Here is a 251,652-nt window from a genome sequence, read left to right on the forward strand (position 1 = left end):
TATGCTGAGTAAAACAGCTAATCCCCAAAAAATATATAGTGTATGATTCAATTTATATAACACTGTTGAAATGACAAAATTTTATAGGTAAACAGATTTATGGTTGCCAAAGTTTAGGAATGGGGATATACAAACCTACACGTGATAATAAATTTCAGAGAACTAGATACACAACACACACACACACACACACACACACACACACACACACAGGAGTACAAGTAAATCTAAATAAAATCTGTGGATTTCTTGTAATATTAACTATAGTTTTGCAAAATGTTGCCATTAAGGAAAACTGGGTAAAGGATGTATATAGCATTCTCTGTATTATTTCTTACAACTGCATCCAAATCTACAATTATCTCAAAATAAGAAGCATCCTCTTTAAAAAATTATCTCTAGATTTTAATCATCAAAATAATGCAATCTACTGGAACTAACTTTTAACCCATAAAAAGCTTTCATGAGGTTGGGACAAAGACCCCAGGTCTAATTCACTTTGCTCAGTCTTGACTGCTACATTAAGCAGCATTTTATTATATGATTACAATCAAAAGAATTTGAATCACCTCAGTTGGGATGTATTGCTGCTGAGTAGGGAGTGTGAGGAACAGAAGGGCAAAAGGGAAATTGGCAGCTTCTCACAAGAGAAGCATGTGTTCGATGCCTCAGCAATCCTCCACAAGCAAGTCAATAATTAGAAGGCAGAGGAGGTCATTGTCTGCAGATGAACAATGGCCTATTCACAGAAGAAACCAACACTGAAGAAAACAATTGGGTTGGGTCTGCTGTTCACATAATGAAAAGCCACCCGTAGTTTGAATGACCTGGGCAAGGACACTGTTCTGCTGCTCCTGATGCCCACGTGGCAATGTGTATGCAAAACTGGCAGTCCCCTCTTTAGAAGAAGGCCCATAAAATCATCATTTTAATCCATCCAGAAACTTAAGGGCAGAAGTGGGAAGTGAATTGCCAACAACATCTCAGAGTTAGTATATGACAAAGCCAGGATTCAAAACCAAGTTTCCTAATTCTAAGGCCAGGATTTCTTCCAAGGCCAGCACAGCTGCTCCGGCTTTAGACGGTTTTTAGCTAATAACCCTACTGAACATTTCAGTTGGTGAAGAGCTGCCTGATTCAACTGAACATTATTACCTTTCATCATGTGGATTGTGAATGTTAGTTGGAGAGATAAACCTTTGGGTTCATATGCAGACAAAACTGTGTTGCATGTGAATATTTCATTTCATTAGTTGCATATTAAATGTGTTCAAGTACGCTTGATCCTCACACAATCCTATAAAATAGGTAGGGCTGGATTTGTTATAACCATTTATTAAAGGGAGAAAAATGAGGCTTAGGGAAGCTGACTTGCCAATGATGACATAGTTTACTATTAGAGGTGGAGTTGGAACAAAACACATTCTCTATCCGCAGGGTTTTTTTACACTTTTTTCTATTTCATTTTATTTTATGTACAAAAGGATATATATTATGATCAAGCACTCAGCTTTTTTTTAATAAATTTCTTTATTGATTAAGGTGTTACATATGTGTCCTTCTTCCCCCATTACCCCCCCAAATCCCCCCCCCACTCATGCCCTCAACCCCCTGTTGTCTGTGTCCATTGGTTAGGCCCATATGCATGCATACAAGTCCTTTGGTTGATCTCTCCCACTTACTTCTGTCCTCCCCTACCTTCCCTCCAAGGTTTGATGGTCTGATCAATGTTTCTCTGTCTGGAACTGTTTTTGTTCATCAGTTTATGTTGTTCATTATATCCCACAAATGAGTGAGATCATGTGATACTTATCCTTCTCTGACTGGCTTATTTCACTTAGCATAATGCTCTCCAGTTCCATCTATGTTGTTGCAAATGGTAGGAATTCCTTCTTTTTTACCGCAGCGTAGTATTCCATTGTGTAGATGTACCACAGTTTTTTAATCCACTCATCTGCTGATGGGCACTTAGGCTGATTCCAAATCTTAGCTATGGTAAATTGTGCTGCTATGAACATAGGGGTGCATATATCCTTTCTGATTGATGTTTCTAGCTTCTTGGGATATATTCCTAGAGTTGGTATTACTGGGTCAAATGGGAGTTCCATTTTCAGTTTTTTGAGGAAACTCCATACTGTTCTCCACAGTGGCTGCACCAATTTGCATTCCCACCAGCAGTGCACCAGGGTTCCTTTTTCTCCGCATCCTCGCCAACATTTGTCATTTATTGATTTGTTGATGATAGCCATTCTGACAGGTGTGAGATGGCACCGCATTGTCGTTTTGATTTGCATCTCTCTGAAGATTAGTGACTTTGAGCATGTTTTCATATGTCTCTTGGCCTTCCTTCTGTCTTCTTTCGAAAAGTTTCTATTTAGGTCCGTTGTCCATTTCTTGATTGGATTGTTTATCTTCCTTTTGTTGAGTTGTATGAGTTCCCTGTAAATGTTAGATTGATAGAATCAACATCATCAAAATGTCCATTCTACCCAAAGCAATCTATAGATTCAATGCAATCCCCATTAAAATACCAACAGCATATTTCACAGACCTAGAACAAACTCTCCAAAAATTCATCTGGAATAAAAAAAGACCACGAATAGCTGCAGCAATCCTGAGAAAGAAGAACAAAGTAGGTGGGATCTCAATACCAGATATCAAGCTGTATTACAAAGCCACTGTTCTCAAAACAGCCTGGTACTGGCACAAGAACAGACATATAGATCAATGGAATAGAAGAGAGAATCCAGAAATCAACCCAAACCACTATGCCCAATTAATATTTGTCAAAGGAGGCATGAACATAAAATGGAGTCAAGACAGTCTCTTCAATAAATGGTGTTGGGAAAATTGGACAGATACATGCAAAAAAAATGAAACTAGACCACCAACTTACACCATACACAAAAATAAACTCAAAATGGATAAAGGACTTAAACATAAGACGGGAAACCATAAAAATTCTAGAGGAATCCACAGGCAGCAAAATCTCAGACATATGCCAAAGGAACTGCTTCACTGATACTGCTCCTAGGACAATGGAAAATAAAGAGAAAATAAACAAATGGGACTACATCAAAATAAAAAGTTTTTGCACAGCAAAAGAAACCATCAATAAAACAACAAGAAAGACTGCTACATGGGAGAATATATTTGCCAATGTTATCAAGCACTCAGCTTAAGAACCTGAACCTAGCCAATGATGTTGAAGCCACTGTAATCTCCTCCCGAAGGGCCACTGTTTTTCACAAGTCCAGGTTTCATCATTCCCATACAATTTATAATGGGAAGGGTGCCCCTCGAGTTGAGTGCCTGGCAGCCCTGCCCCCCCATCTCATCAGTCCCTTTGGTCCTGAACTGTGTTTATCATTACCTTACTTTCTTGATAATTCACCATATATCTGTATTGCTCTAAAAATGTAGTGTTGAAACAAACAAAATAGCAACAGACTCATAGATACATTGAACAGACTGACAGTCTTCAGAGAAAAGGGGTGGGTTGAGGAGCTGAGTGAAAAAGGTAATGGAATTAAGAAGTACAAACAGGTAGTTGTAGAATAGTCACAGGGATGTAAATTCCAGCATAGGGAATATAGTCAATAATATTGTAATAATTATGTATGGTGCCAGGTGGGTACTTAAAACATCATGGGGACCACTCTGTAAAGTACATGGCTTTCTAACCACTATTCTATACATCTGACACTAATACAGAATAATATCAAATGTAAAATAATTGAAAAATAAAATATATATAAATGTATTGTTGAATTTTGCCTATTTTTTAAATATTTTAAATGAACTCATACTGTTCATAGTCATCTACAACTTGCTCTTATACTCCATGTTCTGTGTCTGAGCTGTAGCTATACTTCATTCATTTTCCCCTGCAGTATAGTATTCCACAATATGAATTTGCCACATTGTGTTCATCTAGTCTCCTGCCATTGAACCTTTGGGTTGCTTCCAAATTGGGGCTATCATAAACAGTGCAGCTATGAATATTCTTATACATGTCTCCTGATCCACACAAAAGTGCAAGAGTTTCTCCTAGGAGAGTCACTGCTGATTGTAAGATTTACATATCTTCAACATTCCTAGATAATTCCAAAATCTTTCCCAGAATTTTATATGCATTTATACTTTAATCATCAGTGTGTAAGAACTTCTGCTTTATCCACATCCTCACCAATCCTTGGTATTATGCATCTCTTATATCTATTTTTATTAATAAGATTAGTCAGCAATTTCATTTTCTCCTTTTCTTTGTTTGGTTTGGATATCAATATTGTACCATCCTTATGAAATACATTAGACAGTATTTGAAAGATTGGAACATGTCTTCCTTGCATGCTTGCTAGATCTCAGCAGAAAAACTCTCTGGCCTGCCCTAACCGGTTTGGCTCAGTGGATAGAGCGTCGGCCTGCGGACTGAAGGGTCCCAGGTTTGATTCCAGTCAAGGGCATGTACCTTGGTTGCGGGCACATCCCCAGTGGGAGGTGTACAAGAGGCAGCTGATCGATGTTTCTCTCCCATCAATGTTTCTAACTCTCTATCCCTCTTCCTTCCTCTCTGTAACAAATCAATAAAATATATCTTTTTAAAAAAAAGAAAGAAAGAAAAACTCTCTGGCCTGGTGCTTTCTTTGTGAAAAGATAGGAAACCACTGAATCTATAACTTCAATGGTTATAGGATGATTCGGGTATTTAAAATCTTCCTAATTAAAACAAACATTTTTCTAGGAATTTTTCCACTTTGCTTTTAAATATTTTTTAATATTTTTATTGACTTCAGAGAGGGAGGGATAAAATAGACAGGTTTAGAGAGTTTTAGGAATAAAGAGGATCCATGGGGGAGGAAGGCATAGGTGAGGGCTTGGAGCTGCCAGAAGGCATACTAGTACATTCGCAGAGAATAAAAAAGGTACCACAGTATAAGGGGAGAGGAAGACATCCATTCACAGAAGATAAGGAAAAGGCATAGAGTATGGGGAAAAAAAGAACAAACTTTCACAGAAGTTAGAGAAATGCCAACAAATAGCAGAAAGAGGAAAGCAGATTTTCATAGGAGATAGAGAAATATTACAAGATAAGGGGGAAAGAACAAGGGACCTCCATGTGGGGTTTGGGCTTGAAGTTGATATTCTGCAAAAAAGAGTGACCAGTTAGAAGAGCATAGGATCGCCAAAACCGGTTTGGCTCAGTGGATAGAGCGTCGGCCTGCGGACTCAAGGGTCCCAGGTTCGATTCCGGTCAAGGGCACGTAACTTGGTTGCGGGCACATCCCCAGTAGGAGGTGTGCAGGAGGCAGCTAATCGATGTTTCTCTCTCATCGATGTTTCTAACTCTCTATCCCTCTTCCTTCCTCTCTGTAAAAAAATCAATAAAATATATTTAAAAAAAAAAAAAAGAAGAGCATAGGATCATAAAGTGAGGAAGGGGTCCAATTAGAAGAGAGCATGAAGAGACAAAGAAATACAGCATTTATAAAGCTTAGAAAAAGGGGCTTTATGTGTTACCCTCTTGGGACCATCTCCCTATATGGGATTTTGTATCTACCACCTTTTGTCCCTGGTTTCATTCTTTGAATCCATCTGGACAAGGACCCAGAAAAGAAATCACCTTTGCATCCTGCTCAGGAAAACAACCTGAATCAGAAACATCAATGATGAAAACATTGATTGGCTGCCTCCTGCACACCCAACACTGGGGATCAAGCCCACAACCCAAGCATATGGCCTGACAGGGAATCAAACCTTGACCTCCTGGTTAATAGGTCGACGTTCAACCACTGAGCCACGCTGGCTGGGCCTGCTTTTAAATTTATTGGCATAAAGTTGTTTGCAATTTTCTTTTATGTTTTTAATCTCTGCTGTATCTTACTTAGTCGTTTTTACATTCCTCATTGTTTATCTGTGACCTTCATCTTTTTTATATAAATCTTACTATGTATTTGATAATTTTACCAGTATTTCAGAGTCAACTTTTGACTTCTTGATTCCCTTTATTTTTTTAATTTTATTTATTTATTGTCTAAAGTTTTACATATGTCTCCTTTTTCCCCTATTGCCCCCTCTCCCAGACATTACTACCCCGGGCAAGCCCCCACCACCCCAGTGTCTGTGTCCATTGGTTATGCTTATATGCATGCATACAAGTCCTTTGCTTGCTCTCTAACTATCCCAGTCTCCCCTGCCATTTGTCACTGCACCCCTATAGCAGCACAATTTACCATAGCTAAGATTTGGAAACAGCCTAAGTGCCCATCAGCAGATGAGTGGATTAAAAAACGGTGGTCCATCTACACAATGGAATACTACACTGCTGTAGAAAAGAAAGAACTCTTACCATTCACAACAGCATGCATGGATGGGCCTGGAGAGCGTTATGCTAAGCGAAATAAGCCAGTCAGAGAAGGATAAGTATCACATGATCTCACTCATTTGTGGAATATAATGAGCAATGTAAACTGATGAACAAAAATAGATCCAGAGACATAGAAACATCAAACAGACCATCAAACCTCAGAGGTAAGGTAAGGGGGAAGGGGGGGTAAGAAATCAACCAAAGTACTTGTATGCAGGCATATAAGCATAACCAATAGACACACATAGTAGGGGGTGGTGAGGGCATGTGCTGGGAAGTGGGAGCAGCCAGGGATAGGTCAATGGGGGGAGAGGGAGAAGGAGATACGTGTAATACTTTCAGCAATAAAGAATTCAAATTTTTTTAAAAAGAAAGGAAATGTCAAATAAATTACTGAAATCTAAAAAAAAAAAATAGGCATCTCTAACCACTTTACAAACTAATTTATTGGCAAAAAAGTTTAGAAAATCAACTGGCTTAATAGAAATAAAATGTCCTTGATTCAGCATGATATTTTGAAAACTCAAAGCAATCATTTTTAGAATGCTAATTTTTCCTATTATAAAAGTAATACATCCTTCTTAGAGATAACGTTAACAAAGTTAGCAAATAGTGTTACCACACCAAGGTGTCTTGCTGGGTGTCCATTTTTTTCATTCAAATTATTATCTATATAAAAGGCAGCAACCAGAACACCATAATGACCAGAACGACTGGTTGCTATGACGCTCACTGCGGCCAGTGAACTGGCCCTATCAGGGGGTGGGGCTGGCTGGCCAACCTCCCATGGCCCCTTCCCCCCAGCCAGCCCTCTCCCTGATCGCACACCACCCCAATAGGGGACAGGGCTAGCCGGCCAACCTTTCGCAGCCTCTCCCCCGGGCTGACCCCACCCCAGACCAGGCCCCCCACCCTGATCAGGGGCAGGGCCAACCAGCCAACTGCCTTCAGCCCCTACCCCTGGCCAGCCCAGCCCCTGATGGGCCCCCACCACCCCAATCAGCCTGCAACCCCTCCCCCCTGGCAACTCCACCCCCAATCAGCCCTCCCACCCCAATCGGGGGAGGAGCCCACCAGCCAATCACCCACAGCCCCTCCCTCCAGCTGGCCCGGCCCAGATCAAGCCCCAATTGGGGCAAGCCAGCTGGACCCCACCCATGCATGAATTCGTGCACTGGGCCTCTAATTAAGTCATAATCACATGTTTCTTAATTTTCTAACTATAAAAATTTTAAAATTCATATAATTTTAAAACGTCAGTTTAATAACATAATATCCCTCATGTAAATGTATCATAATTTAACCATTTGCCTATTACTCAATATTTTTACATTTATAGGTTTTATTGTGAAAGTGAACAGATCTGCACAGTAAGCTTTTCTGTATTTAGGCTTATTTCCCCTCATTAATGTGAACCAGGGGAAATAAGCCTGTATCAACCTAGCTAGTTATTCGATCAAACATTAACTAATCTAGGTGTCACTGTGAAGGCACTTTGTAGATGTGATGAAGTCATAACCTATAGATTTAAAGGAAGGGAAATTATCCTGGACAATCTGGGTGGACCTCATTCAACCAGTTGGAAGGCCTTAAAAGCAGAGAAGGGCCACCTATGGGTGGCAGCTTCAGCTCAAGTGTGCCCAAACATCCCAGTTGGCCCTTCCTGATAGCTGGCCCTACACATTTCAGACTTGCCCATCCCGTCCCCCACCACCCATAAGCCAATTACTTGCAATAAATCTCTTAATAGATATCTCCTGCTAATTCTGTTTCTTTTGACACTACGACAAAAGGCTCACCAGTTAAAAAGTCCACAACAGTGTTACTGTTGCTTCTTTCTTATAACTTTCTCCATGATTTTTTAAATATTAAGATTATGTCATGCTTGCGGACTAATCTTACATAGCCTAAAATTGAGCAAGTAGCTGCAATCATGTTTGACTGAAGACCTGTTTTATGGCTAAGAAAAATTACACTCAGCATCAGCCAGATCAGTGTCATTTGTTCAAGTTGTGTGCTCAACAAAGCGTAGCCAAGACTTGGTGCAAATCTTTCCCCAACAGAATTGCCATTTATTTAGTGTCTCAGCTAACACTTCATTATCCAGGCAATCTAAAGACTTCTGTGATACCACTCTCTCCATCAGACTGGTCTTCAAAATGGACTATTTCTTTTTATAATGTAATAAATTGAGCCAATCAAAAAGATTTCACACAACAAAACCAAGAGCTGGTTCTTTGAAAGGATAAACAAGATTGATTAACCTCTAGCCAGGCTCACCAAGAAGCAAAGAGAGAGGGACCCAAAAAAACAAAATCAGGAATGAAAGAGGTGAAGTAACAACCGATCCCACAGAAATGCAAAAGATTGTGAAAAAATACTATGAACAACTCTATTCCAACAAAATGAACAACCTAGACAAAATTGATATTTTTTTAGAAAAATACAAGCTCCCAAAACTCAATCAGGAAGAATCAAAAAACCTGAATAGGCTGATAACCACTGAAGAAATTGAAGCAGTGATCAAAAATCTTCCATCCAAACGGCTTTACAGGGGAGTTCTACCAAGCATTCAAAGAAGAACTAAAACCTATCCTCCTCAGACTATTCCAAAACATTCAAGAGGAAGGAACATTTCCAAGCTCCTTCTATGAAGCCAGCATCACCCTAAAACCAAAACCAGATAAAGACACCACAAAAAAAGAGAACTACAGGCCAATATCTTTGATGAACATAGATGCTAAACTCCTCAACAAAATTCTAGCATCTCGGATCTAGCATTACATCAGAAAGATCATATACCATGACCAAGTAGGATTTATTCTGGGGATGCAAGAATGGTAAAATATCCGCAAGCCAATAAAGTGATGCATCACATAAACAAATTGAGAGATAAAAATCACATAATCATAACAATCAATGCAGAAAAAGCATTTGACAAAATCCAACACCCTTTCTTGATAAAAACTCTCAGCAAAGTGGGAATAGAGAGATCATACCTCAACATAATAAAAGCCTTATATGACAAACCTGCAGCCAACATCATACTCAATGGGCAAAAACTAAACCCATTTCCCCTAAGAACAGGAACAAGACAAGGATGCCCACTTTCACAACTCCTGTTCGACATAGTACTGAAAGTGCTAGCCATAGTGATCAGACAAGAGGAAGAAATAAAAGATATCCCAATTAGAAAAGAAGTAAAACTGTCATTCGCAGATGACATGATACTGTACATAGAAAACCCTAAAGACTCCATCAAAAAACTACTAGACCTAATAAATGAATTTGGCAATGTAGCAGGATACAAAATTAACACCCAGAAATCTATGGCCTTTTTATACACCAATAATGAACTCACAGAAAGAGAAATTAAAAAAAAAAATCCCATTTACCATTGCACCAAAAAAATTAAGATTCCTAGGAATAAACTTAACTAAGGAGGTAAAAGACCTGTACTTGGAGAATTACAGGACATTGAAAAAAGAGATAGAGGAAGACATAAACAAATGGAATTTGTTTATGGATTGGTAGAATCATGGATTGGTAGAATCAACATCATTAAAATGTCCATACTATCCAAAGCAATCTACAGATTCAATGCAATCCCCACTAAAATACCAATGGCATATTTCAAAGATCTAGAACAAACTCTCCAAAAAATTCATCTGAAATTTAAAAAAATGACCCTGAATAGCTACAGCAATCCTGAGAAGAAGAACAAAGTTGGAGGGATCACAATACCAGATATCAAGCTATATTACCAAGCCACAGTTCTCAAAACTACCTGGTACTGGCACAAGAACAGACATATACCAGTAGACCAATAGGACAGAACAGAGAACCTAGAAATCAATCCAAGCCATTATGCACAATTAATATTTGACAAAGGAGGAAAGAGCATACAATGGAGTCAAGACAGTCTCTTCAATAAATGGTGCTGGGAAATTTGGTCAGATACATGCAAAAAAAATGAAACTAGATCACCAACTTACATCATACACTAAAACAAACTCAAAATGGCTAAAGGACTTAAATGTAAGTCGGGAAACCATAAAAATTCTACAAGACTCCATTGGCAGCAAAATAGCAAACATATGTCGTAGCAATATCTTTACTGACAGGGCTCCTAGGGCAATGGAGACTAAGGAGAAAATAAACAAATGGGACTACATCAAAATAAAAAGCTTCTGCACAGCAAAAGAAACCATCAACAAAACAACAAGAAAGCCCACTGCATGGGAGAACATATTTGCTAATGATATTTCACATAAGGGTTTAATCTCCAAAATTTACAGAGAACTCATACAACTTAACAAAAGGAAGATAAACGATCCAATCAAAAAATGGGCAAAGGACCTAAGTAGACACTTTTCGAAAAAGGACATACAGAAGGCCGAGAGACATATAAAAACATGCTCAAAGTCACTAATTATCCGAGAGATGCAAATAAAAACAATGAGGTACCATCTCACACCTGTCAGAATGGCTATCATCAACAAATCAACAAAGGACAAGTGCTGGCAAGGATGCAGAGAAAAAGGAACTCTTGTGCACTGCTGGTGGGAATGTAGACTGATGCAGCCACTGTGGAAGACAGAATAGAGTTTCCTCAAAAAGTTAAAAATGGAACTCCCATTTGACCCAGTGATCCCACTTCTAGGAATATATCCCAAGAAACCAGAAACACCAATCAGAAAGGATATATGCACCCCTATGTTCACAACAGCACAATTTACCATATTTAAGATTTGGAAATAGCCTAAGTGCCCATCAGCAGATGAGTGGATTAAAAAACTGTGGTACATCTACACAGTGGAATACTATGCTGCAGTTAAAAAAAGGAACTTTTAACATTTGCAACAGCATGGATGGAACTGGAGATGCATTATGCTAAGAGAAATAAGCCAGTCAGAGTAAGATAAATATCACATGATCTCACTCATATGAGGGAAATAATGATGGCAGGGGAGGGGGAGTTAGAGAGCAACCAAAGGACTTGTATGCATGCATATTAGCATAACCAATGGACACAGACACTGGGGCAGTGGGGGCTTGCCTGGGGTGGGAATGGCTTGGGGGAGGAGGTCAATCGGGGAAAAAGGAGACATATGTAAAACTTTAGACAATAAAAAAAAAAAGATTTCACACACACCTATGTGCATACAGACACATATACTTCTTAAACATTCCTTATTCATCTTGTCTTATCAGGTTTCTATCATTTTTCAATTATTCTTTATCATCTCTTTTTAGACTTCATTTAACTTTATATAAGAACTAGAGGCTCAATGCACGAAATTCGTGCGGGGGTGGGGGTCCCTCAGCCCAGCCTGTGCCCTCTCATAATCCAGGACCCCTCAGGGGATGTCTGACAGTCAGACATCCCTCTCACAATCCGGGACCCCTTTCTCCTAACCACCCACCTGCTCACTCCTTACTGCTTGGCTCGCTGTTCTTAGCGCTGCCGTGGAGGCAGGAGAGGCTCCCGCCACTGCCACTGCACTTGCCAGCCGTGAGCACGGCTCCTGGCTGAGTGGCACTCCTGCTTCAGGAGCGCACTGACCACCAGGAGGCAGCTCCTGTATTGAGTGTCTGCCCCCTGGTGGTCAGTGTGCATCATAGCAACTGGTCATTCTGGTCATTCCACTGTAAGGGTCACTGGGCTTTTATATATATAGATTACTTAAATGACTTTAGGCTATTAACGAAATGCTATAACAATTTTAAAAAATTGAACAGCCGAAACCGGTTTGGCTCGGTGGATAGAGCGTCGGCCTGCGGACTGAAGGGTCCCGAGTTCGATTCCGGTCAAGGGCATGTACGTTGGTTGCGGGCACATCCCCAGTGGGAGGTGTGCAGGAGGCGGCTGATTGATGTTTCTCTCTCATCGATGTTTCTAGCTCTCTATCCCTCTCCCTTCCTCTCTGTAAAATATCAATAAAATATATTTTCAAAAAAAATTGAACATTGATGAATAGTATGTAAACCGATTACTTACAAAGTCCTGCATATTATTCTTATTCTGGAAAGTTTAACAGGAAACTAATATCACTGCAAGACTTAATCAGTTTATTGTTGTTCCATAGCTATATGTATTATTGGCCATATATTTCCACCAGGTAGGCTACTGCATAACCACTATGGTATAGAACAGGGGTGGACAAACTTTTTGACTCAAGGGCCACAATGGGTTCTTAAACTGGACCGGAGGGCCAGAACAAAAGCATGGATGGAGTGTTTGTGTGAACTAATATAAATTCAAAGTAAAGGAGCGGAGGGGAGAGCAAGAGAACCCTCCGCTCTTTCGGCTCCGCAGGCCGGATAGAACAGCCGAACAGGCCAGATCCAGCCCGCGGGTCGTAGTTTGCCCACGGCTGGTATAGAAGAACAACTACAGAATTGGGGTTAATGTTTTTAAGAGTCTAACTATTAAAAATTGGTCTCAAGTAAAAAGAGCTTACCTATTCATAGTGCCTCCTGTTTTCTAAGGTGAATAGTTCTGTGCATTTAAAATCATTATGTAGATGATTCTCCATCTACATAAGATAATGAGCAAAATGAGAAATAAGTTGAGATGGTTTACAAATGTGATTCTGTAAGAATTGGAATGTAATGTAGCCCAACAGTGGACAGACTGAGGAAATACAGGTGTCTTAGCAGGTTGGAGAGGCCCGTGCTGTACACAGATAACACTGTGTAACTGGCAGTTAGACATTTAGACATGGACTGCAAACTGAGGTCAACAGAAGTATAATTATTTATCACATGTCTACACAAAGTAAAGTGGACCTGCAGACATCAACACATGGGCAGAATGAATGAATCCATCTGTTTTCCCTCTGATAAGCAGTTGATGTAGGTAGAAAGCTGTTTCCACTAAGTTCTCCCCATTCTAACACACTTTGTGTCTACATAGATTTGGGGGAAAAAGAAAGAGCAGACTTTGGAACGACGGTGTCCTGTAAAATTAAATCCACTTGGTGGAAAAGGTCACCAGTATCCAGAGCTTGACAAAATTCCTTAGGAGCATCACTGACACTGATGCAACCATCTGACCCCAACTTAACTTAGGACATTTTAAAACTGAAGAGAGAATAAGATAGCCAGTGAATACCAGGATTTCTTCCCACTCGGGAGTTACATTCTTCAGTGTAAATATTGGCCTCAATTTATAAGTTTGATTTAAATCCAGAGCGTCATCACCTCCCCACAGGTGAACTAATTAATTCAATGTATACGGAGGCAAAATCCTTGATCAGGCACACATTGAGTGCCCAAGAAGTATACTGTTCCAGCCCAAATCTGATCTACTCTGTAACAATGCCATTTATAATATGTTTTCCAAAATTGTAATGTGTTTTAAAAAAAAAAAGTCAGTCTTTAAAATCATTCCAAATTACTAAGGAAATAATGCAAAAAATATTTTATTTCTGATTGCGAAATAAGAGTATAAAAGCATTTCCTTAAAAGCACATTATTATAATTAACTAGAGGCCCAATGCATGAGATTTGTGCAAGAGTAGGCCTTCCTTCCCCTGGCTGCTGGCACTGGCTTCCCTCTGGTCCCCAGGACCCGGGCTTCCTTCTGGCCCCACTTCGTCCGGAAGGATGTCCAGAATGACGTCCTGAATAACGTCTGGTCTAATTAGCATATTACCTTTTTATTATTATAGATCATTGGAATCTGTATCTTTAAAAGTGCCTGTAATTTCAGGTGATTTCATTATTCTAAATGCATGGGAGATGACCCAGTAGAAGTTCATGGATAAATTTGGGAGTTAACCTCAATTCAACAAATATTTGTTGAGCATCTACCATGTGTCCAGCCCTATTTTGGACACTGCTTGAAAAGATAAAACTATGGTAAGATACTCCTCCTGTCCTCAAGGGCAGAATAGTATAAAACAAATAGTATATATAGTATAAAAGAAGTATGGTACAATAACCATAATATGAAGCAGGTCACAAGACCTGGTAAAGACATAAGCTAAATATATAAATCTGAAAAAGGGAATGTCACATTCAAACAAGAAATGGGTCAGGGGTGGGGACAGTAAATAAAGGATTTGGTATTTGGGTGTATCTTGAAGATGACAGAATTTTGGAAGATGGAAATAGAAAGAGAGTATTCCTACTAAATGGAACAAATAATTATGGAGGACCCTAAATACCAGGTGAAGAATATGTTCTTGATTTCAAATATGCTGGTGTATCACTGAAGGTTTTGGTCAGGGGTAAAAAGCAGGCTGATGGTGAGAGAGGTTCAACATATTGGTAGTTTAAGAAGACTAAATACTAAGGATTCTGGGAGAAGCTGCAGTGTTGGCCCCAGGCTGTTACCTTAAATGCCTCATTTTCTCTGGTAGTTGCCCAGCATATTTCCAAGGTTGAAAAAAATAGTTGCAGATATGCCTCATTTCCAGAGTAGATACAGTTCCTCCCAAAAGGTGGATAAATAAAATTTTAAAAGATCAAATTGTGTTCTGTTTGCCCAGGAATCCTGCAGTGCTACCATTTAAAAAACAGAAGATCATTTGTGCTAAGAAAGCAATCCATGATTTATTTCTCAACCTTTTTTAAAACCTAGTACCCCTTTATAAGAAACCTAGAAAGTCTCAGCCCCTTTTTAAATGTTATTTGAAATTTCAATGTAAAATAATGAATAAGAATACTTCAAAGTAATTATACATTTAGACATGTTTTTTTAAACTAAATATGCTTGTTTGGATTCTGATGTCCCACCAGCTACCTCCCAGAATACACTCCTCCATACCACACCAAACGCATCTATAATATTTGAACAAAAACACTGACTCTAAAACAGAACTATTGTTTAAAAAACAGTGCTTTGCTGTCTCAGAAAGAATTCCACATTAAAAAAAAGGGGGCGGAGGGGTCTTAAACTTCCTAAATATCTAAAGGCAGGGCAAAAGTGAATAATCCAAATAGTCAAATACATTTTACTTTGGAATACTAACTGGTATACTTTCTAATTATGTTTAACTTAATCTCTTATTGCATTTCCTAATCCCACATTAATTTATAACAAGAAGACAGACTAGAAATAGAGTTTATTGGAAGAAGCTAGTGAAAGTTCCAAATCATGTTGGAATCCGATATAATAAAGAGGTGATATGCAAATTAACCCTCATGCCCTCACAAGATGGCTGCCTACGACCAGGCCAGCAGGGGGGTGAGGGACAACCAAACGACTGAACAAGCAGGCTGCATGGGGCAACCAGGCTGGCAGGGGGCTTAGTGAGGGATGACCAAATGACTGAACAGCAGGCTGCGTGGAGCAACCAGGCCAGTGGGGGGGGCCCATGAGGGGCGACCAGGCCGGCGGGGGGGCAGTTGGGGGCAACCAGGCCAGCAGGGGAGGCTGTTGGGGGCAACCAGGTTGGCAGGGGAGGGAAATTAGGGGCAACCAGGCCAGCAGGTGGGGGCAGTAAGAGGCAACCAGGCCAGCAGGGGGGTGCAGTTGGGGGCGACCAGGCTGGCAGGGTGGGGAAGTTGGGGGCAATTAGACTAGCATGGGGGACAGTAAGGGGTGACCAGGTGGGTGGGGGGGGCAGTTAGGAGTGACCAGGCTGGCAGGGAGGGGGCAGTTGGGGGCAACCTGCCAGCAGCAGAGAGCAGTGAGAGGCAATCAGGCCAGCAGGAGTGGGGGCAGTTAGGGGTGACCAGACAGGCAGGCAGGTGAGCGATTAGGAGCCAGCGGTCCAAGATTGTGAGAGGGATGTCCGACTGCCAGTTTAGGCCCGATCCCCGGATCGGTGCTAAACCAGCAGTCAGACATCCCCCAAGGGGTCCCGGATTGGAGAGGGTGCAGGCTGGGCTTAAGGGACCACCCCCCCCCCCATGCATGAATTTCATGCACCGGGCTTCTAGTAATCTATAATACAGATAACCCACACACAGAAATTTGACAACCAAGATATTGTAAAGTTAGTGACTCAAAAGAGATGCAATTGTCCCTTTGTAATTTTCTTATATTTTAGGTTGGTATAAGTTTACATTACAATTGAAAAACTTCATTGTCACAGTTCTATCATTTTCCCTTATTTGACAAAAATTTCCCTTGCTTTTATCTTTCTTGTTCCTCAGGTGATATACCTAGACACTATCCATTGACTACTAGACTGTCATTTCTCAGAAAAGTACCGAAGCAAAAAGGGAGGAGGAGTCACAAAATGAGCTGTTAACCCCATTTTTACAGATGAAAAAACTGAGCTTGTAAATATCAAAGTCAGAATTAAAACCCCCAAATGACAACTTCTTACAGATAAACAGTACTTTATACGTTTTAAAGGATTTCATATATATTATTTCAATTTATTTAACTTTCATTAGGTTCTTTCTTAATCTGAAAAAAAAATGAGTTCCTAAAGGCAGGGTAGGATATGTTAAGATTTATATTTATGACATTTGGATTTAAAAAAGATGTTTTTCACATTAAATATATAAAGATCGAGGGTAAAAATGCTAAGAAAATGTTTTCTTGGATTTTCTGTTAAGCAATGTGGTTTTATAAAGTTACCTATTTATAAAATTGTTACTATGATTTTACATATTGTGTTGTAAAATCAAGCAAATAAATATTAAGCCATATGTGCAGTCTAAAATAAACTTACGCAAAAGAAATTGAGGCTAAAACAAAGTGCTGCCCTTTTCAGTCATCTTCAGAGTAAAAGTTTGTGAGGATTTGCATTTAGTCTCCATTCTTTGGGAACATTTTGCTGTGGCATACACAAAATACTGTGAGAATTGCAATACCAACTCAATACCTTGTACATGGAGAATGTGCCCAATAAATGAGTTGATTTCATAAATGAATAAGTTAAATTATATGGACAGCAAAGAAAGTATAATAAGAAAGATTGAGAATGGAAATAAAAGTGGGGCTTTTTTGGAGATATTTCATAATAAAATTATAATGAGTAATGTATAGATTCCTTTAGCTCATTGATTTTACTTCCACATCATAATTTATTTTCATATTTTTAAATTCTGTGTGCATTAAATAAATGTCTAAAGTTACGTCGTTTGTTTTCCTATCTAAGCTAGAAATTCTAAAACCTTGATATTTTGTATTATTTGTTGACATATTTTAAGAGAAATTAAGTCACATTAAAAATTATTTCAGGATGTGTTTCCATTATAACCTCAGTGTATATTGGCTATTCTTGTGCCCCATGGCCCACTTATTCATTTTTTGTTTGTTTATTTTTTAAGTATTCAGTAACATATTTTAGAAAATGAAAATTTTCATATTTTACTTCTGAAGCATATGAGCAAATTGCATTGGAAAGTATAAAAATAAAATGTACAAATGTCTTTCAACAGAGCAATGAATGCCCTCTAGTGTTTCTTGTTAGAATATCAGTTTTAATAACAAAGATAAGTTGAATATGTAAATTATATTTTCATAACCATATAAAAAATAAACTCATAAACAATGAAATCTGAATGTGAATAGTGCTTTAAATGTTACCCAAAAGTGGAGTGGCGAGACATTTGGTTAAGTGTCGTCCTATCTAAATAATAGATATTATTGTGATGTACACGCAAAGGGGATAGAAATGGGGCAGTGGAACCCCTGAAATACACCTTCTACCTTTTAGTACTACCAAGCTCCTTGCTAACTCCAAACTAAAGTAATTACAGGAGTCATTCTTAAAGCATCAATATACAGGAATTAGTCCCCAAAGCCATACTTGTGTCCTGCCCATGGGCTTACATATACAGATACAGAGCTTCTATCTCTGGAAGACAGAACCCTATTCCATTGGCGTCCTCTGCCTTTGCTCGAGTACCCTTGTTGGTAATGCCATGGTGAAAATAGAACACAGTAAAGCAACACAATTTACCTGGACACACGATAAACAGCAATGTTCCCATGTGCCTTAACTTTATTATTATTTTTTTGTTAATCCTCAACTGAGGATACTTTTGCCACTGATTTTTGGAGAGAGTGGAAGGAAAGGGTAGAGACAGAGAGAGAGAAACAACGATGTGAGAGACAAGACCCATGGATTGGTTGCTTCCCACATATGCCCCAACCTGGACTGGGGATCGAGCCTGCAACCGAAGTACATGCTCTAACCACTGAGCAACTAGCTGCGGCAAGAAGTTACATTTTAATGTACTTTCAAAACAACCTCCAGTAAAGTATAATAATAAAAATATTAGAACAAAAATATTTTATTGCTATTCTGTACAAATTAATGAAACTGTCTTCTTTAACTCTTTGCTTTAATTGTCAGGTAGGTATACTAGGTGTACCAGTTAATAATGCTGATTTTTTTCAATAGATGGAATTACACATATGTTGATATATATGCGATTTGATATGTATGCCATTTTGTTATACTGACAGCAAGCTTCAAAACTTCATATGTCAAATTTGCTGAAGGTGTTAAAATCATAGATATTTTTACGCTTAAAAATGTCGAATTTCGTGCCAAAAAAAGAGCATTTGCGGGAAGTTTTATTTTTTTAAATTTCTTTATTGATTAAGGTATTACATATGTGTCCTTACTCCCCCATTACCCCCCACTTCCCATTCATGCTCCCACCCCCCTGTTGTCTGTGTCCATTAATTAGGTTTACATGCATGCATGTAAGTCCTTTGATTGTTCTCTCCCTCTTACCCCCACCCTCCCCTACCTTCTCTGAGGTTTGATGTTCTGATTGATGTTTCTCTGTCTCTGGATCTATTTTTGTTCATCAGTTTATGTTGTTCATTATATTCCACAAATGAGTGAGATCATGTGATATTTATCTTTCTCTGCCTGGCTTATTTCACTTAGCATAACGCTCTCCATCTCCATCCATGTCGTTGCAAATGGTAAGAACTCCTTTTTTACCGCAGCGTAGTATTCTATTGTGTAGATGAACCACAGTTTTTTAATCCACTCATCTACTGATGGGCACTTAGGCTATTTCCAAATCTTAGCTATGGTGAATTGTGCTGCTATGAACATAGGGGTACATATATCCTTTCTGATTCGCGTTTCCAGTTTCTTGGGATATATTCCTAGAAGTGGGATTACTGGGTCAAATGGGAGTTCCATTTTTACTTTTTTGAGGAAACTCCATACTGTTCTCCACAGTGGCTGCACCAGTCTGCATTCCCACCAGCAGTGCACGAGGGTTCCTTTTTCTCTGCATCCTCGCCAGCACTTGTCATTTGTTGATTTGTTGATAATAGCCATTCTGACAGGTGTGAGATGGTACCGCATTGTTGTTTTGATTTGCATCACTCTGAGGATTAGTGACTTTGAGCAGGTTTTCATATATCTCTTGGCCTTCCTTCTGTCTTCTTTCAAAAAGTGTCTATTTAGATCAGTTGCCCATATTTTGATTGGGTTGTTTATCTTCTTTTTGTTAAGCTGCATGAGTTCCCTGTAAATGTTGGAGATTAAACCCTTATTATTGATATCATTGGCAAATATGTTCTCCCATGCAGTGGGCTTTCTTGTTGTTTTATTGATGGTCTCCTTTGCTCTGCAAAAGCTTTTTATTTTGATGTAGTCCTATTTGTTTATTTTCTCTTTAGTTTCCATTGCCCGAGGAGCAGTATCAGTGAAGAAATTGTTTCAGCATATGTCTGAGATTTTTCTGGCAGTGGATTCCTCTAGTATTTTTATGGTTTCTCATCGTATGTTTAAGTCCTTGATCCATTTTGAGTTTATTTTTGTGTATGGTGTAAAGTTGGTGGTCTAGTTTCATTTTTTGCATGTATCTGTCCAGTTTTCCCAACACATTTTTTGAAGAGACTGTCTTAACTCCATTGTATGTTCAAGCCTCCTTTGTCAAATATAATTGAGCATAGTGATTTGGGTTGATATCTGGGTTCTCTATTCTATTCCATTGATCTATATGTCTGTTCTTGTGCCAGTACCAGGCATTTTTGAGAACAGTGGCTTTGTAATACAGCTTAAAATCTGGTATTGAGATCCCACCTACTTTGTTCTTCTTTCTCAGGATTGCTGTGGCTATTCGGGAGCTTTTTTTATTCCAGATGAATTTTTGGAGAGTTCTTTCTAGGTGTGTGAAATATGCCGTTGGTATTTTTATGGGGATTGAATTGAATCTGTAGATTGCTTTGGGTAGTATGGACATTTTAATGATGTTGATTCTAACAATCCATGAACATGGTATGTTCTTCCATCTGTTTACGTCATCCTCTATCTCTTTTTTCAGTGTCCTATACTTTTCCAAGTACAGGTCTTTTACCTCCTTACTTAAGTTTATTCCTAGGTATCTTAATTTTTTGGTGCAATGGTAAATGGGATTGCTATTTAGTCTCTCTTTCTGTAAGTTCACTATTGGTGTATAGAAATGCCATAGATTTCTTGGCGTTAATTTTTTATCCTGCTACATTTCCCAATTCATTTATTAAGTCTATTAGTTTTTTGATGGAGTCTTTCGGGTTTTTAATGTACAAACCATGTCATCTGCAAATAAGGACAGCTTTACTTCTTCTTTTCCAATTTGGATGCCTTATATTTCTTCTTCTTGTCTAATTGCAATGGCTAATACTTCCAGTACTATGTCAAACAGGAGTGGTGAGAGTGGGCATCCCTGTCTTGTTCCTGTTTTTAGGGGAAATGGTTTTAGTTTTTGCTTACTGAGTATGATGTTACCTCTGGGTTTATTATATATAGCTTTTATTATGTTGAGGTATGATCCTTCTATTCCCACCTTGTTGAGAGTTTTTATCAAGAAAGGGTGTTGGATTTTGTTAAATGCTTTTTCTGCATCAATTGATATGACTATGTGATTTTGATCTCTCAATTTGTTTATGTGATGTATCACATTTATTAATTTGAGGATATTGTACCATCCTTGCATTCCTGGGATAAATCCTACTTGGTCATGGTGTATGATCTTTCTGATGTAGTGCTGGATCCGATTTGCTAGAATTTTGTTGAGAATTTTGGCATCTCTGTTCATGAGAGATATTGGCCTGTAATTCTCTTTCATTGTGTTGTCTTTATCTGGTTTTGGTAGTAGGGTGATGCTGCTTCATAGAATGAGCTTGGAAGTGTTCCTTCCTCTTGAATTTTTTGGAATAGTCTGAGGAGGATAGGTTTTAGTTCTTCCTTGAATGTTTGGTAAAACTCCCCTGTGAAGCTGTCTGGCCCCAGGCTTTTGTTTGCTGGAAGCTTTTTGATGACTGCTTCAATTTCTTCCATAGTTATTGGCCTATTGAGATGTTTAGATTCTTCCTGATTGAGTTTTGGAAGGTTATATTTTTCTAGGAATATGTCCAATTCCTCCAGGTTGCCCAGTTTGTTGGAATAGAGTTGTTCATAGTATTTTTTAACAATCCTTTGTATTTCGGTGGGGTCTGTTGTTATTTCACTTCTTTCATTTCTGATTTTGTTTATTTGGATCCTCTCTCTTTGCTTCTTGGTGAGCCTGGCTAGTGGTTCATCAATCTTGTTTATCTTTCAAAGAACCAGCTCTTGGTTTTGTTGATCTTTTGTATTGTTTTTTTGGTCTCAATGTCGTTTATCTCTGCTCTGATCTTTATTATTGCCTTCCTTCTGCTTACACTGGGCTTTTCTTGTTGCTCTCTTTCTAACTCTTAGAGTTGTAGGGTTAGGTAATTTATTACCATTGTTTCTTGTTTTTTGCAGTAGGCTTGTAGAGCTATGAACTTCCCTCGCAAGACTGCTTTCGCTGTGTCCCATAGATTTTGGATTGTTGTGTTTTCATTGTCATTTGTTGCCACAATGTTTTTTATTTCTTCCTTGATTTCTCTGGTAACCAAGTCATTGTTTCATAGCATGCTGTTTAGTATCCATGTGTTTGATTTTTTTGGATTGTTTTTATTGTAGTTGATTTCCAGTTTTATGCCGCTGTGATCTGAGAAGATGCTTGATATGATTTCTATCTTCTTGCATTTGAAGAGACTTTGCCTATGACCCAACATATGATCTATCTTTGAAAATGACCCATGTGCACGTGAGAAGAATGTGTATTCTGTGGCTTTGGGGTGAAATGTTCTGAAGATGTCAATTAATTCCATGTGGTCTAGTGAGTCATTTAGGACTGATGTTTCTTTGCTGATTTTTTGTTTAGAGGATTTGTCCAATGGTGATAGTAGCGTATTAAAGTCTCCTACTATGATTGTATTCTGTCAATCTCTCCCTTGATATCCTCCAGGAGTTTTTTTATGTATTTGAGTGCTCCTGTATGGGGTGTGTATATGTTTACCAGAGTTATTTCTTCTTGTTGGATTGCTTCCTTTAGTATTATGAAGTGGCCTTCCTTATCTCTTGTTATGTCCTTCACTTTGAGATCTAATTTGTCAGATATAAGTAATACTACCCCAGCTTTTTTTTCATTTCCATTCGCCTGAAAAACTTTTTCCATCCCTTCACCCTCAGTCTGTGTGCGTCTTTTTTTCTAAGGTGGGTTTCTTGTAGACAGCGGATATAAGGGTCATGTTTTCTTATCTAATCCGTTACCCTATGTCTTTTGATTGGGGCACTTAATCCATTTACATTTAAAGTTATTAGTGATAGGTACTTATTTGTCACCATTTTTATTCTTTGCCCTTGTGTTCCTTCTTTGCTTCCTATTTCTTTTTTTTTTTTTACAGCAGACCCTTTAGCATTTCTTTTTTTTTTTTTTTAGTATATTTTATTGATTTTATACAGAGAAGAAGGGAGAGGGATAGAGAGTTAGAAACATTGATGAGAGAGAAACATCGATCAGCTGCCTCCTGCACGCTCCCCACTGGGGATGTGCCCGCCACCAAGGTACATGCCCTTGACCGGAATTGAACCCGGGACCCTTGAGTCTGCAGGCCGACGCTCTATCCACTGAGCCAAACCGGTTTCGGCCCTTTAGCATTTCTTGCATTGCTGGTTTGGTGGTAATAAATTCCCTTAGTCCTTTTTTGTCTGTGAAGCTCCTGATTTCACCTTCAGTTTTGATTGATAGCCTTGCTGGGTACAGTGTTCTTGGATTCAGACCCTTCCTTTGCATGACTTTGTATATTTCATTCCATTACCTTCTGGCCTGATGAGTTTCTGTTGAGAAATCAGTTGCTAGTCTGATGGGGGTTCCTTTGTAGGTAACTTTCTGTCTCTCTCTGGCCGCTTTTAAGATTCTTACTTTGTTGTTGGTGTTTGCCAATTTAATTATAATGTGCCTTGGCATTGGTCTTTTGGGGTTCATTTTGCTTAGGACTCTGTGAGCTTCTTGGATTTCTGTGGGTTTTTTCTTCCCTATATCAGGGAAGTTTTCTGTCATTATTTCTTCAAACAGGTTTTCTATTCCTTGCTCAGTTTCCTTTCTTCTGGCACCCCTATTATGCAGATGTTGTTTTGTTTCATGTTGTCCCAAAGTTCCCTTAGGCTCTCCTCCTGCTTTTTAATTTTTTTTTCTAGAAGCTGCTCAACTTGGGTATTTTTTCCTACCTTGTCTTCTAGCTTACTGATGTGGTCCTCTGCTTCTTCTAGTCTACTCTTGATGCTTCCTATTGAGTTCTTCACAGCAGCAATGTCATTTTTCATTTCCTTTTGGTTCTTACTCATATTGTCAAATTTGTCTTCCATTCTTTTCACCTACCTTATGACCATTTCTCTGAATTCTTTCTCTGACTGGTTGCTTGCCTCCATTTCGTTTACTTCCTTTTCTGGTGATGCCTGCTTTTCTTTCATATGCGGGCTGTTTCTTTGTCTCCCCATGGTCTCTCTTCTCTGGGTGTCTGGTTGTGTAGTTCTCTCTCTCCTTATCCCAGGTGAAATCTGACCTTTCCGTGGTGGAGTGTAGAGCTCCTCTGAATTCTTGTGTGTGCGCCAATTGGGGACCTTTGCTCTGGGGTTCGCAGCTGTTCGGTGGGTGCCACAGTTGTAGATTTTCAGGCTTCCGATAACATCCACTTTCCCCTTCAAGATGGTGCGGTCTCCACCTGTGGGAAGGTTTAATTATTTTATTTTGAAGAAAAGTGCTGCTGAAAACTCCATCTGAAGATACTTGTGAATGCTGGTTTAAATGCTTTAAAAGTGTAGATTTCGATGTGAAAGACAAAGAACATCCAGGTCAACTGAAAAAGTTTGAAGACCAACAATTACAAGCATTATTGGATGAAGATGCATGTCAAACTCAAAAACAACTTGCAGAAAGATTAAACATTGCTCAGCAAACAATTTCCAATTGTTTACAAGCAATGGGAAAGATTTTAAAGGAAGGAAAATGGGTGCCACATCAACTGAACGAAAGACAAATGGGAAACCGAAAAGTCATCAGTAAAATGTTGCTTCAACGGCACGAAAGAAAATCTTTTTTGCATCGAACTGTCACTGGCGATGAAAAGTGGATTTATTTTGAGAATCCCAAACGCACAAAATCATGGGTTGGTCCAGGTCAACTACCAACATAACTGCAAGGCCAAATCACTTTGGAAAGAAGACAATGCTCTGCGTTTGGTGGGATCACAAAAGTGTGGTGTATTATGGGCTTCTAAAACGAGGTGAAACCGTTAATACTGATCGCTACCGACAACAAGTAATCAATTTGAACCACGCTTTGATCATAAAACGACCAGAATGGGCCAGAAGACAAGGCAAAATAATTTTGCTTCATGATAATGTACCATCACACACTTCAAAATCAGTTAAAGACATGTTAAAAGATCTTTCCTGGGAAGTATTAACCCACCTGCTGTATTCACCAGACCTTGCTCCTTCAGATTACCACTTGTTCTGATCGATGGCACACACACTTTCTGAGCAGCACTTCAAAACGTACAAAGAAGTGGGAAATTTGTTCTCTGAATGCTTTGCCTCAAAACAAGAAAAGTTCTATTGGGATGGTATCCACAAATTACCTGAAAGATGGGAAAATGTGTAGCTAGCGATGGGCATTACTTTGAATAAAGCACTTTTTATGTTTCTCTTGAAATTACCATGTTTTCTTTGATTACAAAATCCACATTAGTAACTGGCACACCTAGTAGATAGGTCTCTTTTCTGCCACTACCAGACAAAATCAAAGGAGAGATTTACTTCTCTATCTCGTCCAAATCCTTCTATTTAAATTGGTACTACTTTTGTTTTTATTTTTAATCTTTCATAGGATAGTTATATGATAAAATCTTTTTCTTTTTTAGTAAAGTAATTCATATATTTTATGTGAAGAAAGGTAAGTAAAGTAAGATCAATTGTGTTTATTTAAATTGTTTCAAAACATTTTTATTTAAGAAATCTCTAAGTATGGACTCTGTTATCCATAACTCCTATGTAAGGTCAGAACTCCTGCTTGCCTACTTTAGCAAATAATGTCATTAAGAAAACAACTAAACAATGATAAAGTACCCTCCATATGCTGTGTGCTTTTGCTCACCCAGTGTTTCCATGTGAACTATTTCATTTTAACCTAATGACTCTAAAGAGTCAAAGATTTGTAGCCCCATCCTACAATGAAACTGAGGCTAAAAGAGGGTGATCATGTAGTGAATCCAACTCAGACACAGATATTCCATCTTCCAGGTTGTGGTTCTTTCCACTCTACCAAACACACCACAGTGTGAAGTTTTATTTTCCTAGCGTCGTATTACCTCTTAGAGTCAGTATCAGTGAAACGGAAGTAAACCAAGAACATGCCCTGACACAGAACCCCGGGGCATGTTCCAGGGGCTGCAAATTACTGGTGCTCACTGCCTTTCTATCAGGAACTGCAAAGTGTCTTTCACTCCAGATTATCTTCTAGAATATTCCAATAATGTATATCCCTTTTCAATGACAAAGTCAAACAAATCTGCATCTGCATTTAATACTGAAATGTAATACTGAATATAATTTATTCTGTGTATACAAAGATGACACTAAAGTCCCTCCCTCTGTGTATTAAAAAAAAAATCCATGAAGGTATTTTTTTAGAAGAGGTGTTGGACTTGCCCTGATTCATATCACCCTTGCCTAAATGCCCTACGGACTGGTGTAAAACAAGATGACGGGCTAATTTAGGAGGCCCCCTTTGCATGCAGCATCAAACAGCCAAGCAGCCTCAGAAGACACATGTCCTTTTCCACACATGCACTAGTCAGCCAAGCTATGAGAGACACAGACCTGAGTTTAGTATCTCAAAATCTATTTCAATGCATAAGAGCCATATATTTGACAACCCAGATGTCAGAAAATGAGACAGATGACTCCCCTTCCAAATTTTCCCTAAAAGTTCCAGAACGAATATTGTGTTCGTCTGGGATCTCTCAGAAGCAAGCACCAAGACAGGATTTTACGACAAGGAAATGCCTAGGTAAAAAGAAATACGGAGGGGGCTGGGAAAGGCTGGTTGAGTTGTCAGAGTACATACAAATATAATTCGAGAGAATGAGAGGTTGAGAGACAATTTAACAGACAGATCCATACTGCTGCACAATCAGAAAAAAAAAGTTTGGCAAGACCCTTGGGGCAGGCCTGGAGCCCAAGTAAAACAACAATGGAGTCCCACATCTCCCAGGTCCTGGTCTGCCTCGGTCATTGGGAGGAGCAGCCAGTGGGAGGTGTGGCCTGCCTAAAAAGCCAAGGGGTGGATGGATTTTAAAACACAGCGGCGGACCATGGTCTGTGAGGAGGCTTCTTACTGCTCCACTGCAGAGAGAGACTTTCTAAAACCCTTTAAAACATTAAAGGGGAAGGCCTGTTTTTGTCAGAAATGCATTTGTTCATAAAAGAACGACTTTCACATTGTTTGGGAACAGTATCAATAGCATTAGTGTAAGTGGAATAGAATACTGACAAAAGCATTCTGAATTACAATTTTTAGAAGATGCACAAGTCTCTCATCAAATAAATTTATTCAGTTTTGTTCAACACCAGGTGGAGCTCTTTTGCTTTTTAAAACAGTGAAAGAGAATGTTTTTTTCTTAATTTAATACAGGCTAATTATTTCATAGCTCTTAAGTCTTCTTTTTAAAATCATTTGAGAGTTTTCACACCGTATTTGTCACCATTGTAAACCTGTTATTTTTTCCCAAAGACCATGGACTAAATCAAACTGCAATATTAATAAAAATAAAAGCCCAAGACTAAAAATACTGTTAAATCTCTAACATAAAATTGTAAATAATACCTCCTTAAACATACGCATCCTTTCAAAGGAAAGAATTAAGAACTCCCTTTAAACCTCACAGTAAATCCTTACACAAATCAACAACTCCTGGAAATGCTCTCCCAAACCTTTCATTTGCTCCACAAACCTTCAGTTTTATTCTATAGGGAAGATACTACTTTGAAAAGGGGTTTTAGGTTTTAAAGGTAAAGTGTAACATTTTAACGACTTTTCTATGCCAATTCTCAAAAGAAGCTAGAGAATTGACTTTATAATAAAGGTAGCCGTGCTTTTTACGAGTAAACTGGGACAGCCAGGAGGCACTATTGATTCTGTGTCTATGCCTCGGAATTCTTTCATTCTCATTGCAGGGAGACGGATACACATGCAAATAAATAAATTTTTGTATCAAAAAAAACACATTTTTTTTAATGACACGGTTGGCATACCATTAAAGGAACACACAGTCAGCCCTCCGTGTCCTCAGGTTCCGGGGTCCTCGGGTTCCGCGTCCTCGCTTCTGTAGCCGGGAATTCCACGGACTACAATCAGAAATGGGGGATGGGTGGGTTGGGGGCCGGGGGGGCGGCGGCAGAAAAAAACAAACCTCACTGACCTGTCACTGACCTATACCAAGCAGTCAGGCCTACTGGCCTACTGATGGTTGCTTGTGTCTTTACTGAACATGTAGACTTTTATTTCTTGTCATTATTCAACAAACAATACAGTATAACAACTATTTATATAGCATTTACATTGTATTGGATATTATAAGTAATCCAGAGATGATGTAGGTAGGAATTTTACAAATAATATGCCATTTACATAAGGGACTGGGGCATCCCCACATTTTGTGTGTGTGTGTGTGTGTGTGTGTGTGTGTGTTGTGTCTGTGTGTGTCCCACAACCAATCTCCCGCAGATACCGAGAGACAGCTGTATTTAATGGAATAGTTTGTGTACCTATTTATCCTTTCACGCATTCAAAAAATAGTTACAGAGAGCTTGCTATATGCTGAAGAGAGAGGAATGAGTACTACGAAGAGTGCCTTTGGAGCTTGAGAGATCAGAACGCATACAATGAAGCCAGCAATTATAATAAAGGCTAATGTAATTAAGGAAATACAGAACTATGGAAATACACAGCGAAGACACCTGGTGGCTGACCTAATGTAGGAGACAGAGAAGACCTTCCCAAAGAATGAAAGTTAAGCTGATACTCCTCAGTAGGAGAGAATAAGGTGAAAAACTGCTTAAGGTGAAGAAACAGCTTTTTAAAAAGCCCAGGGGGTAATCACCTCGTGATATAAATGTCTAGTCACCTTGTTGTACACCTGAAACGAATGTAATATTGTACGTCAACTGTAATTGAAAAAAAAAATTTTTTTAAAGGGCAGAGGGTTAAACAAAGTAGGTCAAATTCTCAAAGGTCAAAACATTTCCATATAGCTAAGCATGAGGTCCTGGGAGAAGGGAAAAAAATAAAAGATTGGAGATATTTGTGAAAATCAGAATGTGGAGGATCTTTTGACTGAATTAGGACATTTGAATTTTATCCAAGAGCCATGGGAACTATAAGTCCAGACTGATTTAAACATGAAAGGATGAGTTTAAACTTGAAAGGATGAGTTTAAACTTGAAAGGATGTGATAACCAGCCTAAGAAATGTTCAGTGTCATGCTGAAAGCCCTGCGGGAATTCCCTTCCCCCCGCCCCCAACAGGTGTCACCACTGCGGCTGCCTGGATAGAGACCGCTGCCTCGCCGCCTGCGGATCTGCCAGTGACCAAGACTCCACACCAGATGCTCACGCTGCTTGCTTCTATCACGGAAGCCTCCCCTCTCTGTGTGTAACCTGTGTCTGTCTCTACTGGCTTATTGAGGAGGTTTCCCCTAATAAACCTGGCATTGTGGACAGACACAAATGTATGTGAGTGACTCCTTTCAGAAATGCTCCTTTGTCAGGACACCAGCCCACTGCCCCTCACTTCCCCTGAGGGGTTTGCAGGGGGGTGGTGTTTACACCTGTACACCTGGAAAAACATCAAACCAAGAGGCCTACACTCCCCTTTGGGCCGCCTTTATATTTCCTCCTTTGACTCTTGAGCTGTGAATATTTCTAACCCAGTACATACAGCCAGCTCTTCTGATGCAGAGACTATTGTCTCGGTTGGTGCCCAGCCCCATAGGATGATTCTCCATGGGTGTTTCCAGACTAAGGCTCTGATAGACGAAATAAAAAATTTTTTGTTTTGTAAAATAAATAAATAATCATGTTAAAATAAACCAGGACACTGAAAAGTAAGAGCAATAAGGAGAGCAGAAGCTGAAATACAGTAGAAAGCTCTGGAAGGGAAAGCGCATAGTGCCAGTGACAGGTGCAACAGTGGAACAGACCATAAGTTCCAGAAACAGACACAAGTGCATACGGAAGTTACTTTGTTACTGCAACAAAGGTGGCATCCCAAAGCACTAGGAAAGAATGAGATTTTAAATAAATAGTGTCCTGCATAGTCATTTGGAAGAAGATAAAATTAGATCCACACTTCTCACCATACACCAAGATAAACTTCGAGTGGATAAAAGATCAAATCAAAAAGAAACAAACAGACAAAGAAACCATACAAGAAGTCAAAAAATACAGATAAATTCCTTTGTAATCTGAGTGTGCTTTCTAAAAACACATGAAAGATGGTTGTCAGACACTGGACCACAGGCAGCACAGGGCATGAGCCCCGAGAGAAGCAAAACAAATGAAGTCATGTCTTTGATGGTCCCAATTTACTGCCTGAAGGGAGTTTCCAGGCCACAGCAAAGAAAAGGGAACCACACAAAGCCAGGCTGTCTCCACTGAGTTGAGGAGACAGAGTTAGAATTTGGGGAGGATGAGGAGGGGCGGAGATGGAGGGGGCGGGTGGAGTAAAAGCAGAGGAGAAGGCTGAGCAGCTCAAGAACTCCAGAGACTGGAGAGGATTCCCCTTGAGTCTTCAGCTAAGTACCGATAACAACATGCATGTGAGGAAACCTGCAGAGGCCAGAGAAAGAACCATGGGAAATGAACAGATGAAACAATCTTCAGAGTTTATGCAGCACTGGGAACAGCTTAGGTCCCCACCAGCAGAGTAGAGGAATCCTGGAAATAAACAGGATATAAATCTGTGGACAGAAAGGAGGAAACTAGAGATGGCAGTGAGGGGGAAGAAAGGGATGGATTACAGACGGCATGAGGAGACTTTAACATATACATATGTTAAAGCTCAACAAATGGTATATTTTAAATGGGTGCCATTTATTGTATGTTGATTATATACTGATAAAACTATAAGGGAAAAAAGTTTTTAAAAAATTAAGAGGGGCAGCCCTAACTGGTTTGGCTCAGTGGATAGAGCATTGGCCTCTGGACTGAAAGGTCCCAGGTTTGATTCTGGTCAAGGGCATGTACCTTGGTTGCGGGCGCATCCCCAGTGGGGGGGGTGCAGGAGGCAGTTGATCGATGTTTCTCTCTCATCAATGTTTCTAGCTCTCTATCCCTCTCCCTTCCTCTCTGTAAAAAAGCAATAAAATATATTTTTTTAAAAAAATTAAGAGGGACAGAAAAGAGACCAAAACCCCAAATAGAAAAATAGAAAGACAGGAGCAGACAATTTAAAAACAAAACAACAAAAAAAGATAAACATATTAAAAGACACGTAATTTCACTTCTAATAAGAGAAATGCAAAATACTTATGCTATTTTTAACCTTTCATGTTGGCAAGAAATTCAGGAGCTTTTCAATACACATGTGAAGCAATGGAGATACAGACATTCTCACACTTCCCAGGTTGTAGTACACAATGGTATAATCCATTGAGTGGGATTATCAATATCTACCCAAACTGTATATGCATGTATTCTTTGTTCCAGCATTCTCACTTCTAGGGATTTACCCTAAAGATATATCTCCAAAAAGAAAACCAACAAACAAAACAAAACAGAAGTTTACTCAATGTGGCAATACTGGTCACAGCAAAATATAAGGAACTAGTGACCCGGTGCATGAAATTTGTGCATGGCAGGGTGTGTCCCTCAGCCCAGCCTGCACCCTCTCCAATCTGGGACCCCTCAGAGGATGTCCAACTGCCAGTTTAGGCCTGATCCCCGTGCCAGCCTTCTCACCCCCAACTGCCCCCCTTGCCAGCATTCTTGTCCCCAACTGCCCCCCCTTGCTGACCTTATCACCCCCAACAGCCCCCTGCCGCCAGCCTGCTTGCCCCCAACTGCCCCCCACCGCCAGCCTGATCACCTCCAACTGCCCTCCCCTCCTGGCCTGATCACCCCTACCCGCCTCTGCCTCAGCCCCACCACATGACTTTGTCTGGAAGGATGTCCTGAAGGTCTCCTGGAAGGTCTCCCAGTCTAATTAGCATATTACCCTTTTATTAGTACAGATCATTAAAATGCCCATCCATAGGAGCCTGGTTGAGTAAACTACTGAACATGCACACAACTATTATGTAGTACTAAAGTTGAATTTTAATATAAACAAAAGAAACCAAGTACCTATTGATTTGATAACATAATCACAGGAAAATAGAATTGAAGTATCTTTAAAGTACTACAGTAGTCTGGCTGTGCCCTTAGTGTGACATACTCTAAGAACAAAAAGAACTGCTTAGATGATTTGGTTTTGGTAGCAGACTTGGCATAATAATTCTAATCTTTATATGAATTGTAGGAGAGAGCACAGGAGTGAGTATATTGATATTTTGGGAACTGAGGTTCTCTCTGTGGAGAAGAGAGATATAAATATGGATTAGGGGAATGAGAGGAAGAACCTTATGGCACTGCTTTGGAATAAGAGGTATTAGTACATTGACTCATGCTTTTTAAAAAAATATATATGTATTTCCCAGGGTTTTCTCCCATAGGGAGGCATAGAAGCAAGAACACACTTGTAACAGTGAACACACCTAGTCCCATGTCAACAGCTGTACAGGGTCTGAGATTTTATCCTAGCTGCAACCTAATAAGCTCGCTTGACATAGTTTCATGAATGCTAGCAGAACACAAGGAACTCATGGATCAGCAACAAAGGACTTTCTTATTCTCAGTAATAGCAGTTGCCAGAGTATCAGCATTTGTGCCAGCTCCTGCCCCAGTCCCACAGGGCAACGTGAAGAGGGCCAGGTGATGTCTGGACAAACAATGGGTTTTGTTACAGGACCCTGCACCCAGGGAAAATCAGCACCTTGTAGAATGGGAGGGCTGTCTTAGTTTTGCCCCCAAAGGGAGACATTATCTTTGATATACTGGACAGTACACAAACCTGTCCTTTGCTCTGAAGGGAGACAATATCTGTATTTTCTAAGGCTATTCACTACCCAAACGTCCTTGAGAAAACAGTTCAGAACAAAGGGCAGTTACTGCATCACCCGCAAGATGTACTGAAACATGAGAGAACCATGGAGAATTGTCTCCCAACACCCAGATCCTGGTGTCTAAAAACCATACCCCACTTAAGAAAACACAGAGAGGGAGAGAGATTGGTTGCCTCCTGTACTCAACTCGACTGGAGCCAAGGATGAAACCTGCAATCCAGGTACATGCCCTTGACTGGTAATCAAACCCTTGACCACGTAACAACATCGACCAGGGATTTTCACACCTTTTAAATTGTCTACCCTCTTTACCTGATCCCATGATAGCATTGGGAAACTTCATGAAAGGCTCTTTGAATATAAAAAAGTATGTATTGTTTCTGTGTGTCCTCATTCATACATGTCCTCACAACATAAACATAAGCCAGATAGGAAAACTACTGACTTTCTGTGCAGCCATTACCTTTATTTCCTTTCAGGTTTTTCCTCTTAGGTTTTGTCTCATTTCCTTCATTTTCAGGACACAACATCCTTATATTTACCACTTCACCATGCCAGTACTTATATTTGTACCATGGCAGACTTAAAGGTACTTATCAAAGGCACAGGGGCTTGGTAGCACTTCTCTGTCTGTTCCCACTTCCCACACAGGTTCTCACACATTCTTACGGCTAACCTCACCTTCATCAGTGTGATGCCTTTTGAGGTAGAGTGAAGGGTGGTGCAGTCAGCAGTTCACACAAACACACAGAAGAACACGTTCAAAACACAGCCCTGTATTCTAAGCCTGAGATATATCTTCCAAGTCAAGAAGGTAGGGGTGTCATTCGTGGTCTCTATGCCACTTGACTGATCCCCAGATCCTGAAGATGGGGGGTATATGCCAGGCCCTAGGGAGAGGAGTAGGTGGAAGAAAGAGCCCTTGTTGCTTATTTTGTTCTAAGGATTTGCACACAGAAGGGATTTGTATCCAAGAAAATCCAGCTTTATCCACCTATCAGTGTTATCACTCCAGACATTTATTAAAATGTTTAGGATGAAAATAAAACCTGAAAGGGGGTTCAGTGGGAAATGGCAAGGGTGTATGGATAGGACATCGGACAGTGGAGACATAGATGTTCCTGCTCTGTTCCAGTGGAAGAACATTGGGAATGACCAGCAGAGCCCAGCTGGTCAGAGCGAAGAGCCAATTCCTGAGAAAGTGACCAGGATCCTTGGCCCTGTGGGAGGCTGAGCTTCAAATAAGATGCCTTCACTCATTAGGAAGATGGAACTGGAACCAAGTGATAGAGGGCTTTTAAAATCATTTCTAAATGATAGCACAGTGATGTGCATTTAAGAGTAGTCATTAAATACTTCTTAAATAAATTAGAAAAAAAAGTCAGAAATGCTAAATTGTTATACCAGTAAGCTTGTCATTATGCCCCCTCGGGGTATGGAAGAGCATAGATTATCAGCAGAAAGAACACAAAGTGACCAGAATTTAATCATGAACACAGATTCCAGAGGGTACACACTTCTTCACATTCCATAGGCTGATGTGTACCCAAAGCCCTGTTGTTTGTTATTCCTCCTCAGCCTCCTCCTCACCTACCTCTCACTCCATCCTGCCTCCGTCAGGGGACCATCCTTCTGGTGTCTTTTGTGGTCAAAGAGTTTTGAGATCTATTTTTTGTTCCATTTTCTAGTGCAATGGTGGATCCTCAAATTCTTCATAAATGAGCACCTACTCAACAAGTAAACTCTCCTGATAAGTGATCGTAATTTCAATCTATCTTTAAGCTGTAAGCTAAAAGACCCCTCCTAACTGATGAGGTGTAAATGAAATAGAGAAGCCTGTTCTGCCTATTGTAAAACAAATGAAAGCTAATCTCTTTAAAAGAGTAAAGACCAGATCAAGACACTTCTGTAATTTAAAAAATTTAGACATCATATATATATATATATATATATATATATATATATATATATATATATAGTCTGGAGGGTAGAAATAAGACACTAGTCCATGTTGTATCTTCGTATTATTTTTTTTTAAATAGATTTTTATTGATTTCAGAGAGGCAGGGAGAGGGAGAGATAGAAACATCAATGATGAGAGAGAAATATTGATTAGTTGTCTCCTACATGGCCCCCTACTGGGGATCAGCCCAGGACATATGCCCTGACTGGAAATCCAACCGTAATCTCCTGATTCATAGATCCACGCTCAACCACTGAGCCACACTGGCCAGGCTTCTTATTATCTTGACTGAATCTTTTTGCACAGCACAGGTTTTTAATTTTAATTAAGTCCTATTTAATTAAGTCAATTTGTTTTTCATGAATCATGTGTTTGGTGTTGTATTTACAAAGTCATTATCACACCCAAAGGCATCCAGATTTTCTTCTATACTATCTTGTACAGGGTCAAGTGAATTTTTAAAGCAAATATATCTACAGAAGAGAACGCAGGGTCCACAGAGACAGGTCAGTGACCACTTTTTATCATCCTTTAATCCACAACGACTAGTACTCAGCCTGGCACATAGTAGGTAATCAAAATGTTTACCTGGATGGATGGATGGATGGATGGATGGATGGATGGATGGATGGATAGATGGGTATGGTATCTTTTATGCATAATTTAAACTCCCACCAAGAACCAATACCTAACTTGCCTCTCTTTTCCAGTCTTCGTTGGAGCCAGCCCCTTCAACCTCGGTGGCCCTCCAGGCTGCAGGTGGGAGCTTCCTTTGCTGGGGGCGGTGCCTGGACACCAGTGTCCCTGGGCCAGCACTAGGCGGCGAGAGAGAGCAGCTCTGGGTAGCTGGGCCACTGGTGCTAGGTCCTTTCCAAACGGTTGAACAGTGAAGAGGGAGGACCCAACAGAGTGCCCACCTGCCCCCGGGCTCCGGCGTCGGAGTGGCCGCGCGCCCACCGGGGCTCCAAGCTCCTCCGTGTGGGTTACTGTGTGGGTTACCAAGACAGCTAAGAAGCACTGCCGCTGCCATTCAGTCCCAGGTTGTCGCGCATCTGCGCTTCTGAAGCTGATCGGCTTTTCCTTCGGCTCCGAGTTTCCCAGTCACAGACCAAGCTGCACCCCAGGCAGGGCTGAGAGCTGGGCGCCCCCTCGCCTTCCTCCCAGGACCTGCTGTGCGCCTTCGCAGAGCGTGTCCAGCGGGCATGTTCCAGGTGGGCAGGTCCAGCGTCCCCAAACCTGCGCCCCGGAGCCTGGAGGACCTGGACTCAGTGCAGCGCGTCCTCCTGCACAGGTCAGTGCTGGCCTTCCTGCGTTCCGGTCTGGGGCACGGGAGGGGCAACATTCCCCAGGCTCTCACAGAAGTCTCCTTGGGATGCTCCCTGGTGCGGGGAGAGGCGGTGGGACCCACACACACATTCCAGAATCCGTTACTCCAGGTCCTCCAAGTCTGGCTGTGGGGAGGCTCGCCCCAGCGTAACCACCCCCTCCAAAAAACACTACTTCCTAAAGAAGCGAAAAAAATAATTAAGCAACGCTGTTCTTTAGACACCTCCAGACTTTCTCCAGGAAAAAAAAGAACTAGGCAAGAGTTTTGTTTGGAGTTTGGTTGTGATTGGAGTTAGAATGAGCCACTTTTTAAGAAATCTAAATTTAACGTCCTCACCGTCCCCCGACCCCCACCCCCGCCCCAATCACCACTACCACCACACATACCACACAGGCTCACACGCGTCCACACACATAACTACACTAGAGAAATTCAGGAGTAGAGGGATGAAAACCCCAACTCTCCATACACTGCTAGCGTATTAATTTACTGTCCAACCTTATACTTTATGCAAAATAGACGGGCATATTAAATTCCATGGTAACGGTGATGAGCTTATAGAAAAGAAAGAAATAAGAATCCACCTGGTAAGCAAATTCTCTTTCCATTTTAAGATTGAGAGGAGGGATGAAGTGCCAAGGAAGTTAATGCTGCTTTAACCCTAGCAAAGCCTGGCCTTCTAAAGGCATTATATGGGGAAAACTCTTCTAGAAATGTAGCAAAAGTATCTCTTGAATACATTTGTGGTGAGAAAGAGTAAGTGGCGCTTAGTAACTGTCAGGGGGAGGTTTATGTGAGTTCTCTCATCTGTAAACGTTTCAAGTGACCCTTTTAAGTCTTTGTACAAAACCATATGAGCTGTAGAAACGCTGTACTGTTGGAAGAATGAGTAAAAAAGAAAGACATTGTGCAAGGAAGGAATTGGGGCTCTTATATTTAAAAGCTGTCTTCTAAAACCCACAATTTTCCACAGTTGGTTTCCTTCCTCCCTCTCCCCAAGAGAACCCCTGCCATATATAATAAAATATTATCAAGTGGGCAGCTAAAAGAGGATTCTGCTAAATTCCCAAAGACAGTTTCCCCTGCATTTGATAAAATTACAGTCCAGAAATAATCCCCCTAAGTATTAACTAGCAACTCATTCACAGTGTGACTTTGATAAAGCTGGGAAGGCTGTTTGTTTTAGAATTTAAAACTCTCCTGCAACATAATTTCTTCATGTTTTAAATGTCAAGTGCCAAAAAAAAAATCTAAACTGATTAATACTACAGTGTTTCAGATCCAAGGCACAAACCTGTCTGAATGAACCAGGGCAATATTGTTGTTTAAACTACAGTAATCAAGACTGAGATGATTATTTCAGAAGTAGTGGAGTGTTTCTGGAATAAACCTGCTCAGTAGATGAAGTTACTTTATCTGATTTACAAATAACTGTTCCCACATGCTATAGGAACCCATGGAATCTGAAATCATAAAAGTTGTTTGTTGGTATCATAGCTAGCAGTGCTTTATTTTTAACAGTACATGAAAACTTTTTTGCAATGCATTATTTTTATCAGTGGTTATTTACATTATTTAATGTTTTCAAGCACAGTTAAAATTTTTGATACAGCAATAGACATTTCTCTTTCATTTAATGAAGCTATATTTTCACACAAGTTCAAATATGTTTTGCTTGTTGTATATAAATTTAAACATAACATAACAGAAATTAGAGATATTAGATAACATAACCTTTAAGCCATATTCATCTATTCACCATAGTTCTCATTGTCTAGTCCAGTGCAAGGCCTATTTTTTTTTTCAGATCAGTTTTACAAATGTTTTTCCTTTAAAACATCCCTTGCAAGAATATCCACAAAATGTTGGGAATTGCATTGAAGAAACCAGCAGCCTTGAGTCATAAAAAAGTTTATAGACAAGAGAAACTAGCAGACTATTCTACTTGATTTTTACATCTTATTTGAAGGATGTTTTCTGAGTGTTTACTTTTTCATTACTTGTGTATTTTCGGTTACAAATACGATTTTTAAAATGTAAAGGATTAAATTACTGTGCTTTTGAAAAAGATACTTGAGCCAAACCAAAATTGAAGTAAAGTTGCATGTGGTGTTATCTTCAAAATATGTCAATACTAAAATAACAGTAGCTTGGCAAAAACATGTTCCGCTATCCTGTTTTTTGATAAAAAAAAAAAAAAAAATTACATATTCGTTGTCTGAGTCAGGGAAAATTGCATTTCTCAGTTACTTTTACTTACGTAAATTAACATATATCTGTCTTATTGATTATAAGAAGTGCCAAAATAACATTAGCACTCAGTATTTTGCAAAGATTTGAAAAAGTGTGCACAAGGCTATTGCAATTTAATCATTCCCTTGGCGTCGTATTTCAAACTAGTTGTGTGACTTGGCAAGATATTTAACTTGTCTATATTTTCCTTTTCTTTCAGTAATATGAAGAGAGAATATCCACCTTACAGGGTGGTAGTGTGACTTTCTGGTGATATATAAGTGCTCTAAAAAATTAAAGTCCTGTGAAAATAAGGGATTATGTTAACTGTTCTAAAATATTAAAACAAAGCACAAAAAGATAGCTATTCCTAAAGGCTCCAAGAAAATTCAGTTAAGGGTTCTAGCTGGTTTGGCTCAGTGGATAGAACGTCAGCCCAAGGACTGAAAGGTCTCGGATTCGATCCCGGGTCAAGGGCACATACCTTGGTTGCAAGTTTCCTGGCCCTGGTCGGGGTTCATGCAGGAGGCAACCAATTGATGTGTCTCTTTCACATCAATGTTTCTCCCTATCTCACCCTCTCCCTTCCACTCTCTCTAAATATCAATGGAAAAATATCCTCAGGTGAGGATTAACAAAACAAACCAAAAAAAATAATAAATTCAGATAAGGGACTTTGCCCAAAGCCTAATGGCTAATGAATGGTGCTGGTCCAGGCTGCAGTGCTGGTGTATTCTGGTGCCTAAGCTAGCAGGGAAAGTGAGCTAGAGGTGAGCCTATGAAAATGTTTTTCTGAACCTGAATGTCATACTTCGGTCAACAACAAAATGTGCATATTTAAGATATCTCAAATATCTAGAACTCTCAGGGTTAAAAGTGTACCCCACTAGGCAATATTTCTGATGAATAAAATATCCTTTTAAATTCAAAAAGTAAAAACTAAAATAAATAGAATCAAAAATAACATGTAGCATACATGTAAGGCATCAGATTCCAAGGGGTGTCGCATTTAGTTCTTAGCAATGCTGCATAGTAGGTGGGGATTCTTTTCACTGTCTTCAGGTGAGGAAACTGTCCATGTTCACTTGGTTTAGTACCAGAATCAGGGTGAGAACCTGGTTCCTCTGACTGGGGAATGCAGGGCACTTGCAGATTGGCAAGCATTTTCACAGTTGTTATCAGATTACTGTAAGGTTCCACAATGCAGTGACTTTTTTTTGGGGGGGGGGGGTGCTACTGAGGGCACTTGGCACTCATTTATCAGTTATGAGTGTTTTTTTTTTTAATTCTTGTGTCAGCTTTGGTTTTTTACTTTCCTTTTCATTGGCAGGTTATCAGCCATTAACAATTTCTGCTACTGTTGTATTCCTGTTTGAAGGAGGCCTCCCTTTCTTCTGGTTGGCAGCTACTGATGTCTGACAGCACAACATTTCACTGAATTTATTATAATTTGTAAATGAAAATATCAAATAAGTATACATAGGAGTAAATGAAGGGCTTGGGACTTGAGCTTTGTGCCATCTACTTTAGTTACTTTTCTGTGTACTCCTGGATTCTCATCTGTATTCTGTTATTATTCAAATGAAGAATGCATGATCTTAAAACATTTTTACAGATAATTCAAATTTTATATAGGCAAATGAGAATTTCTGATCAGAATGCAATTCTATAAACATCGGATTGCCAAAATGTTATTTTTACATGTTATGGCTCTATCCCAGATTTTTTATTTTTATTTATTTATTTTTTAAAATATTTTTATTGATTTCAGAGAGGAAAGGAGAGGGAGAGAGAGATAGAAACATCAATGATGAGAGAGAATCATTGATTGGCTGCCTCCTGCACGTCCCCCACTGGGGATAGAGCCCGCAACCCAGACATGTGCCCTTGACCGGACTCGAACTTGGGACCCTTCAGTCCGGAGGCCAACGCTCTATCCACTGAGCCAAACCAGCCAGGGCCCAGATTTTTTAAATTCCACATTGTAAATCTCAGTTTGTAAAATGCTAATTTGCTGACCCATCAAGTAATTCATTCATGATTTTCAAAATGGCCATGGTTGTCAGTATTAGCATATAGTTCATGAATTATTATTTCCATGTTCACAAGTAAGGCAATAATAATTAGTTTCTAAGAATGTTTAAAAAAGGTTAATGGAATGACCTTTGGCCCTGTTTTCATTTACTTCTCAATGCTAGCTTCTATTACTCCTAGGGAATGAGCTCTTGAACCTACTAAAGACACTAAATATTTAATTATGTTCTTATCTGGTGTATTTTATGTCAGAATTGTATTGTTTGCCCAGTGGAGATGATAATCTATGGAAATAAGGACTTTAACTCTCATATTTATTAAGCTAAATATTTTTGGGCCTCAGAAGATAGCTGGTCATTTGAAAAGTGGAAATTAGAAAATGAAAATATACCCCAGTCTAACTCTTTTCTTAAAAAGTCTTACTGCAATTGCTAATTATGAAACAGACAAAAATAGTATTGTTAAAAAGGCCCTGAAAATGGCATCTTATTCTTTTCCTTTCTTCATCCTCTCCAACACACCTAAAGTTGCTAAATATTAATTTAGTTAGTACAAATATGATATAAAGTTAGAAATGTGACTAGCTAATACCATGCCCTGAAAATTTAAGTAAGAATTTTAAAGATTGCTATTTATTTCTTCTTTTGTAAAAAATCAAGGAAAGTGGTAACTTTGGGTGTGGGGGGCATTTTGTCTATTAAACTAACATATAGAAATAAATTAGCCAAGGAAGTAGCCATACCTCAAACATATCTAGTGTGAAGAACATTTCTTAAAACTTATTCTTTTATGTGGCAATCTTGGTTCAGCTCAGCCTTGTATAAGAGGAAAAATTAAAAAAAAGAAAAACAAAAAAAAAAAACTAGTCATTTCTCCTTGATGTGAAGCACCAGTCTACAATATCTGCTTGAGAAAACTGTAAAAATATTTGCAAATGCGAAACAATAAGAAAACCAAAGAAACGAGGGTGCGTATTTACATTAACACCTGGAGGGTATTAGTTTCCATTCCCTGGTCAGATGCAGAGGCCCTGAGGAAAGGCAGAAGGTAGTTTCCTTTACCTCAAGGGAAACGCAGGCTGAACGTCTCTGAAGCTTCGGCGCAGAAACAAAACGCAAATTGGAAGAAATGGGGTGGGGGGTACCCGAGTGGCTCTCCACCCGTTTCAGTAAGTTAATCAGATTCTCCGCAGTGCGCTCCGGAGAGCCTTGCGCGGTGAAGTTTTAGCTACTTCCAGTCCCCCGACACGCCCTCCCAGACATTTCAGCTCATTGGCTCCTCTCAGTCTTGTAGTTCTCCCGGGGAAGCTTCCCCGTCTCCCTGGCAACCGGAGCTCCCACCAATGGCAGCCCAGGATTGGCGGTCACGTGGCCTCTGCCCCGTCTCTCGCGGAGGAAACATGGCGGCCCTGGTGAGCGCTGGCTGCGGGATTTGAATTACTCTACTCTCAGCGGCAGCATCCCTGCTGATGGCGTCTACGGCTTTGTGCGGTTCGTGTCAGAGCCCGGAAGGGCTCCCTGGAGACCCCTCTTCGCACAGAGAAGAAGAGGATTGTTATCTTGAAGATAGGACCAGCGACTCAAGTTCCTCTTCGTCTGCAAGTAGCGATTACGAGTAAGGTTCTGGAAGAGGGACAATTAAATCCATCCCTTCAGTGCCCAGAGCGTGCACGTGGGCTGGGGGACTGCAGAGTGTTGACTGGTTGGGATTGAGTTGCCTTCTATAGCAGTGGCTTTCAGCAGTTTTCATCTCATGAGCCAATTACTAAAATTCTGTGGCACTCCAAAAAATATATTTTTTGCCAGTCTGACAAAAAAAATAGGTATAATTTTGATTCATTCACAATGGATGGCTATTGTTGTGTTGGCTGTTGTCATTTTTTTTTTATTTGACAATCTAAAGGAAAAGCAGCCAGTGACTTTGACTAAATAGTCAGTTATGTGTTTTAAAAATTTTTGAGGCACACCGGTGAAAATCAATATGCTAATGGACTGCCATGTATGGTCAGTTTTAGGGTGATATTTTATATGTATTTAGGAATAACAGTTACTAGTATTTAATATATATTTAGGAGTGACAATTATTTTCACCTATAGGTATGTAAAACATTTTTATCATTGTCTTTAGAAGCATGGAGAAAGCCGTCACTTACGGCTGCTTAATATACTCTATAGACTTAATGAGGACAGATTACATTCTTCAAGGCCTGAACAATTTTAAGAATATCACATATTTTGCATAATCTCCTGCTATGGTCATTTAAAAATAATGAGAAAATTTATGGTTATCATTCGAGGCTGCTGGAAGGAAGTATGGATTATACACAGCCCATTTGGTCTTGCTCTGGAAGCCATAGACAGTGTGAAACCTCAAAGTCTTGTTTGGTTTGTCTGCATCTTAAAATCACACTTTTAGCCTAGAGAGAATTTGTAACTTGTCCATAACTATACAACTGTGAATTGTCAGTGTAGAAATTTAGGAGACCTTATTTCAAATGGGGCGCCCTGATTTTGGTGGAATGAAGATAAATGAGTTAATCTGTTTCCTATGAAACGAACAATCTGAGGACCTTGTGTTAGGAAAAATCGTTACTTCAAAGCATTTCACAATTCAGAATACATGTATATATGTGTTATATTTTAATTTTTTTAAATGGTTGTTAAGCTTTCTATAGCAGTCATTCAGTGATCACTCCCATGTTCCAGTGTCTTTATTCTCCTAATCATAAAAGGATAGTAAATCCCTATATTGTAAAATGTTTTGCTGGTCTATATTTTGAGTCCATCCTAGACTCAGACTTTATGGCTGCCCATTCTTGGTGTGTAGGATGTGAGAGTTGATTTGTTGACCTGACCAGATTGGCAGTTTTGTTCCTTCCATGTGACATTAGCTATTTACCTCCCTAAGCTGCAGAATCACCAAAGCAAGAAGTGGCCTTCCCAACTTGGACAGGACAACTTTTTGATCAAAGGAATTGGGAGTGAACCTAATCTTTCTCATCAAAGCTAAGAGATATTGTCTTTCATTGCCTACCATGAAGGTTTTAAGGCAGTTATGCTGCTTATTGATTCACATAAAGTATCCTGAACTTTCAGGGTTCTAGTTAGTTAATTATTTTCATACTAGAGGCCCGGTGCACAAATTCGTGCACTAGTGGACTCCCTCAGCCTGGCCTGTGGGATCGGGTCAAAACCGGCTCTCCAACATCCCCTGAGGGGTCCCGGATTGCGAGAGGGTGCAGGCCAGGCCAAGAGACACCTCCAGTGCACGATTGGGGCCTGGGAGAGACATGGGAGGTTGGCCAGCCAGGGAGGAACCACGGGAGGGCTCCAGGGCGTGTTTGGCCCATCTCACCCAGTCCGGATCGGCTGGACCCCAGCAGCAAGCTAACCTACTGGTCAGAGCATCTGCCCCCTGGTGGTCTGTGCATGTCATAGCGAGCAGTTGAGCGGCCTTAGCATATCATTAGCATATTATGCTTTGATTGGTTCACCGGCTGCCTGGACATTTAGCATATTAGGCTTTTCCTATATAGGATTCTTTCTGGAAATTATCATTGTTTCATACATGCTTTGTAACTGAAAACCAGTTTGAACTGCATGAGATTGTCAATACAAAATAAGTTTAATTTGGGTACTTTTTGGTGACATACTTTTAGTAGATTTGTTTAAGACATTGTATAAGAGGAAAATTTTAGATTATTGCAGTATATCTTAACCTGGCACATTGGCAAGTCTCTCGGGAAGCTTCTGAGGTAACACTGGTGGGTAGGTTGGGTTGAGGAAACCAGTGCCTAGTTTCAGTATTGAAATAACAAGAAATCATACATTTACTTGCAATGCCACATTTCTTTGTTTTGGTTTACAATTATCCAACTAATTGAAGCAACATTTGTTAGTTCATTGTGGCCAAAGTTAACAATTTTATGACTTAGATCTTTGATTTTTCAAGGTGACTTTTTGTTATTGTTAGGTTTAAAGCCTTGACTGACAGAGAAACTGGGATCCTTTTTAAAAATAATTTAGCTATAAAAAGCTAAGGAACTTCCATTGAAAATAAAAATGACTGGAGCCCTGGCCTGTGTGGCTCAGTTGGTTGGAGCATCATCCTATATACTGAAAGTTCGATTCCTGATCAGGGCACATACCTAAGGTTTTCGGTTGATATCCGGTTGGCGGTTTGTATGGAAGACAACCAATAGATGTTCTCTCTCACAGTGATGTTTCTCTCTCTTCCCCCTCCCTTCCCCTCCCCTCCTTCTCTCCCTTCTCTCTCTCTGAAAATCAATGGGAAAAATATCCTCAGGTAAGGATTAACAACAACAACAAAAAGTTTCCCCATATGCTTCCCTAAGACTACTCATGTCCCCTACTCCTTACAACCACTTATCTGCTTTTTGTCATTAGAGATGAGTTTTTCTTTTCTAGAGTTCTATAAAAATTGAATCATACAGTATGGACAATTATTTTTTTTTTGTCTTCTTTTACTCGGCATAATTATTTGAGACTTATCCATGTTGTTGCCTATATGTGACCCGCGTATTACAAAAATCTGAATTAAAACTGCTAGATTTAATTCCTGTTTAAAAGTAAACCTTTTATTTTGGAGTAAGTTTAGATTTACAGCTAAGTTGCAAAGACAGTACAGAGTTCCTGAATATCCTTCAGTGGGTCCCCTGAGTGGATAACATCTTGCACAGCTGCGGCACATTATTCAGCACATAAGAAATTAATATTGGTACTGTACTATTAAGTAAACTCCAGACTTTTTCAGATTTCACCATTCCTCTACTATGTCCTTTTTCTGTCCCAGGATCTAATCCAAGATATCATGTTGCATTTAGTCAGCAAGTCTCCTTGGTGCCCTGTGTTCTGTGACAGTTCTCAGTCCTCCCTTGTTTCTCATAGCCTGCATCTCTTAGTTAAGTCATGTCAGCCAGGCTTCTTTGCTGTGGTTACTATTTTTCACTTTCCACACACTGGTCTTTGGAAGCATGGCATTAAGTCCATCTCCTGGAATGGGGAGAATCAAAGATCCAAGGTCTCTGTGTCTTCTCGGTTAATTTTGTTTTCACTTTACATATCACTTTCTTTTGTATCTCTTAAGTTCCTTTCCTGTCTTTTTTTTTTTTTTTTTTTTTGTCTCACTTATCTCCCTTTTTATATATATTTTTTAATTTCTTCTTCCTCTTAAAGGGAAGTTTTTTGTTTTTTTTTCATCTAAAGGTTAAGAAAATGGGTTGTATTCATTGTTGTTGGACATGGGAATTGGTCTTTTCTTTTGGGTAAAGATCTGTATATTTGCATAAAGATGGTTACTGTATTGTTGCGGGGAGGGAACCGAACACAAACCTTATCGGTAGGTGAATAACCAAATGTGTTACATCTCTAATATGGACCATTAATGCAGCCATTAGGGGTTTCTAAATTATGTTGTTAAGTGATAAATGAAAATATATATATACATACATCTATGTGTTTTTATATGTGAACATAGATTTTTAACATTGTTTATGTCATTGAAAGGTAAGGGAAGATGATGTGTATGGTAATTATGTCCCAATTGTGTAGAATGAGTCTATGCATATCTATAATAATAATAGCGTAATATGCTAATTAGACCACATGTCCTTCCTGACGAAGCTGGGGCTGTGAGGGCCGAGCCCTTTGCAGGAATTTTGTGCATTGGGCCTCTAGTGTACACATAAAAGGATGCATGTGAGGCTCAGTGGTTAAGCATCGACCTATGAACCAGGAGGCCATGGTTTGATTCCAGGTCAAAGCACATGCCTGGGTCGCGGGTTCCATCCCCAGTGTGGGGCATGCGGGGGCAGCCGATCAATGATTCTCTCTCATCATTGATGTTTCTCTCTCTCTCTCCTTCTCCCTTCCTCTCTGAAATCAATAAAAATATATATTTAAAAATAAAAATAAAAGGATTCATGAAAGTATAGACACCAACTAGAAATCTAATCAACACTCATCATTTCCTCTCTGTCATATGCTCATCTAATCAATCTCATAGTCCTGGTGATTTTCAAGCATTTCTTAAATGTTTTTCCTATTTTCATTTTTTCTACTATTGCCTTCATTATCATCTCTGCCTGGATGATGAAAAAAGCCCCCTACCTGGTTTCGTCTCTTGAGTCCACCTCAAATCCTTCTTTCATTTTCTTGTAAAAGTGGACCTATGCAAGGATATCTGACATGTAAAGGTAAACTCTTTATCAATGCCCTACACTACAAAATCCAAAACCTTTCCCATGGTCCAAAACATTAGCACTTGACTACTTCTGTCTCTCCCCATCTCACGAATTAAACTCTGGCCACCACAGCCTAGCTTGACTATCCACACAGGCCATGGATATCGCTCAAGGCTTTTGTTTATTATACTATTCCTTCTCTTTGGAAATCTCTTTTTTTCCCCTTCAGCGCCCCAGGCTCCCCTTCCTGGTCACTTATTCTTTCAAAACTCACTTCTGGAGTCGCAGTCACCAGAAGGTTTCCCCTGACCACAGTCTCAACCTTTGGCTAAGTTTGATGACTCCTCTCTAGTACTTAGCATGTGTATTTTCATGAATTCTTTCTCAGTTCCTCTTCCCCACTAGAAAACGGAAGGAAATGATGTTTCCATCATTGTAGTTCTAGATTTTGCTGCAGTGCCTGGAACTATTTATTTGCTTTACAATTGAATACCACTCACAGAAGCCCTCCCCCCCCCCGCCCCCATTCCCTCCTTCATGGCTCTTAAAATAATAATTAAAAGTGGTTTCACATTTAGATTTTAGAGATAAAACTATCTTCACATTTAACAGAAGGTGGAAATGTTTCTTTTGGGTCATATATCTCTAATACAAATAACATGTTAAATTAAAGGGTAAGATTTGAGATTATAAAACAAATTCATTCATTGTTTAAATTGATATGTATCTTCATAAGTGATTGTGTATAATCGTAGTATTTACATTTTAAATGTAAATTTAGATTCTCCCTTCAGAGCAGGACTGGGGTTGTGAAATACTGATTTCTGTGAGTACAGGTAGAGATGATTGGAACAGCTAAGATATGATTAATAGCCTGCAGTAAGTGATGGGTGCTAATTGCCTAAAATGATGCCACATAGTGGGAACCAACAAGTGCCAATGAAATACTAGTTTTGATATTTGGGGCTAGTTATGCCTTTTTCCACTCTTCATATATAGTTAAAAATTCTGTATTGATTACCACACACAGACCAAGGCAGTCGTTAGTTTCAGAGTTGAACAACAAACGGAATAGTGTATTTTTTTATTGATTTTCATAGTATATAAAAAGAGATTTCTAAGTAAAAAGAATGAGAGTTGCTAATACTGCAGAAAACCAAACTGTCTTCTATCTGATGGAATGATTAGGACACAAATTATACCCTTTCATGCCAGGATATTACAGCTCATGTTTCTAAGAACTCTTTCCACCAGTTAGTTTTTCCACTGGAACGAGTTTTGCTTTAAAGAATCCCAGTTTGAAAGGTAAATGTTCATAACATTGAATAGGGTAGAGTTTGTAATTAGGTGTGTAACTTAAGGTAAGTATTTTTTGTTTTTTAATGCTATTTTAGTCATTTTAATAGCAATAATTTTGTTTCTTTCAATGGCTTGCTTCCCAGTTAAAAGTTCTTTTACAATCACATGATGAACTATGTAATATGTAGTTTACTTTTCCTACTACAGTTATTCATAAAAAGGGATTTTACAGAAATTATAGGCTATGGAAGTGATCATTATTAACTATGATTATAAATGGTTTTCAGCAACGATTTTTATTCATGGTGAAGGGAATGTTTCTGTTTTGAAAATTTACTCTATAAATAACATCTATTTATACTGGTCTTTAACTTTCATTTTAACATAACAGCCATGCTGAAAAATTTCTATGCAAATAGGATATTTTTATGTACAATTTCCAAATGGCTTACATCTGTGGATACAATGCCTGATCAACTAGTAATGTAAATTATTGTCCAGTGAAATTGTCTAATGTGAACAATAACCACACAGGGGCTGAACTTAATTTCTTTTTTAAAAAAAACACAAACTCAGATTCTAGAAGGGGACCATCTCATTTTTTATTTGTTTCCTTTTCAATCGCTATGTCTTTTGGATTTCTTCTTCTCCAACCCCTGTTCTTCAAGACTCTACAAAAAGCATCCTCCAGAAAAAAAACTCTTGGTACTCACTTACTAGAAATAATGAGATTCTAATAGTCAGATAACTTTTCTATCTCCTATTTCCCTGCCCCTGCCCCTACCCTCACCCCTGTGCTAGAAAGGCATAACTTTTTCATATGTTTGGCTGCTATTTATATTATCTTTTTTTTTTCATAGTGACCTTGAGCCTGAATGGCTGGACAGTGTGCAGAAAAATGGAGAGCTCTTTTATTTGGAACTGAGTGAGGGCGAAGAAGAAAGCCTCCTTCCTGAGACACCTGTTGTGAATCATGTCAGGTTCAGTGAAAATGAGATTATTATTGAAGAGGATGATTACAAAGAAGGAAAAAAGTATGAACCCAAACTCAAGCGGTTTACCAAAATTTTAAGAAGCAGAAGACTTTTACCCAAGCGCCATAATAAAAAAAAGAGCAATGATAGTGGGCCAGTCTCCATTCTAAAGCATCAGTCCAATCAGAAAACAGGAGTCATTGTTCAACAGAGGTACAAAGATGTGACTGTCTATGTAAACCCCAAAAAGCTAACAGTCACCAAAGCCAAAGAGCACCTCAAGCTTCTGGAAGTGCTGGTTGGGATCATTCATCAGACCAAGTGGAGCTGGAGAAGAACCGGGAAGCAGGCCAGTGGAGAGAGGCTGGTGGTCCATGGCCTGCTGCCAGGAGGATCGGCCATGAAGAGTGGTCAGGTGTTAATTGGTAAGTGCTGTGGCTAAACATCAGGTCTTGTTTGCTGAGACACGGGATTAAAGATGCCTGTGAGGAACGCGATCAAAACAGAATTACCAGTATAGCCAGGGTCTTAACAGATTAAGGACTCCTTGACGATATCTGGGACAGTAGTGAAATTGTTAAAGGTGGTGTACTGCCAGGCACAGTGTTCTGAAAATAAACACTTTAGTGCCTGGAATATGTTTGTGTGCCTTGCTTAGGCCAGGGGACAGCTTAACTAATTTCTGAGTTTTGAATGATATAACTTTGTCATCTTGGTTATATTTACTGAAAAGTAAAAGAAAATAAGTTGATTGTACAGTGATAATTTAGGGTTGAATGACATGTCCAATAACATTATACAAAAATATATAATTTTATGAATAGAAGAACTTTAAGCTGGAGAAACCAAGATGGCGGCATAGGTAAACACCTAAACTGCTGCCTCGCACAACAATTTCAAAACTACAACTAAAAGACAGAACGGACACCATCCAGAACCGCAGGAAAGCTGACTGAGTGAAAATTCTACAACTAGAAGGAAGGAGAAAAGCTCACAGAGAATTGGAGGTACGGCAAAGGGTCTGTGTGCGAGCAGAGAGGAAGGGCGGCGGAGTGCCTGGCTGGCTTTCTCTGGCGGAAGGGGGAAGGGAGCCCCCGACCGCATTGAACCCCAGTTCTGACTGCACTGAACACCTACTCCGGGCGAGCCCCTGGGGACCCACGCTCTTGTGGGGGGAGTCTGGACTCTCGGGCGGAGACTCGGGAGCCGGGGAAGGCGGAAGACTGAAAGTCCGCTCGCGCCAGTGCGCACAAAGGCTGCGGGAGGCTGCCACAGGCTTTCCCTAGCGGAAGGGAGTGAGAGGCTCCTGACGGCACAAAACCCCAGTTCTGACTGAAGTGAGCCCCAGTTCTGACTGCAGTGAACCCCAGTTCCAGGCGAGCCCCCGGGGACCCACGCTCTTGTGGGGGGAGTCTGGACTCTCGGGCGGAGACTCGGGAGCTGGGGAAGGCGGAAGACTGAAAGTCCGCTCGCGCCAGTGCGCACAAAGGCTGCGGGAGGCTGCCACAGGCTTTCCCTAGCGGAAGGGAGTGAGAGGCTCCTGACGGCACAAAACCCCAGTTCTGACTGAAGTGAGCCCCAGTTCTGACTGCAGTGAACCCCAGTTCCAGGCGAGCCCCCGGGGACCCACGCTCTTGTGGGGGGAGTCTGGACTCTCGGGCAGAGACTCGGGAGCCGGGGAAGGCGGAAGACTGAAAGTCCGCTCGCGCCAGTGTGCACAAAGGCTGCGGAGGCTGCCACAGGCTTTCCCTAGCAGAAGGGAGGCAGAGGCTCCTGACGGCACTGAACACCAGTTCTGACTGAAGTGAGCCCCAGTTCTGACTGCAGTGAACCCCAGTTCCAGGCGAGCCCCCGGAGACCCACGCTCTTGTGGGGGGAGTCTGGACTCTCGGGCGGAGAATCGGGAGCCGGGAAGGCAGAGGACTGAAGGCACACACGTGCTAGCAAGGGCAAGGCTGACGGGAAGCCAAGACTGAGACTCCACCCCATCCAAGCTGAGCACAGAGGCTATTGCAATTTGGCAAGTCTAATCCTATAAGGCTGTCTCCAGCACCGGACTTCTCCCAGCATAGACACAGCTGATCCTTACAGCCAACCGGCCTGGAGGTCAATTCTTCCCAGTGATACCAACAACAATAAAGACTTAATTACAACAAGGCTGTACACACAGTCCACAAAGGGGTGCACCAAGAGTGTCCACCTCAGGTTAACTGGGGAGGCAGACCCACTGGGCCAAATTGGAAACCTAGCACACAAATCTACCAACTCAGGGAAGCAGTGAAAATGCGGCGTCTAAGAATCAGATCACAAACGAAAGAAATGGAGGAAAACAAACGACTGGATATAGAATTCAAAACCACGGTTATAAGGCTTTTTAAGAATATCCTAGAAAAGGCCGATAAATATAACGAGACCCTCGAAGAGATGAAAAAGGACCAACTAGAAATTAAACATACACTGACTGAAATAAAAAATATTATACAGAGACCCAAAAACAGACAAGAGGAACACAAAAATCAAGTCAAAGAATTGAAATACAAAGAAGCAAAAAACACTCAACCGAAAAAGCAAAAAGCAAAAAAAAAAATCCAAAAAGTTGAAGATAATGTAAGAAGACTCTGGGACAACTTCAAGCGTACCAACATCAGAATTATGGGGGTGCCAGAAGAAGAGAGAGAGCAAAATACTGAAAACCTATTTGAAGAAATAATGACCGAAAACTTCCCCCACCTGGTGAAAGAAATAGACTTACAAGTCCAGGAAGCCCACAGAACCCCAAACAAAAGGAATCCAAAGAGGACTACACCAAGACACATCATAATTAAAATGCCAAGAGCAAAAGACAAAGAGAGAATATTAAAAGCAGCAAGAGAAAAACAGTTAGTTACCTACAGGGGAGCACCCATACGACTGTCAGCTGACTTTTCAACGGAAACTATGCAGGCCAGACGGGAGTGGCAAGAAATTTTCAATGTGATGAATAGCAAGAACCTACAACCAAGATTACTCTACCCAGCAAAGCTATCATTCAGAATTGAAGGGCAGATAAAGAGTTTCACAGACAAGAAAAAGCTAAAGGAGTTCATCACCACCAAACCAGTATTATATGAAATGCTGAAAGGTATTCTTAAAGAAGAGGAAGAAAAAAAAAGGAAAGATAAAAATTATGAACAACAAATACATATCTATCAACAAGTGAACCTAAAAATCAAGTGAATTAAAAACCTGAGGAACAGAATAATCTGGTGAATACAATATAATCAGGGGCATAGAAAGGGAGTGGACTGATAATTCTCAGGGGGAAAGTGGTATGGGGGGGTTCATAAAGAGACTGGACAAAAATCATACACCTATGGATGAGGACAGTGGGGGGTAGGTAAGAGCAGAAGGTGGGGTGGGAAATGGCTGGAGGGGAACTATGGGGGAAAAAAGGAGAAATAATTGTAATAATCTGAATAAAGATTTATTTAAAAAAAATAAATAAATAAATAAATTCATTGCAAAAAAAAAAAAAAAAAAAAAAAAAGAAGAACTTTAAAATTGTATGTTTGCACTTGAATGCTCTGAGAACTTGGAATGGTTTTAACTGTTTCATTTGGCATGTTTAACAGCAGTGGTGCTGTACATAAATTTCCCTTTAAGGATGCTTGCCATAAAACATTCCACCAATTTGCAGGGGGGAAATAAACCCACAAGTTTTTCTGACTATATACTAAGATGAGCATTTTGTGTTAGTGATACATTTTAAGCTGTTGTAGATAATGTTTGAGTTAGTAGTAATTTTATTACTTATAAATAAATTAGACACAGATGAAAATATGTTATTAGTAAAACTTAACGGTATTAACAATGCTAAAAGCTGGCAGTCTTAAGTTGATCTAGCCTAAGAGATTTAGATAAAGGAACTTTTATTGATACTTTAAAAATATATTTTTATTTTGTCTAAATTTGACTTGACAAATAATTATTTGGGCATCGGCTAGGTGCCAGGACTACAAAGATTAATGGTCCAAATGCTCCTGTTGTGGAGCTCCTACTGTAGTGGAAGAGATGGGCCAGAAATAGGCCGACAGTTTCACACAGTGTGGTAAGCGCCATGAAAGGTGTTTGCAAGGAGGACTTGAGTAGGAAGGACATCTGTACCAAGTGTGTGTTACAAAGGGTTGCAACAAGATCCCCACATTCTCTTCTTACAATGTAATGCTGAACCTTGTCCCATAGAGAGTTAGAGTTTTTGTGTCTCTCCCCGCCCAGCCCTCCGAATCTGGGTGGGCCTGTGACTACAGCTTATGTGGTACTATGTGATTTACTTAAAAGGTGGGATCATAATGATTCAACATTTGTATATATTGCAAAGTGACGACCACAATAGATTATTACTGCACATAGTTAAACATAATTGTGGCTTTAAGCTACCGAGTTTTGGGGTGATTCGTTATGCAGCAAATAGGTAACTAGAACAGAAGCTAATACATACTTATATTCTCTCAGATCCTCAACTTTCTTTTTTGTAAAATGATGAGGTTGGACTAAAATATTTATAAGGTTAGGTCTTTTAATTCTGTCAAAGGAGGCCAGAATTCCTGCTTATGAAACCCTGCCTTGTTGTTGCTGACCCTCATAATTTTAGGATCCCACATGATGGGAAATTCCAGCTAATACATTCTCTTTATACATTTGATCCTTCATGTCCATGGGTTCCACATCTGTGGATTCAACCACCCTCACATGGGAAATACTCTGAAGAAGATTGTTACTTTGTTTGACGTGTACTATGTAGTTAGGCCCTGGATAGTTGTATCTATACTGAACACGTACAAGCTTTTTTCTTGTCATTATTCCAGAAGTAATACAGGATAGCAACTATTTACATAGCATTTACATTGTATTAGGTATGATAGTGATGACTTAAAGCATATGGGATGAGGTGTGTAGGTTTATGCAAATAATGCACCATTTATATGAGGATCTTGAGCATTCACAAATATTGGTATCTGCAGGGAGTCCTAGAATCAGTCTTCTGTGGGTCCTGAAGGATAAGTGTAGTTACCTGGGGCTTCTGCTCTGAATACCTGTTTGGACTGGTTTATAGACAAATCTCTAAAAATCTTTCTTCCCTTTTCTCTTGAAACTTAGTGGAGAGGGCTTATAACCAGTGAGCCTCCTAATTCCATATGTCCTTTCCCCTGATCCTCACTCTGATCTGCCAAACCTCCTAGGAGTGCCAGTTACCTCCAGGCCTGATCTTTCTGTGCCATCTGTACAGGAGGAAAGAAAATAAACTGTAGAGAGAAAGAGACTACTACCATGGTGGTCCTACTGTTTATTTTTAACATAAAGATACGCAGGATGCCAGTAGTCTACTTTTTGACCTGAGTGGTTACATGGATGTGTTCACTTTTTGATAATTCACTGTATTGTACTATAATGTGTGCACTTTTCTGCATGTATATTAACTAGCAATAAAACGCCAGAAAAATAAGGCTCATGATTTCAGTTTTATGATGGAAAAGCTTCTGATATTCTAATAAGTAAAAAGAGAGAGGGAGAGAGAGAGGGAGAGAGAGAGAGAGAGAGATGTGTCAGAAAAACATGACTATTTCATCCTTGGTGTATAGCAAAATGCTTGCCTCAAAATAAGCCATGAAAAACTTGTATTGGTTGCATGGATAAAATATGTAAAAAGAAAATGTGCAGGGAGAATAATTAGAAGTCAGTATAAATACAACAAAGTGCTAATAGTGTTGGGTTAGTATAGGGACAGTATGGGTGATTGTTTTCTCTGCTTTTTCAAAAGTTTTTGTTATGATTATGTTCTATGTTTTTAAAGTTATATATTTTAGGAATAAAGAACAGACTATTTTAATGTCATAGAGGGTTTGCTAATCCCACAAAGTGCTTCTGGTATGGAAATTTGTCATAGTTCCCTTCACAATGCGGTCTGTGGTTGAACTGTGAGGTAACCCACAGGACGGAGGATCTTGAAAACTGCCCTGGTGATGGAGCTTGCTGGCGGCGCTGCCTTTGTCTAACAGGAGAGGGACCCTCCTTTGAGTAAAGTGCTTGGTTAGCACAGTGAGACTGGTGGCTTCCTTCTTTCCTTTCAAGACAGCAGATCTCTATTCTGATGCTTCTTTGCTGGAGTCTTGGAAGTTTTGCTGCCTTTTTAGGTGCCACTTTGCTATTCCTTCTGCCAAGGACTTGCACTTTATTTTTTATATTTCTATTCCTGAATTTTTCTTCAAATTTGACAGTCAGCTGGTAGCTCCTGGACTCCTGTAGCCAACCTCCAACCCCCGACCAGAGCAAATTGGAAGTCCAGCCAGTGCTGCTCAGTGGTTAAGCCCCCCGTCTTTGAACCAGGAGGTGGTGGTCCAATTCCCAGCGCAGGCTGCCAGTGCTGTGCGGTCCAGGAAGCCTCTGGGTCACTTCATGGAAGTGCTCAGAAAAACTTGAGGAAAACAAGTATCTGGGAGAATAAGAAGTAGATATAACACTTTTTTATAGAAAGAAATTTTTCTACTAAACATTTAAAAAGATTTTACTACACTTGCTCTAAAATTTATTTTCATATATTTATGATGATACATGTCTCCCACTTTTAGAGGTTTCTTAAGTGTGATGCTTTCAGGTGACACGCCCTAAAACACTCAACTGCAGAACTGTATCTGTTAGGGTTTGGAGAAAAAGTTATTTGGAACATTTTCCAGTGGAGTTTGAATTTAAAGGGACAAGTTTTAAATGGGATCACCATTTAGGTGTTCTGATCATCTTATGGACAACAGAACACTGCAGCTATAAATAATTTGATATAGTACAATTATTTAATCTTCTGTTTTAAAAAAAGAGGGGGCTATGTTGCTTTTTTCTCCCCCAGGTTGAACTGAAGTTGGAAGTTTATTTTAGTTTACAAGTTCTTACTTTTAAGAAAAGTTACCAGGTTGTTCAAAGTGCTACAGTAATTAACCATCATAGTGACTCGATGCCCACACCTTCAGAGCTGTGAAGGGAATAGCATCTAAACCTAGTACAGGCCATTGAAAACCATCACATAATGACCTAAGAAATTCCACCTGCTCACTTCGCACTTAATCCCTTCCCATGTGATAGAAGGTCAAGGAGAGCAAGGGAGGAAGCAGAGACGGGGGATAGAGGAGTAACAGTAGCTAAAGGAACAGCATTTTCACCTGTTCCCCAATCCTCATTCCCAGGTGACATGAAGAGGGCCAGGTGACACCTAAACACATACCTGTAGTGAGTTACAGTAAAGGGAGAGGAATTTTGACCTTAGGGAACATGAATCTTCTCTAAAGAACAATTATTAATAATAAGATATGGAGGGAGACACTATCTCGTCACCCAAGGCCAGGCGTCCTCAAACTATGGCCTGCGGGCCACATGCGGCCCGCCGAGGACATTTATCCGGCCCGCCGGGTGCCGCTGCCTGTCCTGCTTAGCAGCCGACTCGTCCCAGGCCCGCAGTGCGCATAGGAATTTTTTCATAGTTTTTTTTTTTAACTGTAGTCCGGCCCTCCAACGGTCTGAGGGACAGTGAACTGGCCCCCTGTTTAAAAAGTTTGAGGACCCCTGCAAGGCTGTTCACTATACAAATATCTTTGAAAAGATAATCCAGAACAAAGACTTTCAGTGCCTTGGGTTGCAAGATGAACAAAATATGGGAGACCGATGGAAAATTGTCTATCAACACTATTTTATCCATATATATGTTTATTATCCATTTTCCCCAAAGAGTATTAAGCTCTGTTTAGAGATTTTGGTGTGTTTAATTCAGTTCTCTATCTGTAGTGCCTGGCACACAGTAGGTGCTCAGTAAATATTCGTTGGATTAATTAATGGATGAATATGAATTATTGATCAGTTTCATAATGACATATTTAAATATGATGAGAAATAACCTTATTATGTATATATTTCTATTATATAACTTACTGGTGTTTTGATAATACCTTTAATTATGTTGTGATTGTAAATTTCCATTTTAAGATTGATCTTTATTATATTAAACCCCCCAGATTTATAAACATACACATTTAAAGAAAAGCCACGGCAAAGGAAATTTTTACCGGAACATGCGGTGGGTTTTGATATGGTGGGGCCTTTGAAACAAAGAGCTATGTATAGACACAGATCAATAACAGTGAATTCCACAGCATATTGAGTTATGACGTACCACATGTATTTAATTAAAATTTCAGCTGAATATTTTCACTGTAGGTATAAGTGGTTAGATTCAATTTTGTTAAGTGCAATACTTGGTTTGCTGCAAATTTTCCATTTGGCCTGTGGCTTTACATAATTCTCCCAATGGTATCAAAAATGAGAATATTCATCTCTATGATATTCGTGGGTTATATTCAGTTGCGGTACAATATTGGTCTGTATTGTAGTTTAAGAGTGGAATGGAAGATGAGCTCTGCCACTAGTGAGCTTTTTCACCTTGGACAAGCCCTTGAATGTCTGGACCATATTTTCCACTGTACTTTAAAGAGGTCAGAAGAGATGGTTTTTAATGTTCCAATCTAGGTCTTTTTGGTTCGGGGATAGTCCCACGACTGTCTTTTATTGTTATTCTTTTCTCAGGTGATGTCCTTGTTGCTGTGAACGATGTTGATGTGACCTCTGAGAACATAGAGAGAGTTCTGTCCTGCATTCCTGGGCCTATGCAGGTATGGATGTTCTTTGTCTGGGTGTTATGATGAATTAACATAAAATAAGTGCATCTTGTGCTATTTTCTTTTTTTAAGATTCTGGAAATTATCGTGTATAATGGAGGAGTTCTTACATACTTGGATATTTAAAATATTTAAGATCTTGTTAACATTTTTAGCTTTCGGTGATTGTTCTTAAAAAGAGAGAATCATAGCTACAAATAAAACTCATCCTCAGTAAAGCAGGAAGAAGAACAATAATAAAAACATATACAATGACCAGTCTGCCATTATAACTACCCTATGTGCTGATGGAACTCCCGTTCCTGGAAAAGTCATTCTAAACAGTCCTGGAACTTTCTCTTCTCTGACTTACCACAGTCATTATTACTATCAAGTTTTTTCCTGTGCTTTTTATTTATTTACTTATTTACTTATTTTAAACCATACTGTTTTCTTGGCTTTTCTGTTATCTAGTTTAACCTTATTCCTGAGGTGTTTTTTTAGCTAAGTAATGAATTACCTTCCATTCCTTATAGGTAAAAATAAAACACTTTTGTAATGTTATTTTGATATTCAAAATAACAGATGACATTTTCAGGTCATTAGATGTATTTTGAACGTGCTGTACCTCATATTTATGAATGCTCTGCTCTTGTTAGCATCAGGAATTCACTTTCTCTCTTTTGAGGGCTAGGGAAGATGATGTGCTTCAGGTAGGTTAGAGACTCCGTTAGGTGAGTGAGAGCATGAAGCAGTTTTGGGATTGATGGGGATGAGCAGAATCCCTGATAAATCAATCTTATCTACATCTAACTTGAGACTCTGACATAAAAGAACCCATGATGGAAGTCCCTTGTTTTCTGAAAAAATGAGATTTCTCTATGTTCACTGCCTTCTCTTAAAACTCTCTCTCTCCCTCCCTCCCACTTTATCTCTATATAAATTTAGCTATCTTTGGAAATGTAAAATGAAAGTGCTAGAAGTTTAGCAGATTTGCATTTTAGGAATGTATCGCTCTGGATGGGACTGGAGGTTGGGAAACCAGGTGGTCAGCTTCAGAGTAGTCCAGAAGAGGTGATTAAGGCCTGAGGTGAGGCGTTGGCTGGGATATGGAAGAGAAGGAGATTAGATTTAAGTCTTGTAGGAGGGCAGTACTTCCTGCAGGACAGAGAGGAGTCCAAGATGCCTTCCAGGTTTTGTATTCAGTAATTCAGTGAGATTGCCCAAAAGAACATGATCAAGGAGGAGAGAGTTTGCTTGTTAAATGGAATGAGTTGGAGATAGAAGTAGAGAGAGAGGGGATCATTAAAGCAACAAGATTTGGGAAGTGAGGAATTACAGTGAGCATGTCTTTAGACCTGAGGAAAGGCACATCCTCTCCTGAACTGGGAGAGAAGGAGGAAAGGAAGGATGGGCAAATTGCACCAATCAGAAACGGTTTTGAGGGAGACAGGAAATGAGGAACCATGAAATGTGTCATAGGTTAATGTCTATGAAAGAACAACAGGAATCCTTTTTTATGAGAAGCTTCATGTAAACTATCTTATATTAAATGTTTCTTAATAAAAGTTTTTTTCCTATAAAACACATAATCTATAATAATAAAAGCATAATATGCTAATTAGACCAGACATCCTTCTGGATGTCCTTCCGGACAAAGCCACAGTGGGCGGGGACCGCGGTGGCGGCAGGCGGGGGCCATGGCCAAGGCCCTTGCACGAATTTTGTGCATCGGGCCTCTGGTATCCTCATATTTACATATATCAACCCCCTTTTTAAAAATAGCACTTAACTCTTCACTTGGTTATCTAGCTCACCCTTTATTATTTCATCAAGGCAACCAGGTTTCCTGACATTTATAGCTACTTAATATGTAAGCTTTTTCAAAATGGCTTGCTAAAGTGTAATTATCTTTGAAATATAGAGCCAACTTTACTTAAATCGGAAGAATGCTGGGTAAAATAATTCCTTAAAGAATTTTAATGGATGGTTCTGTGGTGTGTGTATTGGTTTAAGTTTTTATCATGGTAAGGGGGAAAGGTCTGTGTACCACAGAAAAGAAGTGCTGGTGTGTGCCAAGTATAACATTAACATTGGTTTTCAAGTATCTTGTTCTTCATGAGGCATAGCAAACCAGCCTTAAATTTTAGGTTGCTGTTGCAGCCTAAAGTAAAATTGGTGAATTGTTATTTTAAGTCATTTCCTTTTGTCATTTCTGGGGAATCACGCCCTATTTTTTGACCTCTCCCCCAACACGAATCTCAGCTAGAAAAGACGTACAGCTCTCACAGACGCTCCAGCCCATCTGGACTGTCTCTGTGATGGCTGCTTTCCTAGGATGTCACTCATCTCGTGCTCCTGCAACCAGCTTTCTCCCCCTCCCAGCCACTCCTCCCCTAAACCCAGTATCCGGGAACAGTCTTCAAAGCTCCCATCTAGTTTTTCACAAATTCTGTGCTCAGGATTTCCCCAAATTCTAGATTTCTTGCATTTCCAAGGAACATCATCAAAGGCTCCCATGTATTCTGTTTTGGATACTCCTAAATTCTCTATCTCAGATAAAAGAACCTCCTGACCCCCAAGCCATTCGCTTCATCAGATCTTTTACTCAAGGATTTCATGTTTATGCTTATGTTTATATTTTTATTCATGCATACAGATATTGAGAGCATTACCCACTGAAACAGATGCCACCCTCATAAAATAGTTTTTCAGGCCATATAATGCTTACATGTTGCTTGCTTAGGTCAAAACCTCATACCAAACACTGTTTTTCATATCCTTCTAAGATCATTCCTAAAAAAATGTCTCTTCAACTCTTCCTTACCTTAACCATATATTAATTTCCATCAATAAATCTTGATTGTTCCCATGTAGGATCTGTAATTTTTTATATTTTTGTTTAGTTTGCTTAATATTCCCCCCCCAGGTATACTAATTTTATACTCAGCCTTTTTTGATAGTGTTCTAATACCCAGGGTCCATTTCTTAATATCAAATTTACAGAAAACAAAAAATTTAGTAAAGTTTGATCTTTTCCATTTGGAATGATATTAAATGTTTTGTAAAGAAAGATATCACCAGGCCTCAGAAACATTTCATGAGGGATTTTTCCCCTCCTGCTCTCTATACAGATTACTGCTAATTGTAACCTAGTTTATCTTTATTCTGAATGTATACATATTGATGAATTTAAACTTCATGTCTCTTTTCTTTTCTACTTGTTACTAAAATAAACTCTGAGACTTATTTTAGAAAAGATGCTTGCTTATGTGACTTAATTCACTTTATGTAGACAAAGATAACTGAGTGCCCCTGAAATGCCACAGACAGCTATAGATAGCAAACCTTAACACAGTCATAGTCACTCCTTGCCAACAAAAAAAGAAGATACTTAGATATTTTCTTTTGGAAGGTTTTATTCATTGGGGCAGATTTATTTTACAGTATAATGCAAACAGTTGTTGGATGGGCTGGTGGGATTGATTATGAATGAGTTTTTTTAAATAATATGCTTCACTTTATTAATAAAAATATATAAATAGATAAAGCTCATTATTAAAAAGAGTTCCTAATGTGTTAGTATTTATCATATATTTAAAGTTGGCCTTGAAAATAGTACCTCTTGTAATACATTTCTATAAATAGAGATTATTACTGTCTTGATAATAGTTTTTAGATATTTTATCCCTAAATGCAACTTACTATGTGCAAACAATTTTATCTGTTTTTAAATATTGAGCAGACTTCTCCTCTCTGCCAGCTTTACTGAGGTATGCTTGACATATAAAAATTGTATATATCTAAGTTATATAATGTAATTTTTAAAGTATACAATATACTTAATATACACATATTGAGCAGACTTTTTTCTTGATAAGCATGAATTTATTTTTTTACTTTTAAAATGTAATCTAATTTTATTTATTTATTTATTTTTTTAATTTTTTTTATTATTTTTTTTTTCAAATTTTTATTAAGGTATTATATGTGTACATATCTTACCATTGCCCCCCACCCCCACCCCACTCCCATACATGCCCTCACCCCCCAATGTTTTGCATCCGTTGGTTACTCTTATATACATGCATATAAGTCCTTCAGTTGATCTCTTATTTCCCCCACCTCTCCCTAACCTTACCACTGTAATTTGACAGTCTGTTTGATGCTTTACTGCCTCTGTAACTATCATTTTGTTCATCAGTTTATAATGTTTTTCATTATCCCCAAATGAGTGGGATCATGTGGTATTTTTCTTTCATTGACTGGCTTATTTCACTTAGCATAATGTTCTCTAATTCCATCCAAGTGCCTACAAATGGTAGTAATTCCTTCTTTTTTACGGCAGCATAGTATTCCATTGTGTAGATGTACCATAGTTTTCTGATCCAGTCATCTGCTGATGGGCATTTAGGCTGTTTCCAAATCTTAGCTATTGTAAATTGTGCTGCTATGAACATAGGGGTGCATATATCCTTTCTGGTTGGTGTTTCTGGTTTCTTAGGATATATTCCTAGGAGTGGGATTACTGGGTCAAATGGGAGTTCCATTTTCAGTTTTTTGAGGAAACTCCATACTGTTCTCCACAGTGGCTGCACCAGTCTGCATTCCCACCAGCAGTGCACGAGGGTTCCTTTTTCTCCGCATCCTCGCCAACACTTGTCGTTTGTTGATTTGTTGATGATAGCCATTCTGACAGGTGTGAGATGGTATCGCATTGTTGTTTTGATTTGCATCTCTCGGATAATTAGTGACTTTGAGCATGTTTTCATGTGTCTCTTGGCCTTCCTTCTGTCTTCTTTCGAAAAGCTTCTATTTAGGTCCGTTGCCCATTTTTTTATTGGATCATTTATCTTCCTTTTATTAAGTTGTATAAGCTGCCTGTAGATGTTGGAAATTAAACCTTTATCAGTGATACCATTTGCAAATATGTTCTCCCATACAGTGGGGTTTCTTGTTGTTTTGTTGATGGTTTCTTTTGCTGTGCAAAAGCTTTTTATTTTGATGTAGTCCCATTTGTTTATTTTCTGTTTGGCTTCCATTGCCCTAGGGGCAGTATCACTGAAAAAGTTCTTTTGGCATATGTCTGAGATTTTGCTGCCTGTGGATTCCTCTAGTATTTTTATGGTTTCCCGTCTTATATTTAAGTCCTGTACCCATTTTGAGTTTATTTTTGTGTATGGTGTAAGTTGGTGATCTAGTTTCATTTTTTTGCATGTATCTGTCCAATTTTCCCAACACCATTTATTAAAGAGACTGTCTTGACTCCATTGTATGCTCATGCCTCCTTTGTCAAATATTAAATGTGCATATTGGTTTGGGTCGATATCTGGATTCTCTATTCTGTTCCATTGATCTATATGTCTGTTCTTGTGCCAGTACCAGGCTGTTTTGATGACAGTGGCTTTGTAATACAGCTTGAAATCTGGTATTGAGATCCCTCCTACTTTATTCTTCTTTCTCAGGATTGCTGTGGCTATTCGGGGTCTTTTTTTATTCCAGATGAATTTTTGGAGAGTTCTTTCTAGGTCTGTGAAATACGCCGTTGGTATTTTAATGGGGAGTGCATTGAATCTATAGATTGCTTTGGGTAGTATGGACATTTTAATGATGTTGATTCTACCAATCCATGAACATGGTATGTTCTTCCATCTGTTTACATCTTCCTCTATCTCTTTTTTCAGTGTCCTGTAGTTTTCCGCATATAGGTCTTTTACCTCCTTGGTTAGGTTTATTCCTAAGTATCTTAATTTTTTTGGTGCGATGGAAAATGGGATTGCTTTTTTAGTCTCTCTTTCTGTAAGTTCATTGTTGGTGTATAGAAATGCCATAGATTTCTTGGTGTTAATTTTGTATCCTGCTACATTGCCGAATTCATTTATTAAGTCTGTTAGTTTTTTGATGGAGTCTTTCGGGTTTTTTATGTACAATATCATGTCATCTGCAAATAAGGACAGCTTTACTTCTTCTTTTCCAATTTGGATGCCTTTTATTTCTTCTTCTTGTCTAATTGCAATGGCTAATACTTCCAGTACTATGTCAAACAGGAGTGGTGAGAGTGGGCATCCCTGTCTTGTTCCTGTTCTTAGGGGAAATGGTTTTAGTTTTTGCCCATTGAGTATGATGTTAGCTGTGGGTTTATCATATATAGCTTTTATGATGTTGAGGTATGATCCTTCTATTCCCACCTTGTTGAGAGTTTTTATCAAGAAAGGGTGTTGGATTTTGTCAAATGCTTTTTCTGCATCAATTGATATGACTATGTGATTTTTATCTCTCAATTTGTTTATGTGATGTATCACATTTATTGATTTGCGGATATTGAACCATCCTTGCATTCCTGGGATAAATCCTACTTGGTCATGGTGTATGATCTTTCTGATGTACTGCTGGATCCTATTTGCTAGAATTTTATTGAGGATTTTGGCATCTACATTCATGAGGGATATTGGCCTGTAATTCTCCTTCATTGTGTTGTCTTTATCTGGTTTTGGTATTAGGGTGATGCTGGCTTCATAGAAGGAGCTGGGAAGTGTTCCTTCCTCTTGAATTTTTTGGAATAGTCTGAGGAGGATAGGTTTTAGTTCTTCCTTGAATGTTTGGTAGAACTCTCCTGTGAAGCCGTCTGGCCCCGGGCTTTTGTTTGCCGGAAGCTCTTTGATGACTGCTTCAATTTCTTCCATAGTTACTGGCATGTTGAGCTGTTTAGATTCTTCCTGATTGAGTTTTGGAAGGTTATATTTTTCTAGGAATATGTCCATTTCCTCCAGGTTGTCCAGTTTGTTGGAATAGAGTTGTTCGTAGTATTTTTTAATGATCCTTTGTATTTCGGCGGGATCTGTTGTTATTTCACCTCTTTCATTTCTGATCTTGTTTATTTGGGTCCTCTCCCTTTGCTTCTTGGTGAGCCTGGCTAGAGGTTCATCAATTTTGTTTATCCTTTCAAAGAACCAGCTCTTGGTTTTGTTGATCTTTTGTATTGTTTCTTTGGTCTCTATGTCGTTTATCTGTGCTCTGATCTTTATTATTTCCTTCCTTCTGCTTACACTGGGCTTTTCTTGTTGCTCTTTTTCTAACTCTTTGAGTTGTTGGGTTAGGTAATTTATTAACCCTGTTTCTTGTTTTTTGCAGTAGGCTTGTAGAGCTATGAACTTCCCTCTCAAGACTGCTTTCGCTGTGTCCCATAGATTTTGGATTGTAGTGTTTTCATTGTCATTTGTTGTCATGATGTTTTTTATTTCTTCTTTGATCTCTCTGGTAACCCAGTCATGGTTTAATAGCATGCTGTTTAGTCTCCATGTGTTTGATTTCTTTGGGTTGTTTTTATTGTAGTTGATTTCCAGTTTTATGCCACTGTGGTCTGAGAAGATGTTTGATATGATTTCTATCTTCTTGAATTTGAAGAGACTTTGCCTATGTCCCAACATATGGTCTATCTTTGAAAATGACCCATGTGCGCTTGAGAAGAATGTATATTCTGTGGCTTTGGGGTGAAATGTTCTGAAGATGTCAATTAATTCCATCTGGTCTAGTGAGTCATTTAGGATTGATGTTTCTTTGCTGATGTTTTGTTTAGAGGATTTGTCCAATGGTGATAGTGGGGTATTAAAGTCTCCTACTATGATTGTATTGCTGTCAATGTCTCCCTTGATATCCTCCAGGAGTTTTTTTATGTATTTGGGTGCTCCTGTATTGGGTGCATATATGTTTACCAGAGTTATTTCTTCCTGTTGGATTGCTCCCTTTAGTATTATGAAATGGCCTTCCTTATCTCTTGTTATGTCCTTCAGTTTGAGATCTAATTTGTCAGAAATAAGTATTGCTACCCCAGCTTTTTTTTCAGTTCCATTTGCCTGGAAAACCTTTTTCCATCCCTTCACCCTCAGTCTGTGTGCGTCTTTTTTTCTGAGGTGGGTTTCTTGTAGACAGCAGATATATGGGTCGTGTTTTCTTATCCAATCTGTTACCCTATGTCTTTTGATTGGGGCATTTAATCCATTTACATTTAAAGTTATTATTGATAGGTACTTATTTGTCGCCATTCCTATTCTTTACCCCTGTGTTACTTCTTCGCTTCCTGTTTCTTTCTTTCTTTCTTTCTTTCTGTTTTTTTTTTTTACAGTAGACCCTTTAGCATTTCTTGCATTGCTGGTTTGGTGGTAATAAATTCCCTTAGTCCTTTTTTGTCTGTGAAGCTCCTGATTTCACCTTCAATTTTGATTGACAGCCTTGCTGGGTACAGTATTCTTGGATTCAGACCCTTCCTTTGCATGACTTTGTATATTTCATTCCATTCTCTTCTGGCCTGATGAGTTTCTGTTGAGAAATCAGTTGCTAGTCTGATGGGGGTTCCTTTGTATGTAACTTTCTGTCTCTCTCTTGCTGCTTTTAAGATTCTTACTTTGTCGTTGGTGTTTGCCAATTTAATTATAATGTGCCTTGGCGTCGGTCTTTTGGGGTTCATTTTGCTTGGGACTCTGTGAGCTTCTTGGATTTGTGTGGGTTTTTTCTTCCCTATATATGGGAAATTTTCTGTCATTATTTCTTCAAAGAGGTTTTCTATTCCTTGCTCAGCTTCCTTTCCTTCTGGAACCCCTATTATGCGGATGTTGTTTTGTTTCGTGTTGTCCCAAAGTTCCCTTAGACTCTCCTCCTGCCTTTTAATTTTTTTTTCTAGAAGTTGCTTTTCTTGGGTATTTTTTTCCATCTTGTCTTCTAGCTCACTGATGCGGTCCTCTGCTTCTTCTAGTCTACTCTTGATGCTTTCTATTGAGTTCTTTACAGCAGCGATGTCATTTTTCATTTCTTCTTGGTTCTTCTTCATTTCCTCTTGGTTCTTGCTCATATTGTCGAATTTGTCTTCCATTCTTTTCAGCCACCTTATGACCATTTCTCTGAATTCTTTTTCTGGAAGGTTGCTTGCCTCCATTTCGTTTACTTCCTTTTCTGGTGATGCCTGCTTTTCTTTCATATGTGGGCTGCTTCTTTGTCTCCCCATGGTCTCTCTTCTCTGGGTGTCTGGTTATGTAGTTCTCTCTCTCCTTATCCCAGGCGAAATCTGACCTTTCCGTGGTGGAGTGTAGAGCTCCTCTGAACCCGTGTGCTTGCGCCAGTTGGGGAGCGTTGTTCTGGGGCTCGCAGCTGTTCCTGGGGTGCCGCAGTTGTGGATTCTCAGGCTTCAGATAAGCTCCACTTTCCAGATCAAGATGGCGCAGACTCCGCGTCCAAGCCCGCAGCTCCGGGAGGGGACCCAGCCGCAGTTGGTGCTGCCAGGTCAGGGGAACCCCGTTCAGCAGTCCCCCACCTCCTTCTGGAATTCAGCTGTCTCCCAACCAGCCAACAAACACTCCTTGTGCGACCCTCAGCTGTTCTTTCTTTCTGCTCCGGGACAAGGCTCGGAACACGTCTGTCTATTCCGCCGCCATTATCCCCCCAAAAAAAAAAGATCGTAATCTAATTTTAAAATAATCATTGTATGTTAGTGTTTAAAGTTAAAATGTTATGGATTATTACAGCTAGAATGTTCGCTTTACTCATCTGTAGTCTGGTCAGTTTTAAACAATAGGGATATTTTATGCCTCTCAGCTTATGATGATGTCCCTGCTACATAAAATTAAGTATCCTATATAATAAAAGCCTAATATGCCAAGTGTCCGGTCTTCCGGTTGTCTGTTTAACCAATCAAAGCGTAATAAGCTGCTGATATGCTAAGGCCACTCAACCGCTTGCTACAACGTTCACCGACCACCAGGGGGCAGACAGTCGACCAGTCACTATGATGTGCACTGACCACCAGGTGGAAGACAGTCGAAGGGTTGACTAGTCGCTATGACATGCACTGACCACCAGGGGGCAGACTCTTCAACTGGTAGGTTAGCTTGCTGCTGGGGTCCGGCTGATCGGGACTGAGCGAGATGGCCAGACATGCCCTGGAGCCCTCCCATGGTCCCTCCCAGCTGGCCAACCTCCCGTGTGCCTCCCTGGCCCCGATCGTGCACTGGTGGGGGCCCTCGGCCTGGCCTGCGCCCTCTCACAATCTGGGACCCCTCTGGGGATGTCACAGAGCTGGTTTCAGCCCGATCCCGCAGGCCAGGCCAAGGGACTCCACTGGTGCACGAATTCATGCGTCAGGCCTCTAGTCTGTATATATAAAAGCCTAAGCGACCATCCGACCAGTAGCTATGATGCACAATGACCACCAGGGGGTAGATGCTCATTGCAAGAGTTGCCGATCTGCGGTGACTTGGCAGCTGCAGTTCTTGGGTGACGCAGCCGGAACCAGAGAGGAGGGAGCCCGATTCCAGAGTGTGTCACCCGAGAACCGCCCTTTCACAATCAGAGACCCCTCAGGGGATGTCGGAGAGCCAGTTTCAGCCCGATCCCCACAGGCCAGGCCAGGGGACCCCACTGGTGCACAAATCCAGTATTTAAATATTCTTTAACTTCTTTTAGTCAGGATACACACTGATGCTTTAAAATGAGTGAGTTATCTTTGGCCAGCGGGCATCTAGACACTTAGCTCCTTTGTCAAGGAAAGGTAACTGAGGAGTAAAAGCTTCTTTCAACAACTCGAAAAAGGCCATGTCCTGGACACTTACCAAACTGGTTGGACATCAGGCAATGAAATGAAAACTGCATGATAAAACTGATAGATGATCTTATTTAGGCCATGATCCGAGACCCAGCACGTTGGTTGTTCTTTACTCTCCTGAGCCTTTAAAGGCCCACAAAGAATGTCTGAGAGAACATTTGAACCTCACCTCACTTGAAAGGAGTGCTAACTCTGGAGGTTGCTTTTTTTGTTTTGTTTTTTTGTTAAGCCTTACCAGAGGATATTTTTTCCACTGATTTTTAGAGAAAGTGGAAGAGAGGGAGGGATGGAGGGAGAGAGAGAGAGAGAGACATCAAAGTGAGAGAGACACATTGGTTGCCTCCCACACTTGCCCAGGACCAGGAATGGAATCTGCGACCCTTCAGTACACAGGCCGACACTCTAACCCAGGGGTCTCCAAACTTTTTAAACAGGGGGCCAGTTCACTGTCCCTCAGACCATTGGAGGGCCAGACTATAGTTTAAAAAAAAAAAACTATGAACAAATTCCTATGCGCACTGCGGGCCCGGGACGAGTCGGCTGCTAAGCAGGATAGGCAGCGGCACCTGGCGGGCTGGATAAATGTCCTCGGCGGGCCGCAGTTTAAGGACCCCCTGCTCTAACCACTGAATCACACTGGCCAGAGTTGGAGGTTGCTTTTAATCCAGAATCTCCTTTACTTTCCCCAGAGGAGTCAGTGCTCATAATGTGGTATTAGTCTTTATTACACTGTCAGATCACACTAATTTTTGTTTTGGGGGGTATTTCTTGTTTTTGTTGTCAATACTTACAATATAATTAAGTTTAAACAAATGAATTTTTGCACAGAGAATTATACATTCTTGCTGAATAAATATTTGCATTACTGTGTGCCGGACACTGGGCTAGGAACCGAGGAGCCCATGCTGTAGGAAGATGTCTCTGCATGTTGTGTGTACCTGAGTGTATGTGCAGGTACAGAGCCTCCTTTGCGAAAGCTGCAGCTGATTTTTCCTTGTTGAACCATCAATGTGTTGTTTTAATTTTTAAAGGTGAAACTGACATTAGAAAATGCATATGCTGTGAAAAAGGAATCGACTCAACCAAGACAGAAAAATGCACAATCGAAAACAGAAGGTGACTTAGTCAAACTTCTATGGGGAGAAGAGATTGAAGGTAACCAGCAGAATGTGCTAAACACCCCTCACATGGTTATGTGTCTCACAGTAGAGCTGGATTCCGAGACCTCAAAGGAGGAGGTGAGTCTTTTGTGCAGGGAAAACAGAAGGACCTTGTACTAGTATAGTCTTCTCAGTGAAGAATAAGCACTTTTCTCAGTCATTCTGTCTTTATATTTTTGGTATGTCTCTTGCTTCTTCTAATTGCAGTATTTTAACTGACAAGCTCAATGAGTCCATTTGTAGAGATTAGTAAAATACTTGAATTTGTTTCTGCTGTCTTCTTTAAAAATTCTGTTTGAACTGATTTTCCATAATATATATTTGGAAATATATATTGATTTCAGAGAGGAAGGGGGAGAGAGATAGAAACAATGATGAGAGAGAATCATTGATCAGCTGCCTGCTGAACACCCTCTACTGGGGATGTGCCCTGACTGGGAATCAAACCGTGACTTGACATGTGCCCTGGCTGGGAATCAAACCGTGACCTCCTAGTTCAAAGGTGGATACTCAACCACTGAGCCACACTGGCCTGGCTTCTATGATACTTCTTTACCTATTTTGGGTTGCTTGTATCATTATTATTCTTGTTCTCTTTTTATGTGTGATTACTCTTAAATTTTTATCACATTTGTCTTACAAGATTCTAAAGTTAAACACTATCTGTATTGCTTTTCAAAATAATTCAAGGCTTGGTGTAAAAAAAAAAAATGGTGGAGGAAGAGATAGACGTGTCCTGAGTCTTGTCCCGGAGCAGATAGAAAGAACAGCTGAGGGTCGCACGGGGAGTGTTTGTTGGTGAGTTGAGGGACAGCTATACTCCAGGAGACGGTGGGGGACTGCTGGACGGGGCTCCCCTGACCCAGCAGCCCCCACTGCTGCTGAGTTCCCTCCCTGAGCGACGGGCTCGGATGCGGAGACCGCGCCATCTTGAAGGGTAAAGTGGATGTTATCGGAAGCCTGAAAATCAGCAACTACGGCACCCACCAAACAGCTGCAAACCCCAGAACACTGGTCCCCAATTGGCACAAACACGCGGATTCAAAGGAGCTCTACACTCCACCACGGAAAGGTCAGATTTTGCCTGGAATAAGGTGAGGTCTCTGCTCCTGGCAGGAGAGAGAAATGTGCGCAATGCAGGAGCTGTAGGACTGGAGGAAGTCTGCTCCTAGAAAAATCCGTGGCTGTTGGAGCTGGCGTGATCAGTGAATGTGGAAGGGGGTCCTCAGAGCTGCTAACAGAAAGGAACTCTTAAAAGCAGCCCATTTTGATCTGATGCAAAAGGACAGCCTAAAAATTTTAAAAGTGTGCCAGCTGCTTAGACCCAAGGGGATAAAAAAAGACTGCACAGACTTGCATGCAGCCCCGAAGTTCGCACACTTAAGCTGGCTCTTTTTCCTCTTTAAATCCTTGCTTCTGATTACTAAGCCCAATACATAGGATGACAAAATTGGGGTCACCCTAGGAGACTGCAGGGGAAAGTTGTTTTTCTGGAACCTGAGGATCTGAGTGGGGAATAACCATCAGAGAACCATCTCTGGGGCAACCCACTCCCACAAACTGGTATTGAATGCCACAGGGAAAGCAGGATCTAAGCACTAGCTAGAGAGGACCTATAGACCCAGAGGTCAATCCAGAAACACTGCCACCCAGGGGCTGAATCATAAATTGATTCTTGTGTAAACACAAATAAAGGAATACAAGAAATTAAGACACACTGCCTGCTTAAAAATCAGGACTGGCTTACAACACTGAGGAGAAGTGGAACACAGGGAACTGCAATACTGTCCTGACTAGGAAACAGGCGTGACAAACAGAACAGTAGAGGAAGTGAATGACCTTCACTACTGCACATTTTTATTTTTATTTATCTTTTTTTCATCTTTTACTTAAGAAACTAATTTTTTTTCTTTTTCCACACTTGATTTTACCTTTATAATTATTACATTTTTATTTTCAATCAGTATTATTACTACTACTATTTTACCTTTTTTTTCAAAAAGTATCATTTTATTCTCTCTTTATTTTACTTTGGCATTAGTGTTCTACATTCTATTTTCATCTTCCCTTTAGCATCATTTTACTCTGTCTCAACTTTACCTTTATGCCATCACTCTCTTCCTAACTTTTCCCCTTTTGTTGTCCTGTTCCTCTTACTCTTTTCCTGCTTTAAATTTTCCTTATTCTTTCTTTTTACCCCCTGTTAGAATTTCACCCTACTTATATATCTAATTTCCAATCCCCTGCTCCAAGACCATACACACCTCTCTCTTCTCTGTCTTCACTATCCAAAAAATTGTTATTCTCTCTGTCCTTTTGTTGTTGTATGCTTGATTGTTGATGATATTGATTTTTTATGCTTGTGAGATTGTTTTGCTTATTCTTTTTTTGTTTGTTTTCTTTTTGTTTGCTTTTTGCTTCTGTTTTCCCTCACCTCGCTTGATATTAGTTGTTTTTTGTAGTTTCTATTAATCTCCAGGTACTTGTTGCTGATATTTGTTGGGATTAGTGACTGTTCTATTCGAGTTTTCTCCCCATATATATAGTTTATTCCCCTCTTCTTTCCTATTGTCTTTCTTTTCTCTCTTACTTTTTTTTTCCTTTGTTCAATTTAATTTTTTACTCCTTTTTTTCCTCTTCTTTTTCTCCTATCCTCTAATTTGCCTTTCTCTGGTGGTCAACTTTATTTGGGTTATTAATATCATGAATACATTTCTGTTCAGTGCCTTGTGCATTGTACCTGGTTGTGTTGTATTTTGTGCCTTTAAATCAACGCAGGAGAGAGAGAATTACATAACCAGACAACCTGGGAAGAGAGACCATGGGGAGACAAAGAAACAGCCCACATATGAAAGAAAAGCAGGCATCACCAGAAAAGGAAGTAAACAAAATGGAGGCAAGCAACCTGCCAGAGAAAGAATTCAGAGAAATGGTCTTAAGGTGGCTGAAAAGAATGGAAGACAAATTCGACAATATGAGCAAGAACCAAGAGGAAATGAAGAAGAACCAAGAAGAAATGAAAAATGACATTGTTGCTGTAAAGAACTCAATAGAAAGCATAAGAGTAGACTAGAAAAAGCAGAGGACCACATCAGTGAGCTAGAAGACAAGGTAGGAAAAAATACCCAAGTAGAGCAGCTTCTAGGAAAAAAAAAATTAAAAAGCAGAAGGAGAGCCTAAGGGAACTTTGGGACAACATGAAACAAAACAACATCCGCATAATAAGGGTGCCAGAAGGAGAGGAAACTGAGCAAGGAATAGAAAACCTGTTTGAAGAAATAATGACAGAAAACTTTCCTGATATAGGGAAGAAAAAACCCACAGAAATCCAAGAAGCTCACAGAATCCCAAGCAAAATGAACCCCAAAAGACCGACGCCAAGGCACATTATAATTAAATTGGCAAACACCAATGACAATCTAAGAATCTTAAAAGCAGCCAGAGAGAGACAGAAAGTTACCTACAAAGGAACCCCCATCAGACTAGCAACTGATTTCTCAACAGAAGCTCATCAGGCCAGAAGGGAATGGAATGAAATATACAAAGTCATGCAAAGGAAGGGTCTGAATCGAAGAACACTGTACCCAGCAAGGCTACCAATCAAACTAGAAGGTGAAAACAGGAGATTCACAGACCAAAAAGGACTAAGGGAATTTATTACCACCAAATCAGCAATCCAAGAAATGCTAAAGGGTCTGCTGTAAAAAAAGAAAAAGAAATAGGAAGCGAAGAAGGAACACAGGGGTAAAGAATAAACATGGCGACAAATAAGTACCTATCAATAATAACTTTAAATGTAAATGGATTAAATGCCCCAATCAAAAGACATAGGGTAACGGATTGGGTAAGAAAACATGACCCATATATCTGCTGTCTACAAGAAACCCACCTCAGAACAAAAGACACACACAGACTGAGGATGAAGGGATGGAAAAAGGTTTTTCAGGCGAATGGAAATGAAAAAAAGCTGAGGTAGCAATACTTATATCTGACAAATTAGATCTCAAAGTAAAGGACATAACAAGAGATAAGGAAGGCCACCTCATAATACTAAAGGGAGCAATCCAACAAGAAGAAATAACTCTGGTGAACATATACACACCCAAATACATAAAAAAAAAAAAAAAACTCCAGGGGGATATCAAGGGAGAGATTGACAGCAATACATTCAAAGTAGGAGACTTTAATACCCCACTATCACCATTGGACAAATCCTCTAAACAAATAATTAGCAAAGACACATCAATCCTAAATGACTCACTAGACCAGATGGAATTAATTGACATCTTCAGAACATTTCACCCCGAAGCCACAGAATATACATTCTTCTCAAGTGTACATGGGTCATTTCCGAAGATAAACCATATGTTGGGTCATAGGCAAATTCTCTTCAAATTCAAGAAGATAGAAATCATATCAAGCATCTTCTCAGATCACAGTGGCATAAAACTGGAAATCAACTACAATAAACACAATCCAAAGAAATCAAACACATGGAGACTGAAAGGCATGCTATTAAACAATGACTGGGTTACCAAAGAGATCAAAGAAGAAATAAAAAACATCATGGCAACAAATGACAATGAAAACACAACAATCCAAAATCTATTGGACACAGCGAAAACAGTCTTGAGGGGGAAGTTCATAGCTCTACAACCCTACTGCAAAAAACAAGAAACAATGGTAATAAATTACCTAACCCTACAACTCAAAGAGTTAGAAAGAGAGCAACAAGAAAAGCCCAGCGTAAGCAGAAGGAAGGCAATAATAAAGATCAGAGCAGAGATAAATGACATTGAGACCAAAAATACAATATAAAAGATCAACAAAACCAAGAGCTAGTTCTTTGAAAGGATAAACAAGATTGATGAACCACTAGCCAGGCTCACCAAGAAGCAAAGAGAGAGGACACAAATAAACAAAACCAGAAATGAAAGAGTTGAAATAACAACAGACCCCACCGACATACAAAGGATTGTTAAAAAATCCTATGAACAACTCTATTCCAACAAACTGTACAACCTGCAGGAAATGGACATATTTTTAGAAAAATATAACCTTCCAAAACTCTATCAGGAAGAATCTAAACATCTCAATAGGCCAATAACTATGGAAGAAATTGAAGCAGTCATCAAAAAGCTTCCAGCAAACAGAAGCCCGGGGCCAGATGACTTCACAGGGGAGTTTAACCAAACATTCAAGGAAGAACTAAAACCTATCCTCCTCAGACTATTCCAAAAAATTCAAGTGGAAGGAACACTTCTAAGCTCCTTCTATGAAGCCAGCATCACCCTAATAACAAAACCAGATAAAGACAACACAAGGAAAGAGAATTACAGGCCAATATCCCTCATGAACATAGGTGCCAAAATCCTCAACAAAATTCTAGCAAATCGGATCCAGCATTGCATCAGAAAGATCATACACCATGACCAAGTAGGATTTATCCCAGGAATGCAAGGATGGTACAATATCCGTAAATCAATAAACGTGATACATCACATAAACAAATTGAGAGATAAAAATCACATAGTCATATCAATTGATGCAGAAAAAGCATTTGACAAAATCCAACACCCTTTCTTGATAAAAACTCTCAACAAGGTGGGAATAGAAGGATCATACCTCAACATAATAAAAGCCATATATGATAAACCCACAGCTAACATCATACTCAATGGGCAAAAACTAAAACCGTTTCCCCTAAGAACAGGAACAAGACAGGGATGCCCACTCTCACCACTCCTGTTCGACATAGTACTGGAAGTATAAGCCACTGCAATTAGACCAGAAGAAGAAATATAAGTCATCCAAATTGGAAAAGAAGAAGTAAAGCTGTCCTTATTTGCAGATGACATGGTATTGTACATATTTAACCCGAAAGATTCCATCAAAAAACTAATAGACTTAATAAATGAATTCGGCAATGTAGCAGGATTCAAAATTAATGCCAAGAAATCTATGGCATTTCTATACACCAATAGTGAACTTACCGAAAGAGAGACTAAAAAAGCAATCCCATTTACCATCACACCAAAAAAATTAATATACCTAAGAATAAACCTAACTAAGGAGGTAAAAATCCTGTACTCGGAAAACTACAGGACACTAAAAAAAGATATAGAGGAAGTTGTAAACAGATGGAAAAACATACCATGTTCATGGATTGGTAGAATCAACATCATTAAAATGTCCATACTACCCAAAGCAATCTATAGATTCAGTGCACTCCCCATTAAAATAACAATGGCATATTTCACAGACCTAGAAAGAACTCTCCAAAAATTCATCTAGAATAACAAAAGACCCCAAATAGCCACAGCAATCCTGAGAAAGAAGAACAACATAGGTGGGATCTCAATACCAGATTTCAAGCTGTACTACAAAGCCACTGTTCTCAAAACAGCCTGGTACTGGTACAAGAACAGACATATCGACCAATGGAATAGAATAGAGAATCCAGATATCCACCCCAACAACTATACTCAATTAATATTAGACCAAGGAGGCATGAACATAAAATGGAGTCAAGACAGTCTCTTCAACAAATGGTGTTGGGAAAATTGGACAGATACATGCAAAAAAGTGAAACTAGACCACCAACTTACACCATACACAAAAATAAACTCAAAATGAATACAGGACTTAAACATAAGACAGGAAACCATAAAAATGCTAGACAAATCCACAGGCAGAGAAACCTCAGACATATGCCGAAGCAATTTCTTCACCGATACCGCTCCTAGGGCAATGGAAACTAAAGAGAAAATAAACAAATGGGACTACATAAAATAAAAAGCTTTTGCACAGCAAAAGAAAATATCAACAAAACAACAAGAAAGCCCACTGTATGGGAGAACATATTTGCAAATGTTATCACTGATAAAGGTTTAATCTCTAACATCTACAGGGAACTTATGCAACTTAATAAAAGGAAGATAAAGGATCCAATAAAAAAATGGGCAACGGACCTAAATAGAATCTTTTCGAAGGAGGACAGAAGGAAGGCCAAGAGACATTTGTAAACATGCTCAAAGTCACTATTTATCCGAGAGATGCAAATCAAAACGACAATGCAGTACCATCTCACACCTGTCAGAATGGCAACCATCAACAAATCAACAAACGAAAAGTGCTGGCGAGGATGCGGAGAAAAAGGAACACTCGTGTACTGCTGGTGGGAATGCAGATTGGTGCAGCCACTGTGGAGAATAGTATGGAGTTTCCTTAAAAAACTAAAAATGGAGCTCCCATTAGACCCAGCAATCCCACTTCTAGGATTATATCCCAAGAAACTACAAACACCAATCAGAAAGGATATATGCACCCCTATGTTCATAGCGCACAATTCACCATAGCTAAGATTTGGAAACAGCCTAAATGTCCATCAGCAGATGAGTGGATTAGAAAACTAATGGGAATTCTTACCATTTGCAGCAGCATGGATGGATCTGGAGAACTTTATGTTAAGTGAAATAAGCCAGGCAATGAAAGAAAAATACCTCATGATCTCACTCATTTATGGAAAATAAAGAACATTATAACCTGATGAATAAAAATACAGATAAAGGGGCAGTAAAGCACCGAACGGACTGTCAAATTACAGCGGGAAGGCTGGGGAGTGTTGGGGAGGGAGGGAAATAGATCAACCATAGGACTTGTATGCATGCATATAAGCACACCAATGGACACAAGACACTGGGAGGATGGGATGAGGACATGCCACAAGGGTTAGGGGAGGCTGGGGGAAGGTCAATGGGGGGGGGGGGGAAGAGATGTATGTACTAATATATGTAATATTTTAAAAAAATATTTTTAAAAAAATAAAAATAAAATAATTCAAGGCTTTAGTATGCCTTAATTTCAATCATCCCCCTCTTCACCTACATGCCACTGTCATCAATATCTTAATGCCATCATTTTTTTAATTCCACAAATTGGCATAATTATAATATTATTACTAATAATTGTTATATTTTATACTTTATAAAAATATCTAAATGATATATTATAAAATTACGTATTTCAGAGATGATGAAACTTCTTTAAATTTACATATATGCTCAGCATTTTCTTTACTAACCATTCTTTCTTACATCTTAGACCATCCTTACATGGTATTTTTTTTCTTCTTCCTAAAACATATATGTTAGAAATTTCTTTTTAGTGAAAGTCTATTCCTGCCCTGACGGGTTTGGCTCAGTGGACAGAGCGTCGGCCTGAGGACTGAAAGGTCCCAGGTTCGATTCTGGTCAAGGGCATGTACCTTGGTTGCGGGCACATCCCCAGTAGGAGGTGTGCAGGAGGCAGCTGATCGATGTTTCTCTCTCATCAGTGTTTCTAACTCTCTTTCCCTCTCCCTTCCTCTCTGTAAAAAATCAATAAAAATTATTTTTTAAAAGTAAGTCTATTCCTGATAAATTGTTTTTGTTATTTATCTGTTGATGTGTTTTTCACCCCTCCTTGAAAGGTAGTTTTATAATTCTACTTTGTATTAGTCAGAATAGGCTAGTCGCTATAATAAACAACACTCTTGTCTCAGTGATAACATAATGGAAGTTTATTTCTCATTTCAATGTAAACGTTCCTGTCTGTGTGGCTCTGTGATCCGAGCCCTTCATCTAGTGGTTCCATTATTCCCAAGAGCTTCCCAGTCCTCTTTTGCATCTTTTGCATCCAGTTGGCCAATGTGAGAAGAGAGAAAGCATGCTGTAACATATGGCATATTTCAGAGGCCTGGCTTCAGAGTAGCAACATCACTTCTGCTCATGTTCCAGTGCCTAGCACTAGTTATATGCTCTCTCCTGATATAAGGAGGTAGGAAATGTAGTCTTCCTGAGTGGGCAGGAACAAGATGGGGTCAAGACATGGTATTGCTTATACCAACCAGGTAAAAAGTGATTTTTTTTCTAATCTGCTTGAAGATAGTATTCCTTTGTCTTCAGACTTCCATAATTGCTGCTAAGTCTACTATCAGTCATTCTTCTGTAAGACATGTCTTTTATTTTCTTTCTTCATTATAGCTTCTGCTATGTACATAGTGTTTTTTAACCTCTCCATTGTGTTTAATATTCACAGTTTTATTTTTAGGAGTTTCTGAAAATTTTCTAACTATATGCATACAGATCTACAATGCTGTTCCTGGTAGTCTCTTGTTGCTTGCTCATCTTCATGATTCCGTATTTTATTTCTCTAAGCATTTCATACAGAGTTCTCTGCTCTGAATCTGCCCATCCCACTATCTCTAAGTCCTGAGGGGACTCTGACTTGTGGTGACTTGTCTTCTTAAGTCTTTGGAGATCATTGGTGAAACTTACTGCTTGATTTTATCTTTGGGAGTCCTAAGGTTCTAAAGTGGAAATGTGTTCCTCCAGAGAGAATTTGCTGCTTCTGCTTCTGCCACTGGCCTGGAGTTTACTCAACGATCTAGGTTTAACACACTGGTCTTAGGCTTAGCTCATCTACTGAGCCACTAGCCCAGTGCTCAGTGTCCTGATCAAATGTGGTAGGCATCAGCCCTCAGGACAGCCCTGCCTCTGCCTTACTGCCCGCCACTCCCCACTCCCAGCTGAGGCCCCAGCTTGCTTTGCAGTGGTGGGGAAGGAGGTGTGAAAAGGTATGGAGAGGGTATCCTTGGAAACCTCTCTACTTCTTACATATCCAGCAGTTCAAACACGTATGTTTTGGTCATGGATCTAGTTGTTTTATAACACAAGAGTCTCGTAGAGCATCTAGTTTACCATAATGCTTGGAGCAGAAGTGGGATCTAAAATTAGGTTTTTCCTAATTTGCATTTCTTTGCTTTTGAAATCTTTGCAGTCTGTATTCTCAGTGCCAAAGCCATTTTACAGAAGGGTGTATTTCCTTGGGTTGCTTCTTCATATATCAAAATTTAGTCACTGATTGAAATGGAAAAGAAGGGATTTACTTATACATATTTTTATTATTTTCTTTGTTCTGAAATGCCTAAAGATCTAGAGTTAATAATTCTAATTTCTTGCATATGTGATTAGTCCTTTACATCTTTAAAACAAATGAGAAGTTTAACCATTTATTGTGTAAAACACACAATAAATTTCTGGGATGGTAGCACTCTGACTCTTTCTAGGTTGTCTGAGAGTAGGATGCTGCTGAGGCCTTTTGTCATCCTTGCCTTTCTTTCCATGGGAAAGTGTGTAGATGTTTCTCTGTCTGTTGACAGCCCTGTATCAACACTGTGATCAGGAGAGGCTTTTTATTCTCATTGAATAGAGTGGGAGTTGCTGCAAATGCATGCTGCTAGCAAGTGCTTAAAAATACAGCTAATTAAATTGGTTAGGAATTGTAGAGCTTGCCGGGCCTTTAATAGTGAGGCTTTCCGGGCTGGTTGCTGCAGCAGTTGGCATAAAGGTTTTCTCAAAGGACCTTTTTTTACTGGTATGACTTATTTTACAATAAGATATTATAGGGTCATTTTTTTTTCCTGTGAGTTACATATCTAAGAAAAGCTTATTTTCTTTGAATTAGATGATTTGGAAATTTCACAAAATGAATCAAAGGAAATATGGTTATTTGTTTAAAGTGGTATTTATTATTTGGCTACTTACAATACATTTATTTACTAGCAAAGTTTTAAATGTATAAGTAGACATAACAGAAGATCTTAACTGATGTTTGACTTAATTTCTAGAGATAAAGTGTTTAACTGTTTTTACACTAAAAATATTGCAAGATTTGAGTTGTTAGGCAGAGTGTATATGGCCAACACATTCCATAGCAATTTGCATATATTGAATGTGTTTATTAATAAGCATAAAAAGCAGATGTGTATAGTTTGTCATTACTTATATTTGTCCTAATGTAAAAGTTGCCAAGATATACATATCATGTCACATAATTACTTCTTGTAGAAAGAGACCAAAGCAAGAAGTAGAACAGTCTTAGAGAGAGAACCAAGGAAAATATCTGATAATATTATAAGAGTTTGGGCTTTCAATAGTGGCTATATTAATATTTATGCATTTTGCCATTAAACAGTATTAGTGGAAACTACTCTGAATTCTCCAAGGTTTCTATCTGGAAATTTGTATTTTGCCTGCTTTTTATTTGCCTTGTAAGAAAAATGTCATGTTGCTTTAAATAACAGCAAAAAAGTGAGGTCCAGAATGATTCATCCCTTTGTGTAAAAGTTCTAGCACAGTGCATATCCTGATTTTGAAATTTGTTATTTTGTTAAAACTTCATGTTTCCTGGGAACAGGTTCTTCTTGAAAATTGAAGAGTAGTAAGCTATTCTGAGATTTATCCTATAGATCTAGTATTTTACATAATTTAAACTGTGCTGTTTTTTAAAGACTTCATTCAGATTAATTTGTGGTAGGAAAACCCTTTCAAATTTTATAATATTATAATGTTTCTTCCTATCTGCACTACTCTAATGTAGTTTTGTGTTCTCACTTTTTAATTTCAGTATTGTTTTGGGTTTAAATAAAGATTTAATAATTTAACAAATTCACCAAAAATGACAAAGATGATCCTTTTAAAGTCAGTACGAAAGTAATTAAATTTAAGGACTCCTAAAAGTTATATATGATATCTACATAGATTCCATATGTGTAAAAATATTTGTATAATGAAATATAAAAAAATATTAATATTAGAGTTTATTGTAAAGGAGATTAAAATTTAAAACATTGTTTGAAATTATTCCAACTAATTAGTATCCTATTCAGTATACATATATTTGGACATCAGGACCAATTTTGATAGTCTCTAACTTATATTTTCAACTGTGTTAAAATTCTAAGCATATATCTCTTCTCACGTTTGAGTAAAACTCCTACTGAAGCTGAAAAGATTCTTTTTATTGTTGTTCTTTTCTAAATACAAACTGAATTTTCCATGACAAAAAATAATGGCTGGAAAAATTGAGGAGTGTGATCATTTTTGTTTGTTTTCATTTAACAGCAGGAAATTCTTTATCATTATCCAGTGTCTGATGCATCTCAGAAACTTAAAAGTGTGAGAGGGATATTTCTCACGCTGTGTGACATGCTGGAAAATGTAACTGGGACACAAGTTACTAGGTAATAATTGATTTTTACTTAGCTTTAATTACTTTTCTTTCAAGTTCTTTACCTTGATTCCGACAAAATGCTAATAGAAATATCTATTATACAAATATATTTGTGTCTATAATGTAGATATATCTGCAGATACTTTGCTTTTCACCTAAGTTATTTCTACCAGTCATCTACTTAAAGTATAGGTTCTCAATATGGCTATAGATCTGGGTGTTGTGGTACACTTCAAATCACAAAGTTGGACCAGTGACCTATACTCTAGAACTTATTTTATGAAGGTGTTATCTCTTAAGCATGGTATTATGATGAGTCTTGGCTTTTTCATGATTTTATCTTGATTGTTAACTTGCTGGGTGGGTAATACTTTGTGGTTGGTAAGAATGACTAAATGCTTATTTTTCTTATGATTCTTACAACAGTGATAGAAAAAGACAATACACTTTAGGAGGCATATTTGGAATGCAATATCGAATGTGCAGATTTTTTCAGTGATGGATAAGCAAGAGTGATATCAAATAATTTTTGGAAAAATAAAATACATCATATAGACAATTATACAGCAAAGTATACCAGTATACACTGACTTAACCAGCCCTGACTTTGAGATGCCATAGTTAACTCATGGGAAGAAGGGACTCAAAAGCTTTTAAGTTTTGTTTTGGGGTTGGTTTTTCTTTTCATACAATAAATCTCTGAAGTATAAGCTATTTCCTTCCTTAATATTTCAACAATCTTTGACTTTACAAAAATAGTTTATCTCAAATTTTAAGAGGCCTAAAATACTGATAAAATGTCAAGTTGGATTTTCTAGGCTTTAACTTTTCTTTTTCCATCTTCTGGTAAAAATGACATCACTCCAACAGTTTCCTTGAGGAACATTTTAAATCTGACTTACATTATGTTTATTTGTTTATGCAGCTGTGTCCCACATTGAATTATCACCTTATAAGCTGGGACCATGTCTTCCTTTTTTTTGTAATCACTTTAGTAAAGCAAGTTCATACGTTCTTCTTCTCCTTCTCCTTCTCCCTTCTCCCTTCTCTCTTCTCCCCTCTCCCCTCTCCCCTCCCCCTTCCCCCTCCCCCCTTCCTTCTTCCTTCTCCTCCTTCCTTCTCCTCCCTCCTTCATTCACCCTCCTTCTTCTTCTCCCTCCTCCTTCCTCCTCCTTCCTCCTCCCTCTTCCTTCCTTCTTCCTCCTCCTTCCTCCTCTTTCCTCCTTCCTCCTTCCTCCTCCTTCCTCCTTTCTCTGTCTTCTTCCTCCTTCCTCCTCCTTCCTCCTTCCTCTTTCCTCCTTCTTCCTTCTTCTTCTTCTTCTTCTATGGGTATACTTTTGTTTGAGTTTCTGTGGGGTTTTTATATATAATATAAATATAATATATTTCAGAATATATTTTTGTTATTGTATAATTATCTTTTCTATTTGGCAGTTAGGGATATGCCAAGAAATGTGCTTATTAGGCATGCAGTTCTTAAATCATTCCATATGCAATCTTTTCTGAATGACTGTTTATAATTTTACTAGAGGCCTGGTGCACGAAATTCGTGCACAGGGGGATGGGGGTCCCCTCAGCCCAGCCTGCACCCTCTCCAATCCAGGATCCCTCTCACAATCCTGGACCGCTGGCTCCTAATTGCTCACCTGCCTGCCTGCCTGGTCGCCCCAAACTGCCCCCTCCCCCCCGCTGGCCTAATCGCCCCTAACTGCCCCCCCTGCTGGCCTGGTCGCCCCTAACTGCCCCCGCTGCCGGCCATGTCACCCCCACTGCTCCCTCCCTGCCAGCCTGGTCGCTCTTAACTTCCCCCCCTCCAACCGGCCTGGTCGCCCCCAATTGCCCCCCCCTGCTGGTCTAGTTGCCCCCAACTGCCTCCTTCCCCCCCCCAGCTGGCCTGGTTGCCCCACACAGCCTGCTGTTCAGTCATTTCATCATCCCTCACTAACCCCCCTGCCGGCCTGGTTGCCCCACGTAGTCTGCTTGTTCAGTCATTGGTTGTCCCTCACTAATTCCCCTGCTGACCTGGTCACCCCATGCAGCCTGCTGTTCAGTCGTTTGGTCATCCCTAACTAACCCCCCTGCCGGCCTGGTCGTAGGCAGCCATCTTGTGAGGGTGTGAGTGTTAATTCGCATATTACTTCTTTATGACATAGGATAACATTTAAAGATATTCTAACTTTATTTTTTCTTAGCTCGTCCCTTCTTTTAAATGGGCAACAAATTCATGTGGCTTACTGGAAAGAATCTGACAAGTTGTTGTTAATTGGCCTGCCGGCTGAAGAGTAAGTTGAGGTTTTATTGACCTTAAAATCATTTCTCAAGTACTGCTAACATAGTTAGTTACATTAAAATTATGCCATTTTCGTCAAAAGGCAAACTCCTTAAGCAGCTTTACGATTTAAAGGTCCATTGTACTAGTACAATAACTGTGTGTTCATGTGATGTGAATTTTTGTACACCCATACTTGCAAAACAACCCAGCTTTTCATAATGCAACCCACTGGCTTTGGGCAGTCTCCTATGCTATCTACACTAATAAAAGAGTAAGATGCAAATTGACTGTACTTTCGCAACGCCCACCAACCAAACAGGATTGAGTATGCAAATTAACCCAACAAAGATGGCGGGTTAATTTGCATACGCAGGCGCCGAGTGGCCGGGGGCGGGACGGGACACTTGCATCGTCGCCATGGCGACATTGCAGGCGTTCCACACCACCCCAGCCGCTCCGGGCCTCTGGGCAATGTGGGAAGGTGGAAAGGCAGCTCCGGGCTGGAGCGAAAAGGCGGCTCCGCCTAGAGCCAAGGCAGTGCCGACAGCCAGGGGAAGGAAGGCCCATTCTTGCATGAATCTTCGTGCATCGGACCTCTAGTTTTATATAAGGGACTTGAGCATCTGTGGATTTTGATATCCATGAAGGGTCCTAGAACCAAAACCTGCAGATTGCTTGAGCATCTTCACAGCATGTCCTGGAGCTTACCCCAAAGCAAGATCCAAAATAGTGAAAGGGGGAAGCTGCAAGACCTTTTATAACTTAGTTTTAGAATAGAGATGCTATCATTTCCACTATATATACTCTTCGTTGGAGTGAGTTACCTAGTCTAGCCCACTATTAAGCTCCATCTCGAGAGGAAGAGTATCAGACAATTTATGGGCATGTTTAACATCATAAACAGGAATTCCAAAGTAGGCTACAGTGAAAAATATTAAATGGATTATGTTTTGAAGGTGACTTCAGTTTTCAACAGAGATATGATCTATCATAAATGTGGGGTTCAAAATTTTAACACCATGGAATAATGGTATGATGAACGCTAAATGATGGCTCTCTTTAACAAACTAATGTGTGTTTTTCTATCTAAAGGGATGATAGTCGTCCCTTGCTATCTGCAGGGTTTTGGTTTTAGGACCGTACATAGATAACAAAATCCGCAGATGCTCAAGTAGCTTGTGTAAAAGAGCACAGGACCCTGCTAGGAGACTGCCCAAGGCCAGTGGGCTGGATTATGAAAAGCTGGGTTGTTTTGCAAGTGTGGGTTTATAAAAATTGTGGAACATCCATAATAAGATACTTTAGGATAAGATACTTAAGGAAAAATCATTTGTCTTTATTTTTTTAGTATCCCAGAAGGCAAAAGAAAAACAAAATACAAAGTCAAGATAAAGGCAGCATAGGCCATGAGGGAGGGGAGAGGAAGCCCAGCTAAGGAACTGAGCAGAGGCTACAGACTTGGTCTGCTTCTTTCAGATATGCATCGTTTGGTTATGCTACAAATAAACAAATGTTTTTACCTTTTTTAGAGTTCCTCTTCCTCAGCTAAGGAGTATGATAGAAAATGTTGCCCAAACCTTAAAATTTATGTATGGTTCGTTAGATGGGTAAGTACTCCTTTGAATTGAATCTCAAGCTTTAAGTGTCTGAGCCTAATCACCTCTTGCACTTACTACTATTCCTTTGTTGGCAAGTTAGTTGTTTGAGGTTGTTTTTCCCCCTCCTTATTTTATCATCCTTTACTACTGGCTTTTAATGATAGCTTAGCAGTTTTTCATTTTATCCCTTGCTTTTTCTTTTATTGGTCTCATATGTTACTTTAGTGAAATAGTAATGAACCACAATTATATTTTGATTTGATATATTTCTGTAGGGGTAAATATAAGAGCATTTGTTCATAACAGAAGATTTTAAGTGTTGTTGTTTTTTTATGTGTGTTTTTCTGCTTATAATACCAGTGTCAAATTTACTATCCTAAAATGTGATACTTCCTTCTAAAAAATTTTTCAACTAAAAATGAACGCACTATTAAAATAAAAAATCACAATAGACTGTTTAGTTTCCTGTGTATCCTTCTGTGTATTTTCTACATAATATGAATACTCTATTTTTGAACACATGTGGGCTCATACTATATATTTTTTTCTGCCTCTTGCTTTTTTACCTTACCCCATAATGTGATGCATCTTTCTTGATCTGAAGAAGGATAGTTGAGGTAACTGTTCAACATTTTAACAGGTAAAATTATGATGGAAAATAGTTTTTTCTCTTTGTGGGATTTTTGTAAGTCCCAGGACCTAAAGAGCTAAAATGATACCTTTGTTTTCAATGTCTTCAGCGTATATATGTATATAAATCAATCCATTTATACACTTTTCCAAACCACAGTAGTATCAGCTCTCTGCTTCTCTATGTAGATTTTTGCTGTCCCTGTTCTCAAAGCAGTCTTAGGGATTTTCTGTGATTGTGCCATCTGGGAAAATTGTCTAGTTTGCAGTGTTCTCCATCAGCTGCTTAGGAGACACATTCCTCTCAATTACTTACTTGTTAGCATTTTCCAAATGTGTGAGCTGCAAAACGCCAGGCAGCCACCAACAAGGCTTTTACCGTTTACCAAAGGGGACATTTTTAACCAAGGAAGTGTAAGGATATGGTTATAAACTATCTCCTTAAATTAATACTAGATGAGCAAAGCTTGCTGTGTTTTACCCTAATTGAAGCTTTCTGTTTTCATAAAACCAGAGATAACCAAAGAATAATCTCCTGTAATAAATCCTATTCATGAAGATAATCAGCTGGAGTTGTTCTGCAGATTTCAATGGTGTGGTTTGGGGGCAGAGATACTCTTACTTTCTCTGAAGTTCATCTTGAAATTTAGGAAGTATTGATTAGGAAGTATTTCCAAGATGGCAACAAACTGAACTAGTTACTTCTTGTTCAAGTGAGAATTTGAAAGGCAAACAATAAATGTGAAGATCCACTGAGTTCTTAAAACCAAAAGGCAGTATGGATCCAATATGTTGTTAATAGTCGTTTTGCAATAATTTTTAATAATATTTTTTTCTGGTTATGAAAGATATGAAAGGCACATTGAGCCACAGAAAACTGATTGTACATGAACAAAGTTTAGTGTTGTGATCAAATTAAAGATATAACAGTTTCCCTCACCATTCCCAGCCAATCCATCAGCAAGTCGATTTCAGCCAATCCATCCATTTTTCTCCATCTTCACTATTACCCTCTCTAGCCATAGCCATCTCTCACTACTACAGTAAACTCCTAACTGGTTTCCTTGCCTCCATTGTTGCCACCTTAACTAGTTTCACTTTTTTTTTCAAATTTAATTTTTTATTGAGTTTATTGGGGTGATATCTATAATAATAAAAGTGTAATATGCTAATTAGACCAGATGTCCTTCCACACATCCTCCAGATGAAGCCAGTGCTGCTAGGGAAGCCCAGGTCCCGGGTGCCTGCCTGCTGCCGGAGGGAAGCCCGGGTCCCGGGTGCCAGAGGGAAGCCGGTGCTGGCAGCAGGGGGTGGGGTGGAGGTGGGAGGGAAGAAAGCCTACTCTTGCACAAATTTCGTGCATCGGGCCTCTAGTAGGTTAATAAAATTACATAGGTTTCAGGTGTACAATCCTATAATAGATCATCTGTATATTGTATTGTGTATTCACAACCCCAAGTCAAGTCCACTTTAATTTCCAAATGCAGTTAGAGTGATCTTTCTACATTATCTGGCTCCTACCTACCTTTCTGATTTTGGATCTCAAACCACACCCACCCCTCTGCACCGTTCTGTAGGCACCTGGCCAACCTTCTTTCCCCGCTTTGGCTTTTGCACTCTGCTTCCGCTGGACCTTCTTGACATTGAGATCTCAGCTTAAATGCCCCATTCTAAGAGACTCTTCCCCAACCATTTGATCTAAAATAGCCAACCAGGGGAGAAACCAAGATGGCGGCATAGGCAAACACCTAAACTGCTGCCTCGCACAACATCAAAACTAAAAGACAAAATGGACACCATCCAGAACCACAGGAAAGCTGACTGAGTGAAAATTCTACAACTAGAAGAAAAGAAGAAAGCACATTGAGGCTCAGAGGAGCTGCAAAAGGCTGAGGTACGGAGACTCGCATGCAAACAGGACGGGCAGCTGTGTTCACGGGCGGCTGAGTGCACGGCTGGCTTTCTAAAGTGGGAGGGAGGAGGAAGCTCCTGACTGCACTGAACTCCAGTCCCAGGCGAGATGCTGGAAAACCAGACTCATTCGGGGGGAATCTGGACTGTCAGGAAAAGAGAAAGCACACTGAGACTCGGGAGCTGCAGAAGGCAGAGGTCCAGAGGTGCATGCATGCAGAGAGGACTGACTGCTGAATGCACGGGAGGCTGAGTGCGCGGCTGGCTTCCTAAAGTGGGAGGGAGATAGAAGCTGCCGACTGGGTTGAACTCCAGTTCCGGGCAAGTTTCTGGGAACCCCGATTCATTCAGGGAGAAACTGGACTGTCTGGCAGCAGGCGAAACTCGAGGGTGGCTTTCTTTCAGAGGTGCTTGCAGCAATTACCAAGGGACACGGAGACCCAGGGGCCTCATATGGCAGGGCTGACAGGAGGCCAAAGCTGTCTGCTCAGCCCTGAGACTCCGCCCCATCCAAGCTGAGCACGGAGGCTTTTGCAATTTTGCAACTCTTGTCTCATAAGAGTGTCTCCAGCACAGAAGTTCTCCCAGCGTAGACACAGCTGATCCTCACAGCCAATTGGCCTGGAGGTCATTTCCTCCCAGTGATACCAACAACAATCAAGACTTAACTACAACAAGGCTGAGCACACAGTCCGCAAAGGGGTGCACCAAGAGTGTCCACCTCAGGTAACTGGGGAGGCTGAGCCACTGGGCCTAATAGGACACCTACCACACAAAGCCACTCTATCAACTCAGGGAAGCAGCCAAAATGCGGAGACAAAGAACAGATCACAAACGAAAGAAATGGAGGAAAACAAACGACTGGATATGGAATTCAAAACCACGGTTATAAGGTTTTCCAAGAATTTCCTAGAAAAGGCAGATAAATTTAGCGAGACCCTTGAGGATATGAAAAAGGACCAACTAGAAATTAAACATACACTGGCTGAAATAAAAAATATTATACAGAGATCCAACAGCAGACTAGAGGACCGCAAGAATCAAGTCAAAGAGTTGAAATACAAAGAAGCAAAAAACAGCCAGAAAAGCAAAAAGAAAAAAATCCAAAAATTTGAAGATAGTGTAAGAAGACTCTGGGACAACTTCAAGTGTACCAACATCAGAATTATGGGGGTGCCAGAAGAAGAGAGAGAGCAAGATACTGAAAACCTATTTGAAGAAATAATGACCGAAAACTTCCCCCACCTGGTGAAAGAAATAGACTTAAAAGTCCAGGAAGCACACAGAACCCCAAACAAAAGGAATCCAAAGAGGACCACATCAAGACACATCATAATTAAAATGCCAAGAGCAAAAGACAAAGAGAGAATATTAAAAGCAGCAAGAGAAAAACAGTTAATTACCTACAAGGGAGCACCCATATGATTGTCAGCTGATTTCTCAACAGAAACTATGCAGGCCAGACGGGAGTGGCAAGAAATATTCAAAGTGATGAATAGCAAGAACCTACAACCAAGATTACTCTACCCAGCAAAGCTATCATTCAGAACTGAAGGTCAGATAAAGAGCTTCACAGATAAGAAAAAGCTAAAGGAGTTCATCACCACCAAACTAGTATTATCTGAAATGCTGAAAGGTATTCTTTAAGAAGAGGAAGAAGAAGAAAAAGGTAAAGATAAAAATTATGAACAACAAATACATGTCTATCAACAAGTGAATCTAAAAATCAAGTGAATAAAAAATCTGATGAACAGAATAAACTGGTGAATATAATAGAATCAGGGGCATAGAAAGGGAGTGGACTGACAATTCTCGGGGGGAAAGGGATGTGGGAGGTGCGGGAAGAGACTGGACAAAAATCGTGTACCTATGGATGAGGACAGTGGCGGGGAGGTAAGGGGAGAGGGTGGGGTGGGAAGCGGGTGGAGGGGAACTATGGTGGGAAAAAGAACAATTGTAATAATCTGAACAGTAAAGGTTTATTAAATTAAAAAATTAAAATTAAAAAAATAGCCAACCAGTTACATCACATATTCACAAGGCCCTGTTCTCTGCACAGTCCTTTGTAAGTGTTCATGTTTTTACTGTTTGTTCACTTGTCTTTCTCCACTAGAATGTGACCTCCATAGAAGCAAAGACCTTGTCTTTTGTCTTGATATTTTTACTGCTGTACAGTAGTAAAAATATTAAGATAAAAGACAAGAATAAAATATCAAGAACACACTAGGCACTCAAGTAATTTGTTGAATGAATCAGTGGGTAGTATTCTGCTAATATTACCAATTATAGTATCCAATGAGCTATTCCAATGAATTTTGCAGGCAATGTTGTATTATTGAACATGGCTAAAACCAAGTTTCTCTCTCTCCCTCTTTTGAATTTTTCAATAGTTTTGCTTTCATTAAAGAGGGGAGGAAATAACTTAGGTTAATTTATGTGCTAAAGTAATGAACCTTATACATGCTTATACTAATTATATACTAGATAGTTTGAATGCGAATTAGATTGTACTATCCCTATTTTTACAGAGTTGGAAACAAAGTTCAGAGAAAGGCAAACTATGGCCCGCGGGCCGGATCTGGCCTGTTCGGCTGTTCCATCCGGCCCGCGGAGCCGAAAGAGCAGAGGGTTCTCTTGCTCTCCCCTCCGCTCCTTTACTTTGAACTTATATTAGTTCACACAAACACTCCATCCATGCTTTTGTTCCGGCCCTCCGGTCCAGTTTAAGAACCCATTGTGGCCCTCGAGTCAAAAAGTTTGCCCACCCCTGGGTTAGATTATTTTCCTGTGATATCTACCTAGTAAGTGTAGCGATAAGATTCAAAGCCATATTTGTTCTATTACAAAGCTCAAAATCTCTTTATTTTCCCATATTGCCTGAAAGATATTGAGAGTTGTAAATGGTTGATAGTGAGAGGTAAAAACAACTCACATTTTTTACAAAAAGGGGACCTTAGCCCATTCTGCTGTACATATACCACTTGTATTAACATGTGGTTCTTCCATAATACCACTACTCAGTGCATTTGAGAGTAGGTTTTAGGGTAAAAAATATTGACAGGGTAAATTTCTTAACACATTCCATCAGTAACATTATAGCAGTAATTCTTACTAAGAGACTGGAGTAAGGAAGGGAGCTATATGGTTGGGAAATATCCAGTCCCCTTAGCAGCACACAAAAGATGACCACCATTTATTTCCATGTGTTTTTCTAACTTAGAGCTCTTGGTTCTCAGTGCCTTTTGCCAGGTTGAGAATGTTCCTCGGTTGGATCATTTTTTTGAACTGTTCTTTCAAAGAGCCCTCCAGCCTGCCACGCTGCATGGCAGGGCCAGTCCCAGTGCCCAGCAGTATGAGGCCTACAGTGCAGTTCTTTTAGACAATCTCCCTGGAGTGCGGTGGCTCACACTTCCACAGGAAATCAAGGTAATCTTAGGTGTCATAAAGTAAAAATCAGAACCAGCTGTTTTTTCTGTTTTGCTTTATTGTCTAAAGTTTTACATATGTCTCCTTTTTCCCCAGTCGACTCCCCCGCCCCAGGCATTCCCACCCTGGCCAAGCCCCCACCACCCCAGTGTCTGTGTCCATTGGTTATGCTAATATGCATGCATACAAGTCCTTTGGTTGCTCTCTAACCCCCCCTCCCCTACCATTTGTCTCTAGATCGATCTATTCTTGTTCATCAAATTATGTTGATCATAGAACCAGCTGTTTTATAATTCTCTGTCTTCTCTTCTCCTTTCTCCCCGCTAAAGCTTTTTGTTATTTTCAGGATTGTGGGTAAGAGTGAAAAAGGTAATTGGTTGATGAAGCAGGAGGTCCAGTGCAGTGAACTTAGACAAATTTCCCTTTCTAAATAAAAGTTAGCTCTTTCATTTTACAATATTTAAGCTTTGTCCAAACTGGGATTACTTTTCAGAAATCATAATTATATGTTGTATTCTTATTTGTGAATTTCGTGACTTTGATTTTATAATGTAAGGTTATGTTAGGGTTATGTTTCTAGTATGTAAAATAATGGTAAATGAAATGATTGTCTAACAAACAATATTCTTAGTTAAGTATAGACCTCCACTAATTATAGCAAAATCTTTCCTTACATGAACATAAGTAATTAGCTTTTGCCTTGTCCCCTATATAGCTTACCAAGGGTAAGGTTTCATGATGGTTAAGTATCATCAAAGTGATTTTAATCATATCTGCAGACCTAGAATAACTTTACTGCTGAATAACTAGAAAGATCATTTCAGAAATTTTCATCATCAACAATGTATTCAGCCACAGCATTTGGATTAGTATTAAACAAGGAACTATGCCATAGCCAGTTCCCTGCCCATGAAGAAACTCAGCCTGATATAGTAAAAACCCAATTAAGGGTTCCACTCTTCATGAAATTCCTTAATTTACAATCAAATAAATACTTTTTTGACAGTTCAATAATAATTTAAACTGATATATCAGTTGGTTTGCTGAATTTTCTTATCTTTAAAATGGGGACAATAATAGTAGCTACTTCATAGAGGAGTTACGTGCTATTACATGTAAAGTGCTTAGAATCAAGCCTGGCCCATCCTATCTAATAAATAGGTAATATGCAAATTGACTGTCACTCCAACACACAAGATGGTTGCCCCCATGTGGACACAAGATGGTCGGCAGGGGAGGGCAGTTGTGGGTGACCAGGCCAGCAGGGGAGGGCAGTTGTGAGCGGCCAGGCCTGCAGGGGAGGGCAGTTAGGGGTGACCAGGCCTGCAGGGGAGGACAGTTGGGGGTGACCTGGCCTGCAGAGGAGGGCAGTTGGGGGTGACCCAGCCTGTAGAGGAGGGCAGTTGGGGGCAACCAGACTGTCAGGGGAGGGCAGTTAGGGGCAACCAGGCTGGCAAGGGAGGGCAGTTAGTGGTGACCAGGCCTGCAGGGAGGACAGTTAGGGGCAACCAGACTGGCAGAGGAGGGCAGTTAGGCGTCGATCAGGCAGGCAGGCGAGTGGTTCGGAGCCAGCAGTCCTGGATTGTGAGAGGGATGTCCCAGATTGGAGAGGGTGCAGGCTGGGCTGAGGGACACACACCCTGTCCTGTGCATGAATTTCGTTTACTGAGCCTCTAGTTGTAGTCATAATTGTAGTGATTAGAGTATTAGTGTGTAATTTTTAATTTTTTTCTTTATTAATTAAAGTATTAAATATGGGTCCTTAGCCTCCCATTGCATGCATATAATTCCTTTGATTGATCTCTCCCCCTTACTCCTGTCCTCCCCTACCTTCCTCTGAGGTTTGACGGTCTGATTGATGCTTCTCTGTCTCTGGATCTGTATTTGTTCATCAGTTTATGTTGTTCATTATATGCCACAAATGAGTGAGATCATGTGATATTTATCTTTCTCTGCCTGGCTTATTTCGCTTAGCATAATGCTCTCCAGTTCCATCCATGCTGTTGCAAATGGTAAGAATTCCTTCTTTTTTACCACAGCATAGTATTCCATTGTGTAGATGTACCACAGTTTTTTAATCCACTCATCTGCTGATGGGCACTTAGGCTGTTTCCAAATCTTAGCTATGGTAAATTGTACTGCTATGAACATAGTGGTGAATATATCCTTTCTGATTGGTGTTTCTACTTTCTTGGGATATATTCCTGAAAGTCGGATCACTGGATCAAATGAAGTTCCATTTTTAGTTTTTTGACGAAACTCCATACTGTTCTCCACAGTGGCTGCACCAGTCTGCATTCCCACCAGCAGTGCAAAAGAGTTCCTTTTTCTCCACATCCTCACCAGCACTTGTCGTTTGTTGCTTTGTTGAGGATAGCCATTCTGACAGGTGTGAGATGGTACCACATTGTCATTTTGATTTGCATCTCTCAGATGATTAGTGACTTTGAGCATGTTTTCATATGTCTCTTGGCCTTCCTTCTAACTTCTTTCAAAAAGTATCTATTTAGGTCCGTTGCCCATTTTTTGATTGGGTTGTTTATCTTCCTTTTGTTAAGTTGTATGAGTTCCCTGTAAATGTTGGAGATTAAACTCTTATCGGTGATTACATTGGCAAATATGTTCTCCCATGCAGTGGGCTTTCTTGTTGTTTTGTTGATGGTTCTTTTGCTGTACAGAAGCTTTTTATTTTGATGTAATCCCATTTGTTTATTTTCTCTTTAGTTTCCATTGCCCAAGGAGCTGTATCGGTGAAGATATTGCTTCAGCATATGTCTGAGATTTTGCTGCCTGTGGATTCCTCTAGTATTTTTATGGTTTCTCATCTTATTTATCCATTTTGAGTTTATTTTTGCGTATGGTATAAGTTGGTGGTCTAGTTTCATTTTTTTTTTTTTTTGCATGTATCTGTCCAGTTTTTTCAACACCATTTATTGAAGAGACTGCCTTGACTCCATTGTATGTTCATGCCTCCTTTGTCAAATATTAATTGAGCATAGTGGTTTGGGTCGATTTCTGGGTTCTCTATTCTATTCCATTGGTCTATATGTCTGTTCTTGTGCCAGTACCATGCAGTTTTGAGAACAGTGGCTTTGTAATACAGCTTGCTATCTGGTATTGAGATCCCTCCTACTTTGTTCTTCTTTCCCAGGATTGCTGCAGCTATTTGGGGTCTTTTTTTATTCCAGATGAATTTTTGGAGAGTTTGTTCTAGGTCTGTGAAATATGCCATTGGTATTTTAATGGGGAGTGCATTGAATCTATACATTGCTTTGGGCAGTATGGACATTTTAATTATGTTGATTCTACTAATCCGTGAACATAATATGTTCTTCCATCTGTTTCTGTCTCCCTCTATCTCTTGTTTCAGTGTCCTGTGGTTTTCCGAGTACAGGTCTTTTACCTTCTTAGTTAAGTTTATTCCTAGGTATCTTAATTTTTTTGGTGCGATGGTAAATGGCAATGTTTTATAAGTCTCTCTTTCTGTAAGTTCACTATTGGTGTATAAAAATGCCATAGATTTCTTGGCGTTAATTTTATATTCTGCTACCTTGCCGAATTTATTTATTAAGTTTAACTCCATTTTTTGATGGAGTCTTTAGGGTTTTATATGTATAGTATCATGTCTTCTGTGAATAATGACAGTTCTATGTCTTCTTTTCCAAATTGGATACCTTTTATTTCTTCTTATCTAATTGCTATGGCTAGCACTTCTAGAACTATGTTGAACAGGAGTGGTGAAAGTGGGCATCCCTGTCTCGTTCCTGTTCTTAGGTGAAATGGTTTTAGTTTTTGCCCATTGAGTATGATGTTGCTGTAGGTTTGTCATATAAGCCTTTTATTATGTTGAGGTATGATCCCTCTATTCCCACTTTGCTGAGAGTTTTTATCAAGAAAGGGTGTTGGATTTTGTCAAATGCTTTTTCTGCATTGATTGATATAACTATGTGATTTTTATGTCTCAATTTGTTTATGTGATGTATCACGTTAATTCATTTGTGGATATTGTACCGTCCTTGCATCCCTGGGATAAATGCTACTTGGTCATGGTGTATGATCTTTCTGATGTAATGCTGGATCCAATTTGCTAAAATTTTGTTGAGGATTTTCGCATCTATGTTCATGAGGGATATTGGCCTGTAATTCTCTTTCATTGTGTTGTCTTTATCTGATTTTGGTATTAGGGTGATGCTGGCTTCATAGAAGGAGCTTGGAAGTGTTCCTTCCTCTTGAGTTTTTTGCAATAGTCTGAGGAGGATAGGTTTTAGTTCTTCCTTGAATATTTGGTAAAACTCCCCTGTGAAGTCGTCTGGCCCCAGGCTTTTGTTTGCTGGAAGCTTTTTGATGACCGCTTCAATTTCTTCCATAGTTATCGGCCTATTAAGATTTTTAGATTCTTCCTGATTGAGTTTTGGAAGGTTGTATTTTTCAAGGAATATGTCCATTTCCTCTAGGTTGTCCAGATTGTTGGAATAGAGTTGTTCATAGTATTTTTTAACAATCCTTTGTATTTCTGTGGGGGTCTGTTGTTATTTTGCCTCTTTCATTTCTGATTTTGTTTATCTGGGTCCTCTCTCTTTGCTTCTTGGTGAGCCTGGCATTTTTTCTTAATTTAGCATACATTTATTAAAAGGACTGTATGCTTTTATTTTTCCCAACCTAAAAGAATATTGAACTGAGATCTCACTCTGTGAATTCTGGTGTATATTTTTTAATTTGTGGCCTCAAGTCATACCAATTGCTTGTCTTTAGTTGCTTCTATCCTTGTTAAGTCTAACACTACTGTCTGGAGATCCATCTTCATTGTGCCAGTTACTGAGATTTGTGTTGTGTTTTGGGGAATACAGAAAAATCTCCTCTGGAAGCTCACAGTTCATTTGGGTAGGCAAGATTAATACACAGAAAACACTGAGGACATAGCTTAGACTTTTTCTATATTTTGTAGTCTGGTTAAGAAAAGTAAGAACAAAATTTCTGGAAAATGAGATAGACATCTTCTATAAAGTGATCTAAAGGTCTCTAGTGATTATAAAGTTTTAAAAACTAGTAACCCTTGAAATTACCAGCAAACTCAAAGAATTTACACACTTCTCTTTGAAATTGCTTACTGTGTTAAAAAAATAGTAGTGTTTAGTGACTATATATTTTCTAATGAAAAATATTAAGGATTTTTATGCCGTGGTCAAAAAATCTAGCCCTGGCCAGTATGACTCAGCTGGTTAGAGCTTCGTCCCATACACCAAGAGGTGTCAGGTTTGATTTCTGGTCAGGGCACAAACCCAGGTTGCAGGTTCAATTCCCAGTCGGGGAGCATGCAGGAGGCAGCTGATCAATGTTTCTTTCTCACAGAGATGTTTTTTTCTCTCTCTCCCCTCTTCTCTCTGAAATCAATTTTAAAAATATATAGTTGAAAACATATGCATGTGAGGTTACTTATACCCAATAAAGTTAGGTGGAAAGTTCTTTTAACTTAGAAAAAAACTTATCTTGTTCTCAGTTTAGTATACAGTGAGGTCTTCAGTGTTCTTCCCAGGTGTTTGTAATTTTCCTTATTTTGTTTTTTTGTCAGATCTTCTGTGTGTTTTTTTAAATCATTTTTTCCTAAGGTACATTGGAATAATTAAGAGAAAAGATACTTCACCTTTTCTCTTAAGGAATATGAGGAAACAATTATAATAACCTTGTACATTAGCCTATATATTGAGTTCTATAGCAGGAACAGCAACCCATTAAACAGTAACATTTCTGAAATAAAAAATCAAAAGTGGGTAACTTTCTTTTTGTCCTGTAGTTTTTCCCAAGAAAAACTAGAGCTGCAGAAAGGAGAGCATGAAGTATTTGCTAAATGCAGAAAAATATAGGTCACAAGTGAGTAATAAGTCATACCGCGTGAAAAGCAATGAAAAGCATGACTAATGTTTCCAAAGCTTTTGTCATCTCAATAAGACACAGTTTGTGAAACAGTCCTGCAGAAAGTACCTTGGACTTTTTATAGAGGATTATTTTTCACAAATCGCATATATGCTACAAACTTTCATTGCCAATAGTTTTTAATTCATGTATATGCATTACAGATTAAACTGCTGACTAAGTTTATTGTTTTTAAATTGTGAATGCTTTAGGGAGAAAAAAAAATGCATGAAGGAGTTTAGGCAATTTTCATAGAAACAAAAGCTAAATCCTAAGTAAAACATTTTTCTAATAACTCTGTAGGGTAGATAAGCTGTGCCAGATTTCAAGGGAACACCTGCCTTCATGTTTTAATCCATGAATAATTATTAACAGTCCTTTTATACAAAACAGTAGAGGCCTGGTGCACGGATTCATGCACATTGAAAGGAAATTAATTAGAAGGTGGCCGGTGGGGTAGGACAGGGCAATACAGGCTGGACATGCCCTGGAGCCAACCTCCCATGGGCGGGGCTGTGGCTCAAAAGGCATCTGCGGAGTGAACGGGGTCCCTCCAGCAGGTGGGGTCCCTTGGCCTGGCCTGCAGGGATAGGGCCAAAACTGGCTCTCCAACATTCCCTGAGGGGTCCTGGTTGCATGAGGGCAGTTTTCAGGTGATGCACCCAAGAATCAGGCTCCCTTCTCTCTGGTTCGGGGTATGTCACCTAAGAACCTCAGCTGCCAAGTCACTGCAGCTCCTACGTTGAGCATCTGCCCCCTGGTGGTCAGTGCGCGTCATAACTGCCGGTCGGAGCATCTGCCCCTTCGTGGTCATTGTGCATCATAGCTACCGGCCAGTAACTTAGGCTTTTATAGAGATAGGGAGAGAGACAGGGGAGAATGTTAATATTTTCTAAGAATCCATCTGTTGAGAAATATATAGGAACCAGAAAAATAAAAACAACTCAAAATAGATTAGCTACATTGTGATTTTTTTCCTCTTAAGAATTTTAATATGTTAACATTTTTTCTACATTAAAGCAATTTTTTAATCTCATAAATTATCTTATATTGAATTCAGAGGGAAGCCTAGTTTTCTATTGTGATTTAATTGAAAAATGCCTATATGTTAAATTAACTTTTTTATAATTGCAAAGCTTAAAAACAAGATGTTCTATTTGGGACTGTTGTTTGTTTTTTAACATGTTTTTATTGATTTCAGAGAGAGGAAGGGTAAAGGAGAGAGATATAAAGACATCAATGATGAGAGAATCATCGATTGGCTACCTCCTGCACACCCCCTACTGGGGATGGAGCCTGCAACCCAGGCATATCCCCTGACTGGGAATCAAACCAGTGACCTCCTGGTTTACAGGTTGATGCTCAACCACTGAACCACGGCGGCTGGGAGGGACAGTTCTTAAATAATACAATGGAGAAAGATACTTATTCAATTCTTTAATTATTAAACACTTTTATATGGCCATGATTTCAAAGTAATTATGAGTTAATTGTTTGTGTTACTCTTTTTTTCTCCCCCACACAGATGGAATTAGACACAGCATTGAGTGACTTGGAGGCTGCAGATTTTGCAGAACTGGTAAGAGAAGCAGTGAGTTTTAGGAAAGACAATGTTGATTTCTCATTTTGTAAATCAGTCATTCTAAAAATATTGCAAGTGAGCATGCAATACTCTTGAAATACATAACATTAGGTCTCTATTTTTGACAAGGGCAAGTCTGTTTTGCTCACCTTAATTTTCTACTCAGTTGAACATATTTGTGCCTGGCCAGTTGAACATCGACCTATGAACCCGTTTGATTCCCAGTCAGGGCACATGCCCAGGTTGCAGGCTCAATCCCCAGTGTGGGGTGTGCAGGAGGCAGCTGATCAGTGATTCTCTCTCATCATTGATGTTTCTATTTCTCTCTCTCTCTCTCTCTCTCTCTCTCTCTTCCTTCCTCTCTGAAATCAATAAAAATATTTTCTAAAAAAATATTTGTATATGACATATGTAAACATTAATTACATCAGTATCATTAAGAACTGGGCTTTGTGAGACAGGATATACATGTAATGTTGATTAAATTAAGTAAAAATCCTGTAGATCTGGATTTACATTGAAAGTATAAGTATGGTTTTTAATCTTAAAAAAAAAAAAGTGTGTTTCCTAGTTCTGTCCAGGGAAAAGGCCTAGAAATCGTGACCATCCCCAGTAGTAAGGAAGACCACTAGCACCCAGGCCATGGTGCATAAGTAATATTTCTTGCTGCAAGGAACCATGACTCCTAAGGGAAATGACTGGATCCAGAGTAGGGCCTGAAAATAAACACGAGTACCATCAGGAGTGCCGTTTTAACAAAAACTAGTTCATAGTGGTATTTTGTTCTGTAGCTTGCATTCTTTGCAGCACAGTATATTCTAAAACATTTTGTGACTGCTCAGGTATGATACTGTGTTATGACCATATCTAATTTTGTTAACCATTCTCTATTGCTAAAAATCACTTCCAATTTTTGCATATTACAAATAATTCTATTAAAAAGTGTATGTTTTTAAATTTTTTTTACATACCACTCAGTGGCCCCCAAATAGGTTATACCAATGTGTACTTTCAAAAATAATATATGTTAATATTAAATATCATAGATGATGTGTAGGTAGATGCTTTTTGTCTTGATACACTTATTTTAATTCCTCGTGGTGTCACAAATCTTATGTTTATTTTTAGATTCTCTAATCAATAGTTTCTTATAAGAATTAAAAATAAAACTGTTTTAAATCAAAATACTTACTTTGCACACTATCTTTCACCCTAATATCCTAGTATATTGATTTCTAATAAAGGCACTGTGAAAAGTTCAGTTACTAAAGAATGTAATTGCCATTTTAACTGTTATTGCTTAACTAGGATTTTTTAATCCACTGTGGTTTTCTCGCCCCCAGTCTGAGGATTACTATGACATGAGGCGGCTGTATACGATTTTAGGGTCTTCTTTGTTTTACAAGGTAAGCTGAAGCTTGAATCTTTATAAATGTCTAACTGTTATATGACCTAAATTTTCTCAAACTTTTACAGACATGAAAAATGTTTATCTCTTTTCTTCTAAATGTAGGTACACTAAAATTAAGACCTTAAAATAAAACTTGTACCTAGACATTAAATATTTCTGGTTTCATTGTGTTCTAAAGCATTTGTAAATTTGTAAAGAAGAAACTATACTCAAAGAACCAAGTGTGTAAGAGAGGGGAGAGTGCTTTCTGGATTTCCTTTTGCAGTAGTATGCTTGTTTCTTATCTTCAGACTCACTGTGCATCTTTTTAATAAATCTTTTAACATTAACTAGTTAACTTCCATGTAAAGAAAGTTAAATATCCAGAGGCATGGATACATGGAATAGACTAACAGCTGTCAGGGGGGACAGGGGTAGGACTGGATGAATAAAGGTAAAGGGATTAGCCAAAGAACATATATGCATAACCCATAGACACAGTGCAGTGATGGTCAGAGGAAAGGGAGGCTGAGTAGAGGTGGGTGGGGGTCGAGGAAGAATGGGAACATCTGTAATAGTGTCAGCAATATAAATAACGTATTTTTAGAAAGAAAGTTAAGTGTCAATGAATTTAAGTGTTTTCATTTTTCAACTCATTCTCTGCTTTCCATCCTCAGAATTCAATTCCATTCTAATTTTGCCATTCAGGCTTATGTTCAGAGATGATCTTGTTTTGTGCTACCATCTACCTATTGTAGACTTAAGTTATCATAAATATTTGATCTCAGTTGACCTCAGTGGGTGGAGGGACTTATTTTTACTCTGTCTTAAAACTGGAATATTTTAAGCCAATTGAAGAAGTACTTATAAAACTCTTAGAAATATATTATGGGATTATTGCTTCATACCACTGGTTGACTTTTGTTCTTTGTGGTTAAATTCAAGGGTTATTTGATATGCAGTCATTTGCCTAAGGATGATCTTATTGATATTGCTGTATACTGTCGCCACTACGGCCTACTGCCTTTAGCAGCAAAACAAAGAATTGGTCAGTTGATAATATGGAGAGAAGTGTTTCCTCGACATCATCTCCAACCTTCTACAGATTCAAACACTGAAGTCTTTCAAGAACCTGAAGGGAGATATTTTTTGCTAATTGTGGGCTGGGTGAGTTTGCCTTGGTTTCTTTCTTGATTTTTTGTTTTGTTTTGGCCATTTATTATGTAAATAAATACACAAATATGATCATTTAAAATTATGAACATATCAAATATCAGTATTCAAGAAAATGTTACATGCCCCTTATTCCTTCTTTTTTTTTTTTTTTTTTTTTTTAGCATCCATTTAATACCCATGGAGAAAAATTAATGAAACCCAGGATAAGATTTTAGCAGATTCTTGAGATCTTTTGTTCCCATTTTTTTAATATATATTTTTATTGATTTCAGAGAGGAAGGGAGAGGGAGAGAGAGATAGAAACATCAAGATGAGAGAGAATCATTGATCAGCTGCCTTCTGCGTACCCCACACTGGGGACCACACACCCCACACTGAGATCGAGCCCGCAACCCAGGCATTTGCCCTGACCCGGAATCAAATTGTGAACTTCTGGTTTATAGGTCGACCTCAACCACTGAGCCATGCTGGCTGGGCTTGTTCCCATTTTTATAGCGGTTTTATCCTCTGATTTGTTTTGGGAAATAGAGGGAAACATAAAAAGAATATAGAATCAGAATAAATATGTGATTATAAATGAAAGGACTTCTAGTAATTGAGGCTCTTAGAAAACTGCCTTAGGGAATTCCATGTGCCTAAGGTAGTGACTGATGGTATATCAGGATAAGGCAGTATGAGATTTGTTTTCAAGGGTGATCAAGAAGCACCGAGCATATCTAAGAAGGAAAGGGGAGGGAGGAGTTTTTAATAATCATCACATGGTTATGCCATATGCCTATATGTCTTCAGTATTCATAAATTGATACATGCATATTGCATATAAATATCTTCATGTGGCTAAATCTGTACTAATAACCTTTTTTCTTATAGAGGCATTATATGTTGTGTGTACTATTAGAAGCTGGAGGCTGCTCATCCAAAGCTATTGGGAACCCTGGACCAGACTGTATATATGTGGATCAGGTCAAAACAACTCTTCACCAGCTGGAAGGAATAGGTTGCCGCATAAATGATCGGCTAGCATCTTCTCCAAGCCCCTGCTTATCTTGTGCTGACTGGTTCCTTGCTGGATCACATGAAAAATTAGGTTGTTTGACAACCTCTCCTATCCTCAGTAGGCTGCAAGGTATTTCCAAAGCAGCAACCTCTCCAACCTGCAGAAGAACTCTTTTTGGTGACTATTCCTTAAAAACACGTAAGCCCAGTCCTTCCCGAAGCAGTGGAGGATCTGACAGTGGTTGTGAAGGTGGAGAAGGTGTTGGCCCGAGCCCCCACACTACACCAGATGCAGTACGGAGGCAAAGAGAATCTGATGGCTTGGAAGAAAGTGGGGCCATGCTTAAGGTGTGTGTGCGTTCAAGTGTGTACATTCTGGAAGCTAAGCTATCTTTCCAGTCCTTATTTTATAACTGGGATATAATTTTTTTTATATATTTTTATTGATTTCAGAGGGGAAGAGTGAGAGACAGAGAGAGAGAGCAAAAGAGAGAGAGAAACATCAATGATGAGAGAATCATTGATCGGCTGCCTTCTGCATGCCCCACACTGGGGAGCGAGCCTGCAACCCAGGCATGTGCCCTGACCAGGAATCAAACCATGACTGCCTGGTTCATAGGTCGACACTCAACCACTGAGCCATGCTGGCTGGGCTGAAAGATTTTTTTTTTTTTTTTGGAATAGAAAATTTAATGTCAGATCATTCTTCATTTGAACTGGTAGTTGTTTTAGTCACTGTTGGAAAACCAGTGATTTAGAACCCAAAAGAATAAGAAATAATAAGTAATATCCAGGACATCTGCTTTGACACTACTGACAAGAAGGGAAACTTTAACCCTGCTTTCCCTGCTCATCTCATTTTTCTCTGTTTACGATATTATTAAGGAACAGCCTAGTTATGGGGCACTTAGGGGGCTGATCTGACTAAATAGCCAATAAAATGTTCAGGAAATGCCGAAACCGGTTTGGCTCAGTGGATAGAGTGTCGGCCTGTGGACTGAAGGGTCCCGGGTTCGATTCCGGTCAAGGGCATGTACCTTGGTTGCGGGCACATCCCCAGTGGGAGGTGTGCAGGAGGCAGCTGATGGATGTTTCTCTCTCATCGATGTTTCTAGCTCTCTATCCCTCTCCCTTCCTCTCTGTAAAATATCACTAAAATATATTTTAAAAAAATGTTCAGGAAAAAAAATCAGTAACTTAAAATATGTGTGTCTTGTTCTATGTTTTTATAAATTTTTAAAAATCTATACCTGTGAAGGTCTGGATTCCATATCAAGAATTGAAAATGAGACTATTAAGCAAAGAGAATGTTCATTTTTCAGACTGCTTATCATATTTTATGCATTTTTTCCATGAAAATACCATATTATATCTAAATGATTATCAAAATAATCACCCTGGGAGGCTTTCTACCTATTCTAATGACGTTGCTTTTTTGAAACATTTCTGAAAGTTGTCATTTAAGTGGATGGAAGTGATGAAGCATGACGAAGGAGGAGTCTGAGAAGGGGCAGGAATAAAATGAGACTCTGTGTGTCATGGCACAAATAGTCATAGATTTTTATCTCCTAATTCCAAATAATAGGGCACTCTTGGAGCCCTAAGTGGATATGTTTAGGAAGTGTTCACATATGTACTGTACTTATTATCATAGATAGTGAAATTGGTAGGAAATAAAGTTTAAGGCTATTTGGAAAGAATTAAGACGCCATGAACAACTCCTAAAAAAAACTGAATTAATCTCTAAGATTTAGCTATTCAACAACTGTTGATTGAACACCTACTATCTGCCCAGTGCTGTGCTACACAAAAGAGATAGATACAAATGATGAATAACATACAGCTGCTGCCTTTGAGGAGTGTGGTTTGGAGAGAGAGACAGATACACATACATATAAATTATAACAAAACTTGGTAAAGGCTCCATAATGGCTGTGGTAGAAGGTTTTTGGGGAGAACTTTCATTTCCTCCTATGACATGGCTCTGGGGTCTCTGACAGCAAAGGATAAGCCAAGAGGCACAAGTTAGCATTGATAATATATAAAGGTAACATTGCAAAATAGTAAATAGTTCTCTTAGAAGGATATTTAGATTTTACATTATTTCTGCTATTTCATTCCATTCTCAGGCATAAACTGATCTACTGAACCGTATTTTTCAGGTCACTAAAAAGAAGTCTACTCTTCCAAATCCATTTCATTTGGGAAACTTGAAAAAGGAACTTTCAGAAAAAGAATTGGAAATATATAACACATTGAAGTAAGAAACTTATTTATAATATTCTTTTTCACTTAAACTCTTGACTTCAAGGACATTTTACAATGAGAATGTACAAGTCCATAACATGTAGAGATTTTATTCAACAATTGTAATTACCAGTATATCTTAAATACCAAAGGTATGCTGTTCCTCTAATGTTCTTCATTACACAATAGGAAACATACTCATATTATCCTATATAATAAAAGCCTAATATGCTAAGTGTCCAGTTGTCCATTCAACCAATCAAAGCGTAATGTGCTAATGATATGCTAAGGCCGCTCAACTGCTCGCTATGACATGCACTGACCACCAAGGGTCAGTTGACCAGTAGATAGTCGCTATGATGTGCACTGACCACCAGGGGGCAGACGCTCCAACCAGTAAGTTAACTTGCTGCTGGGGTCAGGCAGATCAGGACTGAGCGAGATGGGCCGGACACACCCTGGAGCCCTCCCTGTGCCCCTCCCCCTGGCCAGCCCCATCTCCATTTGGCCCCCAACACCCTGATCAGGGGCGGGGCTGGCTGGCCAACGGCCTGCGGCCCCTCTCCCAGCCAGCCCCGCCCTCAATGGGCCCCCATGGGGCAGGCCAGCCAGACCCCACCCATGCACGAATTTGTGCACCAGGCCTCTAGTAAGAGATAAAACACATACAACCCAAGCCTGTTTTGCTCAGTGGTTGGAGCATCAGCTGCCAACTGAAGGGTCACGGTTTCAATTCCAGTCAAGTGCACATACTTCGGTTGCAGACTTGATACCCAGCCCTGGTCCCAGGTGTATGTGAGGGCAGCCAGTCAGTGTTTCTCTATCTCTCTCCCTTCCTTCCATTCTCACTGAAAAAGTCATTGGAAAAAGTATCCTCAGGTGAGGATTTTTAAAAAGACACTACAAAATAATAGTTCAAAATGTGAAAGCCACCCTTTATCTCTCTTCAACAGGTAACCTCCCTTTTGTGTGTCTAATTTTTAAAATAGAGTTTACTATTTTTAGGCTCTGGTATGCTGTGGTATGCTGCTCAGATACTCCTTATCCCAGAGTGCTCATTCCCAGTACCTCGCAGAGACAATGGAGGCAGTATCTAGGCTAAGAGCTGAAATATGCATTTTCCTTGCCTCTGTGCTCATGGCTGGAAAAAAAAATCAACTGAAGAAATATTTTACTATAGATATCAGAATTAGAATGGGGCAGCCTGAATATTTGAGATGCTGATGGGGAACTGCTGCCTATATATTTAAAGATTGCCAATTAGAAGTTAGCAGTGGAGCGAAAGAAAGCAAGGTATAGTGCAGGGGTGGGCAAACTTTTTGACTCGAGGGCCACAATGGGTTCTTAAACTGGACCGGAGGGCCGGAACAAAAGCATGGATGGAGTGTTTGTGTGAACTAATATAAATTCAAAGTAAACATCATTACATAAAAGGGTACGGTCTTTTTTTTTTTATTTCAATAGTTTTATTCATTTCAAACATTTTAACAAGAAGAATGTAAACACTAATTATTATAATTTGAAACTTCAAAAAATGGAGGAATCATAGCACAATAACATACCTTATATTGAAGATGGCAAAGGCAAAATAAAATTGCCTAACAAAGGAAAGGTACAAAAGCCTTTCAAATTAAACTTAAATATAATAAAATAATTTAAAACTAAAACAAATAGAAAAGAACAAAATGTGTAAACAGTAAATGCGGTTAGTGGCCACGGTAGCGTTACTGATACCGCATCTGTATCAGCAAAAAAATGCAGCCGCAGCATGGCTAGTGTGACATGTCCTCTGTGTGTCTTTTTCCCTGCTGCGCGCGTCCGCAGTGGGAAAAAAAACTGCAGTGGATACAAGCCCTAAAAGCTGAAAGTCTTTGTTGTTTTATTAACAAGTCATTGTGATGTACAGAATGTGAGAACAGGAAAAAATTGTGTTTGAGTAGAGCTCTTAATCTTACCTCAGAAAGGCTCTGATACTGTGCTCTCCAGGGGCTTGTCTCCCTACATCACCACGATAACGTGTCTACACATTCCCAGGATGATGTCGGGGGACACGTCCGCGGGCATTACAACAAGCCTCTGGAAGATTGAGAGGTTGTTCCTTCTACTGAATGGGCGGATATAAATCCGCCCACTCAGAAGAAGGAGCTGCAGCCATGTTTCCTGACGTTGCCATGTTAACACTGCTGCTGGTGAAGGAGCGGAGGGGAGAGCAAGAGAACCCTCCGCTCTTTCGGCTCCGCGGGCCGGGTAGAACAGCTGAAAGGGCCGGATCCGGCCCGCGGGCCGTAGTTTGCCCACCGCTGGTATAGTAGATCAAGTTACAGAGTCAGCTGAGCTCTGCCACTTAGCTTTGTGACTTCAAGAAAGTTAACACAAGTCCTCTGAACATTGATTTCTTCATGGCTAAAACAAGGATAGTAATATTTACTACCCTGCAGGGTCATTATGAGAATTAAGACTAAGATATTTTAAAGCATCTACCCTGGCACAAGGAGGGTATTCAGTATATTATTAGTATAGGTTCTGCTGGCCTATTTGAGACCTAAATATGGGATGAAAGGATAGAGAAGAAGAAGAAGAAAGGAGAAATGAAAATACTAAGAGAATACAGAAGAGAAGTAAGACTATTAATGAGAAATAGAATACAACTAGTAATTTCCATGGTATTCTAAATATTAACCCAACTCTGCAGTTGGTAATAATTTTATTTTTCTTCAGATCATCAATTTAACTACCATCGTAAAAGGCTTTAATGCTACTAACTTAAATGTATTTAGTTTGTTGGAAGATATTTTTATATGTGATCCACCCTTGACTGATAGCATGTTTATGGCTTGTAGAGATCTGGGCCAGACATGGGCTAAGTTATTTATTACAAACCATGGAAAAAAAGGGGATTGGACAATTTGGGTTGTGTAGTAAAGAGGTGAATTAAGTTACTTGCAAGTGAATTGGTGTTTGTTTATCCTTGCATAACATGTAATACTTTCCTTCATTAGGGAATTGATAATAACGCTAGTCTGTACTTCAGTTAAAGAGGAAGAGGGAATTAAATAAGGGAATGAAATGTTTGGCCTAGTTTTCCTTCCCTAATTAAACTCCTAATATCTCTATATATAAAAGGCTAACTGACCATCCGACCTGTAGCTATGACATGGAATGACCACCAGGGGGCAGGTGCTCTGACTGGTAGCTATGATGCGCACTGACCGCCAGGGGGCAGACACACTCAACGCAAGAGCTGCTGAGCTGTGGAGGGACCCCGATTCTGGGGTGCGTCACCCAAGAACCACCCTCTCACAATCTGGGACCCCTCAGGGGATGTCAGAGAGCCAGTTTCAGCCCGATTCCTGCAGGCCAGGCTGAGGGACCCCACCTGCCAGAGGGACCCTGCTCACTCTGCAGACGCCCTTCGAGCTGCAGTGCTGCCCCAGGTGTGGGACTGCAGGAGGTTGGCTCCAGGGCGTGTCCGGCCTGTCTCACCCAGTCCCGCCCCGCCGGCCACCTTCTAATTAATTTCCTTTCAATGTGCACGAATCCATGCACCGGGGCACTAGTATTATAGATACTAGTTAGCAATCTACTTATTAGGAAAATACTTATTAGGAATCTGTACAATTCAAAATAAAGCAATATTTTTACATTCACTTAAATATCTCTTTTTTATTTTTTTCAAGATTGACATCTGGGCCTGAGAACACACTTTTCCACTATGTTGCTTTAGAAACAGTGCAAGGGATCTTTATTACTCCTACCCATGAAGAAGTGGCCCAGCTGAGCGGCTCTATCCACCCTCGGCTAATAAAGAATTTCCATCAGTGTTGTCTCTCCATTCGTGCAGCTTTTCAACAGACCTTGATGGAAGAGGTAAGGCACTGCTATAAATATAGCTTTATGCCAGTTTCATTTCTATATCTCTAAATATTCTAAAAGCTCTTTAATATATCCAGCTATGGAAATTCTCAAAGCAAAAAACATAGTGGCTTCTGGATTCTGGATGTATTCTGGAGGGTTTGTTGATGGATTAAATAAGGATTATGAGAGAAAGAAGAACTAAGGATCACTCCACTATTTTGGCCTGAGCCTGGATGTATTCTGGATGTAGCCAGAAGGGTTTGTTGATCGATTAAATAAGGATTATGAGAGAAAGAAGAACTAAGGATCACTCCACTATTTTGGCCTGAGCCTCACAAAAAATATTTATATTTCACATAAGTCATTGCTTTGCTAATGGTTTTATGAATGGGAAATTTAGAGAGATACATCTGTTTTAAGTTTAAGTGTTTTAAGTATATTATAAAATCATCTGTTTATTTACTAATCTACTCATTATTAATATATTCATTAAGTACCTACTATGTACCAACAACTTTAAAAAAAATACTACAGCTCTAGCTGGTTTCGCTCAGTGGATAGAGCTTCAACCTGCGGACTGAAGGGTCCTGGGTTCTGTTCCAGTCAAGGGCATGTACCTCGTTTGCAGAATCCTCCCTGGCCTAGTCCCTGGTCGGGTCATATGCAGGAGGCAACCAATCGATGTGTTTCTCACACATCAGTGTTTCTCTCTGTCTTTCCCTCTCTTTCCCACTCTCCCAAAAAAAACCAATGGAAAAATATCCTTGGGTGAGGATTATTTAAAAAAAAAAAAATGCTACAAAGATGCCCTGGCCAGTTGCTAGTGGTTAGAGCTTCGGCCTGTGGGCTGAAGGGTCTCGGGTTTGATTACCAGTCAAGAGTATGTACCTGGCCGAAACCGGTTTGGCTCAGTAGATAGAGCATTGGCCTGCGAACTGAAAGGTCCCGGGTTTGATTCCGGTCAAGGGCATGTACCTTGGTTGCGGGCACATGCCCAGTGGGAGGTGTGCAGGAGGCAGCTGATCGATGTTTCTCTCTCATCGATGTTTCTAGCTCTCTATCCCCCTCCCTTCCTCTCTGTGAAATATCAATAAAATATATTAAAAAAAAAAAAAAGAGTATGTACCTGGGTTGCAGTTCAATCCCCACCCAGTTAGAGTGCATGTGGGAGGCAGCCAATCAATGTGTCTCTCTTACATCTGATGTTTCACTCTCCCCCTCTCTCTTTCCTCTTCCCTCTCTTCCCCTCTCTCTAAAAAAAATAAATAAATAAATGAGGAAAAAATATCCTTGGGTGAGGATTAACAACAACAACAAATACAAAGATGAGTAGTATATTGTCTCTGCCTGGAAAAGAAGCTTATCCTGTACTGGGGAAGAAAGACCTACAAACTGCTAATATAACATAAATTCTAATACAGGACTATGAACAAAATGTTCCCTGCAAAAGTCAAGGGATACTTTATCTATGAAGTCTTTTATATGAGAGGGTATTTAAAGTATGAGAAAGAGTAGAAATTTTCCTGCAGTTAAGAAGAATGTTATTGCAGGCTCTTAAGTGCTAGGATCAGCACTATTAATACCAGTTAATACTAATAATGCCTATTAATTTACAGAAAAAGAAAGCACTAAACACTGCGGATCATTCAGGGTCTACAAATTCCGTGTCTTCTCTAAACCCTGTGAAAGAACATGGGGTGTTGTTTGAATGCTCACCTGAAAACTGGACTGACCAGAGAAAAGCACCACCAGTTATGGCTTATTGGGTAGTAGGGTAAGTGGAAAAAAGTATTTAAAAGTAAAATGTTAGAGAAGTGAAAGAAATATGGTAAAGGAGATAAAGTTTTAGGATGTAGGCATGAAATTATTAATCTAACTATAATATTTTAATATATTTTAGAACTTTATTTTATTTGCTAAGTATCTCCTTTAAATACCTCCCAAGTCTTTTCTATTAAAAACAAATAGCTTGCCCTGGCTGGTTTGGCTCAGTGGATAGAGCGTTGACCTGTGGACTGAAGGGTCCCGGGTTCAATTCTAGTCAAGGGCACATGCCTGGGTTGCAGGCTCAATCCCAGTGGGGGGTGTGCAGGAGCAGCCGATCAATGGTTCTCTCTCATCATTGATGGTTCTCTCTCCCTTCCTCTCTGAAATCAATAAAAATATACTTTAAAAAAAACAAATAGCTTATTTAGTTATCTTACAAAATTATATTAGTAATAAGCTAAAAAAAAACCAATGATTTCACAATTTTATATCTATTTCCTTCCTTCTACCCCTACTTCCTCCTTTTCTTCAATCCTTCTTTCTTGCTCCCTTTGCTCTCCTCCTTCTCATCCTCCACCACCTACAAGTCATTGCCTGACCTGGCCCCTGCCCACCTCTCTGATTCCACCTTCTGTTACTCTCCTCCTCAATCCCATATGCATAGCCATATTGGCAACCATCAGTCAAATCTTGTTTTTGCTATTCCTTGTGTATTGGCTGTCTGCCTCTTAACCTTTGTATGTCCAGCTCCTTGAGATTCAGACCAGTGCTAAGATGTCATCTCCTCAAAGAGAGGATCCATAATCTCTTTCCTGCATTAACAGGGCTACTCAGCTATGCTCTATTATACAACCCCTTTCTTATTTATTTTCTTATTTATTTATGGTCTTTCTCTCCCTTACTAGAATATTAGCTCTATGAGGTCAGGAATCATATCTGTCTTGACCACTGGCACGTAACGCATACATTGATAAATATATAACAACTAGAGGTCTGGTGCATGAAAATCGTGCGCGGCGGGGGGCGGTCCCTCAGCCCAGCCTGCACCCTCTCCAATCCGGGACCCTCCCAGCAGTCGGACATCCCTCTCACAATCCAGGACCGCTGGCTCCTAACCACTCACCTGCCTGCCTGCCTGATTGCCCCTAACCATTCTGCCTGCCTGCCTGATGCCCCTAACTGCTCCCCTGTCGGCCTGACCACCCCTAAACGCTCTCCCCTGCTGGCCTGGTGGTCCATAACCGCTCTCCCCTGCAGGCCTGATTGCCCCTAACCGCTCTCCCCTGCTGGCTGGATCGCCCCTAACCATCTCTGCCTCGGCCCCTACCACCGTGGCTTTGTCTGGAAGGATGTCTGTCTGGTCTATCCTATCTAATTAGCATATTACCCTTTTATTAGTATAGATTTAGTAAATGGAACTGTGCTTGGCAAACTGGTGGTGGATGGGTGGGTGGTATGGCAAACAGAAAGATAAAGTCACACCATTGTATCTAGCAGTCTTATATCTAGCAGAAGAAATATGAACTATGCTCATAGATCTATATATTTATGAATATATTAGAGGCCTAATGCATGACATTCATGCAAGAGTAGGCCTTCCTTCCCCCGGCTGCCGGCACCAGCTTCCCTCTGGTACCTGGGACCCGGGCTTCCCTCCAGCCACAGGCAGGCACCCAGGACCCAGGCTTTCCACCGGCCGCCAGCAGGCACCCGGGACATGGGCATCTCTCGCAGCCCTGGCTTTATCCGGAAGGATGTCTGAAAGGACGTCCGGTCTAATTAGCATATTACTCTTTTATTATTATAGATATGGAGATAGATTAGATAGATAGATAGATAGATAGATAGATAGATAGATAAAATAAATTAATTGATACAACCAAATGCTATGAAAATCTCTAGGATTACAAAGAAAGGCTTAGAGATTCCATTTGGTCTGGTTTAGAAAATTAATTGGATTTGGATAAAACATTTTAGGAAAAAGAAGGGATGAACAAATCATAAGGCATAGCAATGAGGAGACTGGTTTGCCAGAATGGTAAAGGAATGCCATATACAAAGAGAAAGTGAAAAAGACCAAGCCGGAAAGCAGAGAGCCTTCAATTCTAAGGAATTAAATTTTCAGGGAAATACTGAGCCAATGAAGGATCTCTGAGTTGGGGGTAAAGACTTGGTGGAGGAAGGGGCAGGAAGTTAGGTGACACCAAGTGGATGTCTACCATGTAGTACTAAATTGTATGACACACACATTACAAACATTATCCCAAGCAGTAATTCCCGTGTGCTGGTCCATGGGATTAGAATCACTTGAGACATTTGTTAAAATCAGAGATGCCTGCACCCTACCCCAGTAAGCTCCCTTGTGATTCTGATGTAGAACCAACCAAGCTTGGGAGGATCCGTTCAGTTCTGTAGTGTGAGCAGAGCTGTGCTTTTGGATGAGTAAGCTAGGAGCAGCAAATGGAATGGTGTGGATACACAAGAGAATAGAGACAGGAACAGTTAGGCACATACACAGTGTACAGTGGAACAGTTAAGTGTATTCACAACAATTGGAATAGAAAGAATCAAGAGGTGTTGAATTCTGATGATGCAGATCTCTGTAGAATAGAGACATTTAAGGAAGTCAGGCAGAACTACTGCTGATTTAAATAGTTTGATTTATATAGTATTGATTAAATAGATTTTAAATCTTTAAGAAAATCAAACAGCCCAGCCAGTGTGGGTCAGTGGTTGAGTGTTGATCCAGGAACCAAGAGGTTCAATTCCCGGTCAGGGCACATGACCGGGTTGTGGGCTCTATCCCCGTTATCGGGTGTGCAGGAGGCAGCTGATAGATGGTCCTCTCTCATTAATGTTTCTATCTCTCTATCCCTCTTCCTTCCTCTCTCTAAAATCAATAAAAACATATTTAAATTAAAAAAGAAAACCAGGTAAAATTTCATTGTCAATCCCAATTTAATACTATCTGCAAAAAGAACTATATTTAATATTTTAATAATAATTAACTTTTAGCCCTGACCGGTTTGGCTCGGTGGATAGAGCGTCGGCCTGAGGACTGAAAGGTCCCAGGTTCGATTCCGGTCAAGGGCATGTACCTTGGTTGCGGGCACATCCCCAGTAGGAGGTGTGCAGGAGGCAGCTGATCGATGTTTCTCTCTCATCGATGTTTCTAACTCTCTATCCCTCTCCCTTCCTCTCTGTAAAAAAAAAAAAAGCAATAAAATATTTAAAAAAAAAATAATTAACTTTTAGAAAGTAAATGGCAATGTTTAATAACTAGTACTTAAATGATGGTATCACCATTGGCTTTATCATAATAATAATGACTAAATTTAATATTTAAAAACAGGGAAATGGTAAAATGGGCTTATTACACTGTAGAAAAATAAAAATAATTTACCTAAGGCACATATTATTTATTTAAAAGTAAATCTAGCTGCATTTCCCTCTACTATAGATTTGGATTAGTGTTTTACTTGATTACTGGTACTTTCAGAAACAAAATATAAATAAAATAAAGTGAATGGAAAGTTTTAACTTTTCTTTGTTTTTTGAATTTCTAAAATAAGTGTTTTCTTTTCCTCTACAGGAGACTCTTTCTTCATCCCAAAGTTCAAGAACTTTATGTCTGTTTTCATGACTCAGTTACAGAAATTGCCATTGAAATGGCTTTTAAGTTGTTCTTTGGATTGACCTTGTAACTGTTTTCTTGCTACACAACAACACTGCACAATAAGAAGCACTGAGCAGTTTTAGGATTGCTGAAATGCATACACAGAAGATACTGTTTAGTTTCTTTTCACTGAACATAATATTGTTAAATATTGAGACCATATGTTGTTGGAGTTGATGCACTAGATCTTAATTAGTATTGTGAGACTTTTGAAAAGATACTTGATCAAAATATGAAGAAGGAGTTGTTAACTTATTTCCATTTTCGTATATAACATTAATTTATTGACTAGTTTGAAATAATGTGAAGTGTTTTATATAAAATTAATATAGAAATATTTATCTTGAAAAAGTACTCAGTTCGTTGTGTATTTATCTCAAGACTAATATTGAATCTGGTGAAAGAATCAGGAAATTGGGAGAACGTGACCAGTCCTGTAACAATTAGTGCTGTAACCATGAGCAAGTCTTTGTACTTCTCTGAGCTCAGGGCATTAAGGTATCATGGGTATTAAGGCACTGTGTTTAAAAATATTTATTAAATGTCTTAAATTTCTTGATATTTTCAAAAAAAAAACAAACTATGATCTTCTTTTAATACTGAGAATTATTAATAAATGCAGCTACTTATCACCTCAGATTTTCAAGCAGACTGAAAACTTGGGGTTTTATTATAGAAAACTTTTTTTTCTTCATTTAATAAAATTTTAGTCTATTGAACTGCTTTCCTGGTATCAAAGAATCATACTAACCACCACTCAAAAACAAACAAAAAGATAAAGCAAACTACAGATCTTAATAAGGAGAAATCATTTGCTATGTTATAGATGTATACCGTAATGTCCACGTTGTAAAGATATTACATTTTTTAAAAATGAAATCAAACATCATCTTGGTTTTCATCTCTAAATAGATATTAAAGTAAACATTGCAAACAAACAGTGTACCATTTTTCCAAATATGTTCTAAGTCACATCTGAAAATAGATTAGTTTGATTACTGGACAATAAATACTGGACAATAAATACTGCCACTTTATTAAATAAAGGGGACAAAGTGACAGTGCAGATGCCACAGAGGTATATACTCTTTGGCAGGTATAAAAACATTAAGTTGGATTTTGTTAGCATCCTGCAAATGGGCCCTTTCACCAAAGCCTATTGATGCAAAAGATTATATAATTGTCATTTAAAAAAAATATCAAGTACTGTCTTATCACCATCATATACAAGGTGGGGCAAATATAAGAATAAGCTGTTTTCTGCATACTCACAACTATAAACCTACTTTCGTCCCACCCTGTAATTTTAACTCCCCATAATTCCATTCTAGAGTCTACTGCCTTTCCTCCCTCCCTTTTCTTTAGCTATTATTGATTTATCTTTGTGGGGTTAGAGAACTATACTCAGCAAGGGAAAGTTTATTTGTGCCAAGGGACTTTAATGATGATGCCTACAGGCAAGATAGTAAATTTGCAGTGCCTGCTTTTTTATATTTCTAATAAAAATGGGAAAACCTGTGAAACCAACTTAGTAGGTTTGTCTGCTTTGAGCATTCTTGAGAATATTGTGAATAATTGTTTGTTGTGTGTGTGAGTTCCCAAATAGTGCTGGCACATGTTATGTGCTATAAAAGTGTTAGCTGCTGCTACTACTATTATCAAATATCCATTGGTTGAAAACCAAGGAGTCAGCTAAATCATACCTGCTACTGGACAAAATGTTGGAAAGAAGCTGAGGAAAAGTATTCAGCACTAAACATTTTTGAGAATAGGATTTATACTTTGGCTGTTTTTTAAAATATTATTAAATGTTACTAAAACTTTAGGGACTAAAGTTTAGTCTATACACTAAATTGTATGAAAATAATTTAATTTTGTAGAGCTATATTTCTATATTCTATATAATTGAAGCTATTTTTATACTGTATTGATAGTTTTTAATAAATACGGTTTGGAGTTTGTGGTTGTGTTGCCTTTTCATGCATTGGTCTAAAAAATGTTTGTTGAAATTTTACTCTATGCCAAGCGCTGCTCTGGATGCTGGGGATGCAGCAGTGGGGGAAAAAACAGATAAAAATCCCCACCCTCATGGGAGTGAGGAGCACAAAGGCCATGAGACTCTATACTTTCAATATTAACATGTAAATCACCAGAACTGAGTCTCCAAATCAGTAAATAAAATGCAATGCAGCAAGTTAAACTTTTTCAGCTCAGTGTGTTGAAAGAGCTGATCTAAAGTTCTTAATTTTTTTAAAAAAGCCATATTTCTAAGTACTTTCAGCTTTACTGTCTTCTATCAGTGAATATATACCATAAATAAATGAGCTTGAGGATATCATAAAGGAATCTATACTAATAAAAGGGTAATATGCTAATTAGACCACATAGACCAGACGTCCTTCCAGACAAAGCTGCGGTGGCTGCGAGGGCTGAGGGCAGGCAGCAGCCACAGCAGCTGCGAGGGCCAAGGGCAGGTGGCCAGCAGCGGTGGCAGCAGTGGGGTGATGGGGGCGGCGCCTTCCCCTGATCAGCCCGGTCGCCTCCCGCAGAGGGAGGCCAGACTGCAGCTTAGGCCTGCTACCCACGGAGTGGGCCTAAGCCGTCAGTAAGACATCCCCTGAGGGCTCCCGGTATGTGAGGGGGCAGGCTGGGCTGAGGGACCCCCACACCAGTGCATGAATTTTCGTGCACCAGGCCTCTAGTATGTTATAAACACTATTGAGTCAAATGCAAGGGTAAGCTAGAAAGGAAGAGAGCACTTCCCCAGGGAGCAGCTGAGCATTTGCTTTTCTGTCCTCCGAGATACTCATGTTCCCTGCAACCAGAGATGTTTCCTTTGACTGCTCTTGGCACCTTGGAGTGTGATTCAGGTAATCAATCACCCCTTAAATTTCTCCCAGAGTGCCTGTTAATGCTGCAAATTCCCTGTAAGGAGATTGAAACTTTCATTTTTCAGAGTTTTGCAAATAAGACACCATTTATTTCTTGATTTCACAAAGGATCTTAAAGTCAATGTAATGAGAAGACTTTAAAGTTTTTAAACCTATGAATAATGACTAGTCCAGCTTTTTCAGAAAGATTAATCTGGCAACAACATGTAAAATGGAGAGAGACTTGCGCTGAAAAACGAGTTAAGAGCTGAATAAGTAGCTATGGAAAGGAAAGTAGCATGAAACACCAGACCAGTAGGACTTGCTAACTTTTTATGTGAAATAATCAAAATATTAACAAAACTAGAGGCCCTGTGCATGAAATTCAAGCATGGGTAGGGCCCCTAGGCCTGGCCGGCGATCAGGGCCAATTGGGGCCTTCCGGCTGCCGTCCAAGGCCTCCCTTCCCCAGCTGCCGGCTGCCAGCCAGGGCCTTCCTTCATTCCATGCCACCCCATGGTGGTCAGCACACGTTATAGCGAGCAATCAAACACCCTTGGGGACACTTTGCATATTAGCCTTTTTTATATATATATATATATTCCTACTCTGGAATCTTTTTGGTCTACATATTTGGTTTTTTACTAGTGACAAGTAGCATGAAAAGTGTTAAAACACACTTAAGATAATGAAGAAAAACTTAGAACATAAGTTCAAAATTGTCAATAACTCATCTTGGGTTTTCTGGGTGTGTTTCAAGGCTGCAGGTCCTACAGAGTAAGAGATGATAACACAGTGTCTCCATGTATGAGAAACTATCAAACAGGCTATCAAAAGGAATCAGGAATCTATTATAGAGAGATCTATAGGATATACGATTTTTTTTTTTAAAAAAAGGGAGGTGGAATTAAATAGAGGCAGCATGATGTACTGAGTATTCTTGCCCAAAGAAGTCAAACCTGAGTCTGTTCAGCCTCAGAGGAGTTCTCAAAGTGTGGGAGGGAAGAAGTGTAGGTGTCACCAAGACATCTGGGCCTCCATTGAGGTCAAAACTAAGACAATATCTGCCAGTGTCACTATCATTCTCTCATTTGTGTAAGTGGTCTAGCAGCCACATGAGGTGTGACACTGCCACAGGCTGAAGAGCAGTTATGTAAATCCAGCTGTCTTTCCTTCAGACATGAGCTTTCCAAAAATATAAAACAAGGCTATTCTCACTACATTTTTTTTTTGTTTTGAAAAAATACTTTAAATATTATTTGTGTTGAGTATTATTATTTTAAATGAACTAATAGTTTTACATTTTGTTTCAATTTCTGAAATGGTACATATCAATTTATGCCCCACAAAAAACAGAAGCTTCTTTGGGCTCCTAATTTTTAACAGTGAAAAGGGGGTCCTGTAATAAAAAATGTTTGGTCCTAACAGGTGTATTCAGTGGTTAGGGCACTGGCCTGCACACCATGGGGTCGAGGGTTCAATTTCGCTCAAAGGCTCCTACTGGCCTTGCAGGTTCCATCCCAGAGGGCCCTGGTCTGGGTGTGTGGGAAAGGAGCCAATCAATGTGTCTCTCACATCAATGTTTCTGTTTCTCTGTCTCTCTCTGTTTCTCCCCATTCCTCCCTCCCTCCTTTCCATTCTCTCTGGGAAGCAATGGAAAAAATATCCTGGAGTGAGGATTAACAAAAACAAACAAAAAGTTTGTGAACCTCTGTTCTAGAATAGGTCACTGGTAACCTGCACATTCGCATTGCCTAAACCCAAGCTTTACCATTAAAAGCCAGTCCATCTCCTTTGAATGGGCAGTTTGGACCGAGAGAAGCACTGCTCTAGATGGAAATGGCCAATTTCAGTAAAATAATGGAGAAAGAAGAACATGTTGACTTATGCTTCCAGGGTACAATCAGCAAAAGCAATGACAACGTGCCTAAATGACCCCTGCAAAATTAAAGGAGCAGAAATTAAAGCGATTTCTAAGAGAAAAATGAAGAGTAACCTGGGAACTAAAACTAAACTCGGTTAATCCCACACTGCTCTGCTCTAATCTGTACACTATCTTTACAGAGAAATAGCTCTTCAAGGCCCCTTCCTGCACCCTTCGAGGCTCAGAAGCCACGGGTTCTACACTTCGCCGGCAGCAAGGAAAAACTCGGGCACTGACACTTACCCAGACAGCACCACGCGAGCTGGTAGCTACGTGTCGGGAGTCACGTGGCCCGGACCAGGTGGCGGGAGGCGGTTGGAAGCGCATGCGCAGCTCCCCAGCTCCCCCCCACGTGGTGAGCGGATCTCCCAGCATCCTCAGCGCCGCTTTCCCGCCAGGACGACGCTCAAGCGGTTTTCTGCTTCCCTTCGCCTCTTCCGAGCACGTTTTAGCCTGCTGCTGTTGGGTTTTTTTACGTCCGTCATCCCACCATGCAGCGTGACCCTCCAAAGAAGAAGCCGGAGAAGAAGCCGGAAAAGCGGTTCTTTGACGTCGTGTCCTTCGGGAAGGACCTGCTGGCTGGCGGGGTGGCGGCGGCTGTGTCCAAGACTGCCGTGGCGCCCATAGAGCGGGTGAAGCTTCTGCTGCAGGTGCAGGCGTCGTCCAAGCAGATCTCCCCCGAGGCGCAGTACAAAGGCATGGTGGACTGTCTGGTGCGGATTCCCCGCGAGCAGGGTGCGTAGGGGCTGCCGCCATGCCTTCCTCTCACCTGGGTGGGTCGGGAGGAGACGACCGCAGGAGCCATGGCCGTGTCAGCTAGGGGGTGATGGGCTTGTTTCTTCAACTTGAAAAATTCAGTAATGGTAACCAGTCTAAGAGGCTCTGTTTTCCCAGGGCCTGCACATGACCAGTCCTAGTGCAGTGGAGAACACCACCTTCTCTTCCTCTAAATTTCCCCTTCGCAGCAGGATTTACATACACCTTGGCGCCTCAGGGCCTGGCTCAGAAGGCAGTGTTTGACTCCCAAGATTAGAGGAGATGCTATTAAGCATTTTGCTGTGTGTTAACAAGTGCCCAAATTGCTTAGATACTTGTTGAAATACTATATTCTCCAAATATGGGACCATTGGGGCCTCCCAGTACTCTGAGCCCTATTCAGTGAAAAGAGGTTCTGTTTATTCTTGAAAACTATTGAAGAGGCAGTCACCTCTGCACAGATTTGAGGGGGGAGCAAAATAACATAATAAAAACAAATAATATTTTAATGCAGTATTTTTTTAAATCCAAGATAAGCAAAATAAAATTTTAAAGACAGGATCAGTATTACCAATTTTTCTTTTGCATCAGATCCTGTCTTTATTTAAACTTCTAATGTTTTGTGGAGTGCCCCCCCCATTAATATTGAAAGAAAGATTCCAAGGGCTAAATAATGAAAGTGCTTTGTTAGCCACGAAATGCCTTCCGGTTGCAGAATGGCTCCTAAGTTAGCTCAGAGAATGTCAGGATAAAATTATCAGAAGTCTTCTATAATCCATCCATATAGTTGGGTTCAATTGAAAACTCTGTATGAACTTTATTTTCTTAAATATATTTTTATTGATTTCAGAGAGGAAGGGAGAGGAAGAGAGAGAGACATCAATTATGAGAGGGAATCATTTATTGGCTGCCTCCTGCACATTAGACCGAGCTGGCAACCCAGGCATGTGCCCTTGACTGGAATTGAACCTGGGACCCTTCAGTCCACAGGCAGATGCTCTATCCACCAGTTAGGGCTCTGTACGAACTTTAAAAAGGAAATAGGCCTATTAACTGTGTGTTCAGAACAAGAAGTGAAGTGGCTTCAACTCCAGTGCAGTTCTCTCTTCCACTCCTAAGTCTAGGTCAGGATATACTCTCCCATAAAAAAGCATTCTCCTCCTAGGGATAAATCTGTTGGGCACAATATGTAGGGCCCAAAGTAGACTCTTAAGGCATCATCTAAATTATGAATTTTAAATGCCCATCTGAGAGCTGAACCCAGAAAGCATAAGAGTGGTTCACATTCTCCACACCCCATTTCTTTTATTAGAGCAAGCTCCCCATTTCCTTTAAGGTTTTTAGGGGAAAAGTAGGAACTTCTTTCTCCTTAGTTTATATTTATGATTATCTAAGCCTCTAACCTAACTCTAAAACCTCTTCAGAGAAGTAGGGGGTGCTATATTATTAGCTAATCTACTTTACATATTTAGTCAGGTGAAGTTCAATATTGTGGTCAGATTGTGCTGACCAGTGCTAATTTATTTTATATTTTAAATGTTCTTGGTAATAGTTAAACCTGAACATATTCAATATGGCTCTTATAAATTGCGATCATTCTGAATAGTATTCCAGTTTCTGATTTCTATACCTTCAAAGATGAGATGATAAAAGCAGAACTTGAAGGTGTTTCCTATTCTTATATACAGGGCCTTCTTATGAATACACTATGCAGGGGTCCTCAAACTTTTTAAACAGAGGGCCAGTTCACTGTCCCTCACTCAGACCGTTGGAGGGCGGACTATAGTTTTTTAAAAAAAAACTATGAACAAATTCCTATGTGCACTGCGGGCCCGTGACGAGTCGGCTGCTAAGCAGAACAGGCAGCGGCACCCAGCAGGCCGGATAAATGTCCTCGATGGGCTGCAGTTTGAGGACCCCTGCCTATGGTATATATCCTATGGTAAGAGGTTAGTAATTCACAACAGGGTTGATATTGCCATCTAGGGGCTTTTTTTGAAAATTGTGGGGATTTTTTTTGTTAGCACAAAGATGGGTGTAATCTTAAATTTTAATGACGTGAAAGACAAACTCCAGGGAGGCTAAGCATCTTGCTGCTATACATGGCCAGCCCTGCACAAGGAAGGCCAGCCCTATCCTGAAAAACTCAGAGCTCCTCCTACTGGATTCACGTAGCAGTAAAACCTGTTTATGATTATCTAAGCCTCTAACCTAACTCTGATTTAATCTAAATACAAACTATCTGGGCATAGTTCTAGTAAACACTTATCTCTGCTTTCTTTCTAGCCCAAGGATAGATTTCTTTATTCTTGCTCTGAACATAGCTTTAAACAGCTCTCTGGATGTCTTTGATACTTTTTATAAGCTTTCCTTGGATTATGAAAGCTTCTGGATTTATCCTGACTAATGCTGTTCTAAAAGATTTATTCTTCAGTTGGTTTTTATGATCTTCAACTTTGTGGGATTTTTGTTTTGTTTTATTAATCCTCATCTGAGGATATTTTCCCCATTGATTTTTAGGGAGAGTGGGAAGGGGGGAGGAAGTAATGGGGAGAAGAAAGAGAGAGAGAGAGAGAGAGAGAGAGAGAGAAACATCGACATCAATTGGTCGCCTCCCATACGCACCTCGATGGGGCCTGGGATCCAACCTGCAACCCAGATATGTGCCCCTGACAAGGAATCGAAACCAAGACACTTCAGTTCTCTGGTCAGCTCTCTAACTACCGAACATCACCGCCAAAGCTGATCTTCAACTTAGTTTGTGCAATTTTATTTGATACTGTTTAAATTTTTATTACACAAGTAATGCATGTTTATTATAGACAATTGGAAAAAATAGAGAAGCAAAAAAGTAAAAACAAATAACTGCTAAAATCACCACAGTTAACATTTTGGTGTCTGAACTATGATGTTTCACTGCGCAAAATATGCATACATAAATATATTCTTAATTAAAGTAATTGTTGTATTTAATATATTGTAAAATAGCTTTTTAAAAATCTGAACTGTGCAGTCTCATTTTTAAGAGCCTACCAGAACTCTTCTCATTTAAGTGTTCCTGCCCATGAGTTCATCAGCTATCTTTAAACTTTTCCAAACTTATTTTTTTTAAAGGTAGAGCAATGAGGTTTTTATTTGAAGAATGTTTTGGGACATGCAAAAAAACATATTAGATATTTACTTTATTTAAATAAAATGGGAAAATAAGCTTTACTGATATTTAGTATGTGAATTGGCACTGGCACTTATAATTGGGTCAAAAGTCAGTTAGATACAACGGGACACCAAGGCATTCTAAAAAAGGAGTAGGGGTTAGTTCCACAGTGTAGAGGGGTTAACAGGCACTCGTCCTCAGGAATCCTATCTAATAGAAGAGTAATATGCAAATTGACTGTCACTCCAACACACAAGATGGCTGCCCCCATGTAGTCAAAGATGGCTGCCCCCATGTGGACACAAGATGGCCGCCACAAGATGGCCAGCAGGGGAGGGCAGTTGGGGGTGATCAAGCCTGCAGGGGAGGGAAGTTAGGGGTGACCAGACCACCAGAGAAGGGAATTTGGGGGCGACCGGGCCTGCAGGGAAGGGCAGTGGGGAGAAGATGACCCAGGCCTGCAGGGGAGGGCAGTTAGGGGTGACCAAACCTGCAGGGGATGGCAGTAAGGGGCAATCAGGCTGGCAGGGGAGTAGTTAGGGGGGGATCAGGCTGGCAGGCAGAAGCAGTTAGGGATAATCAGGAATGCAGGAAGATGAGCAGTTGGGAGCCAGCAGTCCTGGATTGTGAGGCGGATGTCTGACTGCCCGTTTAGGCCCAATCCTACTGGGATAGGGCCTAAACGGGCAGTCGGACATCGCTTGAGGCATCCCAGATTGGAGAGGGTGCAGGCTGGGCTGATGGACACACACCCCTGTGCACGAATTTTGTGTACCGGGCCTCTAGTTACATAATTAACATGTTATAGTTTGTTTGCTCAGATAAATAGATTTATAGAGACAAGAAGACTATTTGAATATTTTAAATTATCAGTAAGAATATTTGAATTATAGAGGAGAAACCAAGATGGCGGCATAGGTTAGCACCTAAACTGCTGCCTCACACAACAATTTCAAAACTACAACTAAAAGACAGAACGGACATCATCCAGAACCACAGGAAGGCTGGCTGAGTGGAAATTCTACAACTAGAAGGGAAGAGAAAAGCTCACGGAGAATCAGAGGAGCAGCAAAGGGCTGAGTTACGGAGACACACACGCAGAGAGGAAGGGCAGCTGAGTGCCTGGCTGACTTTCTCTGGCGGGAGGAGGAAGGAAACCCCCGACTGCACTGAACCCCAGTTCTGGGCGAAACCCCGTGGACCCAGGCTCATACAGGGGGAGTCTGGACTGTCAGGTAGAGAAAGGCACACGGAGACTCGGAGACTCGAGGGAGCCGCGGCGGGCAGAGGTCGGGAGGCACTCGCGCGCGAGTGCTTGCAGAGGAGACTGAATGTGGAGGTTGCCGCAGGCTTTCCCTAGCGGAAGGGAGTCAGAAGCTCCTGACTGCACTGAACCCCAGTTCCGACTGCACTGAACCCCAGTTCCGAGCGAGCCCCTGGGAACCCACGCTCTTACAGGGGGAATCTGGACTGTCAGGTGTAAACTCCGGGGAGCCGCGGAAGGCAGAGGTCTGGAGGCGCGCGTGCAAGGTCAGGGCTAACGGGAAGCCAAGACTGTCTGGTCGAGCACAGAGGCTTTTGCAATTTTGCAAGTCTGATCCTATAAGGCTGTCTCCAGCACTGAACTTCTCCCAGCGTAGACACAGCTGATCCTTACAGCCAACTGGCCTGGAGGTCAATTCCTCCCAGTGATACCAACAACAATCAACAAGGCTGTACACACAGTCCACCAAGGGGTGCACCAAGAGTGTCCACCTCAGGTTAACTGGGGAGGCCGACCCACTGGGCCATATAGGAAACCTAGCACACAAAGCTACCCTACCAACTCAGGGAAGCTGCAAAAATGCGGAGACAAAGAAACAGATCACTAACAAAAGAAATGGAGGAAAACAAACGACTGGATATAGAATTCAAAACCACGGTTATAAGGCTTTTCAAGAATATCCTAGAAAGGGCCGATAAATTTAGCGAGACCCTCGAAGATGTGAAAAAGCACCAACTAGAAATTAAACATACACTGACTGAAATAAAAAATATTATACAGAGATCCAACAGCAGACTGTAGGACTGCAAGAATCAAGTCAAAGAGTTGAAATACAAAGAAGCAAAAAACACTCAACCAGAAGAGAAAAAATAATCCAAAAATTTGAAGATAGTGTAAGAAGCCTCTGGGACAACTTCAAGCGTACCAACATCAGAATTATGGGGGTGCCAAAAGAAGAGAGAGAGCAAGATACTGAAAACCTATTTGAAGAAATAATGACTGAAAACTTGCCCCACCTGGTGAAAGAAATAGACTTACAAGTCCAGGAAGCGCACAGAACCCCAAACAAAAGGAATACAAAGAGGACCACATCAAGACACATCATAATTAAAATGCCAAGAGCAAAAGACAAAGAGAATATTAAAAGCAGCAGGAGAAAAACAGTTAATTACCTACTAGGGAGCACCCATATGATTGTCAGCTGATTTCTCAACAGAAACTATGCAGGCCAGACGGGAGTGGCAAGAAATATTCAAAGTGATGAATAGCAAGAACCTACAACCAAGATTACCCAGCAAAGTTATCATTCAGAATGGAAGGTCAGATAAAGAGCTTCACAGATAAGAAAAAGCTAAAGGAGTTCATCACCACCAAACCAGTATTATCTGAAATGCTGAAAGGTATTCTTTAAGAAGAGGAAGAAGAAGAAAAAGGTAAAGATAAAAATTATGAACAACAAATACATATCTATCAACAAGTGAACCTAAAAATCAAGTGAATTAAAAATTTGAGGAACAGAATAAACTGGTGAATATAATAGAATCAGGGGCATAGAAAGGGAGTGGACTGATAATTCTCAGGGGGAAAGGGATATGTGGGGTGCAGGAAGAGACTGGACAAAAATCGTACACCTATGGATGAGGACAGTGTGGGGGAGGTAAGGGCAGAGGGTGTGGTGGGAACCTTGTGGAGAGGAGCTATGGGGGGAAAAAGGAGAAACAATTGTAATCTGAACAATAAAGATTTATTAAATTAAAAAAAAATAATATTTGAATTATAGATTAATGTACACTATTCTTAAAAAGTAACCTCACTCTAAAGATGCCTTAAGATAGTAGGAAATGATGGCATAAAAACATCATGTGGCTTAGTAGTTGAGTAAATCTATAAACCAGTAGGTCACAGTTTTGGTTCCTGGTCAGGGCACATGCCCAGGTTGTGGGCTCGATCCTCAGTAGGGGGCATGCAGGAAGCAGCCGATCACTGATTGTCATCATTGATGTTTCTATTTCTCTCTTCCTCTCCCTTCCTCTCTGAAATCAATAAGAAATATGTTTTTTAAAAAACATGATTAATTAGCAAGATACCTGAAAATATTATGTTCTAATGGTTCAAAGAAGTGCACATTTATATTTGAATACCTCCTAGCTATAAGTTTCCCCAAGCAACCTATTTAAGTAGCTCTTTGTCATTCTCCATCTCCATATACTATTTTTGTTCTTATGACCACCTGGCATATTTATATAATTCTTATGGCCACCTGACATGTTTATTTGTTCATTTTCTCTCTCCCTGACTCCTCACCCTCTAAATGTAAGCACCATAAGTCCAAGAACTTTGTTTCTAGTGCTTTTCCCAGCAGTTCTGCTTTGCAATAGGTACCAAATAACATTTTTTTTAACTGAGGAATCTTTATCTCATTCCTTAATTTCTATTTTTGGTATATTACATAATAAGTATACTAGCAAAGGCAAATGACTTTAAAAATGTATATATATTTATGATAAGCTACACATATTTTTACTGATATACTACATATATTTTTACTGATAGGCATTCTGCAAAAACATACTGGGGCCCACTAGTCTAGAATTATTCTAACTGTGCCTAGCATTCCCATTCTTGGCTGTAAATTGACCAGTAAATGGCCCAGTAACTGTTTCCTATTTCCCATCAGTTCTATTTTAATTCTTAATTATTTTCTCAGAATTAAGTTCAGAGTATGTTTTTTCTTGTCCTTAACTTTTGAAGAGATTATTTTCTTAGCAATTAAGATACTGCTATTATCAAAGATACCACAGTTGCTATGTTTTTATCTACCAATTTTGTGATTATACAGGGTGTCCCAAAAATGTATACACATTTTAACAGCTGATACCTCAATTTTGAAAATGGAATGTATTTTAATAAATACTACCTTTATAATTATTCAAACTGTGGTTTACATTTTTTGGGACACTCTATATATTATGAAATTGTTCTTTTAATCTGTATGACTGCTTTTCCCTTTTTCTATTCTGACCTAAAAAAATTCTATTGTTTTTTATTAAGAAATGATTTTTAAAGAGAGGCAGTAGAGATTTAATAGCTCTAGGTTGGAGTCAGAGCTGGAATCAAGTCCCAGCCCTTCCCTTACCTTGTGACCTTGAACCATTTTTATTTAACCTCTCAGCCTCAGTTTTCTCAGTTGTGTGCTACATACCTGATGATATGGTAGTTGTGAGGATTAAACAAGATACTGCCGATAAAATATTCAACTATGTGTCTATTGCATAGTTAGTGCTCAATAAATTTTAACTCTTTAAATCATTATTGTATGCATTCATAAATTTGTAAACATGTATTTCTGATGTTCATTTGTAAGTAAGTGCATCTGGGATAAATTTGTGTAGGGAAGCAAAAATTTTCCTTCTACCTTTCTAGCATCTTTGAATACTCTGATAATCAAATTAACAGAAGACATTTTCACAGGAGAAAAGCAAATTTAATTGGGTACGTACATGGCCCTATAAAAATCTGAGAACCACAGGCAAACAGTTGAGGCTTATATGTCCATTCCGAGCTAAGAAGAATGGGGTAGGGGCCTGGGTCTTCCAATGGGAAGAAGAAAATTTACAGTAAGATAGGAAAAGCAAATATTTTGTAAACAAATGTTTGTTGTGTTTTGCTGAGATAATGGGGCACTGACGAGACTTTGAACAAACAGATCCTGCCCAGCTACCACTAGTTTATCGTACCTAGCCCATACTCTTTGATAATTCTCTTCCTGGACCAAGCCCTCTCTCTAAACTTGTTCTGGTAATTAAAGAGAAGGTTAAAATAAATTTAAAAAGCCTTCTAGTTTTTTGTTTCTTAAAAACAATCAGCCCAAAATAATCCTTACTCCAGAGACACATTTTGGGGTGGCAAATTTTATTCCTCTATGCTTGCATTACACAGAGAGTAGATTTTTTTTTTTTTTAGTCTGTCTGAGGGAATTCATTTTTCATCTTTAAAATGAAGAGGCTAATAGTACCTGCCTCATGAGTGATTATGTGCAACTGCTTTATATTCAGCTTAGGATTCACCAAGATTCTGGGGATTTTCCCCCACTAAATATACTTACTTATTTAGCAAATAAATATCTTTCCCTCTGTGTACTACACTAATTTAACTTTCAGATTCTGAGGACCAGCCTAGTAAGCTGAAATTATTTTATTTTTTCCATCACCATTTATCCCTTCTGTGCCCTCTTCCACCAGCACCACCACCACCACCCCCTGCCTCCCTCCCCACACCCAGCAATCACCACACTGTTATCCATGTCCATGAGTTCTCTCTTTTTTGCTGAATCCCTCCATCCCCCCTCCCATCCCAGAGCTATCTGCCTGCTCTCTATGAGTGCGTCTTAATTTTCATTTGAATGTTCATCTTTAGAAGACTGATTCTAGATGTTCTCCAGGCTAGGTGGAGAGGTATCTTATTCAGAGTAGTAAGATGAAACCATTTGACAATTTGCAATTTAGTAAAAACAATTATGGCTACTAAAGAGCAAGCCTGTTGCATTCTAGGGCAGCTCTGGATTATAAGGGTAACACATATTAGGATTGGTCAATCCATTGAGATTTGAAGTGAGAAGATGATTAATCTCTAAAGTTTCCTCCAGTCTATCAGGCCTTGAATTATAAATTGTTCCCTTTTCTGTCTGGGTTCCAAAAGATAAGGATGCTTTTGACTTCTGTCACTCTCTCCTCATAAGTATGTGTACAAACCAATTCTGTTCTAGCAGCCTTACTACTATAGGAATTGTATATCATGATTTGGAAATGATGCTAAGGGTTACTAACTTCTCTGACAAATACTCCTGAACTCTTTTTCTACTAGTGAAGAACCCTATATTCAACTGATAATGGTTTTCCAGAGGTTGTTAGGTATTCAATGCTTTTCATTGGATATTAATAAAATTGGAATGGAAGTACATGGAGTTAATACTACTTTTTTTCTTCAGTGGAGACACATATAAACTATTTTTTTTTTCATGAGAAAGGGATTTGCTTTTAAATAGTTAAAATAACTAAGTTTGTTAAAGCTATGGGAATTATTTAATGACTAGAGGCCTGGTGCACAAAATTCATGCATGGGGGGTGGGTCGCTAAGCCCGACCTTCACCCTCTCCAATCTGGGAGCCCTCAGGGGAGCCCTCTCCAATCTGGGAGCTGTGATGGCTTAGGCCCACTCCCCGTGGTTCTCTGCTCTCTGCGGGGCCTGGCTGCTCCACGCCCACTACCTAGAGGCTCTCCGCTGCCCAGAGGCCCTCCGCAGCCGGGGCGGGACGCTTGCCTCATCACCACGGCGACAAAGCAAGCATTCCACTAGGCCTCTCACGCTGCCTGCTCTCAGCAGCCGCCGCCCCCCAGGACTGGGGGACACCGACAGGGCTGAGGGGACTGGGCGCCGGCCGCCATCTTGTGGCTATGGGCACCACCATCTTTGTGACAGAGTGATGGTTAATTTGCATATTACCCTTTTATTAGAGAGGATAATACAGTATGTGTTTATATGTAGTATGTTTTCTTTTGTAGGTTTCTTCAGTTATTGGCGTGGCAATTTTGCAAATGTTATTCGATATTTTCCAACACAAGCTCTAAATTTTGCTTTTAAGGACAAATACAAACAACTTTTCATGTCTGGAGTTAATAAAGAAAAACAGGCAAGTATAGATAGTATCTCTAAAATTTTCTAAGAACTGGTTGGTTTGTCTTACATATGATGGGAGGATGTGCTCAAGTGGTAGAAAAAATAGTTAAAATAGTAACTGTAACACAATATGTGTTAAGTTATAGAAATTATATAACTTATATAACTTGAAAAACACAACTTTTATAGGTTTCTTTGAACACGGTTTTAATATTTAAGGCATATTTTGTCTCAAAGCAGTATTTCTCTGAATAAATATTAATTTTAATGTAATTATATTTTATAATTACTACTTTACTACACTAGAAAAATTTAGCATTTTGTCTGCTTTTATTAAGCAAAAAAGAAAAAGTCAAAACGCATGTATTTCTGCCCTAGCTGGTTTGGCTCAGTGGATAGAGTGTTGACCTATGGACTAAAGGGTCCTGGTCAAGGGCACATGCCCAGGTTGCGGGCTCAATCCCCAGTAGGGAGCATGCAGGAGGCAGCCGATCAATGATTCTCTCTCATCATTGATGTTTATCTATCCCTCTCCCTTCCTCTCTTATTTAAAAAAAAAAAAAAGAGTTATGTATTTCTAACTCTGAGGTAATTTATTCCCTAAAAAAGCAAGTTGTTTCTTTATTACTAAGGACCTATTTAGCTGAGATTTTTTTTAATCCCCACCTGAGGATATTTTCCCATTGATTTTTAGAGAGAGTGGATGAGAGAGGGAAAGACAGAGAAATATCGATGTGAGAGAAACACATCGATTGGTTGCTTCCTGCACTAGCCCCACTAGGACCTGGGCTGGGGAGGGGAGGAACCTGCAACCCGGGTCCAAAATTGAACTTGGGACCCTTTGGTCCCCAGGCCAATGCTCTATCCACTGAGCCAAACCAGCTAAGGTTAGCTGAGATTTAAAGTGCATGGCATATATAATCTAAAGACATGATTACCTTATGTGTCCACTTTTGCTAATTTGGACTACTTTTGATAGAGGCCATTAAAGTATTTTGCAATATCAGTATGTCAGCATCTAAACTGTACCTCCTAGACTGCCTGGTAAGAAACAAAGGACATGAAGACAAGTATTCTGGATAGTATGATATGCATTATTACAGATGTTTACTTTAGAAAATCAGTTTGTAAATCTGGCCTTTTAGACTTCAGAAAAATAAGGATTTCACACAGTCAGGTTCTGTAGTTTAATAACCACGTTTTAATTTAATATGTTTCAGTTCTGGAGATGGTTTTTGGCAAACCTGGCTTCTGGTGGAGCAGCTGGGGCAACATCCTTATGTGTAGTATATCCACTAGATTTTGCTCGAACCCGAATAGGTGTTGATATTGGAAAAGGTATGGGATTTTTAGAAATACTGACTCTTCCTTCTTTGTGTTTTGAATAATGTACTATTTATTCTAAAGTTATGCTGTAACAACAGTGTTAGTTACAGTCTAAAAATTGTATTCTCAACCAAATGGTAAGGTTATATGGCCTAAAGATTACTACTTTTTTCTTTTCCCTTAGAAGAGGGAAGGGGAAGGCCAACACTGTAGTAACAAAAGAGCAAACAAAGACTGTTTATAACTTACTTCCTCTTTTATTTTCCTGGAGAGCCACCTCCTAGATCCCTCATACACTTACTCCTGCCTCAACTATGATTCCTCTCTAGGTTAGATGTACAACTCTAATGCTAGAGATTCCTTTTCCTCTGTTCCTACTTATTTTATTTACCATATCTTCTATATTTTTGTTATGCAACTGTTTTGGTAGATTATGTTATTCGGTAGCTTTCTGAGCTTTCTGAAAAGAGTAGAACAGGAGATAAGTTGAAATCTTGCTTGTTTAAAAATGTCTCTGTTTTACCCTCTTAATTCTTGGCCATATAAAAAATTCTGGGTTTAAATTTAATTTCACAATTTAAAAAGTATTACTCTGGATTCTAGTTTCTAATATTGCTCTTAAGAAGTCGATCTCTTACTGTTGATCCTTTTGTATGTACCTTTTTTTCTTTTTAATCACCTTATATCCCTGATGACCTGATATTTCACAAGATGTATCTTTGTGTGAGTCTTTTTTCAGTGATTGCGGAGGCAACTCTGTTGGTCCCGTTCAATTTTGAGCCTTGTGTTCAGTTCTGAGAATGACAGAGGAGAAAGTGACTTGGCTGCTTAGGGTTAAGTAGATTTTGAGTATCCAAATGCTACTTTGCTTTCACTGCAAGAATAGTACAGTACTTAGGTACTTGGTTCCCCTAATTTCTAAGTTTTTCTGAGGTTGGAGTCCAGGGCTTTCTTCTCAACAATATCTCTTTCTGCAAGAAAATAAGTTTCAGTTTTCTCTGCTCTACTTAGTGAGGTTCTACTCCTCCACCTCCTTTCCATCATACCAAAATTTGTGGATTTTATTTTTGTCAATATTCTTCTTTGCCTATATGGCTTTAAACCTGTTTTATTTCTTTACTAGAGGCCCAGTGCACAGATTCATGCACTGGTGGGGTCCCTTGGCCTGGCCTGCTCCCTCTCGCAATCCGGGACCCCTCAGGGGATGTCGGAGGCCCAGTGCATGGATTCGGTTCGATTGCCACAGGCCAGGCTGAGGGGCCCCACCAGTGCACGAATCTATGCATTGGGCCTCTAGTATGCATATAAGATCTTTGGTTAATCTCTTCCTGCCCTCTCCCCACCCCTTCCCTCTGAAATTCATCAGTTTGTTCCATGCTTCCATGCCTGTGTGTTGAGCGTCTGCCCCCAGTGGTCAGTGTGCGTCATAGCTACCAGTTGAATGGTCGCTTAGGCTTTTATATATATAGATTATCATTTTAATAAAATTTCTTAAGGGAGCAGAGATTCATTTAATAAATATTTCTCCATTGCATGCTGTGAACCAGGTGCACGTGTGCGTGAGCTCTCTTTCTCTCTCTGTCACTTTCACACACATGTACACACAATATAAAACATGGAGTTTGTAGCTCATGTACCTTATAGTGTAGTGGGGGATACAAGTAAAAAACAATGAATCAATGACTAAAATATACTGTCACTTAACAGTAAATGTCATGAAAAAAATTAGGAGAAGGGAGTGACATCAATTTTAGATAAGTGATCAGAGATAATATCTCAGAAAGATAACAATTTGAGAAAAAATGAAAATAGGGGTTCCATCTTATGTTTAACTGGCAGTCCAAATTTTCTTGTTATTGCTAAGAAAGTAAAAATAATTCATGTACCTTATTTAAGTTCAGTAGTTTTGTTTTCTCTCAAAATTGGGAGAATTTAGCTTATTTTGAAGGATTATATTCAACACATAATATTTCAATTATTGGCAAAGAGTTAAAGTCAGGGGACAATAAAACAAAACCAACAAACACTCAAAAACTGTGACACCCCATCTATAATGTTAATGATTCTTAAGTTACTAGTTTTTAGTTTTGTCTATTTGCTCTATTTGTCTTTTTGCTCTTCAACTGAAACAAGTCATGAAGTTTTTCATTCCTAATGAAAACTAAAAATTTCTAAATTCCTAGAAATTAAATTTCTAGTAACTTCTGGTAACTTTCTTGAGCCTATCATATTGCTTGAATTAGATTGGTTTTAAAAGAGATTGATATTTAAAAATTTTTAAAGATACTACTTGAAAACTTAATTATTTGTTAACTAATGGGAGAATTTTGATGTGTGCTTTTATTTTGTTAGATTTCTAAGTGGCAATTCCAAATACTTTTAATCTGTAAAATGTTTAAATAAAGTATTTATCTGATATATAATGCTGCTAATAAATTTCAAATGGCTTTATTTTAGGTTCTGCAGAGCGACAATTCAAGGGTTTAGGTGACTGTATTATGAAAATAGCAAAATCAGATGGAATTGTTGGTTTATACCAAGGGTTTGGTGTTTCAGTACAGGGCATCATTGTGTACCGAGCCTCTTATTTTGGAGCTTATGACACAATTAAGGTAATTTGGGGCTTTAGTATATATTAAATGGTTTGTTTCTTTTTTAAATTCTTTATTGTTTAAAGTATTACATATGTCTCCTTTTTCCCCTCATTGATCTCTCCCTGGCAACCCCCTCCCCACCCCCCGCACATACCCTCACCCCCCTAGTGTCTGTGTCCATTGGTTATGCTTATATGCATGCATACAAGTCCTTTGGTTGATCTCTTCACCACCACCCCCTCCTTTCCTTTGAAGTTTGATGGTCTGTTTCTGAATCTATTTATGTTCATCACTTTATGTTGTTTATTATATTCCACGAATGAGTGAGATAACATGATATTTATCTTTATCTGACTGGCTTATTTCACTTAGCATAATGCTTTCCATGTCCATCCATGCTGTTGCAAATGGTAAGAGTTCTTTCTTCTTTACAGCAACGTAGTATTCCATTGTGTAGATGAACCAGAGTTTTTTAATCCACTCATCTGCTGATGGACATTTAGGCTGTTTCAAATCTTAACTATTGTAAATTGTGCTGCTATGAACATAGGGGTGCATATGTCCTTTCTGATTGGTGTTTCTGATTTCTTGGGATATATTCCTAGGAGTGGGGATTACTGGTTCAAAAGGGAGTTCTATTTTTAATTTTTTTATTGTTTTAATTAGTAACATGTTCAGCAGATATGTTTACTTTTGATTATATAAATCAAAACAAACGATGGAATAAGAGACATTATAGAGTTGTTTAATCATGACTTTGCCATAACCTAATTAAATTATAACTCTATTCTGGATCTGATTTGAGATATAGAGCATAAACCCAAATATTAAGTTTTTTTTTGTTTTTTTTTGCTGTTTACACTAAAAAACTCACTATACATCATAATCAAATCTTTGACATATAGAAAGGCTTCTGACAGAATTTTCTGATTTTACATTGAGTTTATTATCTCTTTTTTTACATGAAAATAGTAAGTTTACTATCACCATTTTAGAAAGTAGGCAAGGCATAATTAGTTAAATGTAATAAATGCTACTATAGCTCAGGTGTTTATTGGGTACTGTTAGATTCTTTATTGTATTCTCCAGATTGTTTTAGCAATTGCCTTTTCATTTCAGATTTTAGTATCATTTCCATAAGGTAGGAAAGAGAAAGATTGTAATAATGGCTACCATTTTTGAGCTATTACTTAGTTCTAGGAACTTTGTTACTTCTTTACATCCTCACAGTGTTCTAGGATAGCTTTTTAAAAACAATGTTTCTATTGATTTTTGAGGGAGGGAGGGAGGGAGGGAGGGAGAAACATACATTGAGAGAATCATTGATCAGCTGTCTTCTGCACACCCCCTGTGAGGATCGAGCCCGCAACCCGGAATCCAACCAGTGACTTGTTCAACCCACTGAGCCACACTGGCTGGGCAAGGATAGCTTTTAATATCCCCATTTTAAAGATAAGTAACTGAGGAGTGGTTAAGTAATTTATTTGCATGGCAAGCAAAATATCCCATTATCTTAAAAACTATATCATAATGCTTCCAAAATTAGGCAATGAAATTAATATCAGTATTATTTACTAAATTAGATTAAAAGTTGATGGAAGTTTTATAATAGTTTTCTATATTATCTCTACCTTCCATTAAATATAGTTGCATATCATTTTTATTATGGTTCAGACATAGAACTTTTAGTTTGTAGTGTGTTTTTTCCTATGTATATTTACCTAATAACAGAAAAGTTTATGTGCACTTTCCCTCTTTGCTCTATTACCATCTCTAGTAGCTGTAAAATTTAGCAATGTTTCTTCACTAACTTAGTCCTTTAAAGCTGTTTATCAAATATCATCTTTTGATGATAATAGCAGGCACTATTTCAGTTTTTTTCAACTCTGTGAAGAGCAATGAACTACATTTTTGGTCACTGTTATCTTCCCTACTTTTAAGTGCCATTAATGACAGACCAATTTAGAAAATACACTTTTTTCCCCCAAATATGTTTTTATAGGTTAGTCATGTATGACATTCTCCTTTCTGATATCCTGCTAATATTTTAATTTTTCTACATTAAATTCAACTGTCTTTAATTGCATCTTAAGTATAATTGAGCCCTCTTTCATATATTCCTAAGAGTTATTCTTTGACTTAGGATTTAAGATGTTTTAGAAATTTAGATGGTTACTTTATACATTATTTTTTTCTAGGGCTTATTACCCAAACCAAAGGAAACCCCATTTCTTGTCTCCTTTTTCATTGCTCAAGTTGTGACTACATGCTCTGGAATAATCTCTTATCCCTTTGACACAGTTAGAAGACGTATGATGATGCAGGTATTTTATATTATTATTTGAAAGTTTAGTTGAGTTTTCCACTATCTCTGATATTCAGGTATAATTTATTCAAATTTTAGAGACATTTTGACTGGAAAATAGGTCATTTGTTAATAAATGCATGCTGTGCTCTTGCCCAGTGGCTCGGTTGGAGCATCGTCCCATATACCAAAAGGTTGCCCTTTTGATTCCCAGTCATTTGCAGGTTCAAACCCCTACGGGAGGCAACCGATCAATATTTTTCTCAAATTCACCTCTCTCCCTCTCTCTCCCTTCCCCCATCCTCTCTCTCTAAAAATCAATAAAAACATATCTTCAGGTGAAGATTAAAAAAATAAATAAATGCATGCAGTTTTGGCTTGTATTTCTTTACTCTTACTATTATTAGACAGCCAGTATCCAGCAAAGTTTTTTTTTTCTTCTGCTATCAAAACAGAAATGCTTCTACTCCTGTAGCATACATTGTTTGAAAGGTAGAGGAAGATGGTAGGGATTGGATGAATATGTCTGTCTTAACTTCAAAGATGAAAACTTACTTATAACTAGAGGCCCGGTGCACGAAATTCGTGCACGGGGGGGGGGGGTCCCTCAGCCCAGCCTGCACCCCCCTCTCCAATCTGGGACCCCTCCAGGGATGTCCAACTGCCCATTTAAGCCCGATCCCAGTGGGATCGGGCTTAAATGGGTAGTCGGATATCCCTCTCACAATCCAGGACTGCTGGCTCCCAACTGCTCGTCTGCCTGGCTTCCTTCCTGATTGCCCCTAACCGCTTCTGCCTGCCAGCCTGATCACCCCCTAACCACTCCCCTGCCAGCCTGATTGATGCCTAACTGCTCCCCTGCCAGCCTGTTTTCCCCCAACTGCCCTCCCTTGGAGGTCTGGTCCCTCCCAACTGCCCTCCTCTGCTGGCCTGATCGCCCCCAACAGCCCTCCTTTGCTGGCCATCTTGTGGTGGCCATCTTGTGTCCACATGGGGGCAGGATCTTTGACCACATGGGGGCAGCCATCTTGTGTGTTGGAGTGATGGTCAAACTGCATATTACCCTTTTATTAGATAGGATAGAGGCCTGGGTGCATGGGTGGGGGCCAGCTGGTTTACCCTGAAGGGTGTCCCAGATCAGGGTGGGGGTCCCCTTGGAGCGTGGGGCGACCTGGGCAAGGGGCCTGTGGTGGTTTGCAGGCTGGCCACGCCCCCTGGTGACCCAAGCGGAGGCCCTGGTATCTGGGGTTTATTTATCTTCTATAATTGAAACTTTGTAGCCTGGAGCGGAGCCAAGCCTTCTGCTTGCTCGGTGGTGGCAGCCATTTCTATTGGGATTTATGTATCTTCTATAATTGAAACTTTGTAGCCTTAAGTGAGGCCTGGGCCAGCCAGGGTGTGTGGAAAGGTTGGCTTCCTCCATCACCGGGGGCAACCCTAGCCTCCTGCTCTTTCCAGCTCAGTGGCTGCTGCCATTTCTGTTTGGGTTTATGTATCTTCTATCATTGAAACTTTGTAGCCTTGAGTGGAGGCCTAGGCGGGCAAGGGCAGGCGGAAAGCTTGGCTTACTCCATTGCCTGGGAAACCCAAGCCTCCCTCCTGCTCTCTGTGGCTGTAGCCATCTTGGTTGGGTTTATTTGCATATCTGCTCCTGATTGGCTGGTGGGCGTGGCTTGTGGGTGTGGTGGAGTGATGTTAATTTGCATATTACTCTTTTATTAGATAGGATGATCTATGTTCTAAATATAGTCAGTTTTGATACATTCAATCTCCAATACTGTTACTTGTTAACATTCATTCATTCTGCAAATATTTGACTGCCTAATCTATGCTAAGTTATGGTGACACAAGTAAAATAAGGCAGAACCTGCACCAAAATTCATAGCATGGTATTGAAGGCATACAGTTAATGGTTTAAATAGAAATGTGCATAGGTTCCAGGAATGCAATAGAAGAGGGGTGCCCAAATGCTTACTGTGACCAGATGTGGCCTCTTGCAAAGCTAATCTCAGTAAATAGGCATTTTCCCCAGTGAAAGAACATTCTAAGCAGAGTGGAAAAAACATAATACATAGAGATACACTTAAGAAATAATTAATTATACCCAGACGATAGTTTTCATGGGGGCAAGTGCAAATAATGAGGCCAGAAAGCTAGAAAAGTTCTGTATGGCTTACTATGCCAGATACTGTCCTAAGCATTTTACACTTTAACTCGTTTAATTCTCAAAGTAATGCAAAGGGGTGTGGTTACTATCATTATCCTCATTTTATGTCTATTAAATGGTCCTGGAAGAACCCACAAGGCCACCAGAAAGGGTAAAACATTATCTAACCTACTACATCATTCTTGGACCATTCTAAAAGTTATTCCTTTGTTTCTTCTTGATCTATATCTAGCTCTAGTTTAATATATTGAGAACTTTTTATCTTCACCTGAGGACATACTTAGAGAGAGGAAGGGAGAGAGAGAGAGAAAGATCAATGTGAGAGAAACATCAATTGATTGCCTTCCGTATGCTACCCTGACTGGGATCAAACTGGCAATCTTTTGAGGCACAGGACAACACTCAACCAACTGAGCCACTCTGGCTGTGCTACATTGAAACATTTTTTAAATGGAAAATTAATTTGCACAATATAGTAATAAATCTGTATTGTAGATTAGTAAATGGTACTATATCAATGTTAAGTTTTCTGATTTTGATAACTGTTCTTTGGGTATGTAAGAAAATATTCTTAAAAATGCACACTGAAGTGTTTAAAGATAATGGTTATGATAGCTGCAACTTACTGTCAAAATAACTATTTTAGTGTATTGCTAGGGCTGCTATAAAAAGTACAATAGATAAACAACAGAGATTTATTTTCTTTTTTTAAAATATATACTTATTTCAGAGAGGAAGTGAGAGGGAAAGAGATAGAAACATCAATGAGAGAGAATCAGCTGCCTCCTGCACGCCCCCTACTGGGGATTGACCCCACAACCTGGGCATGTGCCCTTTACCAGAATAGAACCTTCGACCCTTCAATCTGAAGACCAACACTCTATCCACTGAGCCAAACTGGCTAGGGTGAGATTTATTTTCTTACTGTCCTGAAGAATAAACGTTCAAGTTAAGGTGTCCACCAGGGTGGTTCCCTTCTGAGGGTATGTCTCCTTGGCTTATAGATGGCTGTCTTTTCCCTACATCTTCCCATGGTCCTTTTGTCTCTCTTCTTAAAAAGATGGCCATATTGTATCACAGTGCAACCTAATGTGCTCATTTGATCTTAGTTACCTTTATAAAGACCTGTCTCCAAATATAGTCACATTCTTAGGTGTACTGAGGATTTAGACTTCAATATGTGGACTTTGTGGGCACACAATTCAGCCCATAATAGTACTATTGAATTTTTGTACTTTTATTTTATATCCCACAACTTTCTTAAACCCTATTACAAATACTAATCTATGTGTACACTCTTTGAAGATTTTTTTTTTTACACACAGAGGTCTACGGTCTGCAAAAAATGCCAGGTTCTTTCATTTCTTTTATCAATACTTACACCTTTTATTTCCTTTCTTGCATTTATGCACTGTATGAGACACCTGTTACAGTGGTATATTACAGTGGTATATTAAAGAAGTAATTGGCCACCTTGTCTTGTTCTAATCTTATAGGGAGTGCCTTCAGTATTACATAATTTAATGTTAGCTGTGGGGGTTTTGTAGTTATCCATTGTCAAGCTATGGCTGTTCCTTTCTGTTTTAGGTTATAATAGGTAGTAATTATGAATGGCAGTAATGCTTTTTCTATATCTATTGACATCAGATCATTTTTCACTTTTCATGTGAATATAAACTATTAATCTATTTTTTAAATATATTTTTATTGGTTTCAGAGAGGAAGGGAGAGGGAGAGAGAAACAGAAACATTAATGATGAGAGAGAATCATTGATTGGCTACCTCCTGCACGTACCCTACTGGGGATCAAGCCTGCAACCTGGGCATGTGCCCTTGGCCGGAATCGAACCTGGGACCCTTCACTCCACAGGCTGATGCTCTATCCACGGAGCCAAACCACCTAGGGTTATTTATCTGTTTTCCAGAGCTAACCCAACCTTATGTGCCTGGAATAAATCCAGCTTGTTCATGATGTGTTGTATTTTGTATCCCTTACTGGGTTTGATTGGCTAGTTTTTGTTCAGGATTTTGGCATCCATGTTTCAGCGACACTGGCTTGGAATTATTCCTTCTTTTATTGTCCTAATCTAATTTTGATATCAAGGCTTTGTAAGCTTCATAAAATATGTTGGGGATTCTTCTTAATTTTCTCTTCTCTAGAATAATTTATGTAAGATTAAAATTAAATGTTTACTGAATGTTTAGTAGAACTTACATATAAAAGCCACCTGGTTTTCCTTATGAGAAGATTTTCAATAACTGACTAATTTTCTTTAATGAATTTATTATTCCATTTTTTTCTATTCTCTTGGTAAATTATGCTTTTAAGAAATTTATTTCTCCTGAGTTTTCATAGTAATTGCCATGAAGTTGTTTGTAATATCATGTTACTCTTCTTTTTTTATTGATTTTAGAGAGGAAGGGAGAGGGAGAGAGATAGAAACATCAATGATTAGAGAGAATCATTGATCGGCTACCTCTTGCACACACTACACTGGGGATCGAGCCCACAACCCGGGTATATGCCTTGACCGGGAATCGAACCGTGACCTCCTGGTTCATAGGTCAACGCTCAACCATTGAGCTACACCAGCAGGGCTATCATGTTGCTCTTAATCTCTGAATCATCTGCTATTTCTAATAGTTTTGGTGCCAGAATATTTCCAGAAATTTATCAGTATATTATTTCAAATAACTAACTTTTGCCTTTTCATGCTTTCTGTTGTGTTTATTTTCTGTTTCCTTTATTTTATTTCTACTTTCTTTGGGTTTATTCTTTGTCTAAAAATGTTTAAGTTGCACATTAATTTCCTTATAAGTCACCACTCAAGCTGCATCTTAAGGAGTTTTGTGGTTATTATTAGGTTTAAAATATTTTCTAAGATGTGTTCTTCTTAATATCCAAGCATGATACTTTTCTAGTTATTTTTTTTACTATTGATTTAGCACTTCATTGCAGTGTGGTGAGAGTATAAATCATGGTTTGTGATGCCATCTTTTGAAATTTGTTAAGCCTAATATTTGTTCAGTTTTCAAGTGTGTCTCCGACCATTAGATATACATTCAATATATACCCATTAGCCCAACATACTTACTCAACATGGTGTTATTTTTACCTGTACTTAGTGCTGAATAAAATCTATCTTAACGTAAAAGCTATTATAATAATGGTAAAATATTTGTCTTTATGTAGAGCGGTGAGACTGAACGGCAGTATAAAGGAACTATAGACTGCTTTGTGAAGATATACCAACATGAGGGAGTCATTGCATTTTTTCGTGGTGCCTTCTCCAATATCCTTCGTGGTACGGGGGGCGCTTTAGTGTTAGTATTATATGATAAAATTCAAGAATTCCTTAATATTGGTATTGGAGGTAGTTCATCAGGAGATTAAATGGAGAAATGCATACATTTAAATTGTTAAACATACAAATTATATTAGCTGCCATTTGTATATATTTTGATAGTTGGTTATTACTGTCAGTGTTTTTTAAAGTGGTAATTCTACAATAAAGCATAAGCTTTTTCAAGCATTTAAATACTAAAAATCAGATAAATGTGGGTTTCCTTCCCACTAAGACTCAAACTCACTTTACTGAGACATTTTACTTATAATTAGTTTACGTTATTTTTATTAGTTAAAATCCTATTCTTTTGTGCTGAAAAATTAAAATGTATAATGTTAAAATATAAGAAATTAAAGTTCTTTAAAAATGCTATTATTTTAATGTAATTATCTTCCTTTCCTTTAAAATCATATGACAAATATTTCTTAAAAGCTTATCAGAAGATGTCATCATTATATCTTTGGGCATAAGTAAGCTTTCTTCTACAACATCGCTACTAAAGCAGCTCAATTTATTACTAAGAATAGTGTTTATGGTATTATATAGCTTTTAATAAAAAAAAACTGATAATGACATTAATGACACTGTAAACCTGTAGTTGGGAAAAGAAAAAGATACAAAATGGCATATATCTGCTAACGTTTTTCTTTAAATAAAATCTTGCTAATGTGAATATATCTTGGAACAGAAAAAGTCCCCTCAAAAATTAGTTTGTCTATTTTGTATTAATAAAGGAAGTTTAAAAGTTATATCTGAGCTTTTTTTAAAATTAATCTTTATTGTTGAAGGTATTATAGATGTCTCTCCTTTTTTTCCTCATTGGTCCCTTCCTCCCCCATCCCTTCCCCTCCCCAGGCCTTCACCCATACTATTGTCTGTGTCCATGGGTTAAGCATAAGTTCTTCAGTTAATCTCCTCCTGCTGCCCCCTCCCCTTCCCTCTGAGAATCCTCAGTTTGTTACATGCTTATGGCCATGTTACCCTCTACACATGGACTATTAGACTTTAATTAGCTTGGATACTAAGCTACTCCCAACTGTAACATGGAAAGGAAGCTCCAGATACAGGCCTGCTCGTGGAACCCCAGCTACACCTTTTCCAGGACTGGCTTCTCCCAGTAAACTTTGGTTCTATTGAAGTTTTTGTCCGCAACTTCATTCTTCGATTTAGTGAGACAAGAACTTGGACTCAAACACCCACATTTTTTTGTTTCAGAGGGGAAAGAAAAGAGGGACATCTGTAATACTCTCAACAATAAAGATTTTTTTTTTTGATGGCTCCTCATTCCTTTTTTATTTTAATGTTTTTATTGATTTTAGAGAGGAAGAGAGAGAGGGAGAAACATCCATGTGAGAGAAACATCGAACAGCTGCCGAAGACCAAGCCCACAACCCAGGCATGTGGCCCTGACTGGGAATCTTAACTGGTGACCTTTTGATGCATGGGACGATGCTCAACTAACTGAGCTACACCAGCCAGGGCCTCATTTAAAAAACAAAAAAAGAGGTGTTTTTTTTTAATTGATTTCAGAGAGGAAGGGAGAGAGAGAAAGAAACATCAATGAGAGAATCATTGATTGGCTGTCTGCTGCACACACTCTTGACGGAATAGATCCCACAACCCTGGCATATGCTCTAACCAGGAATTGAACTGTGACCTCCTGGTTAATATGTTGAAGCTCAATCACTGAGCAACACTGGTCTGGCCAGGTCCTCATTCTTGAAAAGGTAAACTTATTGCCTACAGGATAAGGACTTATTATCATGGCATACATTGTCCTTCATGATCTAGCTAAACCTCAGCTGTACATCATATCTGCCCTAGGCATCCCAGGCATACCAGTAACTTCTGATTCCTCAAATACAGTATGTTCTTTGATGCTTCTGTGCTGTTGCACCTGTTGGTATTTTTATGTCATTTATTTTCTTTGCAGAGTTAAATAACATGCCTAAGGCCCTACTGCTAGTAAGTTAGGCAAGCCCGGGACTACAAATCTCTGTGATCCCCAAAGCCTGTCATGTAGCCACTAAGTACGCTCATTTCCTCCCAGGAAATGTAAAGAATGTGGTAACAATCTCTTGCCCCTGGCCTCAACTATTTACTTTTACTCTGGTAATTTGAAGTGTTTTTTAATAGAAAAATCATTCTCACACCCTCGTTATACAGACAGAAAGCATGGGTAATTAAATGGCCCTAGGAGATTTTGGAATAAATCTAGGTGGTGGGCCCAAGAGGATGATGACTGCAGAGGCAACTGAGGGGGAGGGTCAAAGCCACGTGCCACTAGGGGTGGGTTTCTGTGAGGAGCCCAGTAGCCAATCCCTATTGTGCTCGCGCACTGGCCGATGGGAGGCCTCTCCCCAGCTTGCGGTGTCCCTGACAACGGCGTTGTCCACCAGGAGCTCCAGTGAACTTATGAAGAGGTGACTCCCTAATGTAGAAAGACCAGAGTCAAAGCAATACTGTACATTCCAGTTTCTCTTGAAAATGGACTTCTCGGTCCCTATAATAATAGCAGCAGGAGCTATAGCCACACTAGCTGTTGCTGCTGCTGTAGCATTGATAGTAGTAAAAAGCATAAATTCTTTTAAGAAGTGGACAAATGACAATACGAGTGCTGAAAATTTTGGTGAAACCGTCTATTTCAAGATGGAAACAAGTAGGAAACAGGATAAAGAATCGATCGAGAAGGAACAGAAAGTATCCGAAGAATTAGTAGAAAAGGAACAGAAAACATCCCAAGAATTGGGTGAGAAGAAACAGGAAACATCTGACGAAGTGGATGAGAAGGGCCAGGCATCATATGAAGAACTGGGCAAGAAGGAACGGGAACCCCATGAAGAACTGAACCAGAAGGAACAGGACAGCCAAACTCCGTAAGTGTAAACTATAACTTGGTTAATTTCAGGACAGACATCAGATGCTGATCACGTGAGAGGGACACAGGGCTGGGCCACACCAGGCTGCTATCCTGCCTCCGACAGGGCAGACGCTGGAGGGAAGCCCTGGCTTGCCGGGTGTAGTGGTGGCAGACACACAGAAGGTCATTTCCTGAAAAATCGGTTTTCGGCGGCAAGGGTTAGTGGAGGGGACTGCATCTTTAGAATGGGGCGAAGGAAGTTCCATGGAGGGAAAGCTGTCAGTGTGCTGGTTTCTTGACCGTTTGGTTTTGGGTATTTCAAGCCCTGGCAAGGAGAAACACACACCCCACACACCCCACACCCCCCACACCTCCCACACCACACACACACACACACACACACACACACACACACACACACACACACACACAAGATCTGTCCAGTCACCTTTCACACAAGGCACTGAAGTGAAAAGGCCGCTTTCCCCGCGTAGCGGCTCCCCTGGGCGAGGCGGCCGCGCTGCACAATGGGCTCGACCTCACAGAGCCGAGCGCGGCGAACGGCACGTGGGCCCGTCGGGACGGCGAGGTGCTGGGCTGCGGTTGGCCCCTGCAAGGCTGGGAGCCGGTCTCGGTGGCATCCCGCCGCTGTGCCAGGCGTGGCCCCGGTTGCCAACAACAGCCAGGGCTGCCTCGGAAGCCGCGGGGCGGGGGCGCCGCTCCCCGAGCCAGCCGCAGTGCTCCCGGCCGCCGCGCGAGGGCGAGCGAGCCAGCGCCGTTTCCTTCCTCCTCCCCGATCCTCCGGCTCCGCCTTCCCGGCCCTCCCATCCCCCGGCTGGCTCAGCCTCCTCCATTTTCCAGATCCTTCTCGAACCCGCAGCTCCACGAGCGGCCGTTGCCCGAGCGCTGACGAAAGCGGCCGAAGCAGCGGCTCGCGCGTCTCCCCGGAGGCCGAGCGCGCAGGCTCAGAGCTCGGTAACTGCCGGTTGGAGACGCCGACCCGCAGTGGAGAAACCCAGGCGGCGGAGGCGGCGGTGCGGCGACCTCTCCCTCTGCGCGGTTGCCCGACGCGCTGCCCTCGACTTAGAGCGTAGCGACTCCGGGTCACCTCTTCTTTGCTTCTCATAGGAGTCGCAATCCCAGGAGCAACAGCCCAACAGAGGACGCGGTCCCCACCCAGGAGCTTTCGGCACCAGCATCCCGACGACTCGGCGGCGGGATGTCTGTGGTTGGCATTGACCTCGGCTTTCTCAACTGCTACATCGCTGTAGCGAGGAGCGGCGGCATCGAGACCATCGCCAATGAGTACAGCGACAGGTGTACCCCGTAAGTGCCATGTCCGGTCCTAATCACGGCCCTGGCGTTAGGTCTCGCCGGATGACTCTCGGGATGCGCCCGAACCCTGGGGTGACAGGTGCAGCTCCGAGAGCCAGGTGGGCGTCGGGCAGCCGCTCCGCAAAGCACCAGGGACTTAACTCCTGCAGTTTGCGCATCTCTACTTTCTGTACCCGCGCCCCCCGCCTCGTTCCCTAGCGGCCCTGCTTTAGTTTGCGGCAAGGGGTGGGGTGGGGACCCCCTCGACGCCCTGAACATTAGAGAGAGATCTCCCATTACTTCTTTCTAGTGGGGCTTGCGGGAAATTCTCGGCCCCGGGCGCCACCCCCCTACCCCCCCACCCCCCCATCCCCTGCCAGCCGAGTGAAGAATTCTGCATTCATTCTGCCCTTCTCTCCTGCATTCATTCCCCGTCTCTCTCTGCGTGACAGCTTTCTCGCAGAAAAGTAAGAAATGAGAGCTTAGACTGCATACATCAGAAGATGAGTTATAGGGTCATCTGGCCCAGAAAGCTTTTTCAAAACCCCCTTTCTTTTCTTTTCTTTCTTTTCTTTTTTTTTTAAAACCATTTGAGGTGTGCAGGGTTTTACCCCAGTGTCCCTGAGAATTCCAGGTAATGGCCCGGTTTCCAGGGCGTGTGTATTAACAAGTATTAATAGGAGAGAATTGGGGATGGGAGTCTTTGGCCTCTTGTATGGGTAATGTACATCCTTTAATGGGAAATGATGGCGTTAGGCTCTATCCAGAGCTCTACAGAATGAATTGTTGTGAGAGTTGGGGGCGGCTGTCCTGTATAAACATGCTTGAGGAGTGATTGTGTTGCGAACACTTGATGAAAGAAGTGGCATTATGTCATGGAAACAAGTTCCATTGTTTCTCTGGTCTGGGAAGTTTGTTGGCAAAAAATATAATTAAGTCAGGGATATGAAAAATTGGCTTCGTGTTGTAGGCTCTTGTTACTGGTATTTTTATGAGGAAACCAAGTTTCCATGTCTTACTTCTATAGACAAGTAACTAAACATGTTAATTTGACCTTTACGAATGATCCAAAATATAATATAAGACTAATCTTAACCAACATCAGTGTTAAGCTAAGACTTTAAATGATTAAATTACTGCAATTCTATGAATAATTTTTAAATATGTCAAGATGTCCAGGAGTAGCTTACTTGAAGCAGTCTGCTTTGGTTTCTTTCAAGAATATTCTAGAAGGTTTTATATAACCTTTTCCAGATATGCATTATATTTCTATTGAAATTTGGGGTATTTATATACTCAAATATGAGCTTAGGTCAGTTAATCTTCATAGTACTGTTAAAACTCTTTTTTTTTTTGCATTTAAAAATGTTTTCCATGTTCTAGTTGTCAAGCTAACATGACACAGATATTTCTAAGATATAAATATATTATGAAAGGATTCTATGGAAAAGAGGAAAGAAATGCTCAATTCCGTTGGTTCAGCATCCATATAATTTTCACATTTGTTTGATTCTTTAACGTACATGATTATGTATAAATGAGAGAATACTGTGTGTAAACCAAGGAGAGTTTAATGAAACAAATAATTGCTTAATTTTGGCCTACAATTAAGGGACTGAGGCCAGGTAATTTAACATGTTAATTCTTCAGACTTCACCTCTGTAAAGTTGGGAGTGCTTGTACTAGCCTCTCATGTCGTGCATAAATTGTAGAGGGAGAAAGAAATTAACAGGCATAAATTGAAATTAGCTTAATTTTTCTGAAAATTTTCTTAAAAGAATAATTATACAAGCAGTACCTGCTCATTGTAGAAATACAGACACATTAAAAGATGAAATTAATAATTATAATTATTCCACCCAGAAATAAAACTTGAATGGTTTTCCCTGTGTGGTTTAAGAATAGATTATACTACTTTATATTGTTTGGTAACCTCATTCTATCTAAAACATATCTTTATACTAATTTTAGCATTTTTATCATTTCCTTAATTTAATCTATCCCTTATTGGACATTCAGATTGTTTATATATATTTTTATAAACAACTAGAGGCCCAGTGCATGAAATCTGTGCATGGGGGAGGGTGTGTCCCTCAGCCCAGCCTGCACCCTCTCCAATCTGGGACCCCTCGAGGATGTCTGACTGCCCGTTTAGGCCCGATACCAGTAGGATTAAACCTAAACGGGCAGTTGGACATCCCTCTCACAATCCAGGACTGCTGGCTCCCAACTGCTCGTCTGCCTGGCTTCCTTCCTGATTGCCCTTAACCGCTTCTGCCTGCCAGCCTGATCACCCCTAACCACTCCCCTGCCAGCCTGATTGATGCCTAACTGCTCCCCTGCCAGCCTGTTTGCCCCAAACTGCCCTCCCCTGCAGGCCTGGTCCCCCACAACTGCTCTCCCCTGCAGGCCTGGGTCCCCCCAACTGCCCTTCCCTGAAGGCCTGGTCACCCCCAACTTCCCTCCTCTGCTGGCCTGGTCACCCCTAACTGCCCTCCCCTGCAGGCTTGATCACCCCCAACTGCCCTCCCTTGCAGGCCTGGTCCCTCCCAACTGCCCTCCCCTGCTGGCCATCTTGTGGCGCCATCTTGTGTCCACATGGGGGCAGCCATCTTGTGTGTTGGAGTGACAGTCAATTTGCATATTGCTCTTTTATTAAATAGGCTAGAGGCCTGGTGCACGGGTGGGGGCCGGCTAGTTTGCCCTGAAGGGTGTCCCAGATCAGGGTGGGGGTTCCCTTGGGGCGTGAGGCAGCCTGGGCAAGGAGCCTGTGGTGGTTTGCAGGCCGGCCACACCCCCTGGTGACCCAAGTATATGCCAGGGCTGGCTGGAAGCAGGTATCTGGGATTTATTTTATCTTCTATAATTGAAACTTTGTTGCCTTGAGCGGAGGCCAGGGCAGGCCAGGGCAGGCAGGAAGCTTGGCTTCCTCCATCACCGGGGGCAACCCAAGCCTCCTGCTTGCTCTAGCTCCGTGACGGCTGCCATCTTAGTTGGGTTAATTTGCATACTCGCTCTGATTGGCTGGTGGGCGTAGTGGAGTGATGGTCAATTTACATGTTTCTCTTTTATTAGTGTAGGTGTGGCAATAACTATCTTTGTAACTAAAATTTTTTTAAGTAGCTAATCCCTACTGGAATTTTTATGTGGCAGATACTAAGCTAAGATCCTTCTATTTTAGAGAGAGGAAGGGAGAAGGATAGATAGAAACATCTATCAGCTGCCTGACCCATTCACCCTAGTGGGGATCGAGCCTGCAACCTAGGTATATGCCCTTAATGGGAATCAGACCATGATCTCCTGGTTCATGGGCTAATGCTCAACCACAGAGCCACACTGGCCAGGCTATAACTAAATTTTTTACTTTTAATTCCTTCAAATAAATTTCTAGAAATAGAATTAATGTGTGTACATTTGAAAGGCCTTAGATATGTTTGTACTGTTCAATTAAGTATACAGATGGGGATTGGAATTTCCATTCCAGGCTTAATTATATCAGAGTAATTAGTTTCAAATGTAGGAAAAGAAACTGCAGCCAAAGATCCTCATTCAATATCAGATTAAAGCATGTGGTCAACTAAAACATTCTGCCATGTTGATAATAGTGCTTGCACTATCATACATACCTCACTATTTCTATTAGTTTGGTATTACTAGCTATCTTTTTCCATAAGAAACCTAAAGCAGAGTTAAGTATCTTGGCCAAGAACTAGTAAGCAATAAAAGATTCAGTTCAGGCCACTTGGATTCCAGAACCCCAATGTGCTTCCATTATCCATTCACATAAGGAGGGTATATACAGACTAGGTTACTGGGGATGTAACGATCAGAGATAAATTACCTGAGCAGTTACTGTACAGAGAAACATCTTTGTTCTAATAACAAACTCATCTATTTTTGGCTAGTTTCTAAGAAATATCTTGTTTTAAAATGTTTTAGTATACTTTTTAGTTATTTTAATATATAAAAATTTAGTTTGTTTAAAAATTCATAAAAACATAATAACAAAATATGTTAGTATAAACATAAAGGAAAGTAGTGTGGAAGACTACTAGTATAAACTATTAACAATGGCTGTTTCTTGGAAGTAGAATTAGGGAGGGTGTGCTTTTAATACATAGTCTGTAATGTTTTGATTCTTATGAATGAACATATTTACAATAAGGAAAATAGATTTTTTGAATGCAACTATTCAAGGTATTTTTGTTAGGTGTATTGTTTTATCAAAATTTTGTGTGGTCAGACTTATTATTCAGTGCCCTGACTTTCTGTCTCCATTATTTTTCCCTATTTCTTTATCAGTGCATGAATAACCTGACAATATGGGAAAATATTATTTATACACTACATCTCATATATTTGGGATGTCCTCTTCAATGCACAAAAATAGAAATCACTTACTTTGGGGTATTACAATTTTTTATACATAAAAAATGCCAAACTAGTCCTGGTGAGGATTTTTTTTTTTTTAAGTAAAAAAAGGAAACCAAACTAAACAGATTAACAGTGACTATAGTTGGATAGAAGAACTTTATGGTGATGCATTTTGGGGGGAAGAGGAGGCCTTTACGTTTTTTATTAAATATTCTTTGTATTATATGAATTGCTTTTGTTTGTATATTTTACTATGAGCTTATGCCAATGTTGATTTAAAATGCTGAGCCCGGAAGGCATGCCTCAGTGGTTGAGCATCAACGGTTCAATTCCTGGTCAGGGCACATGCCCGGGTTGCGGGTTCCATCCCCAGTGTGGGGTATGCAGGTCTCTCTCCCTCTCCCTTCCTCTCGGAAATCAATAAAAATATATTTAAAAAATAAAAGTAAAACATAAAGTGCTGAGGAATTACACAAAGTAAATCTTCCCCTTTGTCCTTTACAACCACCTCTTAAACTTCAGTGTGTATGTTCCTAGTTTTATGCAAGTATGTGAGCGTATGTACATAACTGGGATGTTTTTCTATATGTTTCTTAATCAAATAGAATTACATAATACACATTTTGCAATTGCTTTTTAAAAAATATATTGTGGACATCTCAAACTTGTACATATGGCTCTTAATTTACCTTTTTAATGGTCATAAAGTATAGATACACTGCTGTTAGTGGAAAATTCAAAATATTATTTTTCTGTTGACAAACAAAAATTCAATGAACACCTTCACTTTTTTAAAACTCAAATTGTGCTGAGATGGGTGGAAGGGCAGACATCTCACACTTTAGCATGCCAAAGCTAGAACTATAAAAATATTTTATTTTATGATTATTTTTATCCTCACCCGAGGGTATGGTTTTATTGATTTGAAAAATAGAGAGGAAGGGAGAGAGAGGGAGGGGAGAGACTAAGAAAGAAAGAGAGAAAGGCAGAGAGAGAGAGAGAAAAGAAAAAAGAAAAGAAAAGAGAGAGAAACATTGATCAGTTGCTTCCCGTAAATGCCCTGACTAGGGATCAAACTCAAAACTTTTAGGTATATGGGATGACAGTTCCAACTAACTGAGCCACCTGTTCATCTTTTAGTATGAATATTATCTACAACAAAACAAAATAAATCTTCACTCATTGCCTTGAATTTGTGGGTGAGAAATTCTAAAAGGTTTCTAGAAGGCCAGGAATGATAAATACAAATTACATAATATATGAGTTTAAGATATTTAAAATACCATTGGTAGTCTTTGTTGGTATGTGGTTGGTCACTGCTGTATAAATTAATGAACATGACCATGTTTTGATAAAACTTTATTTACAAAAGTTGGTGGCAAGTAGTAATTTGCAAAGTGGTCTAGAACTTTCAATTTATTATGTACTGTTACTTGTTTTTGAACTGGTAGATTTTAAGTAAGATATCTCTAATAATCTAAACTAATAGTTAAATAATATGTCTAATTTAATGCATCTAATCAACTTTTAAAACATTGTCTCTAATTATGTAAATGTTTATGATTTCTGTTAATGGTTTCAAGTTATGAACTAATTTATTTATGAATTATGCTTACTAAAAGCATTTGGAAACTCTTAAATATTTTTAATTTAATATATTTTTATTGATTTCAGAGAGGAAGGAAGAGGGAGAGAGAGAGAGAAACATCAATGATGAGAAAGAATCACCAATCCACTGCCTCCTACATGCCCCCTACTGGGGATTAGCCCACAACCTGGGCTTGTTCCCCTACCTGGACTCGAACCATGACCTCCTGGTTCATAGGTCAGCTCAACACCTACCAGGCTTAAGTAAAATTTTATTATTTTTATATGTTAAAATGTTGTATACATTGTCCATACTGAAAGATTGGAACGTTTTTATTATTACTAAATATAAGGCCTAAAAGAAGTCTTATTTTTCTAAGAAAGCAAATCCTCCTATATAATAAAGAGGTAATATGCAAATTGACCATCACTCCAACATACAAGATGGCCTCCCCCATGTGGTCAAAGATGGCCACCCCCATGTGGACACAAGATGGCCACCAGGGGAGGGCAGTTGTGGGCGATCAGGCCAGCAGGGGAAGGCAGTTGGGAGGGACCAGGCCTGCAAGGGAGGGCAGTTAGGGGTGACCAGGCCTGCAGGGGAGGGCAGTTAGGGGTAACCGGGCCTGCAGAGAAGGGCAGTTGGGGGCGACCAGGCCTGCAGGAGAGGACAGTTGGGGGGGACCCAGGCCTGCAGGGGAGGGCAGTTGGGGGGAACCAGGCCTGCAGGGGAGGGCAGTTAGGGGCAATCAGGCAGGCGAGCGGTTGGGAGCCAGCAGTCCTGATTTGTGAGAGGGATGTCCGACTGCCCGTTTAGGCCTGATCCTGGTGGTCCCAGATTGGAGAGGGTGCAGGCTGGGCTGAGGGATAAACACACACACACCCCATGCACGAATTTCATGCACCGGGCCTCTAGTGGTAATAATAAGTCCTTTGAGAACATTCCTCCCTCACCTCCTCCTAGGGCAACATTTTTATAGATAGTTACGTTTGGGAAATAATAACCAGATGTTTTTGTGTTGTTTTTACAGCATAACTTCTCAGATCCCTTAATTTACTTATTGCCATTGAAACACTCCAAGAATGTTTTTCCCAACTTACTTGAATGTCTAAGCAATAATATTCCACAGGACAATATTTGAAAAATGATCCAGTAGGTCAACTGGAAGAGATTTTCCCCCCACCTAGGGCACATCTGACAATATCTGAAGATATTTTTCACTGATACACTGGAGGTAGAGAGGGGTTAATGCTACTGGCATCCAGCAAGTAGAGTCCAGGGATGCTTTTAAAATCCTACAGTGCACAGAATACCCCCACTCTGCCAACAAAGAATTGTCTGGCCCTAAGTGTCAATAGTGCCAAAGTTGCTTTATGGACATGCTGGCAATCATAGTTGAAATTGGCAGTGTAAGGAGCTAACCACTTAATTTAAAACAGTTGATTGACCTCTTATATCATTATTAATTGAGCTATTGTATTTCTTAGAGTCTACTCAATGATAGCAGATGAAGCTACAAATAGTAATTGTGATCTTATAGAAACTGGCAAGGGAAGGTCAGAATTTTAAAAATAGGGCTATATTAAAAGTGTAAGTGGTAAATCAGGGCATTTTGAATCCTTAGTTGAGATTGACAAAGAAGCAAAGAAATTTAGAGTGCTGACCTTCTAAGTGAGAAGTCTCATAGTCTGCTGGCAGTATGTGTTTCCTCCATCCTAATCAAGCATGGCCTTATAAAAATAGACTCTATAAGAGAGAGAGAAAGTTAATCTTAAATTTTAAGGGGAAATATAACTTTCTTAAAGTAATATACTGTTATTTGATTTTTGTGCCCCTTCTCTTCTAAAAGTGCCATAGGACATTTAGAAGTTCTGTTTGTTTGTTTAGAGTTCTGTGGCATTCTCTGAGAATCTGTGACAGCCAATATAGTGACAATGTTAGATTGAACATTATGGATTTAAGCTGCATTTTAAACACTCCCCCCCTTTTTTTTTTAGGTACAAAATGGAATTTCTAAATAGTAGTTGAAATAATCTATTAAAGTGTAATATATGTGGATTTTATGTTATACATTTCTTTAAATAATTGAATATCCTTTCCTATAAAAACTTATATATGCCTAATATGTAATATAAAGTGTCCATTTCACTTGTTATTATTAAAGTTAGGTAAAAGTTTTGAGAGTTGAATGGGTATTTATTTAGATTTTTCTGAAAATCCTTGGCAGATACTTATTTAGTAGTTGTGTTCTGGAATATTTTTGACAGAAAATTGAACAAAGAAAGGAGTTTGAAGACCTTTAGCTATATTTTAGTTGTTTAGCTTTCTTTGTGAAGTAATATATGTATGAAGTATATTTCAAAGAATCTAGCACTTAATAAGTGATAGTTGTTGAATCAATCCTATTTGGATCTAGTGTTCCAAAAGAATTTAAACTCTTGAGAAATCAACCTACGAATGAGATTTTCTGTACATTCAAGTAATGGTAGTGAAGTATTGAAAAGTTAAAAATTATTCAGGAGTTTACTATGCTAAGTGAAATAAGCTAGTCAATGAAAGACAAATACCATATGATCTCACTTATATGTGGAATCTAATGAACAAAATAAACTGACCAACAAAAGAGTAACAGAGGCATGGATACATGGAACAGACTGACAGCTGTCAGAGAGAAGGGGAGAGGGGGACTGGAATAAAGAAGGTGAAGAGATTGGCCAAAGAACTTACACACGTAACCCATAGACAAAGACAACAGTGTGGTGATGCCAGAGGAAGGGTTGTAAGCAGAGAACTTTCATGACCTTAGTCTTTAGGAGAATTTCTCTGGGTATCATATTGAGAATAGACATATACTATATACTGGAAATGTCCTCAGCAAAACATATTAAAATGCTTTCTCTTCTTTTAAGCCTTTATTCAGAAATCACCTTTACTACTAGCTTTTTCTAAACCTTATTATCTAGATGTGATTAGTCTCTTTTTTTTTTCTACTGTCATTCATAATCATATTCTGATTTTTTTCAATAGACTATACATTATCCAAAGAGAGTGATTGTAGCTAGTATGCACACAATGCCTGTAACTATTTGTTAATTAAATAGTTACCTTAGTTACAATGGAAATCATGAAAATACTTTCTTGAGTCATTACATTATCCTATATAATAAAGAGGTAATATGCAAATTGACCATCACTCCAACACACAAGATGGCTGCCCCCAGGTGGACACAAGATGGTCGCCACAAGATGGCCAGCAGGGGAGGGCAGTTGTGGGCGATCAGGCCAGCAGGGGAGGGCAGTTGGGAGGGACCAGGCCTACAAGGGAGGGCAGTTGAGGGGGACCAGGCCTGCAGGGGAGGGCAGTTAGGGGTGAGCAGGCCTGCAGGGGAGGGCAGTTAGGGGTGACCAGGCCTGCAGGGGAGGGCAGTTAGGGGCAATGGGGCCGGCAGGGGAGCAGTTAGGCATCGATAAGGCTGGCAGGGGAGTGGTTAGGGAGTGATCAGGCTGGCAGGCAGAAGTGGTTAGGGGCAATCAGGCAGGCAGGCAGGCGAGTAGTTGGGAGCCAGCAGTCCTGGATTGTGAGAGGGATGTCCGACTGCCTGTTTAGGCCCAATCCCAAACGGGCAGTAGGACATCCCTTGAGGGGTCCCAGATTGGAGAGGGTGCAGGCTGGGCTGAGGGACACCCCCCCTCCCTCCCTCCCCGAATTTCATGCAACTGGCCTCTAGTTGATAATAATGTTACTCTATACTTGCATTTATAAGCAGAATTATGTATAAATCAGAAATAAAAACAGTAATTGTATTGTTCAAAGCATTTACCTATATTCACTTATTTAATACAGTTCTATGAGCAGATGTTACCATTACTATCTTCCAGATGAGAAACTGAGGAAATAATGGTTAGGTGATTTCCACAAGGTTATTTACTTGTTATGTAGCAGAGCCAGGATTTAGATCCAAGCAGCCTGTCCTTACTGAATACAGTATATTTTTTCCATTGATTTTTAGAGAGAGTGGAAGGAAGGGAGAGAGTGAGAGAAACATCATTGTGAAAGAGTCATATTGATTGGTTGCCTCCTGCACTCCCCAGTTGGGGCTGGGAATTGAACCTGAAGCCCATGTACGTGCCCTTGACCAGGAATCAAACCCGCGACCCTTAGGGCCAGGGCTCATGCTGGAACCACTGAGTAACACCAACCAGGGTGAATCCAGTTAATTTTATTAGTAGGTCATAAACCAATAGAATTTGAAAAACAATTTTAGAAACCAACGTAATATTGCCACCAATAGAACATTTTTTAAAAGTATAACATTTATTCTAACCACTTTTCCATTTCTTACGAAAGTTTAAAAATATGTAAAATTCTGATTTTAGATAACCTCTTTTTAAAATAGTACATGATTACATTAATCCTCTTAATTTATTTTTATATAAGGTGAAGCAGAATAGTAGCACATTGATATAAAAATGCCATGGAAAACAACATTGTGTTTTTCCCCTTTTAGGGCCTGTATATCTTTGGGATCAAGAACTAGAGCCATTGGAAATGCAGCTAAGAGCCAGGTAAATTGTTAATGTAGATGTTTTGATTTATAGAAACAATTAACTGAATCTTGGTAACTAAGCTCCCATTTTATGTAAATTAAGAGTGAAAACTAAGAGTAGGGAAAATATAATACTAAACCTTTGTATTTTATTATATATATTTTGCTTTGGTTTATAAAATATTTTTAAATTTTATTTATTAAAAATCTTTAGTTGTGAAGTTAGGATGTTCCATCATATAGCATCAGTTTTTCACTGGGTAGTCATTTTCTATGGGATATCCTATCTAGAATATACACTTCAACAACAAGTGAGTGATGTCTTGGTAAAAGAAGGTAGGAAGAATGGAGGAACTAATTTCCAGAGGAACCCAATGTGGCTACCAGTACTTGACATGGAATCTGTTTAAGTCTTCATATTTCTAGGCTTCTGAAATACTTACGGTAGGAATTCACTTTTAATATTCCAGGCTACAGGTTCATTGTCCATGGACTTTGTTTTTGCCCTGAACTAAAAGCCCTTAATAATTACTTTTTAAATTTTAATATATACCTGGGTCTTCTTTTCTTCATTATAAGCTAACTTTGTTTAATGGGGCTTTTTCTTCATGACTTTGTAGGAATAATTGCTCATTTATCCAGGAATTTTGCTTATAATTTTTATCAAGTTTGTCTTATAATTGGTCTAGATATGAATATGCTTGTATCTTCTACTTTCATCTATATGTATAAAAGCCTAAGCGACCGTCCAGCCATTCGACTGCTTGACCAGTAGCTATGACGCTCACTGACCACCAGGGGGCAGACGCTCAATGCACAGGCATGGAAACATGGAACAGACTGATGAATCTCAGAGGGAAGCGGGGAGGAGGAAGGGTGGGAAGAGATTAACCAAAAATCTTATATGCATACTGGAGGCCCAGTGCATGGATTTGTGCACTGGTGGGGTCCTTCAGCCTGGCCTGTGGTGATCAGGTCGAAACTGGCAGTCCAACATCCCCCAAGGGGTCCCGGATTGTGAGAGGGCGCAGGCCAGGCCAAGGACCCCACCGGTGCACCAATCTGTGTACGGGGCCTCTAGTTTGTACATAAATGTTGGATTGGTTCCAAAATGTCCCCTTCACTAAAATTTACATCTCATATTCTGGCTAATCTCCTAAGTGTGTCATAGGTATCACAGTCTCTAAAGGAAGTTATTTCTCCTAAAGAGCTAAAGACCAACACGGTAATTCAAGATTCCTGCAGTTTTCATCTCATAATTGAAGATCAACATCTATTTGGCTTTTAAAGGTCACTAAGAGGACACAAATGGATCTCAGTAATATTCTATTGTTAGAACTACATCTTCTAGTTAAAGAAAAAATTGCTTCATCAAAGTACAAGCCATTTACTAATTAGCACTTTAACGTAGCACCATGCTTCATGGAAAGAGTTTTAATTTACAAGCTTAGGAGCAATTCGTTGCAATGGAAGCAACATAGTAGTACATGAGAAATTTCATAAAGAATTACGTATTCAGAGGAAAAGAAAGATCGGACAATAAAAAAACATTAAATAAAAACAAATGAAAGTGGAAAGAAATAAGAGAAATCAAAGATACTAATTTCCTTGAGTAGTGATTTCAACCTTTTTCATCTCATGGCACACATAAACTAATTACTAAAATTCTGTGGGACACCAAAAAAATATTTTTTGCCAATCTGACAAAAAAAGATATAATTTTGATTTATTTACAAAAATAATAATAGTGATTACCTACCCCACTGGTCAGCAAACTCATTAGTCAACAGAGCCAAATATCAACAGTACAATGATTGAAATTTCTTTTGAGAGCCAAATTTTTTAAACTTCTTCTAACACCACTTCTTCAAAATAGACTCACCCAGGCCGTGGTATTTTGTGGAAGAGCCACACTCAAGGGGCCAAAGAGCCGCATGTGGCTCATGAGCCGCGGTTTGCTGACCACTGACCTACCCTATTGCTTCAAAGTGATTTTTTTAAAAAACTCTGGTTACTATACTTGTATATAAGGAGTTCTAGTACCAAGAATTAACCAATCAGACACAATTAGATGCAACTCTATTATATGACCTGTATATTTATAGTTCAAGACAAGGCATTCACACTTGATTGCTATTGTCACGTTGGCTGTTGTCATTTTTTATTTGACAATCTAAGGGAAAAGGATGTCAGTGTCCCTGAATAAATTATCAGGTATTTCATTTTTTAAAAATTCTTGTGGCACACCACTTGAAAATCGCTGTACTAGAGCAAAAGTGTTGAGGAAAACCAGACACAAGTTGTAGATAGGTTTTAGTATTTGAAAAATATTTAAATTTTATTCTTTCTTTTTTGAAGACAGTAATTTTATATCTAACTTTCCTAGGAAAGGAGGAAAATTGGGGGGGGGGGGAAATAGTTTACATGCATATGTTCTCATTGTATAATTTTACTATTAGTAGGAAACCAGAAAAATGAATGAATGTGTGTAATTCTGCACGTGGATGTGTAGGATAAAGAGACTTAGTGGTTCTCAAGTATTAGCATAGTGTTTATTTTGCATTTATTAAGTAATTGATAAAGTGTTTACTGCCAACAGATAGTCACAAATGTAAGAAATACAATTCATGGCTTCAAAAAGCTTCATGGACGATCATTTGATGATCCTATTGTGCAAACTGAAAGGATCAGGATTCCCTATGAGCTGCAGAAAATGCCTAATGGAAGTGCAGGAATTAAGGTAAGTTTATATTCCCGGAATACAAACATATATTTAAATTAAAGAAACCAAATACCATATTTTTCTTCTTTATTGTTAGCTAGGAAATTGAATGATAAAAATTGCTTTTGTGGGAGGTAAGGATATGTAACAGGTAAAGACACTTTTACAAGTAATTTGCTTGTAACAATTTGTTAGGCACTGAAACTTCAGAACTAAGAGATTATAGCACTAGAACAGTCTTTTTGGAATATAACTTCCTTGAACAAGGACTTTGCCTTTTTCACTGTTGTATATCCAGCATGTATAGTGGAGATTTTCAAAGAATATTTATTGGATGAATAAATGACTCAATAAAAATCTCTCAACTTTTGGTTTCAGGTGCGGTACCTAGAAGAAGAGAGACCTTTTGCTATTGAGCAAGTTACTGGAATGCTGTTGGCTAAGCTTAAAGAGACTTCAGAAAATGCTTTAAAGAAACCAGTAGCTGACTGTGTGATATCAGTAAGTTTTACTTCAGTAGTGAGTACTCTTGAATCCTATTTTCCAGTGTGCTATAGTCCTTCTTTATCCATGGGGGTTAAGTTCCAAGACCCCTAGTGGATGCCTCAAACCATGATAATACCAAACCCTATATCTGTACTATGATTTTTTGTATGCATACATACCTTTTCACTTAAAGAAAGGAAGCACTTTACAGTTTCTCTTTGGCATATTCGAATTACCAGCATCACCACTCTTGCACTTTGGGGCCGTTATGAAGTAAAATAAGGGTGACTTGAACACAAGCACTGTGGTACCACAACAGTCAATATGATAACCGAGGTGGCCACTATGTAGGCCCCTGGGCAGATAGTGTATACAGCATGGATACTCGGGACAAAGTGATGATTCACCCAGGCAGGACAGAGCAGGATAATACTAGATTTCATCACACTACTCAGGAGAGCATACAATTTAAAACTTATGAATTGTTTATTTCTGGTATTTTCCATTTAGTATTCTCAGAACTTGGTTGACCATGGGTATTTGACACCGTGGAAAGCAAAACTGTGAATAAGGGAAGCATCCTATATTAATGTTATATTAAAATGAGTTTCTTCCCTTTCTTTATTGTTTCTGCCCTTATCCAGTAAATAAACTAAATCCAGTTTTACTTTTTTTTTGTTGTTAATCCTCACCGGAGGATATTTTTCCATTGATTTTTATTTTATTTTATAGAGAGTGGAAGGGAGAGGGAGAAACACAGAGAGGAAAATGTCGATGTGAGAGAGACAAATCGATTGCTTGCCTCCCATATGAGCCCTGACTAGGGTCAGGGATCAAGCTTGTAACCGAGTTACATGCCATTGAATGGAATCGAACCCAGGACCCTTCGGTCCACAGGCCAATCGCTCTATCCACTGAGCCAAACTGGCTTGGGCTCCATTTTTACTTTTAGATTAAAAAGAAATTACCTTATTTGGTAAAGTTCAGGAGTGAGGTTCCCAAATGTCATTCATGATAATCAATGAATCTTAAAAAATACAACTAATGTATGTGATTCGTGGCTTCTGTAAATGCCACTTCTCCCTAAGAATCTTTCCAGGGAGCACTGACTTTCCCACCTCTAGGGATTTGAACATTGTATCTCAAAGGTTGAAAACTCCCACATGGGACTTTGAGAGTGTGAATATTCTGTGTCAGAAAGAAGAGATTTTGTTTTAATGATAAATTGGATATATTTAATATGTATACTTTCTAAAGTTTTGACATATGCATATACCCATAAAACCATCATCACTGTCAATATAATAAACATATTCCCTTGTGCCTTTTTAAAGATAAAACTTGTTGGTTTTATAAGCTGTACAATGTGATGCTTTCATATCATAGTGAAATGATTAGTGCTGTCAAGCTAATTAAAATTAACATATCCACCTCCTCATATGGTTACCTTTTTTTTTATTTTTTGTGTGTGTGATGAGAGCACCTGACCTACTTTCTTACAAAATTTCCATGATACAATATTATAAACTACAGAGCCTGTGTTGTATATTAGATGAACTAATATATTTTTTCATAGGCCAAACCAACATAAGAAGGATTCCAGGGGTGGGCAAACTTTGTGACTCGCGGGCCACAGCGGGTTCTTAAACTGGACCGGAGGGCCAGAACAAAAGCATGGATGGAGTGTTTGTGTGAACTAATATAAATTCAAAGTAAAGGAGCGGAGGGGAGAGCAAGAGAACCCTCTGCTCTTTCGGCTCCGCGGGCCGGATAGAACAGCCGAACGAGCCGGATCCGGCCCGCGGGCCGTAGTTTGCCCATGGCTGATTTAGACTAACATATTTTGGAAGTCCTGCAGTATTATTCCATATTATTCGTTGCTTTACAATTGTTTGTACTTTAGGTCACCATTTTATAATATAGAATAGCCAAACTTAAAAAAAAGAAAACAATGCCTGTCCCCCTGGGTCTCTCATAGTGCCCCATGCCAGAGCAAACTGTGACCTTGAACCATAACCTGCAGTCACTGAAGCAGGTTACACAGTGGGGTGGGGGCGGGGGGCGGGTGGAAGAGTATGTCTTCTTATTTATTTCATTAGAACACCATTCTTTGCCTTAAGCTGTACACAAGTTTTAGTGTAATTAATTTATATTTTTCAGCTAATGAAATGTTTAAGTAAAACATATTACATAAATTTAATATACTTAATTGTTGTTTTTAAATATCAGATTCCTAGTTTTTTCACTGATGCTGAGAGAAGATCTGTGATGGCTGCAGCCCAGGTTGCAGGTTTAAATTGTTTAAGATTGATGAATGAAACTACTGCAGGTGAGCACTTCGCTGTTTGAAATTACTGTCAAAAAATAGTTACTTTTTAAAAACTATTATGTGCTAGTTCTTGTAAGCTTTTCATTTTGGAGTATAAAAGTTTGGCATGTTTTACATTGGCTATAAGAATCATTAATCTTCAAGAGTTATAGATGAGTAAAGAAAAAATAAAATTAAAAATATTAATTAAGCAAATTATGAAAAGTTAATTTGAAATTAATAATTTGTATTACTCTACTGATATTAAAGTGTGTAGTATCAAAGTGATTTATCTGTTTCCACATGACTGCTATACTGAAAGTAACCTAATTCTTTGTTCTTACACAGTTGCACTAGCATATGGAATTTATAAACAAGATCTTCCCCCGTTAGATGAGAAACCAAGAAATGTAGTATTTATTGATATGGGACATTCTGCTTACCAAGTCTCACTTTGTGCTTTTAACAAAGGAAAACTTAAAGTAAGTAAATAAGTGATTTGCAATATTTAGCTTTAATGGTTCAGAGCATTTAAGACCATGTAGAGAACGTTTATGTCTGGATTTGAAAATCCATGAAAACTGTGAACTTGAGCGAGGTACGTAACCTCTCTAAATCTTAGGTTTCTCACCTGGGGATACCATTAGTAACTATCTCATAGAACTTTTGAGGACAAAATGAGTTAACGTATACAAAATGCTTGGAATGCCGCATAGTAGATACTGTAATATTCATTAGCTATTTGTATTACTGTTGAGGTATTACATTAGCTATCAGATAATCTTACATATTTATCTATAAATATACATAAGGAAACATTTTTAAAAATGATTTCATTGTTTTTAGAAACCTTTGTATCCAGGAATCCTAATCAAAATTTTCTACAATGTGGCATTATTTACTTGTATGTGCTTATTTTCTTATAGTCTGTATTTGGTTTTATATTTATTTTTACATTGGTTATCCTATCCAGACTTACACATTCTCTCCATTATGTACGTGTATAGAATTAACTAGAAGATGAAATGCTTTGGGTTACCCAACAACTTTTAGAGCCTTTTATCTTACCTATATATATAAAAAGCTAATATGCTAAGTGTCTGACTGTCCGACCAGTCGCTATGACACACACTGACCACCAGGGGACAGATGCTCAACGGAGGAGCTACTGTGACGCGCACTGGCCATTTACAGAGAAATGGCACCACAGACCTCGCACCCACAAAGCAACACTCGGCTTCTCCCAAGTGGGACACAGGCCCCGCCACCACCCCGAGTGACAGCCCACCAAATCGCAGCCAACGCTGCTGCTGAGACCCCATAGCGCAAAATGTGGCCCACAGCCCAGCCCAGCCTGGAAATGGTGGCTGTGGGCACCAGGTAATGACATCACATAGCAATGCCCGGCTTCCTCTCCCTAGCAGTGACTAGCCTCCTTGCAGTTTCTTCAGCCCAGGAACACAACTTGCTTCATAGCCAGGTGGAAACATTTCACACTGTAACCAAATGTCTGTGAAGCATTTTCCTGTGCCTCATCTCATTTGATCCTCAGAGAAGTCCTGGAGTAGGTAGACAGGAGACTCGGTGGAATCCTATTTTCTTTTCATTAGCCGGAAAACGGAGATTTAGAAAGCTTAGAAACTTAACCCAACTGAAAAGAAGTAAGAAATGGTGGGACTTGAAAATGACTTCAGGTTTTCTCACTGCACAGAATATAGTGGAGATAATATATTTCTCTGTAAATATAGTCAAACACTGCTGCAGTTAAATATTTTATTTACCCTTTGTTCTCCCTGTGTGATCTACAATAATAATCTGCTTCGTGTTGATATTTACTGCTGTGTTACTGACAATTGCCTGAAAGAGAAGTTGGGGTGCTTCACTGGGCTGGAAAAAGTTTAGCTAAATCAGAAAGCAGGTCTAATTAAGCAAGTTTATCAATATACTAGAGGCCTGGTACACAAGATCCGTGCATGGGGGTTGGGGGGGTTCCCTCAGCCCAGCCTGCACCCTCTCCAATCTGGGACCCCATAGGGATTGGGTCCACACCAGCAGTTGGACATCCCTCTTGCAATCTGGCTCCTAACTGCTCACCTGCCTGCCTGCCTGATTGCCCCTAACAGCCTCTGCCTGCCAGCCTGATCGCCCCCTAACCACTCCCCTGCCAGCCTGATTGACGCCTAACTGCTACCCTGCCGGCCCGATCGCCCCCAACTGCCCTTCCCTGCCTGCCTGATCACCCCCAACTGCCCTCCCCTGCCGGCCCAATGGCCTCCAACTGCCCTCCCCTGCCGACCTGGTCGCCCCCAACTGCCCTTCCCTGCAGGTCTGGTCCCCCCCAACTGCCCTCCCCTGCAGGTCTGGTCCCCCCCAACTGCCCTCCCCTGCCAGCTTGGTCGCCCCCCAACTGCCCTCCCCTGACAGCCTGATCGCCTCAACTGCCCTCCCCTGGTTGCCTGTTCGCCCCCAACTGCCCTCCCCTGCTGGCCTGATCTTCCACAACTGCCCTTCCCTGCCAGCCATCTTGTGGCAGCCACCTGGTGACGATGTGTGGGGTGGCCATCTTGTGATGACATGAGGGCACGAGGGCCACCTAGGCTTTTATTAGTATAGATATATAAAGCTCTCACTGGCACCATACGCATGCGTGTTTTGATCTGTCATTGTCAATCGTGAATTTGGTTGACACTTCTATCATAGAGAAAGGGTGAATAGCGATATTAAAATATTTCTTCTAATTAATTTCCTTTCAATGTGCACAAATTCGTGCACCGGGCCACTAGTAGTTTATATGACTATAACATCATCCTTGTAATCAGAAAATTAGATGGAGATGACTCACACTGAATGTAGGGTAGTTTTCTGTAAACGGTTTCTTTCTTGGTAGTTACTCTTGAGTTTTCACTTAAGGAAAAGTAAATGAAAATTTTCTTTCCTTTTTGTAAAAACCTTAGAGTAGTGATCATAGAACCCTTTGAAAGTTTGATAAAAGCTATTCTCTCCAGAAGGATGTACATTTGTACAAGTCACATACTAATACAATTTTGCATTTAATTTTGCATGATACTGGACCATGTGAGAAGTCTGTGCATGGATTCCCTGTGTTAGTCTGTGGGAGAACATCCCAGTCAGATTATGCCCACTTCCTACTGTCATGTTTACCACTATTCCACCACCCATCCTTGTGAGGGAAAAAAAGCTGCCAAAAAATACAAATAGTGGGATTCTATGTTTTAGTAGTCACTTTGTAAGTAGGCATTTTTGCCCTCTACTGTGGGGAGAGAGACTACACATCTTGGTCCTATGACTTTAAGAGCTCTAGAGTTGAAGTTCTGTGACTTGTCTATTCCTGTTCCACCTGATTGCTAGCTGGGGCTTATTGCTCAGCATGCTTACCATGTCAAATCCTTGTCATTCTTCTTCATACTTCTCGGTGTTCTTTTTTGTTCTCATGTATTCTTTTGTTTTTCTGTATTTTTATAAAAATAGACTCGTTTTTTAAAAATAATTGAAGTTCTACTCCCTGAACTATAAATTGACCAATTATAGTATTTTAGGTTTAATCTTTGGATCAGCTTTTCTTGGCTACTTTATTTTTGGTTATATATTTATGACTATTTCTTTGTTCTGTTAAACTTAGTTTTTGGGCTACCTGTTCAGTGCTGTTATAGAATAAAAAGGTGTGTAATGATAAAGTTATAGTTGTTGTAACTCAATTATTTCAGAATTAGAGTTATTTTTTTTAAATATAGTTTTATTGATTTCAGAGAGGAAGGGAGAGGGAGAGAGAGATAGAAACATTAATGATGAGAGAGAATCATTGATTGGCTGCCACCTGCACATCCTATACTGGGATTTGAGCCCACAACCCGAGCATGTGCCCTGACCAGGAATCGAACCATGACCTCCTGGTTCATAGGTCATTGCTCATCCACTGAGCCACACTGGCCGGGCTAGAGTTATTCTTAAATTATGATATGTTGATCTGTAACCTAAAGCAGATAATTCAGAGTGAGTACATATTCTGGCCAAATATAATTGATATAAGTGACTTCAAATTTGGTACCCCAGTGGTTTTTGACAAGTTTTTTGTGTTTGATTTTATTTTAATTTTAAAGGGTATTTTTCTTTGTTTGAAAACATCTATATTTCTGAAAATTCCGTTCTGGTTTTTCAATTAAACAGGTCTTGGCTACTACCTTTGATCCGTATTTGGGTGGCAGGAACTTTGATGAGGCTTTAGTAGACTACTTCTGTGATGAGTTCAAGACCAAGTATAAGATAAATGTGAAAGAAAATGCTCGAGCCTTGTTGCGTTTATATCAGGAATGTGAAAAACTAAAGAAGCTAATGAGTGCAAATGCGTCAGATCTTCCACTGAACATCGAGTGTTTCATGAATGATCTTGATGTTTCTAGTAAAATGAACAGGTACCATGTATGTTTTCAGTTGGGAAAGTGTTTGCTTATTTTATAATGTTTAGATTCTGTTATTTTAGAAGGTATGTTTGATTTTTAGGTTTCAAAATAGTGAATTTCATTTCATTTTTCCACAGGGCTCAATTTGAACAATTATGTGTTTCCCTCTTTGCCAGAGTTGAACCACCATTAAAAGCAGTACTGGAACAAGCTAGTAAGTGGAGATTATTGGACTAACCATGGAAACTGTAGCATGGTGTTATCCACGTGATTTTCAGCCAGTGTGCTGCAAGAATTTTTAAAACATATAATATCTGACTATTTAATCAGGGACAATGACATTTATTTCCCTTAGATTATCAAATAAAAAAATGACAACAGCCAGCACAACAATAACCATCCACTGTGAATGAATCAAAATTATACCTATTTTTTGTGAGATCTGCAAAAAATCTAATTTTGGTGTGCCACAAAATTTTAGTAATTAGTTTATATGTGCTATGAGAGGAAAACGGTTGAAAATCTCTGGTGTTGGAAATGGTAAAACAATAAACCTTCATCTTTTTTTTTTGAAGATTTGTATTCCTCATTTTAGAGGAGGAGATTATGACTCTTTATTCATAAAAATAAGGTAGTAGAAATCTGGGTTCTTGAGAACTTATCCTGGTTCATTTTATTGTTTATATCATAAAACTAATGCTAGTAAAAACTGAGGTGTTTAGAAGATTTCTAAGATGAAAGTAAAGTAGAAATGGGTCCCTAGCTGGTTTTGCTCAGTGGTTAGATCATTGGTCTGTAGATTGAAGGGTCTGATTCCGGTCAAGGGCACGTAACTCAGTTGCAGACTCAATCCTCAGTTCTGGTCTCCCCAGTTCTGGTCGGGGCACATGAAGGAGGCAAGTAAGCTATGTGTCTCTCACATCAATGTTTCCCTTTCTCTCTACCTCTCCTCCCTTCCTTCTACTCTCTCTAAACATCAATAGAAAAATACCCTCAGGTGAGGATTAATTTTTTTAAAAAGCAGAAATGGGGATATGCTTGCTTGCTTGTTAAAGTTTTTAGTAATAATTAAAAGTACCTTCTGTGGGAAAAAATTCTAATGAAAACTGTTCCCAAGGAAAGAAGTGTATTTTGTCCTGGAAAAAAATTCCTTTCTGTGTGGATTCGGGAGGTGAAAGATAAAACATTGAAGGACTCTGGAGAGTCCCTTTAAAGCCCATGAGGCCCTAGCTGGTTTGGCTCAGTGGATAGAGCATCGGCCTGCGGACTGAAGGGTCTCAGGTTCGATTCTGGTCAAGGGCACATGCCGCGTTGTGGGCTCGATCCCCAGTAGGGGGCATGAAGGAGGCAGCCACTCAGTCATTGATATTTCTATCTCTCTCTCCCTTCCTCTCTGAAATCAGTAAAAATATATTAAAAATAAGTAAATAAATAAAGCCCATGAGGTGCTTGTTCTTATTGCCACTCAGTCACCAAGTGCAGTGCCTGACACATAGATAGTATTTATTAAACTTCGCCTTTTATTTGCCCATCTTCTTTCTTTTTATTTTTGTTTTGAGCAAATGAAATATTCACTTTTTAATAAAGTACTTTCCAAGGTCTACTTTTTACATTGTTACAAAGAATACGTTATTTTTCTCAATTAAAAACATTTTGCTTTCCAGACTTACAGCGTGAAGACATAAGTAGTATAGAAATTGTAGGAGGAGCAACTCGAATTCCTGCAGTAAAGGAACAAATCACTAAATTCTTTCTTAAAGACATAAGTACCACATTAAATGCTGATGAAGCTGTTGCAAGAGGATGTGCATTACAGGTATGATTAATATTAGTTTTATTTTGGAATGTATATTTTTCCAGAAATATGGTGACTGACCTAAAAGGAGTTTAAATATTATCTGGTCTAACCACTTGTCAATAGGCTAAAAGTAAATTGAAATTATTCCTGAAAAGTAAGTCTTATGTCTTCCCTAATTTTCATTTTTGTTAAGTATATTTTTATTGATTTCAGAAAAGAAGGGAGATGGAGAGAGAAATAGAAACATCAGTGATAACAGAGAATCATTGATTGGTTGCCTCTTGCAGGCCCTTTACCAGAAATAAAGCCTGCAACCTGGGTATGTGTCCTGACCAGAACTGTACCATGACCTCCTGGTTCAGAGGTCGATACTCAACATCTGAGCCACACCAGCCAAGCTATTTATAATTTTACACTATCATAAAACAGTATGTCTATAACTCTATAACATTTATTTTATGAATCCATATAATCCCATTAAAAATTCTTTTTTGGGGTTTTAAAATATTTTTGTATTAATTTTTGTAAGATCACAGAAAAAATACTCTGACACTTTTATTATATATATATATATTTTTTTTAAATATATTTTACTGAATTTTTACAGAGAGGAAAGGAGAGGGATAGAGGGTTAGAAACATCGATAAGAGAGAAACATCAATTCAGCTGCCTCTTGCACACTCCCTACTGGGGATGTGCCCGCAACCAAGGTACATGCCCTTGACCAGAATCGAACCTGGGACCCTTGAGTCCGCAGGCTGATGCTCTATCCACTGAGCCAAACCGGTTAGGGCAATATATATATATATATTTTTATTGATTTCAGAGAGGAAGAGAGAGGGAGAAAATCATGGAACAGTTGCCTCCTGCATGCCCTACTGGATTGGTCCTGCAACCCAGGCAAGTTCCATGACTGGAAATCGAACTGTGATCTCCTAATTCATAGGTCAAACACTTAGCCACTGAATCACACCAGCTGGGCAACACTTTTAAATTTTAACTAGTTTTACCATTAAGCAGTAATTTTAAAATGTAACAATTTTATTGCAAGGACTTTATTAAGCAGTTTAATCAAGGGTGATCTAGTGTGTGCTTTGTGTTTGTTGATTTAAATATGATGTACATTTTATTGGCAGTGTGCGATTCTCTCACCAGCATTTAAAGTGCGTGAGTTTTCCATAACGGACATTGTTCCCTACTCAATCACATTGCAATGGAAGACCTCTTTTGAAGATGGAACTGGGTCTGGGTAAGTTACTTTTTAATATGTTTTGATCTGTCATTGTCAATCGTGAATTTGGTTGACACTTCTATCATAGAGAAAGGGTGAATAGTAATAAAGAGGTAATATGCAAATTGACCATCACTCCAACACACAAGATGGCCGCCCCCATGTGGTCAAAGATGGCCACCCCCGTGTGGACACAAGATGGCCGCCACGAGATGGCTGGCAGGGGAGGGCAGTTGTGGGCGATCAGGCCAGCAGGGGAGGACAGTTAGGGATGACAGTGCCTGCAGGGGAGGACAGTAGGGGTGATCAGGCCTGCAGGGGAGGGCAGTTAGGGGTGACCGGTCCTGCAGGGGAGGACAGTTGGGGGGAACCCAGGCCTGCAGGGGGGGCAGTTGGGTGGTACCAGGCCTGCAGGGGAGGGCAGTTGGGGGGACCAGGCCTGCAGGGGAGGGCAGTTAGGGGTGACCGGTCCTGCAGGGGAGGACAGTTGGGGGGAACCCAGGCCTGCAGGGGGGGCAGTTGGGTGGTACCAGGCCTGCAGGGGAGGGCAGTTGGGGGGACCAGGCCTGCAGGGGAGGGCAGTTAGGGGTGACCAGGCTGGCAGGGGAGGGCAGTTAGGGGCAATCAGGCCAGCAGAGGAGGGCAGTTAGGGGTAATCAGGCTGGCAGGGGAGTAGTTAGGCATCGATCAGGCTGGCAGGGGAGTGGTTAGGGGGTGATCAGGCTGGCAGGCAGAAGCGATTAGGGGCAATTAGACAGGCAGGCAGGCAGGCAAGTGGTTGGGAGCCAGCAGTCCTGGATTGTAAGAGGGATGTCCCAGATTGGTGAATGTGCAGGCTTGGCTGAGGGATACACACCCCCTCCGTGCACGAATTTCGTGCACCGGGCCTCTAGTTTGTGTGTGTGTGTGTGTGTGTGTGTGTGTGTGTGTGTGTGTGTGTGTATATATATATGCATTACCTATGGACACAGACAATAGGGTGTTGAAGACTTGGCTCGGGGCTGGAACCAGGTGGGGGAGGGCAATGGGGAAATAAAGGGGTATATCTGTAATACTCTCAACAATAAAGATTTAAAAGAAAGAAAATATATGCATGCCAAAACCGGTTTGGCTCAGTGGATAGAGCGTCGGCCTGCGGACTGAAGGGTCCCGGGTTCGATTCCGGTCAAGGGCATGTACCTTGGTTGCGGGCACATCCCCAGTGGGAGGTGTGCAGGAGGCAGCTGATCGATGTTTCTCTCTCATCGATGTTTCTAACTCTCTATCCCTCTCCCTTCCTCTCTGTAAAATATCAATAAAATATATTTAAAAAAAGAAAATATATGCAAAGTTAAATTTTAAAGTAAATGTATCTTAGTGACTGCAATAAGAAAATAGAAGGTAGTGGGTTCTTGAATACTGGGATAGAGAAATGGTCCATGAATGTGAAAATTTTAAACCTTGCCTACTTAATAGGATGATGCTATGTATAGAAGAATGTGTTTCTGGCCCTACCCAGTTTGGCTCAGTGGATGGAGCATCGGCCTGTGGACTGAAGGGTCCTGGGTTTGATTCCAGTCAAGGGCGCGTGCCTGGGTTGTGGGCTCGATCCCCAGTGGGATCGTGCAGGAGGCAGCCAATCAATGACTCTCTCTCATCATTGATGTTTCTGTCTCTCTCTCCCTCTTCCTTCCTCTCTGAAATCAATAAAAATATATTTTTAAAAAAAGAATGTGTTTCTGGGACACTGTAAACAACAGTTATAAAACCGTTACACTACTTAATGAATAGGAATTGCTTTGTAGGTTTTTAAATTGCCCGTACTGGAGAGAAGAAAATATTACAAATGACATTATTACATCAATTTAAAAAATTGAAATATGAATTATACATTAAAGTATCAATGTAAATTTATAAAGTTGACAGTTGTACTGTTCCCATGTTAGAGAATATCCCTATTAAAAAATACACATTGAAGCATTTAAGGTAAATGGCCATAAATGTATGTAATAGCCTCAATTGTTTCAGAAAAAAATATACACATACATTGACAGTGTGTGTACACTCCAATTATGAAACAAATGGGGTTAAAATGTTAATAGTAGCAAATATAGGTAAAAAATATATATATATAGCTGTTACTTGTCCTGTGTTTATTCTTGTACAATTCTGTGAGTTTGAAATTTTTTTCAAATAAAAGTTCCTTTTTAAAGAAGCTAGAATAAAAAAAGTTCCATATGACAAGTATTTTGGAAACTAATGGGTAGGATTTGGTCCTCAGATGTAAGCAAAAAACAAACAACAACAACAAAACAATCTCTCGGTATTAGCCTTAACATATACCTATTCTCAGGAACTTTTTTTTTTTAGTGGCACTATTATGATGACAGACATTCTAAAATCTTTGAGCCATAGCCAGTCAAAATCCAGGTTAATAGTACAAACAATTTATTTTTCTATACTTTGTGCATGGAAAGAGGCCTTTATAATTGCTACTTATGAATTAAAAATGAGGTGTATTCTCTAATTATTTTCATAGGCAACTTTCTATTTGTTTTAAACTGCGTGTTTTCTCACTCCGTGTTAGGGAATGTGAAGTATTCTGTAAGAACCATCCTGCTCCATTCTCAAAGGTCATTACTTTCCACAAGAAAGAGCCATTTGAGCTAGAAGCGTTTTATACTAATTTACATGAAGTGCCTTATCCTGATCCAAGAATTGGTAAGAGAAAGTTTTCATGAATTTTTTATTTTTGTAAATAATACGTTAATATTTGAATTAAGGAAACAAATAAGTTGATAGTTAAGCTAAGCCAGCACTGGATTTTAAAAGAAAGATATTCCATACCTTTTTCTAAACCTGTACTTTGTTAGTGCTCAGAGTTGATTTCTGGAATAACAGCAAAGTTTGAATATTTTTAATTTATTTTGACATCTATAAAGTGTTCTGTAATTGGCCTAAAAGGTTTGGGTAAGGATTATTTTTTATGGAAAATGTCTAATCAGTAAATTGAAATTGTGCTGCCAGACTTACTATATATTGTGATTTTAATCTTATGCTCACTGGTGGCAAATAGCAAGAGTATCATTGGATTGATTTGAAAGTGAGAATAGGAGACTATAGTATCCATTTTAGTTGGTAATCTTCCTAAAAAATATTTTAAAAATCATGATTTTATATCATTTAGAAGAGAAGGGCTCTGGACATCGTGGTTCATTGTTTAAAGTGTCAGCCTGTGCACCAGAGGGTCTTGGGTTCAATTCCAGTCAAGGGCACTTACCTGAGTTGGGAGTTTGATCCCCAGCCCCTATCTGGGTGTGCCTGTGAGAGGCAACCAATCCCCGTGTCTCTCTCACATCAATGTTTCTCTCTCTTTCTCTCTCCTTCCCCCGTCCCTTCCACTCTTTTAAAATCAATGGAAAAAAATATCCTCAGGTGAGGATTAACAACAAAAAAAGAGAGAAAGAATAATTCCTAAGTTTTAAAATTCTCTATGTATTGCTTTTATTGACAGACTAGAAAGGGTACATTATAAATATTTCAAGTACAATATTTAAATCAGGAGATATTAATTATTGAAGGTGTTATTCATTTGCTAGGGTTTTTAAAAAAAAGTACCACAAACTGGGTGACTTAAACAATAGAATTCTGTCTCACAGTTCTGGATGCTAAAAGTCTGAAATCAAGGAGTTGAGGACTATGAAGGAGGGATCCATCCATTCTAGGCTTCTTCCCTTGGCTTGTAGGTGGCCATGTTCACATGACATTCTCTCTGTATATCCGTCTCCAAATAAACATACCAGTCATTGGATTAGAGCCCAGTCTGATAACCTCATTTTAACTTGATTAACCTCTGTGAAGACCTTATCTTTAAATCAGGTCTCCTTCTGAGGTATTGGACAGTAGGACTCAATATATGGAGGGCAGGGAGAGGAGCATAATTCATCCCACAACACAGGTCATCCATATTGTTTACTACTCATTTTTTCTGCCTAGTATTCTTTCTCTACTATGGATATCATTATTTGAGATTTTTAAAAAATAAAACATTAGATTTCTTTTTTTTTAATCCTCACCCAAGGATATGTTTTTATTGATTTTAGAGAGAGGGTAAGGGAGAGGGAGAAAGAAACATTGATCAGTTGCCTCCTGACCAGGGATTGAATCTATAACCTAGGTATACACCCTGACTGCAAATCGACCTGCAACCTTTTGGTGTACAGGACGATGCTCCAACCCATTGAGCCACCTGGCCAGGGCAGCATTGGTAGATTTCTTTTTTTTCTACTTACATAATTTATTCCTTAATGTACTTACGTATTTATTTTTACATTTGCCTTAAGTTATAAATAATTCAAAATAATTGCATGATCTATAAATATCTCTATATATCAAAATGACGATTTAATAACTTAATGGTGAATGTTTCGTCATTTGTGTTTTATCCCTCTACCATTTTAATTTTGAAAAATTGCAAAGCTATAAGAAATTGAAGGAATAGTTTAGTGCAGCAGTCACCAACCTTTCGGACCATCAGTGGTCCGCGGACCCCACTGGCTGGCAACCGCCTGTTTAGTGAACACCATATATTCACCTAGATCCAGTTGCTAACCTCACAGATATATACACTTTTTGACAAACTGTTTGAAAGTAAGGCATAAATATCACAACAACTCACCACTAATTATATGCCATAGGTGTCTTAAGAAGAACATTCTCTTACATAAAGACATTATCATACCCAAGAAATTTATTATTGGAATAATACTGTTTACTATACAGTCCATATTCAAATTCCTCTGATTATCTACAAAGATAATCTTTGTAACTGTGCTTGAAAAATTTATATGACCTCTGTAGGTATTAGTGACTGGATAACAGCAATTTTGCTATAGGAAAAATCCAAAAATTTTAAGTCATTTTATTTATGAATTACCAAGATGATTATGATTTGCATAGCTTGTATCAAAAAGGGGTAATTTTATATTTGGTTTTCAAACTCAGAAATTTGAATTTTATTTTGGTTTTAGAGCATTAAAAACGTACTTAAAAGTTATATTGCCTTGAGTCAGATTGTCCTTGGTTAAAATTCCATCTCTCCTTTTTTCTAGCATTGTTGATTTTGGACAGGTTGCTTACTCTTTCTAAGTCTTTATACCAAATTTATTATGGTATGAAAATGATCTGGGGAAAATACCTGTCCTGTAGTAATTAATCTAGATTTGGTAATAATTTTATAATTATTTGCCAGCATTGGAAAGATGATAGTCAAATTACTGAATTGAATGAATTGAATGAGTTAATCTGAGGCCCATGTATTGATCAAAGCTCTTTTTTCTTTAAGGGAGCTTCACTATTCAGAATGTTTTTCCACAGTCTGATGGTGATAGTGCTAAAGTGAAGGTAAAAGTTCGCATTAATATCCATGGAATATTCAGTGTGGCTAGTGCATCAGTAATTGAGAAGCAAAATATAGAAGGGGATCACATCGATGCTCCTATGGAGACAGAAACTTCATTTAAGGACGAAAGCAAAGATGATGTGGTATGTAAAAATTCTGTTTCAAATTCCTCTAATTAAATATATAGTACTGGAGGCCTGGTGCATGAATTCGTGCCCAGGTGGGGGTCCCTCAGCATGACCTGCAGGGATTGGACCAAAACCTGCCGCTCCTGCTCATCCTGGCCCTGCAACACCAGGGGGAGGGACCATGGGAGGTTGGCCAGCCAGCCCCTTGATTGGGCCGATGGGGCCAACTGGCCGGGGGGGAGGGGCCGAGGGAAGTTGGCCAGCTGGGGTGGAGGGGCCCAAGGAGGCTGGCCAGCCAGAGGGAGGGACCCCAGGAGGTTGGCCAGCTGGCCTCCCAATCAGGGCCTATTGGGGGGACCGGCCAGCAGAGGGGAGGGCCCGCGGGAGGTTGGCAGGTGGGGGGGGGGGCACGGGAGGTTGGCTGTAGGAGCACACTGACCACCAGGGGGCAGCTCCTGTGTTGAGAGACTGCCCCTGGTGGTCTGTGCACGTCATAGCAACTGGTCAATGTGCAGTTGTTCGGTGGTATCAGTCGCTTAAGCTTTTATATACAGGCAGTCCTCGGGTTATGTTGGACTCGACGTACGTCATTTCGTGGTTACATCGCCATCTCCCATCCTATATAATAAAACCGTAATATGCAAATCAACCAAACGGTGGAACGCGCGGTCGCTATGACACACACTGACCACCAGGAGGGAGATGCTCAATGGAGGTCAGTGTGCTCCCACAGGGGGAGCACTACTCAGCTGGAAGCCGGGCTCATGGCTGGCGAGCTCAGCGGTGGTGGCAGAACCTTCTCCTGCCTCCGCTGCAGGTGGGCAGTAAGGAGCAAGGGGTCCTGGACTGCGAGAGGGTTCAGGCCGGGCTGAGGGCCCTCCCCCCCGTGCACAAATGTCGTGCACCAGACCTCTAGTTTATTTATTAAAAAAAAAAATTCTGGCATTTCGATGTATGTACATATGTGCTTTATGTTTTTTATTATTTATTTACCACAAGTAAAGGTCAGGAATTGCTATCTTTTAAATTTTTTTTACTGTTTCACTTCATTACTGCTGTGTATGTGCTCCATGTGAGTGACGTAGGTGCTTATATAGGTGGGTTCCAACTTACGGTGAAAATCGCATAACGTCGCGCCATAGGAACGGATCTTTCGATGTAACCCAACTATCTACTGTATAGAGATAGTAGAGACCTACACTGGAGCAATTTTTTAAACAAATGATAGGTCACTTGCTAATGGTCTTGATGGCACAAAGGACATTATTATGTAGGAAAATACATACATTAACAAATTAATTGAATGATTTTCAGAAGCATTGTCTTCTGAATGTGAACAAGTTTTAGAACTACCTTAACCAATTTATTTGGTTAATTTGCCTTTAGATGTATAAATATATACACACTAGAAGGGCTCTTTGAATAAGTATAAAACAAAAATGCCAAGTGATAAAGCATTTTGGCCTTTTAATTGGCAGCATCTTTTCTTAGTACTACAAGAAATGGAGTAAATAATGTAATTGTGTCTTCCTACATTACATCAACTCACCACTGTCACTTTATTTTTGTTATTTTTAATCCTCACCTGAGGATATTTTTTCCATTTTTATTTTTTTTATTATTTTTTTAAAAATATATTTTATTGATTTTTTACGGAGAGGAAGGGAGAGGGATAGAGAGTTAGAAACATCGATCAGCTGCCTCCTACACACCTCCTTCTAGGGATGTGCCCACAACCAAGGTACATGCCCTTGACAGGAATTGAACCTGGGACCTTTCAGTCCACAGGCCGACGCTCTATCCACTGAGCCAAACTGGTTAGGGCTCCATTTATTTTTAGAGAGAGTGGTTGGAGAGGGAGAGAGAGAGAGATCTGTGTCAGAGAAACACATTGATTGGTTGCCTCCTGCATGCTCTAACCACTGAGCACCAGCCAGAGCACCAGTGTCACTTTTTTCACCTATTCTCAATCACAGGGTTGAAGAAAATGTACAGTTAGAAGGTGCAGGAGGAGTTGAAATAACAGAAATAATTGTCCTTTTATCGACAAAGAACACTTACAACTTGTTTTTCTCTTTGGCACAAATAAACTTATTTTTTTATTAAAGATAGCCTTCTGATTATCCTGTATGTACTTAACTCCAGATATATTAGAAGACCTAAATTATACTGATTCCTGAATTCTAAGCTTTCTTCTCTTTGGAAGGACGGTCAAGGATAAGATTTTAAAAGCCAGAAAAATCTAATACTTAGTATTATTTGCCAAATAGAGAGTCCATTTTGGCAGCCTTAACTGGTTGAAAGTTTGTCTTTTAGACATAAAAATATTTTTTTTATGTTATAATAATTCAGAGACATCCACTTTGACAATTTTGCTGTATTTCCTTGAGTATTTTACTACATTTCAAAATATTATTGAATTTATGAAGTACATAAGTTTTGTATCTTTTTCACTTCATTTTCCCACATTAAGTTCTTTATTGACATTTTTCATGTGAAATTTAATAGGGTTTTTTTGTTGTTGTTCTTGTTTGTAAGCTTCCTTTTGTGAATTTGACTTGAAATTTTTCCATTTATTATGTGTGTGTTTTTACCACAGGTGAATCACACAAGATTTATTCACAGCATCAAATAGATCTTTTCATTTTAATTACCTGTTATTTGTAGTTATTCTCATGATTGAAAACAAGCTTCTATTTTACTGTTTACATGGTTCAAAACAGACTTGAACTCTAAGATGCTGTTTATTTAAAAAAATAGATACTACAAATACTATCAATTACTTTTTTTCTTTTCAGGATAAAATGCAGGTTGACCAAGAAGAAAGCCATCAAAAATGTCATGCTGAGCACACCCCAGAAGAGGAAATTGATCATACAGGAGCCAAAACAAAGGTTTGTTTTACTATTTCTATGGTTGTGTCTTATGGGGATTGAATAATTCAAGTTTATGTATTTACTTTATAATGTATGTTTTTAATACACTTGATTTTTTGATTTTTTAAATATTTATTGTTGAGAGTATTACAGATGTCCCCCATTATTCCCCCATTGACCCCCTCCATCCGGTTCCTGCCCTACCCCAAGCCTTCACCACCTTATTGTCTGTGTCCATCAGTAATACATATATGTATATCTTTGATTAATCTCTTCCCACTCACCACACCCATCTTCCCTCTGAGACTGACCAGTCTGTTCCATATTTCCATGCCTCTGTTTTATTCATCAATTTATCTTGTTCATTCAATTTCTTGTTCATTTATTTTGATATTTAGATTCAATTATTGATAGATATGTATTTATTACCATTTTATTTTTCATAATTTTTATCTTCTTCATTTTCCTCTCCTTAAAGAATACCCTTCAACATTTCATATAATACTGGTTTGGTGCAATGAACTCCTCCTTTAGCTTTTTCTTGTCTGTGAAGCTCTTTATCTGATTTTTAATTCTAGATTATCACTTTGCTGGGTAGAGTAATCTTGGTTGTAGGTCCTTGCTATTCATCACTTTGAGTATTTCTTGCCACACCATCTGGCCTGCAAAGTTTCTGTTGAGAAATCAGCTGATAGTCATATAGGTGCTCCCTTATTCTTTTGCTTCTTTTAAGACTCTCTCTTTGTCTTTAAAACTTGGCTTTTTAATTATGATGTGTCTTTCTTGATGTGACCTCTTTGGGTTCCTCTTGTTTGGGACTCGGCGTTTCCTGGACTTGTAAGTCTATTTCTCTCACCAGGTAAGGGAAGTTTCCTATTATTATTTCTTCAAATAGGTTTTCACTATCTTGCTCTTTCTCTTCTTCTGGCACCCCCATAATGCAAATGTTGGTAAGTTTGAAGTTATCCCAGAGGCTCCTTACACTATCTTCATACTTTTGGATTCTTTTTTCTTCTTGCTCTTATGGTTGGGTATTTTTTTTTTTTTTTTTTTTTTTTTTTGCTTCCTTATATTCCAAATCATTGATTTGATTCTCCGAATCCTCTGCTGGTAAAAAACCCTATAAATTATTCTTTATTTCAGCTAGTGTATGCTTAATTTCTGACTGGTCCTTTTTCATGTCTTTGAAATTCTCACTAAGATCCTTGAAAGGCTCACTAAGTCCTGTGAAGCTCTTATTAAGATCCTTGAGTAACCTTATAACTATTATTTTGAACTCTGTATCCAGTAGATTGCTTGCTTCCATTTCTTTCATTTGTAACATGTTTCTTTGTCTCCTCATATTGGCTGCTTCCCTGTTTATTTCTATGTATTAGGTAGAGCTGTTATGTCTCCTGGAATTGATAGGGTGGCCTTGTGTAATAGATGTCCTATAGGGCCCAGTGGCTCAGCCTCCCCAGACACCTTAGCTGGGCACTCAAGGTGTGCCCCTGTGTGGGTTTTGTGCACAGTCTTGTAGTTGAGCCTTGATTGTTGTTGGCATCACTGGGAGGAATTGACCTACAGGCCAATTGGCTGTGAGGACCAGCTGCGACTACAGTGGAAGAACTGCTGTGCATGAGACAACCCTGTGGAGCAGGACTTGCTTCAGTGGGACTTTGGTGCTCTCTGAGTCTTCCCCTTGAGTGTGTCATTTGTCGATGTGAAGAATTGTAATCTGGTGTGGTCTGAAGCTGTCTACTGTGCACACTGGCTCTGGGGCCTCCCAGCAGGAGCTACAGAGAGATCTACAGATTGCTGCTACTTGTATTGGGCTAGGAAGTGCCTAGGCGAGACCCAGTTGTGAAGCAAGGCAGGCTGGTGCTAGTGCTGGGTCTTGGGCCCTTTATTGATAGGTTTGTGACAGGCTGACTCCAGTTGCTGCTTGTCTTAGAGATTTTAGCAAAGTCTGAAGCCTGAGCCAGAACAGGCCATTCATATAGAAAAGTAGCTGCAAACAGCTTGGGTGGGGCTGCAAATTGGATGGGGCAGGATCTCAGGGAATCATCAGGGCAGAGAAAACAGTGTGGGCCATGATGATGGAAACTCAGATATGGATGCCAGTCCACTCTGCCATAGGGGAGGCACCAGCACAGGAACCATGAACCCTGTGAGCACCCTAGGCTGTGAGAAAGCCACCCCCCGAGTTCCTGCCTTGATATCTGACAGTCCAGTTCCTCCCCCTATGTTCCTGAATTTCCCCAAAGCTTCTGCCCAGCACTGGAGCTCAGAGGAAGCTGGACCATGAAAGTTTGTGTGTGGGCCCTTCAAGACGAACATGTGGGTCTCCAGCAGCCTCCATGTCACTCAGCCATAATCCCCACTGGTTTTACAGCCTGAAGTTTCAGGAAGAGAAGTCTGGGCTGGGGTTCTGTGTGGAGCTGGGATTCCCTGCATCTCATGTGAGGCCTTCAAGATTTCCTCCCATTTAAAAATAAATGCCACAGGTGGTTGTCAGACAAACCTGTTCTATGACTCTGCCCCTCCTTTCTTTACTTAGAGAAGTAAAATATAATGTTTTCTCTTCTTTACTTCTCTAGTTGTAGGACTTCCATTCAGTCAGATTTCAGGAGGTTCTGAATGATGGTTGTTCTGTATTTTAATTGTAATTTTGATGTGATTGTGGAAGGTGGCAAATACTTGAGTTTACACCACCATCTTGGTTCTCCAATCCTATATAATAAAAGGCTAATATGCAAATCGACCGAAAGGCAGAATGACCAGTCGCTATGATGCACACAGGGGTCAGACGCTCAATGCAGTACGCTCCCACAGGGGGAGAACCACTCAGCCAGAAGCCAAGCTCATGGCTGGTGAGCGCAGAGGTGGTGGCGGGAGCCTCTCCCACCTCTGCGGCAGTGCTAAGGAGTGGCGAGCAGGCAGGCAGTAAGGAGCAAGGGCTCCCAGACTGCGAGAGGGCGCAGGCCGGGCTGAGGGTCCTCCCCCTCCCAGTGCATGAATGTCATACACCGGGCCTCTAGTATACTTGATATTTTTAATCTTATTAATATGGAAATGTAGAGAAAGCACATAACCAGAATAAATACATTTCAAATATTTATATTATAGAAGATATTTTAAAGAATGAACTTGATAGCACTATACACTGAGTGGGCAGATTATTATGATCTCTGAACACATAATAATCTGGCCACTCAGTGTGTGTGTGTGTGTGTGTGTGTGTGTGTATATATATATATATATATTATATATATAAACACACACACACACACACACACACACACACACACACACACACACACACTAGAGGCCCGTTGCAGGAAGATTCCTGCAATAGGACTTCCTGCGGTGGTCTGCTTCCCTCCCTTCTCCACCGTCCCACCTGCTTCCCTCCCTTCTCCACCGTCCCGCCTGCTTCCCTCCCTTCTCCCCCGCCCCGCTTGCTTGCTTCTCCGCAGCTTCGCTCCCTTCTGCAGAGCTTGGCTTCCTTCTACGCTGTCTTCAGTCTTTGCTCTGCATCTGGATATGCAAATTAACCGCCATCTTGTTTGGGTTAATTTTCATACTTGCTCCTGATTGGCCGGTGGGTGTGGCTTGTGGGCGTAGCAAAGGTACGGTCAATTTGCATGTTTCTCTTTTATTAGATAGGAGATATACACACACACACACACACACACACACAGACACACACACACACACACTAGAGGCCCGTTGCAGGAAGATTCCTGCAATAGGGCTTTCTGCAGCAGTCTGCTTCCCTCCCTTCTCCCACACCCTGCCTGCTTCCCTCCCTTCTCTGCAGTCCCACTTGCTTGCTTCTTTGCAACTTCGCTCCCTTCTGCAACACTTGGCTTCCTTCTACACTGTCTTCAGTCTTCACTCTACTCCTGGATATTCAAATTAACTGCCATCTTGGTTGGGTTAATTTGCATGCTCGGTCCTTATTGGCTGGTGGGCGTGGCTGGTGGGTATAGGGGAGTGATTGTTTATTTGCATATTACTCTTTTATTACATAGGATATATATATAGTAGAGGCCCGGTGCATGAATTCCTGCATGGGTGGGGTCCAGCCAGCCTGGCCAGGGGGAGGGGACATGGGTGGTTGGCCGGCCTGCCTAATGGTTGAACTCCTGGTGAAGGGACAATTTGCATATTAGCCTTTTATTATATAGGATATACACTGAGTGGCCAGATTATTATGCGTTCAGAGATCATAATAATCTGGCCACTCAGTGTATAAGTAAAATTAACTTTTTGGTAAGAAAAATGTATTTTTTGGTAACTGTTCATTAAAAATACAATCTCAGAGAAAATAGAAAATGGAATAATCATATGAAGAAAACTTAAATTAGCAGTAACACTACATCTTAAAGTTAACTACTGTAAGCATTTGGCTGCATATTATAAAATATTTTTCTTTGTGCAAAAACAAATATTTTTAAAGTAAAAATATAAAGGATAAACGAGTCATTGTTTTATGAAGACATCATTGCCTTTCTCATACTAAGCAAGATAAATCAAACAGAAAAAGTTATGAACCATATGATTTCACTTACATGTAGGATATAAAACTGAAAGCAAATGGACAAACAAGAAAAACAAAAATTCAGAAAACAGTATGGTGGTTATCAGAGGGAAGATGGATGAGAGTATTGAAGGGTAAAGAGGGTCAAATATATGGTGACAGAAGATGGGACTTTGGGTAGTAGGCACATAATACAATATACAGATGATGTATCATAGAAATCTACACTTGAAGCCTATATAATCTTATTAACCAATATCACCCCAATACATTTAATTTTTAAAAATGACATCATTGCTGATAAAAGGAGGGAGAGACCCTACCCCCATCACCCAGATAAATGTGGCTACAGTTCTAAACTATCATCTTAAACAGATTGTTCTAACCTGAACAGAATTAAATCTGTGTAGGTTAGCTATATAGATTTTTCTTCAGAGGTTATATTCAGTTTTAACTCTTAGGCTCTTAAGTAATTTAAAACCTGAAACCTATTTTTATAAATTTTTAATTTTACCTAATAATTTTTGCTTTTGTTTATGGATATACAGTTTACCTACCATACAATTCACCCATTTAAGTGTACAATTCAAGGGTTTGTTTTTTGTTTTGTTTTTCAATCCTTACTCGAGGATATTTTTTCCATTGATCCTTACAGAGGGTGGAAGGAAGGAGGGAGGTGGTGGGGAGAGAGAGAAACATTGATGTGGGAGAGACACCACAAACCCTGACCAGGGCTGGAATCGAACCTGTGACGCTTTGGTGCACGGGCTGATGCTCTAACCACTGAGCAAAATCGGTCAGGGCTCAATGGTTTTTAATAAACTCAGATTTTTTGACCATTTTCACAATCAATTTTCTATTTTCATCACCACAGAGAGAAGCCCTGTACCCATTAGCAGTAACTCCCTATTTTTCCCCAGCCCTCTTCCTGCCAGTCCTAGGCAACCATTAATCTTTCTGTCTATTTGCCTATTGTGAACAGCCTCTTTCACTAATGTTTTTCAAGTTTTTCCAAGTTGTAGGATGTATCAGTACTTCAATCCTTTTTATAGCTGAACTAGTAGCCCATCACGCGATATCACACTCAGTAGGCTGCCTGCCGCTTCCATGGGAGCCAGCGGGAACTGCAGCGCACCGCCGGGAGCCTCGCTGCTTCAGTGGGAGTCATGCAGCTTCCACAGGAGGCAGGAGGGACCTGCATTCATTCCATGGGAGACGGGAAGGAGCCGCACTGCTTCCGTGGGAGCTGCGAGGGTCCCACGCCAATTCCGCAGGAGGTGGGAGGGAGCCGTGCCACTTCCGTGGGAGCCGGGAGGGAGCTGCGCTGCTTCCATGGGAGGCGGGCCCGCCGTCTCCTCTCCGGGCCTGCGCTGGGCTGCGGAGGCTGCAGGCCAGCACCCCTGTCCCTGTCCGTGTCCGCTCCAGCTCTGTGGGGCCGACCCAAGCCAGGCACAGTGATGAAGCAAGCATCCCGCCAGGCCGCTCACGCTGCCTGCTTTCAGAAGCCACACCCCCGGGACTGGGGGACTCCGGTGGGGCTGAGAGGACTGGGCGCCGCCATCTTGTGGCTATGGGCACCTCCATCTTTGTGATGGAGTGATGCTTAATTATCATATTACCCTTTTATTAGGTAGGATAATACTGCATTGTATGAATGCATACCACATTTTATTTACCTACTAGAGGCCCGATGCATGAAGATTCGTGCAAGAATGGGCCTGCCTTCCCCTGGCTGCTGGCACTGCCTTTGCTCTGGCCAGAGCCGCATTTCTGCCTTCGCTACGGCAGAGCCACCTTTCCGCCTTCCCACGCTGCCCAGAGGCCCGGAGCTGCAGGGGAGGTGCAGAACACTTGCGTCGTTGCCATGGCGATGACACGAGCATCCTGCCCCGCCCCCAGCTGCTCAGTGTCTGCATATGCAAATTAACCCACCATCTTTGTTGGGTTAATTTGCACACTCACTCCTGATTGGCTGGTGGGTGTCACAAAGGTACGGTCAATTTGCATCTTTATCTTTTATTAGTGTAGATTGATCAGCTTGGGCATGTACCTAGGACTGGAATTGCTGGATATATGGTATCTCTGTGTTCATTTTTTGAGAAACTGTTTTCTAGAATGGCTCTAATTTACAATCTTGTCAGTAATGAATAAGGGTTCCAATTTCTTCACATCCTCACCAACTGTTGTCATTTTCCATTTTTTATATTACTGCCATCTTAATGGATGTAAAGTAGCATCTCATTATGGTTTCAATTTGCATTTCCAACTCAACATATTTTATATAAAAAGACTTAATGTTCAGAGTATAAAATGTTATCAGCATTAAAGTAGTATTTTAAAATATAGTTGATAAGTTTTGTTTAATTTTACTTTCGTTTCATCTGAAATTACTCGTAAATCTATTTTTAAACTCGCTTTAGAAATTTATTATCCTCTTGCTTTTTTTTTTCAGTCAGCTCCCTCAGACAAACAAGACCGATTAAACCAGACCATTAAAAAAGGAAAAGTCAAGAGTATTGATCTACCTATCCAGAGTAGCCTGTGTAGACAATTGGGCCAAGATCTTCTCAATAGCTACATTGAAAATGAGGTATATAAATCTGAGTTGATGTTGAAATAGGTAGTAGAGTATTCTGAGATTTTTGTAGAAGTCAACAGTTATCCTCCCAAATGAGGTAATTAGTCTATAACTACTAAGAAATTATTAAATAGATCATTGAACTACTTTATTTTGGGCAAAATATTGAGCTGTATTAATGTCATGTACAGTACAGTTTCATCTTAGTTATATGAGAAACATGATTATCTCCACTATAGAGGAAGACTAGTCCAACAATAATGATTCCTACCCCTTTTAGTCTGTCTTTAACAGTAACACTCAGCAGATACCTTATGGGGAAGTAATAGCAGCTCCCCTCTTCTAATGTGTTGTCCTAAAAGATTATTGCTCTATTCAAAATGCTTTCTGACTTACAATTAATACTTTGTAAAATTTGTTGTCATTCTTGAAATTTTCCTTACATGTCTAAATATTTAATTTTAGTCTCTTCATTGAAGAGTTTTGTTTCTTTAATAGTAGTTGTGTAAGAAGTAATTTATTTTTATTTATTTATTTTTATTTCAGAGACGGAGAGGGAGAGAGAGAAAACATCAATGAGAGTCATTGATTGGCTGCCTCCCGCACACCCCCCACTGTGGATCAAGCCCACAACTTGGGCATGTGCCCTGACTGGTAATTGAACTGTGACCTCCTGAATCTGAGTATGTACAATGACATGGTCTATGTGGCTTTTTTAAAATATAAATTCTAGCCCTAGCTGGTTTGGCTCAGTGGATAGAGCATCGGCCTGTGAACAGAAGGGGTCTCGGGTTCGAAACCAGTCAAGGGCACATGCCCAGGTTGCGGGCTCAGTCCCCAGTGGGGCTGTGCAGGAGATAGCTGATCAATGATTCTCCCTCATCATTGATGTTTCTATCTCTCTCTCCTTCTTCCTTCCTCTCTGAAATCAATAAAAACATATTTTAAAAAATAAAAATAAATAAATAATAAAATAAGAATTCTAATCCACTTTCTGTCTCTACAAATTGGCCTATTGTAGATGAACGTAATCATACAATATTTATTGTATAAATGTAGTCATACAATATTTGTCCTTTGGTGTCTGACTTATTGCACTTAGCAGATGTTTTCAAGGTTTATCCATGTTTTAACATGTATCGGAACTTCTGTTGTAGGTTAATATTCCATTGTGTATATGTACATTTTATTTATCCATTCATCTGTTAGTGGACAATTTCTACCTTTTCACTATTATGAATACTACTGCATTGAACCCTGGCATACAAATATCTGTTTGAGTTGCTACTCTGGATTTATACCTAATTGCTGGGTCATATTGTTATTTGAGGAACCACCAAACTTTTTTGTCACTGCAGCAGCAATGTACATTTCCAACAGCAGTGTAAAAGTGTTTCATATTCTGCACATCTTCACCAATAATTGTTTTGTTTTTTTAGTCATCTTAGTAGGTATGAAGTGATATTTTCATTGTGCTTTTGATTTGTATATCCCTAACTCCCTAATATTCTTAATGGCACCTAATCTGAAACTTTTTGAACAGGGGAAAATGATAATGCAAGATAAATTGGAGAAAGAGAGAAATGATGCTAAGAATGCTGTTGAAGAATATGTATATGATTTTAGAGACAAGCTGGGCACTGTCTATGAAAAGTTCGTCACTCAAGAAGTAAGTCTAGCTCTGGTCAAGTGGCTCAGTAGGTTGGAGTGTAATTCCTTACACCAGGAGGTTTTGGGTTCTATTCCCAATCATGGCATATATGGGAGCAAACCGATTGATGTTTCTCCTACATCTATGATTCTCTTTCTCGCTCACCCCTCTCTCCCTCTGTCTGTCTCTAAAAATCAATAAAAAACATATCCTCAAGTGAGGACTGAAAAAAAGAAGTATAAATTTTACAGTTTTTTACTAGAACTACTTAAGTGTTTGCGTGTGACTGCTAATACAAATTATGTAAATAAATGTGTTAAATGCATTATTGTCAATCTTCTTGAGCACATTTAGGGATGGTTCTTATTTTTCCAATTAGCAGAAGTATGGTGAAGAACATATTTATAAATAAAAGTCAAAAAATACGAAATTCAGTTTTTTATATTTGAAAACATTATGTCCTTCATTAAACGTGTATTTCTAAGGAGAGCATTTTTAGTCACTGTCTTTTAAATGTATATCTAGGACTTGAATAAACTGTCTGCAGTATTGGAAGATACAGAAAATTGGCTTTATGAAGAAGGAGAGGACCAACCTAAACAAGTTTATGTGGATAGGCTTCAAGAACTAAAGGTAAATTTTTTAAAGTCCATGTTAGTGTAAAATAGAACATTATTAAGTTTTCCTAAAAATTGGTTGTAAGAGCACAGTGTATTTTTTTTCATAAATATGTAAGAAATTACTAAGGCAGACATGTGTAAGAGGAAATGTTCTTTCTCATTTAAAAAGCATTTTGAGAAGTGAGCAATGCTGTATGTAATTGAAATCAAATAATGATAATCATATTTGTCATGATTCTCAGATATAAATATTTAGATGACCAGAATGTTAGTGTTACTTTAACAAGCCATATATTTCTGAGATGTCATTAAAAGTGATTTGTCAACTTGACCCCTTCTTATTAGAGGAGTCACGCTTCCTCAGCTTTTCTCCCCCTTCACTGGTTTGATTTTCACACTGCAACTGTGGGGACACTTGGTCAGTAAAGAACTTCAAAAATTTCATTTTTACAAAGAAATAAGGAGACGTGGTCACCAGATTCCCTTCTTCTAGGCCAATGGTTTGATTTTAAGAAAAGACCACTAGTAATCCTTTTCACCTGCTTACTACCCAACCCTCCTCCTATCCTGAAAAAGAATTAGTTTGATTAGAAACTCAGACTGGAAGGATGACAGGGAATTTTAGTCTTTCCTTCTTAGTGTGGATCATAGTGGTGCTTAAATGTGTACATGAATTACCTAGGGCTCTTACTGAAATGCAGATTATGATTCAGTATATCGAGGTGGGCCCAAGATTCTACAGTTTTAACAAGCTTCTAAGAGATTCTGATGCAGTTGGTCCCTAAATCATTCTTTGAGTAGCAAGGGACTATATAGAAGCTAAATAATGGCATTAATAAGGATTTCTAGAATATGGGAAAAAGCAACCTGTTAACTGGAGGATGGGGGTGCAAAAGAAGTTAAGCAAAAGAAGTTAATATCTTTAAACAATTACTTTCATGCCAATAAATTACTTCCAAAGGGAATAATTATAAAGCAACTAGTAAACACAAGCTTATGACAGCAATACACAGCTTTATCACATTTTATCTTCTTGGTGGTTTTACTCCCTATCTCCCTAAGAGAATACATGTATTTTGGGCCATAGGAACAGCCAGGTAGCTAACGCTAATAGAAATAGCTGGAAAAGCCCAGAAACACCCCAAATGGATATTTAAGTGCCTCAAATGTATAATTAACCATAAAAATGAATGCTACATAAGTTTTTATAGGCTTTACTGTTGTTTAAGATGGCTTTTAGAAATTTAAAATGCAGTACTTGCTTCTTCTTCAGATATCCTATCGGATAGGACCTATCCTATATAATAAAAGGCTAATATGCAAATTGACCCAATGGTGGAACTAATGGTCACTATGACATGCACTGACCACCAGGCGGCAGACGCTCAATGCAGGAGCTGCCCCCTGGTGGTTAGTGTGCTCCCACAGGGGGATCACTGCTCAGCCAGAAGCCGGTTCACGGACATCCCCTGAGGGCTCCTGGACTGCGAGAGGTGCAGGCCAGGCTGAGGGACCCCCTGCAAGTGCACGAATTTCATGCACCGGGCCTCTAGTATTTATAATGAAAAGTATGATGTAAAGACTAAATGCAATATGGTATCCTGGAACAGAAAAAGATGAAGTCTAAATAAAGGATTTCAATTAATAGTAATGTACCAGGGTTGGTTTCTTAGTTTTGACAAATACACTGTGCTGGTATAAAATGTTAACATTAGAGAAAAGCGATGAGAGGTGCTTGGATCTATCTTTTATTTTCTTTGTAACTTTTCTGAACATCTAAAATAAACTGATTCTTATTTAAGTATGTAAACAATTTGAAAGAAAATAGTTACTCATTCTTCTATATTATTCCTCTCCTAAATGTTATAGAGGCTATTTTAACATTTAGAAACTCCCCATTCCAGGGCCCAAAGATTTTTTTTTCTGAAAAAATACAAAAATTTATTTTTTAAAGCACTGCATTTATAATACAGTATACATTTTTAAACTAATGAATATACATAATATACATAATATTCAATGTCTTCTGTTAAAAGGTTTTTTTGTTAGTAACTTTTTCTTTTAAAAAAAACTTACCTATCTTAACAGAAATATGGCCAGCCTATTCAAATGAGATACATGGAACATGAAGAGAGACCAAAAGCTTTAACTGACTTGGGAAAAAAGATACAACTTGTCATGAAAGTGATAGAAGCATACAGAAACAAGGTATTGAATTCATAAAGTCAACTGATGATAATGGCATGAGGAGTACATGGTGAGCGTGGGGCAAATCTAAAAGTTCTCAGCTACAAAGCTGTAACAGTTGTTGCTACCAAATTTCAGAGACATTGTGCACCAAACTTGAAACTTTCCTTTTTTTATGAGAATTGTCAGTAAATGATATTACTGCATTTAAAATACAGTGCAGGTATGTGATTTTCATTGTTTTAATTCCCTAAAACCACATTACAAATTAATCTAGTGACCAAATCCATTATTGGTCATTATTGATATAGTGAGAGAAGTTTTCTTGGACCTTTTTTATTACAGGCTTTTTGTGACTGGACTCTGCTAGCCTTTATTTTTGTCCTGTGGCCTCTTTTTCTTTTGGTTTTCCTCTGTCTTCTAACTGGAAGACAGAGGGAAACCAATCCCTCCTGCAATCCCCTGTACCCATGGTTCTTTATATACATACCCAAATCTATATTATTACCCTTGACCTTTCCACTGATTTTAAGCTTCAAAAATTTAGTTATGTAAATTATATCTCCACTTGGATATAACAATAAGATTTAACAAAATTAAGCTTATTGTTTTTTCCCTCTAACCAGAGGTTAGCCAACTTTTTCTTTAAATATTTTTAATATATTTTTTATTGATTTTCAGAGAGGAAGGGAGAGAGATAGAAGCATCAATGATAAGAGAGTATCATTGATTGGCTGCCTCCTGCATGCCCCACACTGGAGATTGAGCCTGCAACCCGGGCATGTGCCCTGACCTGGAATCAAACCATGGCCTCCTGGTTCATAGGTTGACGCTCAACCATTGAGCAATGCCGGCTGGGCCAACTTTTCTTTAAATGAACAAATATTTTAGGTTTTTCAGGCTTTATCTCTATACAGCTATTCAACTCTTCATTGTAGTGCAAAAGCAACCATATATGATATGTACATTAATGGGCCTGGCTGCATTCCAAAGTAACTTTATTTTAAAAAAACACAGGTGGCAGGTTGGATTAGGTCTGTAGGACAAGTTTGCTGACTCCTGCTTTAAATAAATATTCACCCAGCCGATGTGGCTCAGTGTTTAGAGCGTTGTCCCATGCACTGAAGAGTCTGGAGTTCGATTCCCAGTCAGGGCACATATCCAGATTAAGGGTTTGATCTCCTGATAGGGTGCATACAGGAGGCAATCAATCGATGTTTCTCACATCAATGTTTCTCCCTCCCTCTCTCTTCCTCTCTCTCTATAACCAAAGAAAGTAACATATCCTCCGGTGAAGTTTTAAAAAAAATTAAATATTCATTTTGGTAGCAAGGGAACACATAATTTTCCCAATTTTTATCATTGCCATTTCATTGAATTTAATAAATACATCTTTATTGATTTCAGAGAGGAAGGGAGAGAGAAAGAGAAACATCAGTGAAGAGAGAATCATTGATTGGCTGCCTCCTGCACACCCACACTAGGGATCAAGCCCGCAACCTGGGCATGTGCCCTGACTGGGAATCGAACCATGAGCTCCTGGTTCATAGGTTGATGCTCAACCACTGAGCCATGCTGGCTGAGCAGCAGAGGCTAGCTAGCACCTGAAAGATTCGAGCAGAGTATCAGTAATAGCTTACGTTGAACAAGCACTTAGTGAATTTGAAGCATTTTTATATGGATTATCTCACTTCATTCTCACACGCATATGTAAGAAAACTCAGTGCTTAAGCAACTTGTCAAGGTCGTAAATAGTGGGGTCAGGATTAAAACCTAAGCACCATCCAGCCAGTGTGGTTTAGTGGTTGAGTATGGACCCATGCACAAGAGGTTGCTGGTTCAATTCCTGGTCAGGGGGCATGCAAGAGGCAGCTGATCGAGTTGATGTTTCTCTCTCATCAATGTTTCTATCCCTCTCTCTCTCTCCCTCTTCTTTACTCTCTCTCTAAAAAAATGAAATAAAAACCATATTTAAAAACAAACAAAACACCTAAGGAGTACCAAGTTAACATACAAACTCTTAACTATGGTGCTTTTCACTATACAATGTAGAAAGAGGTTACTTATTACAGAAAAAGATTTGTGAAATTTATAAAATAATATTGCAATCCAAACGACCTAGAAGACTCCAGGTAAAGATTGTGAATGTCCCTGCCAATGTCAGCATCCTAATTGTCCAAACAGGTACAAATAGAACATAAGGATAATGGAAAGATAAGGAGGAGCAAGCCGACAATGGAAACACCAAGACTGTTTCAAATATGGTACTGGAGATTCCCATAAAATTACTATGGCCCAGGTTTTAGCAGTCTTCTTGAGTGTGCAGGTTTAAGAAATTATCCAAAGCAAGACTTCACTTATGTTCAAGGATTTTTCGTTTTTATCATGTGCCAGGCTCCCTTCAAGGGGCTAGAACTACGGCATCAAACAAAACATTGAACCTTATGCTTTAGTGGGGAAAGGTAGATAATAAGTTACTGTAAAGTAGTCAGATAGTGATAAAGAGCTATGGAAAAAGTAAGGAACTGTCAGAGGTGGAGATTTGTCAGAAGGGCAGACTGCTAATAAGATGATATACATGTGAGGGGAGAACTGAAGGAGGTAAGGGTTCAAGATGTATGGTAACTGCAAGAAAAATGTTCTACAAAAAGGGAAGAGCAGTTGCAAAACCTCGAGGGAGAACATGCTGAAGAAATAGCAAAAGGAGGCCACTGTGGTTTAAAACAGTGGTGGTCGGTAAGCATGTACCAGATCATAGAGGGCCTATTAGGCCTTTAGAAAAGTTTGGCTTTTCCTCTGAGAATAGGAATCCATTGCAGATTTTGAACATAAAAGTAATATGATTTAACTTATTTTTTAAGGACTAGAAGCAGAGAGACTAGTGCAGCCATTAATAGGATAATACAAGCAAGAGACAATGGAAGGCTTGAACTTGGGTAGTGGAGGGGGTGGTTAGATTTTTGCTGCATTTATTTTGAAGGCAGAGCTAATAAGATCTGCTGATAGATTTTATATAAATATAACAGAAAGAGGAGTCCAAAATGACTCAAAGGATTTGATCTGAAAGGATGAAGTTGCCATTTACTGGGAAGAGTAGGTAGGGAGGTGATTGAAATGTAGGGCATCATTTCAAACTTCACAAATAGAAAATCAATTTGGAAGTTGGATATAGAGTTGGGATTTCTGGGAAGAGGTTCAAGGCTAGAGTTTGTGCTTTTTTTTTTTTTTAAGAATGTAAATACAGCATGAATGGGGAAGAACTTAAGCAATGATCCATGAAGTTGGAAGGAATTCAGAAAAATGGGGGTGGGGAGAGGAAAGAGGGAATACCCAGAAACTGAGAGATGGGTGCGTAATTTGTAAACACACATGTAGAAAGATGGATCGAGTATCTGATGAAGCATCGCCATCCTCTCTGTTCTTTGGCTTTGGAGTGTTCTTTCATTCTCTTTCCCTTTATCTCCATGTCCAATCTCTAATTCATCAGGAGACCCTCTTTCCATATGTTGCATTGCCCATTTTTTCTGGTTTTGTGGCTAACAATTTAAACCATGGCTTGTTATCATGTCTTCTATGTGTGGCAGTTGCAATTCTCTCTTTTTTTTTTTTTTTTTTTTTTTTCAAATTTTTATTAAGGTATTATATGTGTACATATCTTACCATTGCCCCCCACCCCCACCCCACTCCCATACATGCCCTCACCCCCCAATGTTTTGTATCCGTTGCTTACTCTTATATACATGCATATAAGTCCTTCAGTTGATCTCTTATTTCCCCCACCTCTCCCTAACCTTACCACTGTAATTTGACAGTCTGTTTGATGCTTTACTGCCTCTGTAACTATTTTTTTGTTCATCAGTTTATAATGTTTTTCATTATCCCCAAATGAGTGGGATCATGTGGTATTTTTCTTTCATTGACTGGCTTATTTCACTTAGCATAATGTTCTCTAATTCCATCCAAGTGCCTACAAATGGTAGTAATTCCTTCTTTTTTACGGCAGCATAGTATTCCATTGTGTAGATGTACCATAGTTTTCTGATCCAGTCATCTGCTGATGGGCACCTAGGCTGTTTCCAAATCTTAGCTATTGTAAATTGTGCTGCTATGAACATAGGGGTGCATATATCCTTTCTGATTGGTGTTTCTGGTTTCTTAGGATATATTCCTAGGAGTGGGATTACTGGGTCAAATGGGAGTTCCATTTTCAGTTTTTTGAGGAAACTCCATACTGTTCTCCACAGTGGCTGCACCAGTCTGCATTCCCACCAGCAGTGCACGAGGGTTCCTTTTTCTCCGCATCCTCGCCAACACTTGTCGTTTGTTGATTTGTTGATGATAGCCATTCTGACAGGTGTGAGATGGTATCGCATTGTTGTTTTGATTTGCATCTCTCGGATAATTAGTGACTTTGAGCATGTTTTCATGTGTCTCTTGGCCTTCCTTCTGTCTTCTTTCGAAAAGCTTCTATTTAGGTCCGTTGCCCATTTTTTTATTGGATCATTTATCTTCCTTTTGTTAAGTTGTATAAGCTGCCTGTAGATGTTGGAAATTAAACCTTTATCAGTGATACCATTTGCAAATATGTTCTCCCATACAGTGGGGTTTCTTGTTGTTTTGTTGATGGTTTCTTTTGCTGTGCAAAAGCTTTTTATTTTGATGTAGTCCCATTTGTTTATTTTCTGTTTGGCTTCCATTGCCCTAGGGGCAGTATCACTGAAAAAGTTCTTTTGGCATATGTCTGAGATTTTGCTGCCTGTGGATTCCTCTAGTATTTTTATGGTTTCCCGTCTTATATTTAAGTCCTGTACCCATTTTGAGTTTATTTTTGTGTATGGTGTAAGTTGGTGATCTAGTTTCATTTTTTTGCATGTATCTGTCCAATTTTCCCAACACCATTTATTAAAGAGACTGTCTTGACTCCATTGTATGCTCATGCCTCCTTTGTCAAATATTAAATGCGCATATTGGTTTGGGTCGATATCTGGATTCTCTATTCTGTTCCATTGATCTATATGTCTGTTCTTGTGCCAGTACCAGGCTGTTTTGAGGACAGTGGCTTTGTAATACAGCTTGAAATCTGGTATTGAGATCCCTCCTACTTTATTCTTCTTTCTCAGGATTGCTGTGGCTATTCGGGGTCTTTTTTTATTCCAGATGAATTTTTGGAGAGTTCTTTCTAGGTCTGTGAAATACGCCGTTGGTATTTTAATGGGGAGTGCATTGAATCTATAGATTGCTTTGGGTAGTATGGACATTTTAATGATGTTGATTCTACCAATCCATGAACATGGTATGTTCTTCCATCTGTTTACATCTTCCTCTATCTCTTTTTTCAGGGTCCTGTAGTTTTCCGCATATAGGTCTTTTACCTCCTTGGTTAGGTTTATTCCTAAGTATCTTAATTTTTTTGGTGCAATGGAAAATGGGATTGCTTTTTTAGTCTCTCTTTCTGTAAGTTCATTGTTGGTGTATAGAAATGCCATAGATTTCTTGGCATTAATTTTGTATCCTGCTACATTGCCGAATTCATTTATTAAGTCTGTTAGTTTTTTTATGGAGTCTTTCGGGTTTTTTATGTACAATATCATGTCATCTGCAAATAAGGACAGCTTTACTTCTTCTTTTCCAATTTGGATGCCTTTTATTTCTTCTTCTTGTCTAATTGCAGTGGCTAATACTTCCAGTACTATGTCAAACAGGAGTGGTGAGAGTGGGCATCCCTGTCTTGTTCCTGTTCTTAGGGGAAATGGTTTTAGTTTTTGCCCATTGAGTATGATGCTAGCTGTGGGTTTATCATATATAGCTTTTATTATGTTGAGGTATGATCCTTCTATTCCCACCTTGTTGAGAGTTTTTATCAAGAAAGGGTGTTGGATTTTGTCAAATGCTTTTTCTGCATCAATTGATATGACTATGTGATTTTTATCTCTCAATTTGTTTATGTGATGTATCACATTTATTGATTTGCGGATATTGAACCATCCTTGCATTCCTGGGATAAATCCTACTTGGTCATGGTGTATGATCTTTCTGATGTACTGCTGGATCCTATTTGCTAGAATTTTATTGAGGATTTTGGCATCTACATTCATGAGGGATATTGGCCTGTAATTCTCCTTCATTGTGTTGTCTTTATCTGGTTTTGGTATTAGGGTGATGCTGGCTTCATAGAAGGAGCTTGGAAGTGTTCCTTCCTCTTGAATTTTTTGGAATAGTCTGAGGAGGATAGGTTTTAGTTCTTCCTTGAATGTTTGGTAGAACTCTCCTGTGAAGCCGTCTGGCCCCCGGCTTTTGTTTGCCGGAAGCTCTTTGATGACTGCTTCAATTTCTTCCATAGTTACTGGCATGTTGAGCTGTTTAGATTCTTCCTGATTGAGTTTTGGAAGGTTATATTTTTCTAGGAATATGTCCATTTCCTCCAGGTTGTCCAGTTTGTTGGAATAGAGTTGTTCGTAGTATTTTTTAACAATCCTTTGTATTTCAGCGGGATCTGTTGTTATTTCACCTCTTTCATTTCTGATCTTGTTTATTTGGGTCCTCTCTCTTTGCTTCTTGGTGAGCCTGGCTAGAGGTTCATCAATCTTGTTTATCCTTTCAAAGAACCAGCTCTTGGTCTTGTTGATCTTTTGAATTGTTTCTTTGGTCTCTATGCCGTTTATCTGTGCTCTGATCTTTATTATTTCCTTCCTTCTGCTTACACTGGGCTTTTCTTGTTGCTCTTTTTCTAACTCTTTGAGTTGTTGGGTTAGGTAATTTATTACCCCTGTTTCTTGTTTTTTGCAGTAGGCTTGTAGAGCTATGAACTTCCCTCTCAAGACTGCTTTCGCTGTGTCCCATAGATTTTGGATTGTAGTGTTTTCATTGTCATTTGTTGTCATGATGTTTTTTATTTCTTCTTTGATCTCTCTGGTAACCCAGTCATGGTTTAATAGCATGCTGTTTAGTCTCCATGTGTTTGATTTCTTTGGGTTGTTTTTATTGTAGTTGATTTCCAGTTTTATGCCACTGTGGTCTGAGAAGATGCTTGATATGATTTCTATCTTCTTGAATTTGAAGAGACTTTGCCTGTGTCCCAACATATGGTCTATCTTTGAAAATGACCCATGTGCACTTGAGAAGAATGTATATTCTGTGGCTTTGGGGTGAAATGTTCTGAAGATGTCAATTAATTCCATCTGGTCTAGTGAGTCATTTAGGATTGATGTTTCTTTGCTGATGTTTTGTTTAGAGGATTTGTCCAATGGTGATAGTGGGGTATTAAAGTCTCCTACTATGATTGTATTGCTGTCAATCTCTCCCTTGATATCCTCCAGGAGTTTTTTTATGTATTTGGGTGCTCCTGTATTGGGTGCATATATGTTTACCAGAGTTATTTCTTCTTGTTGGATTGCTCCCTTTAGTATTATGAAATGGCCTTCCTTATCTCTTGTTATGTCCTTCAGTTTGAGATCTAATTTGTCAGAAATAAGTATTGCTACCCCAGCTTTTTTTTCAGTTCCATTTGCCTGGAAAACCTTTTTCCATCCCTTCACCCTCAGTCTGTGTGCGTCTTTTTTTCTGAGGTGGGTTTCTTGTAGACAGCAGATATATGGGTCGTGTTTTCTTATCCAATCCGTTACCCTATGTCTTTTGATTGGTGCATTTAATCCATTTACATTTAAAGTTATTATTGATAGGTACTTATTTGTCGCCATTCCTATTCTTTACCCCTGTGTTACTTCTTCACTTCCTATTTCTTTTTTTTTACAGCAGACCCTTTAGCATTTCTTGCATTGCTGGTTTGGTGGTAATAAATTCCCTTAGTCCTTTTTTGTCTGTGAAGCTCCTGATTTCACCTTCAATTTTGATTGACAGCCTTGCTGGGTACAGTATTCTTGGATTCAGCCCCTTCCTTTGCATGACTTTGTATATTTCATTCCATTCCCTTCTGGCTTGATGAGTTTCTGTTGAGAAATCAGTTGCTAGTCTGATGGGGGTTCCTTTGTATGTAACTTTCTGTCTCTCTCTTGCTGCTTTTAAGATTCTTACTTTGTCGTTGTTGTTTGCCAATTTAATTATAATGTGCCTTGGCGTCGGTCTTTTGGGGTTCATTTTGCTTGGGACTCTGTGAGCTTCTTGGATTTGTGTGTGTTTTTTCTTCCCTATATCTGGGAAATTTTCTGTCATTATTTCTTCAAAGAGGTTTTCTATTCCTTGCTCAGCTTCCTTTCCTTCTGGAACCCCTATTATGCGGATGTTGTTTTGTTTCGTGTTGTCCCAAAGTTCCCTTAGACTCTCCTCTTGCCTTTTAATTTTTTTTTCTAGAAGTTGCTTTTCTTGGGTATTTTTTTCCATCTTGTCTTCTAGCTCACTGATGCGGTCCTCTGCTTCTTCTAGTCTACTCTTGATGCTTTCTATTGAGTTCTTTACAGCAGCGATGTCATTTTTCATTTCTTCTTGGTTCTTCTTCATTTCCTCTTGGTTCTTGCTCATATTGTCGAATTTGTCTTCCATTCTTTTCAGCCACCTTATGACCATTTCTCTGAATTCTTTTTCTGGAAGGTTGCTTGCCTCCATTTCGTTTACTTCCTTTTCTGGTGATGCCTGCTTTTCTTTCATATGCGGGCTGCCTCTTTGTCTCCCCATGGTCTCTCTTCTCTGGGTGTCTGGTTATGTAGTTCTTTCTCTCCTGGGTTGATTTAAAGGCACAAAATACAGCACTACCAGGTACAACTCACAAGGCACTGAACAGGAATGTATTCACGATATTAATAACCTCCAATAAAGGTGACCACCAGAAAAAGGCAAATTAGGTGATAGGAGAGAAAGAAGAAGAGGAAAAAAGAAAGAAAGAAAGAAAAAAAGAAAAAAGGAGTGTGAAAATGAAATTGGGAAAAGGGAAAGTAAAGAGAAGAAAAAAAAGAAAAAAAAAAAGTAAGAGAGACAAGAAAGTGACTAAGAGAGATAGGGGAACAGACTATATATATTGGGGATAAAACTCCAATAGAACAATCACTAATCCCAGCAAATGCCAGCAACAAGTGCCTGGGGATTAGTACAAACTACAACACCAACTAATATGGAGTGAGGCAAGGGAAAGCTGAAGCACAAAACAAACAAAAAAATAAACAAAAGAAGAATAAGCAAAACAATCTCACAAAAAAGCATAAAAATTGGATATAATCTACATTCAAGCAAACAACAACAAAAGGACAGAGAGAAGGACAAGTTTATGGATAGCTCAGACAGCGAAGGGAGAGGTGTATGTGGACTTGGAGCAGGGGATTGGAGATTAGATATGTAAGTAGGGTGAAATTTTAACAAGGGGTAAACAGAAAGAATAGGGAGAATCTAAAGCGGTAAAAGGGTGAGATAAACAGGACACTGAAAAGGGGGAGGTTAGGAGGGGAGTGATGGCCTAAAGGTAGAGTTGAGATAGAGTAAAACGATGCTAAAGGAAAGATAGAAATAGAATGTAGAACCCTAATCCCAAAATAAAATGAAGAGAAAATAAAATGACACTTAAAAAAAAAAAAAAAAAAGATAAAATAGCAGTAGTAATAATACGGATTGAAAATAAAAATGTAATAATTAAAAAGGTAAAATCAAGTGATGAAAAAAGAGAAAAAAAAGTTTCTTGATTAAAAGATGCAAAAAATGAAAATAAAAAAGAATAAAAAAATAAAAGGTAAAAATAAAATGTGAAGTAGTGAAGGTCATTCACTTCCTCTGTTTTTCTGTTTGGCACGCCTGTTTCTCAGTCCAGACAGTATTGCAGTTCCCTGCGATCCACTGCTCTTCGGTGTTGTAAGCCAGTCCTGATTTTAAGCAGGCGGTGTGTCTTAATTTCTCGTATTCCTTTATTTTTGATTACACAAGAGTCAATTTGTGATTCAGCCCCTGGGTGGCAGTGTTTCTGGATTAACTTCCGGGTCTATCTATGGCCTCTCTAGGCAGTGTTAGAGCCTTCTTTCCCGCACTCGCCACTGGCCTGTGGGAGTGGTCTGCCTCAGAGCTGACTCTCTGATGGTCACGCCCAGCTCCGATCCCCAGGTTCCAGAAAAACAACCTTCCCCTGCAGTCTCCCAGGGTGTCCCCAACTGGGTGATCCTATGTATTGGGCTTAGTAATCAGAGGCCAGAATTTCAAGAGGAAAAAGCTCAGTTGTGCGAACTCCGGGACTCCGCGTAAGCCCAGGCACCCAGGGAACGCAGGGGCTGCGCGTAAGTCTGGACTGCCTGAAATTCTTAGGGTGTCCCTGCACTTCAGATCAAAATGGGTTGCTTTTTAGAGTGCCCTTCTCTTAGCAGCTCTGAGGACCCCTTTCCACAATCACAGATCACGCCAGCCCCTACAGCCACGGATTTTTCTAGGCACAGACTTCCCTGGTCCTCCAGCTCCCGCAAAACGCGCGTTCCTCTCTCCCTCCGGGACCAGAGACCTCACCTTATCCCAGGCGAAATCTGACCTTTCCGTGGTGGAGTGTAGAGCTCCTCTGAACCCGTGTGCTTGCGCCAGTTGGGGAGCGTTGTTCTGGGGCTCGCAGCTGTTCCTGGGGTGCCGCAGTTGTGGATTCTCAGGCTTCAGATAAGCTCCACTTTCCGGATCAAGATGGCGCAGACTCCGCGTCCAACCCCGCAGCTCCGGGAGGGGACCCAGCCGCAGTTGGTGCTGCCAGGTCAGGGGAACCCCGTTCAGCAGTCCCCCACCTCCTTCTGGAATTCAGCTGTCTCCCAACCGGCCAACAAACACTCCTTGTGCGACCCTCAGCTGTTCTTTCTTTCTGCTCCGGGACAAGGCTCGGAACACGTCTGTCTATTCCGCCGCCATTATTCCCTCGCAATTCTCTCTTTTTGAAAAATATATTCTTATTGTTTTCGGAGAGGAAGAGAGAGGAAGAGAGATAGAAAAATCAATGATGAGAGAAAAATCATTGATTGGCTGCCACCTGCACGCTCCCTACTGGGGATCGAGCCTGCAACCTGGGCATGTGCCCTTGACCCGAATCAAACCTGGGACTCTTCAATCTGCAGCCCGATGCTCTATCCACTGAGCCAAAACAGCTAGCGCTGCAATTCTCTTTTTCAGACAGCATTTTATTATGCAATTCCCCTTATCAACAACTTTCTATAGTGTTTTGTTGTATATTCAGAAATTTCTGTTTAGTTTCCCGTATGCCTGCTTCCCTTATTTCTCTTAACTCTTTAACACATTCAATTCCATGCAGCTCCTTTTTTGGCTAAGTACCTTTCCTTGAATATTCACCACTAGTCATTTTTTTCTAAACCTGAATCCTTCAGAAAGCCTTTCCTTTTAAGAACCCATACTGATTTTTATTTTGCCCCAATCTCTTCAGTTCTATGTAACATGCATGTGGCTTCTTCACATGGGTATGTGCAAAGTATATATTTAATAAATTTTATTAATAAAATTTACTTACTAAAAAAGTTCCATTAAGTAAAGTTTTTTTTTTACTAGGATGAAAGATATGATCATTTGGATCCTGCTGAAATGGAAAAAATTGAAAAATATATCAATGAAGCCATGAGTTGGCTAAACAGTAAGATGAATGCACAGAATAAACTAAGTCTCACTCAAGATCCTGTGGTGAAAGTTTCAGAAATAGTTGCAAAGTCAAAGGTAAGAAATTATAGAATTCTCTTTTTAAGGGGTGCAAGCACTAAAATTTTTTAATGGAAGTCATAATTTTTTATTTTGAAAAAAGATTCTAGGTGGGACAGCTCTGTCCCTTGATTTCATTAGTCGCATACACAAGGCCTATTTTTTTAAAAAAAATTTTAAATGTAATACAGAATGAAATAAAGCACTTTGACAACTTTTGACTGTCAAATATGTTAGACTTTTCTGGATTGGGTAAGACCTCTAAGTCTCCATTGTAAACTTGGCAGTACAGGTCAGTCTTTGCATAATTCAAAACGTGTTTAGTACTATGGTAAAATCTTATTTCTAGGATAAAGTTTCCACTCTAAAAACATTACTACTGAAAATTTCAGTTGATCATAGAAAACATAAAAATAGGGACAAAATTTTCAATAAAGATCAGCATCAACGTAGGAATATGAATAAATACATTGGATAAGCAGTTGACAAAAGAAATACATGTTCAATAAAAATATGGAAAATACAAAAAGTATTGTTCATCCTTATCACTAATCTAAAAAATGCAAATCTCTCTTTTCACCCATCTGAAGTTGTGTGTTTACATTTATAATCTTGCCATAATTGTCAAGGGTATGAAGAAATGAATGCTCTCCCTGCACAACTTGGTTAAATTTGTTACAACTTTTCCAGGACATTGTATCACAATATGCATACAAATTTAAAGTGAGTAGGCACTTTAACCCAGAAATCACATTTCTAGGAATTCATCCTAAATTGATTATTGCATAGGTATATGCAGATTAAACACCTTTGTTTATAATAGCAAAAAACTGGAAACACCTAAAATACCTATCAGTAAGCAAGTCAATGAATAAATTGATACATCCATATAACACATTGTAGTCATTAAGTATTTTAAGTATAGAGATATATCTATATATAAAAATGTGTGCAACATACTGAGTGAAAAATGAAAGATTACAGAATATAACGTTATCTCACTGTATAAATTAATGTGTTAATAGATATATTTGTATATATGTGTATGCCTGACATTCATCTAGAAGGATCATCACCCAAAATGTTAATATCTGTAGGATATGGAATTTCAGGTGATTTTTTCACCTAGTATATTTTTAGGTATCTCATGTTTTTTAACAGAAAGAGGTATTATTTTAATCAAATAGAGCACTAAACATATTTTCGTTTTAAGAAAGTTTTGCAAAGAAGCTGTAATAATTTATTCCTCATCAAATGAAGTGCAAAGTATGATGAAAGCAGTTTGCCATTAAAACATTCCCCCAGGATGTTACTCCCTATCTTTCCATCCCTATCTCAATCTCTGTGACACACACAGGTCTTGAAAATATTTTAATGGTCTTTTTTGTCTATGTAAAAAAAATAAAGTAACAATTTAGAAATACATTGTATTTCTTCTAAATTATTAAATTGCATTTATTTTCATGGTTTATTCTCTCAACATAAAAGGCTACTCGTTTGTTTTAAAAAGTAAAGTTAGTGTGTATGTTTTCATATAAATGTTGAGAAATATCAATTCATGAAATAGGTGCTGGCATAATTCTCATAACAGAGCAGTAGGCATAATTTAATTAATTAAAAGCTACTTGCAATAGTAATCAAAAAAGATATATGATTCCCTATGTTAATTGCAGCATTTTTATAGTAGCTAAGATAGAGAAGCAAATTAGGTTGTCTGTTGATGGGTGAATAGATAAGGAAGATGTAGCTTATATACACAATGGACTATTACTCAGCCATAAAAAAAGAATGAAAAAATGCCACTTGCCACAACATGAATGGACCTAATAGGTGTTATGCTAAGTGAAATAAGTCCGGCAGAGAAAGAAAAATAGCATACGATTTTAGTTATGTGTACAATCTAAAAAACAAACATGACAAAATAGAAACAGACTTCATGATACAGAGAACAAAAGTGGTGGTTGCCAAAGGGGAAGGGGAAGAGGGATAGGTATAAGAGGTGAAGGAGGGTAGGATAAGAGGTACAAACTTGCAGTTATAAAATAAAGAAATTATGAGGATATAATGTACAGCATAAAGAAAATAGTCAATGATACCACAGTAACTTTGTATGGTGAGAGGTAGTTAATAGACTTATTGTGGTGATCATATCATAAGGTATATAAATGTTGAATCAGTATGTGGTACACCTGAAAGTAACATCATATTGTATGTGAACTATAATAAAAAATTTTAATGTTTAAAAATAAATAATAATGATTCCTGCTGAAGTAAACTATATTTTAAATTATGAGGAACCCATTTTTTAGGAAGATTCAATATAAAAACCACTGTTAAAGATTGAATAGTTCCACTGACATGCACTAGCCCAGAAGGTAAATCCCTCATTGAGGTACTTGAAGAAACTCAGTTGGTTATGTAACTGAGCTAAAATAAATTCAGGTATATGGAATTATATGGAAATTTTGAAAGTTAATGTGGAATTTAACAGTGGAACTTTTAATGTAATCAATATTCTTCATGTCTTTAGGAATTGGATAATTTCTGTAACCCCATCATTTACAAACCCAAACCAAAAGTAGAAGTTGCAGAAGACAATGCAAAAGCTAATAGTGATCACAACGGACAGATGGATGGACAGAGTGGGACTGAAACTAAACCAGATACAACAAAAGACAGCTCTGGAGAGATGGAAATGGACTAAGTCTTAAATTTACCTTCACATAATTCAAACAGTGCAAGTAACCATGGGATCCATTCTTCTTTTACATCTGATACACACAACAGATGTTCAGTTGTTCTTAACCACTTTTTGTCATTTGTTATTTGGAGTAGTTTTGAAAAGTGTTTTATATTGAGTACACATCTATTAATTTCCATCGCTGCTTATGTGAAGCTTTAGCTGAATATAGATTTACAAGTCAGTTTAAGCTTTCCTAATATATTTTATATCACATGCAAGATTGATATGTAGTTGGCCACAGTCTACCTAATTTAAAGCTTCTACTTGGATAAACTTTAGCTTCTTATTCAGGAAAGTATACTGTATTGCACTATTGTCGCAGAAGCATAGATATAACTGATCATTATTTTGAAAAACAAATACTGAAATTGATGTGGTTTGAAGTCACTGGGGCACTGACTTTTTTCTAGTTATTGTATTGTTCTAACTTAAATATTAAAACAAATAAGAGGTTCCTTGACAAATTAGTCTATCTCATTGGTGTGCCATGAGAACTCCAAAAGCTTTGCTTTCATCACGTAAATGAACCAAATCACACGTTGAAAGGGAAAACGCACAATTTTATGTTAAGGTGACACCAGCAGTTTTCAATTTATTAGAAATGTGGATTGATGTTTTCTTAGAGTACTTCAGTATCATTTTCACTTGAAACTTCTGATCTATTTGTCCTGAAGACCTGCTGCTGCTGCTACCCTGAAGAAGGCTTTTTTATGAAAATACGTTCATGTGAAGTGGGAAATGCTGTTGACCTAGTCAGACATGCATCTGTGATATTGATAGCCTTGTTTCAGTTTTGATATTTGTTTTAGTTTTATGGATTGATTCTGTTAATATTTTAACACAGGGAAGGGGGAAATGGCACAATGTATTGCATTATGTACACTTATGATTGAAGTACTTAATGTTAAGATATAGAAAAACACTATTAAATAAGTGGTAATACTTGAAAAGAATCACTTATACCCTAAGTCTTAGGAAATAATGCTTGTAATAAACTTAACTATGTTACAGATCAACAGGCAAAATAGAGAATGTTACATAGTTTAATATGACGTGATTAAATTATAGTTCCTGCTATTATAATATTACCTGTTCAAACCTTGGCTCCAGTTTTGGTGCTTCTTATATAAATTACATGGGACAAGGGACTGTGAAATTAAGATATTTTAAGGACTTAATCTGTGTTTCATCACCAGACTTGTTCACATTGTTCAGTTCTGTCTACAGGCTTGAAACTAACTGGGAGTAGACTGAAATGATTTTAATCCTATAAGAAAAGGAAGCATAGGCGGTGCCTGGGCTCTTATATTTAATGCCAATCAACTAGATTGACCTCGTTCTGAAATTTTCAAAGGCTTTTTCCCAAAGCTAAATCTTTACATTAAGAATAATTAATATTGACTTAAGTAGTACAAATTGAGAGTTTAGTATCTTTAGGGATGGTCATTATTTCTTACAACTAGTTCTCTAAGAGAGATTTTGTTTCTACAATGTAGTCTGCACTGAAAGGGGAGGGTAGAGGGAGTGCACTTTCCAGGGATTTTTATTCATCCTTTTTGAGGAAGATATCCCTTGTTTGCAATAAAAAAAAAACATATACCCTCAATATATTTTAATATTTTCTAGTCTTTAAACTGTCATTGTTTTAATACATTTAAAATGAAATAATTATATCCATTAGTAATAAGTGATAAAGTACCTTATTATAAAAAGCATTTATCAGTTACTTTTCATTTATATGTTGAATATACTGTATAGGTTCATTTGGGGAAGAACAAAATTATTAAAGGGAACTCATAACAGTACAAGTAAGGAGTTTATAGTTTTTTCTTGAGTTAGCAAGAAGACCACTATCACTATTTTAGGAGCTATACCTCAGAAACCCCTTGGGAATAAATGTGGGAACAACCCTTTCTTCATCTGAATTGTCTAGTATGTCCTGACATTTTCCATTCCTTAAATCAGTTTATGAAGTTCTGTGTTTTGGTCAGATATATAACATTCCAATTGTTGCAGTTATATAACGAGTTAAATACGTCCAAAGATAATGTGTGCTTTTTATCTATTTATTCAACTTAAATTATATTTTCAAACACTCTTTAACCTTATAATGTAGTTATTTATTGACTACATTAGAATGTAATGTAGTTCTTCTACAAGAGAATGTTCTCCTAAATACAGTTTTGGGTATGTAGTATGGTTTAGTTTCATTTTAATCACTGAAATATGCAGTGCTAGACAAAAGAATTAAATATTTTTTCAAAAGGGAAAGCCACTATAGATTTTTAAAAGATACATAGCAAAATAGACTGTTTTCCTATAGTAGGCAAATAAAGACTAAGTATAAGAAATATCTAGGATGATTAATAAATATTAGTATATGTTGACTCTGGAAAAATATAAATTATTTGGTTTGAAAAACAACTCTTGATAACCTATTATGAGTATAAAAACAACTGCTCAATAATATAACAAATTTTAATTCCTTAGCAGTAATCAGAATTCTTGAGTTTTAAAATAACTAGAAACTGCACACCAAAGAATTAGACTATTGGAATATCAGATAATCTCAGTTTTAAAAGGGTAACTGGTCTCTTATTAAGAACTAAAGATTTCTTAGACTTTTTGGGGTGGCAGTTTTTAGTATGTTCATGGTTATTTCTTTGATAGAACTCTATTAAAAGTGAATTTTGGCGCTCAGTTATCAATATAATAAAATGGTAGTGTTAATGAATTTTATCCAAATTAGCACATCTTTAACTATTTTGAAAAATTATTCATATTTAAAGACAATAGATATTTGAACATAATAATCAAATTAGCTTACTTCAGTTTGTCCCAAAGTAGATATAGCCATCCCTCCTTTTTCATCAATTTAAATTGTAAACATTCCCATTAAGATTTTGTTTTTGCTGTTATTGTTAATCCTCACCCGAGGATATTTTTTCCCATTGATTTTTTAGAGAGAGTGGGAGAGAGGAGGGGGGGACAGAGAGAGAAAAAAAACAGATGTGAAAGCATCACATCAACTGGTCGCCTCAGGCACATGTCCTGACCAGGGCATGGAATCGAATCCTCAACCCTTCCATGTTCAGGCCAACACTCTAACCACGGAGCAACACCGGCCAGGACAAGATTTTGTTGTTGTTTTTTGTTTTTTCAAGATTTTGTTTTAATGGTTGGTTTTTGGTAGTCCACACAAATTAATGCTAAGGCAAGATTTACAAGTCTTAAATTACTAGAAAAATAGAGTTCATCTTTCTCCCCTTGTAGAATTTTACAACAAAAAAACTTCAGTTCTAAAGTAAATGTTATTTTGTGTTTAAACTTTGGAAGTTTTAAGTGGAATTTTATTTTGTGACATTTGATTCTGTAAAACTTAATCAGAGGCATATAACTAATTGTATTGCTCTATTAATATTTAAAATCTGATAGCATAAATTAAATAGCAACTGCTAACTTTTCAAATGATGTAGGTAGGGACACTTACAAAGTTGGATACTGATAGTGTATCCTCTTAATGTGTTTTTAACTAAGAGCGATTTAGCAAGCTAAATCTTAAAGCAGTCTGTTACTTTCAGGAGATAGACTTTTTGATCAAAAAATAAAAACAGGTTTAAAATTACCTTTTGTTTTTTATCAAGGTCTAATTTAAAGTATTATTTTAAAGTAATTCCCAGGAAGCACATAACCTTTTCTTTTATTAAGAAGTAACAAAAAATTATTGCAAATAAAAGACCCAAGACTTTTAACCAAACAAAAAAGAAACTTTAGCTATTTTACTTTCACATCTATAATTTAAAATACACTATTCTTCTATATATGAATATGTTTCCTAAGAAAGAAGCTTTGGGTTTACAATACGGCCAAATGTCTAAGTTTTTTTCCTACTAAATTCTAGGGTAATTGTTTCACATAATAAATGGGCACCTGGAATTTTTAGAATAACAAACTGCTTAGAAGAAGAGAAGAAAACCTGAATGTCTATGGCAGTGATCAGTATCCATAGGTAGTAATGGCTTTTTCCATCTGCTAGATCCCTAAGGATACCTCTAGCATATTGTTAGAGTATTAAATGAAAAGGCACGTGTATTAAAATACATTATTAATTGACTTGAACTTTCAAAGAAAAAAAACCCCACAATTGAATCCTGAACATTTGATTCAGTCTTTCAAATAGGTAAACATCCGTAACAACAGTAATTAATAGTATGATCTTTGCTCTGGAATCTCTAATTTAGTATCATGTTCTAAGTCACAGGATAATTATTAGGGAAATGAACTGATACCCAGAAACGACCCATCCTATAAAGAGATGAGTGAAAATTCAACATGTTTTAGATAGTTTGATTGCATTATGATCTGTAAACTATAAATGGAAATGGTCCTTAGTCTTTCTGTCACATTTTATTTACCTTTTCATCTAGTTCTAGACTCTTAAATAATCATTATGTATTTCAGAAGTCTATTTTTCTCTTTTATTTTGGATTATTCTTTAGACCTTTTTTAAAAATATATATTTTATTGATTTTAGAGAAGAAGGTAGAGGGAGAGATAGAAACATAAATGATGAGAGAGAATCATTGATTGGCTGCTCCCTGCACACCCCCTACTGGGGATTGAGCCTGCAACCCAGCATGTGCCCCTGTCCGGAATCAAACCTAGAACCCTTCAGTCCACAGGCTGACACTCAATCCATTGAGCCAAACCAGCCAGGACATCTTTAAACCTTTTATTTCATGAATTTTAAAACTTTAAATCATTTTTTTATTTTTCAATTACAATTGACAGTGTTATATAACTAAGTGATCATCTTTTTTTTTTTTAAATATATTTTATTGATATTTTTACAGAGAGGAAGGGAGAGGGATAGAAAGCCAGAAACATCGATGAGAGAGAAACATCGATTAGCTGCCTCCTGCACACCCCCCACTGGGGATGCGCCCGCAGCCAAGGTACATGCCCCTGACCGGAATCGAACCCAGGACCCTTGAGTCCGCAGGCCGACGCTCTATCCACTGAGCCAAACCGGTTTCGGCCTAAGTGATCATCTTGATAAATCTAGTTCCCATCTGACACCATGCATAGTTATTAGAATACTAGAAGCCTGATGCATGAAGATTCGTGCTAGAATGGGCCTTCCTTTCCCTGGCTGCCGGCACCGCCTTTCCACTCCGGCCCAGCCCCTTTCCACTCAGGCCTGGAGCTGCCTCTTTCTGCTCCGGCCCTGTCTTCCCATGCTGCCCAGAGGCCCTGAGAGACCGGGGGTGGGGTGGAACGCCTGTGTCGTCGCCATGGTGATGATGCAAGTGTCCCGCCCGCCCTGGTCACTCACGACTTTGTATGCAAATTAACTTCCATATTTGTTTGGTTAATTTGCATATCACTCCTGATTGGCTGGTGGACGTAGCAGAGGTAGGATCAATGTACATGTTAGTCTATTATTAGGTAAGATTATTGACTGTATTTCCTGTGCTGTATTTTACATCCCCATGGATATTCTGTAACAATCAATTTGTATTTCTTAATCCCTTCACCTTTTTCACCCAACTCCCCCTCCCATCTGGCAGCCATTGAAATGTTTTCTGTATCTTTGAGTCTGTTTCTGTTCTGCTTTTGTTTATTAAGATGAAAGATATATATTTATTGTCATTTTATTGTTCATATTTTTAATTTTTTCTTCTTCTTCTTAAAGAAGACCCTTTAACATTTCATGTAATACTGGTTTGGTGGTGATTAACTCAGCTTTTCCTTGTCTGTGAAGCTCTTTATGTCTTTCAATTCTAAAGGATTGCTTTGCTGGGTAATCTTAATTGTAGGTCCTTGCTAGTCATCACTTTGAATATTTCTTGCCACTGCCTTCTGGCCTGCAAAGTTTCTTTTGCGAAGTCAACTGACAGTTTTATGGGCACTCCCTTGTAGATAACTGCTTTTCTCTTGCTGCTTTTAAGATTCTCTTTGTCTTTAACCTTTGGCATTTTAATTATGATGTGTCTTGGTGTGGGCTCTTGTTTGGGACTCTCTGTGCTTCCTGGACTTGTATGTCTATTTCCTTCACCAGGTTAGGAAAGTTTTCTGTCACTATTTTTTCAAATAGGTTTTCAATTTCTTGCTCCCTCTCTCTCTTCTCCTTCTGGCACTCCCATGATTCAAATGTTGGTAAGTTTGAAGTTGTTCCAGAGACTCCTTACACTTTCTTCTTCTTTTTAATTCTTTTTTCTTTTTGCTGTTCTGATTGGGATTTTGCTTCCTTATTTCTAAGTTGCTGATTTGATTCTCGGCTTTTTCTCTTCTGTTGAATCCCTGTAAATTAGCTTTATTTCAGTTGGTGTTTCCTTTATTTCTGATTGGTTCTCTTTTTGTTTGTTTGTTTCCATGTCTGTTTTTATGCTGTTGAAGTTCTAAGTTCAACTACTCTTCCTCTAAGTTAATTGGACATCTTATAACCAGTGTTTTGAAAGCTATATCTAGTAGATTGTCTCCATTTTATTTAGTTCTTTCTCTGGAGTTTTGTTACGTTCTTTCATTTGGTATGTGTTTCTTTGTCTCCTCATTTTGGCAACCTCTCTGTGTTTGTTTCTGTGTATTAGGTAGAGCTGCTATGTCTCATGGGCTCAGTAGAGTGGCCTAATATAGTATATATCCTGTAAGGTCCAGTGGCACAGCCTCCCAGATCACCCAAGATTGGGCACTTCAGGTGTTCTCTCCCATCCCTGTGTGGGCTGTATACACCCTCCTGTGGTAGCTGAACTTTGACTGTTGGCACATGAGTAAGGAGGGATTTACACCCAGACTGATGATTTGCAAAGACTATCTATGACCAACAACCACTGTGGAGGATCAGCTGTGCAGGGACCCACCCCCCAGAGCAGCACTTACTTCAGCGGGGATCTGGTGCCCACTAAGTCCTCCCCTTGAGTGTGTCACTGTGAAGGTAGTTGGCTGGTACTTCGATATGGTCTGAAGCTTTCCACTGGGTGTGCTGTCTCTGCTGTCTCCCAGTCGGTGCAGGCTAAGGCCAGCTATCACCTGTGTTCTTCCCAGGGCCACCCAGCTTGAGCTAAAAAGCCATCTGCAGATGGCTACTACTTGTGCTGGGGTTGGAGGTGCCCAGGAGAGGCCAAGCTGCAAACCACTATTGCTTTGAGGGGCCTGGGGCCACTTAGCAAAATTTAGGAGGCGCACTAAGGCCAAATGCTGCTTGCTTGAGAGATTTTAGAAAAGTCTGAAGTGTGAGCCAGGAAAAGCCACTAAAAACAGTGTGGGTGGGTCAGCAAGTTTGGTGGGGTGGAGTCTCAGGGAATAACCAAGGTGGGGAAACTGTGTGAACTGGGTTGATAAAGACTAGCTGTGACACTCGCCTGCCAGCTCTGTGGGGGGAGGGTTCATCATATGAACAGTGGCCTGTGCCAGCACATTTGCCTGGGAGAAAGCTGCCCCAATTCTCACCCTGATGCTAGACAATTCAGTTCCACCCCATATGTCCCTAGTGCCTTTCTAGCCGCTATCCCAGTGCTAGAGCTCAGATGAAGTGAGTCAGAGCAGGTCTATGTGCAAGCCCTTTAAGAGGACCTACCTGGGACTCAACAGCCCTGTGTCTCCCTCAACCACAATCCCCACTGATTTTTACAGCCAGAAGTTGTTGGGATTCCTCTTCCCAGACTGGAACCCTGGGCTTGGGGGCCTGGTATGGAGACTGGGTCCCATCATGCCTCAGAGAGGACCTCTACAGTGGAGATACCCTCCTCAAAATCCAGCACATGTGGGTGTGTAACCAACTTATTCTGCATATCTGCCCCTCCTACCAATCTCAGTGTAGCTTCTTCTTTAAATCCATGAATGTAGGACTTCTGTTCAGCTAGATTTTAGGCGGTTCTGAATGATGGTGGCTCTCTAGTTTAGTTGTAATTTTGATGTGGTTGTGGGAGGATGTGAGTACCATGTTTACCTACACCTCCATCTTTACTAGAAGTCTCTATTTCATGGATTTTTAAAGAAGTTTTACGGCTGTCATAGCACTTTAATAGCTAATTTTATTATCTTTGTCTCCTTTTTATTTCAATACCAAATCTTACTGTTAAGAATTTTATCTTAAATTCATGCTGGAAAAGCCATGTTATAAATTTCTATATATAATACCTTTAAAATTTAATAGTGGCTTGGTCAAGTATATTTTTTACATCTGACCTTAGAATATTTTTAAGCGGTTCTAGACCAAACGAGATCTATTTTATGAGTATTAAGCAACCAACATCCCTCATTTTTAATTCAAATATCAATGTGACAAAATAACAAGGGTCAGAAATTAAAAATGCTTGTTAAAGATTAGACATCATCATTTATTTGCTGCTTTATGATTATATACATGTGTTGGTACATCTCCTTGTTTTTGAATTTCCTAAATTTCTTGGTTCCAAGAACTTGAGTTAAAATGATCTTGAAATCATATGGACCCACCCAGAGTGTAGATGTTAAAAATGTAATTAGAGGTGGAAATCTAGGTTATGGAAGCTTTAAAGTGTTGTGATTTTTTTTCCCCTGAAACAAGCGTTTATGGCTTAGTCTTAGAAAGACACTCACATTAAAAGCGATTACCTTTTATATTTAGTAGGATGAAGCCATTGTTATTTAATACCAGTTTATAGAAGCAATATTTAATGAAGTTACCAAATTGTTTAGTATTAACAATATGGCATCCAAGTCATTTTTTCCTCTCCAACCACTATTAAAATAATTTATGTACACAGTGACTCTGACTCTAGTCATTAACGTAAAATAACTTCAGGCAATTTAGTTGCTACTAGCTTATAACTTTTTTAAAGAAAAGTACCACATTTGATTTCACAGTTTCTCTTTTTTTTTCAATACAAAGAGTGACCAGTGCAATGCAGAAAATCAATCAAGTGTGATATGTCTATAAAAATTATTAACTGAGTTGTGCATGTAACAGACAATAGCTTTAATGAGCGGACATAAGAATGGTTTATGATTTTATGTTGGTAACATTCTAGGAATATGTACTTGGCATACAATCTTGATTCACAAACATCCATAAAAAGGCTTACTACGGCAGTATCAAAGTATATCAACATTTTCTATGTATGTAATGTGCATCTTCATTCTAGTGATCAAACAAATGACAATTGATAATAAATGCAATTCATTTTGGATGTCAGTGCACATTGTCAAGAAGATATGTAATTAAAATAAATATATATCTACTTATTCCTTTAACCATGAGTTTTGCACATCTGAGGTTTAATTTTCACATACTGAATTTCACTGACCTGCTGGTGGTTTGTGGACAGGTCATCAGAGTCACAGAAATTTGCTTGGCAATAATGGTTTTTGAGTAAATTGGCAAATTTTTTCAAAATCAGATGTTACTGATTCTGAAAACTAAAATAAGGTTAACTCTTAATGCAGGACTTAGCGGCACCAACCCCCTGGTGTATTTGAAAATCCACATATACCTAACTTTTGACTCCCCCAAAACTCAATTGCAATTGTCCCTCTGTATTCACAGATTGGTTCCAGGACCCCCTCTGAATACCAAAATCCACAGATGCTCAATTGCGGTAGAACAATGCATACAGTTGGCTCTCAGTTTTTGAGGATTCCCAACCGGAATGGACAGTACTGGTTTTGATCCCTGGTTGATTGAATATGAGGGTGCAAAACCCAGGGACAGAGGGCATAGTGTATATATATACTGGGGGGAAAAATCCATGTTTTTCAAGGGTCAACTGTAGTAGCTCATTTTGGAATTGTCAGAGTTTTATATTAGTTTTATATTAGAAGAGACCTAGAAATAAATGAATTTGAAGTCTAGAAATTTTCAATAGGCAAAGAGAGGAGCTCTCTTACCCCAGAGTCTCATAACAGCTCCTCTGTTTGAGAATCGCTATTCCTGAAAAAAATGTATCAACTTAGCATTTGTGCCACTGTTTTTGCAGCAAGGGTTCAGGAATCTGGAGAAGGGCTATGCATAAATGAATAGAGACTAGACTAGAAATATAAATTTGGAAGGCATTTGGGGGAACCAGGCGGAAACTTAGTTCTAGTGACTAAGCTCCCCGAATGTCCGGACCCACGGCTTTTTATTCACACATTGTGCCCTTTAGCAAAGCAGATATACATATTAAAGGTAAGGTTTGGTAAACAATAAAGGATTATCAGGTTAGGGGAACTGCCGTCAGCTGTTTGGCAGCAGGTAATAATGTGCAGATCTTCAGCCCTGCTGAAGATGTCCATCAGCCTTCTGATGAACTTCTCACATTTATGATGCTAACTACTGTCCTTAGCCTCCAGCAATGTTGAGATAAGAAAATGATTGAGGACCCATGGTCTAGATAAGAGCATTTGGTCCTTAATCTTATAGGGGTTGAACAATGCATGAAAACTTGAAGGATAATGGACCCTCAATCCAGAAAAATGTTTAAATCCCTATGCATGTTAAACTTTCCAATGACATGCAATTCAATACTTCTAAAGTGAAGAAGGTTGACCCTGGCCAGGCAGCTCAGATGGTTAGGGTGTCAACCTGATAGGCCAAGGTTGTAGGTTTGATCCCTGGTCAGGGCACATACAAGAATCAATCAATGACTACATAAGTGGAACAACAAATCGATGTTTCTCTCTAAAATATTTTTTTTTAAAGCTGAACTATTGGCAATTCATTCTTAGTCATCGTATCCTAGGACTTCGCATTTTTTTAAAACCTCAGTCCCTAATAATTAAATAGGAAAGAAATTATAACCTTCCAGAGGTGAAGAAAGAATGTCTGTTGATTGTAAGGTGAAAATAATAGGGGGATATTGGGATAAACAGTGAGCTTTATAAGACAATAGAGCAATTCACCAGGAAGATAATAATTCTGAAACAACAGCTTCTAAATATATAAAGCTTAACAGTTACAAGAGAAGTTTAGGTCCACAATGATAACTGATAGCAGGAAATCCTATATAATAAAATCCTAATATGCAAATCAACTGAACAGTGGAACAACTGGTTGCTACAACACACACAGTCACTATGACATGCACTGGGGGCAGACACTCAACACAGGAGCTGACCCCTGGTGGTCAGTGCATTCCCACAGGGTGAGCACCGCTCAGCCAGACACTGGGCTCATGGCTGGCGAGTGCAGCAGCGATGGCAGGAGCCTCTCCTGCCTCCTCAGCAGTGCTAAGGACCCCTTTATATTAGTTTTATATTAGAAGAGACCTAGCTTAGACCCACTGAGTGCAGGCCTAAGCCGGGAGTCGGACATCTCCCGAGGGGTCCCAGACTGTGAGAGGGCGCAGGCCAGGCTGAGGGACCCCCACCCACCTCCAGTACATGAATGTCATGCACCAGACCTCTAGTAAATATATAAAAGAATGAATATAATTTTAAAAGCTAGCTCTAATAGACACAAAACTGTTTAGTTAGGTAAAACTTTTTTTTTTTTACTTTTTAAAATATACACGGAATATTTATAAAAACTGATATATCATAGACCACAAAGCAAATCTCAATAACAAATATTCATACAGATTTTTAGACAACAGTGCAATAAGATTAGATGTCACCTATCAAAGTAGCCCCAACGAAATTTTCTTATGCCCATATGCTTGAATTGACCAAATTAACTTCCAGAAATGTCAAATCATGCTAAAAATTAGAAAATTTGACTACTAATGGAGTAAACTTATTTTAAATTGCAACTGCACACCCTTAAATCTCAATCCCTTTTAGATCTGTTTTCTGATTGCAATTCACAAGAATGCACATAAGTGCTTAACAATCTTTAATTTAAAAAAACAATTTTAGAGAAACCAAGATGGCAGCATAGATAACCACCTAAACTGCTGCCTCGCACAACAATATCAAAACTACAACTAAAAGACAAAACGGACACCATCCAAAACCACAGGAAAGCTGGCTGAGTGGAAATTCTATAACTAGAAGAGGAAAGCACATTGAGGCTCAGAGGAGCTGCAAAAGGCTGAGGTACGGAGACTCGCATGTGGAGAGGACGGGCGGCTGTGTGCATGGGCGGCTGAGTGCGCGGCTGGCTTTCTAAAGTGGGAGGGAGAAGGAAGCACCCAACTGCACTGAACTCCAGTCCCGGGCAAGACGCTGTGAAACCAGACTCATTCAGGGGGAATCTGGACTGTCAGGAAAAGAGAAAGCACACTGAGTCTCGGGAGCTGCAGAAGGGAGAGGTCCGGAGGCACATGTGCATAGAGAGGACTGACTGCTGAATGCACGGGAGGCTGAGTGCGCGGCTGGCTTTCTAAAGCAGGAGGGAGATGGAAGCTCCCGACTGTGCTGAACTCCAGTTCTGGGCAAGTTTCTGGGAACCCCGACTCATTCGGAAAGAAACTGGACTGTCTGGCAGAGGGCGAAACTCAAGGGCGGCTTTCTCTCAGAGGTGCTTGCAGCGATTACCAAGGGACGCTGAGACCCAGGAGCCTCAATAGGGCAGGGCTGATGGGAAACCAAGGCTGTCTGCTCCTCCCTGAAACTCCGCCCCATCCAAGCTGAGCACAGAGGCTTTTGCAATTTTGCAAGTCTTGTCTCATAAGGCTGTCTCCAGCACAGAAGTTCTCCCAGCGTAGACACAGCTGATCCTCACAGCCAATTGGCCTGGAGGTCAATTCCTCCCAGTGACTTAACTACAACAAGGCTGAGCACAGTCCACAAAGGGGTGCACCAAGAGTGTCCACCTCAGGTAACTGGGGAGGCTGAGCCACTGTGCCCTAGAGGACACCTACCACACAAAGTTACTCTACCAACTCAGGGAAGCAGCGAAAATGCGGAGACAAAGAAACAGATCACAAATGAAAGAAATGGAGGAAAACAAATGACTGGATATAGAGTTCAAAACCACGGTTATAAGGTTTTCCAAGAATTTCCTAGAAAAGGCCGATAAATTTAGCGAGACCCTCGAGGATATGAAAAGGACCAACTAGAAATTAAACATACACTGACTGAAATAAAAAATATTATACAGAGACCTGACAGCAGACTAGAGAACCGCAAGAATCAAGTCAAAATTTGAAATACAAAGAAGCAAAAAACACTCAGCCGGTAAAGCAAAAAGAAAAAAGAATCCAAAAATTTGAAGATAGTTAAGGAGCCTCTGGGACAACCTCAAGCGTACCAACATCCGAATTATAGGGGTGCCAGAAGAAGAGAGAGAGCAAGATACTGAAAACCTATTTGAAGAAATAATGACAGAAAACTTCCCCCACCTGGTGAAAGAAATAGACTTACAAGTCCAGGAAGCACACAGAAACCCAAACAAAAGGAATCCAAAGAGGACCACACCAAGACACATCATAATTAAATGCCAAAAGCAAAAGACGAAGAGAGAATATTAAAAGCAGCAAGAGAAAAACAGTTAATTACCTACAAGGGAGCACCCATACGATTGTCAGCTGATTTCTCAACAGAAACTATGCAGGCCAGAAGGGAGTGGCAAGAAATATTCAAAGTGATGAATAGCAAGAACCTTCAACCAATATTACTCTACCCAGCAAAGCTATCATTCAGAACTGAAGGTCAGATAAAGAGCTTCACAGATAAGAAAAAGCTAAAGTAGTTCATCACCACCAAACCAGTATTATATGAAATGCTGAAAGGTATTCTTTAAGAAGAGGAAGAAGAAAAAAGTAAAGAGGAAAATTATGAACAACAAATACATATCTATCAACAAGTGAACCTAAAAATCAAGTGAATAAAAAATCTGAGGAACAGAATAAACTGGTGAATATAATAGAATCAGGGGCATAGAAAGGGAGTGGACTGACAATTCTCAGGGAGAAGGGTGTGGGAGGTGCGGGAAGAGACTGGACAAAAATCGTACACCTATGGATGAGGACAGTGGAGGCGGGTAAGGGCAGAGGGTGGGGTGGGAACTGGGTGGAGGGGAGCTATGGAGGGGAAAAGGAGGAACAATTGTAATAATCTGAACAATAAAGATTTATTAAATTTAAAAAAAAGATAAAGGTTTTAAAACTTGGTAATGTGCAACTGAGGAACTATTTTAGAAGTTTATATACTTTATTAGATATACTTAAAATGAAGGTTACAGATTAAATGACCTAATCATCCCAGTAAACAGAAAGACAACAGCAAAATAAACACAAAGAAACTGGAAGGATCCAGCCAGTGTGGCTCAGTGGTTGAGCATTGACCTACAAACCAGAAGGTTACTATTTGATTCCTGGTCAGGGCATGTATCCAGGTTGTGGGCTCTATCCCCAGTAGCGGGCATGCAGGAGGCAGCTGATCAGTGATTCTTTTTTTTTTTTTTAATATATTTTATTGATTTCTTACAGAGAGGAAAGGGAGAGGATAGATAGTTAGAAACATCGATGAGAGAGAAACATCGATCAGCTGCCTCCTGCACACCTCCCACTGGGGATGTGCCTGCAACCCAGGTACATGCCCTTAACCGGAATCGAACCCGGGATCCTTCAGTCCGCAGGCCGACGCTCTTATCCACTGAGCCAAACCAGTCAGGGCAAGTGATTCTTATCATTGATGTTTCTCTCTCTCCCCCTTCCCTCCTCTCTGAAATCAATAAAAATACATTTTAAAAATGGAAGAAGAAAAAGAGCATAAATTAATAGCAAATGAAAGAATCAACAAAATCAAACCCCTATCTGAAAATATTTTTCAAAAACATGCCTCTAGCCCTAGCCAGTTTGCTTCAGTGGATAGAGCATTAGCCTGGGGACTGAGGGGTCCTGGGTTGATTCCGGTGCAAGGCACATGCGTGGGTTGTGGGCTCCATCCCCAGTAGGGGGCGTGCAGGAGGTAGCCGATCAATGATTCTCATCACTGATGTTTCCATCTCTCTCTCTCCCTTCCTCTTTGAAATCAATAAAAATATATTTTTTAAAAATCACCATATCCTCTAATATTAAAAACACACACACAGAAAGATGCCTCTAAGTAGTTGATCAAGGAAAATAAATACATAAGCACTAAACTGATTTTGAGTTTTCAAATATCCATAAAAAATACAAGTCCAGATAGTTTTTCATATATGCTAGGAATAAACTAAATCCTTCCTAACTTTAATGTTTTGGATATTAGGGGGGAAAAATACATTTCCTAGTGCCTTTTATAAAGCCCATTTCACAGTATACTTTTTTTGTTAATTCTCACCTGAGGATATATTTTTATTGATTTTAGAGAAGGGAGAAACATCGATGTGAGAGAGAAACCTCAGTTGGTTGTCTCCTGTGCATGCCCTGATGGGACTGAATCCTGAACCTATGTATGTGCCCTGACAGGGAATCAAATCAGCAATCTTTTGGTGTATGGGACAACTCTCCAACCAACAAGCCAGGGCCATAGCATATTCTTGATACCATACCAGGGAAGAATATTATGAGGAATACAATTACTTTTTCAAACTCACTCATGAACATAAATGCAGCAAATTACAAATTTTATAAATCCTAGCAAACTGAATTCTTAAATATATTAAAAATATACTACCAAATTAATTTTATCCCAAGCATGCAAAAGTGAATTAGTGGTAGAAAATGTCATTCCCCACATTAACAGATTAAGGGAGGAAAAAATACATGATTATCTTAACAGATGTTGAAAAACTATTTTCTCATTATTTTAAAAAAGTAATCTTGCCAGGCGAGTGTTGCTCAGTGGTTGAGCATTGACTCATGAACCAAGAGGTCACCAGTTTGATTCCTGGTCAGGGTACATGCCCAGCTTGCAGGCTCGATCCCCAGTAGGGGCGTGCAGGAGGCAGCTGATCAATGTTTCTCATCGATGTTTCTCTCTCTCTATCCTTCCCCTTCTCTCTAAAATCAAACATTTTAAGAAATAATAATCTTACACTACTCCTTAGTCCAAGCCACCATCATCTCTCACCTACATTATTGCATTAGTGTATATATTAACTGGTCTTCCTGACATCTATACTCAACACAGGACTCAAATTGATCCTTTTAACAGTTGCATCAGACCTAGCCAGTTTGGTTCAGTGGATAGAGCATCGGCCCATGGACCAAAGAATCCCGGGTTTGATTCTAGTCAAGGGCACATACCTGGATTGCAGGCCCCAGTTGGGGAGGTAACCAACTGATGTGCTTTTCTCACATAGATGTTTCTCTGTGTCTCCCCCTTTCCTTCCCCTCTCTCTTAAAATCAATAAAAACATATCCTTGGGTAAGATTTAAAAATAAAGTTACCTTCCAAAACAGAAAGCACTAGGACCAGATGGGTTCACTGACGAATTCCACCAAATATTTAAGAAATTATACCAATTCTCCACAACTTCCTTCAGAAAACAGAAGCAGCCAGATGCAAGAGATGCATAAGGCAAGATAGGAGGAAAGGGTTGCAGCTTCCATGCCTTCTCCAGGCATTCCACTCTCCCCAAAGGTCACATGTTCACCAACCCAGAAGCTCTCTGAACCCCATTCTTCTGGGCTTTTATGGAGACTTCATTACATAGGTATGATTCATTAAATCATTAGCCATTGTTAATTGATTCAACCTCCAACCCCTCTCCTCTCCCAGGAGTTCTGGGGGTAGGAGTAAAAGTTCCAACCTCAAATCATATGGCAATCAACCCCCATTCTTAGGTGTGTTCCAAAACTATCCTTATAGACAGACACCTTCAAGCTAAGTGATGAGAACTTAGGATACTCAAATGGTCTTGGGAGCTGTGAGCCAGGAACTATGGATGAAGACCAAATATATATAAGAAATTTGAATATATTTTGGTCATCTGAATGATCAAATATATATTTCTTATAAATTAGAATAGCAAAGTCCAGCCCCTGGTCTTCAAACACAGATCCCCTACAGCAAAATAATCACATAAGTTAAAAGATACTGGCACATTAGTAGAATCTCATTCATCTTTAATAACTATCTAGTACATCTTATGAAAATTTCTCCCAGGACGAGGCCTCTCAGTTTTGAAGGCTTTCATTTGATCTTGTAGGGTTCCCAAAGTAGGAGTGGTCTCAGCAATATGTGGCTTTCAGGCATCTAGAAATATGTTGTATAAATGAGTATAACTGAGCTAAGAAACAAGTCTCTTTCAACGTGTTAATACTGGCTTTTCCTTATTACATAACCTATGTTTTCATTTCCTTACCCTCAGCTACTATTCCCCTTCTCTCCAAATGTTTCCACCTTTGGAAGGGACGTTAGGTTTGGCCACTGTGGTTGAGATTGCAGGTAGCAATGCTAATCTAGCAGTTCTTCCCCTCAGTCCATTCTTCACATAGGATAAGGTTACATAGATGCAGAACTAGTGAGCTATATGACTGACAATCTGCACACCTAATATGAATGGAATAAAGGATAAATACTCCCCCCTCCACAATGACAGTGAATTATAGGTATTCCTGAAAAGTGAATAGCAAAAGCAAATCTAATTGAAAGATTGGACTCTGGAACCAACTGCTCAAGTATCATATAACCTTTCAGGAATGATTTCAGAAATGAAGGGGAAAAGTTGATTTTTCACTGAACGGATATTTTGGAGGGTTTTTTTTGTTTGTTTGTTTTTTACAGCTTGTAGGCAATTGTTGGGTAAACAATGTTTAGAAACAGAGTATCAGCCCTGGATGGTGTGGCTCAGTTGGTTGGAGCCTTGTCCCACACATTAAAAGGTGGTGGGTTCGCCAAAACCGGTTTGGCTCAGTGGATAGAGCGTCGGCCTGCGGAGTGAAAGATCCCGGGTTCGATTCCGGTCAAGGGCATGTACCTTGGTTGCGGGCACATCCTCAGTGGGAGGTGTGCAGGAGGCAGCTGATTTCTCTCTAATCGATGTTTCTAGCTCTCTATCCCTCTCCCTTCCTCTCTGTGAAATATCAATAAAATATATTTAAAAAAAAAAATTTAAAAGGTGGTGGGTTCGATTCCCAGTCAAGGCACATACCCAGGTTGCGGATTTTTAAAATATATATTTTTTATTGATTTTTTAGAGAGGAAGGGAGAGGGATAGAGAGTTAAAAACATCGATGAGACAGAAACATCCATCAATCAGCTGCCTCCTGCACACCCCCTACTGAAGATGTGCCCGCAACCAAGGTACATGCTCTTGACAGGAATCGAACCTGGGACCCTACAGTCAGTGGCCTACACTCTATCCACAAAGCCAAACTGGTTAGGGTCAGGTTGCAGATTTGATGCCCTAGCAACGCAGTCGGCAAACTGCGGCTCGCGAGCCACATGCGGCTCTTTGGCCCCTTTAGTGTGGCTCTTCCACAAAATACCATGGCCTGGGCAAGTCTATTTTGAAGAAGTGGCGTCAGAAGAAGTTTAAAGTTTAAAAAATTTGTCTCTCGCCAAAACCGGTTTGACTCAGTGGATAGAGTGTCAGCCTGCGGACTGAAGGGTCCCAGGTTTGATTCCGGTCAAGGGCATGTACCTTGGTTGCGGGCACGTCCCCAGTAGGGAGTGTGCAGGAGGCAGCTGATCGATGTTTCTCTCTCATAGATGTTTCTAACTCTCTATCCCTCTCCCTTCCTCTCTGTAAAAAATCAATAAAATATATTTAAAAAAATTGGCTCTCAAAAGAAATTTCAATCGTTGTACTGTTGATATTTAGCTCTGTTGACTAATGAGTTTGTCGACCACTGCCCTAGCATGTACACTGTTTTTCTCTCATATCGATTTATCTCTCTCTCACCTTTCCTCTCTCTAAAATCAAATTTTTTAAAAGTGGATCAGCCTGCCTTTTGATCAATACATCATTACATGTGTAACAGTTCAAGTTGTTATACAAATGAATTATTATACTTAAGAGGAATTTACCAAAATAAAGGATAGAGTTCGTTTTCTTAAAGCACAGAAAACATTCATTACAGTTATGAAAACTATGAAGTAAACATAGAGATATAAAGGGCGTTTAAGCCAGGTAATGTTTTTCCTTCCCACGTGCTTTCCTGTCAAGTTTAGCCTCCTGCACACCACACACTGGGGATGGAGCCTGCTACTGGAATCCGAATCGCAAGGTGACCTCCTGGTTCATAGGTCTACCCTCAACCACTGAGCCACGCCGACATGGCAACATTCGCAATTTTTAGTTTTAAGCCCCTTACAGACTTGGAAGTAGTTTTCAGACCCTCCGGCGAGTAACGGACAGGTGGAAATGTCTCAAAGATTAGGCTAGCTTTTCCATGGTTCATGCATGGTCTCCCCAGAGCAGGAATGCCAACACTTCACGCACCAGCGGCCTTCAACCCAGCACTTCCGGCCCGAGGCCAGGAAACCCGGGCGAGCGGCCTGGGAAAGCCAATTGCGCATGCGCACACGGGCGCAGCCTATCCGGAGCCTCCGCCTCGCTACGTCACCACCAGCCTTGCCCGGACGTCAACGGGCGGGAGTTTTTCAAAATGGGAGCGCGGAGGCGTCGCCCAGGCCTCGGAAGGCGCCCGGGAGACCTTTCGGTGGCTGTGCTGTCGTCGCCAGGAGCGGCGGCCTAGAGAGCCGAGCCTGATGGGCGCCAAGAACTGCTGGTTGCTTGGAGCGTTGCCTCGAAGGGACCGCAAGAAAGGAGCTGATCCCGGGAGCCCAGGCCGTGGCCTGGAAATATGGCGACTTGCATCGGGGAGAAGATCGAGGTGAAAAGACTAGCGGTTCTCGGCGGGGCGGGACCCGAGACCTCTGCAGGCAGGGGACCCGGCGAAACCAATGGCTGCGGGCTGGGTGTCCAGGTGCTTTGGGAGGGTCCCAACCGCCCGCGGCCCTGCTGTTTGGGGGCGGAGCAGCCCGCCCCTCCGAGCCTGAGGGTGGCAGCCCAGGTGCGTCGCTCGCTGCCCCGCCCTTCTCTCCGTGGACTCTGCGGCTTCTGGTCTGCGGTCCCGCCGGAGCTGCCGCGCTGGAACGGGGCATCTCCAAGGGGATGGCGGTTACCTCTGGCGGGAGCCGCGGCGGGACCCCTGGCCCCCCCGGGTTGGCTGGGGGTGGGCGGAGGGGGCGGAGGCCGCACTGAGGTTGAGGAACCAGATCATTAGGGTACTCGGTCCGGAGCCCAGCCTGGAAGCTCTGGGAGCCCCGCGAGGCATCAACATGCTTTCCAGCCCAGACTCCCGCTGTATCGAGGTGTATACCTGCTTGAATTTTGAATGCAAATTCCCCTCTCAATCCATTTCACCTCCTTTATCTAGCGCTAGCCCCTTCTTTTATACTCCTATGAGTCATCATACATATTCTTTCACTTTTAAGGATTTTAAAGTTGGAAATCTGCTTGGTAAAGGATCATTTGCTGGTGTCTACAGAGCTGAGTCCATTCACACTGGCTTGGAAGTTGCAATCAAAATGGTAAGATTATATTTATCAACTTCTCACCTCTCCTAGAGAAGTGTACTACTTGAGATGTCAGAAACTCCTTACCTAACAGACTTTTCTTTGATTATGATGTAAAGAACCCATTGCTTAGGTAGAAGAAAATAGCCCCACATCCAGCAGTTGGATTTAAGGATAACTTAGAAGATCCTCGATCATGATTAAATAGTTGTTTTATCTTCATTAATGTCAGTACACCTAGTATCTCTTCTAATTATACATACGTGGAGTCACTGGTAGAATTCAAAGAACAAATAATGGTTTTAATAAGAGTACACTGTTTATCATTTGCAACAGCATGGCTGGAACTGGAGAGCATTATGCTAAGCGATATAAGCCAGTTGGAGAAAGATAAATATCACATGATCTCACTCATATGTGGGATATAATGATCAACATAATTTGATGAACAAGAATTGATCCAGAGACAAATGGTAGGGGAGGGGGAGGTTAGAGAGCAACCAAAGGCCTTGTATGCATGCAGATTAGCATAACCAATGGACACAGACACTGGGCGGTGGGGGCTTGCCCCGGGGTGGGAATGGCTGGGGGGGAGGGGTCATTTGGGGGAAAAGGAGACATATGTAAAACTTTAGACAATAAAAAATATTAAAATAAAAGTACACTTGTGCATAGTTCTGTACTACACTGACAATCTAAAATGCTATTCTTGACTGTTAGAATGAGTAATATAAGCAATTAAGAATCCCTTATCTAAACCATTAGGGGAGTTTTGTTTTAAAGCTTGGCTAAATTGTTGTTATAGATATGATAGTCGTGCTATTAAATTCTTTAAGTTGTGAGAAGGTATTAGACTGCACTGGGCAAACTTTTCTGAATGTTCACTCTGCTATGCAATCTGCTAAGTGCAAGGGGAAGAAAATTGATCTCATAAAGAAGTAGGTAAAAGGAATTCAGAATATTTTGAAGTGTAGGTTCTCTTTTCAAAGTTAACTTTAGTCTACTTAATGTTTGAAAGTTTATCATCAATATCTATACCTCTCATGTTATTTTTAGATAGATAAGAAAGCCATGTACAAAGCTGGAATGGTACAGAGAGTCCAAAATGAGGTGAAAATACATTGCCAATTGAAACATCCTTCTATCTTGGAGGTAAAATACAATTTTATAAAATTCACCAAGGACATTGAATTTTTGTATATTATAATTTATTGTGCTCTTTTACATTTCAGCTGTATAACTATTTTGAAGATAGCAATTATGTATACCTGGTATTAGAAATGTGCCATAATGGAGAAATGAACAGGTATCTAAAGAACAGAAGGAAACCATTCTCAGAAAATGAAGGTAGGCTACTGCTTTTTTTTCTTTTAGGAGATATAAATTTTACTTTTTGTGGTTTTGAAGAATGTTCTATTACAAAATAGAACTGTTTTAATTGTTACTTTGGGGTACAAAAGGAGATTCCCCGCCCCCAATTGTAAGAGCCATTAATTCCTATAAAATATCCAAGCATTACAGAAGTAAATGGAGAAATTTGTTATTTCCCCAAAATTACACTTTAAATAAAATCTGTAGCAATTTAGTATGTATCCTTTTAAATCTGTAAAAAGCTCTTTAGAGTCCAGGGCGGTTTGGCTCAGTGGACAGAGCTTCCGCCTGCGGACTGAAGGGTCCTAGGTTCGATTCTGGTTGAGGGCACATGCCTGGGTTGCAGGCTCGATCCACAGTATGGGGCCTGCAGGATCAGCTGATCAATGATCCTCTCTCATCATTGATGTTTCTATCTCTCTTTGCCTCTCCCTTTCTCTCTGAAATCAATAAAAATATATTTTAAAAAATTAAAGAAAGCTCTTTAGAATAGAAAATATCAAACATAAATAGAGAGAGTAGTATAATGAGCCCCCATGAAGTTAAACCACTCAACTTGCAAAACTATCAACTAATGGTCAAATTGTTTCATTTGTATCCTTATTCCCCCAGGTTCCTAGAGTATTTGAAGCAAATCATAGACGTTTTAATATATACATATATATTTTGGCATATATCTTTAAAAGATACAGACTTAAGAAAAATAACCACAAAGTATTATCACACCTAATAATTCCTTACTAACAAATACATAATCAGTTTTGACTTTCCCAGTTTCTTATAAATAACTTTTTACAGTTCAGTTCAGGCTCACATGTAAGGTCCATACATCATCTCACAAAACATTGTTTTCATATTATCTTGCCCTGCTAACACATTGCAGGTAAGGCAAGAAAGGTGGTGCTGATAGACTTTTTATACATTCAAATCTATATAACACATTTGAAAAACAATTTGACCATGTGTACTAGGAACTATAGAAATGTTCATATCCTTGGACTTAAAATAAGGGCATAATTCAAATTGTAAATAAACCCATACAAATATTCATGGTGATTAATGTATTTTTCATAATACTATATAATAATAAGGCCTTTTTACTTATTTTTAAGATTTTTGTTGTTGTTAATCCTCACCTGAGGATATTTTTTCCATTTATTTTTAGATAGAGTAGAAGGGAGGGAGGAGGAAGGAAGAGAGAGAGATAGAAACAGAAACATCAGTGTGATAGAGACATACATCATGTGTCCTGGCTGGGTCCAGAGATGGAACCTATTACCCAGGTACATGACCTTGACTGGGAATTGAACCTGAGACCCTTTGGTCCATGGGCCAATGCTCTAACTACTGAGCAACTGGCCAGGGCTAAAGATTTTTTTTTTATTGATATTTTTTCCCCCCAGAGACAAAGAGAGAGAGAAACATCAATGTGAGTACAAGATATCAATTGGCTGCCTCCTGCACGTCCCCTATAGGGAATTGAGCCTGCAACCCAGGCATGTGCCCATCCTGTAAACAAACCAACCTTTCAGTGCATGAGATGATGCCCAACCAACTGAGCCATAAGGGCCAGGGCAAGGCCTTTTTTAAAATAAGACAAACCTGTAAAAACAATGAAGGAAAATAATTAATTTACTTAAAATTAAGAATGTGTAAGGCAGAAGAGTCTGCTAACAAATTTAAATGACTAAGATTGGAAGAAACTATTTGTAAACTATATGCCTGGCAAATTAATATTAAAAATATAAGGCATGCCTAAAAAAAGAGACTTGAATAGGAAAATGGGGAATATGAGCAGACTGTTCACAGAAGAGAAAATACAAATGCCCATTAAATATGAAAAGATGCTCAAACTCAATGGGAATCATTAGAATGTCAACTAAAACAAAATAAGAGTACCATTTTTTTTTTACTCATTGAATTGAGACTACCTAATATTAACAGGGATGTGCATGAAAATACAGCCTTTAGAGAGCAATTTGGCAAGGTATTATGATATGAAATTTAATCCTTCAATACAGTGATTTTACTTTTTGAATTTACCATGGAGAAACACCCCATAATATGCACAAGAAAACAAGCATGTACAAGAATGTCTATTGGCCTATGTTTTGTAATCTTGAAATAATAGAAGTGACCCAAATTTTCATCAATAGTTATTAAATAAAATTAAGATCTATGTGTACTGACAGAAATATCTCCAAGAAATATTGTGAAGTGGAAGAGAAAGTAATGAAACTATATATTTTGTACCATTTTTATATTTTAAAAGCAGTTATTACAACATTTTTGTTGATGTAAGCACACACAAGAAAAGCATGAAAATATATACAAACTGTTAATGGTGATTGCATTTTGGTAGGGTTTGGGGGACATCAGTGGACCTTTCACTTGCTTTTTTTTTAACAAGAACCAGTGGCCCGGTGCACAAAATTCATGGACATTAAAAGGGAATTAATTAGAAGAAATATTTTAATATTGCTATTTGCCCTTTCTCTATAATAGAAGTGTCAGAGATGAAAGAAAATTAGTAAAATGTGTATGAAAATCTCCCTCCTGTCAGAGTCTGGGTCACGCCGCGGGACCCAGAGTCTGGGTCATGCCGCGGGACCCAGAGTCAAGTCCCCGCCCACCCACTCGCACCTCGAAATCGCACGAGACCCAGACCTGGCCAGCCCCACTCCCATTGGGCGAGACCTAGACCCAGCCGGCCCCACCCCCGTCAAGCCCCACCGGGCGGGGGCGCGCAGCCTCAGGTCCCCCAACAAGCCCTGCCAGGCCGGGGGCATGGCCTCAGGTCCCCCACCCCAGCCAGGCGCCACACAGCCTCAGGTCCCTGCTGATCGGTCATTACGGCATCACGGCGTGATGACCATTTGAATATTAGCCTTTTATTATGATGAAATGTTTATTGTTTGCTCATTATAAAAATTTTCTCTTAATTGCTAGAGACTTCTGGTTAACCTATTTACTTCCAAATGCTAATAAAATTAAGCTTCCCTTAACAGCATATAGAAAACTCATCAGTTAGAAAGGACAAAGATTAAATAAAAGGCATGCCTAATTTTCTTAAAGGGAATTAAAGAATATTATGAAGTTATCAGAGTGTTATTTGTTTGGTGAAAAAAACTAAGCTGCAAGCCAGTGTCCCAATTTTAATACTCTGGCATGTGTACTTGGATTTCATAATGTATTCTAAATACTTAATGTTACAGTTTTTCTAAATCATAGGTTTTATGTTTTGCATTTTAACAGCTCGACATTTCATGCACCAGATCATCACAGGAATGTTGTATCTCCATTCTCATGGTATATTACACCGGGACCTCACACTTTCTAATCTCTTACTTACGCGTAATATGAACATCAAGATTGCCGATTTTGGGCTGGCAACTCAATTGAAAATGCCACATGAAAAGCACTATACATTATGTGGAACTCCTAATTATATTTCACCAGAAATTGCAACTCGAAGTGCGCATGGACTTGAATCTGACATTTGGTCATTGGGCTGTATGTTTTATACATTACTTATTGGGAGACCACCTTTTGACACTGACACAGTCAAGAACACATTGAATAAAGTAGTATTGGCAGATTATGAAATGCCAACTTTTTTGTCAGGAGAGGCCAAGGACCTTATTCACCAGTTACTTCGTAGAAATCCAGCAGATCGTTTAAGTCTGTCTTCAGTATTAGACCATCCTTTTATGTCCCGAAATTCTTCAACAAAAAGTAAGGATTTAGGAACTTCAGAAGATTCAATTGATAGTGGACATGCCACAATTTCTACTGCAATGACAGCTTCCTCCAGTACCAGTATAAATGGTAGTTTGTTTGACAGAAGAAGACTTTTGATTGGCCAGCCTCTCCCAAATAAAATGACTGTATTTCCAAAGAATAAAAATTCAAGTGATTTTTCTTCTTCAGGAGATGGAAGCAGTTTTTACACTCATTGGGGAAATCAAGAACAAGAAACCATTAATAGTGGAAGGGGAAGAGTAATCCATGATGCAGAAGAAAGACCACATTCTCGATACCTTCGTAGGGCCCATTCCTCTGATAGATCTGGCACTTCTAATAGTCAATCTCGAGCAAACACATGTACAATGGAACGATGTCACTCGGTAGAAATGCTTTCAAAATCCAAAAGATCAGGAGATGAAAATGAAGAAAGATACTCACCCACAAATAGCAGTGTCAATATTTTTCACTTTAAGGAAAAGATAACCAATAGTTCTGGATCTTTGGAAAGACCTGCTAACAATCAAGCACTGTAAGAATAATTCAATCAAAAGCTTTTAATTTTTGAATAAACATTGTATTAGTACCAGTAATGAAGCTGCCTCTAACGGGGTTTACTTTTTTCTAACATTGTCAGATATTCTTTGGGATCTTCTTAACTATGATTTCTATTTATTAGGAAGAGAATCAGTATGATGATTTTGAATTGTGGTTAAGAATCTCTTTTAATATAAGTATATGTGCTCATGAATGTATTTGTAGAGTATATTTAATACTTGGGAATTTTTAGTTTTGTTTATATGAAGCAGGTCTAGTGCAAAAGTATATATTAAACATGTTTAGTCTCTAAAGTACTCTAATAGTAACTATAAAAACACACACAAAGAGAGAAGCTGAGTCTAAGTGATGAGTAATTGTATTGACTGCTTCTCACATGAAGACTAGATTTTTAGTGACTCCAGTGTTTACTTTTTTATTTTTCTGATCTTTGATTTTTATGCTTACATCAGAAGAATGCAATAGCCATATAGAAACATAGTTACAGTGCCATGGGGATTTTGGCATGAGAGTTTAGCTTAGAGACAATTTAGTTATGCAGGTATTGGTTTCTACAGTTATTCTAAAATCTTCAGTTATTCAAATAAAAGATCTCCCTTACTAAGTATCTTAAAAAGTTATTACCTGATAATTTTGTATTAATTAATGGGAATATTTTTTTCTTTGTCTGTTTAGCTCCAATCATCTTTGTCCAGGAAAAACTCCTTTTCCATTTCCAGACCAGACATCACAGCTTGAAGTGGTGCAACAGTGGTTTGGAAATCTGCAAAAAATTGGTGAGTTTTTAGGGGACTGTTTAATAAAAAATTGACGGGGTGGACACTTAGCAAGCATTGCCATTTCTTTTCGGTTTTTCTTTATAAAATAATACATTTGCAATAAACTATGTTACAATAATAGTAATAACTATGGATTTTGAGCATTATTCTTTTTAAATTATTATTTTTTAAATATATTTTATTGATTTTTTTACAGAGAGGAAGGGAGAGGGATAGAGAGCTAGAAACATCGATGAGAGAGAAACATCGATCAGCTGCCTCCTGCACACCCCCTACTGGGGATGTGCCCGCAACCAAGGTACATGCCCTTGACCGGAATCGAACCCGGGACCCTTCAGTCCGCAGGCTGACGCTCTATCCACTGAGCCAAACCGGTTTCGGCTTGAGCATTATTCTTAATGCTTATTATATATCATTAACTTCTCATAAAAAAAATACAAGGATGGTACTATAGCCTTGCCTTAGGAAGCATGAGGAATTTGTGGTGCACAGGGCATAATTTGCCAATCAACCCTGCCCAAAGAAGAGATAGGAACAGGATTCCCACCCAAGCACTCTGGCTCAGAGACTTGACTCTTAACCTCTCTGTTCTTAAAGCCTTTTGTAATTAGCATCTACTATCAGTGCCTATAAAATATTCAAGAGGGTTTACCTTATTTTTAAGTAGAAGCTGATGTGGACATCGTGGTGTACCAGTGGGACCTCACATACACTAAATTACACAGCTACTAAAAACCTAAACATTTTTAAAACAGCTGGGTTTGAAAGTTAAACATTTCTCTTTAATGAAATTGACAAGAGTCACAGATGGTACACTGGAAAATAATGATGTAAATAAGAGAGAATAAAAAAGAAACATACGGAGATGAGGGGATTATTTTTTACTAAGTATTATGTTACCTCACACAAAGAGTGCATAATATGGCTGTAATTTAAGCAGAGAGTTGTGTCACCTCAAGACTATTTTTTTTCTTTTTAAAATATGTTATTTTCAAGAACCCAAGAGAGTTAACTTTCTTATATATATTTGTTAAAGATGATAATTGAAATTTATGTTTTTTTAAACTATAAAATTGCTGTGTACTTAATCTTGTAGTTAACCTTCTATTGCACTTATACTTTTATTTTGTAGCATGGACATATCTAAGATGATATACCTGAGATTATTATTACATTTATAATCTAGTAGTGCTGCTACAATTTTAAAGTACAATATTGGATATAAAATATTTCTGTCATAATAGGAGTAGGGGGGGAAGCACTAAAACATAATTAGGGGGGAAATTTCTATACAAATTTTTAGAGATTAGCATTTGAAAAATTGTCTTACTGCATTTTATATTATCTAATTTTCAGGGCTTTAAAAAGTAATGTTCTCATTTGAATACTAAAACCATGTGAAATATAAATGGGTAAAGTTCAGTAAGAACTTTTTAAAAAATGTTAATGCAAATACTTTTGAAATATTAAAAATATTTAAGCTCTCATATATTGCATTTTTTACTTCTAGTTGCATATTTTGTAGGTAAGGATGGACTAAAGACAGCTTCGAGAGAATTAATTATTTGCATATTAGATAGAATGATAACCTGGGAAATTCTCTCATTTCTGTATTTGTGGCAGTATTGACAGTTGCTTGTTTTAGAATTAGTAGGTGACTAGTTTTTGCTTTGATTGAAAAATTAATTTCACATTAATCATATTAATCTTTTCTTAGTATTAAGAATACTAAAGGTATTCCTTTGCAATATAGCTTTAAATGTTCTTTAAAGTCACTATTTTATTATGTCACATCTTATTTGTTAGAAAAATTATGAACATTTTTGTTGCTAGATTTCATTTGTTCCTCAAAAAAAAACAAACACATCTAGGCTGGCTGGTATGGCCCAGTGGTTGAGGATCAACCCATGAACCAGTCAGGACACATGTCCAGATTGCAGACTCAATCCCCAGTAGGGAGCATGCAGGAGACAGCCAATCAATGATTCTTTCTCATCATTGATGTTTCTATCTCTCTCTCTGAAAAGCAATACAAACATAAAAAAAAATAACAAAAAACATATATATATATATATATATATATATATATATATATATATATATATATATATATAAATATAAACAGATAATATGCAAATTAGCCCAGCGTCACTACCAGCTCAGGAGGAGGCTGCATCACCACCGCTCAGGAGGAGCTGTGCGCGCAGATGGGTGGGAGGGGACTGCGTGCTGCCTCCAGACCCAATGGACACACACCAGGGGTGGTGTGCTCCGAGTGGCCGAGGCGCGGCTCCACCCCAGCGGACACACACCAGGGGTGGCCGCGGTGGGGCTGGGAGCACGCCCCGGTGGGTGGTGGCAGCGGCCGGAGCAAAGCAGCCCGGATCCCAGATGCCTGGTGGCAGCTGGAGCAAAGCAGCCCGGGTCCCAGATACCTGGCGGCTGCTGGAGCAAAGCAGCCCGGTCCGGTGGGTGGTGGCGGTAGCTGGAGCAAAGCAGCCAGTCCTGGGTACCAGAGGGAAGCTGATGCCAGCAGCCAGGGGAAGGAATGCGGATGAATCATCGTGCATCGGGCCTCTAGTCTATTATAAGCAGCATGACTTGCTGTGTAAGTTTGGTGGTGTTTTTTTTTTAATTATTCCACTCAATTGCTTTATTCTGTGTGTATTACAGCTCATTTAAGAGAAACTACTGAGCACAAAAACCTTAGCTCAAACAGAGATTTCCAGGACCATTCAGATTTGCAAGACACATCAAGAAATGCCTGGACCGATGTAAGAGGCAAAAGGAGCCCTGAGGTTTCTGATAATGCGCATTCTGCAAAACAGCTGAACACCATGAAATATATAACTGCATTTCCTCATAAACCTGAGATAATTCCACAAGAATCTATTTTTGGCTTAGAACCTGTTTCTGAACAAAGCAAGACGAAGGACATGGAGTCACCATTGGGTAATCAGAAACGTACATTACGAAGCATTACATCTCCTTTGACAGCTTACAGATTAAAACCAATCAGACAGAAAACCAAAAAGGCTGTGGTATGTCTATTATTTTTCAAATTTACTATGTGATATTTCCTTATGTAAATTGGTTTTTGGTATCAAATATGGTTTTTTTTTAGTTTTCTATAAAATCCCTGTACTTTTGATAAGTGAATAATAAGCTAATTTAAAAGAGGTGAGGTGTTTATGGAAAAATAGCTTTTGTTTCTTCTGGCTACTTTAAAAATGGTGAATTGATACTGATACATTTTGAATTTTAAGTTATTGATAATGAAAAACATTTTAAAATAATACTGGCTAGTTATTATGTTACATATTCATTCACAATTCCAATCACTAAGTTAATATTTAATATATTACCTTTTGTTTTGTTTCTATTGTTTTTGCATATAATCTAGACTCAAAAAGGTAAACTGGAAAATACAACTTTTTTTAATATCTGAAACTATTTAAAAGAAAAGGAAAAAGCACCAAATTAAGTTTAAGAGTTTTAAAAAAATATCAAGTGTGATTTGGGAATGATTTTCATTTTTTAATTCCGTTTTCCAATTTATCCAGTCTTGCCTTTGTTTGGCATACTATTGTCTTTTCAAAGTCCTTAATCTCCACCCTACCTTCTGCTTTCTTTCTGCTCACTGGCTATCATTTCGCACTTCATTATACCTTCTCACCCTTGCTCCTTATGTTTCAACTGTGCTCAAATACACTTCTAGTCCAGACTGTTGCAGTGAAGCAGTTATTTTATTTTCACTTTGATTTGCATTTCTACCATGGTTAAGTACTTCTCTCTTAAGTATTATATATGTCAGTGCTGTTCTAGTAAACAAGATAGTTCTTACTGATTTTGCTTTTGTTTTTAGGTGAGCATACTTGATTCTGAGGAGGTATGTGTGGAGCTTCTAAAGGAGCATTCATGTCAAGAATATGTGAAAGAAGTTCTTCATGTATCTAGTGATGGAAATATGGTAATGTGGATCTACTTTATTATCTTGCAGCTTTATCACTTAAATATTTAGCCTTCTAATCCATTCTATAATGATGTCTTTAAAAATTTTTTTTAATCAGTGTTCCTGATAGTGATAGTGTCTCTGGAATTTAAGAACTAGAATAGCATACTACATATGTTTAAATAAATTAGTGTGGATTTAAAAATAATTATAACCAGTGTCCTGGCCAGTGTGGTTCAGTTGGTTGAGCATCGTCAGGTACACAAAAGGTCTCGGGCTTGATTCCCACTGGGGGGTGTGCATGGGGCAGCCAATCAATGTTTCTCTATTTCTTTCTCCGTCTTCCTCTGTCTCTCTCAAATCAATAAAAACATTTTTTAAATAATAGTTATTATAACTAGTAACAAAATGTAAACTTTAGGCCTAAGGTTAAAAAGCAAAAAAACTTACTTTTAGAGCATATTTAGCATTTTCAATAAAATAATATTTAACTAGAGTCCCAGTGCACGAAGATCGTGCATGGGTAGGGTCCCTAGGCCTGAATGAACAGCGATCAGGACCAATCTGTGGGGCGACTGGCAGGGCCCCTCTGGCACCCACCTTGGCCGGCCTGTCACTGCCCACTTGCCGGCCCCACACCACACCACCACTGCGGGTCACCTCTCTCTGCAGGGTGACTGGTGGGGCCTGCCGGCTGGGGGCAGCTCCTGCATTGAGCATCTGCCCCCTGGTGGTCAGTGTGCATCTGTGCGTTCCACCGTTCGGTTGATATGCATATTAGGCTTTTATTATATGGGATATTAACGTGAGCTCTTTTCATAATTTTAAAATATAGTGCTCTAACTTAATGACATACAATTAGAATTCTTAAAAAATATTTTGGCAGATCACTATTTATTATCCAAATGATGGAAGAGGTTTTCCTCTTGCTGATAGACCGCCTTCACCTACTGATAATATCAGTAGGTACACCTTTGACAATTTACCAGGTATGTAAATTTAACAGGGAACAAATTTAGATAATGGACTTTCATATGTATAAACTCTATACGTGGTTATCATAGAGTTTAATATTTGGTTGAAAATATTTGGTGAGATAGGATGTACCTCCTGTTCTGTGTAATAATGGTAAAAACTAGCTCTGGAATATTTGTGTTGAATCATATTAAAAATTCAACATGAAGTATACAGTTTTTTGCTTTTGAAATAATGACTGCACTACATAAATGTTCATTTATAACTGTGGGTGAGCAAATTTAACTCCCAGTTCAGCTCCTACACGTTATGGATTGGGGAGTTATGTACTGAGAGGTAAGACTTCATTGAGGTGATAATTAGAAACAAACAAGAAAACCTGTGTAATTTTACTCTTATTAGAAATCAAAATAGGTATGTATATAAGACTTAAATACTATAAATAACCATAGCTACAGGAAATTGCAAAAATGTACTTGTATAAGGTAGAACCATAAAACTGCTCTAAGAACACAAAGCTATATTTCTTTCTGATAAACATTTGGTTCTGATATCTCAGATAGAAGTCTTTTCATTTCACTTACAAAAATTTCCTGTAATTATTGCCTTATTTATAACAAGGAGGTGATTCAAAGAAAGTGTTTTAAAATAATCATAATACCAGTCATCAGGTTTTATGTATTTCTTGGGAATTTTACTAAACTATCTTTAGTTTTTATTGAAATAATAGACGTATATCTCTAAAAATATTTTTATTTTGGTACTGGGATTACTAACCTATCAACTTAACATTTTTGAGGTAGAGTAGAAATAAATACTAAATTTTTATATAATTTCCATGTCAAGTTAAAATTTTATTCTCTTATGAAATTTTTTTCTCTTTTCCTCCCTAGAAAAGTACTGGCGAAAATATCAATATGCTTCCAGATTTGTACAGCTTGTAAGATCTAAATCTCCAAAAATCACTTATTTTACAAAATATGCTAAATGCATCTTGATGGAGAATTCTCCTTGTGCTGATTTTGAGGTTTGGTTTTATGATGGTAAGTACCATTTAAAAGTGGTAATTTTGGGGAGCATTTTCTCAATCCATTAAGATTTTGCTTCCCAGCAATTGTCAATAGTTTGGCTTAAATTCACAAAAATTCTCAAATAAATAAATGAATTAAGATGGTATTTTTCCCCCTTTAGTTGTGGTTGTTTTTAATTCAACACAGTAAGTTTTTGAGATATATATGTCACATACATATATACATATGTATGTATATATGAGTTAAGAAACTGAGATGGACATAAAAAAATTATAACTAGTAGCCCTGCGCATGAATCTGTCTGCCCATAGCTCACTGCTGCCCTCCAGTAGCTCTCCGACCACTGCCCCGCCCTCCTGTAGCTGGCCCCAGCCCCCAATCATAGCTTGCTGCCCTGCCCCCCTCCTGTAGTTCTCCACTGCCTGTTTATAGCTCGCTGCCCCACCTTCCTGCTGATCCATGATCTGGTCATTACACAGTCGGTCATTATGCTTCATGGCGTAACGGCCATTTGCATATTACATCTTTATTATATAGGATAATAAAAGGATAACATGCTAATTAGACCTGATGTCCTTCCGGACGAAGCCGGGGCTGTAAGGGAAGCCTGGGTTCCAGGTGCCTGCCAGTGGCCAGAGGAAAGCCCGGGTCCCAGGTGCCAGAAGGAAGCCAATGCTGGCAGCCAGGGGAAGGAAGGCCTACACTTGCACAAATTTTGTGCATTGGGCCTCTAGTGAGAATTATAAATGTGCAAAAGAATAGAACTGAGTCAGAGAATCTTATGTTCCAAATCTATTCTATAATGATGATTTACTGTTTAATCTGTAAAGCTCCCTACTTTAAGGGACACTAAGCACATACACGTATACAGTACACATAAAATTATAGCTGCCCTTCAATTGTGTTTTTATATGAAAGCAGTGATTTTTAAAAATAGCCTGTGTTTCATACTTAAGCCAGATATATGCAGAAAAGAAAAATGGATAACCTATATTTACTTTGAGCCTCATTTTATTAATGGTCAGTATATGAATATAAATGATACTGTGATCTAGGAGCTATTATGTACTGGTATAATAATATAAATCAAGGAATATTTAAAGATATGGTAAAAGTTTTCTTATTTTTTAAGGAGCAAAGATACATAAAACAGAAGCTTTAATTCATGTGATTGAAAAGACTGGAAAATCTTACACCTTAAAAGGTGAAAGTGAAGTTAATAGCTTGAAAGAGAAAATAAAAGTGTATATGGACCATGCTAATGAGGTATGTACCTACTTACAGGTTTTTCATACTGATTGACTGATCACAAATGACAGTTGAAGTAATGACGAAAGCACTCTTCTTTTGAAATAGGGCCATCGTATTTGTTTAGCACTGGAATCTATAATTTCAGAAGAGGAAAAGAAAAGTGGAAGTGCTCCCTTTTTCCCAATAATTATAGGAAGGTAAATGTTTAAAAATTTAAAAAGTATGGCTAAAATGTATAGGAAATGTTTTAAAAAGAGTTTGGTGTTTACATTATGAACATTCTTTACCTTTCTGTAAATTGTAAGCTTTAAGGGACTATGCTTGGTCATTTCTTTCTCCTTCAGAAAACCTAGTAGTACTAGCTCACCTCAGGGCTTGTCACCGCCTCCTCCTATGGATCCAAACTACCTGATGAGTAAAGTGATCGTAAATAGTGCTGTTTCTCCGGAACAGGCACCAGCACTTAATCCTTCTGTAAGTATGTATATGTCACTTTTGTATCTAAAATCCTTCAATGATTACCTGATACCCTTGATGTAAAACTAAAGCTGCTTATTATCACCTTCCGTACACACCTTACATATATTATCACCTACCTACTTTTCTAGCCTCACACCAAGCCACTTTACCCTACACTTGGTATGCTTGAGCTCTGAAGCCTTCTTTTAGTTCTTTGAATAAGTCAAACTCTCAGGACTTTTTCACGTGCTGTTCACATGACCAGGAAGTCTTTTCCCCGACCCCTTAAAGGCTAATTCTTTCTCATTCATCAGGTCTCAGTTTAAATCTTACCTCAAATAGGCCTAACCTGACCCTTCTGAGAAAATATATTAAACTAGAGGCCCAGTGCACAAAATTCGTGCATGGAGGGGGTTTCCCTCAACCCAGCCTGCACCCTCTCCAATTGGGGACCCACAGGGATCGGGCCTAAACCGGCAGTCGGACATCCTTCTCGCAATCTGGGACTGCTGGCTCCTAACTGCTCACATGCCTGCCTGCCTGATTGCCCCTAACTGCCTCTGCCTGTCAGCCTGATGACCCCTAACTGCCCTCCCCTTCCAGCCTGGTTGCCCCTAACTGCCTCTGCCTGCCTGTCTGATCGCTCCTAACTGCCCTCCCCTTCCGGCCTGGTTGCCCCCAACTGCCCTCTCCTGCAGGCCTGATCTCCCCCAATGGCCCTCCCCTGACAGCCTGATCTTGCCCCCAACTGCCCTCCCCTGCAGGCCTGATCTCGCCCCCAAATGCCCTCCTCTGCTGGCCAATTTGGTTCTGATTGGTCAGTTTCTATGCCAGTCAGCCTCAAAAGCTCCACCTGCTAGGCAGCCATTGGCTCCCCACAGCACCCAGATTTGGTTCTGATTGGTCAGTTTCTATGCCAGTTAGCATCAAAAGCTCCGCCTCCTAGGCAGCCATTGGCTCCCCACAGCACCTAGATTTGGTTCTGATTAGTTGGTTTCTATGCTAGTCAGCGTCAAAAGCTCTGCCTCCTAGACAGCCATTGGTTCTTCACAGCACCCACATTTGGTTCTGATTGGTTGGTTCCTATGCCAGTCAGCATCTCTGGGCCTGATCAGAGAGGCGGGCTGAACAGCAGCCCCCACGGAGGCCGGGAGAGAAAGAAAAGCCCGGCTGCTGGCGAAGCTCAGAAAGGGAGAGAAAGAGAGAGGCAAGTACTGACCAACAGCTGCCACTGAGGCTGCGGATCAGACCCTGCCTCTCTCTCCTGCCTCTCAGCCCCCTGGGTAGTCAGTGTTGGGTTGCTAGGCTGCAGCAGGGCAGTAAGTGCTGGATTGCCATGGCAACCCAGCGCTGACTGAAGGGCTTACGGGTTGCTCAGCCTTCAGTCGTGATCGGTCGTTACAACCCTGGCCTTTTATATATTAGGATTAGAAATTGTTTTTTATTTGTACCTGTAAAGTCCCATTAACTACCTTTATATCCACAATAGGCTCATCGTTAAATAAGCTTACTGTATTTTTACTCAGTGAATTATTATGCCAATGAAGACTATACAACAATGTAGTATAAAATTCAACAGTGAAGAATACATATGTATATACATACATGTGTGTACACACACACACATACATACATACTATAATTGCAACTGTGAAAAATACCTTGGGATAAAAGAAAAGATATCTACCAAAATGAAAATAGCAATTGTGTTTTATTTTTTTTCTTATTTTTCTAATTTTTCATAATGTGGTCATTTTTTAATTTTAACTTTTTGTTTTTAAGAAAACTTATTCTCAGCTAATGAAAAACACACTCATTTTCTACTTTCACTGAAGTTGGCTTATAAAAATGGGAAGGCATAATATCCTTCTGTCTTGTACTGTTTATAGATGGTTACAAATGAAGGACTTGGCGATACTGTTGCAGCTTCTGGAACAAACATCCCTTCTAGTAGTCTAAAAGATTGTTTTCCTAAATCAGCACAGCCTTTGAAATCTGTTTTTGTGAAAAACGTTGGTTGGGCTACACAGGTGAGAAATTTTAGAAAAATGAATTTTCTTAGTATGTTTGGTTTCCACAGTGATTGGACAATTACCCCAAAATACAAATTATTTTAAAGGTTTCTCTTTGCAAGAAAGTTTTTACACTTTGTTTTGCATTGGTTGAATCATTTAAAAAATAACTTTTTTTTTTACTTGTATACAGTTGGAAAATTAGATATTATTGATAACAAATTGCCTGCTAGGACCTGGGTGGCCTATTTTTGTCCTTGTTTTTTAAAGTACAGGTCATGATAATGGCTAATTGTTAAGAGTTTAGAATGATGTCCAGGGCATTTTAAATTTTAGAAACTTTGTAATCTGTATTACTACAATAACATTTATTTGGCCACAAGGGATTTTTGCATTTGAAAGTTAAATCCTCATTGTGTTTCAAGCTTATAGAATTTTATGTAGGTGTGAAAGTATATGTGTATATCATCTGAAAGCTTGAAGCTTGGAGACCTTTGAGGATAGCACATGTATTTTCACTTACCAGTGAAGTAAAATGCAGCCTAGGCCTTTATGGGGGTAGGAAATAAAAGAAAGGGGACTCAATATTTGTTGAGTACCTGAGATGTGGTTCATTGTTTTTCACATATATTGTCTCATTACTTCTCCCAATAAAATCTAATATTGGTGTTATCTCCTTAAGTGTGGCTTATAATGGTTGATTGGCTTGCTCTGTCCTACTTATTAATAGTTGGCAGTCTGGATTTAAACTCAGCTCTCTGATTCCAGAGTCCATGCCACTCTATTTGGAGTGGTACATCATAAATATCAGTGACTAAAGGGAAAGATTTCAAACCTAAGATATTAGGTTCTCAGGCAGAAGAGAAATTTGTGTGGCCTAAGGACAAAGAATAGAAAGAAATCCTAATTTTAAAAGTGCTGCTTTTGTCATTTTCTAAATCTATTCTTGGTTAGAAATCTACCTAATAAAAGAGTAACATGCTAATTGATCATACCTTCACAACACCTACCAGCCAATGAGGAGTGAGTATGCAAATTAACCCAACAAAGATGGGTAAATGCAGGCACCCAGCGGCCCGGGACGGGGCAGACACTTGTGTTGTCGCCATGGTGATGACGCAGGCGTTCTGCACCACCCCAGCCACTCGGGGCCTCTGGGCAGCGTGGGAAGGCAGAAAGGCGGCTCTGGGCTGGAGCGGAAAGGCTGCTCCGGCCAGAGCGAAGGCCAATTCGTGCACGAATCTTCATTCGTGCATCGGGCCACTAGTACTATTAAAAAAATACTATTGGCAAACAACAATAAAAACTACTCTGATGTACTACTGGAAACAAATGGGAAACAGGATTCATATACAATAACTTTAATATTCTAATACCCTAATTATTAAAGGAATAGTCTGAAAAGACATGCATTTTCTCAAAGCTACTATTATCACAGCTCCTAAGAGGGTTGTTGTTGTTTTTTTAAACTATGTAAAACCTGATAAACATGAGTACCTTTTAAGAACCTCAGACCCTCTACTCTATAGTAATTTCCAACACTTCATTATTTTCCTAGTTAACTAGTGGAGCTGTGTGGGTTCAGTTTAATGATGGGTCCCAGCTGGTCGTGCAGGCAGGAGTATCTTCTATCAGTTACACATCACCGAACGGTCAGACAACTAGGTAAGTTCTTAAAACACTGGTTGAGATTCAGTTTTTTGCTATAAATTTTCCCTATACATTGAAATAAGTGATTTAGTAAAGTTACTGTTTTCATTTTGACAATGTTTCTATTATTTAAACTGTTAATTATTAGGAGTTCATATAGTCTTTTGTTTGTTTTTATTTCAGAGAGGAAGGAGAGAGAGAGAGAGAGAGAGAGAGAGAGAGAGAGAGAGAGAGAGAGAGAGAGAGACATCAGTGATGAAAATCATTGATTGGCTGCCTCCTCCTGCACACCCCCTACTGGGGATGGAGCCCACAACCCGAGCATGTGCCCTGACCATGACTTCCTGGTTCATAGGTCTATGCTCAACCATTGAGCCACACCAGCCAGGTCCTATAGTCTTGTTAATGCATATTTTACGATTCTCTGCATGAATGTAGGGTAAATGGTATCGATAATCTACTGCAAGGGATTAGATTCTTTGTAGATTTATTCCATAAACTAACTAGGTTGGCCCTTTTCAGAAATAATAGACTTCTAAGTTCAAGTAATATACCTAAACAGTTTATGTCACAAAACATAGAAGCTAGGCCCTAGCTGGTTTGGCTCAGTGAATAGAGCGTCAGCCTATGGACTAAAGGGTCCAGGGTTCAATTCCAGTCAAGGGCACATGTCCTGGTTGCCAGCTCTCATCATTGATGTTTCTATCTCACTCTTTCTTCCTCTCTGAAATCATTAAAAATATATTATATAAAAAACAAAACAAAAACAAAAACAGAAGCTAGAAATTTTTTTTAAGAGTTAACCAGATTTTTGTTTTCTCAAATGAAAGGCTATATCGTCTTATGTAATGTAAAGTAATTAATGATTGGAACACGTTTTTAAATTTATATGTTCTGTATGAAAATGTGTGGCAGACACCATGCTAAAAATGAGGGATTTTGCAATAGCAAGAGTAAGCAATATTTTGGTTTCCATATTTCAAACCATAAGTTACTAAAAAGAGGTAGAGTTGATGCCAATACCAACATGATACTTTATGAGCAGTGTTATTGTAAAGGAATTACTTGAGACAAATATAATTTGTGGATATCTACCAATTGCTTTTTTTGTTAAATGTGTACATGTGCAGTGCTGTCATTTAAAGAACTACACATGAAGTTAGAGGCTTTGTTAAATAAGCTCTTTTAATTGCTCCAGAGAGTGGATGGATGCAGATATAAAATGGGTAGAACCCATGTTTCAGATGATAAAAGTTCAGATTTATTTGATATAGTCATTTGGAAATTGTTAACATTTCAATAGAAATGTAATCATACGTGTTTAGCTTAGTATTTTCCTTAGATTAGGACCTGCAATTTAATAAGGAATCCAGATCTTCAGATTGCTTTAGAAGTTATAAAGCCAATTGAAGTGTTTTGGTCTAATTTTATTTTTATTATTTAAATACATTTAGAGATTGGTCTATTTAGAAAGGAAGCAAATTTGGTATGCTTAACTTGATTAGGTATCTACTTTAATAAATAATTTTGTATAATTTTTCTGAGATACCTCTGCCAGTTGAAGAATTACTGAAAAATATAATGTGCCTTTTGGTACTCTCATATGAACCAAGTAGTTAAGTAATGTTTTTGTCTTTTTTTTTTTCTTGCTTCACTTAGATATGGAGAAAATGAAAAATTACCAGAATACATCAAACAGAAATTACAGTGTCTTTCTTCCATCCTTTTGATGTTTTCTAATCCAACTCATAGTTTTCATTGATTAAAGCTCCTTTTAGATATATAAGTTTAATAAATAATGTTTTTGTTGGCTTTCAAGGAAAGTGACTTTCTCTTATTTAAAATAACTTCTTCAGAAAGCCTTTCTATAGAAGAAAGTTTTAATCTATACCATAGTGGATGTATCCTAATGAGAAAACAAACAGAATGCAACTTAAATCATTTATAAAATATAGTGGTCATAGATTAAAATAGGACACCTAACAATCTTTTAAAAGCAAAAATATAAATGGTGTGTGGTATATTTATGCTTTTGTTGTTTTCTCTACTTCTTAGACATATTGAATGATGGACAACATGCTGCAGTTTTTAAATTTTTGAGCATGTAAATAATATGTATTTATGTTATAAGGAACATATGTAAACATGTATATTTGTTTTATATTTATTTTTGTAGCACCAGTTTCTGATGAAGCATTTCAACCAATGCATTTTATATATTAAAAAAACAACAACAAATAAATACAGTGATAAGTTACTTTATTTTTGGATTTATTTAATTGAATACTTATTATAAAATGAAGTTACTGGTAAACTTGTTTTTAAGTTTTAGTGCCTGTTTGTTTAGGAGGAGCCAATTAAATTTTTAAAATTACTTTTGCAAATGGTAAACATTGTTTCTCTACCCTTATTTGAAAATATGTGTATATTTTAATGACAAACAGTTTGACACTGAAGAATTTAATGCATTTAACATGACGGAATGGAATGCTTAGTAGTGGGACAGTCATTCCTAATGAAATACTCAAAATGAGAATAGAATGAAACTACTTAAATATGATATAGACTGTTTAACCTAATGTTTTGTGCTGAATTTTATAATCAGATATACTGGAGCTAATTCCTTTAAGTAGACGGGAATACCCAGTGTCACAATTATTCAACAATGTTTTTGAGGTTTTTGTCTCAAAAAATAGGAACAAATGATTCACAATGGAAATCCGTATAGTAATTCCAAAAGATATATGCTCAACCATATTTACAGTTAGAGAAATGAAAATATTTCCTTTTATCGGAGATTGGTAAAAAATAGTAAATGAGAAGGGCATTCTCAGATGTTTAGAGTATAAATGATAATCTAATATGTATTTGGCAATATCTATCAAAATTAACACATTTTAATAAATTGGTAATCCAACTTTGACGAAGAAAATAATGTAAGGGAAAAAAAATACCAGAAATAAATGAGTTTCCCTTTTAAAAATGGAAATAATTAAAAGAATTCCTAGCTTAATTTTGAAGGCTAAAAAATATATTTTGCTTTGACAGAATTTAACTAGGTATACTTTTTATAATCTCTTTTGGTCTTAATGTGTCTTTATGTTTCAGATATTTCTCATATATAACACTAGAGGCCCGGTGCATGGATTCGTGCACCAGTGGGTCCCTAGGCCTGGCCTGTGGGGATTGAGCCGAAACTGGCTCTATGTCATCCCCCAAGAGGTCCCGAATTATGAGAGGGCGGTTCTCCAGTGACGCACCACAGAAGCGGGCTCCCTCCTCTCTGGGGCCACGTGCATCACCTGAGAACTGCAGCTGCCAAGTCACCACAGCTCGGCAGATCCTGCGTTGATCATCTGCCCCTTAGTGGTCAGTGTGCATCATAGCTACCGATCAGACGGTCGCTTGGGCTTTTATATATATAGATATACTTGAGTATTGTTTCTTTTTTTTTTTTTTTACTCTTTATTGTTCAGATTATTACAATTGTCCCTCTTTTTTCCCCCATAGCTCCCCTCCACCACGTTCCCAACCCACCCTCTGCCCTTACTCCCCCGCACTGTCCTCATCCATAGGTGTACGATTTTTGTCCAGTCTCTTCCTGAACACCCCCACACCCCTTTCCCCCCAGAATTGTCAGTCCACTCCCTTTCTATGCCCCTGATTCTATTATATTCACCAGTTTATTCTGTTCATCAGATTTTTTATTCACTTGATTTTTAGATTCACTTGTTGATAGACATGTATTTGTTGTTCATAATTTTTATCTTTAACTTTTTCTTCTTCTTCCTCTTCTTAAAGAATACCTTTCAGCATTTTATATAATTCTGGTTTGGTGGTGATGAACTCCTTTAGCTTTTTCTTATCTGTGAAGCTCTTTATCTGCCCTTCAATTCTGGATGATAGCTTTGCTAGATAGAGTAATCTTGGTTGTAGGTTCTTGCTATTCATCACTTTAAAAATTTCTTGCCACTCCCTTCTGGCCTGCATAGTTTCTGCCGAGAAATCAGCTGACTATTGTATGGGTGCTCCCTTGTAGGTAACTAACCGTTTTTCTCTTGCTGTTTTTAATATTCTCTCTTTGTCTTTTGCTCTTGGCATTTTAATTATGATGTGTCTTGCTGTGGTCCTCTTTGGATTCCTTTTGTTTGGGGTTCTGTGCGCTTCCTGGACTTGTAAGTCTATTTCTTTCACCAGGTGGGGCAAGTTTTCAGTCATTATTTCTTCAAATAGGTTTTCAGTATCTTGCTCTCTCTCTTTTTCTGGCACCCCCATAATTCTGATGTTGGTATGCTTGCAGTTGTCCCAGAGGCTCCTTACACTATCTTCAAATTTTTGGATTCGTTTTTCTTTTTGCTTTTCCGGTTGAGTGTTTTTTGCTTCTTTGTATTTCAAATCTTTGACTTGATTCTTGCGATCCTCTAGTCTGCTGTTGGATCTCTGTATATTATTTTTTATTTCAGTCAGTGTATGTTTAATTTCTAGTTGGTCCTTTTTCATATCCTCGAGGGTCTCACTAAATTTATCGGCCTTTTCTAGGAAATTCTTGAAAAACCTTATAACCGTGGTTTTGAACTCTATATCCAGTCGTTTGCTTTCCTCCATTTCTTTCATTTGTGACCTGTTTCTTTGTCTCCGCATTTTTGCTGCTTCCCTGAGTTGATAGAGTGGCTTTGTGTGCTAGGTGTCCTATAGGGCCCAAAGGCTCAGCCTCTCCAGTTACCTGAGGTGGACACTCTTGGTGCACCCCTTTGTGGACTGTGAGCACAGTCTTGTTGTAGTTAAGCCTTGATTGTTGTTGGTATCACTGGGAGGAATTGACCTCCAGGCCAATTGGCTGTGAGGATCAGCTGTGTCTATGCTGGGAGAACTTCTGTGCTGGAGACACCCTTGTGAGACAAGACTTGCAATAGCCTCTGTGCTCAGCTTGGATGGGGCGGAGTCTCAGGGCAGAGCAGACAGCAATGGCTTCCCCTCAGCCCTGCCCTATGAGGCCCCTGGGTCTCAGTGTCCCGCGGTAATCGCTGCAAGCACCTCAGAAAGAAAGCCCCTTGAGTTTCGCCTGCTGCCAGACAGTCCAGTTTCTCCCCGAATGAGTCTGGGTCCCCAGAGTCTTGCCCGGAACTGGAGTTCAGAGCCGTCGGGAGCTTTTGTCTCCCTCCTGGTTGAGAGAGCCAGCCGCGTACTCAGTTGCCAGCCCTGTCCGCGCACGTGCCTCTGTGCTTCTGCCTTCTGCAGCTCCTCTGAGTCTCAGTGTGCTTTTCTCTTTCCTTCTAGTTGTAGAATTTCCACTCAGCCAGCCTTCTTGTGGTTCTGATGATGTCCGTTTTGTTTGTCTTTTAGTTGTAGTTTTGAAATTGTTGTGTGAGGCAGCAGTTTAGGTGTTTATCTATGCTGCCATCTTGATTTCTCGTTGAGTTTTGTTTCTTAATCCAATCTAATAACCTCTAGTTTTTTTACCTTTTTTGTCATTTCTTATTTATTTTACTGTCATTACATTTCTATTACATTGATGTCTGCCAACTCATTTTGTGCTTTTTATCAAAAATTTCTTTTTTCCTTTCCTGCCTTCTTTCAGTTTGGGTTATCTTTAATCCCTTTGATTCTCTACTGAATTTCTTCATGAGAATGATATAGTGGTAGTTTATCAATATGAATTATTTATAAGATTATGACTATAACAATATTCACAATGTCAGGGTGTAACAAATATCACCTTTGGCAGGGAATTGAACCGGCAACCTTTTGGTTCAATGGACAAAGACCCAACCGGCCAGGGCCATGCTTACCCACTTTTAATGTTAACAATGCTCAAAGTGTTCGGGTGTCGTCAGTCTTATCCATCCTTTAGAAAGTTCCTCATTCATTTTCTTTCTTTCTTTTTCTTTTTTTTTGTTTTTTTGTTACTCATAAAGGTATTATTTATGTGTCATTAACCCCCAATTGCCCTCCCACCCGCACCCCAGCTCCTGCCCTCACCCCCCTAGTATCTGTATCCATTGGTTAGGATTATATGCATGTGTACAAGTCCTTTGGTTGATCTCTCTCCCTTACCCCCACCCTCCCCTGCCTTCCCTCTGAGGTTTGATGGTTTGATAGATGCTTCTCTGTCTCTGGATCTATTTTTGTTCGTTAGTTTATGTTGTTCATTATATTCCACAAATGAGTGAGATCATGTGATATTTATCTTTCTCTGACTGGCTTATTTCACTTACCATAGTGCTCTCCAGGTTAATCCATGCTGTTGCAAATGGTAGGAGTTCCTTCCTTTTTACAGCAGCATAGTATTCCATTGTGTAGATGTACCACAGTTTTTTAATCCACTCATCTGCTACTGGGCACTTAGGCTGTTTCCAAATCTTAGCTATGGTGAATTGTGCCACTATGAACATAGGGGTGCATATATCCTTTCTGATTAGTGTTTCTAGTTTCCTGGGATATATTCCTGGAATTGGGATCACTGGGTCAAATGGAAGTTCCATTTTTTGTTTTTTGAGTAAACTCCATACTGTTCTCCACAGTGGCTGCACCAGTCTGCATTCCCACCAGCAGTGCACGAGGGTTCCTTTTTCTCCGCATGCTGGCCTGCACTTGTCGTTTGTTGATTTGTTGATGATAGCCATTCTAACAGGTATGAGATGGTACCACATTGTCGTTTTGATTTGCATCTATCGGATGATTAGTGACTTTGAGCATGTTTTCATATGTCTCTTGGCCTTCTGTATGTCCTCTTTCGAAAAGTATTTAGGTCCGTTGCCCATTTTTTGATTGGGTTGTTTATCTTCCTTTTGTTAAGTTATATGAGTTCCTTTTAAATATTGGAGATTAAACCTTTGTCAGTGATAACATTTGCAAATATGTTCTCCCATACAGTGGGCTTTCTTGTTGTTTTGTTGATGGTTTCTTTTGCTGTGCAGAGCTTTTTATTTCGATGCAGTCCTATTTGTTTATTTTCTCTTAAGATGCTATTGCCCTAGGAGCTATATCGGTGAAGACATTTCTTCACTGAGATTTTGCTGCTTGTGGATTCCTCTAAGATTTTTATGGTTTCCCGTCTTACATTTAAGTCCTTTATCCATTTTGAGTTTATTTTGTGTATGGTGTAAATTTGTGGTCTAGTTTCATTTTTTTGCACGTATCTGTCCAATTTTCCCAACACCATTTATTGAAGAGACTGTGTTGACTCCATTGTATTTTCATGCCTCCTTTGTCAAATATTAATTGAGCATAGTGGTTTGGGTTGGTATCTGGGTTTTCTATTCTATTCCATTGGTCTATATGTCTGTTCTTGTGCCAGTACAAACCTGTTTTGAGAACAGTGGCTTTGTAATACAGCTTGATATCTGGTATTGAGATCCCTCCTACTTTGTTCTTCTTTCTCAGGATTGCTGCAGCTATTTAGGGTCTTTTTTTTATTCCAGATGAATTTTTGGAGAGTTCGTTCTAGGTCTGTGAAATATGCTGTTGGCATTTTAATGTGGAGTGCATTGAATCTAGATTGCTTTGGGTAGTATGGACATTGTAATGATGTTGATTCTACCAAATCATGAACACGGTATGTTCTTCCATCTGTTTCGGCTTTCCTCTATCTCTTTTTTTCAATGTCCTGTAGTTTTCCATGTACAAGTCTTTTACCTCCTTAGTTAAGTTTATTCCTAGTATCTCTTAATTTTTTGGTGTGATGGTATGCCATAGATTTCTTGGTGTTAATTTTGTATCCTGATACCTTGTTCAATTCATTTATTAAGTCTAATAATTTTTTGATGGAGTCTTTAGGGTTTTCTCTGTACAGTATCATGTCATTTGCGAATAATGACAGTTTTCTTTCTTTTCCAATTTGGATACCTTTTATTTCTTTTTGTCTAATCGCTATGGCTAGCACTTCCAGTACTATATCAAACAGGAGTGGTAAAAGTGGGCATCCCTATCTTGTTCCTGTTCTTAAGTGAAATGGTTTTAGTTTTTGCCCATTGTTGGCTGTAGGTTTGTCATATAAGGCTTTTATTATGTTGAGGTGTGATTCCTCCATTCCCACTTTGCCGAGGGTGTTGGATTTTGTCAAATGCTTTTTTCTGCATCAATTGATATGACTGTGATTTTTATCTCTCAATTTGTTTATGTGATGTATCACATCTATTGATTTGCGGATATTGTACCATCCTTGAATTGTCAGATAAATCCTACTTGGTCATGGTGTATGATCTTTCTGATGTAATGCTGGCTCTGATTTGCTAGAATTTTGTTGAGGATTTTGGCATCTTATGTTCATGAGGGATATTGGCCTATAATTCTCTTTCTTTGTAGTGTCTTTATCTGGTTTTGGTATTAGGGTAATGCAGGCTTCATAGAATGAGCTTGGAAGTGTTCCTTCCTCTTGTATTTTTTGGAATAGTCTGAGGAGGATAGATTTTATTTCTTTTTTGAATGTTTGGTGAAAGTCCCCTGTGAAGCCATCTGGCCCAGGGTTTTTGTTTGCTGGCAGCTTTTTGATGACTGCTTCAATTTCCTCCATAGTTACTGGCCTATTGAGATTTTTAGATTCTTCCTGATTAAGTTTTGGAAGGTTATATTTTTCTAGGAATATGTCCATTTCCTCCAGGTTGTCCAGTTTGTTGGAATAGAGTTGTTCATAGTATTTTTTAACAATCCTTTGTATTTCGGCGGGATCTGTTGTTATTTCACCTCTTTCATTTCTGATTTTGTTTATTTGGGTCCTCTCTCTTTGCTTCTTGGTGAGCCTGGCTAGAGGTTCATCAATCTTGTTCATCCTTTCAAAGAACCAGCTCTTGGTTTCATTGATCTTTTGTATTTTTTGTTGTTGTTGTTTCTATTTTTTTTTCTCTATGTCACTTATTTCTGTTCTGATCTTTATTATCTCCTTCCTTCTGCTCACTCTGGGCTTTTCTTATTGCTCTCTAATTATTTAAGTTGCGGAGTTAGATGATTTATTACCATTTTTTTCTTGTTTTTTGAGATAGGCCTGTAGAGCTATAAACTTAGTTTCCAGGATGTTTTTAATTTCTTCTTGGAACTCTTTGGTAATAACCCAATCATTGTTTAATAGCATGCTATTCAGATTCCAAGTGTTTGAATTTTTTTGATTGTTTTTATTGTAGTTGATTTCTAGTATTATGCCATTGTGGTCTGAGAAGTTGCTTGATATGATTTCAATCTTCTTGAATTTGGAGAGACTTTGCTTGTGACCCAATATGTGGTCTGTCTTTAAAAATGTCCCATGTGCACTTGAGAAAAACATATATTCTGTGGCTTTGGGGTAAAATGTTCTGAAGATGTCAATTAAGTCCATCTGATCTAGTGAATCATTTAGGATTGCTGTTTCTTTGCTGATTTTTTTTGTCTAGAGGATTTATCCCGTGATGTCAGTGGAGTATAAAGTCCCTTACTATGATTGTATTGTTGTTGATCTTTCCCTTGATATCTTCCAGGAGCTTATGTATTTGGGTGCTTTTGTATTGGGTGCATATATGTTTACCAGGGTTATATCTCTTGTATCGATCCCTTTAGTATTATGAAGTGGCCTTCCTTATCTCTTGTTATAGCCTTCACTTTGAGGTCTGTTTTATCAGATATAAGTATTGCTACCTCAGCTTTTTATTCATTTCCATTTGCCTGAAAGATATTTTCCCATCCCTTCACTTTCAGTCTGTGTGAGTCCCTTGTTCTGAGGAGGGTTATTGTAGACATTATGGGTCATATTTTCTTATCCTTTCAGCCACTTGGTGTCTTTTGATTGGAGCATTTAGTCCATTTACGTTTATAGTTATCATTGATAGGTACTTTTTTGTAGCCATTTTTATTTTTTGTGCCTGTGTCTCCTCTTCCCTTCCCTTTTTATTTCTTCTATTTACATCAGTCCCTTTAGCCTTTCTTGCATTGCTGCCTTGGTAGTGATAAACTCCCTTAACCTTTTTTTTTTTTTCTGTGAAGCTCCTTATTTCCCCTTCAATTTTGAATGATAGCCTTGCTGGGTAAAGTATTCTTGGATTCAGTCCCTTGCTTTGCATCACTTTGTAAACTTCCTTCCATTCCTTTCTAGCCTGATGTGTTTTGTTGAGAAATCATTTGATAGTCTAATGGGAGATCCCTTATACATATCTCTCTGTCTCTCTCTTGCAGCCTTTAGGATTCTTTGTCCTGTACATTTGCCATCGTAATTATGATGTGTCTTGGTATGGGTATTTATGGGTTCATCTTGTTTGGACTCTCTGTGCTTCCTCATTCATTTTCACCTAGAAGTGGTAGCATTCATTGATGATTGTTGCCCAAAGCTATTATTTCACTAGAGGTTGCTAAATGAAGATTTATCTAATTCTGTTATTCCATTTGTATTTATTAGCTTGGATTATTCTACAGAAAATAACTTTACCTCATCATTATTTGATTACCTGCTGAAGTTTGGGTATATGAAAGGCAGAATAGATGATTATTGATTTCAGAGAGGAAGGGAGAGGGAGAGAAACATCAATGATGAGAATCATCGGCCGG

General features: G+C 39.2%; 4 protein-coding genes across 5 annotated transcripts; all 4 read left to right on the forward strand.

The window, feature by feature from the left end:
- Nucleotides 1–35,969: 35,969 nt before the first annotated feature.
- On the forward strand, nt 35,970–115,709 carry INTU (inturned planar cell polarity protein; the record flags this gene model as incomplete). Of its 2 annotated transcripts, none has more annotated exons than XM_080673358.1 (16): nt 35,970–36,058; nt 48,722–49,260; nt 57,437–57,522; nt 69,130–69,336; nt 81,204–81,322; nt 83,505–83,594; nt 85,114–85,191; nt 90,960–91,149; nt 98,585–98,638; nt 99,985–100,047; nt 100,977–101,198; nt 102,078–102,551; nt 104,366–104,463; nt 108,128–108,317; nt 109,922–110,079; nt 113,665–115,709. In XM_080673358.1, the coding sequence occupies 16 exons, from the start codon at nt 35,970–35,972 to the stop codon at nt 113,774–113,776; spliced, it is 2,769 nt and encodes a 922-aa protein (XP_080529484.1). In that variant the 3' UTR covers nt 113,777–115,709. The 2 variants fall into 2 exon arrangements, with proteins under 2 accessions (XP_080529484.1, XP_080529483.1); XM_080673357.1 differs by lacking the exon at nt 35,970–36,058 and adding an exon at nt 41,751–41,974.
- Nucleotides 115,710–119,033: 3,324 nt separating this feature from the next.
- Nucleotides 119,034–141,178, forward strand: SLC25A31 (solute carrier family 25 member 31; the record flags this gene model as incomplete). The annotated part of the gene is made up of 6 exons (XM_080672766.1): nt 119,034–119,277; nt 129,278–129,405; nt 130,613–130,730; nt 133,176–133,330; nt 135,511–135,636; nt 140,978–141,178. The coding sequence occupies 6 exons, from the start codon at nt 119,034–119,036 to the stop codon at nt 141,176–141,178; spliced, it is 972 nt and encodes a 323-aa protein (XP_080528892.1).
- Nucleotides 141,179–144,806: 3,628 nt separating this feature from the next.
- Nucleotides 144,807–204,172, forward strand: HSPA4L (heat shock protein family A (Hsp70) member 4 like). Its single transcript, XM_080672109.1, has 20 exons — nt 144,807–145,025; nt 145,120–145,317; nt 155,776–155,833; nt 158,414–158,554; nt 158,915–159,037; nt 161,252–161,351; nt 161,679–161,812; nt 165,516–165,760; nt 165,886–165,962; nt 167,413–167,564; nt 168,683–168,795; nt 171,344–171,477; nt 174,101–174,300; nt 177,084–177,179; nt 184,139–184,276; nt 185,808–185,933; nt 186,441–186,548; nt 188,624–188,743; nt 200,183–200,344; nt 202,857–204,172. The coding sequence occupies exons 2-20, from the start codon at nt 145,211–145,213 to the stop codon at nt 203,028–203,030; spliced, it is 2,508 nt and encodes an 835-aa protein (XP_080528235.1). The 5' UTR covers nt 144,807–145,025; nt 145,120–145,210; the 3' UTR covers nt 203,031–204,172.
- Nucleotides 204,173–222,441: 18,269 nt separating this feature from the next.
- Nucleotides 222,442–243,406, forward strand: PLK4 (polo like kinase 4). The gene is made up of 16 exons (XM_080674035.1): nt 222,442–222,679; nt 223,284–223,379; nt 224,421–224,516; nt 224,597–224,711; nt 227,991–229,011; nt 229,713–229,813; nt 232,490–232,857; nt 233,682–233,786; nt 234,655–234,757; nt 235,637–235,786; nt 236,907–237,040; nt 237,131–237,222; nt 237,370–237,499; nt 239,374–239,514; nt 241,055–241,161; nt 242,806–243,406. The coding sequence occupies exons 1-16, from the start codon at nt 222,650–222,652 to the stop codon at nt 242,906–242,908; spliced, it is 2,892 nt and encodes a 963-aa protein (XP_080530161.1). The 5' UTR covers nt 222,442–222,649; the 3' UTR covers nt 242,909–243,406.
- The last annotated feature ends 8,246 nt before the right edge of the window (nt 243,407–251,652 follow it).

The sequence above is a fragment of the Plecotus auritus genome (genome assembly GCF_963455305.1).
Source record: "Plecotus auritus genome assembly, chromosome: 6".
Lineage (NCBI taxonomy): Eukaryota > Metazoa > Chordata > Mammalia > Chiroptera > Vespertilionidae > Plecotus > Plecotus auritus.

Bases quoted from the DNA above. Each gene is read 5' to 3' on its own strand.
- HSPA4L (XM_080672109.1), top strand. From the start codon at position 145,211: ATGTCTGTGGTTGGCATTGACCTCGGCTTTCTCAACTGCTACATCGCT. The intron at 145,318-155,775 runs GTAAGTGCCATG...TTCCCCTTTTAG, and splicing joins TACAGCGACAGGTGTACCCC to GGCCTGTATATCTTTGGGAT. The intron at 186,549-188,623 runs GTAAATTTTTTA...CTATCTTAACAG, and splicing joins ATAGGCTTCAAGAACTAAAG to AAATATGGCCAGCCTATTCA.
- PLK4 (XM_080674035.1), top strand. From the start codon at position 222,650: ATGGCGACTTGCATCGGGGAGAAGATCGAG. The intron at 229,814-232,489 runs GTGAGTTTTTAG...TGTGTATTACAG, and splicing joins TGGAAATCTGCAAAAAATTG to CTCATTTAAGAGAAACTACT. The intron at 237,500-239,373 runs GTAAGTATGTAT...TACTGTTTATAG, and splicing joins CACCAGCACTTAATCCTTCT to ATGGTTACAAATGAAGGACT.